This window comes from Gambusia affinis, linkage group LG23 (genome assembly GCF_019740435.1).
Source record: "Gambusia affinis linkage group LG23, SWU_Gaff_1.0, whole genome shotgun sequence".
NCBI lineage: Eukaryota > Metazoa > Chordata > Actinopteri > Cyprinodontiformes > Poeciliidae > Gambusia > Gambusia affinis.
Window position 1 is genome coordinate 17,727,044 of NC_057890.1, and position 273,799 is coordinate 18,000,842.

A 273,799-nucleotide genomic window follows, 5' to 3' on the forward strand; every position below is an offset into this window, starting at 1 on the left:
AATATATAACTAAGATTGGGCAGAAAACCTGGGAAAAGCAGCTAAAGGCCAAAAACAAGCGTCATTTTGAGGCTGTAGGAACGTCTCACTCCAGCAAAGGAGAATAAAATATTTTAAACGTAAAACTGTATTGTTTACTTATATATATCAGTATTTTGTCTCATTATACATTATTAATTTGCTCTTTTTCCATCTGTTTTTCATTTCCAGTCCCTGAGCTGAGATCAATCACCAGCTGCTTGTCCATGATTTTATTTTAATATTTCAGCTAAATCTTTTATAAGAATCTAGCTTGCATTTTTGAACAAACCATGTTCGAGACGGCTGCCATATTTCAAGATGTTTTGATCTAAAACTCCTAATATTTATCATACATTAATACTTCTGGTGCCAAATCATTCAGAATTGGACCAATAGAAATAATATTTATTGATCATTCTTTCATCTTGAACTCATTTTTGTTGGCGTCCAACTTTTTAAAATGGGCGTCCTGGTTGTTCTGGAGTTGGTTGAATGTGTTTGGTGTCAAACTGTTCATATTTATACATATTTTGAACCATAGAAATCATATTTCTTGATCTTGTTTCTTTTATCTGGTGGCCATTTTTCAAAATGTAATTGAGTGTCTGTTTGCTCTAAAATAAGGAGTAGATGTTGCTGGTAGTGGGCGCAGCTAACCAAAAAGCTAACCGCTAATCTGTTAAAGGAGAATCTGAGCTATGGTAAATCGCTAACACTAAGTCTGTATAATGCTACATTTTATTACTTTGTAGGTGTATAGATATAATTACTGGAGTTGAAACTGTTTGGTGCAGCATAAAGTTCATCCAAGTTGTGACAATTTCTTTAAGACTCAACTGGCAGCCATTTTGAAAAACTGTCTGCCATTCTTAAATTTAAGTGGAAAACATAAATCTGAGCGGTGAGCATTAAAATGTCAACTTGTTTCCACATTTGAAAGGTTTTACAGATTTTTCTTGCTGCTCTATTAAAGTTTTAATGCAGATTTTTGTTCACCTGATTGACTAAAAACAAATGTGATTGTTTTAAGTAAAGATGGTATTTTAGATGCATGATGCAGATTTTTAATGGAAAACCAATTTAAAAGTCATTCTGTGGGGTTTGAGTTTGGAATCAGGTTTTAGACTCAAGAAATATTCTTTTTGTTTTAAGTTTCTTTTTTCCAACTAGTAAGAAGCTACACTTGTCGCCTCACATTCAGTTGAACCTTCTGCAACTTGACAAAGGTGTTAAATTCATAATAAAAGCCTGCAGATTCACAGATGAAGTGTGATGAGCAGACAATGATCCAATATGTCGGCAACAGGCCTGAAAGGGAAACTGGTTCTCTGTGGAGGTAATGGAGGTTTTCATGTTGCACTTCAAAGCGGCTGTAACAGGATGTAAGTGAACGGACTGAAAGCCGCCGTTCAGAGCCTCCCTGTCGATCCGCGGCGTCGCCCAGCAGGAGGCGGGACTCGTTCGGGTCGGAACCGGAGCTGCGGTCCTGCATAGACACAAAAAGAAAACCGGTGCTGCCACCGTTTTCTTCAAAGTTGGAGAAAAGAAGAATCTCTCTTCTGTCGACTCGCGTTTCTGCCTGAAATGCTCCTTTGAACTCCAAAGCCACCGAGTCGACAGCAGCAACAAAAGAAAACGACGCCGACTCGGACGCAACGCCTCGTGTATTTTAATTTTAATGAGCAGTTTGCATTTTTTAAAGCCTCTCTTCTGACGGGACGTGACGTCTAACGAGGGTTTACAGGCGGAGAGATGTTTGGATGAAATGAAGCCGTGAGCAGATATCCAGCGGTTCTGGACGGACAGACAGACGCGTCCTCTCATGGATTAAGTCTGTCCATCAGACCTTCCAGTGGAAGACGGATGATGCAACAAGTAGAAACGCTCCGAACACACACTCTGTTTTTATATGAGTGAATAAACGAACAGGAGGCTGTGTTTCTGCGCCTGCTGCAGGAAAGCTTTTCCTCTTTTTATTAAAAATAAAACCAGGCCGACATGCTCCATTAGTCTGTTGGTTTGATGCATCCGTGTCTGATGGACAGAACGGTTCGATTCGGACCGACTGTTTGTTTGTTTGGTTTGAAGCCGGGTGGTGGTGTCATGCAACGAGGAGTCACCATGAAAAACTGAAAATCATCCATCGAGTTTTCTAAACTCCATGATTTTATGAATCCATGACGAGTTTAAAGGCCTCTGTCACTTTAAATCTATACAAGCTGCTGCTGGCCACGCCCCCAAAACTCAACGTTTACACTCACACGTGAAAATAACCGCAAACACATGAACAGTTACACAACAAGACACCTTTGAAAAGCAGAAGTGGAGCCTCCAGAAAAATGCAGCAAGTGGTTTCTAGATGGTGAGTTGGCAACAAAACATTTGTCTTTTCCAGTAGCCATTGTACAGCAGTAAATCCAGCTGACCAAATGTTCTGGGACAAACATGATTTACAGCACATCATGCCGAGAAGGTGATTGGCTGCGACCTCTGACCTTTATAGGTCAGATTGGGATGCAGTCAGCCCCTCTCACCCTGCAGGCTGCTGACGGTCCAACCGGACCGGAACTGTCCGCCGCCGGACCAGAACTGTCTGCCGCCGGACCGGAACTGTCCGCCGCCGGACTGGTTTCTTTCTTTCAGCCATTAGACTGTCGAACAAAAGTTCATTAATTCCGACATAACAGCCACTTTACTTATTTCCTTTTTTCATATTTATTTGATCTTTACATCAAAATAATTTCTTAGCCAGTGAACTTGTTTACTGGCATTGGCCAAAAAAAGTGATTCTGATTTGGTTGCTAGGTAACGGGCGGAGCTGCTTCGGTTGCTAGGTAACGGTAACTTAACAGTTGTGAGGTTTCAAAACAGCTCATTTTCTAGACACTAAAAAACATGAACTTATTACCAAAGAACTTTTATTTTAAGTGGTTCGATTGTTTTCAGAAGGAGAAGTTTAAACTGTTTTAAAACATTAAACTGTTTTCTGAGGTTATTAATTACAAAAATGTGAAAAGTTAAAGAAAACTTTTGCAGGAAGAGAGATTTTTCTCTCCACCTTTAAAAAGTGATTCATTTTGTGCTTTAATAACTTTCTCCTGTGATCATTTATTAATGTTTTACCAAAGCCTCCTTCTGTTTGAGCCATTAGAGGACGTAAATATTAAACATGTTGTAAAAATCGCTGCTGCCTGAAGTTTACAGCATAATGTGATCATTTTCAAACTGCAGAAACATTCAGTTTCCTGCAGAAACATTCAGTTTTCTGCAGAAACGTTCAGCTTTCTGCAGAAACGTTCAGTTTTCTGCAGAAACATTCAGCTTTCTGCAGAAACATTCAGTTTCCTGCAGAAATGTTCAGTTTCCTGCAGGAAACGCTGTGGATGATTCATCATTCATGAGGCCCAATGAGTTGGTGACATCTCTGCAGTCATCTGCATCGCCCCGGGTCGCTGCAGGAGAAATAAAACGAGCGGGAACACGGAGCGGATCGCTGCCGAGGCCCGGAGGGATCCATAACTCCGCTGGCATGGAGGAAAACAGACCAGACTGGCTGAAGTCATCAGTCCAGCTCCGAGTTCAGATTCTGCTTTAACTGATTAGAGAGAAAACTACAAGTCACTTTGAGCTCTGTGCTGCTACAGGACCTGATGAGGGTCATTTCTCCTCCTATATTATTTATATCAATCTGCAAGAGAGACGAGTGGATGGAGCCAAATGGAGACGAGAGTCTCAAACACACGACGGCGTGTTGGAGAGGGAGCGGGGAAGAGTCCATTTCTGCCAAGATTTCTGAGATTAAACTCACGATTTTTCTAGAAAAGACATTTCTGCTTTTGAAAAGCTGAAACTTTGCTAGGAAAAAATCCAAAATTTTTAGATTAATTTCACAGATTTTCTAGAAATAACTGGAATTTCTGAGTTTAAAAAGTATAAAATTTGCTAGAAAAAAAAACTAAGAAATTGAGAGAAATTTCTCAAATTTTCTGGAACTAAATTAAATTTGAGTTTGAAAAACCAAAAATTTGCTAAAAAGAACTTGAAATTTTGAGTTCAACTGAGTCACTTTTACATTTTAAAGACAAACTTTTTGACTCAAAGTCAAATTTTACAACATTTACAAATTTTTCTTGTTTTTTCTAGAAGAATTTTCAGATTAATTTAATAATTTCTATTTTTTTTAGAAAATGTTTCACTTTTGGAGCTCAGACGTTTCCTCAGTTTCAAAGATTCTCAATTTGGGTTTTTTTCTGCAATTTTTCAACTTTTTAAACCCAGAAATTTCCAAAGTTTAAAAAAATAAAATAAAATTTTGATCATTATAAAAATCTTTTTTTCAACTTTTCAAACTTGTAAATTTCAACTTTTTTTTTCTTCTCAAATTTCTGAGATCAATCTCAAAATCAGAATATTTCCTTTCAAATTTTTGACTATTCAAACTCGGAAAATTTCAAGATTTTTTTTCTAGTAACGTTTTTAGATTAAGCTCAAAATTTGAGGGGTTTTTTTGTGTAAACGTTATTTTTTTAGTGGCCCTAATGGTGTCCCGTACCGGTCAGGTTGTCCATCCTGTCTCCGGGTCCAGTTGGCGGATCGGTCGGATCCATTTGGATGATGTTTCAGAACCGAACCCAGCTTTAAGCTAACCCGCTGCAGCGGCCGGCTGGACGTCACGCATCTGATGCAACATGTTGATCTGAGAGATCAGGAGGAAATAACTTGAACATCCAATCAGAACTCGTGTTACTGCGCCAACCGTGACAGGAAGCTGCTGCAACATGGAGGAAACGCGGCGGGCTCACCTGAGGCTGCAGCATGTCAACGCCACACGCTAGCATGTTTTCATCCTCGCTGCTCCTTCATGTGAGCTAATATTGGTATAGAATATTTATTTATCGGGAGCAGCAGTGAGTGTGCTGGGCTCTCCTGGTGTTTCTGATTCTCAGCCGTGTGAATAAAGTTTATTTGAATTTAAAAGAGGTTCTGACAGACAGACGGGAAATGTTCCACTGTGTTTTCCCTGCAGGCTGCTCTTACATTTAACTGCGTTCAACCCACAACATTCACATGACATAAATTATTCATTTCAAACACAAACTGCTTGAGAGAGAGGGAGTGTGTGTGTGTGTGCGTGTGTGCGTGTGTGTGTGTGTGTTTCCTGTCCTTTAGACTTCATAAGTGTGTGTGTGAGCCAGCAGTTCATTTCTGCAAACCATTTTTTAGTAGCAGCAAATTTAAAAAACTGTGAAAGTGAGGCGTGTCTGAAACGGAGCGGGGAAAAAAGCTCAACTGGATCAGGATCGATTTTTCAGCTGCAGCAGTTTTTATTTGATTATTTTTCCAGCGTGGAGCTGAGGGTGGACCGGTGCTGCGCGGCCCGCCTTATCTCCACACACTGAAGGCGCTTTCCGAGCCGCTGAGCGCTCTAATTACGGTGTTGGGTGATGCAGAGGGAGGAGAGGTGATTAGAATCTGAAATCCAAACGAGGAAGAAGAAGACGGCTTCAGTTCTCAGTGTTTGAAGCTCAATAATGGAGATTCATGACAATAAAATCAAAGTTCTGTGTTTTTATTCATTTATGTCCAGGAGACCAGAAGCAACACGTCAAACTGCAAAAAACCTCAAAGATAACCGTGTTTAAATATACAAACATTTTTATCCGTTTAGTGCCAAATTAGATCGAGGTGAAGAAGATGGTGTTGACATTTCCTCAAGATTCTCATCAAAAGCAGAGAAAGTTTTTCATATTCTGAACGTTTTTGGGTTTCAACTGTTTCTAAAAGCAACTTTTACAAAAGTTAAAACCCAAAGTCGGCTTCTGATCCTGAACGTAGCCAATCAGAAGCTTCCAAACGGTGACATCATCATCTGAGTTTTTCCATACGGGGTTAATTTCTTTCTTCTTCTTGGTGTTTAACAAATAAAAGCAATTTTTAAAATTCTTACAAATGTAAAACAGGAAATGATTTAATGCCACAATGAGGGGAAAAATATTGTTTCTTTTTTCCGTGGAGGTAAAAATCTGGTCAATTTCAGGTTTGACTTGGATTGCAGCTAAATTATTCAGCACCACGACGGCGCCGCGAGCCTGGGTGGATTATAGATAATACAGAGGGCAAAGGTCAGCGGGTCGGGAGGTCCCAAACTGATGAAAACAACTAAAATATGCGAAGCAGCTCTGGGGGTTTTAAATAAAAATGTAATTAATGTTTGTGCGATATTTCACAAACCAAGCAAAACAGAAATAAATATTTCACTTCAAGGCTTTGGGTCAAATTAATAGCATCCCAACTGACTGCAGAGGTCAGAGGTCGGATGTTTTAATGGCGGCACCAGGCAGGATGTGATGGGCTTTGGAGACCACCTGATCAGAAACGGGTCAGTCGGTGTTTCTGGAAGATCCCGGGTTCTGGTTCTGGTTCTGGTTCTGGTTCTGGTTCTGCACAGACACGACGTTTGGTTGTGACACTCAAAGTACGGAGAAAAAAATGGAGCGTTAAATTTCTACCATAAAACTCACATTTTTAGATTAATATGAGATTTTATCAGTCAATCCAGAAAATATAAGAAATTTTCCTTAAAAAAAAAGACGGAGAAATTTTTTATTTTTATTTTTTTGCAGGACATTTTTTAATTTATATTTAGAAACTTAGAAAATTGGAAATTTCTGAAGTAGAAAAGTTGAAAAATTGGTAGAAGAAACTCAGACATTTTAGATTAGTCTCAGGAATATTTGAGAAAACAAATTTGGAAGTTTAACTTTGAAAAGTCAAAAATTTGGTAAATAAAACTCAAAACTGAGAAAAAAATTATTTTTTTGAAAAAAAGTGGAAATTTCTGAGTTCAAAAGTCTGAATTTTGCAAAACCCAGAAATGTCCAAGTCACAAGATAAATGACAAAATTAATGTTTTTTGGTGAAAGGTTTCTTTTTTCTTCCTCAGGATGTTTCGAGAAAAAACCTGAAATTTGAGTTTCAAAAGTGAAAAATGTTTTGGAAATTTTCCGAGTTTTATTTATTTGGACACGTCTTCATGTCTGCCTTTAAGATGGAGCTGTAGGATTAGAGAAACGTTGTTGTTGTTGTTGTTGTTGTTGTGCTGCTTTCTGAGTGGTCCGGGTTTTGGATTTCCTCTTCCAGTATGGAAGCTGCAGTGAGGTTGTGCTGCCATCATGTTCAGCCCCGCTGACCTGTGAGGTTTCTCTCTCCAGCAGACATGATTGAAAGGGGGACGCCTACACAGAAACCCCAGTAAATGATCAGTCATCGCATTAATTCAGCACATAAAAATATTCCAGCCTGTGTGGGAGAAATCTGACAGAACAGAAATCTCTTCTCCAGGCGCCGTCATTAAAACTTTAGAGAAAGTCGATGGCGATTCCGATCAGAAACTTTTAACTTCTCAAACTCATCTCTGATTAATGACGCATGTCTGGGTTACATCTGTTTTCACAGCAAAACGCCTCCAGATTGATGCTTTTTGACGGCAGTGGAGCTTTAATTATGGGTAAAAATACCCAGAGCATCGAACTGCGACGCACTTAAAGCTGTTTCAGAAAAATTAGTGCGTTTATTTAGAAACTGTCTGTTGGAAGAGAAACGCAGTGGGAAGAATTATTTGGTCACAAAGCAAATTTGGAGATTTTGCAACGTTGGGAAATGATTAGAGTTGTGTGAGTTTTAATGGCAGGTCAGTGCAGCCCAAGAATCCTGCTTTCCGGCTGTTTCTGCTTGTTTTTGTTGGGCGGTTTAAGGAAATGATTCTTCAGATTGTTTCTCCTCCATCTGCCAACTCCTCCTCATTCAACCTAATCTACCTGGAAAGTTGGTGGCGCTCAGAAGACAAACAGCTGGTTTAAAGCAACAAAGGCAGATCTTTATTTATTAATTTCCATCTCTGCTGCAGTTGTCACATTTGCCTGGTTTCCAAGGAAACTGCCTTATTTTCCTGATCAGATGTCTTGATGCTGTAGTCTCTGTCAGATGTTGAGCAGATTTTCGCTTCGTGCTGGGAGGATAAAGGGACGCTACATACGGCGAACAAACGGCACGGTTCCACAGACGCGCCGCTTGCAGAAAAGGCTTTAAAGGTTGAACTTATTTATTGCTGCAGACGTTTTGCAGCTCTGACAGCAGATCGGATCAAAAGGCTGATCGCTTCATTCGCCAGTTCTTAGCATTTCATAAAATCTAAACGAAACGGCTGCTACATTTATCAGGAAAGTTCACAGAAAGTATCATAAAAAATCCCAAAAATAGAAAATAAATCCTCCATTTTCTTCCTTCTGGGCATAAATGTCCACTTGACATCATCATTCAGTTAAAACCCATTTCTACCAGTTTTAACTAACCAGTTTGTCCACATTTGGCAGCTGGTACACTGGTGTTTCCAGTGGTGAGCACCGCTAACCCTAAAGCACTAATTTAGCATTAGTTACACTAGCTAGCACTAAAGCACTATTTTTTTTGCTTATCTTCAATTTCAATTCAATTTTTAAAATTAAAATGTTTAACTCTTTAGTTTTATCAAATTTAATCAGAAAAAAATCAATTTAAGGTTTCTTCAGTTTGCTAGATATTTCCAAATAACATTTAGCAAACTAAGCTAATCTTAAATTGATTTTCAAAATGAAAGCGCTCTTTAGTGCATGCTAATCCTAGAGCGCTAAATTTAACCATGTTAACACCGCGCTGTAAAGGAAGCTCTTCAACACAGATGTCAAACTTGTTTGTGTGCATCAGTTATATACGGAGCGCAAATCCTGCCAGAACAGGATGCAGCAGTTCAGAATGTTCTAGCAGCAGAAGTAAAAGGAGAAACATCTTGTGAGAACGAGAAACTCGAGTCCTCAGACGGTTAGCAGCCAAGAGGTTTTTATACAGGAGAGGATTATGGGAATAGTTGGAGGGTCTCGCGATGGGATGAGAGATAAAAGAATGAAGTCGTCACTCAGACACGACCTCCTCCTCCTCCGGGGATTCGTTGCTGAGTTGTGTCTCCATTTGGCCAAATTAATAAATGTCTCGTGTGATTTTTTTTTTACATTCTGGTTTGTGCCTCATTTTTCTGTCTGTCCTGAAATATAAGATCCGGGTAGAGAGGCGTGTTGTTGGTTGTTGAGTTCTGTGCATTTTCATCCTTCAAATCGTTCCGTGTTTGTAGTGAAGCTTCTCCTCTGAAAGCAGCTCGGTTCTGCATGGAGAAAGGGATCAAACTCTGAACCAACACGAGGGAAAATACATGCAAATGAAAGGACACAGGAGAGAAAAACACAACAGGAGGCTGTTGCTGCAGCTGAGCTCCACACAGAAAGGTTGGGCCTGCATGCCGAACAGATGGGAGATCCTGGCGGCTGTGCTGTATCATCCAGCACAGAATCCCTGTGCTGGATGATATCCAGCACAGGGGCGGCGCTGCGTTCTGACCACTGGACAAAATAAACACCAAGAGTTCAGAACCCGGTCTGCAGGTGAATCGGCTGCTTTGGTCTCTGGTGCTGAATGTGAATCAAAGTTTTCTTTGATGATGGAATTTCAGTGCAACACTTTTAATGTGTTTAAATGGAAATCAGCCTCAAAGTCGTGTTTTCCTATCGTACTCAGGACTGCAGCAGGTAATGAAGCTTTTTGTTGCTTTTTAAAATTATTCTTCAAAAAACCAAAACAAAACCAAAAAAAACCCCGCTGGCCACTGAAGAATTCAAAATGGCCGCCATGGTCATCAAGGAAAATTAATTTTTGCACAAAACCACCAATATTTGTTACAGATGAATACTTTTGGTGTTAAATCATCCATGAATGGACCCACAGAAGAAATATTTACTTTATTAAATAATTTTTAAAAATCTAGATGGCCACTGTGGTTGTCATGGAAACTGTATGCGTGCACTGAAATCACCAATTGGATGAATGTATTTAGTCAAATCAAACATATTTTGAACCATAAAAATCACAGTCTTGATCTTTTTTGTTTATATTTAATACATATTTGCACTAAAAATGGCCGTAATTATTGCCAGTAGGAACAGAAAGTTCACCAACCAACGACTCACTAAAGAAGAATTAGCTTTGCTAACGCTAAACCGTCTAACATGCCAAAAAATTAGCTGTGCTAGCAGTAAACCGTTAAGCACATGATTATCAGCAGAAGCTAACGCTAACGCTAATGTCTGTCACTCTACAACTGGTGTGAGCCGCTAACGACTGTTTCTGTTTTTACATCTGGTTTTTATTTAAAGATGAAAACATTTAATGGGCCATAAAGTTCATCCAAGTCATGAAAATGGAAACATTTTAGGGCAATAATTTGTTTAAAAAGTCGTCCTGGAATTCAAGTAGTTGATGGGAAATATAATTTTTATTCTTGTATCCACAGTTGAAGACTGATTGATTGTGATTAATCAGATTGATTGTAATCAGTAAGATTAATCGGGATTAACAGGATTAATCCCGATTAATCAATTAAAAATGACCATCAACTCATTTAGTCTAAAAAAGGAACATTTACTGAAAAACCATATTTATAAATAAACCAAAACTGTACAAAGAATATAAACATTTAAAATAAAAAACACAACCTGTGTAAAAGTTTTAGTTTCACCTGGATCAGTTTCATTACTGTGATGCTCTGATCGAAGTTCAGACAATAAATGGTTATTTTATTCATTAGAAAAGGAACTGAATAATTTATTGACATCATTGAATGTATTTAATAAAGACTTGGAGGTTAAATTGAAAGTCTGTAATTTTTTATATCAGATTAATGTTGTGAATATGAAATGATTTCTAAAATGGTCGTTATTTGCTGTTTTGTTGTTTTGTTCTCAGCTGTTGGTGGATTTGAAGTGAAAAAGTGTTTTTGAGTCTGTTTTTGCTGTAATTTTTCTGTTTTTAATGCAGCTGTAACAGCGCTGAAGCTGTAATCCTGTGTAAACGTGGCGGCCTGCGCGCCGCCGGTTTCTGAAGGTGTAACTTAGCCCCACATCGCCGCCGCCGAAACCTTCTTAAGCTGTCAGCCTCTATCTGCTGTTTGCAGCGGCTAACGGCGCGCGGTGTTTACCAGCCGGAGTCGGTGGAACAGCAGAATGAGGGAGTGGAAATCTTAACGACCTCTGTGACCTTCAGCTCATTTCCTTAAGCTAGCACACACGCGGGAGCGCACACTGAGCGCCGTGACAGCTGGGGTCGCGACCTCGGATGCAGAGCTGTTTCCTCAGTAGCGCTAAAGTGCTGCAGTGTCATGAAAAAGAGAGAAATGTCAAGCACAGCACTCGAAATTCAACTGCTTTGACCCGGAGCTCTTATCAGGACAGGACTGACAGTGCGGCGCTGCTTTTTATGTTTTAGCTACAAAATATAAAACTGACTTTGTTTTTATCCTCAACAGTTTGCTCCATCGCTGCTGTGATGTTTAGAGACAGAGGAGGTTATTTATCGTTACCTTCAGCTGATTATTTTCACTTTTATCTTCATCAGTTTCTTTCCTTCATCATCTTCCTCATCAGTTTGGTCAGGAGTGAAAGTCAGGAAAGGATAAAATGTGAGGATCCAATTCATTCCCACATGAAACTCTTTCATCTAGTTTCTAGTGAAAATATCTTGGTAAATATAAATGAAACAAAAGTTACTTTTTACAAGTAACTTCATCAACATATAGGAACTTATTTCAAGTTCTAAACATTTACTTTAATCACTGAACTCTGACCTTTTATTTGGTCAAAATTCAAAATATTTATAATCAGAATTCTGAATGTTTGCAAAAAAAAAAAAAAGTTCCAAATTCTGACATAAATCTTAGATTTCACAATTTTTTTTTGTAAAATAAAAAAAATCAATACATTTATTGTTCTGACATCAAAAGTCAGAATGTATTAATTTTCAGTGGCACTAATGGCCTTCCGTAAGCGTGAACACCAAACAGCGGCTCTGCGTTGAAGGAGGTGAGGCAACGCAACAAGATTTGGTGGAATAAGTTTTATTGGTGCTGCAGGTCACCAAAACACCGACACCCATTTCTCTCTGCAAAGCACAGCAGCTGGCTTTATCTTTTGGCCACTTCCACCCACACCAGGTGAAGGGGTGACAAACAACAATAAATTATTTACAAACCCAACACAAAATTAATGGTACAAATAAATATTTACATGCATGCAAATTAGAAACAACTAATCCTAAAGTCAATCAAGAAATTAAATCAAACTTAATATAACTTCAGAGCATTATCCTTCTTGGCTCACATGGTATGCTCCACCCCTCTAAGGAGACACACCTGGAAGGTAAAACCCAAAAACACAACACACAACTGAAATACAGAAATGAAACAAAAAGTATCTGTTCTATAAATAAATATCAATTAATAGGGATGGAGCCCCTGGTCTCCATCACAGCTAATAATGAAGAAGTGAAGCTGTAGGGATCAGATCTGGAGGCAAGCTGTTGGTCCAGTGTTTCTCTGTGCGTGTTGTCACTTCCTGCCGGCGGCGGCGGCGGCCCGTGAAGCTAACGTCGCTGTGAATCGGTGACAGCAGAAAGCAGCAGTCAGGCTGCGCGGTTCTGCTTCAAAGCCCGTGTTGAGTCAATGGGTGTGTCATGACGGATTTCTGTCAGCCCCCTGCGGTGATCCGAGACTCCCAGAATCTGTATCCATTGGCTTTGTGTGTGTGTGTGTGTGTGTGCGTGTGTGTGTGTGTGTGGCAGCTGACTCAGTTCCTCTGGGTAAAACCTCAATGCTCTGCTGTCAAACCCTGTTTTTCTCTGCCAGCCTTTTTGTCTCTTTATTTCCCATCACTGTGTAATTTTTTAGTTTTTCTCCTCTTTGGTGTCATAAGAACTCTGATGTTTTATTTATTCTGTAAATAAAACGGTGGACCTCTACCCCTCACGCCGTTGATATCACTCCATTTTGACGTTTTTGCTCCTGACGTTTCGTCCTTGCTCTCGGTTTCAGGACCCGACAGACACATTCATTGATCCGTGAACTCCTTCCCCTCTCCGCCCCCAGGGGGCCCGCGGGTCCTTGAGTCGGAGCTTACCGTTTCTTTGCCCTGAGCTTAAAGTAGAAATGGCAGATCGTCTGAGGTCATGGCTCCCAAACTTAGAAATTATAGTGACTGACTCAAACTGTTGATCCTGCAGGATTTTTATTCCTTTAAAGGTCAAATTTAAAACCAAACTGCTGAGAATTTAAGAGATTTTGATGTTTTTCCACCCGATAGTTCAGTAGATTCAGTTCGATTGGGACCAAAGTAAACATCTGCTCCAGCTGCAGTGGTTCTGAGTCAAACCAACCTGTTCCCCTCCTGGCCTGTGGGGGCGCTGAACCAAGAACCACCGAAGGAAACGACACAAATTAACATTGAAAGCAACTTCCATCTTCACAAAACGTAGACAAAAAGGGAGGCGTCAGATTTTAGCGGCTCTTTAGTTTTTTGCTAAAGACAACAAACAATTTCTCCTGCTAGCGTTAGGCTATTGCATTTGTTTTAGTTGTTCTTACCCAGAATGCCCTGCTCTGTAGTCCACTTCCTGGTTTTTGAGCGGTCTCCGGTCCGTTCACATACGCATTCAAACGTACCAGACTGCACCTCAACCAAACCCAGGCTGAGGTCTGTAGAGGGACCAAAGTTCAGTTTGTTGGCTTGTTTACGTATTCACACCTCCGCAAACAAACTGAACTTTGACTAGACAGACAGACTGGAGTTGGATTAAAGCGGAATAAACAGGGTTGGTATGATTGCTGCCTTACAGATCAAATATTCTGTAAAATCAAATATTTTTTTCATCTTTCCATCATCTTATAATGTTTTTCCTTCATTGACACAAACCTGGGGGGTCGCCTTTAATCTCCATGGCAACCATTCAACTGTGCAAAACGCCTGGGTGGACTTAGCTCCACCTTTCAGGCGCAGCTCCTCCCCCACTTGGCTCCTCCAGACTAGCCAGCAGCAATTAGCAAGCAGCTGCTGAAACTTGAGCTCATTATAGGAGCTGCTGCTCAGAGGAGCCATGTTGGGATGACTTCCTGGGGTGGGGGGGCTTCAGAAAGAACAAGAGCTTCTTAAAGAGACAGAGGCCCATTTAAAGGCATTAAATCAGAAACTAGAAAATTTCTGAAGAAATTTAAACGGGGCCTGCCAAAGCGCGCCCGTCGGTCTGGAGCCGGCGTTCCGACGATGAAAGTTAGCATCGATGCCATAGAAAGCTGCAGCGCGATCGACGGCATGAGGAGAATCATAAGAACGTCGACTGACATGGACTTGCACCATTTAGCGTGTTAAAATGAGCGTATGAGCTAAAATTAGCCAAAATGCTAACATAAGCCTAAATGCTTTCATTAGCCTGTGAGGCATCACCAGCATGTTGACTGTAATTCACTTACTCCATTCAGTATACTAAACATGGCTAATAAGTCAGAAAAACAGGTAATAGCTTATTTAAGCTAAAAGGCTATTGCTAATGAACTGCCTAAGCTTCGCTAAATAGCAGTCAATAGTGTGTGGAAAGTCACAAACATCTTCACTAACATGGATTTGCACCATTCAGTATGATAAAGTAAGTGTATCACCTAAAAATAGCTAAAATGCTAATGTTAGCATGAATGCTGTCAGTAGCATGTGGGGCATCACTAGCATGTTGTCTGTACTTTACTTACTCCTTTCAGCAAACTAAACATGGCTAGTAAGTCAGAAATATAGCTAATAGCTTATTTAAGTTAACAGGCTAATGCTAGCAAACTGCCTAAGCTAACATTAGCTTAGGCAGTGCAGGGGTACAGGGGTCACCAACACAGGGCCCGCGGGACCCCTGTCGCATGAGGGGATCTTGTCAGTTGCCCGCGGAGCAAGTTCTAAAAATAGCCATTGTCATTATGGAGCACCGCCAACGAAATTATTTAATTTAACGTTTTTACATTGAAGTAATAACATTTGTTTATATTTAGAGTTTTTTAAAAAGCAAATTACAAAAAATCTTTTTAAATAAATTGCTTTATGCCTAAAACTTTAACTCTATGGTTAAAGTTCAGACCTGCAGGATTTTATTGGAGGGCAGCAGCGCCTGCAGGCTGCACCCTCTCTGTCTTACTTAAGATTTACCTTGAAGTAAAAAAAGAAAAGAAATATTTCTGAAATTTTTATTATCGAATCCTCTTTACAATTGTGGAGAAAAAGATCTTATGTCTCAAAACATCTTGTACATAGCGCACGTCTGAGTCTGTGGGGGTCAAAGGGCACGCCAAAGCTTAAATCTTATTGGTCAGTTTGCTTTTGTTTATTTGGCGGCTTGGTGGTTTTTCTGTAAGCTAAAGATGAATGACAGGAGTTTGAACCTCCGGTAGTTCTAAGAGGAGTTTGGATCCCGGTTGAGCTTTTTACCGTGTCGGTTTGTGAACATTCAGGGTTTTAATTTGGCCCAAATGGAAATGAGTTTGATGCCCTGATATCTGGGATAAAAACAAGAGAATCCTGGACTATTTTGAATGTAAACAAGAATAAAGAGTGAGATATTTGGTGGTGGAATGATGTCACACCACCAGCAAATGAAAACTCTGATGTCATTGTCACAGTCTGTGATGTCATCAACTGCAGAATTGTATGCAACACAATTCTGCATATTTTTCATTGCTTGCAATATCCCTGACTAGTTCAGACGTTCGCACAGCCCTTTAGAGAAGTTTACAGATCAACGATTTTAGTGATTGTAGTTTGGAGAAAATGTCTCATCAATCATCGAGATTCAACAGTGGATCGATGGGATCCAACTGGAGACGGGGAGGCCAGCAAAACCCCCCAGGCAGGTTCCCTCCTGCACACCCGACTGTCTTCTACGGGGAAATCCAGAGACTCAACTACCTCCTGGAAATGGAGAGAGCAGGAAGGTTTGAAGACAACCAGAGACTGTCTCACCTGGAGGCCGAACTGGAAGAGACGAAACTCCAGTTAAAAAAACAGAAAGATCTCAAAGAAAGTTTCATCAACCAGGCCAAAGATGCAAAGAGGGAACTAGAGAGATTAGAGAAGTTCAGTGACCCAGCAGTCCTTAATGCTGCGGTCACTGCTTCCAAGGTTCACAGCGACGTGAAACACATGAACAAGAAGTCCTTACAACAAGACTTTGAGGAGTTGAAGGTGGCCCACCTCCTCAGCCGGGAAGCTTTTGTAGCTGAAATTCAGGCTGAGAGAAAGAAAAGTGAGGCGCTGCAAGAACAACTGAACCAACTCCAGACTTCCTTCGAGGAGCTGAGCTCCAAGAAAGAAGCTGATGATGCTCTGCTGAGGCAGGAGGAAGAGACACAAAAGATTCATGAAGTGAGGCTTCAGGAGGAACAACAACTGCTGGAGAACCTGAGGACTGAAAAAGATCAAATGTTTCTGGAAATGTCCCAAAAGATCGAGTTCCTGCAAGCCAGTGAGAAACATCTGCAAGAAGAACTGATTCAGTTCAAATGTTCATATGAGGAACTGAACAGTAAATATGAAAGAGATGTTTCTACACTGAAGGAAGACTCTGAAAAATATCAGGAGGAGCTGAAACAGGAGAAAGACTCCAACATGGAAAGAGAGAAGGAGAATCTGCAGCTGATCAAAGACCTGAGCGCTGAGAAGGAGGAGCTCCTCCAAAAAACATCCAGAGAAATAACAATCAGGCAGAAGAGGGAGAAGCAGATTCTCCAGGAACTGGATCAGGTTCACGGTTCATATGAGGAGCTAAAATGTAGATTTGAAAGAAACATCATGGAAATACAGCAGCAGGTCGAGACATACGAGATGAAGATAAAGCAGGAGGAAATCGCTCGTTCAAACAGAGAACAGAAAGAGAATATCATCCAAGAGAGAAAACTTTCTGCACTGCAACAACTAACAAAACTTCAGCAGCAGATAAAGGAGGAAAGAAAAGTTCACCTGAAGAAAAGAGAGGAGGACAAGATGAGTCTGGACAAACTGAGAGCAGAGAAGGAGGAGCTCCTCCAAAACATGTCAGAAGAAACAACAATCTGGCAAAACAGAGAGAAACAGATGATCCATGAACTGGATCAGGTTCAGGTTTCACACCAGGAGATAAAATGTAGGTTTGAAACAGAGATCAGGAGTTTACAACAGGAAGTTGAAACTTACAAGCACCAGATAGAGGAGAGAAAAGATCACATGGAGAGAAGAGAGGAGGACAAAGTGAGTCTGGACACTCTGAGAGCTGAATATGCCATCCTCCAGGAAAACACGACAACAAAGATCAAATTCCTGCAGGAGAAGGAAAGGAGCATCCAGGCTGAGCTGGAGGAGGTAAACGGTTTGTACCAAGATCTGAACTGTCGGTACGAAACCGAAATTACTGCAATAAAACAACAAGCAGAACAACATCAGGAAGAGATCAGTTGTCTGAAAAATGACCTGGAAACATCAAGAAATGATTTACTGCTGGCCGACAGTCAGAGAGCTGAGGAAGAAGATTTCCACCAGAAACATCTCACAGTTTCCCAAGAGGAGGAAAATTCTCAGAACCAAAATGACCCGGTTAAAATCTCCAGTCCAGAGGTTTCTCCAGAGGAGGAAATCTCAGGAGAACCTTTATCAGGTTGTTCCTCAGATCCTGAATCCTCAGCAGAGACCAAGATCTCTGGAGAAAGAGACCAACAAATCCTCCGGGATTTATTGGCCCAAATCCTGGAGGACCGGAAAAAGAAAAAATCCAGAATTTCATTTTGGAAAAAGGTCCAAAACACTCTGCGGTGGAAGAAACCGAAAAAGAAAGAAAACAGTGAAGAGAATCAAGAACAAGTCTGAAGTTCTTGATTGTGAGATTTAGAGGAGGAGAAAGACGTGCAGGAATCGAACCGAGGACTGGAATCGAACGTGTGGAGGTTGTATCCTCTGTGAACGGGGCGCCATGCCACGCTCCGTCAAATTTAAAATTTAAAAAGTTTTCCCTGTTGACAAACTATAAAATAGATCCCTTCCCAACCCAATTGGAAAAAACGAGGGCAGCACGGTGGTGCAGCGGGTAGCGCTGCGTCTTCACAGAGACCGTCTGTGTGGAGTTTGCATGATCTCCCCGTGTTTGCGTGGGTTTTCTCTGGGCGCTCCGGTTTCCCCCACATCTCCTAAAACATGTCGGTCAGGTCAGTTGGTCGCTGCAAATCGACCCAAAACAATTTAAGAAACTCCAAACCATAAAGTTCAGTTTTATTGTTGAACTGGTCAGATTAACTGGTCAGATTAACTGGTCAGATTAACCGGTCAGATTAACTGGTCAGATTAACTGGTCAGATTAACTGGTCAGTCGTTCTTTAGCCCTTTTCCCTCCGCTGGGTTTGTGGCCGACGGTTCAGTGCTGCTCAACACTCGGCTCAATATTTATAGCAACGTATTGATTTAAGAGTTAAAATGTTTTAATTTAATAATAATAATGATTTCTGTTTATTTTCTCTGTACTTGTGCTGTTATGGTTTGACCTTTGACCTTTTCTACTCACTTTTTATATTAAATTGCACTGAATTGTAGCTCATTAAACTGTTTAAATCTGTATTTTAATAAGATTATAAAAGGATCATGCAGTGGCTGTTTTAGTGTGACTGTGGCTCAGCGGGTAGAGTGGTCGTCTTGTGACCAGAAGGTTGCAAGTTCGATTCCAGTTTCCTCAGCCACATGTTGATATGCCCCAGGGCACTTAGTGCCAAGTTGCCCTCCGACCTGCATGTGTGTGTAAATGTGTGTGAATGTGACTGTAGTGTGAAGCTCTTTGAGTGTCAACATGACCAGCAAGGATCAACACAAGTTCAGTTCATTCTCCTGTTTTTATTTGATAAATCCTGTTTTTGTTTTTATAACAAACATTAAAAGCTGATTTAACAGGTTTGGGTTTCTTCAGGTTCCAGGATGTTAATTGAAGATTAGAGTTTAATCTGATCATAATTTAATAATCTGGACCATAAAGAAGATCAAACTTGTTTTATCTGGTTTGTTTGTTGTAAGAAAAAACAGTTTTATCAAAAATAACAGTTACTGTGATCTTTCTGTTAGTCTTTATTTATAAATACAGATTCAAGATAATATAAGAAACTTAACAAAAAGTGCAATTTAATATGAAAAACTGTAGAAAAGGTAAAAAGAAGAAGAATCAATGAAAAGCATGAAAACAGATAATTTAATCAGAAATCGATTCTTAGATCAATACTTTGTAATAAATATAAAACTTTTGTGTTGTTGAGCTTAGTGCTGCCTGCTTGTATAAAAGAGAAGGAAAAGGGGCTAAGAAATGGATAATTCAGTTATTTTTTAACCAGATTTATAGTAAAACTGTAAATGATGTTTTGATTAGGACGTTACTTCTAGGTTTTGTTTGTCAACCTGGTTCAATTCCCAGTCCTGGGGAATCGGCTGCATGTCGTTTCCTTCTCTCTCCTCCCAACTTCCTGTTCATCCTGTTAAATAACGGCCTAAAAAACTTTATTAGAGCCTAAAAATCTTTTTAAAACCTAAAAAGATTCATTTCACCTCAACTGGACCAAAGGTCAGAATCTGTTTCCTGATCTTAAAAAACAACTTTCTTCCTCTCTCTCATTTTCTCTTTCTTACATAATTAACAGGTTACTTCATATTTACATACAAACACACACACACACACCTACACACACACACACACCCACCTACACACACACACACACACCCCCTCCATGGGCTGCCACCTTATCGTGGTGGGGGGGTTTGAGTGTCCCAGTGATCCTAGGAGTCTTGCTGTGGGGCTTCATGCCTCTGGTTGGCCCCCCAGTCCAGACGGGTCCAAGGTGAGGAACCAGACCAAGTGCAGCCCAAAGATCCTGATGATGAAAACGACCATTGGAAACAGTGGTTCTGCTGGCCCCATCATGAGGCCCCACCCTGGAGTTGCCCCTTGTGAGAGGCGCTGGGCAGGACTGGGCTGACTTGTTGCCCCCGTCTTGGTGCAACAAGGGGGGGGGACAGACAGCCTCTCCCTCTACCTACAGGTTTGGGTCGGGTTCTGACTGTTTACCAGCCTTTTCATGTCCTGGAGGGGCTACTGGAGGATGCAGTTATTGCTGTTGACAATAATAAAATTATCATTTGTTATTGTATCTCCAATAACAAAAGATAATTTTATTCAAAATGTATTTATTAAAAAATGCTTAACAATTCCTGTAATGAATGAATAACACAATGAAAGAAATAATGTCTCATCTAAACATCCCTCACTTAATAAAAGTTAACAATAACTCTCCGCTCCCAATAACATGATACTCAGTAATGAACGAAATAATGTCTGTTCTGTAGACTATTGGAAAAAAAAAAATTAACAAATTAGCTAATTAACAAAAAATACCTCTTGTGTAGCAAAAATAACTCAAAATGTACCAAAAACGAACCCGGTCTGAAAGCGGAGAAACTCTTTTGTAAACCGTCGGTAAACATGGCATGTTGTTACGGACAGCCACGCAGGGCTGCCCGCACTGACGGGCTCAGGGATTACGTCACACGCAGCGCGGTGCGCAGGGCCCTAGTGCCCGTAAATTTAATGGTCCAATGAAGATAATTTAAAACACAGGACATTTCCTCACTTTCTAAAAAAAAAAAAAAAACCCGGGACGCCCGGGACAGGAAGTGAAATACGGACGTTTGGTCACCATAATTAACGGTAACGGGTGCATAACAACAGGTTCCTGCCATTGGTAGAATTCTTATAACAACTGAAGAAAACATAGTTACATGATTGTGCTATAAAAAGTATTTTTTATAGCACAACAGAAAATCTGTTGTTTTCTGATTGTGGTCTGGACTTTGACTGGGCCATTGCATTGATTAATGTCTTTTCCAGAAACTCTGTGGTTTAATTGACCCAGTTTGGACTCGACTTTAGTTGCTCTCAAAATATGTTCCATCATGGCGTCATAAGTTGTTTATTTTTCTACGGTTAAAGTTAAATTTCTGCCATTTGGAACCGAAAAAAATAAAATAACTCCCTGATGCATCAAATATTAAGAATTAAAAGAGGGCGGAGTTATTTTTATAATGATTTTACATCTTACTCACAGCGCCTCATTTTCAAAGAACTATTAAAAGCAGAGAAGTGAGCTGCTGTGCTGCCTGGGGACTCATATTCTAGTTATTAGCATATGCATATGTATTGTAGTGAATGTGGACTTAATCCCCCAAACAACCTCCTGCTGTCAGCCACTCACTGAAGCAGCAGGATTAATCCATCACCGGAAACACTGCCCCCGAAAATGCAAAACTTCACACAGTTTCCTGCAGCAGTTTAATACGTTTTAACTTCAATATATATTCAGAACCATTTACAAACGTCTCAACTTATTTCATATTAGAGCTTCTTTAATTAAAGTTTAAAGCTCCTGCAGATGAGCTGTAAATGTGTGTTTGTGACGACAGTCCGCATAAGATGAACTGTAACAACATTCCTCCAAAAGAGAGAAAACGAAGCCGTCCTCATCCTGCTCTGTGCCATTAATGCAGCAGTGCTGATGATAAACATGCAGAGACTAATTGAATATTCAAAGAGCCGAACCTCTCAGCAGAAAGCCTGCTGGGCTCAGAGCAGCCAACACCTCTGCAGCCTCACAGCTTCTGCTTCCACATTCCTCCAACGGAGATCAGGAACTTATCAGGAATTATGAGGCGATGCAGATAAATGATTCATATTTCCTGCTTTATTCACTTAATTCTGATTGTTTGTGGTTAATATTAAATTGTGAACCAGCCAAGAGCTTTGGTCAATGATCAGTTTTTTAAAATGGAAATTAGCATCTTTTATGTGTTCCTGCAAAATGTCAAATTAAAATGCAGAGTAATTAAATCATGGAGGAAACCCTGAGACTTGACCCCATGTTGTGTCTCATAAGATCCAGACTATCAGTGGCTCAATTATGGAAATTAAGAATAACTTGATAGTTCACTATTTAAATTATGAAAATCTGTTGTTTTTAAACGTATTTTCACCATTTTTATTGGTGTGGAATAAAAACTATTACTTTTAAAATGATTCAAAATTGGTTTAAATTTTTTAAATTTTGAAAATTTCAAAACGATTTTATTTGTAAAAAAAAAAAAGTACAAATAAATCCTTAGCAAAGTTATGCTAAAATTTGCTAAAGCTTTGTTTATCTTGTTGACAAAAAGATTTACTTTGACAATTCGATGCATTAGCATGCTAAGTGTTTTCAATTAGCAACAGTTTTTGGCAGGTTTTGCTTTCCATTACATGCAAAAGCTGAATATAATATATATTATTGTGGACAGGAATAAAACCGGGAAATGTTTTATACTTGTTTTGTCAAATTTGTCCAATTTGATAATATAAAACTAACCTTTTGAATCGTTACAATATTGGCATGCTAGCATTAGCAAATTATCTAAATATATAGCGAATGGAAAACCAGAGAATTTAAATTGTTCCATTGGTAACAAGTGAGGCTGTTATAGAAATAATAAAAGTACGAATCATATTTTAGCTCCTTTATCCTCAAATGGCTGTTTAAACATTTTAAATTGCTTTGCAGCATTAGCATTAGCATGCTAACAGTTGATACAATTGAAACTTTCTGGCAAAGTTTATAGCAGGAGCTTACAAAAGACATTTAGTTATTTGGAATTGCTTAATCAGTCGTTCTTATTTTGAAATGTTATTTGGATTGATGCTTACACATCTTGTCAAAGAAAAAATGTAAAATATTTAAATTAACTCAAAGATAGCATGAGTAAATACAAAATGACGCTTTGCATTAGCGTGACGTTATTGGACAGTTTCTACCACGCAGTTATTTTAGGATTCAATTAGAAACTCATTGAAATTGTGAGAGTTTCACATTTCTGTTCGTCCCTCATTGATCCAGTGAGCAGCTCCACAGATACGGCTAATAAAACAGATTTAGTTCATCTTATGGTCACTAAGTAATTCCTGCTCTTTCTGCTGTGCCAGTCAAAGTGAAACTGGGATGAAGGCAGGAAGTTATGATTAAATTGTGCAGAATGAAGTGTGTGTGTGTGTGGGGGGGTGTGTGTGTGGGTGTGTGGGTGTGTGTGTGGGTGTGTGTCTATTAGGTGGACAACTTGGCATTAAATCTCATTAAGGAGTGTGGATGAGAGCCGAACACACACCCACACACACACACACCCACACCTACACACACACACACACACACACGGGTAATTTAATCATCACTATAGCTCCACACACTCCCATCCGGCCATTCAGATGCGTCTGGCTCCATTTAGTTAGTGGAACATCCCATAATGAGGGCGGTCAGTCCGTTTGGACAAACTCCGTTCAGATTTATTGCAGAGTTTTCAGAAAGTAGAACTTCTTTACAAACATTTTATATTTTTCTGCAAATGATTAATAAGTAATTATCATTCTGTGCTCTACCAAAAGCAGCAGTTAATTGTGAAAGTTCAAAAAACAAATTAAACACGGAGAGCGGACAATGAATCACCGGCAGCTGAGTCTAGTAAAAACAGTTTCTAATTGTTGTGTTGGGCGGCCGCCAGGTTTCCAGCCTAACAAGTTTCTGCTCGGATAATTAAAGCCCCATTATCAGGAAAGTAAAAAAAAAAAAAAAAAAGGGTTTTCTGCCGTGAAAACGTACCAACAAATACAAATCTCACTGGTGAGATAAAATCTTCTGTTTATGATTCTTAATCTAATATAAAAAGGTACTGGAAGATCTTTAATGAAAATATGGAGGCTGAGAACAATAATCTAGTGAATGGACGATGATTACTGAGATCATGAACGTTCTTAAAAAACTGTTAAAATATTAATAAATATGTCTCTGCATTCAATAAGCATTTCTGAAAATGTAATAATATTGAACATGTTTTAGTATTGACTGCTTTGTGATATTTTTACAGTGAAAATCACTGAGTTTGTGGAGCTTAGATGAATTTTTAAATATTTGCTCTTAAGGAAATTTGCTAGAGAAACTCGGAAATTTTTAAATTAATCTCAAAAATCTTCTAGAAAAATGTAAAAAAATTTGTCTGAAAAGCAAAACAAGGAATTAAACTTTGAAACTCAGAAATTTCCTTTTTTTTTTTCTAGAAATTTCCTGAAATTGATTTAAGAATTTCAGATTTTTTTATGTCAAATTTAGATTTTTATCATATTGTTGTTAGATTGACACAGAATTAGAATCCTGAATTTAAAGCTAAAATTATTGGCCAAAATAGCTTTCCATACTTATCTATTAATTTAACAATTTAGCAGCAAGAAAGGCTTTTAAACTGAAAATGTTTGTGTTGTGATAGTTTTTGATGAACTTCATGTCTGCTGTGTAATTTTGTAGCAAAAAAAGACTTTTTGTAAAAGACAAATTGTAAAATATTAATTGAGTCCTGCCGCTGTGTTAATGATTTTTCCGTTAGATGTTTAGAGATCAGTCTAACTGCTGTTCTTGCAGGAAACATTCCTCCACGTTTCTCCACAAAGTAGTTAGTTTTACACGAGTTTCTTTCATTCCAGAAGCTGAGAGTTTCTGATCTTTTTTTCAACGTTTTATGATTTACCATCACTTCATAAGGTGTTATTGAACCAGTTGCATCAGATTTAATATTTTCTTCCCAAACACGGATAATAAATTGTCCGGTATGGGAGGCAATAAGTGGTAAACGTCAGCAGCCACTGGCTCCCCCGTTAAGAGGTGGAAGTAACGTTCAGTTTTGTTCGGATGCATTCTGCTCATGTGAATTGCTTCAATAATGTTTTTATTAATCATATTTCAGTCTGAGACTTTTATTTTGTTGTTTTATGAGAGCTCTTTTGCCTCTCTCGGTTCCTATGAATAATACATTTCTATAGTTCCAGCATCCAGTTTTAATGGGTTGGCATCAATCTGTGTTTTATAAGCCATAAACCTGGAGTGCAAGTCATTTTTCTGCTTTCTGGGAAATAAACTGCAATAAACTAAAGAACATTTCAGAAAGCACATTTCCAATGACTGAAGCATTTAGATTGACAAATGGCTGTACTTTTATTATAATTCTGCCTGTTTATGGAAAATGGTCTAATCAAAACACATGCAGGCTTGTGAAACAGGAACAAACATAATAAAACTCACATTGTCAGTGATTTTGAAGAGATTAGATCTTTGTTACAGGAATGATGACCTCTTGATGATTATCCTACAGTCTCACGGTTTTAACAGTGAGACGGTTTTTCCTTTTTCTGAGATGTTTTCACACCTGATAGTCCAGTAGATTTGGTTCCATTGGGGCCAAAACAGCAACACTGATTCTCTTTCTCTGCATTTAGTCAAACAAATCACTTTGAAAATCCTGTTTCCCTCCTTGCCTGTGGGGGCGCTGCACCAACAACCTCTGAAGGAAACGGCATGAGAACCTCTGAGCAAAACTTCCTTCACAAAATGTAAACAAAAACGTAGTGGCATCAGATTTCAGCTGGAGGGTTTTTCTCTCTGCATTTCCTTTGACCAGGTAACTACATTAACTGGAATTCTGAAAATAATTTTACCAACTTTGAAAAAACTCATTTTGCATTAGGATAATGTATTTTTTTTCGGCTGCATCAGAATTTGTGCTTTTCACAAAAATCCTATGGAAATAATTTATTTGTCACAGAAATCACATGATCAACAACCAGATGTTGCTACTGGCAGAAATAACAAAGACGACAACAGGAAGTGACTTAATGTGTGATTTCAATTGTGTTAGCTAATGAAAACATACCAATTTCAAAATTGTATTTATTTTTTTTACCTTAGTGGAATAGACAAACTTTTATAAACATTTGTAATGAAAACTGATTTTTCTTTTTTGTCTTTGGTGAAAGACCACAATCCATTTCTTCTGCTAGTGCTGCTAGCATGTGTATTTTGGTTGTATTTACCCACAATGCCCTGTGCTGTAGTCCACTTCCTGCTTTCGGCGCGGTCTCCGGTCTGCTTGGCGTTCATATATGTATTCAAACTGAACCAGAGTTCACTTCAACCCAACCGACATCGAGGTTTGCAAGCTCCTCTAGTTTGATTCCGCCAGATTCCGCTCCAAAAGCAGGAAGTGGATTGTAACGCAGTGCATTCTGGGTAAATACTACAACCAAAACAAAAACATTAGCATAGAGCTAGTGGGAGAAATGGACTTTTAGCAAAGACAAAACAGAAATCCTACCATTTTTGTTTCCGATTGGGGAAGAACCAGAGGTTTTTGTGTTGTTTCCTTCAGTGGTTCTTGTTGCAGCGCCCCCACAGGCCAGGAGGGGAACAGGTTCCTCAGAGGGTTTGGTTGGTTTGACAATAAACGTTGTAACTTTGATTCCCAATCAAACCGAGTCTAAAAGATGATCAGATTTAAGAACAGTAAAAACACAACAGCCCGAAAATGTAGAAAAATGTCAAACTTTTTAATTTTAGCATTTATTTTGGCGAGGCATTTTTTAGAAAATAGCCTCTGAGGATTTTATTAAAAGTAAATTTTGAACAAGAGAAGCTGCTTTAGCTGAGGACGACAGATTATCTTTGTAGATAAAAGGTCAAATCTGATTTTTTTTTTCCTGACCATCAAACAAATATTTTAGTTGCTGTGCAGCATTTTTCCTGAAGCAGCAGAAACCGTCTGATAAAGACGGCGTGGGGCTTTCCAGCATGTCGCATCATCAGAACTGGAGTAAGAATAAACACTCAGACGTCTCTCACGCTGCGATATCGATCTGCTCGCTCCATGATGAGGCGTTTCTGCACTTATTTCAGACGGAGCTTTAAATAAACCTGGAGGACCAGCTGGCTGTTTAAAGGTCAGAGGTCGTCATGCTGAATGAAGCCTCTTGTGGACGTTTGAAGGGTTTCTTCCTCCCTGGTGATCCTGGTGACTTTGTGTTTGTCTGAATTGTTCATTTAAATTCTGTTTTTATCTCCATTTTCATTGGTTGTTCGTTTCAGGCGTTAAAATGTTTCTCTATTGAAGTTTCCTGCACAGTAAAATCACTCAGCATGTTTTTATGCCCTTCAACCTTTTCTGTTTTCTTATAAACATCAGCATAAAATGAAATCCTTCAAGCTAAAAGTTTTGTAGTCAAATCAAAGGATTGATGCAACTTTTACAGCAACATTTTGACTTTTTTCTGGAACCAAATTAAAAGTAAATGAAATTATCTGCTTGTTAAGCAGATAAACAGTTAAAACACTATAAACCACTTTATAAGGAGCTTTAAAATGGAGCCCAGAAAGAAACAGACTGGATGGATGGATGGTGAATTCAGAAGCACGCCACACTGATCAGATTCTGATTTGTACCAAAAATGGAGCACCATGTGTTGTCCTGTGGTTGATCAGTCTGATTACAATCACTCAGGTGAGGAACTGTAACTGAAAGGGTTGTTTTCACGTTTTTATGTTGTTTTTACCTTGTTTTCATGTTATTTTTACCTTGTTTTCACCTTGTTTTCACGTTGTTTTCATGTTGTTTTCACCTTGTTTTCATGTTGTTTTTACCTTGTTTTCACCTTGTTTTCACGTTGTTTTCATGTTGTTTTTACCTTGTTTTCACCTTGTTTTCACGTTGTTTTCATGTTGTTTTCACCTTGTTTTCATGTTGTTTTTACCTCGTTTTCACGTTGTTTTTACCTTTTTTTCCACATTGTTTTCACCTTGTTTTCATGTTGTTTTCATGTTGTTTAGCGACTGTGAATATTTTACAGTACGGAGCAGATGAGAGCTAAGCGGTTTGTTGTTTAAAGTGCAGAGAGCCTGTCAGGGTTAATGGCTGCCACGGCTCTGGGGAAACGCAGCTGGCTCTGCATAATGAAAGTGGTAGGAAGAGGAGAGGCCCACCAACACACCCAGGACCTGAACTCACCACCATTAATCACAGCCTGAACTAATTTTACCGTTTACTCGTGGATTTATGCAGCAACACGAAGCTAAATCAGATAAATTCATGTTTACTTAAAGCTGTGTAAGTGGCTCACACCACCAGGGGGCGCCCAAGAGCATCAACTAGCATAATTTACAACATAATACAATTATTCACCTGAATAGCGTCTAAATTAACAGGTAGCAAAGTGCTGTTGCTATAGAAACAACTTAGATTTTTCAAAATTTGGTACCAAATTTTGTTTCATTTAGTAGTTTCTAAAATAAGACATAAAATCTTGATTTTAGTTTCAATCTTTAGTCTTCTAGACAACAGCAGCTCTAATGAGTTAGAAAAATGTGATATTTTAAAATAAAAGTTGCTCAAATATGCAGTTTCTTCTCAGGCATTAATAATGAAGCAAACGGATCGGATGAGTCGACTGGCTCTGATTTGTAACCGTTTGTTTTCCAGCTCTGGGTTTTGGGTTTAAAATGAGATGATGCTCAGAAGATGAATGAAATCTGGAGCTGCTCATCATTATAAATAAGAAGAGGCTGCTGGTGTTGTGACCTCGCTTTAATTGGCTGTTGGTTCTGTTTGTTTCCAGCGCCAGCGGTACCGGGGTCAGGCTCTGTCTCCACCGGTTTGTGAGCAGAAAGCTGAAAAGCCGGGTTGATATCGACTCTCCAGTAGCTAATGGTTGGAAACCAGCACATGTGAACTCACTGGAGACTCAGCTAGCAGCCAGAGTTTATGATAAAAATTCCCCGTATTGATTTGATATTCTGATTGGGTTTAGTTCTGGTTCTGGTTGAACCTTTCAGAGCAGCTGAGATGGTAGTAATATGTATTCATCCCCCTTCACCGCTAACTAAAAAGCTAAACTTAAAGCCTTAATTGAAAACATTAGCTATGCTAATGCTATAGTGCTATAAAAACAGGGTATTAAACAGAAGCTAATGCTAATGCTACATAGAGATGGTTTTTGCAGACAGTAATGGTAAAGAGCTAATGCTAAATGCTATTTTTTTACCATGTTTCTGCCCACCATGTGTTGTTATGTCGCCCTCCACAGACTGAAATTTGCTACTGCACACACATTTCACAGTTTCACTTTAGGAAATGATTCTTTTAAACCAACATTTCACATTTAAACATTTTTGTTTTTATATCTAATGTCTGTATAATCAATAACTAAAAAAATCTGGATTGAAGGATGTGAACATGTTCAGGTCTAACAGTCAGTAGATGTTCAAACATGGTGGACAGGTTGAATCAGAGCTGTAAAAAAAATAAATGTTTGTTAGCAGCTAACGGCTGGTTGTGGCTGTAAACATTTAAAGGATCGTTTCCTGTGGCTGTTTGTGTTTCTAATTAGCTTGTTAGCGATCTTTGTTGGACTGAACTGGAGTCAGCAGGTCAGGAGTTTCTGTCAGACGATTCCAGAGCTGGAAGCTGGAAATGTTTCTTCCCTCCAGCTGCAGGAGTTTCTGCGGCGGCGGCGTTGGTCGTCAGGACGACCCGCCGGTGCTTCTGCACGCCGGGTGGATGTGGGCGTGGAGAACGGCACCTTCAGCTCGGCGGGTTGGAAGCTGACAAGTCATTAGCAGGACAAACAGTCGGCCGCGTGCGAACACACACAAACACACTGCGCACACGGACACACACTCACCACCGGCAGGGTCAACAGGGGTCACAGGAAGTGACACCATAATAAGTTTCTGTCAGGGTGATCAATGACTGCACACACACACACACACACACACACACACACACACACACACACACACACACACACACACACACACAGAGTCAGAAACAGAAGCAAACAGCGAATTGTAATTAGCCAACAGCTAAACGAGGCGCTGCTCTCATTTCTGCTCACAATAAAAGGAGTTTTATTTTTTTGTCTTCAGTCCAGCCGTTTATCAGAGAGACAACAGGAATTAATCAACTTGTTTGTCCAACAAAGTTAGTGAGGGAATCAGTTTCTGCCTCTGATGGCAGGAGAGGACAGAGGGAAGGATGCTGGATTTCCTTTCAAATCTTTCAGTTTCAGCTTCATTTAGACTTTCCTTTCAGTGTCTCTTCAAATATTTCATTATTATTATTATCATTATTATTTCTTTTGAATCTTCTTTCAAACTTTTTAAAATTTTTATTTTCTTTCAAACTTTTTAAAATTATTTTCTTTCAAACTTTAAAAAATTTTCATTCTCTTTCTCTTCAGCTTCTTTTCCAATTTTCTTTGCAGTTTTTTCTTTCGAACTTGTTTTTACATTTTGCAGCTGCTCACCCAGAAACTTGAATCTTTTTAGGAAGCTAAAGATTAGGGTGATGGCGAGGAGGCTCATCGTAAAAGATACATTTATTTCTATTTCATTTATTTAACCAGGTGAATTATTGGAGCTCTTTGATTTAGAAAAGCGTCAAAGTTTCTTGGATTTGCTTCTTCTTTAACGACCTTATGATCATTTTGATCCATAAATAAATGAACTGAGCCGACGTTCGCCTGCTGTGCCGCCTGATCGCCATAGAAACTAAAGAAACTGATGTTTAGAGATGCAGGTTTGGTTCTGGGACCTGGCTGCCGTCCGTTCGGGCCGTCTGCGGCGCCCTCAGGGTGCAGTAAACACAAACACCTGAGCGAGCTGCAGGTGCAGCTCAATCATTTCTGTTTCATTTCTCTTTATTTCACCTGCTGGCTCAGCCTTGGATCTGCTTGTTTTCTGATCTAACTCGTTTGTTTTAGTTTCTGCGTTGCAGTTATTAATATTAGCTTAAAACAGCAGAAGGACCTGAATGTGCCGGCAGCCGATTTTCCCTCTGAATGCAAAACGTCTTCCTGTCAGAAACCCAAGAAACCTTCAGGCTGAATTAAAGCTGCTGACCAATCAGACGAGAACAAACCCAAACGGCTCCCTGGAGGATCTAAAAGCTGCTTTTACTTTATTTTACTGGGACTTTATGAGACAGAGAAAAACAAAAAACTTCTTCAGACAACAAGTAAACCAAAACCAAGCAGAACTTTTCAGGTTTTATTGGTAAAAGGGAATTAGCTGTTTTATTGATGATCGTGTAAATTAGGATTATGAAAATAATTTGTTTAATGGAAACACGTCAGTTTGAACATCTTGACTTTTGATCAGGTTTTTGAGTGTTTGGTTGTCTTTCAGTGTATTTTGCAAAACTCCAAAATTGTGTTTTTTCGACTTTAGTGTAAATTTTTACACATTTATAGAGGAAATGGAGCTGAACTGTTTCATCCACAAAACACACAAATCCATGTTTTGTCACATAAAACTCCAACAATATACAGTGTTTGGTTTCATCTAAAGATTTTTTAAAAATGGTGAAAATAATCTTACTCTAAATAAACTACATCTTTTAACATTTAATCACAAAAATTAGAACAGCAAGCCGAATCATGATAATCAATAATCATTGATTAGTTTCTTGAACATCTGCTGTCCTGATCGTTCCTCTTTTATCTGGTTTCTATTTTTAAGAGGCGAAACTTTAAACTGCTGCGCAAAAGGTTACTTGGCGTCGTTGCTAGGCAACCGAAGTTTGGCAGAACTTTAAACTGCTTGTTACCCAGGAAGCTGTTGCTAGGCAACCAGAAGACGAGCAAGGCAGCTGACGCTAACTTGCTTAGCTAACTGAGAGGTTGAGCGGCTGAAGTCTTTCCTCTGCCTACATGTCCCAGAATGCTTTGCGGTTCGGTGAATAATCATCCTATCAGATTATCTGTTGATATTGATCACGTGTCTTTTGCTCTATATATTATTGATTTATTGTTCAGCCAAAAATACCTAAAAAAATCCTTCAGTCACAACTAAATAATGTAAAATAGAAAATCCAAATCTATTTTTACATCATAATAATGTAAAATAATGAAGAAAAACAACAAATTTTAAACAAAAATGTTACATTTTTATTAAATATGGCTAAATTATACATGTAGAAATGGATGTTTTATTTTAAAACATGGGGCTGGGGCTTCCCCAGCTTTCAGTGTGATTTAGTTTTTTAATGAATTTTTTGCTGGTTGTGTGTCTATGTCCTCTTCCTCACCCCGCTGGCTGGAGGAGGAGGAGGAGGAGGAGGAGGAGGAGGAGGAGGAGGAGGATTGATGAAGGCAGTTTTTGTTTGGACGGGTGATTAGCATTACGCTGACTAAACCGAGTTCTGCAGCATCATCACTATTTACCTTCTCACTTCTCACATGGCTGTGAAAATCCTGGATTCCTTCTGATTAAATCCAAACTATTCAAACACGTCACATCTTTTTATTTTATCATGTTTGCAGAAAAGAAAACTGAATTTGCACGACTTGTATTTGTATTTATTAAGTTATCAGTATTTTGAACATTTCAGTTTCAAAAGCTGAAAATGTTGAACTTTTGACACTCTGAAAAACATGAAGATTTCTGAGATTGATCTAAAGTTTTCTGGGAAATTTTTTAAAATATACATTTTATATTTTTCCTACAAAATTTCAGAGATTCTTTTCTAGCAAATTTTTGATTTTTGAAACTCAGAAATTAATCAAAAAAATTCCAGAAAATTTGTGAAGTTAAATCCAAATCTGAGTTTTTTTTCTAGAAAATTTTGGATTCTAAAAGTCAAAAATTTCTGAGATTATATTTAAAAAAATCGGATTTTTTTCTGACGAATTTTCAACTTTTGAAATACAAATATTTTTACATTTTGTTTTGAAAATTTCTGAGATGAAACTCAAAATTCCAATTTTTAAACATTTGAAACTTGTTCCTGGAAACCATCCATCCATTTTCTGTTCCCCCTGGTCCCTGATGGGGTCGGGAGGGTTGCTGGTTCCGGGTGAGAGGCGGGGTCATGGGGTCACGGGGTCACCTGGACAGGTCTCTGTCACAGTTTTCCTGGAAACATTTCTACAGTTTTCTCCTGTAGAAATGTTGAACTTTTGACCCTTTACTCGGCCGGATTCTCAGCGTCGTTCAGTCCAAACAAGACGTTGAATTTTCTCTGAATCCTTCAGTTTTCTGAGTTTGAGCCACAAACTGACCGTTGAGCTCAGTGATTTTCTGCGGCTGCTCTGTTATGAGCTGCAGCTAATAAAGCAACATTAACGTGGTGCTCTCTGCAGGTTTTCTCTGTAACCGCATTAAAGCAGATTTTCTTTGGGCTCTTCTTCTCAGATGGCATCAGGGCCGCTCTGCATCTGCTGCTTTTATTGTGTTTTCATCATAAAACCGTTTCTGCAAACCAAATCGTCGGCGCAGGACAATAACGCTTTTCAATTCAATCAAAGCTTTTTATTCAGGAGAGGCTGCGGCGGAAAGACGCCAGCCGACAATAACTTCTAATGGGTTTATATAGAGGCAGAGGCGGGGGCCGCACTGTAGCGGCGAAAACCCCGGCTGAATATAAACGAGTGAAAATCCAATATGGATCCGTCTGAAACAAACACACACGCTCTGCAGCGCTGACCGCTCCTTCAGCGGGCAGATCGCCGATTCTCACCGAAACCTTCTGGACTCCAACGAAACGCCAGACTGTCCAGCCTCCAAACCAGTAAAACCACTGAGTGTGGCAGACGGGAAAATAACGATAAAATAAGGTTCAGTTCTGCCAAAAAACCAGAAATCTTTAGATGATTGTCAGAAAAAAACAAGGAGATTTTTGAGTTTGAAAGTTGAAAAATGTTCCATAAAAAATCTCAGATATTTTTGAGAAAAAAATTAGGAAACTTCTAAGTTTCAACCGTCAAAAATCTTTGACTTTTGTAGAGAAATAAAACAGTAAATTTCTGAGTTGGAAAAGATTAAACTTTAGTAGAGAAAACAAAGAAGTTTGAAATTAAAAACGTTTGATTTTGTGCAGGAATGTGGGAGAATTTCTGAGTGTCAAAATTGGAAAATCTTCCACTTTTGTAAATTAAAAAATGATTAAATTTCCACCAATAGACTCAAAAGTTTCAAGAGTAATCTGAACTATTAGAGACAAAACTGGGAAATGTCTGAGCATGAAAAGTAAAAGATTCATTTCAGAAGTTTTCCATTTTCAAAAGCTGGAAATCTTCAGATTTTTAAGATGGAAAAAAATTAAATTTCTACCAAAAAACTCAAAACGTTCTGAGATTCTCAGAATATTTTGAGTAGAAAACTTTTTACAGTGGAAAAGTTTCAAGTCAGATTTTTGACTTTTTAATCCTGAAGTTTTTTTCTAGCAAATTTTCAAGAAATATTCTTTTTACTAGAAACTTTGAGAATTTTTGGCAGAAATTTACTCTAAACACAAAATTTTCTTATTTCACAACCGAGATTTTTCTCCATTTCACTTGGATTTATCAAATGAAAAAGTCTAAATCTTTATTTTTGAGAAATTACAAGTAGAGAACAGACAGGATGATGTGTTTTGCAATTTCACCTTTTCAGAGATTAATAAACTTTATTTTTTATTGGACCTGCTTTAAATATCCAAAATAAAATTTAAAAACTGAATGAAATGTTTGTTTGCTTTTCCACATTTTCAGATTTCATGTTCAGTTTAAAAACCTTTTTTTCTTGACGTTATTTTTCCCGTCGTCATTCTGCTCTCGTAAACGTTTCCACAGGAGGTTGTTTTTCCTCCCAGAAGCTGAGCGGACATCATGTTGAGAGAAACCGCATCAGCCTGTGACTCGCATTCATCAACAACAAAAACTTTGATTTCAAAAAAGAAAAACAAGAGAAGAAAACTCAGAAACCAAAAGTATAAAAACAAAACATTTCTCCTCCCTCTGCAGCCAGACATTCTGTCACCTCCACGCGTCTGAGTGCAATCATGAGGAAACTAGCAGGTAATTGTCCAGAAAATGTACACTGAGCAAATGTGCATGTTGATGAGTGTCTGCAGCTCGGTGGTTCTGCCTGCCTGTCAGCCCGTCCTCTGGGCTCCTCTCTCCAAGTCCTGGTATTAACAACACAACACTACTTGTCATTACAGGGAGTCGCTTTCTGTGACGTCAACAAACAGAAAGCGTTCGGCGCTCATCCACCTCTGCTTTGTGTTTTTGTGTGTCTGAAATTAGTTATCGACTCTAAAACACAATCTGGGTTTGCTGGCATTGTTATTCCTCTGACCAGAACTTCACCTGATTGGCTGGAATGAAGTTTGGTTTCCAAGTGATTTCTCTCTTCTGCTCTCCATCACTCCAGAAACTGCTTCTAGTTTAACCAGCTGACGGCCATCTTGGTAGGCAGTTGCTGTGGAGTTGCTGTGACAACAGAAGCAGCTCTCACCTCGTTCTTACTGCCAAGCTAGCAGAATTAGCCTAGCTAACTTTTATCTGCTAGCTAAGACGGACATGTAGCCTGTGTGTCTGTTACATGTACCAGTCACCAGAACCTTGTTATTCACCTGCAGGGTTTGTATTTTCTTTACTAACCCATCGAAACATCGGCTGTAAGAGTCCATGATGTAGGACTCTGTTTAGTCTTTAGTCCTCATCGTCTTACATATGAGGTCGGCCATTTTGTTCACGTACCTTTGTCTTGCATATTGGTCAAGAGTGTCAACATATTTTCAGTTTGTTGGTCTGGAAGCCATGATGCTTTGTGCTGCTCTTGCCTACCAAGATGGCGCGGATCACTTCCGGTTGCCATTTCCTTCTGTTCTCATTAGACGTCGATGTTTCAAGGAGAAATTTTTTAAAAACAGACTTCCTCCTCCGGGGAAACATGGCGGCAAACCAAACGGATGTAACGATTAAAAGCCGTTATGATGCGGCTTCCTCCTCTCCTCTCTGCATCTCGTCTGATTTGTGTTCATCTGTCGTGTAAATGGCCTGCAGAGACGGAGCTGATGTCCTCCATCCATCACGTTTACAGAGATGTAACCTGAAGAAACGACCCACGCTGCCGAACCGTGTGTGTGTGTGTGTGTGTGTGTGTGAGTGCGTGTGTGTGTGTGTGTGTGTGTGTGTTTATAATGGAGGTTAAGCAAAAAGGCAACGTGACTTCAGGCGCCTGAAGGGAAAGCAGAGGACGTGTGTGTGTGCGTGTGTGTGTGTGTGTGTGTGTGTGTGTGTGTGCGTGCGTCTGTGTGTGTGTGTGTGTGTGTTTCAGCTGAATAACTTTCTGTTCTCTTTGTGATGAAACCCGACTGTTAATGTATTCCTTTCTTCCTCTGTCGGCTTCATGTAGGCCAGGTGTCAACATGACGACCTCACACTGTTCACACACACACACACACACACACACACACACACACACACACACACACACTTTCTCTGAACAGAACAGAACCGTGTCTGACTGATACTCTGCAAAAACAAAATCTGGTTTCAAATGTGAATATCTCATTATTCTTAAATTAAGACCAAACTGACTCATCAGTAACGTTTTATGTGAGTTTTATTTCAGGAAGTAGATGGAGGATGATGAACTCTTCCACGTTTGAAGAGTTTCTTTGTTTTTCTTATTTAATAGAAACACAAACCTTTGTTTGACATTAGTAGAGTATCAACATTTTTACGTTCATTTGTAACAGATTATTTCTCTGGATCATTTGAACTCAACTGTAGATATTTTAGTGTTATTTTTTATTACCCATAAAGGTAACCACTGCATAGTCTCCAGTAAAATGGTGCGTCGATGGGATTTTATGCATCATCATCCCCATAAAGCAGGACGACAGCCTGACCTTGTGATTTACAGTCTCTTTAATTTCCTGTTCTTATCATAAAAAAATGGATTGAAAAGATTAGCTTTGTTCCCAGGATTGCAGTAAAGTTTTTTCTGTCCATTAAAACAGGAAAGATTCAGATAATAAGGAGGCAAACGGACAACAAGGAGGATGTGAGAGCTGCAGCATCTGAGTCAGCAAATTTCCACTCCAGTTTATCCGTCAGGGGGAAGTTTTTCTGAAAAACCTCAAAGGAATCAGCAGAAAAACCAGAATCCTGATGCTCCGTGGGAGCAGATGGTCCGGCCTGGGGGAGGTGGAGTTAAACATCAGACATGTTTGAGTCCAGACTCGAACAGGAGGCGACCGGCGCCGTGACATGTGAAGAAGATTTGATGGGTTTATAACAGACATCAGGATTCCCAGAAAACTGACAGCAGCTGGACTTTATTTATTTACACAGAAAAACAGCTTTGACTAAAACATGAAACAGAGAGGATGATGTCAGGAGGGGAAAGGAGGACTGTTCAATGACATCATAGAAAAATCAAAAAATTTAAGGAAAAAACCAGTTTCTAATTCATTAATCTGTTTCAACATTTAGTTTGAAATTTGAACATCATGATGATTCTGCAAATTCACCTTTCCACTAAAAAATTTTGTTTTTTCATGGAAACATTGCAACTGTAAAATTATAGATATATTGTATTCTGCTAATGTTGAAAAATCTAAACTTCACAATGGACATGCAGCTGGGTTTGTCTTTGGTTGAACAAACCATTTCTCCAGCTGGCGATACACTAGCATGTTTATTTTGGTTGGTTTTACCCAGAATGCCTTGCACTGTAGTCCACTTCCTGCTTTTGGAGCGGTCTTTAAATATGCATTCAAACCAAACCACAATTCACTTTAACCGAATTGAGCTGCATCACAGTTCGCTTAGCATTCACACCTATTTAATATTCACTGAACTTCAATCCAGAACCACACAGCATTCTGGGAAATGTAGGCAAATTCCTGTTCAACTTCAGCAATTTAGTGGCCTCAACTAAGTCGCTCAATCTTGGTTGCTTAGCAACAACTTGCCGGGTAACAAGCAGTTTGAGTTCCCCCCCAAACTTTGGTTGCCTAGCAACAACCTGATCAGTAACTGGCGCAGCAGCAGTTTAAGGTTTTGCCTCATAATTGCTTCAAGATAAGAAAAGAAACAACAGGGAGTTAAAACTAGATAAAACAGGAAAGATCACGACAGTTCAGCCGCATTTCAAATATTTAAAACAAAAAACTCATCAATAATTATCAATATTGACGGAAACAATTATAATCAAAGTTTTTCATCTATATCATCCACCTCGAAGTTAAAGTGGTTTAAGAATGACAGTCAAATTTCTGCAGATCTGTTTGTTATTCTACAAAGTACTGTAGAAAGTCTTGAATTTAAGAGATGAAATAAAATAAAAATGTCTCCTGTTAAGTGATCTTTAACGGAGCATATTTTGAAAGTTTGGAGGTGGAAGTGTGTCGGCGGTCAGGTGATCTGGTAATTAGTCTGCTGCAGTTTGTTCAGCGCTCAACAAACTGCTGCATGAGGAGCAGCTTGCTCTCATTTGCCTGTAATTTAATTAAAACAAGGACAGTTGTGCATAATGTCTCTGCAATCCGACTGCATCTTCTAAATCAGATTGTGCAGATTTATTAATGCACGACTCCCACAGCCTTCAGATCGCTGCAGGGGTTTAATAAAGCAGCAGAAAGCAGCCGCAGGAAGCTCAGAGTCACTTCCACTGGTTCACAAATCGATGCCGGATAATAAACCGTTGAAAAGTTACGCCAAATTTCAGCGTTTTTTCCCCTTCAGGAAGGTTTTTCTTAAAAGTCAGCGCAGCCACATCAAACAGTTTTCTTCTTACTGTAGATGCAGAGAAGTCAACTGGAGAGCTCTTGGGTTTGGATTTTATTTAGTTAAATGTCTTGCAGCAAGTTGGAACCTCAACTTTATGTGTTTAGTTTACAAACTGGAAATGTGAAAACCTTCCTCATCAGAAATGTCGTCTGAGTTTGGATCCGGCTTTTATACTATAATGAAAAACATTCCTCGTTGTTGTGTTAACTCTTACGGTCTAAAACCAGTTCTGGTGACATGTTTTAGAAACCAAAATCATAAAATAGTGCAGTTTGTTTCACTTATGATTAAACATTGATATGTAAAAAGATTCAAACTCTTTGCCATCAGTAAGGAAAACCTCTGGGTGACTGTAGAACAGCAGAGCGTTTTTGTCCAGTTGATGGTTTGATTGGGAACCAAACTGGCATCATTTGTTACATTTCCTGCTGCTGTGGTTTTTCTTTCTTCGATAAAAGACAGTGAGGCATTTCTCCTGCTAGCGCTAGGCTAGCATGTTTATTTTGGTTGTATTTACCCAGAATGCTCTGCATTGTAGTCCACTTCCTGCTTTTTGAGCGGTCTCTGGTCCGCTTGGTGTTCAGATATGTATTCAAACCGGACCAGAGTTCACACCTCACCAAACGGACTGGACTTTCTCTGCAAACGGACTGGAGTTGGATGAAAGCAGACTGAACTGGGCTCCTTTAGATGTTCTGGTCTCATGTTGAGTCGTTCAAACCCACTTTCAGCCTGAAGGTGTTAATTCTGGAGCTGCTCTTCTTTCTGGTTCTGGTCCGTCTCAGGCCTTGGTGACTCTAAAGCTAAACTGTTTTATTTAAACTAATGGTGCATTTATCTGATCTTGACCTGATGCTTAATAGGTCAACGTTTCAGAGTTCTGGAGTTGGCTTGGTTCTGTTGGAGTGGAGAACTTTGTTTACCAGGTTCTCTCCAGTCCGGAAACTCCATCGTGTTTCCAAGGAGTTTCCAGCGCCGCTTCGGTTCCAGTTCGGTCTTCTGATGAGTTCGGTGCTTCGTCTGAAGTGCTGTATCTCCGCAGTCCTCTTCCTCTGCTGGTTGCCATAGGAACGACACCGGGGTCACAGCAAGGCAGCTGGGTGTTACACGGAGGCATCGTAAGGTTTAATCATACAGACAGCCACTCAGGCACTCCTGCCAAGCTCCAGATGCATTGTGGGTACCGAGGGGACAATTTGGTTCAAGTGCCGCTGTCTGAGCACGACACACACTCGGATACACTCACACGAGCCTGACATGATTCACTGCGCTGACTTACAACCCAATTTGCAGGGAAGAGTTTTACTGATGACCTGGCAACCCGCCGCTTTTTTATTTACTATCTGGCAACGTAACATCACATTTCCTCCGCCGTACGTGGGCCGTTCCCCCTGAGCATCCATCCTTCCAGCTAAAAGCTGCATGTCAGGACAAACACTTGAGCCGAGTCGTTTCCACAGCGACAAGAAGCCCAATTAAAGCCAGCTCGCCAATTTACCCATCATGCTTTGCCCTGGGTTTTGTGTCATCTCATTACAACAAGCGGTGTGTTGTGGGTACATTCTGCATTATCACAGCGGTGAGTGTGTTCGGTTGCCAGATGGTGATGCATTAACCATGCAGCCATTAGGGGGACATTAGAATAATGAACAAACTGCCTGTTTCCTTCACTGAGAGCAGCAGAGACAGGAAACCAAACGCCGGCTGCCTCTTCAGTTCACACAGAGAAGTTTCAATAATCGCCTCCGATAAGCAGGAAGAAACCTGATCTCAGAGGAAACGGCTCGGGAACTCTGGGCTCAACATCAGCAGCATTAACTCTCCTGGATTTATGACTCCTCAACATTTAAATCAAGTTCTGATCTGGACTTTGATTAGGCCATTCCTTTGCTGTTGTTTGAGACGATCTTCAGCCGTCAGATTAACTGCAATTTCCTCCAGTACTTCGATACACACACTGCTCAACAGTTGGTTGTGTTTGGTTCTCTCTAAACTTGCTGCTGTTCATTGAGGATAAATTTAGATTTTGTTGATCTTTTTTATTCTGCAGTAAGTGGCTCTTAATTATTCCTCTAGCATCCCATCTTTTTTATCTGTTTAAACTTTCTCAAACTTTCTCCATTGGAGGATTGGTGGTTTCCCCATTGGGTAAAATCTGGTCAGGTGTGTGTCAGGTGTACACACACCTGATGCATTCAGTCTAGGAAAACGACTCCATTAATTTTCTACACCAGCGTCTGCCCTGCAGGTTTCAGGCATTCCTCTGCTTCAGCACACATGATTTCAGTTGATGGCTGATTGAGAGGTTTTGCTGGATTTCAATCATCAGCAGGGGGTGTGTTAAAGCAGGGGAACATCTGCAACATCCATGTCAGTGTACCTTGAGGATCAGGGTTGGGAAACGCTGAAGGTCCAGTTCCTTTTGGGAGGTGGGAATATATAATTGGACCAAAAAATCAAACTTTGTTCTGCCTACAAACCTCGGTCTGAGTTCGATGAAGTGAACTCTGGCTCAGTTCAAATGTATATCTGAACGCCAAGCGGACCGGAGATTGCTCCTCAAGCAGGAAGTGGACTACAGTGCAAGGCATTCTGGGTAAATACAACCAAAGCAAAGGTGCCAGCTAGTGCTAGTGGGAGAAACAACTTGTCTTTTACAAAGACGAACAAGAAAACCTGATGCCTCCGTTTTTGTTGTGGAAGTTGAGCTCAGTGTCTAAAGAGGTTTTTTTTGTTTTTTTTCCCCCACTAGGGGGTCCTTTTTGTGGGCTCTAGTGTCCTTTATACCACGGTGGGCTGACAGGAGAGGAGGGAAGACATGTGGCGAATGTCGTCGGGTCCGGGAATCGAACCCGCGACAGCCGCGTCGAGGACTGGGGGCCTCCAAGCATGGGGCGCACTAACCTCTACGCCACCGGAGCACGCCCCCTAAAGAGGTTTTTGTGTCACTTCCTGTAGCGGTTGTTGGTGCAGCGCCCCCACAGGCGAGGAGGGGAACAGGTTAGGGTTTGGTTGGTTTGACTCGGAGCAGAGAGAAAGAGAATCCCAATCAAACTGAATCTTCTGGACTGTCAGACACCCTACAGTTTAACCATTCAGAGGATTTGTTTTCAAATTCTGCAGATTGAGACTCAGTAATGGACCATTCATTGGGAACCACTGACTGATGCCAGAAGCCTTGAGAAAGAGGAAGTAGCTTTGGAAAACGTGAAAATTACTCTTACACCTTTTAACTGGAATTTAAAGTCAACTCAACCTTCCTTGTAATTTATAAAGTTCTTCATTCGATAGATTTAACTTCCTTTGTCTTTCTGTCCTCTCCTTGATGTGATTTAGAGAGGGATGGTGAAAAGCTCCAAACAAAACTATCACACTCAGTGTTAGATAACATCTCTGCCTTTGTGCGTCTGTCTAAACGTTCTGCCATCAGATCAGAAACGCGGCGAGCGGCGAGCCAACCGATCCGCCCAGAGACGAGGATGGATCGGCTCCCAGTCCCTTTGGAAAAAACGTTGAGAATTGGCTGTTTTTTCTGTGATATCTGATCTTTCTTTCTGCTTGAAAACAATCTAATGAAACAAACTGAGGCTGTTTAAAATCCCAGTTAGCTGCAGGTTTTACTGGGAGATTGCAGAGAGCAGCGTCCAAGCACAAACCAGCTCATTCATCCTCCGTTCTGCCTCATCTGCATGCATTTAAATACGAAGGTGAAGTGTTAGTTTGTTAGCTCAGCACCGAGCTCCTGGGTTGGATCCTGTTACATGTAATGTGGAGGAGAAATCCTCAATTACTCCGGCGTGCGTGCTCGTGTACGCTTGTGTGTTATATGCTAATAATCCCATGGAGGGTCGAGGCAATCAAAAAGCTCTCACTTTTAATCAGCGTCACACAGAGCAGCTCGCGCACACACGCTCGGTTTGTTTGAAACCAGCCTGACAACTCCAGCACGGTGAGACACACGCACACAAAATGACAAATTAAAAAATATAATGGCTGTCAGAGGCTGCATGTGAGTGAGTAACGCACTGTGACAAACACTGCGGTGAATTTACAGTAGGGCCTCGTACGCTTCCACACCCACGCAGCTGTGCAGACAAAACGGGGAGGAATGACAGAGCAGACAGGTAGCTATCAAAGAAAACCAAACTGGATCATATTTGTACAGGGAGCTGTCAAACACACACTCTGCTGCTGCAATTTCTGTCTCTGCTTTGGTCTCTGAAGTGAAGCCGGACTGACGGTGGACCTCAAACAGGAAAGGAGAGGCAGCAAATGCTTAAAAAAAGGAAAATCTGAGAGTATGTGGAGCAAAGATAAACGCCTAGACCATCCCTTTCCCTACGGAAGATACATAGCTAGCTTAATATATGCTACAAATCAGGTCATCTTAATCCAGATAGTCTATTCTCTGTTTATTAAAGGATCATCCTGAAAGAACCGAAAAACTCCGGATTCATCCCAGATTCATCACCTCAACCAACATTAAATATTGGCTCCTGTAAAGTTATGGGAGTGTCAACGTCCAGAAACCCAAAGTCAGGACTGGATCCTTCCCAGGTGATTAAAACTAACTGATCAGGAATCTGTCATCTGCAAAATGCTGGAAGGAAACTTGGAGGCTTTACACATTTTCTCCTGGTAAACTGAATCTAAATGTAGCAGATTAAAACGGGTATTTAGTCTGCAAAATAGCTAAATAAGACTTAATCTGGTACAACTCTGGCCACTAGGGGGCAGTAAAGTGTAGTCTGCTTCTTGGTACGTTACTGAAATAACCACACAGCCTGACTGTATGAAGGTTGGACGTGGTATGAGGCAAATTTACGACAATAGTCTCCAACGGATTAACGTCAAACCTCCAAGGATTGGATTTAATTTGTCCATCGTCCCACAGATCAACTGGCATCTTGTATGATGAATCCAGTGGGTTTCTCAGCTACTGATCCATCGGCAGTCGCAATTTGTCCCAATGTAAGCGTCATTTACCTAGAGGAACATGGTCAGTGAAGAACATGCATTGAAGTTGTTCATTTATGACTCATTTCTCCAGATCATTGGTGATGGTTGGAACCTCCAGGGTCTGGTGAATCGACAGTCTTGCTTTCTGGTTTAGCTCTGTCAGCCAGGAGAACGCCTGCAGCACCTAATCCATCTTTTGGTCCGATCCGTTTGGAAACAATCCACCTTTTTCCGGTTGAGGACCTTTAGAAGCTGAGTTTAGTGTTGGCTTGTGGGTAGGGTGTTCGACCAGCTGTTGGGACTTGAGGGGACGAGTACCAGAGGAGACAGATGGTGCTAATGCTGATCACTCGTTTCTTCGCCAACCAAGCCCAGGAGACTTCTTAAATGACAAGTCCAGACATGACAGGAGCTAAGAGTCTGTGAAACCCACATTAAAGCGAACTCTGTTTTATTTCAATCCATCATCAGACATCAAACATCATCAGTTATTAATCTCACCCAGAAACAGCAAGGATCTGTGCAGAGCGAACTGACCACAGCATGCTCTTTCCGTCTGCATCTGCATGGCTGCAGCTTTCATGTTCAGAGACGAGGAATCATGGATGGATTTGTTCTTTCAAGGAATTTTTAAAATATTGATGTTTGGATCCTGCTTGGCTCTACTTCCAACAAGCTCGCTCCTTTCTTTTTTTACATTTCTCAACTGCTACCGTTAGATTGGTGTCAAGTGCAGAGACCGCACACACACACACACACGCACACACACACACACACACTCTCACACACACTCTCACTATCTTTCCTAACAAGTGATACACATTCATTACATTTTCTACCCACTGTGTGTGTTCTCTGCTCTTGACACCAATCTTCCCTGAGGCGGAAGAGTGTGCCGCCCACTTAGAGCTCTCTGTATCCTTCTCTCGTTTGCTCAGTCTTTCTCTTTTGCGGCTGTCTTCCACCTTGATCCAGTTGGCTGAAATAGGGCTTTAATTGGCCGTGCAATGTCAAAGTCTGTGTGTTCGTCAGGGTGTATGCACTGACCATAAAAGCTACCATCCTGGCATTGAATAAACCCCTATGAAAAAGTGTCTCTTCATCAATATTAGATATTAAGACGGATATTTGCAAGAGAATAATCCTATCATGCTGTGAAGTGCCTCAGATGTAAATCTACACCTTTTGTCTTGTATGGGATGTGGATCTATGAATATGCAAATCGCTCCTTGCCTCAGTCTCTGCAGCCTGCCTCCAGCTGAATCTTTCTCCATTCAGTGCTTAACTAGTAAGTTGTAAGTTTGGAGACTGTTACATGTTCAGACAAGTAGTCGGTTTGGAAGTAAATGAGGTAATGGCACTAGGATGCCCACAAGCCAGCAGATCAGCTTTTCTCTTCATCTGCCACTCTTAGCTACATGACAAATGTAACATTAATGAACAGCACCAGCCTTGGGCCTGGCTTTGATTTTCCAGTTATGCTCTGGTGTGTCGGTAATGATGGATAAATCCCATTCACATTTGCCTGATCTGTCAAGTAACGCCCTACGAGTTGGCAGGATTGATTCTTAGGTATATTTAGAAATGAGATGGATGTGGGTTTTATCTTAAAACAAGAATTTGGAAGAGCCAATACATTTATAACAGCTCATGTTTGTGAAATGGTCAAAGGATGATTAAACCCTTTATATCTAGATGAAGATGAGCACAAGCAGCATGTGGAAGCAACAGGCCAGTAGTTCTCAGTGGCTTCATGGTTTTGAATTAAATTAGTTTTATTAAACTCTCCAGAATGCCAATTTTTAATGTGATCTCAACTGTACGCTCACACCAGTCCCATTTAGTCTGGTTTTATCAAACTCTGGTTTGTTTGGGGAAGCATGAATAAACCAAGAATGCTAACTCTACAAACCTCAGTCTGAGTTCGGTTGAGGTGAACTCTGGTGTGGTTCAAATGCACCAATTGGACCAGAGACCACTCAAAAAATGAAGTAGCAGGGTATTCTGGGTAAATGCAACCAAAACAAATGTATTTGCTTAGCGCTAGTGGGAGAAATCCTCCAACAGGTAAAATCTGACGTCACTTCATTTTCATTTACATTTTGTGAAAAAGTGGTTATTCTCAGTAATCTCTCTTAAGAGGCACAAAAACAATTTCTTTCAGTGGTTCAGGCTGCAGCGCCCCCACAGGCAACGAGGGGCACAGGTTTTTAAAAATATAGCATTTGGAAATGTTAGCAGGTGTGCCTGAGGTCAAGAAATGTGTTTTTGGTAACTTACAACAAACAGACAGAAACTATTTATTTGTAACCATGACAGAATGGGTAACTGTCATTTTTAAAGATTAGCATCATGCTAATGCTCAGCACATTAAGATTAGCATTGCTATGCTATTGTCACCTACACATGTACATGTTAGCAAGCTAATTATAACTACCAAACAGTTTAAATAAGTTCATGCTAAAAATGGTGATGAAAGGACTCTGTAATCTTTCAGACAGTTCATGTCTCCTGATGTTAAACACAAAATATTATAATTACTTTAATTTCATATTAACTGAATTTAATCATTCAAACTTATTCCCTTTATATAAAAATATTTACAGGTTATATAAAAGTTGTTGCAGCACAAATAAAACACAACAGATTCTAAATTTATTCTGATATCCATGTTGCAAATACATGCCTCATTAAATTTAAACTGGTAGAAAACTAGGAGAAAAGTGTCAGTTCCTGGCATGGATTTTTCTAGTTGTTCAAAGTGAAAACATGCTGGTGTTGCTGGGTTTTCCAGGCATTTTTGACCATATTAGTTCCAGCTTTTGTTTTTCACATGCAGTTGTATTTTTGTGTTCAGATCCCATGCTGAAAGAATTGTTTGTTGGATTCAAATCCTTTGTGCTGAAGCGCAACCATCTTCAAACAACAGAATACTGAATTAATGCTTTCTCTGACTCCTCCGAGGTGCAGGCCTCCGTCTCCTGCCAAGCTTGTTCTGTCTGCTAACACCCACGTACTGAATGCAAACATGTCATCATGCTCCACACTGTGGGATAGAAAAATTTTACACCTTTTCTTCTAACAAGGGGTAGGTCTGATCTCCTCCGTAAAGCTGTCGGGTTGTGATTCAAGCGACGGTGTATAACATTGTTTGGCCTTTGAATCTTTACTCGGAGCAGAAAGTTACTCAGCAGAGCTCTCACTTTGGAGTGGAAGTGTTAGAAGGATGTGTACGCAGTTCTGATGCTAACCTTATCCAAAAGTGCCGTTGTGGATCCAAAGGAATCAAAGTGTTGAAGTCAAACGTCCCTCTAGGATAAGTGAAATACTTTTTCCATTCAAATCAGACATTTGGCAGCAGAGTCTTTAGCAAAGGTTGTGCACAAAAAGCAATCCGATCCTGGGGTTGTGTACAAGACTCTGCCAGACAGCAATTGATCTTTGTTGGTGTCTATTTAATCTTGGGGACAGTACTGGAGAAAATACTGGATTTGTTGCCACCACTCATTTATCTTTGCCTGTGTCCAAACATTTTGGACTTATTGCTTCCTCCAACTTGTGTTACTTTAGGCACAAATTACAACATGGACAGATACTATTAGAAGGGACTGACAAATATTTATTAGTGCTGCCTTTTGTGTCTTTAGAAGACTTTATTCAATAAAACCAGCTGTGTTGAAAGGTAATTCATGTAGCTTTTGAATGAATTGATTACCACCAAACTACACCTGACCGGTTATGAGGATTTTGTTGCTTGTATTTTAAATTAGAAGAGCAGAAAGCAACAGGAACGTGAGTTAACAGAGAACCTACCCACTTTTACAGATGGTTCCTTAAAAGTTGGCAGAATATCTGCTGGTTTGTGTTACAGGATGCACTTTCCAAAAAGTTTCACTACTGTCTCTCTTAATATTTTACTGAAAGTTTTGTATTATCGAGATGTTTTATTGGCTAATGTGAGATGGCCCTTTGCCATTTTTGCTCAGTCAAACTCTAGCAGTGTCTTTGTAAACCTTTCCAAACTGATGGACGCCAATCACCTTCTCATTTTTATGTGAAATTCTTCAGGTTGAGACCATTTAGCCTACTTCGTGTTGTCAGACAGGCCCTGCAGAAGTGATTTTTCAGTCTGGTAATATACAATGTTTGCAAATATTACAGTCGTAGGACTGTAATACTGTAAAATTGTAGATTTTTCTAAATTATTCACACAAAACTAACCAAATTCTGACTTTTTTCACAGAGCACATCAAAATGTCTGGCAGGACACTACCTGACGCGCCATTGGCTGTTGTTTGCAAAGCAGCCAATCCAGAAGCTCCATTTATTTTCTCTGGCACTGATTGGTTGAACCCCCAAGAGGGGAAATAAGTTAGCCCATAGATGCTAAATTCTGGTGAAGTGCTAAGACAATTTCCAGTGTGTGTATTGTTGCACATTAAGGTAGTTTTGGTGTTTGAACTGTTAAAATAAAGAATTAGAAGTATGCTGAATATTAGAATACTAAGCAGCCACTGCATTGTACAAATACACAAACCTTTCTTTAATATTTCTTTTATAGCATCCAAACACATGCTAGTGAAGTTCTTCCTTCCTGAAATATTGCAACCTTTAACCATTTTGCCTCAATGTGTGTCAATCACTTTCCATCGCATAATCAAGACTTGACCTCATTCTTTCGATTGAATCCCAGCTGTGTACATTTAAATGAAGTCAGAAAAGTATAAACGTGAAACGCAGTAAATAACTTTGGCTTAAAGAAGGAAGCGGAGCTACAGGCTCCAGACCCGTATTAGTGAACATGAGGCATTTCCTGCTTTAAGCACTGAAAAATGTGCAGAAATACACCAATCACTGTAAAATTACCGGGTCATGTGAGGCTCAATGAAGCGCTCAGTGGCCTGTGTAAACAGCCAAACAGTTGGACGTTTGGATGCTGATGAGGTCGCCGTGGTAACGAGAGGAATGCCTGAGCTCCATCGTAGGGCCAGGTAGCATTTCACAGCTAATTGGCTTAATAAAAGGAGCTTAAGGTTGCAGATTATGGTTAAAAATAACAGGAAGTGATGATAATTTTGGCTCCAATCAGGTTCAGATGAGGTTCATAGTCATATTATTACAGTACAAACACACAGTTCACTGTGTTTTGAGCCTTTCACATGACAGAAACACAAAGTAGTGCATAACTCTGAAGTGGAAGTTAAAGTAAATGGTTTTCTAAATATTTGTTATATTCTCTTTGTTTATACAAGTAAATAAAGTCCAACTTCTTTCAGTAGATTTGGTGAACAGAGTCCACTGTCATTTATTTCAGAATAATCCCTGGTGCAGACAGAGAGGAGTAGAAAGTTGTGGGCTTGATTCCGACCCCTGAGGTACACCAAGATGCTGTATTGGTTTGAAATGTTTAGTAAATAACACTAGTTATGTGGAAACACTTTGTGGTCCACACTATGAGATAAATTGCATGTGCAGAAGTGATCTAACTCTTCCCCATTGTGAAACATGGTGGTGGTAGCATTATGCTGTAGGTCTGTATTTTTTCATTAGGGACATTACATTATGTCATACCTGCTTGTCTCCATTAGTCCTTGTGGACAGCTTTATGGCTTTAAGCAATTTTTAGCTCTACTTTGAGATGTAGTTTTTATTTCAGCCTCTTGGGGGCGATAATGTGCTGGTTTGTATATTGTCCAATCAAAGAAGAAGAGCAAGTGGAAAATTGTTGTTTATTACAGTAGAAAAGATGCAATTTTTGTTGGTTTGTTTCTTGAAAACACCAGATCTATCTTTATTTCCTTAAGATGAACTTTGCTGTTTTTCTTCTTCTGCTCATCATCCAACTAGTTATCTTTGGCGCCACCTTCTGACCGGAATGATAATTGTTTCTGAAAACACATACAGGTCACAGAATCGGGTCCCAGGTGTAGAGAAAGGTTAACCCTGATGAAATTTACATCATTGCGGTCTTGGTTCGGTGGAAGTGAACTCTGATGCGGTTTAATGCGTATGTGAACACCAAGTGGACCAGAGACTACTTCAAAAGACTCTTTTGGAAAATACAACCAAAACAAATGCACTAGCCTAGCGCTAGCAGCAGAAATGACTTGTCAAAGACTAAAGAGAAACCCTATAACCGCTAAACCACCCCTCCATTATCATTTACATTTTATGAAGAAGGAAGTAACAATCAGTGCTTTCATAGGTGATGTACCTTCTAGCTACAGTGCCTCCACAGGCGAGGAGCGGAACAGGTTGCCCCGAAGGGTTTGGTGGATGTGATTCAGTGTAGTGTGAAAGAGAACCGCAGCAGCTGGAAATAGAACAAATGTTGCAGTTTTGGTCCTCAATCAAACCGAAGCTACTGGACTATCAGGTGTCAAAACACACTCGGGCTCTGTCCACACAGGAATATTTCTTTTAGTTAAAATCATTTCAACCGTTTTTGCCTTGGTAACACCCTGAAATTATTGCCAGTATGAAAATGTAATACTTAGCAGCAACAATGGCAAATTACTTGTTCATCTTCTGGTTCATTTGTTTTATAATCCAAGAAGAAGCTCGACTTTGTTGTTCACTGTTGTTGACTTTGTTGTTTGTTGTCTTGTGTTTACCGCTGAACTCGTGTGGAGACTTTATGCCCTGTACTCCATGCTTAGCGCCACTTACAGGACTGGGGGAGGAAAAACAGCATCTTGAAAAATATCATCTTGTGAATGAAAACATTTCTGTACATAGGTGACTGCTCAACAGAACACCACATAAAAAGAAAACAAAAACTTAAATTTTGTGGACGTTATGTTCCCAAGTAAAGTACAAACTCTTCCGCCATCCTGTGACGTGTATTGGTACCTTGGGGTGCGCGCGTGAGCGTGAAGACTTCAGTTGTCCTCAACAGAGGAACACCTAAGCGGGGTTTGGTGGGTGCAGCTCTGCATCACTCCCCCTTCTTCCCTCCTCTTCCTCTCTCTCTGTCAGCGCGTGCCTCTCGGATGGAACAGCAGCTCGCAGTAAAGGCACAGCGCGAGCTCGCGAACTCACTCACTCACTAACGGCTGAACAGGAGCAGTGACAACTCTTCCTCCTCTTTCTCCTCCTCCTCCTGGCGGGATGGAGGGGTGCTGATCAGGAGCCGCTTCATCATCACCGTCATTACTGTCAGCACCGCCATCACCATCATCATCATCAGCACCGGGAGCGGAGCGGAGAGAGAGGGAGGCAGCGAGGGCGGAGCAGCCGCTCTCTGTGGGCTTAAAAAGTTGAGGAGGATCCGGTTTATGACCGGAGCACCGGAGGGGGCTCGGACCGTATCCTTCCTCCACCCCGCTGACACCGACGCGGTGTCTCTGGATTCACCGGGAAACCCACCCGCCGTGGTTCTGGATGGATTCGTTCTGGATTCCGGGTCAATAACGGACCTGCTTTTTTTTGTTCATCACCCAGAACCTGATGTCCGGTGCTGTGACGGATAGATAAATACTTTGTTCTTAATTATGTTCCAGTGTTTTAACGGTTCGGCAGGTTGGTGACTGTTCCCTGGAGGATTTACGGTGATATCAACGGATCAATAACGGATTTTCAGACGCGAGTCCGGTCCGGCGGCTTTCCCGAACGACTTTCACCGAGCTGTGCCGGGTCCAACGGATCCCGGGACGGCTCCTCGGTGACCGGCGTCTGGCCTCCGCTTCCCCCCGGGGATTGAGGAGGGGGCGAACCGCAGGCAGCACAGCAGGTGTCAGGGAGGGAATGTTCCCGGGACTGGACAGGTCTGCCGCCCCGGAGGGACCGAAAATTACCGAACGCTTCCGAACGAACCCAACGGCGGGAAAACGGGAGAAGTTCTCCGAGAATTTTATTGTTTCTTTAAAATTAGCAAATTTTTATTGAGCAGATTAGTCTATTCTATTGCTCAGTAACGATCTCATCATCCTCAAAATAGCTGCAGGATAAATTTTCCAAATTTTCACCTGTTATTCTTAGCTCAAATGGTCTTATAATCTTGAATATAAATCCTATTTCTGGATTTAAACCCACAACCAAACAGTTGAATCAGTTTTTATCTATAAATACCTATTAAAATTTAATCTTTTATCAATAAACCCTAATCCAATTTCAATAAATGTCAATTCCAGTTATCGATACATTTCAAGTCTCTTCAGTTCTAATCCCATTTTAATCAACATCAGCCCCTGCTATCCACCCCTTTCAATCCTGGTAATCAGTCGGTTTTAATCCCATTTATCAATCAGTTCTAAAACCATTTCTGTTAGTTTTAATCCTGATTATCAATCAATTCTAATCCCATTTCAATCCATCTGCCACATGAGGCGGTAGGAGTGAACGGTCTCCTCCTCTGTGAAATAAACCCACATGCTGCCTGTAAATTATCCACTTAAAGCTCTCTAGAGAAGAAACTGTGAGCCAGAGCCTGCAGTGAGGGTTATTAAGCGCCACATATTAGCACTAAATGCTCTGATTATTTCTAATAAGGGCAGACAAAGCTTTAACTATTCATCTGGGTAGTTTTAAAAAATTTTCAATAAACTTGCGCTAGAAATTTAACTTAAAGCCTGAAGAAATTTCGCAAATCCTGCAAACAAAAGCTTTTGTCTCTACTAGAATGAATTTATGACGCAAACTCTGTTAGTAAATGAGATTTTGATCTAATTTAAAAGTCCTGACTCAACAGCTCCACGCTGACCTTAATGTTCAGGAAGGCGTTTTAATCTCCAGCTGTGTCATCGTTTTAAACCCAAGAATGGGCTTTCTTTATGCTTTACTGCAGGTCTGGAGGAGCTTTAACTCTAAGCAAATTAACTTTACAGCCACCTGCGGACAATAAGTCGAAGGTTCAGGGCTCCTGCGTTTAGAGAAGCTTTGGTTGATGATCTCTTTTGTAGGACGTGTAAAACTCAGCTGAACTCTTTTATCCTTTCTGTTGTTTTGATGCAACTTCTGCTTAAAAAAAGTCAGGAAAACTGAGTATTTTTCCGATGGAGGTTTCTAATTTAGCTTCGGCAGCTGGTTTCCTGTGAGACTCTATGGATGGTGTTCTTGCTGGATATCCACATCCTCAACAGCATACCTCCTCTTCGTCCTCCTCCTCATCGTCTTTCTCCCTCTCAGTGTCCTGTACAGGAGAAATCGAGCCATGAGGCATTGATTTTCTTCTCGCCGCAAAACCAAAACGCACACGACCATCTCATCCATCCTGGCTTGTCAGGTTTGTTGGCTGAAATGAAAGAAGGGGTCAGAACCGAAGGACGTTTATCACCATCCGACAGTTAGGTCAAAGGTCATACCGACAAGCAAGCAGCTCAATCACCCATCAAATCATCTGGAAACCAGTCTGATTGGAGCGTAGATGAATGCTTTTCTGAACTGGTTTCCATAGGAACGTTTAATGCTCAATGGGACTCAACGACAGCAGCCCCGGCGCCATGCGGAACGGCCGCGGCCTCTCCGACCAGTGGGCGGAGTCAGTGGTGGTCCGGCCTCGAACCACAGAGCGCCACATCACGGTGCACAAGCGTCTGGTTCTGGGCTTCGCCCTGTCCATCATCACCCTCATAATTGTGACGGCGGTGGCCGTGGCGCTCAGCGTCCGCTTCGATGATTGCGGTGGTCGGGATCGCGGTGGAGGCAGAGGGGAGACGGGTTCCAGAGGGTCCGGAGGGTCGGGGAGACTTAACGGGAGCAGAGGGGAGAGGATGGGAGACAGAGGGGATGAAGAGGTGGTCCAGCCATGGAAAAACTCTCGGCTTTCGGGGTCAGTGAGGCCGCGGCACTACGACCTGCGGCTCGCCGTCTACATGGACAACTTCACCTTCTCTGGAGAGGTCAGCATCGAGCTGGAGTGCATCAACGCCACCAGGTTCATCGTGCTGCACGCCGACCGCCTCGAGGTACGTTGGCATGAGTTTCCTCTAATCTCAAGGGAGGTTAGCAAACTTTGCATGTCTGCAACAACTCAGTTTATGGGAGAACTTGTGGTGCAGAGTAAACTCCTAAAAACATCCTGAGCTACCTGAAACCTGATCCAGGTAGATTCAAGGTGACCAATTGTTCCAGAGCAGTCTTAACCTGATGAAGTTTGTGCTAGAACCTTACATTCAGTTTTTTAAACTTAAAAATGTGGCTTTATTGACCCTTTGCAACTATCCCCAAATGACATTGAGGCGCCATGATGAACGAGAGTATTGACGGCAGCGACTGATTATTTTTCCCACTATAGCCTTGGCTTCAACTTGTTGCAGTTAACTAATGTGTTTTCACAAAAGTTGGAAATGACTAGATTGGAAACTTATCCATAACTTCTCCCTCCTGACATGTTTATTGATTTGATAAAATTGTCGACTTTGTCTTAATTCATGCTGCATAATTTATACCACTGATACATAAATCCTTTACATCTGGTGCAAACTTAAAAACATCTAAAACCTGTTAGTCTAGATGCTAACATGTTTCTAATCTACATAGCAGATTAGAAACATACCGTCTCCATGATGCAAAATTATATTTCATGTTACTAATCCTACAAAAGAAGTATAAATGTTAATCTTATCATGTTTAAATACCAGTGCTTAAGATTGACGGCTCATTTTTAAAAGGTTTACCATAAAAAGTTTGGCTTACATTGAACAGAGTGACTGAATTTTTCCCGGTTGTTTTTGGTAATATGTATGTCGCTCAGAATTTTTAGAAAATATGGAAATAGCTTAGAAACTGACCTACCTGGCTTGTGCAACAGACCATGGAGTAACTTTAGACCATTTTTACAGTGAAACACCAAATATATTAGGCTACCTACTGTTTGTTTTTGACTTGCTTTTTAGCTAGCATCAAGCTTGTTTTGACGTCCATCATGGCGGAGGGGGGTGCTTTCTGAAGATAATGACGTCACATGCAAAGGGTCAACACCTCAGATGTCCAGATATGGTTTTTATTACACAGAGATTATAAACTTAAATAGATCTGAGAACCACAGTGAAAAATCCTGACTTTACTGAGTAAAATTTGGAGCCGTTAAAACTTCGGTAACCTGTCTTGAATCCTAACAGTTGAATTGTCTTGTGATAAACGCCACATCCCACAGGCAATCTTTTGTGACCGCAAATTAATCTTGAAATTCTAATTGTACATTTGTTTATGAAATCTTTATTATTTTTATACTCAGAAATAGCTTTTATGTCTTCCATTTTTGATGCTGAACTCCCCGGCAGAATAAATATTCATTGGATTTGTTCATCCGTCTCCTACGCTCCCGTTTACAGCAGCAAGTTGCAGCATTTATGACGGCATGAATTGATTCAGAACTGCATTTATTTTCCAAATCAAACATCATCCATAGGCTGGAGAGACACTTCCATTACGAAATTCAAATAAAACTGTAAATTATTGTGAATGAAAAGGGAAAGTTAAAGTCAATCAAACCTCGTGTGTGTGTATTTTATACCACTGTATTTGGAGCTAATTTTGAATTTTTCATCCATCTTGAGAAAGTTTTGGTTTTGGCTGCCACCAAGAAATGCCAATAAATGCAGTCAGTTTTATTGACTGTATTGAGATATAATTCAACATTTTCAGTGGAAAAAAACCACATTTTAACTCTTTATCTTTCTATAATCGCCTGAATGAGTCGTTCTATCTCAGTTACCAGCTCTTCTGTGAAATATTCAGTAGAAATCATGTCAGTGACATTTCTGGACCAGACCAGTGACTTCATTCTGTAAAAACCCTTCCAGTCAAAACTGATTCTTGTTATGGTTATAATGGGGCCAACATTAAGTTAATTAATTATTAACTTCATTCAGGTTAAAAAAGAAAGAATTCGTGTTTATGGTTTACTACCAAATCATGTTGCAGTTCACATCTCAAACATGAACTTGTTCTTCATTTATCACATCACTTAGTTCTTGCCACTTCATTTATCTCTGTTTAATTATGTCCTGACCAAATCCACATCTATGCTGTTGTTTCTGCTACTTACCTAAAAGTTGGATATGTTGTCAGAATAAGCTGCTTGTACTTCAGGTTTGTAGAAAACAGCATGAATCTGGAGACTTGTTACACTGTGTTGTTACCTAGCAACCCAAGCATAGCTTTGTCCAAACAGTTTATAAGTTTAAAAGACACAAATCAATGTTGACTGTGAATTGTGTCAAACAAAGTAAGGGGATATATTGGGGCAAGACCCCGAAACTCTTTCTCAAATCTCCACTTTGTTGAATTTTCATAAAGAACCATTTTAGTGACATAAAACTGAGTTTTCATGTGAATGAAAGTTCAAAACGTATAAAAATGTATTTATATCCCAGATATGTGGCTACATGTGGACTATGCCTTCGAAGATGAAAACATTTGGTCATCTGGTTTTATAAACACGCAATGACTTCTGGAAAAAAAAATTCAAGAGTTGCTGAGTTACAATCAATCAGTCACACAATTTTGTTTATAAAGCGCCCTTCATACTAAAAGCAGCTCAAAGTGCTACCCAGAAATCACTTTATGCATCCATTTTCATGTGTATAAAGTATGAGTAAACATTTAGGTAGGGGGTGTGGCCAGCAAGAGCTTATTTGCATAAAAGTGACAAAACCCTAAAAGGTTTCATTCTGAAAGGAGAGCAGAACTGAGCAGACTAAAACCTCATTATCTGAGTACCAATGTGAGCAAAATAGGTAAGGATTTGAGCTATTCTAGTTTGTTTTAAAAGAAAGCACAATCGATTCTCTTTAATGATTACATTGTCCCCATCTTTTGATAGCTACTACTACTAGCAAGGTCTAATGAAGTTGAGTTGTTGTGGCAATATGAGGACATTGTGCTGCTGACCCATTTGGACCACCAGGAAGGATGTGCAAAGATGGATCGTCATCATCAGTGACCTCAATCAACCAAACGTGAACAAAACCCTGGTGTTTGTCAGTTAAAGCCAAGCTTAAACCTTACTTTAGTTACAGATTTGCATTATAAAATGCTGCGACTTCTGAGTGTGTATTGATGCATTTTAAATGAAGCTGAGCTAAAACAGCAGCTGAAGCCTTCAAAAGCATTTCCTTAAGATGCTTTTTCAAACAAGAGTGTGTTTTCAGCCAGATGTCTGCTCTGCGTCTGGAAGAAAACCCCAAACAAAGAAACCCCATTCCCACTTTCGGCCTCCCAGATTCCTCTAACGAGGCTAATTAGCTGCCAAAGTTGCTGCTTCAGCCCGAAGTGGGATGGCAGGAGAATGCCTGGGAGAAACGCCGTGGCAACGTGATTTTTCACAGCGCTCATCTGGGCTAATGTGAGAGATGGATAAATGTGTCTAATTTGGGCCAGGGCCAATTAGGAGCCCTGTGGCCTGCCTGGTGTTTGTGTCCGGCTGCAGGTGAATTAATGGCTGTTGCTGGGCATCAGCTGCCCTCCTAAGGTGTCCTCACACTTAATGCAGTCTGAAAAGGTAAATGGCTGCCATGAATAAACCCAGAAAGCAAAAAACAGTGTAAATATAACAGCAGCTGGTTGGAGAGGGGGAGAAAAATGTTGAAATCTTTGGATTTTTGAGCCATTCCAGGAAAAAAAGCGGAGAAGTTTCTGCTGACCTTTTTAAAATGAAAGGAAAGCCCTGCAGGCAGCCGGCGGTTCAGCTCATGTCAATGATAATGAACAAGAGGCGCTTCTTTCCGCTCTAATTTCTGCTTCCTCCGGTCGCGTTCCTGCCGTCCTCCGGCTGGAACGCCGAGACGCTCCGGCCCTTTAAATCACTGATCCCTGGCGCTGGCGTTTTAACACCCGGCCCGTCTTAACGTGCGTATTGATTGGTCAGCTGATCTGACAGGACGGTGAGAGTGCAGAGGGGCTGCTGGGAAGCGACTTCACCGCTCTAACCTTGGCTGATTCCTAAAGCAGCGTTTTTATCGTTTTTCCATTATAGCAGGGCTGCGGTTCATTACCGGGTCGGACGGAGCCGTCAGATTTATTATTATTCAAACGGAGGCCGACAGGAATGTCGGCGTACGCTCTGCTGTGATCACAAACCAAATCTAGTTAGGATGGAGAGTTTTCAGTGACAGGAGTCTGAAACCACAGGCTGCTGGAGCGCCACAGTCTGACATCCAACGCTGCTTTTCTTCTTCTGCTCTGGGTTGATTGATGTTTTCACAGATACTCAGTTGAACTTGGGCCACGAATCAACTTTGATCCAAGCCATCCCATAATACTTTTGGCTGAATGTACACAAGGTGACATCCAAATAGAAAAACCCAATTCATATTTTTTGTCAGATTCTTTTTTTTTCTTTTCTTCAGCAGTTTATTCTGAATCCCATCAACCAGCTAAATTTCTGGGATCTGTTAGCAAATCTGTTAGCTTGGGCTAACAGATAATAGATTGGTCTGGACAACAAATCAGAAACAATATAAGTGGACATTTCATCACTATCAATGATTAATATGCCTAATAGAATATTCAAAAAATTGAGTATTGAATTCCAATCCAGAACCACACAGCATTCTGGGAGATGTAGGCGGAGAGAAGGTTTAAGCTGCTCAACCCTAGCTAAGCAAGGTTGGTGGAATCAACTAACTCACTCATTTTTTGGTTGCCTAGCAACAAAATGCTGAGTAACATCAGTTTCAAGTTCCCCCAACTTCAGTTACCTAGCAACAACTTGTTCAGTAACTGGCACAGCAGCAGTTTAAGGTTTTGCCTCATAACTGCTTAAAAATAAAAAAAACAATGATGCGAAGAGAAGATCTGTGGATAAAACAGCCAGTATTTCAGAAATTAAAAACAAAAGACTAATCAATAATTATTGATTTTGGCTGATATAAAACACTTTTATCATGATATGTTTTTCAGCCATTTCGTCCAGCTCTGATGTGACCCAAATCCCGACTTTTTCATGACAGTCTGAACGGCCCAATTCAGTTCTTTCCCTCTTCCGTATGTGGAACTAAATCGTATCTGATAATTTTCAAAGCGTCTGAACTGATAGAATCGGGAGAGGATCTTTACTTTAGCTGTGAGATCTCCAGGAAACACAAAGAGCTGATTCATCAGTGCTCGTGTCCTGGACTGTTGCTCCTCTGTTTCTGGTATCGTATCATGCAGACAAATGCCCCAAAACTCACTGATTATAGATAAATCTGGATTTCTTTCCTCCTCTTTTTGGACAAAAGGAGAAGTGTTCAAATCCAAAAATACTTTATTGATCCCAAAAGAAGTGGAATAAAAAAATCATGAACCATCTGCAGATAGTCAGGTTATTTAAGGCTGTTATTTATTCTTTTGTCCTTTTTGTAAGGGAATAAGGGCCACAGCAAAAAAAGAAAAATAAATTCTGACATTTTCAGAATTCTTTTCTCAGAATTTTGACTTTATTTCTTAAAATTCTGGCTTTTTTCCCTCCTAAACCTTTTTTCTCAGGTTCTTTTCTCTCAAAATTCTGACTTTTTCTCAGTTTTTTTCCTCCCAAATTTAGTCTTGAATCTCAGAATTCTGTGATTAAATTCTGAACCTTGATGGGGAAAAAAAATGAATTTTGAGAAAAAACGTTTTATGACAGTGACCCTTCCTGTGTTCTTCACTTTCAAGTTGTTTCAGTAGGTCAACATGCAGGGACGAGGACCAAAATGAAATTGAAATAAAAATCTGTGAAAATGTTTAAGTCTGCCTGCTTAAAAGCAAGAACTAAAGAAGTGATGACTGGTTTTAAACCATAGTGTCTTCTGTTTGTAACTTATTGAATATGTTAGACAGTTTTGAGGCACCTGGCTCCCCAGGGTGCCTCCCATCCTGACTGAATCACACCAAGCCGTCCTCAGCGGCTCTTTACCAGCAGCTTCAGGTTTTTACAGCCAGGATATTAAAGAGTTGTATCCAGAAACGTGTCCATGTTTCCAGCGGGGAGCGTCTCCACGAATCCGGCCAAATTACAAAGCAATTTGAGGCGTTTGAAGGCGCCTCGGAGCTGCTGACTCAGCAGAAAAGCCTGAAACAAATCCGTTTAATCCCAACGTTTCCTCTCCATGTCAGCAGAGCCTCTGTCCTCATCGACCCATTCCTGAACGCACCGCGCTGCGGGACCAAGCCACACTCTGCCTCTAATTGGACCCAGAGGTTGGGAAGAGCCCGTCCCAGTAACACCAGTTAGTTAATGCGGGCTTCATTACTGGCTGATGAGTGGTTGAGGTTTGATCCTTCCTTCTGCCGGCTTTCAGAACTACATCTGCGTCGTTTTATGTTCTGTTTGGGCTCCTGGGAGCGCCGTAACTGGGCCAGTCTTAAGTAAATATTAGCAGTGCAGGAGTATTTTGGTAAGAAGGTCAGACGCAGAGTACGCAGCGAGTAAAACCAGGCTCGGCTTTTTCTCTGTTTACGTTCAGAGTTGCGCTGCCGGGCCCGTGTCAACCAGCCGCTGATTTCAGGACGAAATGCAAGAAAGTATCTAATTCAAAGTGGAGCAGAATCAGGAAGCACATTCCTTTAATTTCATAAATATGACTCTGAAAAGTGTGGCATGCGTCTGTTAGAACCTTAAAGGGCTGAAATGGTGAACCGGATTAATTGTAATGAATCTATTATTGACATAATTTAGTAATTAGTTATAGTAGTAGTAGTATGTAGTAATTGATTTATCATTAACTGTGTGCTCCTTCTTTTGGTTAATAAACTTTAGAGCAGTAATTTAGTCAAAACTGCACAAAAATATTTACATTTAGAAAATAAAGTTGAATTGTTTTGTAAGTATATTTTAGCTGCAGATGAATCTGTTGCTATAAAGGATTAATCAATAATTGAATAATTAATAATTGTATTTGCATCCAGAAATGTTAATGTTCTTGAAATTTTTTTAGATTAATCTAAAAACTTAAGGTTCTTTTTTTTTTTAAATTAGTCACACAATTTCTGAGTTTTTTAATAGAAATGATGAATGATGAAATTTTTCTTTTTTTTCAAAAAAAAAAGAAACCTGTTACCTGTAGATAAATATGCTGTAGATAAATGCTCTACAATCATGTCCTCTGTGGATAAAACCCCCAGATTAAACCGGAAATTTTAATATCGCTGTTTGAGCTCATTTCTACATAAAATATGGCAACAAACTTCTGACCAATCACGGCGTATCTTGATTCGGCATATTTGCGGTGTTCCCGACATGTTCAGTCTTCATTTTGTGAACTTTACACACTGTAAACCTCACACTGAGCTTCGTCTCAAGTAAAAACACAGATTTGTCTAAATATTTGCCTTCGACGCGGTTGAATACATCTGTCTGTCATTTTTGTACTTTCTTCTTTGTTGTGGCGTTATCCGCTCATGCGTACGCTCCAGTAGCCTCTGCGTGGTGACGTCATGACTTTCGGTGTAGTTTCAAAATGGTCGCCGACGGACTTCAGATTTTTTTTACTTTTTAACATCGATTTTGGAAAAAAATTCAATAGATTCTGATTAGAAGTAAATGAGAATCAATATTATGTTTATTGATATGTTTAAATCAATACTTTTGGTTTTTTTTAACCAGACGGCAGCTCCTTCTACTGTTAGCTCGATGAGGTAAGTGGCTGAAGAGGAGCTGATGAAGGCAGAAAACCCTTCAATGAGGGGCTGATTCTGCTCCAGTCAGGATCACGCTTCACACTCAGCAGCTGATTAATTTTAGAAAGCAGCTCCTTGTTCTTGTTGCGTCATCTCACACTTGAAAAGAATCAGAGTTTAGATGTTTCTTTTTGTGTGAAGTGTTGGGTCCTGCTCCGCCCGCCGAGTTGACCCACGGAGCCCGGTTCACTCTCAGCCGCTGATTAAACCGCTCAGGACTGAGTGGGAGAGCCGCTTCTGTCCTCCATCTTGTTAGTTACTTTGCACCTGTTTGCTTTGATGATTTTTTTTTTCTCCAGCGTGCTCTGAGTTTGGTGACATTTCATTTAATTACCATCCAATCCCCAGTCAGCTTGAACTTGAGCTGCGGTCTAATCAGCCGGGACAAGTGAGAGCACCTGTGATGCTCTGGGCCTGTAATGAGCCGGGCGCCGCGCTGCTGTCACATGTGATTCTCTCCTCGCTCTCACTGCTTCTGTTTCTTCATCTTATGGTCAGTTTGAGTTCACAAACGCACAGCTTTTCCCTTCTGCTGCTATTTGGGGAAATCTGTCAATTAATTCAGCAACATGTCCGCCAGTCAGAGGAACAGCTGGGAGATTAAATGGTTCATAATGTTGTAGTTTGTCATAGTTTATCCAAACAGAGGGCGCCGTTCTGGGAATCCAAACGGATCTATTGTTTATTTTAAATCAGATGAAGAAACGAAACCATTGCACATTATTTCCATTTTATTCTAGATAATTAAAACATAATGCATTCATGATCTGCATGTTATCATGGAGCAAATTGTTGCTTTCATCATTATTTTCAACTTGAAAACCAACAAAATTTAGTTTGTTGTGCTGCAGACAATCAGACAGTAAGTTAAGTTTCAAAATGAAAAGAAACGCAGTTTTCTGTTTTAAAGGGGGAAATTAAACAGTTTCTGTTTAGTTTTGGGGTAAAATGCCATGTTTAGTGACATTGGGCGTCATGATTCAGTTTTGTTACCTGACGGTGTGATGTTTAGCTTTATGTAATGAAATGCACCGTTTTGTCTTGTTTCATTTTTGTTGTGTGACAAAACTGTTTAGTGATTTTAAATGAGAAAATGAAACAGTTAAACAATTCAGTGTAATTCTGGATTAAATGCAGCTTTTGGTGTCATTATTCAGTAAAATGTGTCTTAATGAAGCAACGCAGCACAATTCTTTATTTGTTGAAAAATCAGATTCTGTGACTTGATGGGTTGAAATATTGAGCTCTAAATCAATGAGCTGAAGTTTCTGAAATCATTGCAGATTAAAATGTTGCTCTTCACATTGTGACAGCTTGAATATTTTAAAATGGTTCCAGATAAAACTTTTCTATTTGACATCACTGTAGGTCGATGTCGTTCATTTTCTGCCCTCGACATCATTACTGTCGAAATGTTGCCCTGCCAATAATTGACATCGTGATTGACATCGTTTCAGATTGAAATGTTTCTCTTGAATTCATGTCTGTTTGAATTGTTCTTTGACATTTCTACCATTGAAATGACATTTTTAGTGTCATTATTCATTAACATGATGGTTCAAAATGTTGCGTTGAGGTTGAAACGTTGCTCCTGTTGTGTTGCTGCGCTGCGTTCAGCAGGTTGCATGTCAGTGAGTCCATCTGAAATATCACAGGTTGAACTGTTTGAATCAGTGGTTTTATTCCTTTAGAGTTTTATTTCAGATTTGTAAAGTTTTGTTTTGTTCTTGAAGATGTTTTCTGACTCCTGCATCAGTGGAGAGTTAGAAAAGTTACACATGAAGGATGTTTGACAGATGATAAACTCCAAACCTCCTCCTCTGTTCAGGTGGACCGGGTTTCCGTGGCAGCAGAGAGCGGCGCCGGCAGCCGGGCCGCCAACAGGCCGGGGGGCGGAGTCATGCGCGTCCACCGCCACTTCCCCTTCCCGACCAATCAGATGTACGTGGTGGTTCTGCACCGCGAGCTGAAGCCCGGCAGGCTGTACCGCCTCAACGTCAGCTTCGACGCCGCCATCGAGGACGAGCTGCTGGGATTCTTCAGGAGCTCCTATACCCTGCAGCGGGAGAGACGGTACACACACACACACACACACACACACACACACACACACACACACACACACACACACAGAGCAGCAGGTGGTTCAACTAGAAAAGGTCACAGCCTCACACCCACGACATTGATTAACTCTCACACACCATAATGTGTGTGTTGCAGCTGTCAGACCACACACACACACACACACACACCGTCTCTCCCTCTTTATGAAATTCCCAGAAGCCCCGTGTTGTTTCCACGTCAGGTCTGGTCCCCAAGGGACTGATGGGAAACCGGCTTTGAGCTGATGCGTGTTTGTGTTAGCGCTCTGTACTCAAACAACTTATTGGCTTGAATCCAGTTTCCAGGCTCCTGATTGGTTGTTGCTTTGGGTTTCTGATGTAAAATGTGATTCTGCAGCTAATGCCTGAGACAGATTACTGAATCATCTGGGCTGTGACTCAGATTATTGACTGAGATTATTGACTGTAATCTTCAGATGAAGATGATGAGTTTGGTGCTCGGTTCTCTCAGGTGAGGTTTTAAAAACTAAACCTCACCTGAGAGTCAGGCTGGAAGGAGAATAGAGGAGCCTTATTTTAGTTGGTTTACTCCACCGCATCCCACAATGCAACACAAACCTGGCAGCCGCTTCCCTGTAAGCAGCTGCTAACTCTGGAGTTTGTCTCTTTGTGGTAGTTTACTGAAATACAACCACAAAAGCCTGGAAACATCCAGGTCCACTCGCCGTGTTTCCATCAACTTATTTTTATTATTCGTACATTTTGAAGGATGCAAAATTCAAAATAAATTCCTCAACAGAAAAGTTTTTCTGCTCACTTGAGTTTGCTCTCTCAAAGATCAATATTTAACTTTAATTTAGTAAACACTTTGGAACTATACAATATTTTAAATGTCCAAAATAAAACTAAATAAATAAATACCAACTATGTCAATGTCAAACTTATTTATATAGCACTTTTAAAAACGGGTTTAAACTGCACCAGTAGAGAGAATTTTTGTATTTAATTTTTTTCTTGAAAGTTTTTTTTTTAATACTTAGTTTTTGTCATGGATGAAACTGGTGTCCTGCTAACTTTATGGAAAGCTGTAAAATAGAAATGATCAACCGTCCAAGTTTAGTTTCCAGAGCTGAAAGTGATGAAAACATTCATTGTAAATTGAATTTATGGCGCTGAAGCCAGCCATGTTTATTTAGCTCAGTAATGTGTTAATTAGTGCTAATGAGTCGGAGTTCTGTACCTGCCAAGAAGCTGCTGCTTGTTCACTCCGTCAGACAGCAGCTGATGAGGTTCTGATCAGCAGAGAGGAAGAACGGGACCGGATCAGAACCGGAGCAGGACTGACCAACGTTAACCGTCGTTGTTTTAATCTCTACAGTAACGTGATCGGTCCGGTTTGACATTAAACAGGCAGCGAACTGATCCCATAGAAATAACAGCAAACATCAGCAGCAGACGGTTAACGCTTAAAGAAAGCTGCAGAGGAACATGTTCTGTCTTCACAGGTTGTTTTTTCCTCTAATAGGTGAAATTATCGCTCCCACTTCAGCTTCATGCTGCGTCGTCTGCCTGAGCTGCTGCAGCGCTGTAGGTTATCATTTTAAAACCATTATCATCAACAGTCTGAACGTTTCAGTCAACGTGTCACAAACCTGCAGGGAGTTATGGTCCAACTTATAAAACAATATTTATCACATTAGTTTAACTTATTGGTTTGTTCTGAATGAAACTTAAAGAGAAAAACAACAAATGAAAGATCAAGTAGAAAGAAGTTGCAGTAAAAATCTTTATTCCTTCATTAAATCAGCTGCTATTAATATTTACAAACTAAACATTAGAAACATGTTCTCTTACTGTCACATTTTAATAAAACAAACTGCATTACAACAAAGGTTTCAGTCTCATAAGAATCTCTATAATCTAAAAATAATCATGCTGAAAACTACAAGAATAGTCGCCAATGAAACAAACAGGAAGCGCTTTTATTTTGGAGGAGCCTGAAATATCCTCACACATTAACAACAAAAGACTTTAAGTGAAGCTTGAACAGGTTGTTATAAACTTGTTCATAAGTTGGATCTCAAGTCTTTAGACTACAAGGTAAAGTTTTAATTTTTGTTTTTGTTCCAACTAACTTATGACTTGACATGTCAAAAAAAAAAAGGCCAATAAACAAAAATAAATTCTGTTTATTAAATCCTTTTTAAACTAAAAATTCCAACATTTCTTGCTCTAACTCATCACTCAACATATTTGGTGCTTTTTTAAAAGTTTGATAGAGTTTTGGTATGGAGTTAATTTCCTGCCATAATGTTCCACAAAGATAAAACTTATTTTACAAACAAAGTGTCCCTCTTTCATTTGAACCGCTCTGCTCTCACAAACATGAACTAGAACTAGATTTTACTGTCATTTTTGGAAATTTTCCTGTAGATGTTATGTCTCAACGGCGCCCCCTGTTTTCATACGGGAGTGAATACTTCATTCAGTTTTAGGTATTACGTGACTTTGGCAGAAACTTTCCGTAGTTTCAGATTGTTCTGTATGTGATTGGAGATCAGTTCCAACTCCATACAGTTTAATTTGTTTGCAATATTTTGGCAGGAAATTATCTCCATATTTTTTAATCCAAAGATTAGAATAATGTAATTTTAATTTTTTCTGTTGGATTACAAACTACCAAATAATCTGCAGCACATTTTTTACTTTTCATTACTACCTGTTGCTGTTTGTTTGGATTAAAAAGTTTATTCAGGTGAGTTTATGTCTGACTGATTTAAAATGAAAGCAGAGAGGTCTCTGTGCTTTAATTTAACCAAACTTTGACGTATTACGTTTTTTACATTAGCAATCAGCAGCATTCACTTCAGACTGTTAGTCTACAGCGTAGAGTAAATGAAGGAATCTGGCTGCGGTTCAAACTGTTGATGTTTTTCAGTCGGTGTGAAAACATCCAGTAATATAAAAATGTTTTGCTGCTGAACAGATTAATTTAATTTCTGCTGCACTCTGATGATTGACCTGATCTGCAGGTCAGGATGACGGGAACTGTCTGATGTGTTTTTTCTTTATCATATTTCTGTCGCCTGCAGGCGTTGATGTGAACAAAGAGAGAGAATATAATGAGGTGAAATAAAACCGATGTAGAGACTGGTTTTATCTTAGTTCGTGTCCCGGTTGCCATGGTTTTTGTCTTTAAAGTGTATTTGCAGCAGTTTATTAGAAAAATGAAATCTGGCCTGATTTCCTTTCTGCCAGACGTTCTGGCACACACTGAAGTAAAACTCTGCACCAATCACACCCTTCCTGCGTGTGTGTGTGTGTGTGTGTGTGTGTGCGTGTGCGTGTGTGTGTGTGTGTGTGTGTTTACTTTTCCCATGTTCCCTGGCAGTGTGTGTTGGGATCGATCTGGAATCGATGTGGCAGCTGCTGCACCAGCGCAGCTCGATCACAACACAACGAGCGGCTAGTTAAAGTTAAACGCAGCTTCTGAGGGGAAACCTGCCCACTGTCCGCTCTGTGCACAACCTGATTGGTTTAATGTCGTAGGAAAGACAAACTGGCTTTTCTGAGCAGCGCGGTGCGTCTACACCAGCAGAATAAAGATTTTTTTTAACACACGGCGTTGCTGAGAGCAGCGGTTGGACGGATTTGTTGGAGTTAATCTGGGTGAATATGGGAAGCCAGAATCCTAATTTATCTGAGGAAAGCTGATGATTAATGTGCTCTGAAGGCTCTCCCCTGGCCCATGCTGCTGTTTTCTAGTTAGCTGCCATCTTGAAACAATCGAAGCATTTCTGGTAACTGACCAGAAACAGAAAAGGGATTTTCTGATTTATTATCTGGTGATTAACTTTATGTTGCATGTATATTCACTCAAAGGTAAGAATGTAAAAACACAAAATAAGAATGTTTGTTCACTAAAGTCAAATTTACAGCAGATGAAAATGATACTGGATAGTTATTAAAAATAAATTGCAACTGATCATTTGTGTATTTGTTACAGAAGGCAATTAGTGCCACTGCAAAAATAGAACGAGTATGCAGACTGTTAGACCCCCAAATTCTGGTATAAAAGTTGAAATTCTGAGGAAAAAAATGTTAAATTTTGAGATAATTTTTGCTCCCAATGGCTCCAATGCTCTGCAATTATTAAAATATTGATAGAAAACAAAGCAAGTTTATTTGTGTAGCACATTTTCAGCAACAAGATCATAAAAAATGTTAGAAGTAAAATAAACATTACATAAGTACAGGAAAACATCGACAAACTACACTTTGATTTATCAGTTATCAGCAACTTGATTTACAGGAAATATACTGCTGGAGAAATGGACTTTTAAATCAAATGTTCCTGGAGAACTTCCTGCTGCAAGCAGCCTGTGTGTTCTGGGACTGTACAGTACTGAGGCGACTGTTGGCTTCAGGAGTAGCTTGATGCAGCCATGCAGCTAACGCTAACCCTCTGTGAGATTAGCTTAATATGTGGAGCTCCGCTAAACCCCAGACTGAGTTTAAATACTTGTGAGGCTGATGGAGGGAGAATGAATTAGTCCAGTTAAACCAGTTTAGTTCTGCTCTGATGGTCCCTCAGAACAGGAACCATCAGCGGGACGAGCCACAAGGAAACCTTTATTTTAATTCAGTTTGTTGTATTTTGGCTCCAGGTGGTTTTGAATTTAGTGACTTCTATCAGTTTTTCCTTTAAACTCCTCGGTGTTTCCTGGTTTCTCATTTTTAGACATCAACATGGAGAACCAGAGATGATCAGAGACGATAAATGTGATTTAAAATGTATTAAAGGCGACTTATTTTACAAAATTCTTACATTGAACTTTTTTGTATTTCCACTTGGTTTTCTAATTCTTCTAAAAACAGACCAAGCATTTTAAAAACAAACTACCCAGCTGCGTTTTAGTAATAAGTTTGTTTTTTGGTGTCTGGAAAATATGCCGTTTCAAAAACCTTCCAATTAAGTCACACTGTGCTGTTACCTAGCAACCCCAGGTGAGCTCCAGCACGTTTGGTCACCTGGTTTTAGTTATTGACTTACCATCCAGAAACCACTTGATGCATTCCTGTTGGTTGTGAAGGAGGCTCCAGTTCTGCTTTTCAAAGATGTACAGTTGTATAATTGTGGATCTGTAAGCAGCCATTTCCACATGCAAGTGTAAACTTTGAGTTTGGGGCTTATTGGATTTAAAGTGACAGGAGGCCCTAAAACAGCTTAACAGACTAAAATCTTATTTAAAAAAGATTTTATTCAGAAAAATGTATTGAACATGTTTGGTTTAGGCCATAGACCAACCCTAGCTTGTTAAAGGAAGCATAATAGATTAATCATTAACCTTTAATGATAATGTCTGAGTAACGTCGGTCTGAAAAGTGTAATTATTATTACTTGATGTATCAAACCACACTGAGCCTCACACTGTGGATGATAAGATGATTTTAGGATAGGTCAAAGTTCATGTTCTCCTCCAGACTGGAGGAACTCAAGGGATGAAGAGCGGTTTAAAACTTTTGCCCAGCAGCAGCGCTACATTGGCAGGAAGAACATGATGGTCCCGGAGTCTTCCTGGCCGGATCGTCAGACTAATTTCCCAGAAATTTCTCCCACACGCTAAACGATGTCCATAACTGCGCTTGGTTAGGCAGAATTGATCCCGCCTGAAATTGGCCATGAAATGAAACTTAATTCAATTCCTCACAGCGTCCTCATCCTCACCTTCGTCCTCCGGCCTGAGAGGAAGGGATCAGAGCAGGAAGGGGCTGTGGCTCCGCCCCCTGCAGCCACAGCGTTCCTGTTCCCGACAACTTCCTGTTTAAATCGAGTTCTTCCTGTTCGCCGTCAGTCGGCGTCTCAGGGAGAAATCCTCTAAAGTTTGTTCCTTTCTGCTCCGCCGGGCTGAGAGGAGGAAGAACAAGAAGAGAACAAACTTCTTTACACAATTTAATCTGAGTTTAAATCCACTTCCAGCTTTCTCTCCAAATCCGCTGCAGGATTTTTCTGAAGTGAAATCTGAAAAGTGTGGCCTGCATTTTATTTTTTTTTTTCAGCTCTGACTGACTACAGAATGAACATTTTTAGTTCAAGCTCAGATCAGTCAGAGAGGCATCTAATCTCAGAGATTCTCAGTTGGATTTAAATCTGGGCTTTAACTAGGCCATTCTGACATGAATGTCTCTGACTGGATGTTCAAAAACTAGTGAAAAAAAAAGGCCTAGTCAAAGTTCGTACTTTTACAGAGAATCTGTGGCAGGGACCAGAAACAGAAAGAAGTGGAACTGAGAAAGGAAAAACGTCTTCAAATTCGTCTTTTCTAACAAACCTGTGGAAGAAAAACACTCCAGAGAAAAAGAGGAGAGAAAAGAGGAGTGGAAGCGAGAGACAAGGATGAGGAGGACTGGGAAGAAAATGTGTAAAATAAATAAAAAAGGATGGATTATCAAAGGAAAGAGGAGGAGGAGGGAACGAGTGAAGCCAGGTGGAGGTGAAAAAAGAAGTAAATCCTCAACAGAGGTGAAGAAGAAAAAAACATGAAGAAGAGAAAGAAGAGAAGAGGAGTCAAAGTGATGAAGAGGAGGGATTACGCTCAGACGATGGACTGCATGAAGAAGAGAAGGAAATCTGAAAATGAGAAGGAAGGATGAGGATGGAGGGAAGGATAAACGGATGCAGAGAAGCAAATTGAAAGGAGCTGTGGAGAGGTGAGGAAGAGGAGGAGGAGGAAGAAGAGGCGAATAATAAACAGAGAGGCAGGCGGAGGGAGAGAATAATGGAGGGAGCCTGAGAGGGACGAGATAAAGAGAGGATCTATTAGAGTGGAGGAGGATGAGCCTGTTACACACACACACACACACACACACACACGATGTGACATCCTGCTGCCACGGTAACGCCTGTTCTAACAATAATCCTGATTGACTGGCAAACACACACACACACACGCATTCATGAAGTGATACTCTGCTTAATCTGAACGAGAGTGGAGAAGTGGATATGACATCACTTCCTGCCGAGATCGAACGAATGTACCTTGTTCAGAATCAGAGATGTGAAGAAACTGTTGAGTCAGCAGTGTGTTATTATCACACACACACACACACACACACAATGGACACACTGATCGCTTTAAGCAACATATCAAATTGCGATTGGGAGCCGTCACATTGAAACTGCGGCGCTGCTGCTGATTCATCAGCTTCTCAGAAATCTGGGACTGGATCAGGAGTTCGGTCTGATTCTCTTTGATTCACTGGAGGACACAACGCGCCGTCATTCAGCCTTCCTGTTCTGAACTGGAACCATCAGAGAGATTGGCTCTGAACTGGAAACCAGTTTAAAAGTGTCAGCGGGTTTGGATTGTTTTAACTGGAGATGCACCAACCAGTCATTTTGGGACCAACGTCGGATCAGAGACTTTGTGACTCATCGTCGTCCCGGTACAGTCAACTTATCGACCGAATCCGCACAGACTTGGCAGATACTTTACAGCCTTCCTGTTTCTCTGTGAAGGATTTGGATTAAAACTGGCCGTTTAGATCAGGCATAAAGAATTCAACCTCACCTGAACCCGAAGGCATTGTGTGTGAGCCCACTAATTTTCTTTAATTGAAGCCTAAGTCCTAAGTAAACCCGACATATTATTTTTAAAAAACTGTTTTTGCAGACTATAATTTGAGGAAGCAGGATAATTTCATTATTTCATCGTTTGTTGTAATTGCAGAGTGCAAATCTTCTGGGATGTGTGATTGGTAGGAGCGGAACAGGGCGGTTGATTTGCGCTTGTCTAATGAACGTCTGCACATTCTAGATAAAATAGAAATAGATTAACAATCAAAGTACATTGTACTTTCTTGTTTGGGTTTCTCTGTTCTGCTCCCATTGTCTATTTAGAGACTGACTCATTTGGACCCAACAAGCTTTTACCCAGTGTTCAGTCCAACGGCATCGACTCGCGTGCAATTTTCCAAGTTTGTGTGTTGTTACGGGCACTGACGGTCTGACGGGACAACCCCAGTGTTTCCCCGCTGTCCAACCAGTTACATCTGCTGCTCTTTCCCTGAGCTTTGTGCTAAGACCACAGGAGGGTTAAAGACTCCTGGACGCCTTCTGAAGAGTTTACACATCAACAGCATCCAGTAGTTCATCTCCAAAACCTTGAGAACCCAATGAAACCATCGCCTATAGGAGGAACCGCTAACCTGCCGGTGTTGAGGCTAGCTGCTGACTTTAGGTGGATGGACGCAAACACCAAACCTGTTTCATCTTCAGACTAAAACATAGTCTGAAGTTTATTAAACTTTGTTTATTAAACTTTCAGAAAATAAACATTTGTTCCATATTTCGTGGCTTGATTCCTCTGCTAAACGTCTTTAATGGAACATAAATTGAGTTTTAACCGGAGGGGATTGTAAAGCAACTGCAGTAACTTACTGGAACAATAAATCAGGATAATTAACTGATATTAAATCTTATAGTTCTGTAAAAATATGCCGCATTTGCTGTTTACCAATTAAAAGTTCAGTCAGCATTTAGAGCAACAACTTTCACTGATTTATTAGGGAGGCAGGGTGAATGTTCTGCTAAGCTGAAACTTTAAAAACATGTAAGAATAAATAACTGGTATTTCTAACAAGCTTTAGCTTTAAAATGGGAGTTCTGGCAGCAAAGCCCCGATCGAAAGGCGGTGAAAGAGATGAAGATGGTCAAAGGAGGGACCAATTAAAACGAGGATGACTAAAAGCTGTCAGCGTGCCGGTGGAGGGCGAACTGCCAGATTCATCCGAGTGGTTTTGAGAGAGAGCAGATTTCCATTCCTGGAACTATAATTAATGTTGTACCAGGAGACAACGGAATAATCTTCCAAATTAGCGACCATTTATTCTGAGGAAAATTACCCACGAGGTGCAAAAACTAATTAATGCATCCGAGTTTCTTTGTGAAAGGAAGTGAAGATCTGACTGAACTTTAACTGCAGTGTGAGACTCTGCAGCAGGAATCTGCATCGTGACGCCGCATGTTGGAGTTCAGCTGCAGAGGCAGAGAGGCGTCCTGCTGGGATTTAACAAGCAAACCGACTGCTTTTGATGAAGACGAGCAGCAACATGCAACCTGAATGATGAAGAGCACAGAGTCCAGGGGTCAGGAGGTCACCTTCCCCGTTTAACTGCAGGGCAGCTCCAAAGATCTGGATCTCGTGAAAAAGTGCAACATTACAGAAATGAACCTTTGTATTATAGATCTATCACATGTAGAGTGAAATGTTTCAGGCTTTAATTTTGTAATTCAGTTGATTCTCGGAATGAAAACCCGTCAGAACTTTACATCAGATCAATAAAGATAAAACCTTTTGAACGCCCATGTATGTCTGGAAGACTTCACTGTTTCCTTCCACTCAACTTTCTATGAATATTCTTTGATGCATCACTTTGTGAACAGCCAGATTTTCTGACTGGGTCCGGCTGTCGATGACCTCTGACCCAGAGTGAGACGGAGACTCAGGAAACCTTTTCAGGTGTTTTAATCAGCTGGTTAGGTCATAATATTCTGATTATCTCTGATCACCTGAAATAAAGGTTGGAACATTTTTGTGTGATGGATCTATACAATGGGTTTTATTTTCTGAAATTGGTGATGATTGATGAAGTTGCAGACTTCTCGTTTGACCTTGATGGCTACTAATTTATCGACAGTTTCTTATTTAAAACTTTGAAAAAGCACAGAAAGCTGTTGAGTCGCTCATCTTTCTGCTTCTTAAAGCCTGATCTTCTGGGTTTGGTTGTTGCTCTTCACTGTGAGCTGCACTTTAAGGCTGCTGTAATAGCAGCCATTTTCTCTTACAGGGAAATATTTACCATAAGTGCACTTCAGCTGGATTGTTGCTACTTGACTCCTCGTGGAGAACATAAAGGCCTGGAAGGAGGATGTGAAGGTGAACACTTACAGTTGCTGATTTTTCGAGGAGTTTCTGCTTCAACACCACAGAAAAACAAACTTTCTGGAAAAACTTGAGCAAACTCTCAAATCAGAACTGAACAAACAAACAAAGTAAATCTGGAGAGAGAGAGTCATGACACACCCAACATCATCGAGCTGCTGGAGGAACGAGAGCTGGTTGGGCCATTGGTTCAATGGAAAAGCTATGATACGTATCCATGGCAACAAGGTGTTGTTTTTCTAGTTTGGAGCAGCTAATTAGCATCTCAAAAGCCCAAATAATACCTGACCTTTGACCCCAGATCCCAGAGGAGTTGAGAAGGAAGACGGTCCATCTCTTCCATCCATAATGACTAATCCCTTACTCCAACATCTCCACCTAATGCCAGAGATTAAAGAGCAGCGGCAAAAGCAAAGGAGGTTGGTTAGCAGTGCTAGCTAACAACTGATGATGTCATAAATTGACTCTGAAGATACTAGATTATGAGTTATAACATTTTATGTCCTTTTGGGATAAAGTATTTTTGAATTTTATTTTATTAACCTTAATTTAAATCCCTGAGCACCATGGAAACCAAACTGATGACCGTAGATTTAAAGTACAGTAGAGAAAACTCCCATCATCAGTTAGGACCTTACAACCCGTTTAAATGAACTCTACTGAATTCTGCCAGATAAACATCCTTGTTCCTCCAGGTTCTAACCAAATCAGAAATTAAATGTCCTGCTTGTTTTAGTTTTTAATACTTGGAATATTCCTGAGTTGTAAAGTGATTCTGCAGAGTGGGTTCCCACTCAGACGAGCCTCCAGTGGGACTGTGGAGGCCTGTGTGACCGTCCTGCAGTGCCTGGGTCCAGAGACACTCAGGGACAGTTAGTGCTGAGAAGCAGCCTCAGCTGGCGGCCATGTTGGGTTGATTGCTCTCTGACAGCCGCGCTGCAGAGTGGAGAGGTCAATATTGATCCACATCAACTCATCCAGCACTGGATTAGTGCTTCAGCTGGAGGGAGAGTCTGGAGGGAGAGTCACAGAGGAACGCTGCTGCTGCTGATGATGCTGATGCTAATGCTGATGATGCTGCTGCTGATGCTAATGCTGCTGCTGCTAATGCTAATGCTGATGATGCTGCTGCTGATGATGATTAGCAGGAGGTAGGAGATCTGTTTGACCAATCAGCTTCTTCCAACGGTCCATTCAACTCTGGTCTCCTCATAAAGCGTCTCGTTCATCAGGAAGTCCGATCCGTCCTCGTTAACCACGATTCTCCTCGTTAGGGAAACGGCTTCAGTCACCAGGAAAAGTTGCATCGTGGAATCGTCGCAACATTTAGCTGGACGGGTTTCGGTCCCAAGGTTATCGTGATAAACAACGATATTGTTGTTTTTTAACTATTTTCAAGCAAAATAACGGTAATGACATATTAATGCAAGAACACATTCTCAAAGATCAATAAACTTAAAATTTTGATGAACAGCTAATTCTGGAACTGGAAGGTATTTTAAAAATCAAAATAAAACAACTTATAAAATGAATTGTGTTGTTCAAAGAGCAGCTAGATGAGACCAAAACTCCAGACTGAAGACTTTTATCATCTAGAAAAGAACAATAAATTATTGAGCTTATTTTAATTTATCATGTGATTAATTGATTTATTTCCAGCTGATCTTACTTTGCTCTCCACCTCTTGTATTGTTACTTTTTGTCACGTTAGAGTTGAAATAATTTAACTTCTCCAGTGTTTCTGCTGTGAGATGTTGCTGCAGAATTTATTGAATCTCCATCTTTGCTGCATTATCAGGTTGAACGGCTTTCTGGATGTTAGACTGTAAATGTCACACAGCAGATCCACAGTGGCCCGTCGGGCTGGACTGCTGCTGCTCTGCAGAGGTCATGCAGAGGTCATGCAGAGGTCATGCAGAGGTCATGCACACGATGCATCTCCAACACGACGTGTCCCACTGAGCTGCTGGTCACCTGGCTTTAAACTCACAGGCTCTGCCTTCACTTTCATTCATGAAAAGCAGCTAATCCAGCATGAGGAAACTTAATTAAGCAACAAAATCACCTTTGATTGGTTAATTCCAGGCTTTATTTGATTTCAGCTCAGATTTATTTGAACAGCAACATTAAATGTCATGACTAGCAGAGAGTCAGGATGAAGGTTTGGTTCTGCTCCAGTTTAAATTGGATTACTCACAAGTTAAGATTAATCAGCTAATGAAGTTAATTTAACACAAGTTTATTAAAGACAAACATTTTGGTGAGTTGAATTAATTTGTTCCTGATGGATGTAGAATTACATTGTTTAAAATGTGAGATGTTGTCTGCTTTTATCCAAGACAACTTTTATCTTTAGCTGTTATTTTATAATTTTGGTTAAGAGAAGAAACCTTGACGGTAATAAAATGACAGCAGCTTTTGGGTGTTTTCTTTTCTTTTCAGTTGATAAAACTGATCATTTTAATCAACTTTAAAGAATTATTGACCTGAAACAAAGTTTTTGTTTAGTTTTCTTATTTCAAGTGTAACTGGAAACTAGAAACTTTTACAGTGAAGGCATGAAGTGAAAAGTCAAATGGGAGAGTAGTAGGAGAATGATCTGGTCTTGGTTCTGGAGATGCTGAGGTCTTCATGAGTTAATCTTGTTTTTCTGTAAATTGATCGTCTTGGAAACATTTTCAGACATTCTGACTCTGTTGAGTTGGTTGTTTGCTCAGGTTTTCTATAGGATGTTGTTTCTCCCTGCTGGGGTCAAAAGTCACGGTCAGGTTGACGGAGCTGAAATCTCTTTGGATGTAGATGTGATGCAATTTCTAGTTTACTGAGTTTCGTTCTACCGGATCAGCAGATGGAGGAACAGCTCTCTCCTTTTTCCTCTGTGTTTGGCAGAAAAAGGCGAAGTGTTTTTATTGTGGAGATGATTGCTGCTGGACCCGGCGGCGGCGGCCATGTTGACACAGACCTCTGTCTCTAACGGAGGGAGGTCAGAGAGGCGATTGAATGAAAGCAGAAGAGATAAAATAAGGAAAAAAGGTGAAATCTGGCAGACGGAGTGAGAAGTTCTGTAATTTCCAGTAAAGGTCTGAGTTTTATTAAAGAACTGCCGGGTTGAGTTGCTGACTTTTGAGCTCTGTGGGTTTGTGTTGATGGATTTTTCTCATCAGAATCACAGGAAAATGTTTTTACTGGTGCTGACATTAATAACGTCCAGAGCGGTGGAACCAGCCTGAGGTTGGTTTGGGTCAGAACCGCTCCACTTCTACAGCTGAATCTGTAGATTCTGGACGTCCAAGACGATGAGGAGCAGAACCGTTTCAGTCCAGGATGAGTTGGACCTTCTGGTGCTGATGTTTTGTCTCCCTGTCCAGGTACCTGGCAGTGACCCAGTTCAGCCCGATCCACGCCCGGAAGGCCTTCCCCTGCTTCGACGAGCCCGTCTACAAGGCCACCTTCTCCCTGAGCCTCCGCCACGACTCGCAGTACACGTCTCTGTCCAACATGCCGGTGGACAGCAGCTGGCCGGACGAGGACGGCTGGGTGACCAACCGCTTCGCCCGGACGCCCCGCATGTCCACCTACTACCTGGCCTGGGCCGTCTGCAACTTCACCTACAGGGAGACGCAGACCAGCAGCGGCGTGGTGGTGAGTCTCCTCTCTGTCCTGGGAACGCCGCTTGTTTAGAGAAAATGTCTGATGAAACTGGCGCGAGAACGACTGCAGCCTGTTTCCTCTCTCATCCATCAGTCCTCATCTCTGGGCTTGAACAGGAGATAAGAGCTGCAGTCATTACCATCACACAATAATTGTCATAATTAAGCTCTGATTGGGGGAATAATGGCTGTATATCAGCAGCCGGCAGGAAAAAACAAGCAGGGATGGATGAGTGACGGCGCAGATTCAGCCGTTTAAAGCTTTCAGATGTTGGATTTGTGTTTCAACAACCAACATTTCTGGGATTGAATTTAAATAACGCCAACCTCTGAGTGTTTGTGGAGAAAATCATCTTTAATAATCTCATGTTTCTTTTTCAACTTGGTTTGACTGAATATTTTTTATGTTTAAGTCACAAAAAAGAAAAACCATCAATCTTGTCCAGTTGGATCTGATCAGTGCTGACAGACGTCTGTTGACACGGCAACAGCTTAAAATGAAACTCCTGTTGTTTCTGCTAAACATTTGTACAAAATAAACTTTAAAGTGAGAAAGTAACTCATTAACTCTTCCATATGGTGCGTTCACTTGTCAGTAAATTTGAGACTTTTTTGTTCCCTAAAGGCTGATAATCAGAAAGTTCTGCCCACCAACTAAAAGTTTAAACTGAATATTTCTGAAAGGTGGTTCTGATGCCAGATGAAGCTGCTGGTCCGTTGGGATTAAATGAGACGTTGGAACGACGTCCGTGGATTGTCTGCAGATGATCCAATAAAATCAGCAGCTGCTCGTTATCTGAGGGTGAAGACAGTAATTAAGATGTGAACCGGCGATAATCTCCTGATAAGAAGCTTCCTGCCTCGCTGCTGCGCTGGGCTTCATTAGACTGCTGGGACTCCCGTCCACTTTTACTTCTGTTGTTATTTTAAAGGTGAATGTCCTCTTCTTCCTCAGGTGAATGTAGAGCAGAGTTTTAAAAACGTCCAGCTGGGAACCGCAGGGATCGACCATCTCCAATAAAACTAGTGTTTTTCAGCAATATTAATGAATCATTTAATCAAAATAAGCTCCCATATCTTGTTGAAGAGTTACTTAGTTTGATATTATCTGAACTATAGTGAGAAATTTGCTCTTGAAACCAGAAAAAAATACTTACTGCAGAGTAAGAACTTGAAGTCAACTGTTTGAGCTGATGAAGGATTTTGTATTAAATCAAACAATGCAACAGTCTGCTCAGAAATAAAGCTGCAGAAAATTCCCATCAACCACTGGGATAGTTTAGGTAAATAATAACGGCAGCAGCTTTAGACGGGATCCCAGACAAGCTGAACTTTGGTCTCAGTTTGTTTCTGCTCTGGATTCTGATTTGAAAGTCAAATCGTTCTGCCGTGGCTGTTCTCACCTGTTTCCACGTTTCCAAACGTAACGGTTCGAACTCAAACGTGCACGTCGACGTGTCGGACTTCCAACACAAGGACACAAACCAGGCGCGACCTTGTTCGCTCCCCATCATCTCTATCGGTGTAATTACAGCTCATCCATCTCGTCTGCCAGGAGCTCAAGGACGACGCTCCGACATTCTGTAATAATTCTCCTTGTTACAGAATTATAATTTAGGAGGAATTTGGCTTTAATGGCGCCTCGTATCTGGGTCGTTTATAACCATCAGCAGCCTCCAGCGCTCTGAGACGGAGGAAAACACCAACAGATCCATCTTTATTTTTGCCCTTTTTCTATTTTTATACCAAACTGTGGAAACGTCGGCTGACAGGAAAACATGCTTCCCAGACGACCCCTGTGTTTCCAGTGGAGATCTGCGGGTTGAGGGCAGAGCATCCAGAAACCCCGGCCTCTTTGTTCCTGCGGTGTCCGGCTGCGCCGCGGGCCCAACACACCTCTGATGACACCAAAACGTCTTCTGGGACTTTGTTCAGAGCACCGCTAGATTCCCTTCCCATTTTCGCTTTTTACCCCTTTTAAGCCTGAGGCTGTTTTTTTTTTGTTGTTTTTTTTTTTTAGACATTTTCCACTTGAGAGAGAATAAAAACCATCCCTCAGTTCAGTCGGTAACGGCTCCATAACGGTGAGACCGAAGCCAACAACCGCGACCTGAAAGACACTCCGGGGAATCCTGAAACACAATCCAGAAAAAAATCCAACACACGACCTGAAAACTGAAACCGACTCCGTCTGCAGAGAAAATATCAGCCCAAAACGCTCACAGGCTGCCGGCTGACTGATTTATTTACTTACTAAAGGTTACTAAAACTGTGAGTCTTCTGGAAACCCGACTGATGATGATGATGTGGAACTGCAGTAGATGTAAACAGAAAAATGGAAAAATACTTTTTTTATTATTATTTTACAGCAAACCTGTATGGCAACACCAAACAATGATTGAGGGAAAACTACTACTTTCCTCCAAAGATCCTTTTTTCTTTGTGTCAATCCGCAGATGATTGGCTGATTTTAAATTTTTTTTTATATATATATATTTTTCCACATCTACAGTAAACACAGTCTCTGTTATTTAAAACCTTTTGGCTGAAAAATCTTGAATATTTGAATCTGGAACAAGAATACAACACAGGACATTCCATTGCTGTTGTTTGTGAGCATAATGTTTTTCAGTTAAGAAAATGCATCGTCGGTGGAGATATAGACACTTCTGCAAGTTACCAGCAATAATTAGCTGCATTTCTTTCTTTGTGTCTGAGCTGAATGAATGACGGACTGGAAATGACTCACAAACGTAGCATTAGCTTAGAGACTTTGTCACCAGAATGTTTTGACAAATATTTGGGATGGAACTAATGATTATTTTAGTAAAAATTATTTTGACAATTAATAATCAGATAAAACATATTTATCACGTTTTTGTACATTATTATAAACGTATTGAAAAATGCAAATAAACAAACTTATACAAAAATTGCAAAACTGTTCTTTTTCCACATTATTGGACTATTGACAAAGTTTTACTCTCATTATAATGAGCTGGTGAGCTTTTAAATCCCCAGATGGGGTTCCAGCTGTTAGATTTTCAAGCATCTTCTTTTATACATTTATTTCTGATGACTTTGTAACTGGAAAAATCAACATAAATGGTAAAAACCTTCATCTGAACAGTTCTGGAATATCTGAGATCATTTAGAAGGAACCCGTCTTCACCTGAGTCCTGATCAACACGTTTTAAACGCTGCAGCAGTCAGAACCTTTCCGCTTGACGTTGAGCAGCTCATCAGATCTCATTCTTCACACAGAGAACTGTGAACACATCAAATGGTTCACCAGTCAAATCCATCAAAAAGCTCCGATTTTCCAGCAGTGTTGAAAGAACGGATTCTCTCAGCCTCTTCCTGCTGTTTGCCTGTGATAATCCATGAAGACATGGTCAGGACGCAAGGCCTGATGGGAGATTAACAGGAAGCTGGGCTCCATTTAAAACCCAGGATGTGTTCATTTTGTCAGGAGCTGAAAAGCATCCAGAAAGCAGCAGATGCAGATTGTTGTGTCTACAAACATCTGCTGGATGGGCTCTGTGTGTCTCGTATTAAGATCGCTGTTTGGCCCCGAGGCAGCCGGGACGCCGCTGTCTGTTTGCAGAGCAGCTTCCTCTGACAGGAACGTTAATCCTGGCGTGCCTTCTCTTCCTCCTCTTCCTCCTCTTTCTCCTCTTTCTCCTCTTCCTCCCGCGACGCTCTGAGAGGAGGACAAATAAAACATCAACCGTCCCCATCCTGACCAATCAAACGGCTCCGTCTGTCACAAACTCTTCCTCCGTCTGTCCGGCGTTAATAAACGCTCCAGTCGGCGCGCCGCTCTCAGAAACTCAGTCTGGTTTTACTACGAGGCTCTGAGGGAAGTTTGACTCAAAGCAGCAACAAATCCATTAATCCATTATTTAATTGATCTTTTGATTAGTTTTTAGAATGTTTGCTAGTTTTTATTAGTTAAATATTTGTTTTTATTGGTTATATTAGTAGTTTTAGTTATTTTATACTTGGGTTCATTTTTAGGAATTGAAAAGGTCAAAGTACTATGATTATAATTATGTATACATTGACTGGGTGATAAATACTCGACAGATACTTTCAAAAGATGTATTAAGTTATTGTTGACCAACCAAACATAAAAACAAAGAATATTATATCTATAATTTCAGTATGTTGGTTTTATAAATGCACAAATTGACGGTTTCTCCCATTTATCACTGTATTTATTTATTACAGTTAAAGGAAATATTTTCTCAGTTTCAGTTTTTATTGAACTGCAGAGCATCAGCTCAGTAATTTGAACTCTGAGGTCAAAGGTTAAACCGGGTCTCCTGTGAGGTGACTGAAGCTCCTCTACACACCTGAACCGTTGTGTAAACAAGCTAACGAGACAGAAAACGATGATGGTCGCTCTCAGCAGATGTAGGCTTGTAATAACGTCTTTATGGTGAGAATAAAACTTCATCAGGCAGCAACAGGACTCGTTTCCATCTGCGACGCAGCGACTCAGACTGGGACTCTTCCAGCTTTCATAATCAGCTCTCCATTGTTCTCTCGCCTCATAAACAGCTGCTTGTCTGCTTCCTTTATTGTGATGCGTCTCAGTGAGAATCCCTGTTCCTGTAATCAGAAGCTTCTCCTTCAGCGAGGATTAAAGAATCCAAACAAACGGAGGAATGACCCGCTGCGCTAAACCTCGTCTTTAGCATTTGGCTCATTATTCCCACCAACCGGCTGCGTGTTTATCAGCTAATCGCCATGGGAACCACGGCGTTTTAACATTTTAACAGATCTGCAGGTGAACGTTGTCCAGGTTCAAACCAGAAATGGCGTGAATGATGTTGGTGCTCCGCTGGAAAATACATGAAACCTGCAGCACTGGAGGGAAAAAGCCTTTTATGGGATATGTCAACGTAACGCGGAACATAATTATGATTTATTTAATACGAAGAGTTTTACAAATAAAACTCTAGACTTGTGCTGCGGGTTGGTAATCGAATCCCTCTGAGTTCTGTGTTGTGTGTTTTTGAAAACAGCCAAAGGTCAGTCAGGTTGGATGGAGAACATCAGACTGTCAGTTGGTTTGACATCCAGACTTTGACTAGGCCATTCCAGTGTTACCACAGGGCTCTGCTTATTTTTTTATTAATCTGATCTGAATCTCATCCGTCTGACTTCGTTTAGTTGCTGCAGAAATATTTTAACCTCGTCTTCTTCTGTTTGTATGGAAGCACATTTCTGCCATAAAAGAAACAATAAAAGCCCAACAGGAAGTCATTAAAGATTATAATTGAGTTGGTCATAATGTTGACTTTTAAATAACAATTATGTGGTATAAAATTGTAAATGAAAGATTCAAAGTCATAATCGTAAGATTTAAAATCATAGATTGAGATATAAAGTCAGGCTGTTTCTCTAAAGAGGTCTGATTCTGTGGAAGATGTGTATCATATGTTTAAAAGTGTTACGTTTTTTCTGTTTCTAGTGTCTATGATTTATTGATGGTCGGTTTTATTTTCAAAAAACTATGAGGATTTATTAATCCGTAGATGAATAAATATCCTCCTCTTTATTGGTTTAATCCCCTGAGTTCCCATAAAATCCAGTGATGACAGAAAATGTCACATTAACATTCAGTAATGACAATAAAGGTCACATTAATGCCGCGACAGAACCATAAACTGCAGGTAAGGTCAGTATTTAATAGAAAAACTGCTGCTTCTGTTGCTTTAATCGGAGATTAAGGAGATTTTATCATTATGAAAAAAGTTTTTAATGATCCAGAGGTTAAAAACTTTCATGTTTAAACCTTAAAAGTATGGAATAAAACATTATCACCATAAGTAGCATTAATTAAACAAGAGCATTTTGAATGAATTATTATTTACTTTGGATCTCATAACTTTGTCATAACTAAACGTTCAGATTGTTCAGCTGCCAATGCTAACAACGTAGCGACGCTCGTTAAGTAGCTACCCCTGCAGACTAGTGATCGCCTTCCTGTTTCAATCAGCTGTCCGTCGGGAATGTGTCGGATCGTCGGGATAAAAACGTTGGTTGGGATTTAGGGTCAGTTACCTGGAAGACTACTTCCTGTCAGTGATGGAGGAACAAAATGGAAAAATTAAGATAGAAAACATCTTCCAGATGTTCACTGTAAACAGTTTGCAGAACAGAGTGATACAGAAACACAATGTTTCTATTTTAAATGACAGAAACTGAGTTTCAGTCGAATCGTTTAGATCATGTTGAGATGGCCTGGATGAACCGCAATTAATTGATTCTTAAAATAATCTGCAAATAATTTGGTAATCCATTAATCATACAAAAAAAATCTATTAGCTCAAATAATGACATTTATAACAGTAATTAAAAAAAACTGTACAAACCATATAAACTTTAGCCTTTAAGATGAAAAGATCCAGTTATCTGTAAATTGTTCCACCCAGAACAGTTTTAGATTCACCTGGTTCAAATTCTGCAAATAAATTGTCATTTAAGCAATTTTTTCTATCGATTATTAATCAATTAATCTGAAAGACAATCACCAGATCAGCCTTATTGAAATGACAAATCGAGCAGAAGGAGCTGAACTTTTCTAAATATCTTTTAGCTGCAGTTACTACAAATGAAGAAGTGTTCACTAGAGAAATGCTGCTGTTGCATTTTATTTTAAAAATGAAATTTATTTCTTTATTTGCATCTTTTCTAATGTAAAACAGACTTTTTAAAACATCTATTACTAAAATAACCGTCTCTCCTCTGTCACCAATAAAAACAGAATTGAACTCTTGATGAAACGTCCATTTTGTCTGTTTGATGGACTGAAACCAGCCAGAACTTTTCTGGTTCTGTTCCCTCTGAAGTGGACACAGATGTTTTGTCTTGATTTCGCGACCCTGGCGGCGCCGCCCGCCCACTGTCTTGTCGTCTGATTGGACCCATCCGTGGCGCGGCGGTGCCAGGTCAGCGGCGCCGCTGGTTCCGTTGGGCGTCTGAGGCCCGTTGATCCTGGAGTCAAGGACCAGAACCGGCCGAGGCGCCGTCAGCGTTGCTACCGGTTGTTAAACCATCCATCAAATTACCGTGGCAACCGAGCGTCCATCACCCCATCCATCATCCAAGGGCAACAGACGGAGCGCCGCAGCGCCGGCAGGGAAGTCACGGACGAGCGAAGAGATAACAAGGAGAGGAGAGAGAGAGAGGATGGATCTGCCGTCTGATTGGACCAGAGAATCCTGACTGATGCTTCAGACTTTTCAAACACCAAGCGAGTGAATCCCGACTACCTGTGATGCTGGCGCCATAAGTTATAGAGAGCAGCTTCTGATTGGCCCAGGGCGCCGGTTCTCCTCAGAAACCCAGACGGTTCTGGGTCCTTCGCTTCACAATCCGCGGTATCAATTTGGAGAAGTTCAAGGTGCAATTTGAGAGTTTTGTCAACTTCTCCTGTTGCCACAGAAACCGTTTGGATGTCCAGGAGGGAGCGTGAAGCTTTTCCTTTCTCTGCTGCTGAGAGGAGCTTATTGCTGTGCAGCAGGTCGGGTTCATTTTCTAAAAAACTAACAGAACCGAGCTTTTATCGACCGCTTTTCATCTGTTTGTTTGCACATGATGCAGGAAGAGCAGCTTATTGTATTAACAAAATTGGTGTTAAAATTTTGTACTGCAAAAGTTTTAATTTTGCCACTATCATTTTAAAAGCAATAAATGTTTCCAGAGGTCACTCTGCCTTTCCACATTTACAAAATCAAATGAAATATCGTCGTTCCCATGGATCCACTTCTTTCACTTCCGATATCTGAAGTTTGATATCGGCCGATAGGATCCGATAAACACATTTTTATAATTCTGCACCAGGACAGCACTTAAAAACACCAACAGAATCACAAGCAATGAACAAACTTTTTCCAGTCAGTTGACGATAAATTTGCACTAATCTGTGATGGATGCAGTAAAACTAGCTAGCTTCTAAGGTATGCTAGCAGCTAGTTAGCGGTAGATTCAACTGCTTCAAATAAAATTTCTGTCAAGACAAAATTAATGAACTATGATTAATAGACTGAAGACCAACTTTCTTTTAATGAAATTAAAGGGGCAATATCATATGGAATCGACTTTTTAGATTTTTAAACTATTTTATTTTTTTCCCTCATCAAAAACAAAACCTGGAGTTTAATGCATGTTTAAGAAGTCCTTTAATCTCCATGGCAACCATACTACTGTGTAAATGCTGGGTGGACCTAGCCCCGCCTTTGAGCTGTAGCTCCTCCCCCACTCAGCTCCTTCAGACTAACCAGCTGCAATTAGCAAACACCTAGTGGAACTTGAGCTCGTTAAAGGAGCTGCTGCTCAGGGATAAAAAGGGTTAATAGAGGAGCCATGTTGTGATGACTTCCTGGAGGCGGAACTTCAGAAAGAGCAGGATTTTTTAAAGAGACGGAGGCCCAATTTCAAGGCGTGAAAATAGTAATGATTCTTTCACAATCATATATGATACAAACAGCATTTTATGACACCTGGAGGTAACATTGACACTTGATTGTGCTATAAAACACACTAAGCCTTCATTTTCGATAACCAAATTTAAAAGTTTTTAGTTTTTTTCCGGATGAGCGGACGCCATGTTTCAGTTGGGAAGCTCCTCCTCACAACTGACGGATGTGAGTGACGGATCTTCTTCTCACCTGGAGGTAATTTAAAGTTTCAGCTCCAGCAGAGCCTCGTGTTTTCGTCTCTCTGGGGGGAATCCACGGAGAAGCGGCTGCCTGTCTCTGTCGCTGCCTCAGTTTCAGCGAATTCCAGCCTGAAAGGAGCAAAACTCTGAAGCCTGCTGGAAAATGCGACGCGTTCAGGATCTCAGCGGGGAGAACACGACCGCGGGCGTTTAAGGAATCCTCAGGAGACTCTTCTGAATTCAGCAGCTCCCCGGCGGCCGGCCCACATTTCAATAAATCCTCTCACTCTGAGCCGATATTCAGTCAGCTGGCTGCAGCCAGACGAGGAGAAAGGAGCTGCATTTTTATTCAACGATCACTGCAGAGCTGGATCCAACCGGGCCGGGACTCTGGTTCTGTTGCGCCTCTCTGCTTCATGTTTATTCTTTCAATGAAAACCTAAAATATTCAGCAAATCTGTGAGTCATGAGTGAAAATATGGCGACTGGCTAACCAGAGATTCAGGTGCCGTTCATATTTTACTACCTACACTTCTGTTTTATTTTGTTTTCATTGGGATATTTTGGAATTTGGCAACAAAAGTAGAGAAAAGTTAAATGGAGGAAGATATTTCATTGTTTAAAAAAAAAAACAGGATTGCCAGATTTAAACTGAAAAACATGTTTGAAATGTAAAATATACTCATTTTAATCCCATGCTCTGAAATAAAATCCAATGCAACTGCATTGAAAAATCATCTGCTTGTGGACTGTTGTCGAGAATTTGCCTCAAACCACCTCAGGCCTCATTCCAATCTAGATGGAGCGAATATCCCACTAAAACCCGTCCATGCTTGTTACAAAAGTACATTAGAAGCTTCTCATCTCTCCCATGATTGGACGAAAAAACATAAATTCAGACCAAATCAGTGGTTTTCCCAAAATGAAGGAGTTCTTGGAGGATAATGCAGTAAAAACCTGCTGACTTTAATTCTGTAAAAAGTTATGAATCCATTTCCGGAGCAGAATCCGTCACAGGCTGCAGAAAAAAACTGATGGAGTTTGTAGTTTTATCTCATGAATCAAACTGCAGATTTCCCATAAAATAATTCAGCCTAAGACGCAGCAAACAAATGTTTCCAGTAAAATCATAACTAACTCACCTGATACGTCAGTAGAGTCTACAGCAACTTTACTAGAAACAACAGTTATGATAAAAGCTCTTTCTGCTCCTTCCTGCAGACGGTTTGTGCTAAATTAGTATTTGAGCCGTGAAGCCGGGGAGATTTTTACTGTTGGCATAAACTCTGCATTGGTTACATGATGTTCTCTGACCCTTAAAAGCGCCTCCATACACAGACACTTGGAGAGTGGTCATAAAAGTGCTGAATCGATTTCTCCCAGCATAAATCCAGTGGAATGGCCTTTTTGTGTCAGGGTTTGATCCATCTCATCCCGCAGTATTCAGAGCGTCTAGACCGGCCCTTTAATTTAATTTCTGTTTCTGTCCGTGCGTGCGGGGAGCCGACAGGAAGCCGTCTGGCTCGCCTGCTAATAAACATGCTGCAACACGCCTTCGGTGCGTGAGAGAGGGAATGATCGGACGCTGTGAACAGAATACAGACGAGACTCTGAAACTGACGGCCATCAAATCCTTTTTGCTTCCAACTGTGAACTGATTTACTGAAAAACAATCAGACCTGCTCAGTTCTGGGATCTACACTGGAGCACCATGGATTCCCAGATTATTTGCTGAAAATTCAACTTTTCCCTTGGTGTCTGTAGAGTAGAACTTAAGTATTTAAGGAAAATGCAGTTTGGGAACGTATGCTGGGTTTCAGTTAACTACAAAGTTAAAAAGTTAGAATTTCCAAGTAAACATTCATTCAGAAGTGGAACAACCAATATAAAATGAGAAACTGACAGAAACAATATGTTGACTAAACTAACAAATCTCCTTCCAAATGGTTCAGAAAGTGCAATTAGTAATTCTAAATGTAATGTAAAATAAATAATAAAGCTTAGAATTAGACTGAATACGATACTACTGTCAGATACTTCATCTAGATTTTTTTCAATATCGGTACCGATACAGATATTGGTATCGGATTGGTGCGTCCCAACAGAAACAGTTTAGAAATAAAACGTATGGTGTAGATGTCCAAGCCTGTCGCAAAAATCAATAAATTTATTGAAATAACTTCTGAGAGGATTTATTGTGACATCCGATGATGTCACTCAGGAGCTTTTCATAAACTGGGTCATCAGTGGAGCATCATGTGACCAGACAGTATTGGTAATTGATCGAATTAGTTGGGATTTAAAACTTTAAAACTTTTTCCTGCTGCTGTAAATCCAGATTTATTCCAACTGTCTCAGCCGGGTTTCATTTCCTGTTTGACTTGGACGGTAACGACTCCGTCCTCAGATCCGTCTCACTCGTCTCTCTGTCCGTCCTCAGATCCGTCTGTACGCCCGGCCGGACGCCGTCTCCAGTGGCGCGGGTGACTACGCTCTGCACATCACCAAGAGGCTGCTGGGATTTTATGAGGACTACTTCAAAGTGCAGTACTCCCTGCCGAAGCTAGGTAAGATGTCCTGGTTCTGGTTCTGGTTCTGGTTCTGTTCAGCTGTGAACTTTGTGTCTGATTCTTGTGGCTTTGTTCAGGAGATGTTCAGTTTGTCTTCATTCTGCTAGAGTTCTGTTATCTCTGATCCGGTTTGGGATGTTAACCTTTTGCCCTCTGTGTCAAAGGTCAGACAGTCTGACCTTTGACTATTGTTTCAATTTTTACCCGCTAAATTAAAACATTTTTTATTACGGCTACATTTAACGATTATTTCAGTTATCAATTATTCAGATGATTAATTGATTTTCAGACGATTAATCAATTATTTGTATAAAAATCTTTGAAAACAAGTTTCAGCTTCTGAATTTTAAAAGCCTGGTTGTTTTATTGAATGAGCTGCTACTGTTCTTCATCTTTAAATATTCTTTATATTGGAGTTTAGTTTTTCTACATTTAAATATGGAAATTCCCTAATTCTCTGTTAACTTTTAAAAAAATCAGTTTTTAATTCTGCTAGTTAAAAACCTCCTGAGTGTCGTTTTAAAGTTCATCATGCCGAATATTGAAGTTTTTGAAGTGAATTGCTGAAGTTATTTTTCTATTTTGAGGAGCACCTTCACTATATTTACTGTATTATCTCAGTAAAAACAGAATTCCTGCTTCCTGTAAAGCGAAAACGTTCCTGTTTGAACCAGATAAGTTTTTATGAGTGTCCGGGTTGAAATAACAGCTGTCATTGGAGCGACTCTGAAAAATGATGTCGTTGTTTTCTGAGCAGTGCACAGGGCAAAAGGCAGCACAGTTCATGTTTTGGTCATTTTGATTTACATTCGGAGGTGTGACTCCCATTCAGATGAACTCCAGCACCATGTCTTCCTTATAACCTTGTTTTCTTTTCTCTGCTTAAATTAGTTCAATTTTACTCAGTCAGCACTAAAGTTGGGCCTTATTTTAGTCTGGGATGATGTAATTTAATCCTTCTTTTAAACAGAAAGATACTTGGAATATAACATTGATTATTATAGTAATCAATGATTATGTTAGTAATAGTTTATTTGATCAATTATTCTGATTTATTGGATTAAGAAATTGGCATATACCTTGGTGTTTTCAATAGGATTGAAACAATTTTTTTAAACAAGAAGATAGTATTTTTTATTGCTTGACTTAACATCAGTATAGTGGATTATTCGATTAATTGGATGCAAATGGTGCTTAATTGGTTTTTCTTGCAATATTTGAACCAGACCACGTGGTTTTTTTTTTGTTTTTTTCTTAATTGCAGCAAGTTTTTATTTTTCGTACAGTTTTGGCCTAATTACTGCTCTGAATATGTTTTGCTTTCAGCAAATTGGCTTTTTTCTGTATTTTCCAGTTAATGATTAATCGATTACTAATTAGTTGACAATTATTTCAATAATCAATTAATGATATTATCAATTTTATATATTATGGATTTGATCTTAAACAGTTATATCTTTTTACATTCCACCCATATTCTGTTTTATTTTGACATATAAATATATAAACTATTAATTTTATCGTATTTTTTGTGTGACCCAGAATAACTAACCATCTTTAAAACAATTTTTTTCATGTGATTTAAAGTGATAAACAGTTTCCAGATGAAATATTTCCATTAGTATTGACCATTAGTGGGCCGGTGGCACCGCCTGGCCCCCTTTTGGCTCCGCCCCTGCCACCGGCTGCTTTTGCTAAATCTGAACCAGACTGAGTAAAAAGCAGAGGGGTTTGCTGTTTTCTCTGTGGCTTTGGGCTTCCACCTGATTTATTTCTAACTTTCTGTATTTGGACTCATGAGGTACCGGCTCCATTAAACATTTACACTCCAGAAGAAAACGACTCAGTTCAGTGTTGGTTCTGTTAAAAAAAAGAAAGACAAACCTTCAGCTGAAGTCGACTTCAAAAAATAGAGGCCATTAATTTTAATAGATATAAAAGGACGACATGGGAAGTAAATCTATAATGAGGTCAAAGTGATGCACTTTTTCTGTTTCAGAGGAACGGCTCATAATCGTCTAAAGAAACAAAGCATTAAAAAACCACTTTGCTTTATTTGTGTGATGGGTTGCACAATTTATTACCCGTTTATTAAATATCAGTAAAATATAGCAGATAAAATTAGACGGTCACTAGCAGCTGAAGAGCTTCATTAATCTTTATTCACAAACATAATTATTAAACAATTAGTCAAAAAAATAGTAATAATCTTCTTTAACTAATACAAAGTGAACCAGAGAAAAACAATATTTAATATAAATATAAAAAAAACAAGCAAACATACTTTATAAACTAAAACTAAACCATAAACCTAAACCTATTCTAACTCTGGCCAGTAGGGAAGGAGTCGTCAGAAGGACCTCTTAGCCAATCAGAAGCCTGCTTTAGGAAACAGGTAGTTTAAAATAAAAGTATGTATTTTAATCCTTTCCAATTGCATCCTGAGAGTGTACTAGTCTCTTTGTAGTTAAAATAATTGTTTATGGTTTCACATTCAATGTTTCAGGTTTAAATCTAAAGGATAATATTTAGAATTATGACTGATGAATGATTGTTCAAAGATTTCTGAATTTGTAAATTAATATGAAAGATATTTTAGCACATCAAGAGGAATTCAAACAGCATCTCTAATGAAAATAACGTCTGAGTCATGAAAGCGCTGCTGCTGAAAAACTTTAAAAGGACGATTAATCAACACGAAACTTTAAAAGGAAAAAGTCGGTTTTAGGTTGTCATGGGAACACTAATCAGATGCATTCAGCAGCTGTTTGAGTTTTTAAACTCGTAGCGTTTTCTCATGTGAGTAGCGACGTATGTTTCCATCCTCCTCTCTCCTGTCTGAGTTAATAAATCAAATCCTAACAGTCAGAATCCATCTCTCTAAATTTCCTGTCCTTGCTTTGTTTTCCTGTTTGTTTGTGTTTTACGCTCCTGTGCTGCCAGAGACAATTAGCCGCGTTAAAGTGGAGCGTTTCCTCGTTTCATCTCCACACCCAGACGAGCTAGCTAGAGTGATCACTGCACCTCCATATTGGATAAGTCAGACACTTTGTTCCTGTCCACATTCATTCGTCACATTAGGAATTCTCTTTCTGTCCGACTTCCTGTTTGTTGGAGCGAGCCTGGAATAGGTCTGACATTTAATTTTCCTCTCTTGACCTTTGCTCCGATATTAGCTGCATTAACAGGTGGAACCAAACTGAGATGATGTGCTGCAGATCAGGTCACAGAAAGGTCACAACCTTTTCACCAACTGGTCAGGAAAGCTGAGAACATTTTCTTTAACCCACTGCCTGTGGGACTAGATATTTCTGCTCATCGTATTAAAACTGAGCTTTGCATTGAAAGCTTTCAACAGACTTTAACTTAAAGTAAACATCAAACATTTAAATAAATGTACAGGCTCCGCCCCATTTCTGTCTGCTGTGATGTCACAGATAAATATTTATCCAGTTCATTTACTAATCTCTTTATCTCTAAAAGTAAATAGAAATTAATGAGGCGTAGCAACAGATTTAATATTTCAGTTTTGTTAAACGTAAAAAGTTATTTTTTTTAAATGGATCCAGATTTTGTGGCGGTTATTTCTATCCTTTGGATGATTCTCAAATATTGTGAATATTTTTGTAAATGTTTTAAATTATAACATTTTTTACAATGATTATGTTTACCCGACCCTTCATCAACTTACTAGCATTAGCATTGGGACCTTTAGCATTAAAGGCATTGAAACTATTGGAGCATAACTGCACTTAATGTTAGTGCTGTTAGGGCTAAAGCTATTAGCATTTGTGCTGTTAGCGCTAGCTTCTAGCATGATGGATTTTAGCATAAAGGCCCCAAACATTACAGCTTAAATGACATGTCTGTTAGCATTTCTCCACGTTAGCATAGGGTTGCCATAAAACCAAAATGAGTATTTTCTGCTCTACCAAATTCACACCAAATGTCCAAAAGCATTCAGCAGCTCGGCTTTTTGCTGAACTGACGACACAATCAGTAACCCAGACAACACAAGCTGTTGCTGTCTGTTGAACAGATGAACTTGTAGAAATATTTTGGTATCATTACCATAATTACTAGCATCATTTTTGCCAGTTAGATGAAATGAGCTTTAATTTTCCCACTTAACTTTTGAAGCATCTCCCACCGCTGTCATGAAACCTGAGCAGGTTAGCTTATTAGCTTATTAGCTTATTTCAGAGCAGAAACAAAAGGCTGCATTCCACTTCTCCATCTGTCCCTGTTGGACCACAGAAAGGAAACCAGAACTTAATATGAAATGGAACACAGTTCTGAAAGATATTTCAGAACTGTTTCTGAATTAGAAATTGTTTTATAATTATTGTGTAATTATCAACGTGTTTAAAGGCCTTGATCCTGATTGTTTTGGATGCTTCATTAAGAACTTCCAGACTGATAAAGACTTTAGCCTAAAAGAAACCAAAAGTATCAAAGATGATCTTTTTTAGCAAAATTCACATTTTGCACATTTTTGTGATTCCATTTGGTTTTCTACTGGTTTGAAAAACAAACGCCAAAATGTAATGTATATTGGTTTTGGAAAATGAGCTGTTTCAAAATTTTTGTTTAAATCACATCGCTCTGTTACCTAGCAACCCAAGCTGAGGTCCAACATGTTTGGTCAGCTGGTTTTACTGCTGTAAGTGTTTTGTTGTTGACTTACAGTCCAGAAACCACTTACTGCATTCTTGTTAGTTGCGCAGGAGGCTCCACTTCTGCTTTTCTAGAATGTACAGCTGTTGAATTGCGATTCTGAGTTGACGAGCAGCAGCTTCATTGGATTTAAAGTGACAGACGCCTTAAAACAACTCATTCTGACAGGACCAGGTGAAGTCTGATTATCTAATACTGGTTTTGTGTAAAAAATGAAATGAATAAATCATAAATCTATCCTGAGCGTAATAAGTTGACTTTAAATTCAGTCAGGCGTTGTTTAACCCAACAGTGTAGGAGCGTTGGGTGAGTTCAGTCTTCCACTGTGGATCGTGTTCATCCAGTCCATCTTGATTTTATTCCTGGATTTTCTCCGTGCCGTTGTACTGATGTTGACATCAGTTTTTAGCCCAGCTTCCCCCCCACCCCTCTTTGTATCCGTGTGCGGTCCCACAGCCTCAGGGCTCCATCTGTTGTCATGCAGGGCATCGAGCTCCCCTGAGAACGGCAGGCGGAAATGATGAGCTGAGCTACAAATTTAAAGGGACAGAGCGGGGAAGCTGCTCTGCAAACACACACACAGACCAGAACGGCTTAAAGCAGGAATGGAGCAAAGTCCGGCTCAAACTTTACTACCTTTAAGCTCACTTTATAACATTTATGTTATGAATCTCAAATATAATCTGAACTGGATTAGAAAACAGACATTAGTTGCTAAAATTGTTTGTTTCTTGTTCTGATTATCAGAGAGCAATATGGTTTTAAAGTTTTGTCACAATGTTCTCTTGTGATAAAAGAAAACCACTGAACTTTCATGCTCCCAGTTTGCATGTTCTGTTTTTTTTGCGACATTTTAAAAGTTCACTCAAAATGTATTCGTCAATTGGATGGAAACAAAACGACTGACATCTTTTAATAACTAGTGATGAAGAAAACTGTAGTTAAAGGTATTGTTTGAGGATGTCCATGAAAACAGGAGTGGTGTAAAGGTGGATCTCTGTGGAACGCCGTTAGCAGCGTAGAGGTGTTTCAGATTCTACAAGCCTCAGATCGCGTTTTAAATATTAACATTAATGACTGGAATGTTTGAACCACTTATTCTGGACAAATGTGGTTCTCTTCCTCTCTGCTCTGAGTCAAACCAACCTGTTCCCCTCCTGGCCTGTGGGGGCGCTGCACCAAGAACCACTGAAGGAAACGACACAAAAAACTCTGAAGACACTGAGAGCAACTTCCTTCTTCGCCAAACAGAAACAAAATGGAGGCGTCAGATCTTGGTGGTTGGAGGATTTCTCTTTAGTCTTTGTTAAAAAATCCATGAGCCATTTCTCCCTTTACAGCTAAGCTAACGGTTTTGTTCTAGTTACATTTACCCAGAATGCTCTGCACTATAGTCCACTTCCTGCTCCGGTCCGCTTGGTGTTCACATATTCATTCAAACCGCACCAGAATTCACTTCAGCTAAACCCAGATGGAGGTTTGGAGGACCAGAGTTTGATTAGCGTCCACACCGCCCAGAACGAACCGGACCTTCTAGGCAAATGGACTGGAGTTGGATTGAAGCGGACTGAACAGAACCTTTAGCATCAGATGTGAAGCCAAGAGTCCAAACACAGGAACCAAGTCTGTTGAGTGTAGCAGAAATCCTTTTGGGTCTGCTGCTCCCCTTTCTCTGAACCAGAACTTGGACGGAGTCCAGTTCTGTCTTGGTCCCGACCAGGGATTTGCTTCTCTCTGTATTCGGAGCGCTAACTGGCCTCTCCGGGCCTCCATAGGAACTCGTTGGGCTCGTCCAGCTGAGTGGAAATCTTGCGGCGGCAGGCTCAGGTGAATTCCTCTCAGTGTTTGTGGGAACCCTCCAAGTGGACTAATGTGTTCTGTGGAGTTCTGGCTCCATCTGGGCTCCACAGAGACACGCGGGCAGCAGCGCCCGCGGCGGAGCGCTCGCTCACACAGGCACTCTCCCTCTCCCTGACTCCTGCATCTTTTCATCTCTTCCTTGCATCTTTTTTTCCCGCCCTGGCCGCTGCTCTCTCTCTCCAGCCGAGGCTCCGGGGCGAGCGCAGCAGCAGATGGACCAAAGCGAAGCGCCGGCTCATGAAAAACGGATGCTCACGGAGCTGCAGGCCACTCAGCTGTCGGCCGGCTGCCGCCGCCATCCGAGGTGATCCGGAGACGCTCCGGCCATAAATATTCCATAGAACAATGACGGCTGACTTTTCCCGAACAAAGAAACTTGAAAAAGTTTTGCTGCTGCTCAGAGCTGCAGAGGCAGGAATAACTCGGGAGGTTTTTATGCTGTTAAACATGAAAATGCTTTTAAAAAGCTCTTAAAATCCCACGTGAAATCCAGAAAACATGTTGGATTTATCAGTCGGATCTCCTGAGAAAAGATAAGGAAACAATTCCCGACCAAAGCTGAGAAATATTTCACCTTAAATGAAAAAAACAAACCGAAACACCAAAATGTTCTTTTACGCTCTGATGCTGCTAAGCATTTTTACTTTCAAACAATTAAGATGCGTAACCATGGCAATAATACTATGACCTCAAATCCCAGAGGAAATGAAAGGAGGAAGTTCAAACCATCTATAACACATATGTCAGAGTCAAGGCCCGCGGGCCACATCCGGCCCGCGAGAAGATTTTTTACGGCCCCTGGGATGATCTTGATTTATTATTAGAACCGGCCCGCAGACCGCAGCAAGCCGGCACCCCGTCTGAAAAAAAATATCTTCCTTATTTGAACTGTAAGTAGTTCTTTAAATGTTCTGTGAGATGATGTACTTACCCATGTATCCATAACAACCGGAACTTTCAATATCCACCAAGTTATTGCCGAAATATACCGTCTATTAAACGAGTGCCCCCCGGATTAATTATACTCTCTGCAGCTGTGCAGCTGCGGTTACCGTATTAACCCGATACTTGCTGGAAAGTGCAACGTCTCCCTTTCAGAAACCGTTGGAATTTTTCCACTTAGCGCCACGTGTGGCGGAATTACGGTACTGCAAATTTAGATGTGTCGCCGCCACACGTCCGTCTAGAAGGGTTATTAGCACAGCAGTCATCAGCATAACTGTAAAATTAACTTTCAGATACCCATCAAAAATGGCAAAAAGGAAGGTGGACACTGAGAACCGGGGGTTTCAAACAAGGTTTAGAGTTTATATTTAGAGGTTTTACTCAGTTCAAGTTTAAAAGTTAAAGTTTAATATTTGTTTTCACTGCATATTACTTCTCCTTGATGAAAGTGTTGTTTTTGATTAATAGATTTTTGCACTTTATTTTATTGTATTTCAATCCAATTATATTTTAAAAATATTTCAGTTGTGTCTGTTGAAAATTAAAGATTACTGACAGAGCCATAAGAAAATATTGCTTTATTTATCTGATCATATTGGAATATATTTGTTAGGTTTTCAGTAGGTTCAATTAGGTTCACTAGACTATATGCGTCATTTAAAAAAATTTCAATGAACATTTGATCAGTCCGGCCCTCGGCTTGTAGCTAAATTTTTTATTTGGCCCTCCGTCCATTTGACTTTGACACCCCTGATCTATAACGATCTTATCCCCTACTCCAGCGTCGCTCCAACTGAGCGACCAGATTAACGTTTAAACTCACATGAGAAAATGGCTGCAAACAGATTCCCAATTATACAAATGTGATCAAATGTGCTGGAGCTTAGCTAGTGTTGCTAGGTGACGGGCGGAGCTCTGCTAGTGTTGCTAGGTGACGGGCGGAGCTCTGCTAGTGTTGCAAGGTGACGGTTCAAAGCCTGCTGATTCCAAAGGTTTTTGAAAAGGCTTTTTTTCCAGACACCAAGAACCATGAAGCCAAAATCAGCTGGATATTTTTTTAAGCGTTTTGTCATTTTAATTTAAAATTGTTTTGATCGGCACATTAATAAACATTTCTGAAAATGCGGCAGAATTTTTCATCTGTCTTTCTAAAAACAAACTTTACAAACAAGGTTAAAATAACTAACTACACAAACTTTGCTAAATTATCAATTATCATAACAAATATTTAAAACTAAACTAATCGTAGATGGAAAAACAGTTGGTGAAATTAGAAAAAGTAGTTATTATTCAGTCAGATCTTAGAAGCTTAGAAACATTTAAGACTCAAATGAAAAAATGTACAAAACGTGATTTTTGTATAATAGATCTTCTTTAAACAAAGTTATTGAAATTGAGGGATTATTTTTGCCAAATTAGTGTTTTATTCTCAGACCAGTCATGGTCAAAACATTCAAAATTATTTAGTTTCTATTATATTATATAAATTAACAATTAGATAAGATTAACTATAATCTGATTAAGTTGTTGTTTTGTTCTCGGAGCAAAACACTCCTAGTTTCTCTGGTATCAGAAAAATGTTTCAGAACATAAAATGTTAATTAAGTTTAACTACTATTACAAGATATTAACAGTAATAAATGATTTATTATAGTTAATAGTTTGTGTTTTATGTAGTCTTTATCTCAGGTTTGGTGCTGGAAAAGTTTGAATTAACCTTGAATTGTACAGTGTGATTTTTCCTCTCTAACACAATGAGATATAATAAAACTCCCCCCTCCAACCCTCCACCTCAGCATCTCCTCCGCCTGAACTGCAGCAGTGAGCTTGTTAACCCCAACTTGACGTTTTCTCCTCGGCGCCGTGAAATCGATTCACCTCCGTATCTTTGCGGGATCGGAGACTCGGAGTCTCATGGTGGGAATAATCCTGTTAAACTCTTCCTCAGCGGTCCGGATGGGCCCGGTCACCACTGGAGATAAATCCCCGCTCCCGACTGCTTCCAAACCGCTTCCACACGCCGTCCCGAACCGACCCGGCGCTCATCCATCCTGTCCTCCCAACCGCGCAGCAGACGCTAAATTACCTCTCGGTGGTGAGGTCGTGGAGAGAGATTGTTTAAAGACTTTGGAGGGAAAGAAACGTCGATAACATCTTTATTCGCTCCTGTTTTGTGCGGCTGAACAAAGAGCAGCACAGAGGATGTTCTGAAATCTGCCTGATCTGACAGGAAATTAATTACCGGCTCCATAATGAGATGTTTCTGCTCTGTTATCTTTTAATCAGTTAATGAAATGATCATTTTACTCCTGGTAATTAATGGCAAAGAAAATGTGAATTCTAACATTTAAAGAGAATCTTTTATATTTCTTCACATAAACCGGCTGTAAAGCCACAGAAAGGAGAAGAAATGAAAAGACAAACTGCTTTGTAACAAACCTAACATAACTTAAGATAATTACAAACTGCACTTCCTTTAACCTTAAAATTGTGCAAATTGGAATCACAAAACTAAATTTGTTTAAACATGAGAAGAATCAACAGGATGTTACTACTGCCAGAAACAACAAAGAGACTACAGGAAGTGGTTGGAGCATGATGACTCAGCATGTTTTATAGTGTCTGATTGTGTGAACAAACTTGTTCACGTGTGACTTTAACTTTATTTCTCCTTTAATGGAAATATCAAAATTATGTTTTTTCAACATTGGTGGAATATTGACAAAGTTTTGTCACATTTGTAATGGAACCGCAGCTACTTGGATGCATTTAAAGTGTTTATTTTGGTTGAAATATTGGATAAAACCAATAAAAAATATATATTTATAATAAATAAAAGTTGCATTGTGGCTGCAGAAAGAGAACCATAGAAAGGTTTCTGGTGGATGTTTCTGTTCTGGTCCAAACCGTATTTCACTCATTATTACACAATATTATTATTATCATTTATGCTTCAACTCATAAATAGTTTGAACTTTTTGTTTCTTGGATATTGGAAATCTAAAACTATCCAAGTTAGACAGCAGCTTAACTCCTAATTTAATTAACATTTAAACCAAAAAGAGAGAGTGTGATGAAAACTTCATGAAGATCGTTTATGTAAGATCTGAACGCTGTGAAGAATGAAACAGAGTCAGACTCATCAGGACATCCAGTGATTAAATGGATCTAATTACTGCTTTTAAAGACGAAGGCGAAGCAGCAATTTCAGAGTCAGTAGCTCGTTATGTAACAGCCTCACACGGAGCTGATTCGGGTTCGTCCCGCTGTCAGAACCAAAGACGAGCGGCTCAACAAATGAAGGGGATGGATTTTCCAGAACAAGGCAGGAGGATGAGGCGCTAAGCAGTTCTGATGGATTTCCAGAAGATACACTGTGAATAATACAGACAGCAGTTCACCTGAGGAAACGCCAATCGATCAGAGTATTGATCAGTGGTCTGGGTGGATCCTTCTCTCTCTGCAGTAATGAGGCTTCATGGGGTTTAAAAACCAAAGTCTTGAAACATTTCAGTAGCATCTGCTCAGCAGGGAGGCAGAGGAACCATTGAACCATCAGAGCGTTTTGACTGATTTCAGTGAAACATTCAGAATAAATCAGGTGTTAAGATGTTTTATCATAACTCCACTCAGAAACTAGACTCTTTATGACCTGTAAAAACACATGAAGGAACATCTGCAGGGCTGGATTTGATCTTCCAGATCAGAAAAGTTCAACAGTTTTTGGTTATAAATGACTTCTCATGTTTCCTTGACCAGGTCAGAATACGTCTGTCCCATACAAAACATGTTCACTACTTGTTTTGCACAAAATAAATTGTAGATGATGAGAGTTCTGCTTACTTTGAGTTGGTTTAGAGCTTATTCAAATACATTTACACTCATTAAAATGTCTGCAAACAGATGAGCAAGTATACAGCCATTTACATCTGTGAAAAGCAGAAGTGGAGCCTCCTTCACAACCAATAAGAATGCCTGGTGTGCCTTACCATAGTCATGAAACTTGGAAAAAATAGCACAGTCCACATGCTAGTTTTTTTGCTACCAGTTTAGCCAGACGTAGAATCAACATGATGAATTTCTGCTGTGCATAGCAGGTCGATTCGCTCAAAACCAGTAGATGGAAACATGCCTCATTCAGTTTTTGCATCATTTTAAAGGTTGACAATGAATGAAAACGTAGCTGATGTCAACCTCAGGAATGTCTCCGACACGTTTCCTCTACAGGAGAAAGAGGGCTTAGCTTGGTGCTAGCAAGTGACTGTAAACGTCTTTATTTACCTTCGTTTTGTTCAGGATTTCAAAAGGATTGGTCGGTTGGTACCATATTCTCTTAAGATTAGCTTTCTGGCTAATAGCCGACGACTGGAGACTGGAAACTCTTACATAAAGCTCCTGATTTAAACCCCACATTGTAGGAAAATGGATAAAAATGGCTGACTTCCTTTAAACCTTTAAACATTGCTTTAATCTGTTTTAGCCGTAACTCCACTGCTGTTGGGTGGGATTTTAATGGACTATTTTTACCTGCTGATCTGTACACCTCTTGTTTTGTGTACATCATTCGCTGACCCGACCCACCGGTGTGACATATTGATTTCAGAAAGTGGGCGGAGCTTGTTGTTAGCAAGCGAGTCGAGGTGTTGATGTGGCTAAACTGGCAGCTGAATCACAACTCTGGAGGTTCACAGTTCAGTCGGAGATATCCAGATCTGTAGGCGGTGTGTGTGTGTGTGTGTGTGTGTGTGTGGGAGGGGGCGTGCAGTCAGGTGTGTTTCAGTGTGTGCAGTGCGTTGGCTGCCTTGTTAAGTGGCTGGTTGCCAGTTTGTTGACTCAAATGCTCCCTGGCATCAACACCAAGGTCATCACACACTTCTCTCTCCGCCGTTTTCTGCAACGTGCCCCCCTCTCTGCCTGTGTATATAAATGCAGTACACACACACACACACACACACACACACACACACACACTGAATAGAATTGAGTGAGTGTTCACCGGCCTCTCGCTGACTTTATGACCCAACATCTGTTGCCATGGTAACGCTCATCCATCTCTGCATTTCTCCCTCGCTGGATTTCACTTATTGGTAGATAAAACTAATCCTCATGTATGGAAACAATAGAAAGTCGTCTCTGTGCCTCTCTGGCCTCCTAAAATGTCTAAATCTGGACACATTTTCTGTTTTTGTATTTTTTATTGAATAGTTCAGCTTTTCGTAGTTATTAATCACTGTTTTATGTTCAGTGCTGCGTTCAATGACATGTTGGATTAACTGTTGACAGAAGCTACATCTCACCTAGCTTATTGCACGTAGTTGCATGTAGCATGTTAAAGTTGGTGTCCATTAGATTAGCTTTCATGCTAGTTCTAAAGTTAGCATGGTAGCTAGCTAATCACTGAAGTTCCCGAAGCACAATACTTCCTACTGTGTTAAATACTAGCGTCTGGTACAGTTAAAGTATCATACTTTAACTAGCCTGCAGTGGCGACCTGTCCAGGTGACCCCGCCTCTCGCCTGGAACGTAGCTGGAGAGGCTCCTTGCTAATGCTAACATAGTGGACCTCAATGTGCAAACATCAGAATTAAGATTCTAAAACAGGATGTGAATGACTTATGGGAGGTATTTTGTACTGTATGGTGGGTGTTATGCATGTTTCCCTTTGCTGGCTGGTGTAATACATTTCCATCAGCCGTGTAGAAATGTGTGAGGTCACAGTACAAAGGAAAAGTGGCCTCGGTTTTACCGAAGGAAAATGATTGTTATTCAGAAGCTTTTTCTCTGTGATAAAAGCAAAAACATGTTGTCCATCATTTTGGGTTTGTGTTCCTGTTGCATTATGCAGCCAGAACCTGGAAATAGCATAAACATAAAGAGCCACAACACTCAAGATGCAGAATCCAACCTCTTCAGTGACTGTTTGTGGAAAAAGTGAACATTTCAATCCCATTTCACATGGAGAATCATAAAAACTGCTGACGGATCCGAACAAGAAGGCGTGATGAAGATGTTTCCCCAGGTTACCAGATTAGCATAGCAGCTCAACTCTGATGATGATGATGATGATGATGGGGATCAATTATGCGTCTCCTCAGTTCCTCAGCAGCTGATGTTTCCAGAGTCTGAGCTCGACCCGGTGCCTGCCGCTTCATTAGGCACTTCCTCTGAGGACAAACAAACAAATTAGAACCGGGTCTCTGATCGAATGAGGAGCGAAACGCTGCGGCCAGAATTCACCAACATTCAGCCCCATTTTACTACAAAACCAGATTTATTAAAGACAAGCTAAAAATATGCATTTAATCAAACCTTTAAGTGTCAGATTGGGGTTTTTTCTGATCATTTGTGCAAATTTAAACAAATTTCTTGATTATTTGTGCAAAACAGTTTAGCCACATTAATAAACACACAATTTTATTTATAGAAAAGTTCAAGTTGTTTTTAGTTTATCGGAAATGTTATGAGGAAAATGCAGCTTTGGAAGATAAAATCCTTCAAAGATTTTCTAGCTGACGCTCTATTGGCTGCCGTTTGCAACATAGCCAATCCAGGAGCTCCATTCATCTTCCCCAAGGAAGATGAATGGAGCATATATATATAAGATATATATATGCTCTGAACCACCAAGAGCAGGATAAGGAAGACTAAATCAGGGGTCTCAAACTCCAGTCCTCGAGGGCTGCAGTCCTGCAGTTTTTAGATGAGCCACAGGTACAAAACACTGGAATGAAACGGTTTAATTACCTCCACCTGGTGTAGATCAGTTCTCCAGAACCTTAATTATTTTATTCAGGTGATGCAGCAGAGGCTCATCTAAAAGCTGCAGGACTGCAGCCCTCGAGGACTGGAGTTTGAAACCCCTGATGTAAATGAACTGTTGAAATAAGAAGTTGCGTATGGAAGAGAATAATGGTCATAAAATAATAATAAAAAACAAACATTATTTTGACTTTAATTTCAGAATTGAGATTTTTTTCTTCTCTGAATTCTTTTTCCTCAAAATTTGGACTTTTTACTCCAAAATTCACTAGTTGGACAAATTTTATTCCATTTTCCATCAACATGTCTGAAGTTATGGAGAAACAAATGTGCAGCAATCCTGAGGGAATCATGGGAAAGTTTTCCTTTAAGTTTTCTGTTAGTTTTTCTACATAAGAAGCTCAGCATGGATTTAATTTGTAAGTTTTGCCTTTCGGCCTCCGTGTGTGAATCTGATCCCAGAACAGTTTTCCTCCGGGGACAAACGCGTCTTTCTGTCTCTCAAGGAAGACGCAGCTGAGCGCGTTTTTAATCAAAAGGAGCTTTTATCTGGAGACAGAAATATATTTAATTTATAGTAAGAATGCGTTGCCGTCCCTGTGGACCGCACAGAGAAATAAACAGTTTGTTTCATTACCAGCTTTTAACATTAAAGCTCAAATTAACAGCAGGGTGAAAAATAATGAAAATTATGAGGCATAGTTTCTTCAATGTGCACTGAAATAAATAAGTACACCTTTAAGAAAGCAGGAGGATTTAAATTTGTGATAAAAACAGAAATATTCCAGATCAGTTTCAGCTGCAGGTTTGGAGAGCTTGTTGTTTTTTTTATTAACTTAGGGAGTAAATACTTTTTTATGAGTTTGAGCATCAATATCTTACATTTTCAACATGGTTTCTGATTTTGAAAAAGTTTATTTTAACATTTTTTTATTTTAACATTTTTTATGTGAAACATTTAAGTAAAAAAAAATACAAAGAGAGGGTGTAAATACTATTTTACAGGTTTAAACTTTATTTTCTGCGTTCTTTTCTCAGGTTTCTCATCTCATTGTTCCTTTGTAGTTCTGGTTCTGTCGGACTCGTAGTTGGACCTGTGATCTGGGAACAAAGGCGTTTTGTTCCATCAGAAGCGGTTCTGATGAGAGCGGCCCGGGTCGTTACGTCTCCAGGCGCTCTGACCTCAGTTGCCGTGTTCAGACGTGTTGCTAGGGACAGAACCAGTCGGGTCCGGACGGTTCCAACATCCTCATAATGAGCAGGGTTACCCGTCTAAGTGGATCAGAATCTCTCTGGTTCTTTCTAATTGTTCTGGTGACATCATGTCATCATCGGGCCGAATGCGGGTCAGAACGCCAGCTGAAGCGATGATGTCATCAGAACCTGCAGTAGAACCGGGAGGTTGGACAGTGATCCTTTGAAGCAGCATATATATTTAATCTGTGTTAGCTTTGCTGCGTCTCAGCAGCCATTTTGTTTGACTCATTTCTGACCTCAGAGGCCAGAAAACAACAGAGACGTTGGTTCTGTCTGCTCCGTGCAGCTGGACCCGGCGCTCAGATCCAAAACTAAAACACATCCCTCCAGTCCTGATTTAAGAAATCGGATTCTCCTTTAAAGCTGAAATATAAAAACTGTTTATCCGACATTATAAGTGGCTATGCTAACTAGCATTAGCATTCACAACAGAATCACAACACAGAGAGTGATTGACAGCATTAAGCCCCGCCTCCTGGCTTTAAACCTGCGGCATTACGCTGCAAAAACACAAAATATTACCAATTTTTTCTGGTTTAGTTTCTAATGAAAATATCTTGGTATATTTGAAAAGGACAGTTTGGAAAGTAAAACAGAATTTTTTCACCAAATTTTCCCCTTTTTAAATTTTTGTTACTATGTTCTAGCAAATTCTTGGACATTTGAATCTTCCAAGATTTCAAATTCATTTAATTTTTCCCCTCCAAAATTTTCAACTTTTAATACTCAGAAATTTTCTAGTTTTATTTTTTTTTCTTTTAATTTCTTTGTATTTTCTAGCAATTTTTTTTACTTTTCATATTCAGAAACTTCCATGTTTTTGTAGAACATCCATCCATCCATCCATCCATTATCTGAACACCCTTCTTCCCTAATGGGGTCGGGAGGGTTGCTGGTGCCAATCTCCAGCTGCGTCCTGGGCGAGAGGCGGGTTCACCCTGGACAGGTCGCCAGTCTGTCGCAGTTTGTAGAACATTTAAGAGATTTTTTTTTGTTGGATATTTTCTCCCTTTTTGATGTGATAGAAATGAGATGCATCTCATTGTTTCGTATATTTTTCTCTGGAGTTTTGCTTCGGTGGATCCTGCCAGTCGGTTCAGGGATCCTGACTTACATCTGCAGGACGCAGTGAGAGCTGAACTGTGAAGCCGATAGCGAAATGCTAAAGGGCTGCATTCAGGATAATTCACCTGTCTGTCTCTCACAGAAACACCATCAGTATGCAGCTGCAGTCTCAGCAACTCTGCATTCTCTCCTGCGACAAATCCGAGGTCAGAACCGGCGCGGGTCGGGATCGTGCTCCGTCTGCCGCCGCGCGGAGTTTACGCAGGGTCAGCGGCACGGCGGGGCCGATGCCGGGTCGGCGGAGCGCGAGCAGCTGGGGGGGCGGCCAAACAGATGGCGCAGCGGACGAGTGGTCCTGCAGACAAAATGTGAAGAGAAATGAGGCGAGAAGGCGGAAGGGAAGGATGTAGAAACGGTAAAACAGATGGAAGACGCAACGAACGCAGACGAGGGGTTGGTTTAGTTTCATATTAATTTAGAAAAGTTTATGTAACCTTTCAGATGAAATAACCGTTTAATAATACAGAGTAACAGCATTAACAGCAACATGCAAGTGAGCATGACATACCAAAAATTCTGCCTGGATTAGCATAAACTTTGGCTCATAAGGCTGCTGAGTCCAGGTTAACCCGACTCCAGTCCGTTTGCCTAGAGAGTCTGATTGGTTTGTTTAATTGAACCAAAAAAGTGAACTTTGGTCCGGCTACAAACCTCAGTTTGGTTTGGTTAAAATGTACTCAGTGCAGTTTGAATGCAAAAGCAGGAAGTGAACTACAACCAAAATAAACATGCTAGCCTAGCGCTACCAGGGAAAATGGCTCATAGTTTTTAGACACAGAATAAAGAGAAATCCTGCAACAGCTAAAATCTCCGTTTTTGTTTTGATTTTGTGAAGCAGGAAGTTACTCTCGGTGTCTTCAGAGGTTTTTGTGTCGTTTCCTTCAGTGGTTCTTGGTGCAGCGCCCCCACAGGCCAGGAGGGGAACAGGTTGTGACTGGTTTGAGAAAAAGAACCACAACAGCTGGAAATGGAACAGTGTTGTAGTTCTGGTCAGATTTTAGCATTAGCGATAGACTAACATGTTTGTTTTGGTTGTTTTACCCAGACTGCCTTGCGCTGTAGTCCACTTCAGACTTTTGGAGCGGTCTCTGCTCCGCTTGGCGTTCACATGTGCATTCAAACTGCACCAGAGTTCACTTCAGCCCAGATCGAGGTTTTTAGTGGGACCAGAGTTTGATTAGATTCACACCTCATCAGATGAACTGGACTTTCCAGACCAACCAGTTGGCTGCTCTGAAGAATCTCTGAGGTTGAATAAAAGTGAATCAGTTTGTCTTCAGACTCACTAAATCCTCAGATTTCCTCTGACACTCCCTGCCCGTCCTGGAGCCACAAACAGGAGCCATGAAGAAGAGCAAAGTGGTCATAATGTTATGCCGTGTTGGTGCCAGTCTTCCAGCTGATGGACGACGTTCGTCTCTCCGACTCGTCTATTTCTATAATAACTTGTCACTTTGAGGCACAGCGAGTCGCTGCCGCCGTCTCGACTGTCGCCAACATCAGCGTCATGGCGACCGGCGCTACCGGAACGCAGCAACCTGTCCGCGGCGCCGGCCACTCTGAAGAGAATAATGGAACAGTTATTGTTCTCCCGTGTGGGAGCGGTGAGTTGTGTGACAGCTGTCCACAGGAGATAATGAGCGTGGAGCAACGGCGGCGGCGCAGCTGAGTAATCCACTCAGCGCCCACAGACGGCATTAAAGATAATAGCTGGTAGAAACTGCTGCTCTGTGAGTCCCAGCCTCCAAGTCGCTGTCATTTTATTCTTCAGGTGGCATTTAATGAGACCATTAGAGGGGAAAAAAGGGTTAACCTGCACAATAATTGAGCTTCATTCAGTATTAGTTCATATTTTCAAACTGAACATGAAGGAGAAATAAAATCCATTAAATGTTTTTTAGTTATATCTGGCTGACATTGAAGCGGCTTCCTGAATGTGCAGCATGAATTGGGCACTCTGGGAGGTTTCTAAAGGCACATTGAGACGTGACTTAGTGATTGATCCACAGAGTTTACTATCCTCACCATCAGCTTTAAAACAGACAGAAACCTTTCAGAAATGGAGGACAGAGGCTCCCAAAACCACCAGAAATGGACATTTAGAGGACGACTTTCAACCTTATTGATTTCTTCTATTTCTGAATTTATTTGGTCAGAGTTGATCAGAAATCTGGTTTTCCCATTCCACAGTGCGATATGCTTGGTTCAGCTGCAGCGGTTCTCTTTCTGACTGAAAGAACTGCAGTCTGACTGAAACTGGCTAACAGCTGTTAGCTAGTAAGCTAACACATCAGCGTTTGTTTCTGCTAGCTAGTTTGCCTGTGTAGCATAGTTCTGTTGCTCTTTAAGTTAAACCTGATTTGAAACTGGAGTCAGAGGAAGATTTAACAGATTCTGATCGATTTCAGTATTTTATTATTTAAAAAAAATCATCTTTTTGTGGATGGTTTACGTGTCTCTCCATGCAGCTCAATGTGCTAGCAACAGGTTTTATCATCCCATAACATTTCCAGATACGGTAAGGATGACCATTTTTACATTGTTTCTAACTTAGTTGTCTTCTTTTTCTTTTCATTTATCTGTTTTTGTGGTGGAAAAATACCTTGTAGATCTTCAGCAGTAGAAAAACTTTGTATATTTGCATCTATTAAATAATCTCTCTCTCAATGGCAGTTGAGCAAATTTTCCTCTTATTTATGTATTTTGTTCCTGATTTAGATAAGACAAAAATATAAAATAGCAAACGCTTTGATCATGTGTCTCTAAAATGGGGAGATAACAGGGCTGAACATCTGAAGGTATGAAAGCCTCTGTGATCCGTCTCATCAGTTTGTTATGCTGCCACCAGTTCAGCTCTTTAACAGGGAATGTAGATTTCACAACAATGCAGGCATCCAGGTGAAACTGACAGCAGCAAAGAGGCTACAAATGAAGAAAATGAGTTCCTGAGGTTTTAGAAAACATCCAAACAAAAGGACAAAATGTTTCTTGTGAGATTTTTAAAAGTTTTATTGGGACTGAATTGGTCATAAATGATAACGGCTTCAAACCAACAGAATGAAACAAATTGGAAAACATGTTTTTTACTGATCTGAAAACATTTGGGTTTGTAATGACAAGTTGTCAATATTTCATGATGTTTGTATTTAAAGATTTCTGAGTGAAAATAGGAAACAGGATTTGTTTAGGTCATTTGATTTTCTTTTCACTATGCGCTAGTCATAGTTAGTTTAGCTTCTGCACAGGTGTATGCTATGTTAGCAGTGAGCATGGATTTTAGCTCAGTTAGCTGAGCATGTTAGCATTGCCTGGTAGCTGCTTTGTTAGCTACTCTTGTTCTGTTAGCAGCTTTTCTTCTGTTTGCTGGGCCTGATTTGTTCTGTAAGTGGTGACTGCTAGCTTGTGTTCTGTTAGCTACATTCGATAGTCTTTCTTCTGTTAGCAATGCCTTTTGTTCTGTTAGCTAACCAATACTCCTAGCCTTTCTGTTATTCACAGTGCTACCTAACCTTTCCTCTGCCAGTGGTGCCTGTATCTCCATGTTTGTGACTTGATTGGAAACACAAGATCAAGCTTTGCAGACTTTTAGACATATTTAGACAAATCGCTTCACTTGTTGGAGAACCGTGAACTAACAAGCGAAGCCTGTTAGCGTAGCATGTAATCTGGTTAATTTTAGTCGTTCTAAGACTGAACTTATGCCGCCTCATCTGAAGCTGAACTTCCCTCCTGGTTTGTTTATTTAGGGCCGTCCTTAAGGCCCGCTTTGCGTTTTAACCTCCCACAACACTCATGTCAACAGCGTGATGTTTATTCTGCACAAGACTTTCTTATTATAGGATGTAATGAGCACTCCAGCCTCCGGCAGCGCTTGCTGCAGCTGTTTGTTATTTGCAGAGGGTTTGTCTGTAGCTGCAGGTTAAGCTTTGGCTGTGACAGCGTTTTAACATTCAGGCTCTCTCCTCTGGTTTCCTCCTCCGTTCGATGTGAAGCAGCTCTTATCTGAATGAGCAAAAGATAATTGGGGGACAAGTGGAGCTCGACCGTAGAGAGGAAAAAAGGAGAGAAAATGAGCGCAAGGAGTGAGACAAAGATGTGAAATGGGAGCTTTTTCTGGATGTGTTGCTTCATCCGTTACGTTTGTAGAGGAAGCGAGTCGGAGGCAGACCCCTGGGTGTTACCCCACCATGAGACGGAGGGCAGCAACATGACGGCGTGCGTAGAAAGAAACATATTAATGAAAGCTTTAACAAAAAGACTCCTACAGTAGATGATGTTAAAAGGTGCAAAGCTCTTCATGGAAATGCATTGGACCGAATCCTGTCACCAACATTTAGTCACAGAAAGCTGGAGTTACTCCTCAGATGGAGATTTCATGATGGTTTCAATGGAGCTGCAGCAAGCTGGGAGAGAAAGAGCTTCATGTGGTCGTGCCTTCCTCTGCAGCAACAAATGCCTCCAAGCGTTTCTGGCAGCTGGTAATTAGTCTTCAACATCACTGTGGAGGATTTCTGACCCTCCGTGCTCCGCAGAAACGTTTCAAATCAGCCACACTGAAGGTTTCCCAGCAGGGAGCTCTGGCCATTAGGCTTACTGGGTTATTCCCAGTGGGCTGACCAACATTTACAGCCCAACAGGGGCTGTCATAATGTAACCAAAAAATAATGTTTGGTTATAGAGAACCATTAGTTGACTTTCCCTCCCCTCTTTTTGCTACAAAGTTTTCAGACTTGGCCATGTTGTCTGACTGGTTTTGGAGTGTGAAAAGCAATGGGAGGCAGAAAAGCTACGAGGAAAAAGACGGGAAGTATCAGCAGCAAAAGGAGCCAAAGTAACCAACGTTTTCCAGAAAAGGAGCCAAAACGTGGTGGGAAAATAAAGTTTATCTGCCAAGACACAGAAATGACAAAGAACTGAAAATGAAAAAACATTTGAACAGAATTTATACAACTTAAAAATAATAAAAAAAAAATAGAATTAGACATGCATCTTCACTAAATAATATCTGAGGAAATTGTAGCCAACATATTATATAAATAATCATGATTATTTGTATAATATTCATGGCCTAAAACACCAGGAATGTTTTTGGTCCTAGAAACGTTCAGGATGAACAGGATGAATGTTTCAGGTCTCAGCATGTAGATCAGATATAAATACAGAACTGAATTTATTCCTAAGCTCAGTGTGATGGGATGTTCTCCTTTCTGAAATGTTCATCTTCATACCACACCTCTTCATAACTCCACTGAATATTTTTGAATACTCAACATTATTTTACTAAATGTTAAACTGACCTTGGTTCTGCGTTGGGAAGCCGTTACTCCCCATTTCTCTCTTTGTGTGTTTTGAATCCTGAACTTTAACTAAAGCTTGTGGGACCTGCAGAGCTTCAGTAACTTCCTGGACGACTCCTTGATCAACTCTTGGAGTCGTTTTGGTGGATCTGCTGTTCTTGGGAAGGTTTCCCACTGTGGATAATCGGTACCTAGTTTCCCAAAGCCACTCCATACTGGAAGAAGACTGACAGACCTTCTTTAAGTGGAGGCATTGTGTGCTGCTTTTTTATCTTTTTGTCTACTTCCTGTTGTCAGACTGGTTCTGTTTAAGGTTTTCTTTAATCCACTGATCTGGCAGAAAAGATGTGATTCTGCGACCAAATAAATGTGTTTAATTTTAGATAATTAAGCTCATTAACTACAATAAAACCATGTTGTTTTGAAGAGTTTTAGTATCATTATTATCTTAAAAATGTTTTGATATTAGAAGCTTTTATGTTTGACTAAATCCTAAAAGAGAAGAAATCAGTCAGAGTTTGAGTTTTCACTAATTGGTTCAAAAGCTGCTCTGGTCTCTGATTGGTCAGTTCTGCTCACAGATTCAACAAAATGTTTTTTATCCAACAACCCATCTAATGTATAGTCAAAGGAATAAATTTGGCTCCAGTAGATAAAATCCTTTGGTACGCAGCTGTTTTCCTCTCCATGTTCACAAAAACCAGAAACCTCCTGAAAGCAGATCCTGATGTCTCTGGTGGGAGGATCAACGTCCTTTCAGCCCTTAAGTTCCCAACGTCTTTTTCTGTTTCGGTGCTTGAGCCAAACTTGATCCACCCACATGGAGTGGGAAAAGCTTCTTACTCAACATAAACAACAATTCACTTTTAGGATTTGTTGTAGGATTAATGTCTAAGCTCTGTTTTGTGTTTTTTTTTCAGATACAAACACCCTTATAAATAAAAAACTGCTTTCCCCCAAACATACACCTGCTGCTTTTTGCCACATTTAGATGCTTTAAATCATCAAACACATTTAAAAAAATAAACAGAGTAAAATATTAGGATCTGACGAAACAAAAGGCCTGTTGATGATTGGACTGAACAAACGTCATGAACTCTTTTAGTTTCTCTTGTTTTTCACTCCAAGTTTGAACATTTAAGGAAATCACTGTAAATAAGATTCTAATCTTCAAGGTTTCCTTCTGAGTAAATGTTCATAAATAAAGAATAACAACAGTTGGAGGCATTCAATAATTTATTTAAGCTAATATTCTTCCAAGGTGGAAGGATTATGCAACATAAAAACAAGTTTTTGAATATCCAGCAGATCTTCTCTAACCTTTGTGTGACCAACTATTGGAGGAACTGAAATAATTTCCAATCTCTACAGACTCTAATCTGATCTGTTCAACTTTTCTGCTGGTAGTTTGGTGGACATGAAAAACTCCCAAACTACCAACTGCATCATTGTTTCTGTTCATCTTCTGGAATGGTTTCCCAATAACTCCAGTTTAAACTGTGTGACTGTTCCAGTTTCAATGATCTCCACCAGTTCTGCCTAAACCCTAACCCTAACCCTAACCCTACGACCGGTGTACGACTTTTCAAAATAAAAGCTCCTCCAGACTCAATACATAGAACGCACATATTTTATTAGTTCTTGCGCGGCCCGGTACCAATTGGTCCACGGACCGGTACCTGTCCGCGGCCCGGTGGTTGGGGACCACTGATTTAAAGAGTCATTGGGGGCTCATCTACAATGTAAGTTGTCCTGTTGCTCCAACGTCTCGAAGCAACTCCTGGTTGTTTGTTGCTAACCATCCAGCCTGGGAACAGAATTGGTAATTAATCTGTAAAAGACCAAATTAACGGCCTTCCTGTCCAGGATGGTTGATAGAAACGTCTCACCGGAGCTGTAGATGTTTGAAAAGCGTTTAGTTATTTCTGTTTTGAAAGGAAGTCCTCGGAGACGGAGAGGATCCGAGTGAAACACCTGAGCAACCGTAGCAGAAAAACCTGGGCGCGAGGAGTGAGTCTCATTATTTCACACGTCTGTGTTGAGGGGCGCCGGGACTCCTGAAGCTTCGCTCCGCAGTGGAAAGTGAAGCGATTCGTTTCCTTTTAATTTGAATGTCTGCAGAGTATAATGTCTCATTTGCATGTTTCACCTAAAACCCAACAACTGATTTGCATTCCCCTGAAGTTACAGCAATCAAATCTCCGTTCCCCCTCCGCCGGCCAATCAGTTCTGCTGTCTGAGGCTCAGTCATGTGGGTAATAAGCTGTCAGCCAATCGCGTTCGAGGCTTGGAAGTTTGAGTTTGTTGTAACGTGTTTATCATATTTGGCTTTGCATTAGCGGCCGTGTCTGCAGCTTCACGCTCCGACTCTTCCAGGTTGTCTGGATTGTTCCTGAAGCAGTTAAAGGGTTTGATTCCCTGTAAACTGAGAGGCATTAATGCTCCACACTGTGAAGCTACTTGTCATTTAGCAGCTTAATTAAGATTTCAGGGATTTTTATGATTTATCTGCTCAGGTTGAACATTTTCTGACCTGCAAACAAAAGAAAAATCTACATTTTTATGGTATTTTTGATTTATATCTTTTCCTTCACGACCAGATTGATTGTTTTCAACGTAGAGTCAATTGTTGCCGCTATGCTGCAACTTTTTGATGCCAAAATCTGAAACATTCAGAAAAAATGTTTCACTTCTTTTCTTCTTCCTCAGTATTTTGCAGCCGGTTCCTGTTATAGAGACACAATCAGAGAAACTCCTTCCCTTCATTTGAATGTAAAAACATGAAGTCAGAAAACTGAAAAATAAAAGTGAGAGTCAGACGGAGATGATTCAGTCCTTCACTGTTGGATAAAAGCTGCCAGAGCCATAAAAACAGTTTAATAAACGTTAAATGTTTACAAAGTAAATTAAACTGATTGTAATGTTTCATGTATTAATTTATTTATTTACAGTTTTTATTTAATGATTCTGAATGAAACTTCTCTCTTTATTTTTATAATTTATTGTTAATTATCTGTACGACCTGTTTCATCTCATCCAAACTGTTTCTTCTCTTTTGGTTTTATGCAACACCATGTTGTTTATCTTCTGTTGTACTTTATTTTGAAAGGTACAACAGCTTGTTTTATACTTGCTGTAGAGCTTTTAGTTTTCTTATTCTATATATTAATTGTTTTTCATTGTGATTGTTGTGGCCCAGATTTAACAGTCTAGTTATCTATCTAGATAACTGTAACATCTATCTAATTATCTCTACAATAACTATCTACCCAGGTAATTCTCTTTCTATCTTCCTAGCCAGATGGATTTTCTTTTTGCTTCACCTCTTTAATTTTCTGAATAAGTTCAGAAGTTGTATTTTTCATTTGCCTGCTGCTTTAACAGTTTCTTATATTCTAAGGTTATTTTCACATGTTTTAAATCAGTTTCCTGTGATCTTTATTGGTCAGATTTACATACATTTAATGATCCTTCAGGATAGATTTGTCTACCTCCCAGTAACCCACCAACACTGTGAACATCCATATATCTGCTAAAAGTCAGCGCAGTAAATCAGTATTGTCATCATGAAGCAGTGGCATTCGTCTGCAGGTGATAACACCTGATCAGTTTATCAGATAAATCTTCCTTAAAGGTTGAGAAGAGGCTTATCTGTGAGATTAACACTTTCCTTTGGCCTTCATCCAGCAGGAACAGCATCAGCTCTGCTGGAGATTATAGAGTCTGTCCTGAGAGGCGGTAAAACTTCCTCCTGGATGTCTGCACAGGATTATAAATCTGTGGACGGCTCAGATTAAATCTGCAGTGCAGTCACGTCTCAGACTCCAGAGCTTTTTAGAAGCAAGTTCTTCCAGCTATTAACAATAGCTGGAAGTGAAATACCTGCAGTCTGGGTTTCCTCGCCTGCAGTTTGTCTTCTGTACGTCTGGATGAAGCTGGGATTACAGAGGAAGCGTCTGTGGGACTGCAGCAGATCCAAAGCTGCAGCTTTTAGTGTGAATACCTGGTGCTTTCATTTTATTCACTATATACTCAAAGTTTGTGGCTAATATCTAACTAGTGTCAGAGTTTTGCCATTAGTTTTCTCATGAGTTAGTTTGTCTCTCTAAGCTGGAAACAGGGTGAGGTGTTAAAATCCTGTTCTTGTAGAAACCAGTTTCAGAGAGATTCCTCTACTTCTTGTCTTTAAGTTTCTGTTTTATGACCGACCCTCAACTAGCGCAAAACATTTGATCAAAAACAGTTTTTTACAAAATTGCAGTGTTTCCTCAGATAATTTACTTTCATAATTTCAATTTGAGAAATTTTATGGTCAGTGTAAACACGGTTACAGGTAGAATATTAAAGTTTTGTAAACATCTGCACCAGAAACAGAGTTAGCATCAACAGCATAGCTCACTGTTTCACTACTCTGTAATTTGTGGATATAAACTCTGACAATGCTGTGAAATATCTGTTGGTGAACATTTAACGTGACTAAATGCAGAAATAACAAAAACACAGCTAGCATGGCTAACACCAGCTAGCATCAAATAGCCAATCTTGGTGATTTATGTCTAACAAAACGCTGTAAGTTACAGATGAAAATTATTTCTTAACACTTATTACCATGCTGTGAAATATCTGTTGTTGAACATCTGACTTTACTGTCAATGCATGAAATGGATAAAACCACATGGCTAGCTTGGCTAACACTGGCTAGCTTGGCTAACACCAGCTAGCTTGGCTAACACCGGCTAGCTTGGCTAACACCAGCTAGCATGAATAGCAAATTTTACGACTTGCATGTAAAACGGTCTGAAAGCTCAGAACAAAACTGATTAAGCTCCCTGTTGTTACTGAGTGAAGTTTTCTTCATCATCTTCATTTCTGGTCAGGCTTCCATCATTCCTGAGTCCAGCGCCCCCCACAGGCAGATAGTGAAACAACATCAACAGAAACAGTTATTTTTTTTTAATTATTCCATGAGATTAGAGTTTAAATTACTAAAATCTTACCCATTTTTTTCTGTTGTTTTGGAAGTGATATTAAAGTTTTGTTCTGTATTTTTTGTGTATGAATAATTAACATTTTATTCCATTCTAGTTTAAATTTCTCTTGTTTTAAACATTTCCTATTTTAATCATTTATCATGAGACAAAAATCCTCGTTCCTCTGAAACCCAGATGAGTTTCTGTTACAGTGAGAAAGACAATTTTCACCTTCTGAAGGAAACACTTTCTCCTGTGTTGGTGTCACTTTGAACAACCTTTCCTCTGAAAACAGACACATTATTATAAACGTTCTTCATAAATTCATGAGTTCACTGCAAAAACACAAAGTAGCTTTAAATTAAATAATCTGAAAGTGGAACAACACATTTTTATTATTTCATTTATAAATGTTACTTTTTAATTTAGTATTAATAAGTTATTAACTTTTAGTGTACTAAAATATTTGCACTGGAAACTAAACCAGAAATACTTGGTGAACTTTTCTTTTTGCAGTGATTTTGTTTAATTTTGATTTAAAAACTTTTTAAATGTTTTGTGTTGTAAAGAAATTAGACAAACCAGAAGTTTACATACACCAAACCCTTTATTTAACTGAAATTAAATCAGACCAAATTCCTCTTGTTGATATTAGTTTATCAGTTAATATCTCTATTTAATATTTAATAATCATCTCAGTAAAACATCAGTCTCTTCTTCTCCTCATGCGGTTTTTTGCAGAGTTGTGTGAAAGGTGGTAGATCCTCGTTGTGATGAAGAGCGTTGTGTGTTTAACCTGAAGCCAGGATGGACCGGCGCCGCCGTCAGCGGTCATCCTGGCTGAGCGCGGCCCGACCGGAAGCTGTAACGGCGTGTCTGTGTTGTTGCAGACCTGCTGGCGGTGCCCAAACATCCCTACGCCGCCATGGAGAACTGGGGCCTCAACGTCTTCGTGGAGCAGAAGATCCTGCTGGACGCCGACGTGTCGTCGTCGTCCTACCAGATGGAGCTCACCATGGTGGTCGTCCATGAGATCTGCCACCAGGTAGGCCGGGTTGCTGCCCTGAAGGCTGGTTGGGTTCAGTTGATGCTGGTACTGGACCAAGCGGCCATCTTGGAACCTTCCAAATTGTTCTCAGGGAAATAATACAAGGAAAAAGTGGCAGAAGATTTTTATCAGGTAGTTTTTGTTTTTCAGCCCAAACATTTAAAACACAGCTGGATTTTGGGATACATTGATGTTTTTTGGTGTCTAGAAAATAGAAAAAATAGAATAAATAAATTATATAATTATAAATTATGGAGGATGATCTTAGAAAAACAGTCAATGTCAAATTTATTTATAAAGCAGGAAATTTTTACTGCCAACAGCCAAAACTGTTAGTTGATAATTCTGTTATTGTAGAATTATCTATAATAAAACTATTGTAGATAATTCTACAGCGTTGTCTACAATAACACTGAAGAATTTGAATACATGAGTTACAATAACATTTAATCCCTTTTGGGATCAATAAAGTATTTGGATTAGATTTCCAAAGGGAAATGATGAATGTGTTGACTCCGTCCAAAGTTTCAAATATTAGTTCATACAAATCCAACCATGAGCGATTTAAAATTTATAAAAGAACATGTACATTAGTGTGATATTGTAAGTAGTTTGAATATAACCTAAATATAAAATGAGCAACAACCCAAGCAGAGTTTGGTCATCTGGTTTTACCGCTGTGCTGATTGAAACGTCACTATGTACGAATGATGATGTGAAAAAAGTGCAATGATCATGTTTTGAATAGGCCATAAAATATTCCAACCTGTTCATGGGAGCATAACAGGTCACCTTTACATAAAATTGAATTAAGAAATAAGAAAAAAGAGGAATAGTGAGGATTAAATGGGATGAAATCGGAGCAGAATGGCAGATTAGGGAACATAGGAAGAAATGAGACGATTAAATGAGATGAAAAGAGATTTTAATGAGGAATGAAATGGGATCAAACGGCGCCACAATTAGCAAGGCGTCCACTCTGCCTTAAAAAGTCTTAAATTTGTGTATCTAAAATTAAGACCTTAAAGAGTCTTAAATTAATCAGGTGGTAAAACATTCTAACTCCTAATGGACGGGAAGATTTCAGACAAACTGTTTATTTTCTTAAATATTTTACTACATTATTCTTCTGCCAACATTATGCAGGATTAATGACTGTTGTGGTTCTGCATGTTCATGTTTTAGACTATAAATTGTCTGTTGTAGTAAATTAAATCTCGTCAGCCTCTTCATGCTGAAGCTGGGGGCCTCCAGGCCGTCCGGGAGCTTTTCTTCTCTCTGACTAATAACAGCGAAGCTTCACTTCCTGGAGCTGAGAAGATGCTTGTGTTGAAACGATCCTCAGCCTGTCGGAGCTTCCAGGTTTTAAAAACAGCCGAATAAAAACAGCGTCTGTTTATCTTGGTTGTGCATCAGCGCGCTGCAAACTGAGGGTCAAAGGTCAGCTGACAAACTGCTTGTCTCAAACTGGGTAGCTCGGTTTGCACCTGCAGTGGTTTAATAGTCAAGCTAGCGTGCGGCGCTGCGTTGATGCAGATGAAACCCTGCGGTGTGAGTCTTTCTGTTTCTGCAGCTCCCACTGAAACAGCAGCAGGAAATGACCTCACGCCAGCATTTCTCTCTGCTGAGTCGGGATGATCGCTAGCTTCAGGCTGCTGCGTGTGTCGCAGAAATACGCATCAGGCGGGCGAAGCTACAGTAGATTAATCTTTCATGACATTCCACATAAAACTCTCCGACGGTGTTTGTTTGGGTGGACTTTCCTTCTGCTTTCTTCCGTCTTCCTGGCGTTGATGTTCAGCTGCGCGGCTTGTTTGAAGGAAGGAAAGTGATGATGATCTGCTGGAGCTTTGCTCTTCTCTTCTGTCTGAGGACGTTTATCTCGGAGGAGAGACGGCTGTGTGGAGATAATCACCAGGTTCTGCTGAAAGAACATGGAAAACGAAAGGAACAAAGTATTTCTGCCTTTTTTGAGAAAGTGACTTTGGAAGAACAACATCTTTTATCCACATCAGATCTGATGAATATCTCAATTTCTTAAATCATCAGAATCACCAGAAATTAAACCTTGAAACCAACCAGTCTGTGAACAGGATTCACTTCAGCTGAATTTCTAAAATAAATAAACTTCTCAATAGTATCCTGATTAATATTCTGCTAATGTAAAAAAAACTATTTTGTAATATTAATGTTTCCATTAAATAAGAGACAATTATTTTTGTTTGTTCGTGTGATAGTTTATTAAAATCATGCAGCAGCACCATCATCAGCCTTCTACTAAAACCACTTCCTGTTGTCTTCTTCATGGTTTCCAGTCATCCAGAGCACCAAAACTTTATCAAAACCTTTTTTTTTTTAGATTGACATGTTTGTATTAGCAAATTTTCAAAATATCAAATTGGGCAATTATATGATTAATGGAAACAAACTAGTAACTTGTACTGGACGACACCATCAGTTGTTAACTAGCACTGCTAATCAGTGGCCTTTGTTTTTGCCACTCCTGTTTAACTCTGTTCATTTAGAGATGTTGGAGTAGGGGATTAGATTCTACCTATTATAATCTTGAGAAGAGATGGTTTGAACTTCTTCTTTCTCACTTCTTCTGGGATTTGGGGTCAAAGTTCAGGGGTTATTTGAGCTTTTTTGACGCCAATTAGCTGTTCCCATTGTAAAAGCGATACATTGTTGCCACGGTTACGGATCGTTAAAACTGTCTCAACATTAAAGGAGGACCAAAAATCTTTTCAGCTGCTGAGCATCCAGAATCAGAAGAAATAATTGTCCAGATATTCAAACAAAAAGAATAAATCAGAACTAAACCGCTCCAACATAAATGGTTCTATCAACAATTCAGAGGAACAAAACTTTACTTTATTAAAATTATAAATTATTAATAGTCAAAAATTGAAATGTTTAAAATCCATAAAGTTATTTTGGTGCAAAAAGAAACTAATCTCAAGCGGTATTTTTATTCACTTTATTCGTCATCATAACTTTCAACACCCAGAGGATGTTTTCTGCTTTGCATCATTTCTGTTTAAAGCTGATCTGTCTGGAAGTAAGAGTGTGTGTCTCAGGGAGAATCACTGTTTAAAAGCTTCAAACCTGAAAAATAAAAAAAATGAATCTAAGAGAATGAAACTCTTGAGACGACGCTGGAACAAGTTGGTTAAGAAGAAACTGTTTTTTCTCTTCGTTTGCTCCTGAAACTGTTCACCTTTTAAAATGAAGAAGCAAATAATTGAGGAAAGTTCACTTCCATCAAAATATTACTCTGGAGTGCAGCCATGTCGCCATGGAAACGCATATTTTCTGACAAGTCCAGATTGTATACTTGAGCTCTACTTGCAAATAAAAAAACAATATTGGACTAATTTATGCTGAAGTATAACAACATGTTGTTAGTAATAGTTAAATATTATTCTGACACATATGGCGGTAAAATATCCGTTATGAATCCCGGCGTGACGCTGCTGGACGTTTTCTGCTGCGGTTCACAGGGTCATGCATGCCTGCATATGGCGGCTGCTGCTGCTCTCAGGTGAACAGATGGATGGCATGTGGCTGTTTCACTTCATCAGCCGGAGCAAACACAGATGGAGGCGCTAAGAGTGTCTGTTCAGATAATGAGACAAACACAGCTGATATTTACCTCTGTCTCACTGAGGCCTCCGACGGCGCTGCAAGCAGGACCCAAAATCTGCATCTTCGGTTCCCTGAAAGAAGGCATCAGAGCTGTTTATAAACTCTAATAAATCAAAATCCAATATTTTTTAATGTCTGGTTCCTACCTGTAATCTGAAAATCAATCGTAGAAAACGTTTTCAGGGTTTTCTTAGTATCTGACATTCTTTTAAAGAGCTTTCCAGAGGCTGAAAAGCAGAAATCTTTTTATCGGTGACATTTGAACACGCCATGACGTCTTAATCCCATCATGTAAATTTATTCTAATATATATTCTGACACAAACAGCCTTTATACTTATCTGACATGTTTTAAAGCAGTAAATCACTGCAACACAACTGTAGTTAAGGATTCAGATACGTCATCCATCAAGTTTAATTGTAGTTGGATTGAAGTGAAGGCCGTGAAGCAGTGACGTCTCATTTCATTAAACGTTTGACACATCAGCTCGTCTCTCTGAGTCTGAGCTCGGCTCATCCACCAAGACAGACATAAAGGAACGAGACAAATCAGGAATGTAAAAATGGAGACTGGAAAACACACTTTACAAAAATCTGAACCCAGGACTGAGTTAACCAACCAACCAACTAACTTACTAACAAGCAATGTGGCAACTTTCAAAACATCCAACCAAGAACCAGCCAACCCACCATAAACCCTGCAGGCTACCAAATGTTTCTCACCAACCAACCCACAAACAGATGGACCAATCATCCAACCCACCATCCATCCGTTCAACTTATCCACCTGCATCCAGTGAACCTAATCTTTATCATCCAACATAACCAAAGTCCCAACAGCCGTTCAGCCACCTCACCAACCAATCCACAAGCATACTAAACATCCAATTCATTACCAACTAACCAACCAACTAACTCACCATTCATCCATTCAATCAACCCATCAAACCCACTTTCCAGCAACTATTATTTAAAATGCCAACTAACCCACCATGTAATCCACCCAAATTTCCACATCCAAACAACCAACCAACCAAAAATCCCAACAAACATCCATCCATCTCATCCACCCAAGCAGTTCCATCCGCTATGGTAACCAACCCACCATCCATCCGTTCAACCAATCCACATCCTTCCAGTGTACCATTTTTTTCTCATCCAACACACCAAGCAACCAACCAACACCATAAACATCCATCCATCTCACCAGCCACTCAACCAACCAAACATTCTACCCCTCAACCAACCAATCCCATTTATTATGCTAATAACCCACCATTCATTCATTCACCCATTCTGCATCCAAACAACCAGTCAATCAAAAATCCAACCAGCCATCCATCCAAACAACCAACCAAACAACCAAGACACAGACACCGAGTAAACATCTAAACCACTTTCTAACCCGAAATCCATCCAACTAGCCACCTACCCAAATCCGCCCGCTACACTAACATCCATCTGTCTATAAGCTCACCATATATCAAGCACACCATCCAACCCACTGCCTGACCCACATCCATCCATCCATCCTACCAACATTTCTCCAGCCCACTAACCAACAAAGACATAATCAAAAACACCAACCAACCTTCCTATCTGCTGTGAAACCCATTCAATCCGTCTATCTCCCCAACCAGCTAATCCACAGACACCAACTAAACATCCAACCTACTTTCAAACCCAAAAGCCATCCATCCAGTCATCCAACTAGCAAACAAACCAATATTTCACCAAACTGATTAAGGTGTAATGTTACCTGAAACTCAGAGAAAAGGTCCTCCAGGTTTTCCACATCATGTTAAGGTTACCAGCCACCCAGTACTGATCGTTTGGCACAGATTGTTAGGAGATGGAACCTGTAAATAACGTTGGTTAAAGCTTGACTAATGTTGGGTAATCAGTAATAAAATCAGTAGTTCTTTGGTTATGAGGAGTTTATTATAAACGTCTAATGAAGAGGTCAGCGGTCCAACTTCCTTCCATTACCTGCTGGACCAAAGCAGTAATGCATCACTGTTTTTTCATCAGACTCAGGTTCTTCTTAACAGCTTTCTTCTAATTAAAACATCCACCAACAGTGAGACGGAGTTCAGGAGAACAGATTTCTGCTCTTCATGTGTTGATCTCGTTGTCTTTCACATTAATTCAGCCATATGCAGGAGGAATTAGCACCGTGTGGGATCTGGAGCGCTGACAGCACAGCCGACACACACACCTACACACACACACACACACACACACATATCTGTTACTGTACCGATTAACGTCCCTAATGAATGCTGCTCTTTCTCACTTTTCATTCACTGACTGCGCCGTCAGGAAGGAAACAGGATCCTGATTGGTTGTAAAGTTAAAGTCAGGTTTTCTATAAAGGTGGAGTTTCAGATGGAGAAACTTCTCTTCAGCCATTGGATTATTTTGGTCTGGAAGAAGCTGAGATAAAACAGGTTCTTGAATTATTTTGTCTATTTTTGCCCCAACCCTCATGGAGATGTGAATCAGTTTCCATTAAACAGTTTAGATATTTGGGACTGATGTAACTTTTTCTTTCTGCTTAATGGCTTCTTCTTTCCTACTGCACCTCTTTCATGTGGGGTTCCACAAGGCTCCATTTTAGGTCCTCTGCTTTTCTCATACTTTTCTCATACTTGTTGCCACTTGGATCAATCGTAACCTGACTCAATGTCATATTCCATTATTAATCAGTTGATTTGCAGATTTATTTACTATTAAATTTATGATGTAGTGATCCCAAACTTTCTCTCTTTGAATCCATCTCTTCAATCAAATAGTGGCTTTATTAATGAAAAAAAGTTATGGATTTTATTGGTCGCAAAGCTGTAAGTTCTGACTACTGTCTGAAAAACCCTGAGCTCATGTTTTGCAAGAACTTAGAATCTGACAAATCTGACCTCTATAGTTCGGTCTAGTTTTTACTGTGGAAAGCTTCTAGCCTTTTGCAAACTGCTGTGACCTGGAGAAGATCGTTGTGGCTTTATCAAGTCCAGAATTGACAATAGCAATGCTCTGAATACAGCAACTCGCCTTTTAAAATTTTATTAGAAGGTTTTTCAGGCACTAGTATCTGTTAGTGCAGCGGCTCAGTCAGAAAATGGATAAAGAATGAAGGGAGGAAAACATGCAGCAAAGCTCCCAGAGCTGGGAATCAGAATTGAGACGGCTCCATTGAAGAGTAATAGTCTTGGTACGAGGCGGCCACGCACTGCCCCGACTCACCGTTTAACTCGCTCTCCCAGATGGGAACGCATCACTTTTGTTTTTACTCACTTCATCTGATGGACTCGATTAAATTGGAGACCAAAATTGTCTGTGCTTCTCTTTCACAAACCAGCCAAACCTTTTGAAAAAGCTATTTTCCTCCTCGCCTGTGGGGGCGCTGCACCTCGAACCATGAAGGAAATGAAACACAAACCTCTCGAGAAGTAACAGAGCACTTCTTCCTTCATCACAAAATGTAGACAAAAAATTTTTTGTGACTGTAGTCATGAGCTAGTTCTCCTGCTAACACTAGTTAGCATGTTTACTTTGGTTGAATTTACCCAGAATGCCCTGCACTGTAGTCCACTTCCTGCTTTTGGAGCTGTCTCCGGTCCGCTTGGAGTTCACATATGTATTCATACTGCATTAGAGTTCACTTCAACTGAACCAAAAGAGTTCAGTTTGTTGGTTCAATTAGCGTTCACACCTCACCAACTGAGGCAAATGAACTGGAGTTGGATTAAAATGAACCAAACCAGGCTGGTGGTGTTTCAGTATCACTTTGTGTTTTGCTATTATCTGGTATTAACCTCCAGCACTGGCTGTAGAATCAGAACCAGAACCAGTTCAGGTTGGAAAGCAACAGCAGGACTCACCTTCAGCTGGAAGCGTTCCCCACCAGGGGGTTTCCCCACAAAGGCTTGAATCCTGGCTTTTGTTTGTTCCACTCAGCCACATAATTTGGTTTATTGTAAAAAGAGCAGTTCAGTTGTTGAAACACTTCATCACGCTGTGTCACATCTGCTTTTGGCTGAACCCACTCAGAAATCCACTCCGTCCTCCTGAGAACAGCAGCTGTCGAGTTGTATTTGTTCCTCTGCAGAGTTTGGGCTCAAAGTGGATAATTTATTGCTGCAGTCAGTGTTTGCATAGAGTTCATTACAACACAGGGAGCCATAAATCATTTGATTGTTCCTCCCTCTCTCCGCTCTGCTTTTATTTCATATTTGTCTCACGTTGAAGCTCAGCGCTCCTCGACTGTCTGTGTTTCTGCTGCTGCCGAGTGTTTTCACCTCTGACCTTGAACTTCCAGTTCTGATTCTGGAAGTTTGCAATGTTTCCAGAAGACTGACAGAAATCTGTTTGTCTCTGAGGAAATTAGGTTTTAATTTTAGGAGTAGATCCTCCAGTCCTTCTTTTACATTTTCATCCAAGTTCTGGTTCAGAGTAGGAGGAAAACATTTGATGTTTCCAAAAGATTTAATTAAGCTGCAGGTACTGACCGACTCTGGAGCTTCAGTTTGGTTATAAAATAGAAGTTCCTCAGTCAGGAGTGTCCATCGTTAGAGTGTGTTCACACCAGGAATGTCCTTTGGTCCACTTGTTTGGACCAGACCAAAACCAGATATGGTGAACTCTTCAAGTTCATTGGACGTTTGGACCCTTAACCTCGTCGTCGTCCTGTTGGCGGGTCCAGCAGTCATGGCTCATCGTCTCCTGGCCTCCAGCTCAACTCTTCCCTCTTATTCCAGAGACAAGATGATTTTTCTGCTACGTTCTCCCAGTTGGTCTGCTGGGTCCATTCCAAACCCAACTGGGTCCAGTTTCACAGGATTGAAATGATTTACAGTAAACCAGGTTTATTGTTGCATCCTCTTGCTGCAAAGCATCAGTTCTTCTCTTCACTCTGGATTTTGGTTTTCTTTTCACCCACATCAGTTAAATACAGTAACTGTACCGTTATTTCAGCTCCATTTACCTTTATGACGGTTGGAGGATGAAATTAGTACCAACACAAAACTCCTCTTCCTCTGATGAAGCTGTAAACTGTAGAGTCTAGTAAAAACCAAACCATTGATGGTTTGATCAATGTGAATATCCTGAAGCAGTCGTTCTATTTAATTGTTACTGTTGCTGATTTCAGCTCATATCTGCGTCTAATTACCAACACCACAAACAAACATCTAACACCATCTAGCAGCTCACGTTGGCTTGTTTCAGAGACGCTCTGCTAGAGGTGAAACAGCTGAAAAATCTATTTACTCTCTAAAATAAACTACAAACTAATGAACCACAAAACAGTCAGCTTATGTTGGCTTTAGGTTTTTGTGTAAAAAGTTTAAAAAGCTGCAGAATAGGCAGAACTCTGGTTCTGGCTGGCTGAAAATGAAACACTGAAAAGCCTCTCTGGGCTTATTGTATTTATTAATCAATGAGAGAAACATGAAAAAAACAACTTTCTTTTCCCCTTTCAGTAAGAAAATCAGATTAACAACCCTTTACATAAAAATACAGCTGGAAGGAATCGTTACTTTTTATGTTTATGGGTGGATAAATCCCACTAGAAAGGAATATTCTGGCTGCTAAAAACTGACCTTAAAGGAAAACGCAGCTAATGAAACATTTTGCAGTTTGTTGGAGAAACGGCTTTGTGAATAAATCCTCAGAAATTTGCTGTGCATCAATCAGGTTGAGGATAAATAACTTGTTACCTGGATGCTTTAATATTGAATCTTGTTGCTGTCTTTGTCTTTGCTCTGTAACTGAGTCTGGAATTTTAGGTTATTGCTTTATTTTGAGCTATATGAAAGAAAAACCTCATATTATGAACTTTAATACCTTTTATGTTTATTATAAAGGAGGAAATCTAAATCTGCTGTCCAGAGTGTTTCCATCCCTGGAGCCCTAATAGTTTGCAGGCAGTCGTAGAAACCCAACCCTCACAGGAACAAACATTTATTAGTTCAGCAACAAGAGCAGGTAAGGTGCTTTACATCAGTGGTCCCCAATTGGTCCACGGTACCGGTCCGTGGACCAATTGGTACCGGGCCACGCAAGACATAATTAAATATGTCCGTTCTATGTATTGAGTCTGGAGGAGCTTTTATTTTGAAAATCCTAAACCGGATGCTGTCGGTTACATCTTGCGCGCCAACATGCAGCTGAAGGAGTAGGAAACCCCCTCACCCAGGTCCGCAGAAAATTTCCGAAGGGTTGACCGGTTCGCTGTACTAAAAAGGTTGGGACCACTGCTTTACATGATTAAATGATTCTACTCTTCAAATGTCATCATTCCAAAATATTGGAATAGATTTAGTATTTACTTCATCTTCTTATTATTAATAAAAGGTAACTTTAAACAAATAAGATTTTATCCTTTGTTTTAAATTAAATGTTTTACAGTTTTCTGAAAGTTTGTTCCAGATTAGAGGAGCAGAAAACTGAATTCTGCTTCTCCATGTCAGTAAATCACTTTTTGTTTTTATAGAAAAGTCCAAGCTGGAACCTTTGTATCGTGTTTCTGGTACGCCCGTAAACCCGGCACACAAGCTGCATCTGCTAACAGCGATTAGCGACAAATCTGCTTCTCTGGTCCCACTGGGACGTTTCTGATTCAAAAACTGATCTGATTGGACGCTGGAAAAAACGACTGTTGTATTCAAGTTGGGCTAAACAAAGTTATCCAAGCCTAAAACAGCAATTCAATGCTAAACAGGTTGCTAATGCTAATGTTAGCATCCACGGTCCACATTTGTAACGAAGCCTCATTAATGATCAGGATTCCTGAAACGATTTACTTCAATCTGATGGTTGAACAGATTAAAAACAATTAATTAGATGTTAAACTCACACGTCCAATTATTAGATAATTTAGCAGAAAAAGTGATAATTGAATTGAAAATGTTGCTTATTTTTGTCGGTGTGTAGTTGTTGAATAATCGTGTTTGATTACAGATTACAGGAGCTCCACCTCTAAAACAAGAAATGCATTTTAAAGTCGATCTAAAACTTTCTGAAAGAGAGAGGAGGAAACATTGGAGCAGTTGGGATGGCAGCCAAAGCAGACGATGTTCCTCCATCACTGTAATCATAGCTGATTACCGAGTGAATAAAAATGGCGCCTGGTGTGTTTTATTGAAATGTATCTGGAGTATTCATCCAGGATTGATTTTCTATAGGCTGTGGCTTATGAGATGAGTCAGTACATTTCCCCGTTTGGCTTTGTCTCCGGGCTCAAAGTGTTTTTGCTCTAATTGATTTTCCTCCCGGTTCTTCTTTTAATTGACAGAAGCCGCCGGCTCAGACAGACAGACACTCGGTGAGCTCTGCTCTTTGTTGTGGCGCATCAAAGGTTCCTCGGCTGTGACTTGTTTTGCTTCTCTTCTCCCGTCGAACATCAGGAAGTGGAGAATCGCTGAGAGAAACCATTAGAGGGAGACATTAAAGCAACCTCTAATGAATTGGGTCTGAACAAACCGCCTCACTGTCCGTCAACACAAGAACAGATAGAACTAAACCAGAACATGTCATTGACGGATTTCACACAATCGCTCTGATGTTGGTACAAATGTAGCATTTTGATCAAATACAGAACAGAATCAAGTAGAATAGAAACAACCTTTACTGTAAATATGAATATGAGCAACAGTCCAAGTAAACAGGAGATACTGCAGTGAAAACGCTGCAGCACTATGCAGTCCAGTTTATGAACTTTAACTAGGCCAAAGTGTCATCCAGTCTAAAGGCAACAGGGACAAAAGATCTCATGATTAGAAGATTTACACATAAAAACATCAAGACTATCTACAAGTAATTAGAGAAATGTTTAAATTTACAGCAGAGAGGAGGTCCTTTAGTGGCCCAACCCAGATAAGGAGGCCTTAAACCTCAACATGGCCGTCGCAGATTTGAATGAACCTTCACTGGTTCTGAGGATTCATAAACTCACAGAAGTATTTTAACGTTTATTCTCTGAGCTTCTCTGACCTCTGACCCGACTGTAAACCTCGGTCTCGGTTTGGTTGAAGTGAGCTCCCGGACCTCCATGGTGGACGTGTCCTCACCAACCTCGGCCTGCAGGGACAGTCCCCTCCTATATTCCCTACATCTGTTTTCCTTTATGCATCTATTTGCAGACAGTGATTCTGTTCAGAGCATTAACAGCCAGTGGACGACTGCTGTTTAAAAGTTTTTGTAAAACATGAATATCAAGTCTGATTGGATATCAAATCATTCATTCATTTTTGCTGAATGTACTGATTGATTTACTGAAATAAATACTTTAATTTAGTAGAAAATCAGATTTTTTTGTGTATAACCAAGTATTTATGATGTTGTCCATCGGTTTGTTTTATTATAAATATTATAAATATATATTTCTATCAGTCAAACTGCAGAAACAAACTTCAGTCAATAAACTTTATTCTTTATTAATCAGAATCAACAAGCAAACAGATATAAAATATTAAACTTTACTGTAAATGATTAAAGTTTATAAACATAAAAATTAACAATAAAACTCTGCAACTATATTCAGATCACAATTAATAAATCCTGTGATGAACAGTTTAACAAATTGATTAAAACTTTACTGAATATTTATAATATTTAGAGTAAATGTTTGTAATATTGATATATTTCCCTCCTAAAGCCACAATCAACACCAAACAAGAATTTACAGATAAACCAGATCCAGATGGTCATAATTTCATTAAATCAGATTAAACTTTCCCTGAATTACTGAAATCATTTCAATAACCAGAGCAGTGAGATACGCTGTCCATGTGAGGACAGATCTGAGTCCTTCTGCGCATCTTGCAGCAGGTCAAACCTTTATTCAACATGTGGGAACAGCCTGAGGTCAAAAGGTCACGGGGTCAAAGGGTCAAGCCACTCCATTCAGTAACTCTAGAAAATGATGTAAATAAGGCTTTAAAAGCTCCAGTTGCTGTAGAATTATTTATAAACTCTTTAATTACCTGGAGGTCAAAGGTCACCCTGACATGATCCCAACAGTTAACATCAACACCCCTTAGAATCACACGAATGAACTACGCCAACAGAGTTGGGATTCAGGTTTTAACTAGGACATGTGGATTCTGTAACCATCGGTTTAGTCCAATCAGCTCAGAGGACAGAATGACGTCAGAAACTAAAACCTTGTTTCTGCATCTAAACATCTAATTTAAAGGACATATGAAGGATCATTTCTTTCATTATTCAAGTATTTAACAAATATAAATGATTTTAATAATCCTAATTTATCCAAAACAGGAAAAGTTTCATTTGATTTAATGTCTTTTCTCTGGTTTTAACTTTATATCTGGCCTAATATGCTGCCAGCAAATTTAAAGACTATTAAAGAAATTAAAGAACAAATAACATACTAATACAAAATAAAACATATAAACCATCAGCTGTGGTACATAAATATGAAATATTATTCATGTTTTAGAAATCAGTTTTCAGATCACATCCAGTCCGACCATAAAAATTAATGTTTTTACACTAAAAAATATTGATTATTTTTTTATTGGCTCTAATGGCCTTTATTTGATAGAGAATTGACAGGAAAGAGGGTAATGAGAGAAGAGAAGACATGCGGTAAAAGTCACCATGCCGGGAATCGAACCTGCGACAGCTGCGTCAAGGACTGAAGCCTCTTTATGTGGGCAGTGTTTAACCCCTGCACCACCACAACACTCCCATATGGATGAATCCATCCATCCATTTTCTATTCACCCTTCTCCATAATGGGGTCGGGAGGGTTGCTGGTTCCTATCTAGCTACGTTCCGGGCGAGAGGCGGGGTCACCTGGACAGGTCGCCAGTCTGTCACAGGGCAACACAGAGACACACAACCATTCACACACACTCACACCTAGGGAGAATTTAGAGAGACCAATTAACCTGACAGTCATGTTTTTGGACTGTGGGAGGAAGCCGGAGAACCCGGAGAGAACCCACCATGCACAGGGAGAACATGCAAACTCCATGCAGAAAGACCCAAGGAATCGAACCCAGGACCTTCTTGCTGCAAAAAAACAGTGCTACCAACTGCGCCACTGTGCAGCCCCCTCCCATATTTCACAAATCTAAATTGATTTCTGATGTCAGAAAAACAAACAAACAAACAAAAAAAGTTTAACATGTTGCTGAGGGTTTATGACCTGCTGTTCGTCCTCTGGCTCTAGTCCAGTAAATGTTGCTCCTCCTGAAAAATATAAAATCACATCATTTAGAAGAAACTTCACAGAAACCGGTAAACAAAACAGATGCTGAGTTTGTTCCTGATGTCAGTGAAAAATAAATAGATGATAAATGATATTATTCTGGTTCTCAGCTGTTTCTGTTGACCTTAAATCAGGAACATTAATCTCTTTATTAATCCAGAAGTTTCCATAACTCTTAACTTTACATCTAGAGTTACTGTGAGGAGCCTTGGTCTGGTCTTTGACTAGGACATGCCCTCTAAATCCCACTGTTAGGATGGCCCTTAGCGGCTGGTTTACAGAGGAGTCTTGAGGCAGAGAAATAGTGCAGACCAACCAGGTGTTTATTTTCCAACATTTACCATAGAGACAATCCTGCTTACAATGGCCTTGGATCTCAGCAGCAGCCACACCTACTAACCTGCAATGTGGCCAACATACAGGTTTTTATAGTCCCTGGCTGCTCCCATTAACAACCCCACCAAGAAACAGGGTAGGACAAAATACCTATATACAGACAACCTTAACAAAACAACTAAATCTTCAACATAATCATAACAACACTCTTCATTTTTAAGCTGCCATTTCATTTCTAAAATACCTTTCTATAAATATAAATCCAATCATTACACTTCTAAAATACATAGTTTCATCGCTCCCCCTCTTCCATCTGCATTTGGTCTCTTCCGGAACCTTTATAAGGTGTTCAGGCCCCCGGGGAATCTTTTAGCCTGAACACCCTGCAGAGGAAGAGACAGAGGTAAGCCATTTCCACAAACATTTCAGTGTATTTCAGACAGTTACAAAACCCATCCATTTGTTTGTTTTATTTTAACAGGACACCATCAGTTCCAGCTGAGGTGCCACTGGACAAAACACAATAAAATACTTCAATTTGTATTTGTCTCATCATTCAACCCCTTTTAAGTGTTTTTATACAAGTAATGAAAACCTTCATTACACCCACATTAACAGATTTTCAGGACTTCATTCTTTTACTTTCACAATATTGCAAAATCACATCTAGAAGAAAAAAAAGCTGGTTTTGGATCTATGCTGCTTTGTAGGAATCAATCTAGATCTATATTTCTAGAGTTTTAATTCAACATCACATTTACAAATTTAAGAAAAAGATCCACATTTAGTAGTTCAGATAATAACCTTTAAGGACAGACAGATTAATTGACGTCTCCTGATTAACTGGACTGGTTGATGGGCTTCTTGTTACAACTGTTGCTATGGCAACAAGGTTGATGGTTCAAATCCCAGAGCTCTGCTCATGTGGGGTTTTTCTGGGTCCTCCAGTTTCTGCCTCCACATCAGGAAACCTGCTGGTGTCTAGTTCAAGTAAACAGGGACTTCATGCATGGATGTGTCTGTGTGTTAGTTTACCTGGTCGGCTGGTGAAGTTCTGCTCTGGTCTCCACTTGTACTAGAACCCTAAACAAAACAGAGAAAGTCCAACTATTGAGTTTGTTGCTGAAAGTTAGAAGAACAGAGTTTAAATCATGGATTGTTTTAGTTTCTGGTTTGAATGTCAGCAGGTTAATTAAATCCTCAGTTTCTTTAGTTTCTTTAGTTGTGAATCTGATTATTCAGACATTGATCTCTATATTTACATATTAACATGGTTGATGTCTGGGTCCCTGCTCTCTCTCGCCCACGGTGCCATTCTCTCTCCTGCAGTCTGTCAGCCAATCAGATTAAATCCCACTATGTAATCTCGTCTCTCGTTCCTCCTTTTAAAACCGTTTTATCCCTGTTACCTGATGACATGCTGCCCGTTTTTCTGGCTACATAGAAATTTTTGTTCTAGATCATTTTCTACTAAATACTTCAGCATCAAGTTTGCGTCTCAGACTTTCTGCATGTGGTTCACTAAAAACAACATGACACCTTCACTCACCTTCATCATGTTGGATGGATGATGTGCTCATAAGGGGCATCTCTTCTTCCCCATCTCCAGACGTTCCTTCTATGTTCTCCTAACAAAACAAAAATAAAGCAGAAATGTTTCTCCAGAGTTGAATTTCATAAATGAGAAATGTATCAGATTATTATGACTTGTCATTGAATCACTGCAGCTAATCCAAGTTCTCTAAATAAGAATATGATAAATTATTGTTTGATCATTCAATGGCTGTGTGTCTTCTCACAGCTACAGCAGCCTGAATGGAGCCAGGCTCTCTGGTTATGAGATCCTTCACTGCTGGAATACTTTGTCTTGGTTCTGGTCCAGTTAAACTCAGAGGTAGGTAGCGGTGCTGAGGATGGTCCTGAGCTCATTCATCTCAGGGGGCGGAGTGTCATTTATGGCCTGGATTATTCCTGTATTTACATGTACAGGACGTAACTCTTACAACTTCATGCATGGAGGTGTCTGTGTGTTAGTTTACCGGGTTGATTAGTGGAGCATTGCTCTGGTCTCTACTTGTACTAGAACGCTAAACAGAACAGAGAAAGTCCAATTATTGAGTTTGTTGCTGAAAGTTAGAAGAACAGAGTTTAAATCATGGATTGTTTTAGTTTCTGGTTTGAATGTCAGCAGGTTTATTAAATCCTCAGTTTCTTTAGTTTCTTTAATTGTAACTCTGGTTATTCAGACTTTGATCTCTATATTTATATATTAACATGGTGGATGTCCTGTACTTTAGTGTTTATCAAGTCCAGAGGACTCCAAAGTTCTCCTCCCTCCAGTCATCCATTCAGAAGATACTAATAGTGACCTCGGCTGTCTGACAGAGACAGGATATGGAAACAGGTTTCCTCCTGGTTTCCTGCCGCCGTCGACAGACAGGAAATGAGAACATCAGGGTGTGTATTCTCAGAGTCTGTCATAGATCTGTGATTCTAGATTCAGAGGGATTCATTCAGCTGCTGAGCGATTCAGAGACCATGGAGTCTGACCGGATTAAGAAAAGAGATTCATAATAAAGAAACTATTAGATCAGATCAACGTGTTTACAGTAGAAACCGGATGTTTACATAAACTGAATATAATCAACATTTTTCTGCCTGTTAATTCAAACCAAACGGGTTTTTGTTTTGGTTTGAATTTTGTTTGATAGAATTACCAAAATTATTTTTATTTGTTAAATGCCAGAATGTTTGAGAAACTTTTCCTCATATTCATAAGTTCACAAACATTTGGTCAGAATCAAAGATAACTGACTTTTAAAATTTATGACTTTGGTTAGATCTTGAAAAAAAAAAACTTTTGTGTTTTTTTTACTCATTGTGTGTAAATGTCTGGTTTCACTGAATAAGAGGAAGTGAAGCTGCTTCCTGCAGAAGATGAGAATCTGGATCCATCTGACAAAGATATCAGTGACTCTTCAAGTTCCTCATCAGATTTCCTCCATCACTGCTGAAACCCAGAGATCCAACATCTCCAGAGCGGTTCTTCTAGCAGAACCGACCTCTGAGCCAGAGCAGAGCTAGAACAGGAACCAGTGGTACTGACCCGCTCTGCTGTTGGGAACTAACCAATCAGCAGCTTACAAAGCCATGACATCTTCATCTGGGTTTTGCCAGGTTCTTTAAAGAATCAGAGATCTCAGTGAATTTAAATGTCTGATATTCAGATGATAAAAAAATCTCTATTCTAAATCATTTTGTTGAACTGAAGTTTCCTCTGATTTGAAGTCATTAAAAGCTCATCTAGGGAAAAGGGCTGTGAATTAGCTGTTGCTATTGCACTATGACGTAAACAAGGGACTGCTGTTCAGTTTGTCAATGTGTCTGTCCCTACCAAGTAATCTTAAATAAATAAAATTTATTCTCTTTAAAAGAGAATTAAAAAGGGATGTGCTGTGGTGGCGCAGGGATTAAGCACAACCCACATAAGGAGGCCTTGGTCCTCGACGCGGCCGTCGCAGGTTCGATTCCCAGCCTGGCGACCTTTGCCGCATGTCCTCCCCCTTCTCTCATTACCCACTTTCCTGTCAATTAACTATCAAATAAAGGCCACTAGAGCCAAAAAAATCTTTTAAAAAAAAGAGAGAATAAAAACATTTTGTAATATTTGCTTCCAGATAAGAAGTTTTTGTTCTCAGATTAGTTAAAATAAAAAACTACAGATGTTTAATGGTTACCTGATTTCCTTCTGGCCGCAGTTGATTGATCACTTTTTGATGAAGTTCATAGTCGTCCATATATTCCTTCGTCTTGTTCTCAACCAGTATTTCATTAACCTTTTTCTTCAGAGTTTCTTTGGCTCTTTCTTTCAAAATGTCATTCACAATATTTTCTTCTTCTTTTATTGCAATCAGCTCATAGAGTCCATCTCCATCAATGTAACCTGACCATTTCCTGCAGCAGTCACAGCACTTTTTCATGCAGCAGTCACAGCACTTTTGTAAAGAATAGCAGTAGTCCCACCACTTTAGTAAAGAGTAGCAGACAACCAGAAAAAGGAGGACCAGCAGTACATACAGGCCAATAATCTGAAGCGAAGAGCAGAGCATGTTTATTTTGGTTCATCTAACCAAAATGAATATTTTACAATCCTGTACATAAACATTTATCTTAAAACCCACCTTTGACTCATTTTTCAGATTATCAATGGTGGCTTGTTCCTCAGGGGTTCTGTTTGTCTTACAAGGAATCTGAGCTTCTTCTTTAGACAGTCCGTTCCTACAGCAAGCGTACCAATCTCCATCAAATAAAACAGAGATGACCCACAGCAGACCGATCACTAAAGCCTTTACTATCTGAAGAAAAATAATATGGCAACATTTTGTTCCACTGATCCTCCTTGTCCTCATACAGCAGTACGCCCTGCAGGTACCATTGAAGCTCTTGTCATTCCAAAGTAACAAAAGGAATATTATAAAAATCGGCACACTGATGTATATATCGCAGTGAACTTTCTGATCCTTGCAGGTGCAGGCCTCTTCTCTATCAAACAAAACATTGTACGTGAAAAACACAATGATCGTAGCGTAGGTGGCAAACTCAGGAAGGGAAGAAACCAGGAAGTTTTTCATCTTGATCAGTCAAAGTCTTTAGATTCTGACTCTGTGATCAGATTATTAAAGTCTGCAGTTTATGAATCTAAACATCTTCAGAACAAGAACCTCCCTCTGACTCACTGCAACCATAAAAGGAGCAACCTGCTGTGATTGGTCAACTTCATTTCATTTTCATTTTCATTATTTACAGTGAAGTTTGACAGTAAAAACAGCAAAGATCAATAATGATAATAATTAGTATGTTAAATAACTTGATACTGAGTTTATGCTGTAATAATGGGAAGTTTGACTGTAAGTCTAATAGAGATTGAAACCAAGTGAATGTCTGAAGTTTATTTTAGTTCTAACTGGTGAAAATTTTTTAACATGAAAGAAACATAAATAAAGAAACAATAATTTAACAGACGACGTCCTGCTCTCATGTAACCTTCTGATTCTTGGAAACATTCCTGGAATTTCTTCATTCAGTCTCCTGCTTGTAGAGATGAGATGAAATGTCTTTTAGTTCACCTGAAGCATAAAGTAACATGAATGAAAAACCAACAGAAACTCATAAAGCTGGTTTGAGCTCTCTGCCCCAACATGCCCCTCTGGTGAGGCAGCCAAATGTTTAAAAATTGTTTCAATATAAAGAAACAAAAAGTACATAGATGTTAACCACAGATTTGATTGATTTCTGTTTTTCTGAGGGAGAGAAAATCAATAATCTGCTGTTCTGGGTTTCTGATCTGATTAAATATAAATAATACCAAATAAATATCAGATCCTAATTCTCTGTCAGATATTAAACTACTGTGTTTTAAACGTTAAGTTTTCTTATTTATATCTGGTCTTTTGTTAGCAGATTGTTTTTTGTGTGACCTTCTCATTTCTCACCTTCATGGTTTCATGCTGGCTGTGGTTCGGATCACATCGCCTCCTGAATTACAGCACCAACACTCCACTGGTGAAAATGAACCTCTTGGGTTTCTGCTTGACAACAAGACATCAGTAATGAGAGCCAGACAGACACTGACATGGTGGGGTTGATGATTAAAATGCTGCAGGAAAAAAAGGTGTTGGGTTGATTTTCATGTTTCAAAAAAAAGCTTCAGAGCAAAAACAGAAAAGTAACAGAGAACACAGAAACAAAAACCAGAAGAACCGAGAACAGAAAGAGCAGAATGAAACAAGATTTAACAGGAGGAACTGAGAAAAGGTTTTATGGTGAGTTTGGTTAGAGAAGAAGGAACAAATAGATAGAAACAAGTTTCAGGTAGAGGAGAGAGAGGGAAATGGCACATGGGCAAGCGAGGGTAACACTGTGAGTAACGAGGAAAATATAATCTATAATAACTAAACATAAGATTAAAAAACTGAATAAACTAAGAAAGGACTAAAACACATGAACAGAAACATGACTGATCTAATCAAAGAATAGAAACTAAGAAACAGATAATAAACTCAACCAACCCAACCGATTTAAATATGGCAGACAATATTTAAATACTTAATTTTTAATTAAACTACTAAATGAATTAAACTACAACATCTCAGCAGTAAAGCATTAAACGATTTATATTCGGTTTAAATTCTTATTGAACGCCAACCGGACCGGAGGCCACTCTAAAAGCAGGAAGTGGACCACAACACAAGGCATTCTGGGTAAATACAACCAAAGCTAACAAGCTAGCCGAGCGCTTGCGGGAGAAATGACTCCTGATCTTTAGACAAAGACTAAAGAAAAATCCTCCATCAGTCAAAATCTGACGCCTCCATCTTGTTTCCATTTTATGAAGAAGGAAGTTGCTCTCAGTGTCTTCAGAAGTTTTTGTCTTTTCCTTCAGTGGTTCTTGGTGCAGCGCCCCCACAGGCCAGGATGGGAACAGGTTGGTTTGACTCAGAGCCACAGCAGCTGAAGGTGGAGCAGATGCTGTGATTTTGGTTCCGAATCAAATCTACCAAACAGTGCAGTGTGAAAACATCCTTAGATTTTAATCTGGTTCCTCCTGGATGAGTTGTGGTTGATCTCTTGTGGTTCTGCAGCAGCAGAACCTTTGAACAACTTTGTGTCTTTTTCTTTTCTATCTTTAGATAAATCCATACGTTGTGGTTTGGTAATATTTTTGCCTCCTGCATTTTAGCAGATCATTTTTAATAGATTCCTTGCTTTATTAGTCACAGCAGTGATGGATGGTAGTTTTCAGTTGATCTGAATCATTTCTGGGACAAGAAAGAAGTAAATAACTTTTTCACAGCGTTGCATTTATTCCTGCTGGCCTCTTCAGCATCGCCTCCAAATCTATAACCACGTTGACACACTTCCAGCTTTAAATCCCTAAACAAACTAGATTTCTAAAGAAAATTGATCTTGTTTTTCCCGTTACCCTAACATGGATCCAGTCGGGACTGACGACTCTGAGACTCGATGGCTCCACAGATGTGTGGAAATAAACAGTTTTGGAGCCAAACGACATTCAGGACTCGTCTGGCTGAGACGACGCTGCGACGATCTGAACCCAAACAGAGAGAGAATCAGACCCAGTCCCTCCGCTGGATGAATATTTATGAGCCAGAAGAGGGGAAGGAGATGATGATCAAAGGCACAGATCCGCTTTGTTCCAGAAGAGAGTAAAACAAAAACGATGACGAAGATGAAGAGGGAGAAGAACGAAGGTAGAGACGTTGAAACAAATGAATCTTTTTTATCTCTAGTTTGAATTATTTACCAGGTTTCTGCAAGGTCTTACATTTAATTATCCTAATTTCAGGCCTTTAATAGTTAAGATTTTACATAATGAGTCTTAAAATAAATGCAGTTCTTTTTTTTTTCTTGTCAAATGAAAAGGCAGCTTTTGTTTATTCATCGTCAAAATGAGCAGAGCAGCAAGTCAGAGTCCAGTAGTGAGAATTCCCACTGTGTTTGGTCTTTAAATGCATCATGTACTTTTCCCTCTCTGGGAACCTGCAGCTCATTTTCACAGTCCCTGTAAATCTGAATTATTAAAAAAACTGATTGGTGCGTCCTGAACCACGCCGTCAAAGAAAATCTCCTTAATATTCAGGCTGATTTGCTGCTTAAAGACTTTATGTTGTTTTTATTTAACCACGTCCAGCTCCTCCAGTGAATTTAAGACGATTTGGCTTGAAAACAGATTAGGACTAAAAGCTTTTGTCAATAATTAGAATGAAGCTGCAGGACGACGCCGAGGTTTGCTGCAAAAGCATCAGAAACAAATATAATTTAAGTTAATCATGTTCAATGAAACTCTGTGAAGCTATTGAGTAAAGTGTGTGTGTCAAACACGAGGCCCGGGGGCCAAATCCGGCCCACCACAGATTTTTATGTGGCCCCTAGACTCCAGAGGTATGCATAAAAAGAACCAGTTGTGTGTTTAAATATTATTTTATTAATCAAATAAAAGTGTTTTTTATCCGTTTACATTAGCCAGATTATATCAGTCAGTTCTTCTGGTTTTACTATGATTGTGGAAATTCACAAACTGAAAGTTTTTCAGAAAAATGATCAAAACGTTGGTTTTACATGATACCGACTCCCGCCTGTAGGTGGCAGTATGTTTTACTGCTACACTTAATGTTAAGTTTGAGTCTGTCATATACATATATATATATATATATATATATATAAATGTATATATATATATATATATATATATATATGTATATATATATATATATATATATATATATATATATACATATATATGCATATATATACATATATATATATATATATATATATATATATATATATATATATATATATATATATATATATGTAAAGGGCGCTATCCTGTCTGGGTCCTTAGGCAAGATCCTTCAAGCTACAGCCTACCTCATAACATGAGAGACACAGAGAAGCAAGGAAACATGCCGGCTCAGACGTCACCCGGCCAAACAAGGTCTGCGTCAGGTGCTGGGGAACCAGAGCACCTTGACGATAAATGGGCTACTGGAACAACGAGGCGGACAACGAAGCGGAAATGGGCAAGAGGTGAAAACTTGGATCTGTTGGAATGCTACTACTCAAGTAGCCCCGATCGGAGGGGCTATATACAAAGACTGAGGGAGGAATGGTTACTTCGACATCCCCAGTCCACACTAAGTGCTAAACAGCTAGTAGCTCAGTGTTCCAACATCCGCAAACGGCAGCTGCTATCACAGCTTGAGATTGACGAAGTACAACACAAACGCTACGGCGAAGAGGAGGAACCTGGATGTCAAAGAGGGCGGGGCTTAACTACAAGCCCCCGCCCAGAAAGGGAGTATGCAGCCACAATGATGGAAACAGAGCTGAACGAGGCTGCAACGGACCTGAGAAATAGAATCATGGCAGGAATGACAGACAGACCTCCTCGGAGCCAATTACAACGCTGAGTGAAATACCATAAGAAAGTCTCATTGAGAATGTGAATACCAATACCATAACAGAAACCAATGAGCTGATTTACAACGCAGCATCAGTGGAAAAGACGGTTAGAGAGTAAAATCAAGGCAACAAGGAGGGAAGTGAGCCAACTATCAGAGCTCCATAAGGGAACAATGAAAAGACCAATACCCAAGAAGTACAGCCAGATGCACATACCTGAAGCACTCGAAACTGCCAAACAGAGGCTCCAAGCCTTGGCCAGCCGCCTAAAGAGATACACAAGGGAGAAGGAATCCAGAAGGATTAACAGGCTCTTCTCCACCCAACCAGCTAAAGTGTACTCTCAGTGGCAGGGGAATAACAAGGCTGGAGACCCACCAAGGCTGGAGACAGAACAATACTGGAAAAGCATATGCTGGAAAAGCATATGGCAATGCAAAGTGGCTGATCTCTCTACGAGATGACCACAGCAAACTCCCTGAGCAAAATCCGGTAACCATCACTGTGGCAGATGTCCAAGAAAGAGTCTCAGGTATGAAAAACTGGACAGCACCAGGGCCACTACTGGCTAAAGAAACTGACTGCCCTACATGAGCGACTGGCAGACCAAATGAACCAGCTGCTACAGAACGGGAACCACCCTGAATGGTTAACTGAAGGGCGCACAATCCTGATCCAGAAGGATCCAACAAAGGGCCAATAACCTGTCTCTCCACAACCTGGAAGCTCATGTCAGGCATCATAGCGGCTAAGATAAGCAAACACATGGATCAATACATGAGCACGACACAGAAGGGCATCGGGGTAAATAGCAGAGGAGCCAAACACCAACTCCTCAATGCCACACACTTGGATCATCGAATGCTTAGAGATGTACAACATCAACAGGACCTTGAGAGCCTTCATTGCAAACTCAATGGGGCTGTGGAAGACCACCCTTGAAGCCAACTGCAAGCCACTTGCACAAGTATCCATCAAATGTGGCATATACCAAGGAGATGCGCTGTCCCCGCTACTGTTCTGCATAGGCCTGAACCCCCTCAGCCAAATCATCAACAAGACTGGCTACGGATACCGACTCAAGAATGGAGCCAACATCAGCCACCTCCTCTACATGGATGACATCAAGCTGTATGCCAAGAGCGAGCGAGACATAGACTCACTGATCCACACCACCAGGATATACAGCACGGACATTGGGATGTCATTCGGACTAGAGAAGTGTGGTCGGATGGTTACAAAGAGAGGGAAGGTCATCCGCACAGAAGGGATCTCACTCCCAGAAGGAACAATAGCAGACATAGAGGAAGGTTACAAATACCTGGGAATATCACAAGCAAATGGCAACCTTGATGAGATCACAAGAAAAAGAGCCACAACCAAATACCTCCAACGAATAAGACAAGTCCTGAGAAGCCAGCTCAATGGCAAGAACAAGATCCGTGCAATAAACAGCTATGCCCTACCAGTAATCAGATACCCTGCAGGAATAATTAGCTGGCCAAAGGAGGAGATACAGGCCACAGATGTTAAGACCCGGAAACTACTAACAATGCATGGAGGGTTCCACCCCAAATCCAGCACCCTGAGACTCTACACGAACCGCAAAGAAGGAAGCAGAGGACTAGTGAGTGTGAGAACCACTATCCAAGACGAGACATCCAAGATCCATAGATACATCAGGGACAAAGCCTCAACAGACAATGTGCTCAGTGAATGTCTCAAACAATGGGGAACAGAAGCTGAGGTGCCGGAGGAACCATCATGGGAGGACAAGCCCCTGCATGGGATGTACCACCGCAACAATCAAGTGGCTGACATCAGAAAGTCCTACCAATGGCTGGAAAAAGCTGGACTGAAGGACAGCACAGAGGCCCTCATCATGGCCGCCCAGGAACAGGCCCTAAACACCAGAGCAATTGAGGCCCAGATCTACCACACCAGACAAGACCCAAGGTGTAGGTTGTGCAAGGAGGCCCCTGAGACAGTCCAACACATAACAGCAGGGTGCAAGGTACTGGCAGGGAAAGAGTACATGGAACGACACAACCAAGTGGCAGGCATAGTGTACAGAAACATCTGTGCAGAATATGGACTGGAACCCCCAAGATCAAAGTGGGAAACACCCCCGAAGGTAGTGGAGAATGACCGAGCTAAGATCCTGTGGGACTTCCAGATCCAGACAGACAAAATGGTGAGGGCGAACCAACCAGACATAGTCGTGGTGGATAAACAACAGAGGAAAGCCGTTGTGGTGGATGTGGCAATACCAAGTGACTGCAACATCAGGAAAAAGGAGCATGAAAAACTAGAGAAATACCAGGGCCTAAGGGAGGAACTGGAGAGGGCCTGGAAGGTGAAGACCACAGTGGTGCCTGTGGTCATCGGGACCCTCGGGGCAGTCACCCCCAAACTGGAACAGTGGCTACAACAGATCCCAGGAACAACATCAGACATCTCAGTCCAGAAATGTGCAGTCCTAGGCACAGCCAAGATACTGCGCAGAACCCTCAAGCTCCCAGGCCTCTGGTAGAGGACCCGAGCTAAGAGGAAGAAGAATCACCACCCGCGGTGGGTGAGAAGGGAATTTTTTATTTTTATGTATATATATATATGTATATATATATGTATATACATATATATATATATATGTATATATGTACATATATATATGTATATATATATACACATATATACATATATATATATATGTATATATATATATATATATATATATATATGTATATATGTATATGTTTGAGTGTAAATGCAGTTTTCAGACAATTCCCTGCTCAAATGTTCTTGTCTCTTGCACTGATTTGTCCTTTTAACATTGTGAAGCTCTACTTAGAACCTTCTTAAGATTCAATGTTGCAAAATGCAAATTCTTGCAATTTTTTGGCTGGTCTTAAGATTTTGATCAGGAGTGTATATATATTTATGTTTTAAGGCAGCAACCAAAAACATTTTATATTTGGAGTTATTTACAGATTCTCTAATCTTTCTAATGACGTCAAAGTGAAGGAAATGTGGTAATAATTACTTTTTCTTTGCTCTTATGTGATGTTGTAGTTTCCTGAGGTTCTAATTTTGGGTTTTTATTATCTATAATCTCTAATAATCAGGTTGAACAGAAGAAAACAGCTGAATATTGAACAGAGTTGTCGAGTTGTTTGCTGGAAACATTTTTCTTTGCCTTTTTCCACCAACTCATCATGTTTCTGCGGCTCGTGAACCCCCACCCACAATGCACCACTGCATCCATGACAACACGCTCCCCGCGGCAGCAGCCTCCGTCAACCTGCTCAGCAGAACCGTCCGACCCGCTGGAGGCGTTTTCATGTTTTAATGAGGCTCAGCCTGGGAGAGCGAAACCCAGCAGCCAATCAAGACGGCCGAGTCGTTTGTCATTTTTAATTACCAGAAAGAAGCAACAGCAGATTTTATTTCTGTCACCGCGAAGCTAAAAACCTCCCCAGAGTAAAATTAATTGTGTTCTCTGTTTGTCTGGAAGCTCGAGCAAACCGAAAACTTACTGACCCACTTGGAGCGTCGGCGACCAGTTGATGAAAAGTGAAACGAAACTCAAACATTCAGCAGATCAGCGCCGCCGCCGCGGCCGCGGTTTGTTCAGCACCAACAGGAAGTAAAACTTCCTGAATGACTCCGGTTCTGGTGGAACGTTTTAATCCTGAACATTTCAGATTCTGTGGGTTCTGACTCAGCAGAACACCGGACTGGTTTCAGTCAAAGAACATTTTTATATAGTTATGATTTCACCCAAAAATGGTCAAATAATTAGTTTTCTAATCATTTTAATAAAAAATAGAAAATGTTTCAAGTCCAGATCAATATTATTATTAATAATCCACAGGTTACAGGAATATAATCCCACTTTTCTTGTGCTGCTGATTGTTTTAAAATGAGACGTTTACAGGATGTTGAGATTTCTAACAAAAACAACGTCTGATATTTATTAATTTAATAAGTTATTGAAGGACATTTAATTAACGAAGCTATAAATACTTAGAATGACGAGAGTCTCTTTATTCAGATTTTTACATGAATGGAGTTCCATACATTTCCTGTTTTGTATTTGTGGGCGTTTTAATCGTTGGGGGTTTGACTCAGTTTGCCACTGAAGGAAGTTAAACTAATTTGGCCTAATTAAAGTCTTTACTCCCACAGTAACTGCAGAGACTTGGAAGCAACAAGGGAGAACGACACTTTAAATCGTTTGAATGAGGCGTTTCCACGGCAACCAAGAATAACAAACGACTAATTTGAATTATGAAGGTTTTAGTGTTTATAAAATAATTTACACTTTTATTAATCACACTTTTTACACTTAATTTTAAGATAAATAATATCTGCTATTTTTTATTTTAGATTCTTGATGGATTTATTTAAATTGGCTAAAGTTAAAGCTGCTCTTTACTGCTGAAAATAGACAAATAAAAAAATGTAAGAGGATCTTTAATAAAGTGAAGCTGCTTTTAAGTGTTGGAGCCACAACAGAAAATAAGAATATTTAAAATATTTCATGCTTGTATTTATGGAAAAGGTAAAAAATCTTTTAATATTTTAATTTTAGTTTGGTTTATTTTGTCCAATGTGCAAAACCTTTGATTCAGCCCAAAGTCATTTTTAATGCAGAACATTTTATTAAGAGCAGATAATAAAACATTAATAACCCAGTGTTGGATTTATTTTATATTTTAACTGAAGTAAAATCTGAAATCTTCTGGTTTCAGTCAAATTGGTAGAAATAAAAACATGAAGTTGAAACCAGTGCATCTCCAGGTTTTTCTGTTAACCAGTTTGATGCGTCTGTTCTGCGTATTAAAGCAGAAACTTGATCCTGTTGTGGTTTATTAACAGAAATGAGGAAAGTTTCTGACGACGTTTTGATTTGTTTCTGTTTTTGTTTTTGTTTCATTTTGAGTTTCTCTTCAGTTTAATGAATCTTGTCCTGTAACGTTTCCACCGAGCCGTTTCTGCTTTTCTTCTTCCTTATTTGTATTTTTTCTTCGTAAAACTTAAATTATATTTAGTTGCAGAGAAAAGCCTGTGCTTTCTCATGTTTTGCCGTTACCGTTTTGCATTAGTCTGACGCTCAATGCATCACTGAACTGCATGGATCATCACCTGCAGACACGTTGAAGTGAAAAATGAGACGCAGAAACAAGAATCTGAATTTTAGATGATAAATATACTCAGAAGAAAAACATAAATTGTTGCAAAATGTAAGAAAATGAAAACAAACTTGACAAAAAGAGGAATAAAGAGTGAGTTTTGGTTTTTCTGCGTAAACATTGATCATGGAAACAGGAAGCGTCTGGTTTCCTCCTTCAGATCCACCATCTGAGGCTGCAGACTGAATCTGTTTCACCTCCAGACAAAACTATGCCAACAGGTTTTCTCTTGTTCAGTGGGATTCTGACAGAAACCCGAACTGAAGGTTTAATGTGGGTCGCAGTCGAGTCAGAGGTTTGTTTTCCGTTTTCTGTGGACGTTAACATTCAGATTCAGACAGGAAAAGGAGAAATATACTGCAGAGTTCAGCTTTATCTTTTTATTACTCTTCACCTCGTTGCTCCAACGCGACTCAGAGAATCTGAGCAGGTCGGCAGAAAGCTAAAAATTACTCCTGGTTTTCAAGTGTTTGTTTGAAAAATGCTTCTCACTGAAGGACTTTCACTGCTAAACAAACACAATCTTAGAAAATATTTTCACTCTGGTTTCCAGTACAAACGTCTGATTAGACGTGAAATAAAACAAAAATGGTTCATAAGTAACTTTTCAGCAAGAAATAAGATTTTAAATCAATATTTCTGGAAAAGTTCCAGTTTTTAACTTGTAACTATAATCCACCAGAGGAACTGGAACATTTTAATAAACCTTAAATCAAGCTCCTATATCTTGCTCAGAAGTTACTAGTAAGTTAAGGGTTTTTCTTATTTCCGGTGTCCTAAGATGTTTAAATACTCTGTAAGATTGAGTGTTTTTACAGTGTAAAACTCCATAATTTCCTCTGTTTGGTGTGAAAACAGAAAAACTCAGTTTAGACTCAAAACAACAAGAAAGAAATGAAATAATGTCAAATCAAAGTAAAGATCTACCCTGTTTGCTCCATGCTCTGGTTTTCCTACCACACTTTTTTACTTCCACTAAACTTTCCATTAATATTGTACAAAGCGCTCTGTTCTGCTTACACTCACATCATGTAATCTATTTCTTGAACTGCTGAGTTTTGGGTGTTCATAAAAGAAATATGAAAAGTTTCACTGTCTGTGCAAAAGGAGCAATAAGAGTAAAATCTAATCAGTAAAATCTGTTCATCGTTTTACTTTTAGTGTGGAGAAATTTAAAAACAAAAGTGAAGATTTAACCTCATAAAATAAAAAAATCAGTCTGTGACTTTTCATCAAGTTAAAAATCAGTTTCTGTGTAGAAAGGGACCCAAAAGGTTTCACTCTGTTAGAAATCTGCAATTTTTACTCATTATTCAACGTCTAAAACCAAATATTTATAACACTATTTACAAAAAATATAAGATGTTTTTATAATGCAGTTTGTTTAAATGTCACAGCAGGTAACTTACCTTTAAATGCTGAATGTTTAAGTAATAAATTATTTTAAACTAGTTATAGTGGAATGTATTTCAATCATTTATTGTATTTCTACACAATAAATGATTGAAAAGAGCAATAAATTAAAGTATAATTTAAATACCAGAGGACATGTGAAGGTTTTAAAAGATGAGAATTTGTTGAATTTTATCTGCATATGTTAAAATTTGTGGTTTGAAATTTCTAAAAGGTGTTTGAAATATTCCTATTAATTTTTTTATTAACAGTCAACAAACTGATTTAAAAACAAACTTTCAAACATTTAATTGGAGAAAACTTTGTTTGTGGTTTTATTAATCCAAAGTTTTAGCAACACAGTGTCAACAGAACTATCAAAATCCATTCGGTAGATTTTATGTAAATTGTTAAAGCTAGCTTAAATATTGACTAAGGTAATGTTAGCTTTAGCCATAATTAGCCTCTAATGTATGCTAATGTAACTTTTAGCTGGAGTTATGATAAAACTGCCCTCATCTTGATTGATATACCATGCTAACTTATGTTAGCATGCTAACATGCAATTGTTAGCTGAGTCTAGGTGTAGCATGCTAATTGTTTATTAGCTGTTTTTTAGTAAAGGCTAACATCTATCTAACACGTATATTGGTGTATTAACAGCAGTTTTAGTAGGTAGCATAGCCGTTAGCATTATGTCAGTGTTATTAGCTAGTAAACATGTTTACTGCTGCGCCAGATGAGATTTCAGTGTGTTGATAAAAGTTTAACTCCCTTCAGGAGTTCATGGAAAAGGAAATGATTGGAATCCGTCTCTTGTTTTGTTTCAGTGGTTTGGTGATCTGGTGACGCCGGTGTGGTGGGAGGACGTCTGGCTAAAGGAAGGCTTCGCGCATTTCTTCGAGTACGTCGGCACAGATTTCCTCTTCCCAAAGTGGAACATGGTGAGTGGAGTAAAACTCTCCAGTCTGGATCTTCACAGCTAGAATTTAACTTTCTGTAAAACTTAAACTACAATTTATCTTCTTTTCAATCAGTGAGCTACAGTTTAAATAAAAACTTAACTCTTTTTATGGAATAAAACATTTATTTATTTATTTGTCTAACTTAAAGATCATAAACTTCTGTTAAATCCTAGATTCAAATTTCCAAATGTAGCATTTAATTTTTTAGAAATGTTTGGAATATTTTTCTAATTTTTATTTGTTTTGTGAATTTTTAAACCTCGGCCAACCTTTAAAAAAAACTTTTTTATGAATTTTACATAAAACAAAATAATCAAAACCTCATGTCAACATTATGAAATTATAAAAGTTTGATCAGAAATATTTAAAACTGTTTTTACTTTGTGAAACTGAAAAAATATCTCAAATATTTAAAAAAAGTAAAAATGTTTTAATATTACATTTCTATCAATTTGATGTTCTTTATGTTTCTGAGAGTCGACAAAGACCAGAACAGTTTGATAGTTTCTGAAACTGAATATTTAAATAATATTTTAAAATATTTACATTTTTTACTTAAAAGTACATTTTACAACAAATTTTAAAAATCAAATTTGTTTAAAAGTTCAACAATTTTTAGTACAATTTTATAAATTTCACTCTGTATGTTTTTTTATTGCTACATATCAACTAAAAATAATTTAATAAACTAAGAGTTTCAGCTTAAATACTTACATTTATCCTCAAGTATCACAGTTTTTTATCATTTTTATAAAGTTAAAATATTAACAAATAATCAATAATGTTTTAACATTTCTAATTGGAGGAGTGAAACCAAACCGTCCAGCTTTTCTCTTTGAGGATGTCTGGATCCTCTGGGTGAATAAACATGATTCCTCCCCCTGCAGAGAAAACTCGGCCTCCTGCTGTTTCTTCTCGTCCTTTTCTGTGTAAAATGTGACATAATTTAAGGCTGAAGTTACAAGGTGAAGCTCTGTGGATCAATATCTGTTTCCTGCTGCTCAGCAGATAATATTCATCTGCAGCGGTTCTGCTCTGTTATTTCGCTCACGTTGCCAAACAAATATGCAGAGAATAATGGGATGAAATCCGGCTAAATTAGAATATAATTCCTCGTCAGATTTGCTCCAGATGAGGCGGATCTGGTTAGAAACGTCTTCAGCTCTGAGCTCTGCAGAACTTTAAGGTACAGCAAACGGACTCCTTTGTTTCTGCTGAAGTCTGGCGTTATTCACCTCCACTGCTGACTGGACTGAGGAGGTTCATCAGCTGCAGGCACACGGCCTGTTGCTGCAGCCGCTGCTGCTGCCGCCGCTGCTGCTGCTACCCTCCTCTGTATAAAACCAATATCAGTGATATTTATCAGTGATATTTATCAGTGATATTTACTGTATTACTTACCGCCAAGCTAGCAGAATTAGCTTAGCTCATGTAGCTTTTAAGTGCTAGCTTAGAGAGATGTAGCCTACCTGTTCATTACTGCATGGACTCACTCTGCCCGTCACCAGAACCTGGTTATTCACACGCAGAGTTTGTGTTTGTTTATTTATGTATTTATCAGGTTTATTTGATAGAAATTCATTAACAGACAAACTGTTTGTGTCACAAGTTCATTTATTTTTCCTACATGGTTTTTTTAAACAGTATATTTAAGAACTATCTAAGAAAATTAAACGATAATCATTTAAAATAATACAACAAGATGTTTACTACATAATGTATCTAAAACAATAAAATATAAAACATTAAGTTTAGATACATTTCTGTTTTTGACATCTTTTCTTGTCCTTTATGAATTTAAACATGTAGATTTCAGTGAAGCTCCTCCATGTTGCTCACTCTTCCTGTTCACTAAGTAGTGAATTATATCAGAGCAGCTTGTTCACATCATCATGCTAACAAGTCGATAGCAGCCATCTTGTCTTTCTGTCACATGTTGGTAAAGACTGTCCACATATTTCCTTGTTGTTGGTCTCAAAGCCACGACTCCACTCTGCATTCAGGTTCAGACTTGTGGGAATTTTGTTCTCAGTTTAATTCTAATAATTTCAGACGACTTTCTGCTCAGATTGATGGAATAAACTGGATTTCTTTGCGTCGTCAGAAACTGGAGATGATTTTCCTGGAAGTCCTCTTTTATAAATCTGTAGAGGAAGATTTGAGTTTAAGATTTGAGTTTACTGGGGATTGTTGCACCCGCTGGACGAAACCAGGGACGTGACAAACAGCAGCGTAAAATAGTTCATACACAGATACAATGAACAGGTTTCACCAAGAGGAAGTGAGAGTTCATTTAGCCATTTCAACAAAAGCTACAATAAAACTGGAGCAAGTCCAGAACCTCGTGGAAGTCCATAAACGATGGATGTTTAGGGTGTAACTTCATGAAGATTTTCCAAAGTGTCCTGAATTCAAGAGATTGAAAAGATGAGATTTTTCTCTGAACGTGTCAGATCGTCTGTGGAAAATGTCTGAACTGCTCCCCTGCTGGTGAAGCCACACCTCCAGCTCTGATAATTAAAGTGTTGCTGGGCGACCGGGGAGCGATCTGCTACCCTAACGAGTTTGATCGGCTCGGCGTTGGAGGAGGAGGAGAGGAGGAAGAGGAGGAGGAGGACAGGTGGAGAGGAGGAGTAAGAGGTGGAGGACAGGTGGAGAGGAGGAGTGACGCTCTGGAAGTGATGGAGGATCAGCAGACGGTTTAAAGTTCACCAGCTGCTCCTGAACGCAGCGCCGACCCGGTGTCTGTCGGTGCTCTGGCTCGGTTTGGGTCCATCTGGTCATTATGAAGCAGCTGAACTCCTGTTTTCTCCTCTCCAGGTGATATAAAGTCCCAGTTAATCAGAGCTGATGTCTCATTTGCTCTGTTCCTCCCAGTCGCTCCAGTTTCGTCCCAATGTGTAAATTAACTGATGAACTAATTGTGTGATTTGTGGTGGAAGCCGTCCAGTGTGTGTTTGTGCCGATGTTCATAACGGAGGCAATAATCAAATCCATCTCCTGTTTAAACATCTAGAAAATCCAGGAATTAGTCAGATCCGACTGTCCCTTTGGTCCTGAAAGGATTCATTGAAATTAATTTATCTCTCAGACAAACACAGTTGGTTTCTGCTCAAATCAAAGCTTCTGGAAAAACACAGGCTTTGATTCACAGAATAACCATGGCAACCGACTATTAGAGGGAAACATCAAATTTACTTTGTAGGAAAGTTTATAGAAACCCTGATTTAAAGAGCGATTTACCCAGAAATGGTAAAAGGACGAAGTGACTGAAGCCGGATGGTTTCAGGAAACGTTCAGCAGAGAAACAGTCGGATGATTTTATCAGGTTTGAGTCACAAAACAAAAAAATCTGCTGGAGTTTTTATTTTCCTGCTGCTTTGAAACTGAATTGTTGGTTCAGTGAAGTTTCTTTTGTTGCATCTAATAATCAAAATAGTCCAACATCAACATAAAAGGAATAGAAAGAAAGAAGGATATTCTTATTTAAATGTATTCTCTGTCCTTTTTCAGATTTTATTAGATGTATATTTTCAGTCAGGAGAAAATAAAAACGTAAATAAGTGAAGAAATGAAATGAGAACCTCTGGTTTGATTTAAACATGAGTTCAGATTAAAGTCACGTCGTTCAGGAATTACACAGATCCATCCTAAACCAGGAATTAGACTCATTCCTGTCGATGCTGCTGATCCTCTCTTCATCTTCATCTTCATCTTCCTCACGATCTAAAACTGCACGCATCAGCATTTCTTCACACAATATTAAACCTGAGTAAACACTGTAATCCATGCATTAGACAGAGCCGCCGCGGTTTAGCCTGATCCCAGGGGTAAAAAGCTGCACATGTTGGTGGAAATCAGTTCAAACATGAAGAAAGAAAATGAGAACTGGCAGAAAATAAAAGATTAAAATATCATTTAAACTTTGGGTGGAAACAGAAAATAAAAGATCAAATAAAACACTTTAAATTAAACGTATTAAACTTTAGAAGTCGCAACAAAACAAATGGATAATAAAAGATTAACTCCTAATCACCAAATTAAACTTTAATTTCCAGATAAATTGGTTACATGAATAAGAATTTATTGATTTCTGTTAATATAAAAATCAAAGAAAAGCTTCAAATCCAATTAAAGTTTTTCATTTAAAATCTGAACTTGTTACTTTAATTGAGCCACTCATCAGATTAGTCTCATCACTTTTCAATAAAATTAATTCAATAGAGGACGACCTCTGACCTCTGACCTCTGCCAGGAGCCAATGAGCAAAAGTGAATTAAAAATCAGCCAATGATGAAGAATTATTTCCTCCTAACGTTGAAAATTTACCCAAATTATCTCATATTTGTTCTAAGATGTTTTGGATGCTCCTGGGTTTACTTTGACTAGACCATTTCAAACTGAAGTGGGCAGGAGAGATTGAACAGATTAAACAGTGATAAATAAAAGTTACACAGCAAACTTTAAATAAGCTGTTAGTTTAGCTTTGGGTCAGTTTGGATGGTTCAATTCGGTTGATTGGTTTGGTTTGGTGGAGGACGACGGTCGGCGCCTCCGGCCGGTCCAGTCGGTCCAGTCGGTCGGCGCCTCCGGTCGGTCCAGTCGGTCCAGTCGGTCCTTCCCAGTAGAAACCTTCAAACGTCTGGACTGTTCGGTTCTCCGCTGTGTTCCCAGGAGAAGCAGCGGTTCCTGACTGACGTTCTCCACGAGGTGATGCTGCTGGACGGACTCGGCTCCTCCCATCCCATCTCTCAGGAAGTGGAGCAGGCGGCCGACATCGACCGCGTCTTCGACTGGATCGCCTACAAGAAGGTAGACGAGCCGTTCCAACCTTTCTGCAGAACTTTATCGTTTTTTCAAACCCAACATCAAAATGCATTAGCTTCTCATCAGATCAGTGAGTTTCCCTCAAAACCAAGAAGTTCTGGTTGAGTGGAACCGTTTGGGCCGAGAGTCAAACCAGCCGTTACATCTGGACGCTGGTTTGATTGGAACTGGCCTCAATAAAACCAGAAGCAGGTTTTTTATTTAGTTTAGATTCTGGACGTGTTGAATGTCAAACGTTAAAACCAAAACCAAATGAAGCAGAACTTGGTGTGAAGGTTTTCACACCAAACCCGTTTAATCCAACTCCAGTCCGCTTGTCTGGAAAGTTCAGTCCGGTTGGTGAGGTGTGAATGCTAAGCTAACTCTCGTCCTCTACATCCTTGATGATCTGATGAGTGAATGTTTCCTCTCCCTGCTGTTCCTGTGTTCTGTCTGCAGGGGGCGGCGCTGATCCGGATGCTGGCGAACGTGATGGGGCAGCCGCTGTTCCAGAAGGGACTCAATGTGAGTGCAGGTTTCTTTCTGGAGGCTTAACGTTTGAACCGACAGCCAGTTTGAAGAGATTTGTCACCGAGTGAAGCTGAAGGTTTCAGACAGTCGATCTGAGCAGGAAGCCATATTTTAGAAACTCTTATCGTTAAGAGCTTATGGTAATTGTAGGGTTCAGCTGCGGAGGCAGTTTGTCTCCGTGTGAAAAGCACTTTGGTTTGAGTTAAAGCACTTTTACGTGTTTCTCCTTTTTGAAAGCAGCTTAAGCCGATTGAAGGAGGACATGTTGTGTTTTAGTCTGTAAGTCGAAGCTTCACTGAGTTTGGTCCAAACTTTCCATCAGGTTTTCCTGTGTAAAATTATTTTCCTCTGCTTCCACTGATTCCCAGAAATCTGAGGAATGACCTTCTGAATTAAAATTCATATTTTTTATGACACATTACAGCCGGCTCTGGTCTGATACCTTGTGGTTAACTCATTTATTCAGACACAAATTAAAAATTAGTCAGGTAAAATAAACTGCAGACGTTTGGAGACAATCAGTTTGTTTCTGAATTAGTTTCACACAGAGGACCAAAGAAATGTCCTCAAGTCAGAGCAGCACGGCTCCACATGCTTCTGCTCAACTGAAGTAAAAAGTAGTTTGCTTGTTTGCTTCTTTAGCTGCTCCACTTTGAATCTGTCTGGTTGTTTGGTTGGAGATGCTGGAGTAGGGGATCACAATCATCACACATGGTTTGAACTTCCTGCTTCTCTCTCTGCATCCATGAAAACTCATTTCTTAAAGACCAAAGCAAAGACTCTGTATGCTTTGATTATTCGTATTTCCTCCCAAATAACACTGCAAACACTTCTTTCTTTGTTTTTGTCTTTCTGCATGAAAATAGAATAATTCAAATATCTTCAAAAAACATGAAAGGCTCTGAAAATAAGCTGCTGATTCTGCTGCAGTCACACATTAATAAGTAAATCCTCAGTAAAAGATCATATTCCTGGAATGATGTTTTTATTTTCTTTACCGAGTTCAAAGACAGAATCAGCCGCTGGCTGAAAAATGGATCAAAGATGAAGCTGGGAGGAGTTTAGTGACAGAAATAACTTTTAGAGAAGTTTGATTTTCCAACAGATAAATAACTAAAGGATGCTCAGCCATGATTGGAGACCCAGGAGTTTCATTTGTGCTTCAGTTCACTTCATTATGGACAAATGGAGGCCAGCCGGCACGTTTACTTTATACAGCCAGAAATCGTTTTTTTAATCCGTAAAACTGGATTCAGATCACAGAGAAGTTCAGTAAAATATTATTTAATGCACCCTGAAGACTGTTGCTTATTTTTATTTGCTCTAAATAAACAAGAAAATGCTTTGTTCATCTTCACACAGAATAAATGCTGCAGCAGAAATTTAGGTGACCCAGAACTTTCAGGAAAGCAGGTTAGATTTAAACGCTGCTGATTCCCAGACATGAAGCTTCTGCGTCTAGAAAAGGAGATGAAATTAAATAAAAACAATAAAAACAAACAACAGAGGCTGTTTACAGCGTGGCTTAGTTTGTGCCAGAGAACCAGAAAACAACCTTTAGATTCAGATCATTGAATGAATTAAAACCAGTTTATGGACTGAACAAAAATATTTTATAAATACTTCAGATTATCAAAACCAGGGTGAATAATAAATACAATTTACCAGAAGAAAAGATTTAAAAAGGTTTGATCCACTTTTTACTGAATTGTTTCACTGATGGTTGAAAAATGGAGGCTGGAAAAATAAGATCTTTACTTCACTGTGTTGCACCAACGTTTTATAGTAAAATGTGCTAAACAGTTAAATCTAATGCATTACCATTATAACCACTAGTGCTACAGCATTAGCACTGTTAGCATTAGCCTCTAGCAGACGCTACTGCTAAAATGCTAACTTCAATTCAGTCTTCATCTATCTGCCATTCAAAGACTACAACCTTAAAGCACCAATTTAATTTCCATACATTTTCTTTAACATCCTGAGATCTTTTCTACTGTTTGTGTTTTATTGTATTCTGTATGTTTCTCCTTTGAAATAAAGGATAAATAAAGGAGAAAAAAGAGACAGGAAATGAAGCTGCTGTCTTCAAAATAAGAGCATGAATGGAAACAGTCGACAACCAAAACTGATTCAACTGAAAGTTTCTAAAACAGCCGAGTAAATTAGATTGTTAGATTTCATTTTGGGTAATTGTTTTCAATGTTTTAAAACACTTTAGCTCTGCTTTTAGCGGAAGTGTGCAAATTAGCACATGGTGCAAAATGGTTGAGAAGATTTTTAAAAATCACCCAAAAAATATGCAAAACTTCATCAAATCTATTTAAAAGAAACAAAAATGGCCAAAAAACAGTAAATAAAATGTTACAAAGGAGGAAAACATGCAAACTTCTTCTATCCTGACATACATTCCTTTCTTCAATAATTTCCTAACCTTTACATATGATTTATGTTCAGAGCTTTAATTGGTAGCATCGATATTTCATCCTCTGTGAGCGCCATTGATCAGGTGATGTTGGGATGTGAGCGAATCAACCCGTCGATCCTCTGAGGAGACGGAGAAACATGAAGACGGGAGGAAAGTGGCAGCTGAAGTGTTTGCCGTGTTGACAGAGATCCTTGGAAAAGGAAAACAAGACCTCATTAACAGACTGTGAAGCTGCAACTGCTCCTCCATGAATCTGCCACCTTTATTCTCACATTCGCTGCAGACAGATTCTCCTAATGAGATTCCTGCAGCCCATATTTATCACCGGCTGCTTGTTTTCCTTTAAATCTGTTTGTGTTGGACCGCCGCTGCCTTCTCTACATCTGCTCCTGTCAGTGAAGGTGTCGGAGTCAAACACTCAGTCACCGCCTCATCCGGGTTCTGGTCCGCTTATCGAACCCCGAGCAGCTCAGAACCGGTCCCGGTCCCGGTTCTGCCGTATCTCCTGCCACTTCCTGCCTGTCTGTCTGTGGGATCATGGACTCATCCAAACCTCTCACTTCGCTAAGCTTTCACAATCCTCTGCCGTGAGAACGAGCGAGAAGCACAAACCTCCCGGCTGCGAGCCGCTTGTTCATCAGCCAGAAGCTCTTAAAACTCCTCGGCACCGCCAGGCGCCCAGTCACCCAGATTAAAAATTAAACTCTTCTGTTCTGACATGTTTTCTATCTAAAAGCTTTTCACTGTACGCCAGAAATATAGGAATCCACTCACAGATGCCTGTTACCATTTACACTTTCTTTCAAATAACACAACCGCAGGAGAGTTGTGTGTGTTTCCCATCCATTCATCGTCTTCTGACAACCGGAGATCGGGTAGCGAAGGTAACGGATCCATGCGATGATGAATAACAGTTTGTTAAAATCAAACCTTGTTGTCAGGATTCTGAGAAAGTTTTTCAAAAACTGTATTTGTGTTTGTGGGGCTGTACAGCGATACAGTTACCTAAAATATAATAAACTGTTTTTATTCTCACTTTTACTGTTATTGTAACAGTAACACAAAATATTGTGATAACAGTTTAAGTTCATATTGTCAGTATTTATTTTAATTAGCTAAAATTAGAGCTCTGTGATTTCACAGACGGCATAGAGGATTTTAGTAAACAAAATGTAATATTCCATAATGTGTCACAGTTTTGCCGTGTAGTTTTTTTTAATTTTTTTATTTTTATAGAAATTAAAGGAAAACGTTTCATTATTGGAACCCAGCTTTTATTTTACAGCTTTATTGAAGTTGTTTTTTTGACACCAATCAATAGTTTGTCCCACCAGTTTGTTGCTATTTGACTGAAAAGTCTTGAGGAGTCGTGCATCTTGCTCTTCTGAGGATCTTTGATGTGTCCAAATTCATGGACCGCTTCCTTCGAAGGCGGTTGTGTTGCTAGGCTAATGCTAATATTTTTACTAAAAATGATTAAATGAATGACAGAAAATAATCTGTGAGATTTTAAACTCCGTTATTGCTAGCTTGCTAGTAGCTTAGCGCTGTCGTGGTTGCTAGGCGACAACAACATTCACCAATGTAAAATTGGGAATAGACGCTCTGCTGCCCCCAACAGGACAGTTGTGGAAAAACCTGGCGCTTGGATTTACCCTAAGTTTACCTTCCTCTGGCCAGTAGAGGGTGCTGTAATCGCTGCATGTTCTGTTCAGCAGCTCATGATTGAAGAAGCAGGAGATTTCATTCACTAACTGCTTTGTTCACAGTTCATCTGGATGCGGCAGAAATGAGACGCTCCTTGTTTTGGTTGTGTTGTACAAATCCAAGCAGTGAGTGGGAGATTATTAAACCTGGCAGCTCTTTGTTTCTCTCTGCAGCTCATTGGAAGAGCCTGCAGACGGTGAACAAAGCAGATTTCCTCTAACAGTGAAGTCATAATAAATGAGCTCTGCTGCTTGTGACTTTAACTCGCTCACAGCTTCACAGCAGAGACGCGTTTGGGAGGCGTCAGCTGCATGAAGATGTCCTGGAATACAGCAGCAGCAGCAGCGACAGCCGAGGAAGAGCCAACTTTCATCATCTGGGGAAAAACACAGATGAGGAAGAAGTAAATTAGGAAGCTTCCTAATTTACTTCTTCTGCCTGGAATAAGAAAATTAATCTGCTTTAGTTCATAGGACTCATCAATTAAACTTAAAAGATCAGCTGTTTAATCTGGTTCAACTCTGTTGTGTTGAGGAACGTAAAATTTAACGTACATTTGCAGCTGCTACTGGTCTCTGCAGAACTGTTGGTTAAAATCTCTTGTTACCTTGAAAAGTGTTGATGTTTGAATCATCTGCAGCACTAATCAGATCTTTATTTAGATTTATTTATTTACAGGGTTTTGTGATGTAAACAACAAAAAATGAGAAAATTTAAACATGATTCCTGTGTGTTTTATCAGGATAGATATAAATAAAAATAATTAGTTGTAGTTTTAGTGTATTAAGGTGAAACAAATTTATTTAAAGGCTTAAATTAGCTCTTTTTCTAAATATTTCCTGTAAAATTTATAAATTAACTTTAAATATTAAATTTTCAGAGGTTGAAAATATCAAAGGTGTTGCCTGGTAGAACAGATTATTAAAAAATTCAAAACAAAAAAAGTTTTTCTAATGTGTAAATATGGTATTAGAATAAAGGACAATTGAAAAAATGGGATAAAATAAGAAATATGGTAATTTACATATAAAAGTTCTGGATATAAAAAATAAGGATAATTACTGCTAATGAATAAAAGATTAACAGTTAAATGTTAATTCCTTCAGGATTAAAGAATTGGCCCTGTGCAGAATCATCCTTTATCCATTTAGCGTCTCGATGTGAGAGGCTGAAGAGTCACTGAGTTGTGATGAAAACACAACTATTAATTCAGACTGAAATACAGCTGCTCCGTTTGTTAGTGTTGTCCTTATGGGCTAACAAAGCAAAACGGCATCAGTTTGTAATTCCCTCAGTGTGTTAGCCTCTGGCTAAGCTACATGTGATCGATGTGATCGATCTGATCGATGTGATCGACGTGATCGATCTGATCGATGTGATCGATGTGAAGGCATGTATGTGTGTATGAACATGCAAATAGCACAAGAAATAGAGGAAAACACTGAATTATTTATTCTCAATATCCTCCCAGACCTTAGACTTGTCTTGAACTTATGTAACAAAACCTTGATTGTTATCTTGGACTTGAAACTTGAATCTTGACCTCTAATCCCAAACTAGATTTGTCTTGAACTCTAGATTTTGTCGTATCCCTGAAAGTCTTGACTGGAGAATTATTTTTGACTTGGCCCTTATGTAATCGAGAGACTTGTGAGCATCTCTGAAACCTCTGAGTGGTTCTGGTCTCGGTGAGAGTCCAGTAAGTTCGTTGTAACAATAGTTAAATGTGTGAAACTTCACATTTAAAGTGGTCTGAGACTCTTGGAGAGCTTGTTGTCATTCGTCTCTCTGTCTTTCTTTCACTTTGTTTCAGGATTATCTCCTGAGTCACATGTACAGCAACGCAGCCAGAGACAACCTTTGGAGTAAACTAACTCAGGTACGTCTGTTAGTCTGGTTTTAAGCCGGCCATTTTTATTTTCTTTATTTGGACCTCAGGCTTTGGGCCACATTGGCCTCAGCAGGAATGGAGGGAAGGCCGACTCACTGAAGTTGGTAATTATTGAGTAATTCTAACGAAGGCCGGGGAGATGCTCACTGAGACTGACGTGATGAGATGGAGAAAGTTTGTTGCCTTGGTAACCAGAGTGAGTTGTTTTCTCAACAAGGAGTTTTTAATATGATCTCCATCGATTTGTTTTTTTATATACTGGAAATCTTTGCTGAACAGGCAGCCAGTTAGACGTTAATTTACCTGAAGGTCACTCGTCTTCCTCCAGTCAGACCTCTTCACCAGCTTGCTGCGTTTGTTTCTGTCTGAAGGCCATGCGCTCAGAGGGGCGGGACATCGACATCGGAGAGATGATGGACAGATGGACTCTACAAATGGGATACCCTGTCGTCACCATCAGCAAGAACCAATCAGAGCAGCTCCGAACCCATTACATCACTGTTACCCAGGAGCACTTCCTGTACGGAGAGGAAGTCAGAAACAACCTCAGGTAGCAACAAAGTCCAAGACAAATGGATTAGTAGATGTTTTAATCATAAGATGGTGAGTTTTGTACATTGAAATGTATTTTTTTGAAACAAAATGTAAAACGGGGCTTTGCTCCACCAGGTCACAGTGATTTCAAGGTTTCTACAATTTTTTAAACATGAAACATTAACAAATAATTATCAAATCTTCCTGCGATAATTTGTTCTAAAAACAGTTAAAGCTTCATTTTTCCGAGTGGAACATGCAGGAAAGTGTCAGTGACGTAAATTCATGACTCATCTGCTCTGTTTTAGGATGATCTTAAAATTGTGTGACGCATTCAGCACTAAATTTGTTAATTTGTAATCATGCAGCATTTCCCCTTTTGCCCACTTTTCCTCACGTCCTTTACTACGTTTCCATCATTTATGCATCATTCATATTTTATTCCCATGATGTTTTATTCACATCCTTGACAATCTTTGGAGTTTATTCTCTTCTGCATTTTATCGACCCACTTTCTCCTCCATTAATACTTCAGCAGTCCTCCTTACCTGTTGTTCACTCCTCCTCCTTCTTCTTTCCTTTTTTCTTCCCGTAAGGCAGTTTGCAGTCGCTCCGTCCCACTCGGCTTCTCGCTGGAAGTTTCCTTTTCCTCTGTCGTCTTTTCATCTGAGCCCTTTGTGTCTCGGTTGGCTGTTGAATTGAAGCCGTCTGTTTTAGGTTTTGCTGATTTTTCTCTCTTTGAGTCTCTGAAACTCGCTTGGTGATCCCAGAGTGTTCACCTGCCCTTTGGTAAACAAACAGCAACATTTTGAGCTGCGTTCAGAAACGTTTATTAAACCTCTTAAGGATGAGTGACGCCTGTTGGGTTGTGAATACAGCCAAGGTGGTGAATGAATCTCACAAACGCTGGTTGATGCCAATTCTTCTTATTCTAAGGATGCTATTAGAGGGGTTTTGATACCATCTAGTGGTCAGAGTGTGAACTACACCTAGTTTATGGAAGCACAATTGACCAGAGGACCAGTTTGGCTAATAAACCCAGTAAATAATCTTAACCCTGCTGTAGTTTGTGCAATAAATATATACATATATATACTCAATCTTAAGTTTAATTTTGAGTTTGATGCTTTTTAGTGACTCTAGGCAACTGAGGAATGGAAATGAATAATGCTAGTATTAGTGTTATAGTGGATCCCTGCCTATTTGCAGATTTTTCTTCAAATTAGTTGGAGAATTATTTCAAATATTTAAAAGAAAGTACCATTTCAGAAGCTGAAATACCTTGGGGCAGCCCTACTTGACATGCTATTGGCTGGTGTTTGCAAAGCAGCCAATCCAGAAGTGGCTTTTATTTTCCTTGCTCCTGATTGGCTGTAGTCTGAGAATGGAAATGACGAATAGAGTGGATGTTTTCTTCAATAGTAGTGCCACGACTACTTCGACTGTCATGGCAAATAATTAGACAGTTATACTATATGTATAATTTAGATACAGTTGTAGAAATAATTGTAGAAATTAAAAATTTTGATTTTTGTTATGGTGAAATGACAAAAGCTGCATCTGAAACAATGTGGTGATGAAAATGGCAATTATTGTTGAATAAAATATTCTAGTTTTATAAATATAACTAAGTGCCTATTGGTGCTAATTAGCATCGTACCTACATTAATTCAATGTTTCCCTCTTTTTCTGCGTTCTGCTAAATCCAGGCTGATATCAGATTCAACTGTTGATGTTTTGTTGCGTCTCTTTTATTTTGGAGGTTAAATGAAGCCTTTATTTGCAGCTCTCAGGTTTATAGTCCAATAAATACTGAAACTGTTTCTGCTAAGAACATTATGGCTGCAGAGGAAGAGGGAGAGCAGCTTTCTGTGTTTTGTTGGATGTGTCCAAGGCTTTAGAAACTGTTAAACAGGCTGTTATCTGTGGAGTTTAATGAGCTTCTCCTTCTTCTCCTGGCTTTAAATCACACAAGGCTTTATTCTTTGGACGTTTGTTGGCGATGATTATAGTCCCAGTCAAAGTCCCATCTCTGCGTAAAGAATCAGGCCATATGCTGTTTATTTGCTGTGTGTATTTTTCATGAAGTTCATTCATCAAAGCAGCTTTGAAAGTTGCTGCAGAAGAAAGACGGCTGGAAACATGAAGCAAAGTGGAAATTTAGTTCAAATAATTCTAGGAAAGTTCATCCAGTTCCAACAGTGAAAGGGGAAAATGATCAACTAGCATTGTTGCTAAAGGTTTCACATCTGCAGTCTCATGCTACAGGAGATGTGAATTTTCTTACATTTCATCAGTTACTAAACATGAGATGGCTAAATATGTTTTCACTTTCACTCATATCTTTCTGCTTCCTAAAGGAACTGGATGTAAAAACTGAGACTGGTTTTGGTTTAAAACACAGAAAACTCCTGAAGATCCAAGATCAAAATATTTTTACATTGAGAGAGGGGATGGCGGACATTCAAAAGCTTTCTGATGTTTTTCTTTTTTTACAAAGGATACAACATCATCAGATCTTTAATCTAGTCAACGACTTATAACCTAACATCAGTATTTTAAAGTGTATTGTCTGATTGATTTTTTAGGCAGACCTGTGAAAACGCTGTAGCAGTAATCAGTGTGACTAAAGATAAACATGGATGAGTTTCTCTAGATTTTGCTGGAACATTAATCCTGAAAAAGTTCTTCAGGTGATAAAAGGCTGATTTTGTGAACGTCTTTATGTGATTACTTAGGTGAAATCCTGAAGGAAAACCTCTGACCATCAGTTCATGACTTTTAGCTGAAACACACTTTGGTGACCCAGCAGGACAATGACTCAAATAAAGGTCTAGTCAAAGTAGGGACATAAATCAAACTAAAAGTCTTTGCCTCATGCATCACGGTGGCTAAATTAAACTTGTTCAGTAAAGAGAAACGTCTTTGTCAGTGACGTTAAAGGCATGTTGACGTTGGTCTGTGCCGGTGGACGGACACCCGGTTACCGGCTTTAGGGGTCACTTACTTTTGCACATGGAGTCGAGTTGTTTTGGACTTTATCTCAAAAATTAAATCGTGTGAAAACTGCAACCAGGTTATTTTTGTTTGTTAAAAAAAAATTACCTTCTGAATAAATCTGTAGCTGAGAAATTAGTTTTTCACAGCAGCGTATCTGTAGGTGTAAACTCTGCCACAGCCGGTACCAACACAGCCGGTACCAACACAGCCGGTACCAACACAGCCGGTACCAACACAGCCGGTACCAACACGCCCTGTCGCCGTCCGCTTCCGCTCACCTTGGCTGTTAAAAAAAAAGATTCACAAACAGTTAAAAGACTTCCAGCCTGTTTACATTTCATTCAGCATTTCCATTTTTGCTCCTGTTTCCCTCTGGGACGTTTCCATAGAGACACCTTTCAGTTTAAAACGGCTCAGCTGTTCATAAATACACATTATAAACATAAATTGAGTGGGGAGTTATTCATAACTGTCCTGTTTAGCATTAAAACTCCTAAAATCAACACAGACACTCATTCTGTTACCTGTCAGCTGATGTGTCTGCAGTCTGAGACGAGTTTAAAGAGGCGCCATTATGAGTTTTATAACACAAACTAGTAGATATATATATATATAAAAATAACATATAACTTTGTAATCTATGCCTTGAAATTGGGTCTCTATCTCTTTAAAAATTCCCGCTCTGTCTGAAGCTCCGCCTTCAGGAAGTCATCCCAACATGGCTGCTCTATTAACCCTTTAAAAACGTTTTAACCAGCGTTCCTCTGAGCAGCAGCTCCTGTAACGAGCTCAGCAGTTCCATCAGATGTTTGCTAATTGCTGCTGGCTAGTCTGGAGGAGCTGAAAGGGGGAGGAGCTGTGCCTCAAAGGCGGAGCTAAATGGTTGCCGTTCTCATGGAACTTGTCATGAGAACAGTCAAAGTTTCTCTGTAAAGCTCCTCCCTCACATTAAACTCCCAAACACTGGAAAAAAATCAACTTTTTTGCTGAAGTTTATCTTTTAATCTTTGATTTTAGTTTTCTAACATATAACTGAGGTCGATGTGTGTTTTAGCAGAGGATGAGGAGCAACAGGGGTTTCTGCCATCTGAAGAGTTTTGACTGTAAAAATATGCATTGATGGTTTCCTGCTGCTTTTCTTCTTATACATCCAGTTGGTTTCTGGCTTTGATGAATAAACTATATACTCTAAGGATGAATGCGCGCATCAATATTAATAAGCACATTCTGCTGTCCGTGCTGCTGACTGCGTGTGATTGAGTCCTCTTCTTGTCAGTCGCTCTGATTTAAATCTAGGATTAAATATTTGGTTGCTTGGCCCTCGGATCGATCCTCTGCTGCCTGCAGCGACAAGCGGCTGTTATAGAAACGTTTTTTGGTACAATAACGCTCACAGTGAACTCACTCTGGACCATAAACACACATCTGTGTTTCACTGATGTGAGCGAGTCAAGCTGATTGTATTCAACCTCTAATTAACATCCAGTCTAATTAAAATCTAAATGAGTTTGATCAAAATGAGTTTAATTAAAATCTGGGTTTTAGTGGAACTAAGAAGAATCTACTGTTAAGCGCTTTTCTATTGGTTCCATTATGACTCACATACAGTCACTGCTCAGAGTGAAAGACAGAGAAACGACAGTTTGATGACTTTTCTCACACATCTGGTCTGCAGATGCACAACAAACCCCACAAACACCAAAATGTCACTGAACGTAAAAGGATGAAAACAATTCATGTTGTGAAGATGAAGTATTAGTGGAGCAGAACTCCAAATACTTCATCAGTTTAATTTTGGTAAACAATGCAGCTTGGGAAGCTAAAATATCTGCAACACAGCCAATCCAGAAGCAGCATTTATGTTCCTTGCTGCTGATTGGCTGGACACACAGCAGCAGAAATAATGGACGATGTGAACGTTAGCTTCTGCCTATTGAAACATAAAGCTGTATTTAGTGTTTTAAATTCACTATTAGTAGCATCATGCTCATCAGATGTTGAGGCTAATTCCTTAGCTGAACCTCCAGAATTAAAAGTTTTATAACGAAAACCTGTGTGAGGTTTTAGTTCATCAAACTAAAGAAACATGATTTGAGGACAAAATACTGCAGTACAAATCTACAAATTCAGTAGCAGAATTAGGTGAACTAATGGTTAAAATAATTCAAAACTAACTCAAACTTGTCACAGATTAATTAATTAGGTGAAACTGTTTAGCTAGCTGCTGGCATAAAATAAATAAAAGCTAAAGTTAGCTTGGGAGGCTAATTGTTATGTTGTTAAGCTAAGTTCAGTAACAGTTTTAGATTTAAAAAAACAAACAAGAAAATTAAGAAACGTATTGATTTAGAGCTCGATGTTTTAGTGAAAAAATTAACCACTAAAATCACATTTTCAACCATTTAGAAACTAAAATTTTTCTTTAAGTTTTTCACTGACAAATTCAGCAGCTAGTTCTTCTGCACTAAAGCTAGCTCTGCTAACTGACAGTGACAACCTGATTCTATTCTTAATTTAAAAAGTTTCTGTTTTTAAAACAAAACAAATCCATCATAAAACTCATTCAAGCTCCAACTCACGTCTGTAACTCTTTCAAGAAACAAAACATTCAGCGTCTCCTATTTTCATAAACAGCCTTCAGTATAATGGCCACCGCACCGTGTGAGAGGCATTGAGGCAAAAATCCTCATAATGTTCCTTTGTTTTCATCTCTCTGGATCCAACATTAGATAAAAGATTATTTTCTTCACGTTCCAGCAGTCTAATTCACCTCCACAAAACACTTAGCATGAGTGAATCTGTTCAGTTTGTGCTTTTTAACAACACAAAATGTTTTCATATTTTGTAGCGCTGCGACTTCACTAGATTCATGCTTTTTCCAATGAACAAAAATAAATCAGTGTGTGATTGTAATATGAAATAAAGAAAATGCATTATTTTTTATTTTTAAAACACTTTTTACTTTAATTAAATAAAAACAATGTACCAGTTTTTCATCTGATTAACCTAATAATGTAATTATTAGTCATTCCGGTCCAGAAGTCTTTATGGAGGAATGTTAAGAAGACTCAGATTAACTCAGATTCTTCAGCGTTATCGTTGATGGGGATGACTGTTGGCAGATTTCCTGTAGCAGTCTGTGTTACTGCAAATCTGAAGAAGCCTCTGACTGAAGAATCTCTATGTGCTGTACAATGGCTGCTGGAAAAGACAAGTGTTTTGTTGCTGACTTACCATCCAGTAACCTCTTCCTGCTTTTTCATTGGTTGTGCAGAAGGCTCCACTTCTGCTTTTCAAAGATGCACGGTTGTATAATTGCACATCATTTTGCAGCTATTTTCATGCGTGAGTGTAAACAAAATGATTTTGAGTATAAAATGTGATGAACATGTTTTGTATCACCATTGCATCTACCCTAACCTGCTCAGAGACGTATAATGGATCACCTTAAAATTTATTTAACTTCCTAAAGGTGTGAAAATGGAAAGCTAGCTTTTCCCTGACAGAGACGCCGGCCTCCAGTCGGTTTCTCCTGACTGATATCTGCTGCCTCCGCTCCGCCGCTGTGGCTGTCGCTCGCCTCATTTCCAGCTGACCGATGACCCTCTCTCTCTTAACAGGGGCAATAAAACCAGATCCAATCCCGCTGACCGTCGCTAACATCCTTCTCCCCCTCTGCAGTTTACAGTGGCAGGTCCCATTGACCGTCGCCGTGGGAAACGCGTCCTCTGTCTGCCTGGAGAGCCTCATCTGGATCAACAACAGGACAGGTACGGCGCCGCCGGAGACGCCGCTGAACGTCTCTGAAACTTTATTTCCACCTGTTGTTGCCGGGAGATAATGAGCTGTTTCCTTGGGAGGATCTGTTAGCGGATCAAACCGGCTCTGCTTCTCAAATTAATTATCTGCTCAGCTCTGTACGTGTGAGCTGCCTCCGCCGGGGCTTTAAAGGTTCGCAGGTGCAGCGAGTTGCACTGTTCTCAGGTTTGTAGGCGGAGGGAATAAACATCGTTAAGGTTCCTGTGATTTGGTATCTGTTTTTATTCAAAAAAGAAAAATCCTGATTGCTTTTTATCCTTTCATGTTTTTAAAACGGCGCTGCTTCTGCTGTTCTTTTGAAAGGATTACTCTTTTGTTAACAGGTCAGCTTTCTGACTCAGAGATTTGATCAATCGTTTGTTCGCTCGGATTAATCTCCGTCGTAGGTCCCCTCTTTGCTTTGACAAACAAAAAGCTTTGAGAATAAACCCCATTTTGTGATTTTGTTTTTCTCTTTCATAATTGTTTCTGCAGAACAAAACCCTCCGGGGGTTCTGTTTTAGTGAATAAAGCTCATTTTATTCCGGTTTTTGAACAGAATAATGTTTTGAGAATTGATCCTGAACTGCTTGGTGTTGGATTTCGGCGCCTGCTGGCTCCGTTCCCCACTAATAAAACACTTGTTTTACTTTGTGAACGAGAAGCTCGTGCCGGTGGTGTTATTAAAGCCTGACGAGGTTAATCTCCACGTCGCCACTCTGGCACGAATCTGATGCAAGGAGAGCGAGGAGTTGGTTTAAATCCAAGAAGAAGAAGTGGGCCAACAGCTGCGTTCTGTTTTTATCACCTGGCTGTTTCTCAAAGAGGGAAACGTCCTACAAGCTGCTTTACTGAAGCTTCAAACCTCATTTCAGCAGGATGTGCTGGTTTCCTCCTGTGGTCCCGTGATGCTGCTGATCCACAAACCTACAAAATGTAACCGCTTCATCTGCTGGGCTCAGACTAGTTCCTGGAGAGGTTGGATGAAGATTAAGCTAAAGTAGAAAACCTCTAAGTGCATAAACTAAACCATTATCCATTTTACCATCTTTATTAAAACCATTTTTCAGGCTAAAACATTCCAAGGCAGGAAAACATCAGCGATGTTGACTTAAAACAAGCCGAAGAGTTAATTCTAAGTTTGTTTTGTCTTATTTCAGGTTTAACAAAATGTTGGCACCAAAATACTTGGTAGAATTTTATGTTTTTACAGTGCAAACCCTGACAAAGTATCTGAAGATTACTCACAACTGGAAGACAAAACATCCGCCAATCAACGTTCCTGCAAGTTCAGCCCAGAGAATTTACCAAAAACACAAGAGTTCAGGATTTAGTTAGCAGGTCAGAGGTGAAAGTTCATCAAAGGACCGTTGGGAAATGACTGCATGTTTGAAAAGGTTGAAGGAGACGCTGATAATCATCTAAAATGTACATCAAGATGTCATCAGCATACTGCCTGATAATCCCTCTAACGCTTTAGTTTACAGATCTGATTTCATTTTGTTGTTTAACTCAGAAAGCCACAGGATTGGTCAGATGGATGACAGCACCTGGCTGCTGGGAAACATCAACCAGACCGGCTACTTCCGCGTGAACTATGACCTCCAGAACTGGAAACTGCTCATTCAGCAACTTCACAACAATCCTCAGGTAAACCTTCTCTGTTTGTCTGCATTGATTTTTCTGAATGATTTCCAGCTCTGATCACCAAATCAACTCAATTCCTGCTGCTGTTTCTCCTTTCCAGATCATTTCTGTTGGAAACAGAGCGGGTCTCATCGACGACGCCTTCAACCTGGCCAGGTGAGTCACGTGACCTCAACCAGTATTTCACAGTCTTGAGAAGTTTTATCGACCTATCTTGTAGCTGAAAGACTTTTTGTAGTTTTATCTCACCTTTGAACTAAACTTTTCAAGTTTTACAAAGAGATCTACACTTTTATTTGGTAGCGTCGTTTATCTATCTGACCCCCTCCTGCCTGGTTTTTCTTGGTTCTTGAGTCTCGGCCGACTACTTCTTGATTTTGTTGTTGCCAATTACAACCGTTGGTTTTGGACGGATGTTTCCGCTCATTTGTCAAGTTTTTGTGCTGCTGGGATTTCTGATTTCTGATCTTGTTTTGTTAAAATGACACCAATAGGAAGCAACCAAACATTTGCAGATGACACCATTTTTAGATTTTTATACTCCAGACAAAAAACAAAGAGTGGCTGATGAGAAACTGTAAGAAAATAAAACTGTTCACTGGTTACAGATTTAAAAACACGATTTAATATCAGTGGGACTCAACGAAATGAATCACTTTTATTTGAAAACAATATATCCACAAAATAAACAACACTTGAAGTTAAAAAACTATTTTTGCTGTTAAATTATTTTATAAAGAGACATATGAGCTTAAAAACAAAGATATTTATTGTTTTTAATCTGTAATTTCAATTATTCGACCTTCAGATTGGTTCAGTGTTTCAGGAAACCCTGATCCTTCATGGAACTTTGTTAGAAATGTAGAAGCTAACATTAGCATTAGCAACATGTTTAGCATTGATGCTATTTTAGCGTTGAAAGGCTAACCCCTTTTAGCACAACTTGATCACAACAATAGCCTTTTCCAGCGTCCAATCAGATCGTTTAAAAGCAGAAACCAGAGAATCAGCTTTGTGTTGTTGTGGATGTTGGTTGTGCGTCAGATTTATAGACGTACCAGAAACAAATTCAAAGGTTCCATCTTTAGACTTATGAATGTTTAAAAAAGAAAAAAAATTAATTGTGTTAACATTTTTACACATTAAAAACAATGTAAATAATTCATCAAAATAAAAATGTTAAAGTCCTCGTCCAATAATATTTACATAATAATAATAGTTTATTTCTCATAAGTACAACAGGATTGTAGCTCCTTAGACGTAGCAACGTGGGAACTGCCAGTTTCTTCAGCAGTGACTTTATGCTGGGCAACTATCAAGTCAACAGGCTTTTCAGTGACTTTATAAACATGGAAACGTAACATTTCTCTATTAAAATCCAGTTTTATTGGTGTGGACTAACCCAGTTTTCTGACTCATTGGGTTCTCCTGAGCTGTAAACTATAATCATCGTTTCTCAGCAAATCACTGCTTGAAAAACATCAGGATGTGTAATGAAACTGAACAAGTGAATCTGACATCTTGGATTGGGTTACTGAAATATAGAAACTTTTCACTGAGTTACCTAACAGATACAGAACTTCAGCCAAAGCAGCAGATCAGTTAGAAATTAGTGAAATGCAGTAGAGCTGAAACGATTAATTGGATTTATCGATTGTTAAAAATAATTGCCAATTAATTTCATAATCGATTAATCGTTAACTTGAGTATTCAAACTCTAAAAAGAAAGACAAGACAGTCAGCAGAAATTAAGCTAAAACATATAAACATTTTGAATTTAAGGTGAAACTCCAAAAGGAAATTGTTTATCTGACTGTTTATCTGACAAGGCTATGCTAGCTAGCCTTAGCATTCACAACAAGATCTGCTGTCAGGAAGAAGTTTTAGTGTAGCAGAGAGAAAGGACAGGGTGTGAACAGCGTGTATACTAGCTTGATTAACAGCGCTAAGCCCCTCCTCCTGGCTCTGATTGGCTGTTTTCTGACTGAATGCTGCATTTCTGCAACTTTTACCAATAAAAGCAATAAAACAGCTTTTCTCAGATTAATCTGGATGATGAAGACGGTGAGTTGCTGCAGTGCAGCAGCAGTTTGGAGGGGAAACTGGATCTGCTCTGCATTCAGAGCCGACCCGGTCAGCGTGAGCAGAAAGAGAGCAGCCTGCTGAAGATGCAGCCGGTTAATCTCCTGCAGCCGTCCCGCCTCACCGCGGCGCGTTCGGCCCGCGGCGCCGTGACGCCATAAGAGAGATCCGGGGTGACACCGGCTCTGTAACTCAATCCACCGCTGTCTCTGTTTCCACCCCCTCACTCCGCCATCTGCGCTCTGTCATGTTGAATGAGCAGCAGCTCCAGATCCTCTGAGGAGCCGCGCGCTGACGACTTTCCATCTGCACAGAAAAAGGAGCTACATATCCATTAATATTCACCCTGACAGCTGAAGCAGCTTCCTCAGCCTGAATCTGTCACGACGGGAAGCGATCAGCCGCCGCTGCTCCGCAATAACCTCCGTCAACTTTTCATCATTTATTTGTCTTAATGTGTTTTTAAAACGTGAGAAACCTTTGACAGTTTTGGTCACCATGCATAAAACTCACATTTTCGATTCTGTGAAATTACTGCTGCATTAAAGCTGCATTGGATCCGTCAGACACCAGCTGCTGCTGCCCCAAAATAAAAAACGGCCTTCAGCTTTCATCAGGGTTCGTGTGTAATAATGGTTCAGTTTATGGACCTTCAAAAACTCTGATTTTAATATAAACGTTTTGACTTTAATCTGATCATTCTGACTTTAATCTCATGAATTCTACCTCTGATTTTAATCTGAAAATTCTAATTCTGTTCCAACTTTAATCCCAGAATTTTACTTAGTTTGACTTTATTGGACATACCGTAATAAAACAATTTTAAAAAGTTATGTGCCGAGCAAAATACATTTAAAGCAAAAACAATAGTAAAATATATTTACATGTTAACAGAGTTGCTAGAATCAGAAAAAAATCTAATTTCTCACTCCAATCTCAGAATAAACATTTTTCCCACAAAATTCAGATTTTTGCTCAGAATTGAAACTTTTCTGAAAATCAGAAGTTTTTAAAATCGTTTCAACATCAGAAAATTCTGGTTTTAAAACTCAAATCTCCCAAACAAAAGGATTTCCATTCAACATTATGATGTCATTTCCTCACCAGGGATGTTTCTGTCGCCCCCTAAAGGCCTGGTGGAGGTACTGCATCATTTCACATCACAAAGTTAAACGTTGCCAGCATTGTTTAGATTTAAAAACATTTTTTGTTAATTCTTCATAAATAGAATAACTTGTGGCTAGTGTTGTTTTTCCAACCCATTTAAAATGTAGGAACAAAATTTTCTCTGAGGAAGTTAAAATACTGATACAGCATCAGTCGTTTCTCTGCCCTCCATGTTTTCCTCCTGGATATTTTATTTTTTTAATCAGAAGTTTTCCTTGTAGTTCACATCTGAGCTGAAGTTTGGAAGCTGAATTAGTGTTTATTGTATTTATTGATCCCAGAGAATTATTTTCACCCTTTAATAGATCATTTGCTGAATTTAAACCTCTGATAAAGTGGATTAATAAAACTCCTGCCAGCCGGTGATGAATTTCAGCTGAAACGGATGAGAGACGGAGATCCACTCCATCCTTGTTAGGACCGCCTGCTTAGCCCATTTAAGCCGCAAAAATACTTCTTGTTTACAAAGATGTTATTTCAGCATTTCTGCTCAGTGAATTGATTACGCCTGGAAGGACATTTAATCTCAGGATTAATTTCAGTCACGCTGATTCTCCTCCCGCTCACACTTCGATTGACTGAGAACAGGAGCAATAAATGCCAATTGGTGGCAGTGTGTGTGTGTTAGCATGCTGGTGTGTGTGAAGCTGGTCCTGCAGTAATAAATGACTGTGTCTGTTTGACTCTGTGCTTAAACAGTGATGGATGTCGCCTCCCTTTGTGTGTGTGTGTGTGTGTGTGTGTGTGTGTGTGTGTGTGTGTGTGTGTGTGTGTGTGTCCGTGTGTGTGTGTGTGTGTGTGCGATCACAGCCGTCCCTTGTTGGCTCTCCACTGAGCCTTGCTAATAGCTAATGGACAAACAATTAACTGGCCCTTAACGATGTTAAAGAGTTAATGAGCTCATTAAGACGACGACACTGGGAGAGAGACCCAAATGGAGACAACAACTGGGAGGGAAAATTAAAAATCTACCTGCTAATCTCCTCTGCTTTCTCCATTTCTCAGCGGATCCAAAGAGCTCTGCTCCGCTGTGGAGGTGAAACTGTTCTTTAAAAGCAAAATGGTTTAAGAAATGCATTTCTGATTTCCTCTCAGACATTTAACCTTGTAGCTTCTCACCAGATATTTGATGCCTCTGACGTCTATAGAGGCAAAACAGATATAAAAACGCTGCAGAGAAAAACATTTCTGCTGCAAATGTGACTCCCTAATCCACACACTAATGAAAACTGTTAGAAATTTATCTAAGTACACAAATGAGTCCCTGAAAGGAAACTGTGAGCTAATTAAACAACTTTCAGACTTTCTGATGCAACAAGTATTATGTATGTTCTTGAAAATGTCAGAAAATAAAAATATAAAAGGACAAAAAAATGATTTAGATTCTGGAAATTCCAGGCAAATATCTTCTAAGTCCTGGAAAGTTCCCCTTTGGTTTCTGTAAGATCCATAAAGTGCCTGAATGAACGTTGTAACTGGAAAGATCTAGAAAAGAAACAGTAACTTATGAAAATAACTCACCAAGTTTTAGAAAGTACCAGAAGACATGTCTGCCTGAAAAGAGGCCTGGAAGTTCCTGGAAAGTAAAAATAAATAAAAATACCCGTTTTCCAAAAAGCAATGGTTCTGCACAAAGGAGGAAAAGTCATCTGGTACATCTGCAAGTCAAAGAATGTTAAAACTTTGAAAAGTTCAAGAACAATTTCTGAGATTAATCAAAATATTTCTGGGAGGTTTTCTAAGAAATGTATAAATTTTTAATCTCCGAAATATCCAAGTTTAAAAAAATAATAATTGGTTTTCTAGAATATTTCAGAAATTGCAAAATTTTAGATATTTTTTGCAGAAATGTTTTATTTTTTTGTTTGTTTTGTTTTATTTTTTGACAGTGGCTCTAATACACTGTCCTAAGAACATAACCTGATACGTGAAAGATAAAAAAACTTTACCTAGAAAGTATTTTAGAAAGTAACCCAGTAGTCCTGGGAGGTTCTGGAAAGTATCAAAACATAACCTGTCAGTTTTTTAATTAATTTTAATTTAAGCTTCATAACAGTATCAGTAAATACCTTCTATAATTTAGGAAGTAAACTGCTGGTTCTGGGGAAAGTACCAAAGAAACATGGAAGTTCTTCAACAGAAAGTACCAGAACATACCTTGTATATTCTAGAAAGTAACCTGGTAGTTCTGGAAAAGTATCCGTTAAATTGCAAAAAGTATTTAAAAATACAACTAGTAAGTTCTGAAATGAAGAAAGTACCAGAACAAACACATCATAGACTGGTCTAGAAAGTACACAAGAAATAACCAGTAAGTTTTTAAATGAACTTTTCAGGCTCTCAGACGGTACTGGTCCGTGTCTTGTATAATCCGAACGTAACCTGATGGCTCTGGGAAAATATTCTGTAACTTCTGGAAAGTTCCAAGAAACATGTCAGTTCTCAGATTAACCAGAACCTGTCTCCTGAATTCTGGGAAAGCATATAAATATAAATAAAGTGAGGAAGCAGAATAGCAGAACATGGGTCAGAACACAAACCCGGACCGTGACGCCCGTCCTGATGACTTCCCAGAGTTTGGTGACCCCGTCGTCCCGGTGTCTCCGTTTCAGACCCGTTTGTGTAGTTTGGAAGCGTCAACATGTCCGCCTCTTATCTCACTTCCAGTTTGAGGAGGGATGAGAGTCGGAATGCTAATATGGACAGATAGATGATGGATGGGGTTTGATAAAAATGGAAACCGCTGAGGGGACGAGTACAGGAAAGAAAACAGATAAACGGTCGACTGACGTTGCCATGGTTACCACCACATTTCGCTCTTCTCTCCGCCTCTCCGGGTTCTTTCATGTAAAATCTTGTCAGCGTTTTGGATCGTTTTGATCCAAAAGTCTCTGCAGACCGGATGGATTATGGAAATGCGTTGGAACCCAGGTGCATGATGGGTCCTGGCGACGATACGAGGCAGATTATGGAAATGGGTTGGAATCGAGGGGTTTCTCTGCTGCTCAGAGACTTAGAGAGTCTTATCTCCGACAGATTAACTTTCAGTGGACGTCGGAGCGTCGGCCTGTCCCTGAACATTTCTGTCAAGGGTTTGTGTGGATGAAAACCTCTTCCCTCTATCTGAAGATGTCTGAACCTCATGAGCATACGTTCCCTGCTCAACCTCAGACCCCATCGATATTTATGAGGTTCAGGCTGAAGCCTGAAGCAGGAAGCTGGTACAAAACCAGCATGAATGTTAACAAACGCACACGGAGAGCTGGTTACTCTGCGGCAGGTTGGGATGTGGCTCAAACTGCATAATAGTTGCTGTGGCATTCAGAGGCCAACGTTCCTTCAACTTGTTTCTGTTGAGCTATTCTGAGGATCACTCCTGAGAGTTGGGATGAAGAGCGAGTCTGCACCGTGGAATCTGACTTCACATTGATTTATTGACCTTGAATGCACCTTGGTGAGTCCCAAACATCCTCAGCAGCAGTTTAAAGAGAGAAGAGAGGAAGGTTGTTAGAGAATACCAGAAGTTTTAGACCAGATGATTGTTACAGCTTTTGTGTTGTGCAGCTGTAGGTGAATATCAATAATAATATTGTTTGGTTCTGATCAGAGTGGAGGTCCAGACCTGTAGCATCGTGACGTCACACCACCGTCTCCCTGCTGGAGGTCAGAAACCTGCTAGCAGACCATGACTAGCACTGGGTTCAGATGCTAAGTTGTCAATATAACGCATTAAATCTTAAACATATATCTGACATGTAAACAAAAACTGACACAGTGTTTTTCTACAAATTGTTAACATTCTGAGAAAACAAAGTCAGGAAAAAGTTTTGATTTTGGAATAAAGAGAAAGAAGTAGTTCAGTTGTGCTAACTTGACTTTGAGATCTTAACATGTAGATGTGCTGTGGAATTTGGTTCAGTTGTAAAAATAAAGAAATCAGAAAATCTGCCACCACTGTGCTAGCTTAGCTAATAGCACGCTATGCTACCACAGAGTTAGCTTGTTAATAATAGCAAACTCAACATGGAGCCTAAAAAAGAAACTGTAACAGACTGAATGTTCTGTTCTTTTGTTTGAAATGTTTGAGTGTGACGGTGTTAACAGTTGCTATGGCAACGACTCTGTCCTTGTGTGTGTGTGTGTGTGTGTGTGTGTGTAGCGTATCCGACACAGAGAGCGTTAAAAAAGCAGTTTTGAGTTATTCATTATCTTTCCTTTTGCTGTGACATTCTGCACTAAACCAATACTACCTTCATCTGCGGATCATTTTGCGGATCATTTTGTTAACGGTTCTGTTCTGCTGCGGTCAGCGCGGCCGTGGACGGCGGGTAAAAAATGATCTTTTTGCCCTCCAGCGTCGTCCTCATGTGTGAACTTTCCGGATGTAAACAGTAACATTCAGGCGTCTTTAAGTTAAATCAGAGCCAAACGTTTGGCAGTGAAGGACACCAAGTTACACCAACTACCTTTCTGTTGATTGGGTCAAATATGGACCTTTCAAAGTAAAACGTTCTACTTTCTGTTGTCTGGGGGCGGGGCTTTGGTGTAGTTAAAGTTAACACCAGTAGTTTTTAGAACTGAAGATGGTGGGAGTGAAATCTTCAGCGCTGTGGACTGGTGATGTTCTGGTCTCCATCCTGACCCCCCCCCTCCCACACTCAGGGCGGGGTACCTCCCACAGGGCGTTCCCCTGCAGCTGATTGGCTACCTGCCGGAGGAGACGTCCTTCCTGCCGTGGCACGCCGCCAGCCGGGCGCTGTACCAGCTGGACAAACTGTTGGACCGCACAGACGACTACAGGCTGTTCAGCGTAAACAACCGATCCATCATGATCCATGTGAGCTCCAGAATGGGCCGCTGGTGCTGACCCAGTGTGTGTGTGTGTGTGTGTCCAGGACTACGTGCTGAAGCAGGTGGCGTCCCGGTACCATCAGATGGGCTGGCCGACAAACGGACCGGGAACAGAGGGAAACATCCTGCAGGCGTCGTACCAGACTGAGTAAGAGGAGCGGTTCTGGTCAGCCGGGTCCGATCACCGTTGGTCTGCATAAGGCAGCAGGCTGGCCTGTTAGCGAGTCGCTCTGTTTAAAACTGTAAAGTGTTTTTATAAGATCTGATGTTGGAAATGATCTAAAACCGTTTCAGTCGGGGTGTATGTATACTTATGACCCTGTGTGGGTCAGAGTAAATCCTGAGTAAATTAATTTATATGTTAGTTATAATTATTCCATCTTGGAAACAGAACGGCTCAAACAAATCCTGACTGGAGCTCACAGTGGAGCCGCTTTATTTATTTCATATCGGACAGATATTTGGAAATTCTCCAGATTTGTTTTTTTCTCTCAGTGGATTAAATAAAAAACTCGTCTGTGGGTCTCGTTAGCAGGGAGAGTGACGGTCCAGATTAGACCCTCAGAATGTCTTCCTGTTTCCTGCAGAGAGCTGCAGCGGGAGCTCATCATGCTGGCCTGCAGCTTCGGGAACAAGCAGTGCCACCGCCAGGCTGTGGCCTACATCTCCGACTGGATCTCCAGCAACAAGAACAGGTACAGCACACACGTTTCTGAGGCGTACCTGAATGCATCGCAGCTACATTAAAGTTAAATATTTAGTTCTCGTGTGTCCAACTCAATAAAACCTTTAACAACCTTTACCTGCTGAAATCTTACTGGATCAATCAAATCAAAGCCGTTTTTATCTGTTAACTTCCAATTTTCTTCAGTCTCTCCAGATTTTTTATGTTGGAAAATCAACAGATCCACACACTTTTTTGCAATAATAATTAATTTTGATTTTTCTGTAAAATTTCCACCAAAACTGTCAGAAGCTTTGGATTAATGTGATGCTAACTCCCACCTACAGGTGGCAGTATTTAATTCTGCTACACTGATTCCTCAGCTTTACTTGATTCTAGTTCTAGTCGGTTATTGAACAAAAACTCACATTTACCGTCATACATAAGTACAAATATTGAAAAATATTTTACAGATATTTCTAAATTCACTCCACAAATCTGTGATTTAGATTAAATAAAGCCGTTTGTTAACGTTTCAACAGTTTGATGGTACATTCAGTACATTCTGGTACTTCTGGCCCGTTAAGAACATTCATGATTCTGGTTTTGATGTTCCTGCAGGTCAATAAGATCTGAAAACACAACAAACATCCATCAGTCGTCTCTGAGCATCGATTGGGTCACATGATCCCGACTTTCCTCTTAATCTTGTGTTTCCATTGAAGTTTATTTGTGTTTGGTCCGTGTTCGCTCCCTCCGGGTTCCTAACGAGATCTGTGAAATTAAATTTCCAGCGACAAATTAAATAGAAACAGATGCTGGAGGACAGCAGGGAGCTGATGATGAGAGGCTTCCTTAAATAAAACAACCCAGAAAAAACCCACTGACTTCATTAAGCAGCGTTTATGAATGAACATTTATCTTCTGGGTTGTTTCACACGTCAGGATTGTATCTAAAAAGTGTTTCTGGTTTAGAACAGATTAAGTCATGAAGTCAATAATAATCACTTAAAATTAAAATGAACGGCTGTATCTGTACTTCTTAAAATAAAACAATATGGATCATCTCTACAAACTGATTAGTTCCTCCAGGATTTTATGATTTTTGGTATCAAACTCAATCATTTGTTGAGCAAATTCAGAAATATTTTACCTTTTTGTAAAACTTTGACTTCAACTTAAGCTGACACAGTAATAAATACTGCCACCTGCAGGTGGGAGGTAGCATCACTTCATTATAATATTTAATATTTTTGACCATTTTTGTGGAAAACTTGCAATAAACTCATAATGATGCATCAGCATGGAAACGTGGGAGGATCTGGATAGACTAGATTAACTAGAACTGTTCTGATTTGATTTATAAAACATGTTATAAATATATAATATTATTATATAGATTTAGAAAACGTTCTCTTTAGTAAACAGGTTATTTTGTGAGTTTCTGCGACGCCTGTTTAATCTGACTCCCAGTCATCAACGTTTGTGTTTAAATAAAAACGATCTGATTGGACGCTGTGTGTGTAACGATCAGAGCTGAGGACCCGAAATTTCAGTCAGACACAAAGTTAAAGAAACAAGCCTTTAATGAGGAATCAGGATATGGGACCGGCAACCCCCAGTAACAGGACAGGAGCTTCTTCTAGAGGTGTAGTGGGAGGGAAAAACACAGTCTAGGTAGCTTGTGACAACAAGCAGTCCCTTGGGGTTGATCTGGGAGAGGGGTCAGGATGAAAAGGCAGTAAGAGGTAACTTATCTGAGGAACAAGCGAAGATCAGTGGTCAGGGTACAGCAAAGGGTCCAGCACGTGCAGGCAATTTCAGGTGGACAAATCCAGGGGCGAGGCAGAGGCAGAAGTCAAAAAGCAGAAACAGGGTCACGTCCGGAAACCAGAATCCAGTAGAAAATCCGACAAGGGCTAGACAGGGCAGTAAACTCCGAGAGGCAAAAACGTGGTCAAGATCGTGGTCAGGTACAGAGGAAACGCTGGATATCTACTCACACAAAGGCTTTCAAAAATCTGGCACCGTCTGCCTGCCTGAGAGCTGAATATAACTGCTGGTGAACAGGTGGATGACATGAGCCTGATTGTGCAGCAGCATGCAGGTGAGCCAGATGAGCTGATTGGAGAGGTAAGGGCTGAGGAGGAAAACAAAGCAGGCAGATGGGCCAGAACACATGACAGTACCCCCTCCTAAGGTCCGGCTCGACGGACCTCTAGGTTGGTCAGGGTGGCGGCAGTGGAAGTCCCTCAGGAGGGTCTTGTCAATGACAAAACGTCCAGGAATCCAGGTCCGTTCCTCTGGTCCATAGCCTTCCCAATCAACCAGGTAGTGGAGGCCACGTCCCCTCCTCCTGGACCGGAGGATGCGGCGAACCGTGTAGATGGGGTCTCCATCCAGGAACCGGGCGGGAGGAGGGGCCTGGAGGCGGGCTCAAGACGAGGCACGGTGTAGGGCTTGACCCGGGACACATGGAATGTAGGGTGAATTCTCATGGAGCAGGGCAGCTGTAGGCGGATCGCTACCGGGTTCACAATCTTTGAGATTGGGAAGGGACCAATGAAACGAGGTGCCAACTTCCGACTCTCCACCCGTAGGGGGAGATCCTTGGAAGACAGCCAGACCTTCTGGCCAACCTGGTAGGTTGGTGCAGGAACCCAGCGCGATTGGCAGACCTGGATTGCACCTCTGATGTCTTGATCATGGCTTTCCTTGCCCTTCTCCAAACCCGTTGGCACCTCATGGCAGCATGAGCAGAGGGTACTTTAGCCTCCCTCTCCTGAATAGTGAACACTGGTGGCTGGAACCCGTGGACAATGTAGAAGGGTGAAAGACCAGTGGAGCTTGAGGGAAGAGCATTTAAGGCCTGTTCCACCCATGGCAGATTGTGTGACCACCTTGTGGGGTCAGCGTCACAAAGGATCTGGAGTTTGGTCTCAACCTCCTGGTTAGCCCTCTCGGTCTGTCCATCAGTCTGGGGATGGAAACCTGACGACAAACTGACGGATATGCCAAGCATGGCACAGAACTCCTTCCAAAAGCGAGAGACGAACTGAGGTCCCCTGTCTGAGACAATGTCCGTAGGGAGCCCATGGAGGCGGAACACCTCCTGTGCCAAAATCTCCCCCATCTCCTTTGCAGAAGGGAGTGTCTTGAGGGGGACCAGATGGACCATCTTAGAGAATCTGTCAATGACGGTTAACAAGACAGTGAAACCATTAGAAACAGGCAAACCCGTGACAAAGTCCATGGCAATGTGTGACCAAGGGGCGGATGGGATGGGAAGGGGCCGAGCAGTCCTGAGGGTGGGCGCCGAGATGACTTGGCTTGACAGCATTGATGACAGGCCGTAATGAATTCCTTAACATCCTTGGTTAGGGAGCTCCACCAGAATTGAGACTGAACAATCTGTAAGGTTTTACTGATGCCTGGATGACAAAACAGACGGGACTTATGGCAGAACTTGAGTACCTTGGGAACCAGGTGTTCTGGGACAAACAGTCTGTCCGAGGGGCATGAGGCTGGAACCAGTAGGTCTTGAGTCGCCTCCCTGACCTCCTTCTCCAGCTCCAACATGGTCACCGTCAGCCTTACTGAGTCAGGGAGGATGAAACCTTCTGCACCACTTGCCCTCAAATCAGAGGATTCACAAATTCTTGACAAGGCATCTGGTTTTGTGTTTCTGGTCCCAGGTCTGTAAGAGAGCGCAAAATTAAACCGTCCAAAAACAGAGCCCACCTCGCTTGTCTGGGATTGAGTCGTTTGCTGCCTTCAAGTACTCCAGGTTCTTGTGGTCTGTCCAAAGCGAGAAATGGGTCTTTGGCCCCTCCAGCCAGTGTCTCCATTCCTCAAGGGCTAACTTAACAGCCAACAGTTCTCTTTCCCCCACATCATAGTTACGTTCAGCGCTGGATAAAGTCCTAGAAAAGAAAGCACAAGGATGAATCCGACCATCAGAGGTTCTCTGACTAAGGACAGCACCTACCCCAGTGCTAGAAGCATCGACCTCCACAATGAACTGCCTTGCAGGGTCAGGGGACCGAAGAATAGGAGCAGTGGTGAACCGGGACTTCAGTTTAGTGAAGGCCTCATCTGCCTGTTTGCTCCACGTAAACTGGACCTTGGACGAGGTAATGGCATGAAGTGGAGATGCTACTTGGCTATAGTTGCGAATGAAGCGCCGGTAAAAGTTTGCAAATCCAAGAAATCTCTGCAACTGTTTGCGGTCAGTGGGCGTGGGCCATTCTGCAACAGCCGAAATCTTAGAGGGATCCATGATCACCTTGTCGGGTGAGATTATGTAGCCCAGAAAAGAGGTGGTAGTAGTGTGAAACTCACATTTCTCCGCCTTAACAAAAAGGTGATTCTGGAGAAGCGAAGAAGAACAGATCGAACATGGCACTTGTGGGAATCCAGGTCCCGAGTAGATAAGAATGTCATCCAGGTAGACAAATACAAACTGCCCAACCATATCCCTCAAGACATCATTGACCAGAGCTTGGAAGACCGCTGGTGCATTGGTTAACCGAAGGCATGACCAAATACTCATAATGACCAGTGGGGGTGTTGAATGCGGTCTTCCATTCATCTCCTTCTCTGATGCGAACAAGATGGTATGCATTAGCAAGTCTAACTTTGTGAAAAACTTGGCTCCCTGAATCTGATCAAAAGCCGAATTCATGAGGGGAAGAGGATACCGATTCTTAACTGTAATGGCATTAAGGCCCCTGTAATCTATACATGGCCTTAGAGACCCATCCTTCTTGCCAACAAAAAAAAACCCTGCACCAGCAGGAGATGAGGATGGCCGAATGATTCCAGCCTTGAGGGAGTCCTCGACATATCTCCTCATTGCCTCGTTCTCGGGAGCAGACAGTGAATATAAATGCCCTTTAGGGGGTGACGTACCTGGAAGGAGCTCAATGGCACAATCGTAGGGCCTATGAAAGGGAAGCGCAGTGGCCCGGGACTTATTGAACACCTCCTTCAGGTCATGGTAATCAGATGGCACCCTGGATAAGTCAGGGTAAGTCTCCTCAATGGCATTGTCTGGAACAGAAGGGGTGCAAGCGGAAAGCAAACAAGTGGCAGAGCAGGACTTTGACCAGCCCAAGATCTCCTTGGCCTGCCAGTCGATGTGAGGGTTGTGTTTCTTAAGCCATGAGGCCCCCAAAACAATGGGTAGTTGTGGTGATTGGATAATAATAAAAACAATCTCCTCCTTATGATTACCCCCAAGCGTCAGACTGACCTTTTCTGTGATGAGGTGGGACCGGCTAATAGGATGTCCATCCAAAGCCAGAACATTATGGATCGATGGAGTAGTGAGGAGTTTGATATTTAGGCCCTTGGCAAAAGACTCATCCATAAACTCAGTATCAGCTCCTGAGTCAATGAAGACTGATACCTGGTGGGGGATGGAGGAGACCACAATGTTAGCAGAGAAAGAAAATGATGAGGAGATGGACCAAATACTATGGCTCAGTAGCTCTCTCCTCTCATCTACTGAGCCTGACCTTTTAACGGACATTTGGCAGCCATGTGACCCTTGCCTCCGCAATAAAAACATAAATTAAACTGCCTTCTGCGAGAACGTTCCTCCATGGAAATCTTTGTTCTCCCCAGCTGCATCGGCTCAGGATCTGGTGCTTCAGCTGAGGGGAGGGGGAAGCTTGGTGCTTCGGAACGGGGGCCCGAGTAGCAGAATGGAGCAGATGAGCCCCCTCTGTGACGTCTCTCCCTTCTCCTCTCAGTGAGACGAAGATCTATCCTAGTTGCCAAGTCCTCAAGGTCCTTGAGAGATTTAGGATAATCTCGAGTGGCCAACTCATCCTTGATATCTTCACTAAGACCTTGCATGAACACATCCATTAATGCCTCCTGATTCCAGTTACTGTCAGCAGATAACAAGTGAAAGTCAATGATATAAGAAGCCACGCTCTTACTTCCCTGTTTTAAGGAAAGTAGGCCCCTAGCTGCCTCTCTCTCAGGGAGGATGGGGTCAAAAACCCTAATCAGTTCCTTAGAAAATGCAGAGTAGGTCAAACAGGAAACTGATTCATTCTGCCATTCTGCTGTACCCCACTGTTTGGCCTTGCCGGACAAAAGTGAGATCACAAAAGCTACTCTTGAACGTTCAGTAGGGAAAGAGGAGGGCTGCAGCTCGAAGTGAATCTCACACTGCGTGAGAAAAGCACGACACTGGTCAGAGTCTCCCTTGAACAGCTCAGGAGGGGTCAGACGAGGCTCCTTAACAGCAGCAGGCTGGAATGCAGGGCCCATCGGAGCTGGCTGGGGAGGGGCCTGTGGTTGTGCCTGCTCATGAGAAGGAGACATGTCACGAAGCATGGTAATGATTTCATTCATGCCCGCATTAAGCCGATTAATTGAATCGTCAACATTGGTGCGCCACTGTTGTGCTGACGAAGAGTCCATCTTTAATGGCCAGATTTTTCTGTAACGATCAGAGCTGAGGACCCGAAATTTCAGTCAGACACAAAGTTAAAGAAACAAGCCTTTAATGAGGAATCAGGATATGGGACCGGCAACCCCCAGTAACAGGACAGGAGCTTCTTCTAGAGGTGTAGTGGGAGGGAAAAACACAGTCTAGGTAGCTTGTGACAACAAGCAGTCCCTTGGGGTTGATCTGGGAGAGGGGTCAGGATGAAAAGGCAGTAAGAGGTAACTTATCTGAGGAACAAGCGAAGATCAGTGGTCAGGGTACAGCAAAGGGTCCAGCACGTGCAGGCAATTTCAGGTGGACAAATCCAGGGGCGAGGCAGAGGCAGAAGTCAAAAAGCAGAAACAGGGTCACGTCCGGAAACCAGAATCCAGTAGAAAATCCGACAAGGGCTAGACAGGGCAGTAAACTCCGAGAGGCAAAAACGTGGTCAAGATTGTGGTCAGGTACAGAGGAAACGCTGGATATCTACTCACACAAAGGCTTTCAAAAATCTGGCACCGTCTGCCTGCCTGAGAGCTGAATATAACTGCTGGTGAACAGGTGGATGACATGAGCCTGATTGTGCAGCAGCATGCAGGTGAGCCAGATGAGCTGATTGGAGAGGTAAGGGCTGAGGAGGAAAACAAAGCAGGCAGATGGGCCAGAACACATGACAGTGTGTTCAGGTTGTGCTAACCAGAGTTAGCCTAACGTAGCATCTCAGTGATCTGATGGTGGAAGAACAATAAATATCTGTGTTGTTGACGTCTGTTCAGTAGATTAGGATCAAATTGGGGTTTTTAATTGAAACTGTTGATTATTTTGTTGGTAGTTTTCTGTTAAAATTACAAACGCTGAAATGATCCAGACTCCAATAAAATGAAGCTTTTTCTATTAAAATTTAATCGTTTTGAATAGATTTGATCCGTGTTGGTGGAAAAGTGATGAATAATTCCACATTCATTCAGGATTAATGTTTCCAGAGGGCAATTTTAAAAAGTATTAATCCTATCTGCAGTCCTTCTGTCTGTGCGTATTTTTAAATCCCAAACTTTCTTTTATTATCAGAATGAAATAATTAAAGTCTGACCCCGGCCTGCTCCAATCAGGACTAAATATTAGCTCTTATTTTGCTCAGAGGAGTCGCACCTGAATGTAAAAGCACAAAGACCAGAACAGGGAGAGAGTAATTACTGAAGGGAGCAGTATATGGAATATTAATCAAGCCACAGTGGGGATTCGTTGTAAATTAAATGGCTGTAAGAAGATCTTTGTTGAAGTTATCTTGGTGACAAATGGACGGATTAAAATTGTAACGGGTTACAGGCACCAATAAACTGCTTCACCTCAATTAACCTCCTTTTCTCCACTATTTTATGAATTATATCCAGCATTTCTAAAGAAAATGAGTCTGGCTTTAAATTTATGCCTTTTAATGCAGAAAGGTTCAGCTGCTGTTTAATCTGTTTCACAGCCGTGCCTGAAGGGGGCGACAGCGCGCAGCTTCATCCATCCACTTCCTCTTTATAAAGCATATTGGAATGAAAGAAGCTGGAGTTTCTTTGTATTCATCACTCTGACTTTTGCATTTAGTTATTTTATTTCTCTTTGTCACATAAAGTCTCAGTAAAACAGATTAACTTTTGTGTTTCCAATGTATCAGAACATGAAAAAATGTCCTGGGGTTGTGAATATCTTGACAAAGCTCAATAATAGTTATCAAATTAAACCGCTGAGCTCTGCAACAGTTATTGGTTTAGACGGTTTTCCCAGCGGAAGCAGCATGTCTAATCAGGTTACAGGAAATGGAGGTACACCCACCGAACATGGAGATTAAATTATCTCCTATAGTTGAGTGAAAGCATCAACGCATCATTTCACTGTCAGTCAGTCAGTCAAGACTGTGAGGGTTGGATTTACTGAGACACTAAATCCTGATCACTTCATTGTTCTGATGTTAATCTGCTCTGGTTAAAGAGCCAGCAGTTTATAACCAGCAGTTCTTCACATAAACAGCAACTGGATCCAACTGGTGACCAAACTACCAGTGACACCCAGGGATCCAAACTGGATCCAGAACCAACCAATAATCCCAGACAGCAACAGAATGACTGAGAAAGGAAACAGTCGGTGTTTGGAAGGTGTCTAGTCAAAGCCCAGATGATGTGGTGGGACATTCAAAGCAAAACCCAACGAAGTGAAACAACTCTGGAGAAAACGACGAGGAGAATGAAGTCATAAAGTCACGAGGATAAAGTCATAATTTAAGGACTTTATTGATATTTGTTTCATTTTCTTAATACTTATTGATATTTGTTTCATTTTCTTATTTGTTTCATTGTGTTCTTTACTTCGTCATGAACACAATGAATCAGACAGAAAGCAGCTTTTTGCTCCTGAAGGAGATTTAAAACTTCACGTCTGCTGGAACAAGCCTCCTGACGTATCTCAACCTTTAACCTTTAACTAGGCCGCTGTTTTTCTGCCCGATCGGTTAAATGTTTCATCAGCAGATCTGGGGAACGTCAGAGTGACACTTACACTGCAGAATCCCACAGACAGAGCGACGGACGGAGCGAGCAGATGGTGCAGAGGCATGTTTACTGTCAGAGTGGGAGTTTGATGCAGAGGAAGGACGAGATATTTCAGGAAAAATAGCTTCAGGACCCGAAACATCCTCTGCAGTCTGCAGCGCACCGGCTCAGAGGGAGGAAGCTAATGGCATCAGAGCCATCTGGAGGGAGACGCAGCAGAACAAGAAAACGTCACGTTATCGCTCTGAAGTTTCACCAGAGACGGGACGGACATTCAGAAACAGTCCCGGGTTAAAAACGGAGGAGGCGGAGCTTAGCGTTGGCAGCTGCTGTCATGGAGGAACGTTTCTGCCGCTGTCAGCAGGAATGTGTTTGTGTTGCTCTTAAGTGGAGCATCTCTAAAAAGATTTCCCAGGTCGGTAAATAATGCAATTGTCCCTGGATCACTCACTAACACACACACACACACACACACACACTCCTCCTGCCTGCATTAGGAGTGTGTGTTGACTTCCATTCATTTTACACTTCAAAAACACCAGGACTAAGCGAATTTTCTCCTTTGTACTGGACATAATTTCCACTATAGAAGACATAATTTGTAAAGAACTTTATGAAACATTTTATCCTGTTTGACGTTTTACAAACAAACGAGGCAGTTAATCCAGTTTTGATCGTTTATTGATCTTTTTGAAATTACAGCAGCTGCAGTACGCCACAGCAAAGGAGAAATAGGACTAAAAAAAGGGCAAAGAAGAGCTAAAATCGACTCGTATCTTTTGTTTTTCTCACTCTCTGTGTTGGCTTTACTCCCAGCGGAGACCGGTTGTCATGACAACCCAATGACAACAGATTACGTTTCAGTTAGCAAGAAGGGAAGCAGAGAGGTTGGTCAATATACCAGAAGAGGTGCTAAATCAGTAACATAAACAAACACACAACACACACCCGCACACACACACAACACACAGTTCAATGTTTAATAAGTGATTTTGCTCACTTAGTTTTGCTTTCTGAACATTTAGGTCAGTTTCACAGTGAAAGAAATGAATATAATGTCATTTTACTGAGGATCCGGTTTGTGTGTGTGTGTGTTTGGTGTGTGTGTTTATACCTGTTTATGTGGCTAAATAAGGACCTTTTCTGGTGTGATGACCAACCAAACGGCCACACACCAACCCAGCGAACCGTTTTTAAAGGTGAAGTTTAGAGGAATGCTGTGAATTGTGTTTTTGTTAAAAGGGGACTGTGGTGCAAAATTCTCATTTTGCTGTTTTTATTCTTCCATTTGGGTCTCAACTGCTTCTTAAAACAGGAAAAACTCTTTAAAAAAACATCCAACCTTTTTCTGGCAGTAATTTAATGATTGTTTGGTGTCTGGAACACAAGCCGTTTCAAAAACCTCCTTATTGTTAAGTCACAAATCAGCAGAAACTCTGCCGTTACCTAGCAACCCTAACCAAGCCCTGTCCGTTACCTAGCAACCCTAACCAAGCCCTGTCCGTTACCTAGCAACCCTAACCAAGCCCTGTCCGTTACCTAGCAACCCTAACCAAGCCCTGTCCGTTACCAAGCAACCCTAACCAAGCCCTGTCCGTTACCTAGCAACCCCAGCAGTGTTTCAAAACATTTGGTCAGCTGGTTCAATGGCTGCTGGAAAAGACAAGTGTTTTGTTGTTGACTTAACCATCCAGAGATCATTTCATAATGGCAGTGCAGGAGGCTCCACTTCTGCTTTTCAAAGATGTGCAGTTGTATAATTGCACGTCGCTTTGCTGCCATTTTCCAGTGCGAGTGTAAATGTTGAGTTGGGATATGTTGTGATAAGCAGCTGATGAACGGCTCATTCTGGAAGGAGCTGCTGTCAGTCAACACATCCGCTCTACGTCCCAGTTCACTCTGTTAAAGTGTTTACTGGGAATAATAAAACTGCCAGAAACCACAGATGGGAAGCAAGTTGAACGTGAATATAATGAGGCTGCAGATTTTGCTAGTCCTGATTGTGATTACTCTCATATTCACATGCAGGTTTTCTTTTTGTTTTAAGGAGAAAATCTATTTTGAAACGTTTCTGGGTTTTTAAAAATGCCACAGTTTGGCACAGAGCATAAAATTAATGAGCATAAACTGAAATGCTGTAAATTTTCTGAATTTTGACAGATGTGTTGAGTGTGTTACACTGTAAAAACACCCAATTTTACCAAGTATTTTTGGTGCAAATATCTTAATATAATTGAAAAGACAGAACTTAGAAGTAACTTTCCATAAAAATAGAGGAGTTTGTTTTAAGTCAATAATTTCTTATTATCAATAAATATCTACTTGCAAATTATTTCCCTTATAGCAAAACATTTTTCCCATGTTACAGTAAAATAATCTGCCAGAGGAACTGGCACTTTTTTATTGATAAGGAATTATTTACTTAAACTCCTATATCTTGGTGAAAAGCTAGATAAAAATGCTGTTTTTTGCAGCTTAGGGTGTGTTTTCATGTCCAGCTGGAGGTTTTTCAAAGCAACCTCCTGCTGAGAGAGAAATTAGCACCCAGAGAGTGTTGGGTTAATCCAGAGGAAGCGTCTTATCGGGGCTTTTGGATTCATTATGTTTCCTGCTCTCGTCCTGCTCTTCCCTCACCAGTTAAATCCAGTCCTTATCAACACGCTTTACATTTCCCATGTCTGAACTCTCTGCAGGATTCCTCCCAACATCCGGGACATCGTTTACTGCACTGGGGTCAGCCTGATGGATGAGGACGTGTGGGAGTTTATCTGGATGAAGTTTCACTCCACCAGCGCCGTTTCAGAGAAGAAGATCCTGCTGGAGGCGCTGACCTGCTCCGACAACACCTTCCTCCTCAACAGGTACTGCATCACTTCTCCTGGAACAGGAAGGGGTTAAAGCCTAATCAATACCATCGATCAGACAGAGAGTGGCTCAGAGATCGCTCTTCATTCTGGGATTATATTACACCGTCGTTTACGCTGCTTTGTGACGCACATGCTAGCTGTTTATTAGCAAGCAAGCTAACTGTTCTTTAGCAAGCACGCTAACTGTTTATTAGCAAGCACGCAAACTGTTCATTAGCAAGCAAGCTAGCTGTTCATTAGCAAGCTAGCTAACTGTTCATTAGCAAACAAGCTAGCTGTCCATTAGCATTCAGAGGATGGAAATATGTTTGTCTCTGCAGAAGAAAACAGCAGCGTAAATTTCTCCTAAAAAACTCACAAAGTTTGAGATTAAAAATATTGAAGTTTCACAAATTAAAAAAATTTCAGAACATTTTATGAGTTTCTGAGAAAAATTTAGACATTACTCAATATTTCTGAGATTTTTTTTTTCTGCAAATTTTTAACCAAAAATGTTCTAGTTTTATCCTAGAAAATGTCTGAGATTAAGCTCAAAATTTCCGTTTTTATTGGCACATTTTTGACTTTGGAAATCAGGAGTTTTCTTGTTTTTCCTAAAACAAATTCTGAGATTATTCTCTGAGTTTTTTGTCATGCAAAAGTTTCTCTTCTGCAGCTCAGAAGTTTCTGATTTTTATTGGCAGATAAACTACTTCTTCCATCTGTAGTTACTATAACAGGAACGTGTTACTCTAATCCAGTGCTTCTCAATTCCAGTCCTCAGGACCCCCTGCTCTTCTTGTTTTAGATGTGTCTCTATTTCAGTAGAGCTGATCCATATGATTGCATGACCTCTTCTGCAGTCCTCAAGTACTGCAGAAGCCTGACAGATTGAATCCAGGTGTGTGTCAGAAGGAAACACCTAAAACATGCAGGGCGGGGGCCTGAGGACTGGAACTGAGAAACACTGCTCTAATCTGACTTCCTTTTTCTGTAACAAGTAAATCATAAAGCGCTACTGCATCAACCCAGTAATCAGATTACAGTTGCTTACATAATTACTAAGCTTCAGAGGTCAAATATTTTCATTTAAATGAGGTGAAAGGTCAGGCTCTACAGAAGATCGGTTCCTGTGATATTGTGACCAACGACGGTGCAAAGTGAATGAAAGTTGGTGAAAATGTGAGTTTAAAGTAGAGGAATGCAGCTTTGGCTGCGTCTGTGGGAACATCAGAGTGTTTATCAGCCGTTAGCTGCAGCTACTGTGTTCAGAAATATGTGGAAGGAGGATGTTACACTCAGAGCCAGGTGGTTGCATGAATGCGTGTGTGTGTGTGTGTGTGTGTGTGTGTGCAGGTAAACCTTATCCAATCAACCACACACTCGCAGGAGTCATCATGCGAAGCTGTGAAGCTCCCTGATTGGTCACAGAGGAAATGGTTTCAGCACAGAGGGATTGTGGGAAAGGAGAGGAAATTGATTTCAGGGTTTAATGAAACGGCAGCAGAAACCAAACCAACAGGAAAACACAGAAATGGGAAAAAGGAAAAAAACTCTGAACTTTTTCCCTCCCACATCTCAAAAACAAAACAAACAAACATGCTATTTCCTGTGTTTGTGGAATATTTCTGTCAGTCAGCTGCAGCCTGGAGTAATCTGATTACTGTAGCTCAGGTGTGTCCTTTCAGGAAGTGATTTTGGTTGACAGGAACAGCGAGCGGAGGAACGCCTGACAACGCGGCGAGAAAATATCAATTTTCATCAAACCACCTGACCTTTTCCTGCCTCCGCTCCATGTTTGTGTGGCTGAAGGTCACAGAGTCTCTGCCAAAGTGACCAAAGTCTTTATTTCCTGCAGCGTGGGAGGAGCGCTCTTCTTTTTGGGAAATGAAATCGGAGGGAGGTCATGTCTCAGTGCAGATGGAAAACTGTTCTGAATCAGAAAAATTCTCTCATTTCAAGATGCTTTTCAGAAACAGACTCTGAACTGGTTTTTAGTTATTGATCAGTAACTAAACTTTACAACTCATATTGAGTCGCTACAGAGTTAACTTCAATTTTAAAGTGATCGTTTTTATCGACATTGTGTCACTTATGAAGCAATCAGTTTAGCTCAATCACTAAATTATTAATAACGATTAACTGTTTAAGGCCCAGTTAAGATTTGATCAGTAATTAAATAGATACTTAAATATATTTAACTTTAAATTCAGAATGTCGATTTTTTATATAGTTTTGACTTAATTACTGCTGAATGTTTTTGTTCTTTCAGCAAAAGGCCTTTTTTAGTCTGTATTCTCCAGTTAACCATTAATTACTAAATTAGTTGACGATCATTTCAGTAATCGATTAATCCGATTATCGATTCATCCCTAGATATTTTACATAGAAAGTATGATTTTTGATTTTTACATCCTGTTTTAAATGAATTCTAGTTGGTAGAAGTTTATCCTTTTTTACAAACCCTCTTTAAATCCTGTTTTTCTTCTTCTTGCGTTTGTTTTTTCCAGGTTACTGAACCTGTCTCTGACCTCTGACCTGGTCCCTGAGCAGGACGTGATCGACGTCATCATCCATGTTGGACGAAACCCTCAAGGTCGGAACCTGGCCTGGAAATACTTCAGAGACAAGTGGGAGATCCTGAACGCCCGGTGAGACGGGAGACCCTGGGCCCGGTTCACTTCCTGTTTCCTGTTTCCTGTTTCTGTGTTCCTCTGACCGCGTCGCCGTTTCTGTCCAGGTACGGAGAAGCTTTGTTCATGAATTCAAAACTCATCGGTGGAGTCACAGAGTTCCTGAACACGGAGAGAGAACTCAATGAGGTAAATACAGAAACACAAACAACAAATGGAACTAGTGTTGCTGTTTTGGTCCAAAAACAAACGGAGTCTCCTGGACGATCAGGTGTGAAAACAAACTCAGACTGGTTTGTTGGGGAAATCAAACTCTGCTCCACCTACAAACCTAAGTCTCTGCTTGATTGAAATACAAAAGCAGGAAGTGGACTACAGCGCAGCATTCTGGGTAAATACAAAACAAATCTGTTAGCTTAGTGCTAACAGGAGAAATGGTTCATGGCTTTTAGCCAAAGACTAAAGAAAAATCCTCTAATCACTAAAATCTGACAGCGCTCCACTTTGTCTTCTTCAGAGGTTTTCATGTTGTTTCCTTCAGTGGCTCTTGGTGCAGCGCCCCCACAGGCCAGGAGGGGAACAGGTGGCTTAATTAATTTGGTTAGTTTGACTCGGCGCAGTGAGAAAGAGAACTGAAGCAACTGAAAATGTAACAAATGTTACAACTTTGGTTCAAAATCTACTGAACTACCAGGGACTAAAACATCGAATAACTTCTTGATTTTTAAGCCAGTGTTGTTCCCCTGCCCTGTGATATTTAGTAGAACTGATATGCTGTTATGAGTTTGGATATAAGAAGAAGAAAATCTGTCGACTAGGATAAATGTTCCTTTTTATTACCAATTTAGCAAATGAAAATCTTTTGGTACTTCAGTGAAGTATGAAGCAGCAGGACTTGAAAAAGCATTTGATCTGCGGCCGTTGGGGAATTTGAGACACCAATTAATCACGGTGTATTAACACGTTCTCCTGGGACTCCCCACCTCATCAATATTTTACACTCAGGGTTGATTAATCTGAGTAAGTAAAGCTGGATTAGTCATTTCTATGTGGAGTCATTTCACAGCCGCTTCACCTGTTTAATTCACACAAAAGCAAAGAAGCCTGAATAAAAGAAGCAGGAATAACATAAAAGCTGAAAGGTTAACGGTGTTCTTCAATGAAAATCTATCCCTTTGCCCTTTTTTCTACTCTTCTTGTTGTTATGGTAACAAATTACAGTCTCTGTATGGCCCTGATTGTCAGTGAAACCTCTGAACAAAGCATCATTATTTCCCTCGGGACGCCGGAATACAAAACCTCCACAAAGGGAAAGATTGACATGGGGTTTTTATTTCAGATCTGAACAAGTGTCTGGGTGAATCACTCTGGGGAGCAAAAAGGAAGAAAGGAAAGGAAAAAGTAAATAGAAACTGAAACTGTGGAGGGGAAAAGAGTGCAGCGTTAACAAATGATTCAAAGTAAAGAGACTTAAAGGGAAACGTTTCCCTCTGAGCTCCACTGGATCTCAAACTGTGGACAGAACCAAGTTCTCTCTTTGGTCTTTGACCTGAAACAAGTTGAATTATTTCTCTTTTCACATTAGAGAAATCTTCTTTCAAATGCTTTTCTTTAAATTACTGTCACACACTTTGGGGTTTTCAGCTGAAATGTTTCCAGTTCTTGATCAGAACTGGTTGGATAAAAAAAATAAAACGGCTCAGAAACCGTCTGGTCGTCCACGGTTGGAGTCCAGCATCATTAAATCCCATGAAGAGTCTCCAGTAAATAATCGCTCCTCTGTCTGGTTACAGGATCAGGATGCAGAAAGATATTAGCTGCATTTCTACTGGCAGTATTTTAATTCTTAAAAATTTATTAGCTTAACAGAAATATACCAGCTAGTTTTGGTGGGGTTTTTATCCGTATTGAATTTGAACACTTTTTATGCACCATGAGTCACATGATCAAAGACTGGATGTTACTACTGGCAGAAATGACAAAAAAGAAGAAAACAGGAAGTGGTTGGAGGTTGATGGCGCTGCTTGTTTTATAATGACTTATGACTTACTCAAGTTTATTAACATCTAATTTTAATTTTGTTTGTTTATCTGCGACTTGCGAAATTTTATTTAGTCAACATTAGTGGAATATTGACAGTTTTTTGTACATTTATAATGGAAACTCAGCCAAAGACGTTGTTTGTCATATTATCACTGAAGAAACATGTTTATATCAATAACTCAAATCATGAAAATCATTTTACAGCATTCACTGTTGGAAATGATTTTGTGCATTCCAGCAGACATATTTGTCATAAAGCACCAGTTTATGACTAATTTAAATTTAAAAATTCATTAGATTTTATAAGATCTCATAATTTTACAGCCTTAGAAACTTTCTCTTTTGTCCATTTCATGACATGCTACTGAGTTTCTCAGTCTGAATTAGTTGTATTTGCAGATTCAGCAAATGGCTAATATCTGTTTGAGATAAAAAATATTAGTTAAATAAAAATACACAATTTAAACATTCACAGTTTTACTGGGTTGGTTGGAGTCCATGTTGGATCAATAACTCTTGTTTTTTACCATTTCTGTTTTCGTCCCATCCTCTCCTTCCACCATTACCCCTCCAGTTAAAGGAGTTTATCCAGTCCAGCGGCGTGGGGGCGGGGCCTGCGCTGCCCCGAGCGTTGGAAATCGTAGAGGGGAACGTCCGTTGGCACCGCCTCCACCGGCGGCACTTCTACCAGTGGCTTCGCAAACCTCAGAGCTCCACCTACGGCTAACGCTCCGCCGGCTCGCTGGAGCGAAGCTAACTGCACTCTGGCTGCTAAGCTAATGCACTTCTAGCTAACGGACGCACTCAAAACAACTGGCCTGACTGGTTAATGGGCTGGTTTCTGAACTGGTTTTGTTTTAAAAGAAGTTTAATGTGTTCATCGATGGTGTTTCTCAACATGAAGCCCTTGTGGTCAAATTGTGCTGTAAAAACGTGACAACGGTTGATCCAGCTAGGGGTTAGCTAGCCTCAGATTTTATATCCATCAACAAAATAACAACCAACAAAACGAAACAACAAAAACTTCAGAATTTAAAGAAAACCAGAATGTTTGGCCGAATACACCCTTAAGCTTTTCAAATATGTTTTATTTCTTTACCTGGAAAAAAGTACACTGATTGCTAACATCTTGAATTTAATTAAACATAAGCCATATAAGTGATATAAAGTTTAAATGGTAAACCTTTTTCGTTTTAGATGTAAAAACAAAATAATATTTAATAATATTTAATATTTAATATTTCAGTTTCCAAATGTCTCAATCAGAAAAATCTAACAGAGTTGCTGTGGTTTTGAGAAAGATCTGAAACCTCTTAAAATTAGCAGGAATGTCTGTAAGTTGACAAGTTTAGAATTTTAACTGACCAATCAGAACACACGAGCTCATCGGACCACCAGTTTGGACCAATCAGAGCAGACGGTTCTTAATTTCAAAGTTGTCACTGAGCTAAACCTAAAATCTAGTTTAACCTGAAAACTTTCTGAACAAACAACAGTTTTGTCTTTAGAATTAGAAACCTTTCTGTCAGAGATTCAGTTAGAATCTGACTTTTGTTTGTTTTCTTTATTTAAGCAGCTTTAACTTGAAGCCATGTGGATCTCTGCTGTAATTATCACGGTTTCAACCAGGTCTCCTCTGTTCACAGCACTCAGAAAACTCATTCAGACTCATTACCGCTTCGCAGCTTGAAGTCAAAGAGCAAAACCTTCAACAGTTTGAGGCTTTTGTTGCTTCAGAACGAGAAACAAAACAAGACAAACTAATAAAGATGACAGCAGCCTGAACACTTAGAGCCCTACATGTGCAGGAATAATTGTTCTCTGATGAGCGACGATGTTCTGGTCGGTCTTTTGTTTTAATGAGCTGCAGAATGTTTGAAGATTTCAAAGAGAAAACAAAACAAAAATGGCTGCAACATGAAAGACACAAAGCTGTCAGACGTTTTGTTCTGCCAGGTTGGAAAATAACAGGTTTGACAAACATTTGAAGTCTAAATGTCCGACAGCATTTTACGACAAAGCTATTAATTATACATGAAAGTATCAATTTTCACCCGTTTTTCTGTTTAAGGCAGAGATCGACTTTCCGTTTATAAATTCAGAATGTTTACGGTAGAAATCACTCATTTTTATTTAACAAGGAAACTTAACATTTTATGACCTGTAACCCAAATCCAGTTGAGTTTCACGGTTAAAATGTAAATCAACAGAAAGAAACTGAAAGGAAAACATGGATGTTGTTAAATAATTTCAATATTTTCTCTTTCATTTTCTGGATTAATGTTACAGATCAAGATTGTTTAGGAAGTTTTTCTGTTTAGTTTCTCCAAATCAAATAGTTGCTGCTGTGATTTTGAGACTTTATGAAGCTGCAAAGTTTTATTGTCATTAAAAACGATCCAATCAAAGTGATGGCAGTAAAACACGGTTGTTTTAAAATAGTTTATAGCCATTCATCCCACACTGCAGAACCTGGCAACCTGATTTTATGGACATTAGATGATGTTTATTGGCTGAATCTTTATTTATTTAAAAATACATTTGATCCATTCGATATGGATTAAAAATAAAATCTGATTTTCAATTTGAAATTATTTCTTTTCCTTCCCTTGTTTGTAAAAAAATAAATAAATTAGAAAAAGTATCTTTTATTATTTCAGTCATTCCTTCTTAAAACAGCTTTGAAAACAAGATGGTGGTTTTTGGATGAGCTCAAAAAACTGAAATATAGAAAAAATAGATTTTCCAAAACTCTTCAAAAACAAAAACTTGATAAAATTGCTTTTATCTCCAGCCACAGTTTCCATGAACTTTTATTAAAAACTATTTGAGGCAGTAAGGAAGCCAAATAAAAATCTTCCAACACGATTTTAATCCGTTTCATTTCCTATCAGAACCACAGGAATAAAATCCTTATTTCTAATAGTAATAATTCACTGATGATCAAATACATATTGGGAACAATTTGAATCTCTAACATCTCGACCAACTCGTTTTGTTTTTCTGACCCAAGATGGAGGATAAAATCTGCTGACTCAGCTGATCCCAGCCAGGTTAAACATTTGATTGTTTTATACGGAGATGGAAATATACTGGTTCTGGACCGGATCGGACCTGGTTCTGGACCGGATCGGACCTGGTTCTGGACCGGATCGGACCTGGTCCTGGACCGGATCGGACCTGGTCCTGGACCGGATCGGACCTGGTTGTGGACTGGATCGGACCTGGTTCTCGACCGGATCGGACCTGGTTCTCGACCGGATCGGACCTGGTTCTGGACCGGATCGGACCTGGTTGTGGACCGGATCGGACCTGGTTGTGGACCGGATCGGACCTGGTTCTGGACCGGATCGGACCTGGTTCTCGACCGGATCGGACCTGGTTCTCGACCGGATCGGACCTGGTTCTGGACCGGATCGGACCTGGTTGTGGACCGGATCGGACCTGGTTCTGGACAGCCGTTTGGACTTTACAGTGAGACCGCGTCCTGATGGACCTCAGACTTCGGCTTCTCCGGTTTGTCGGCCATCTTTGTGGACTTTGGACGTATCTGGTTCTCTTCAGCGCTGTGGAGTCTTTGGACGCATTTTTGGAACAAATCACGAACTTTACTTGGATTGTACCATTTATTTTGCTCTGGAGAAACTAAACTTTCTGACGGATCTTGACAGAACATTTTCAGAACCTCGGACCGGAGAAACCTTTCTGAGTTTTTCCTCTGCTGTTTGATCAGCTTCGATGTTCGTAACTGAGCCATATAGGAATGAACGGGCCTGCCTCCTTCTGTACATGGTGTCCAGTGATGTGTGAGCGTGATGAAGATGATGATGATGATGATAATGATGATAATGGGGACGGATAATTATGATTCTGGTCATTAGAAGCTCTAATTGGACCAGGAGGAAAGGCAGAGCGAATGACGGCGGCTGTGATTATTGTTGACGACGTGAAAAAAGCTAATTACTGTGTGCATTATCAGCCGTTAACGTCCAGTCAGGGAAATCGGGTTTACAGGCATTAAAAGCACACCACATGTACAATAAACACTGTAAAATATACAAATGTGATATTTAAAGAGAAAGTGCAATCTGAAACTGTTTGTGTTGGTGAAAATGGTGTTTATGATGACTGAAGGCGCACGATCAAAATCTGAAGGAAACAGGAAGTTGCAGGCAACACTTCAGCCCCACTTCCTGTTTACATTGTGTTGGTTTCTTGTGTTGGACCGTATTAAAACAAAAACAACAAAAACGATTCTGTTTGCCTGAAAAACCAAAATAACCAGATGGAAATGTTCCAGAGAGGCGAGTTCCTGTCCTGGTTTCATCGAGTCGGTTGATGTGGTTAGCTTTTTGTTCCTGGTGAAGAACGGAAAGGAGATGGAAATGTATTCAGGAGAAAAAATGTTCAAACCATCTTCTAAAGTGGTGCAACAGAAAGACTGAGAGCTTTTTAAAAATATACAGGAAACAGTCACAACATTAGTGGAATAAAGTCGCTGAGTTACCAGGAGAAAAAATTACAACAAAATGTTTTAATGAGAGCAAAGCTCAGATCAACTCCAATCAATTTTGTACCAATAATAAGTTGATACAGATTAATTTACTTATTTTTAAAACTGACACCAAATCATAACTTTACAACACACTCAACATTCCTCATTTTATTTTGATTTTAGTTATAAAATTAACACTTCATTTTACTGATGTTACATTTTTAATCACATTTTTCTGACTTTTTTCTCATAATATTCTCAGCAGAATAAAGGAGCTTCTTTTAAATAATTTAACAATTTTTTAAAAAGTTCTGGTAAATGTTTTCTTTTATAACAACAAAATTGTTAAAAATCTACCACAGGAATTAATGCTTTTTAACATGCATATTGAAGGATTATTTACTTAAATCGAGCTGTTAGTGAGTCTGTCACGATACCAGATACAGCTGGACGATAAATTGTCCCAGAAGTTATTGTGATAAACGATATTATCGTAAAGTAATATCATGATAATGGGATCGTAATAAAAACACATTCTCAGATTCTAATGACCAATTAACGCTGGAACAGAAAAACTATTTAAATATCCAAACTAAACAAATAAAAATAATTATGAAGTTTCTGTGAACAACATCGTCCTTCAAAGAAATGGCCAGTTGAGAGCAAAACACCGAACTGAAAACTTTTATCACCAGTTTTTGGTAGAAAGAGAGAAAAACAATAAATCAAATGGAAATTAATGAGTTTGTTTTCATTTATGAGGCGATTAATTGATTTATTGCTTGAGACAAAACTAGAAACGTTTGTTTTGTCGTTTTTCAGGGTCTCTGTAGGTCTCAGTGGGTCTCTGTGGGTCTCTATGGGTCTCTGTGAGTCTCTGTGAGTCTCTGTGGGTCTCAGTGGGTCCCAGTGGTCTCTGTGGGTCTCTATGGGTCTCTGTGGGTCTCAATGGGTTTATGTAGGTCTCAGTGGGTCTCTGTGAGTCTCTGTGGGTCTCAGTGGGTCCCAGTGGTCTCTGTGGGTCTCAGTGGTCTCTGTGGGTCTCTGTGAGTCTCTGTGAGTCTCTGTGGGTCTCAGTGGGTCCCAGTGGTCTCTGTGGGTCTCTATGGGTCTCTGTGGGTCTCAATGGGTTTATGTAGGTCTCAGTGGGTCTCTGTGAGTCTCTGTGGGTCTCAGTGGGTCCCAGTGGTCTCTGTGGGTCTCAGTGGTCTCTGTGGGTCTCTATGGGTCTCTTTGAGTTTCTGTGGGTCTCTATGGGTTTATGTGGGTCTCAGTGGTCTCTGTGGTCTCAGTGGGTCTCTGTGAGTCTCTGTGGGTCTCAGTGGGTCCCAGTGGTCTCTGTGGGTCTCAGTGGTCTCTGTGGGTCTCTGTGAGTTTCTGTGGGTCTCTATGGGTTTCTGTAGGTCTCAGTGGGTCTCTGTGGTCTCTGTGTGGATCTCAGTGGGTCTCGGTGGGACTGTACCGCCCCGTGTTGTGTCGCTGTTTGCTCCTGCTGTTAACATGCAGCTCCACATGCGGCCGTCTCCAGTGGACGACCCACATTAACATGCATCTCTGGTGTCCACTTGTGAAGGGTTCCTGCCTTTCTACTCTAAATGCAAATAAACACAACAACCTGGCAGCTGTTAGGAGGCGACGGGTCGGGTGGAGGGGGGATGCTTGTTCTCAGCGAAGCGCCGTATTATGTCGCGTTCCCCGGATGGCGATCGGCATTCCTGATGGCGTTCTGGGAACACCTGAGTGCCGCTGATAGCAGGATTTTGACAAATATTTCTGTGGCTGTTATTTGAAACATGTCATCTGGGGAAGAGGTGTAAACAAAGCATGAGTCCATGAACTGATTGATTTCAGAGCTCCCTGTGAGTGGATGTGAGCCGACTGGAGAAAATTAGCTTTTTGAACTCAGTTTCTTTCTGAACAGTTTCTTTTCTGCGCTGGATGAAAATCCGGCAGCAAAGTAAAAATTTCTCCCTCTCACCTGGACAAATCAAACTTTAACGTGTCGTAAACATCCTTGAACATATTAAACATGTTCATTACCTACAGAAAGTGAGATTTTAGTCGGCTCCTTTAGGGCCTCTGTCACTTTAAATCCAATAAGCTGCTGCTGGCCACGCCCCCAAACGCAACATTCACACTCACACATGAAAATGGCTGAAAGATGCGCTTTTATGCAATCGTACGTCTTTGAAAAGCAGAAGCGCAAACTCCTGCACAACCAACAAGAATCCAGGAAAACACTCATCTTTTCCAGCAGCCATTGTACAGCACATAGAGCGGTAAAACCAGCTGACCAAACATGTTGGAGATCAGATTGGGTTGCTAGGTAATGGACAGACTGAGTCTGGACTTTGACTAGGCCACCCTGACGCATGCACCTGCTCTGAGCTGTAACTCCGGCTCTGTTTACTGCTGGATTCTTCCCATCAAGTAAATTACAGAAAATGTTGTTTATAAAAAAATGAAATCTTTTTTTCTTTAGTTTCCAGTGGTTCTGTAATGTGGAGGGCAGAGCGCCGCATGCCGAGCCGCCATGATTGTTATGTTGTAGTAAATAGTTTGAATGTGATGAATACTGGCTGCCAAACATCAGAGCCGCTCTTCTGGAGGAAATTGACACCTGAGTGAGTGGAGATGATTTTAGCCTCTTCCTCTCTGTCATTACTGGAAATCATCCTGTTTAGTCGCAGCCCTGCTCCAAACCATCCAGACGTTTCTGCAACCTTTTAAAGTTTTCTTCCACAGTTGGTCTTTCTGTTGGTTTCTCTGGGTTTTCTTTGTTCCTGGTTCAGTTCTAGACTTCAGAAACTCAAACAAATGGAGGACAAATTGACTGGTTTCAGCTAAAATCCAGTTATGTCTGTCAAACTCATTTCACCTGCAAATTAGGGAAAATTAATGTAAAATAATAGTTGGTTCTTTAAAGGAGCAGAATTATGTGTTAAAGCCAATTTACAGCACAAAAAGTAACTATGTTAATGTTAGTTGTTGCTAATGTGCTACATAAATGACATGGAAGAAATTTTACTTTGTAATTTGACGGTTTGAAATTGAGCCTCCTTTATAAACCAGAGTAACTTCTACTGTGAGCTCAGCAGATGTTTGCTAATCGCTGCAGGCTAGTCTGAAGGAGCTGAGTGGGGGAGGAGCTGCGTCTCGAAGGCGGGGCTATGTCCACCCAAGTGTTTTTGTTCCTTGGTTGCCATGGAGATTAAAGGACTTCTCAAACATGAAAGAGTCAAAGTAACACTGCAGGTTTGTTTTAGATGAGGGGAAAACATCATAACATGATGGAAAGATTTTTTAAAAAATTACATGATGCTGCCCCTTTAAATAAGCCATAAATGTCTGATGGATCCAGTGAACGTAAAAACAAAATCTGATTTGCCGTTAGAACAAGTTTATAAGGAGCTACTTTTCCATTTAAAAGCAGTGCTTTGGTATTTTTCTCAGCTCTCATGAACCGTTCAGCCTGCTCTCTACAACCGGCGCCAGCTGATACTTTAGCCGATCCAAACGCCGTTTCACTCAGAGATGTTGGATAAAGTCCATCGTTCCTCCATTACCAGCAGGATGAGTTACTGCCCCGCCCCCCTGTGGGCAGGATGCAGCATCGCTGCCAGGAGCGTCGGGATTTAGATCCATCATCTCCTCGCCTGCAGCAGGACGAACGGTTCAACCCAGGACATCACGGCTTTTAAAGGTTTTATCTCCAGACAAAAATCTTCATAATTCCTGGATGTTTGAGGCTTAAAACTCAGAGAAACATCTCTGCATGTGTTCAGGATGTTTGGCAGATCATCAAGAGAGAGAAACTGAATTTGACCAAACATTAATGTTATGGTTTAGACGAGGTTTTAAAGGAAGTGATTTCACTAAAGGCAACTTTAGTGAAGCTCCTCAATAATCTGGGATTTCAAAACTGTCTGTGGTCCGAGAATGAAGCTGAGAAATTACAGAAAAACTCCTTAACATGCTAATTTTGATAAACTACATAAATTTAGAAAATGTTTTGTTTTTGTTTTTGTGCATGTAAGAGTTTTTTTGTTTTCTACTGTTTCTGTCCGCTGGTTAATCTGACACTAATTTCTGCGTCCTAATCCAATCTCATTGGTCGCTGGAGAAAACTGTTGAAGTTTTCAAGTTGAGCTAACGGGAGTTAGCATATCAACTTCAAGCCTAAAATAGCATCTTGATGCTAAATGCTAACGTTAGCGTCCACGGCTTTTATCATAACAGATTAACAGTAACTGAAATAAATAAAAACTAAATCAAATGTAGAAAAACTTAATTTTCACACTTTTATTTTTTTATTTGAAACTAATTTATTTATTTTGTTTATTTATTTAATCTCCACAGAAACAACTTTTTTAACATTTATTTAATTTTCCTTTGGCTTAAAAAAGTATTTTTCAGTTGAATTGAATTTTGATTTATTTTTTTTAACCAACAGAGGAAAAACAAAAATAATTTTTTACATCTTTCTCTTTTTTTCACATTATTTCTTTTTGTTTGGACTCTGAAGGGCAAGTAGAAAAAAAACTGATGGGACTTTTTTTTTCTTCCATCCAAAACAAGAAAAGAAAAAACATTTTTAAAGTCTTTTCTTTACTCTTTAACAGTATTTTTACTGAGTTTATTTCCTTAATTAAGGCAAATAATTTCATAAAGGACAGAAAAATAAAATACTTTCACATTTTACTTGCTTAAGCCCTGATATTTTTGCCATTTTCTTCGTTTCCTAAAATATTTTAATTTTCTTTTACTTGCACAAAACTTATAAAGTGAACAGAAAATGAACATTTAGTCAAACTCAGAAAACGTCTTTTTCTTCCTTTGAGTTAAAGTAATGTTGCTGAGGAAAAAGTTGGTTTTACTGTCGATTATTGATCGCAGACGCCTCTGATGTAATCACAGTTTTGCGTTAATGTGTGAATTCTGCAGAATGAAAACCGTTTCTGCTTCTGGTTTTGTGTTTGGATCATTAGGAAGCGTTTAGAACAATCATCCTCCCAGCAGGCGCTCCGATTCTCCGCCGGATCGACTCCTAATCAGTTCTGCAAACAAAAACAGGCAAATATCACTTTGAGCTTTAATGTCTGTTTAAACTGAGAGACTTTAAAATGTTTGCAGCAGGAAAACTTTCAGTAATTCTCCCAGGATTTGCTTTGTGGCTTGAATAATTAAGCAGAAACAAGTTTGTTGTTTCCGACGCCACAGAGGAGCGGCGGCTGATGAGCGTTCCCACCGGTGAGCGGCGGCGGCGTCGCTCTGACTGCCGCTGGCCCACTTTTCCCAGAATCCCCGGCAAACCGCAGCTGGAGGAGTTTTTACTAATTTGACGGAGGGAGGAGGAAACGTCGGGTTCAGGGACTGGATCAGAACCAGAACCCCCAGAGCTCAGAGCGCTACGTGTGTTCGACGTCTCTCCAAACTTCTTCCACAGTGATGAATGACGCCGCTGCTTTCCCACGGCATCATGGGAAATCACTCCACGGAGACTCGGGAGCGGTTTTACCCTCACTGTGAGGTCGCATCAGGAGGAAAACCAATCCTGCCAAACCGGATCCGTTCCTTTCGCTCTTCTAATCAGCTTTTAGAGCAATCAAGGTGTTTTCATATGAAGACGTCAGAGAAACGTCTGGAGAAACCGCAGAAAGGCGGCGGTGTGTTTGTGGGCGGAGGCCGCTGAGATTAATGGCGCCGGGAAGGAAAGTGACAGAAAGAGAAATGAGGTAAAACAAAGACAGAGAGGGAGACAGAGGCAGAAACGGAGGAGTGTTTCTGTCTTCTGGATGGAAATGGAAGCGAAGGAGTCGATGCTTCACTTCATCTGAGGAAAAACAGATTCACCCCGAGAAGAAAACTGTTTTATCACAACTTTATGGCAAGACAAATTATTTAAAAAATACAACTAAACGCTTATACAGAGGTAAAAGCCTGGTTCCATTTGTGTCTGAACAGTCCGAACTTTGACTAGGCCACTCAGAGAAAAAACAGTGACAGGTGGTTAAGTTCTCCAGCTTAGTGTTTTTGGCCCTTTAGTCCATAAATGTTTCGGTCAAATTTCCATATTTTCACCTTCCTAAAATAATGGCTGAAGTTATTTTTGGCCAAATGTAATTTTTCATTTTTCTAAATCATCTTTTGGAAATGAAAAGTTGGTGGTTTTACTTTTTTAGTTCAGTTTCATTAGATAAACGGGACTCATTCTTCCAAACAGCCAAACTTTCCTGTCGTGAACTTTGACCTTTAGCCTGTTAACTGAGCCGCTGATTTATTTCCACCTTAACAACTCTACATGTTTGACCTGATTAGTCACCTTTAGCTGATTCCACATGTTGAAGATCGAAGGGAAATCAAAACAAAGAGACACTCAGTCGCTCTCCTTCATTTAGCTCAGACACTGAGAGAAAAACTCATTTCTGAAGCTCCATGTGCAACAAGGTCATTGATTTTCAATGTTGTTTGTGAGCATAAAGTTTAGCTGATAAGAAAATCTTGTCTTGGCTTCAGTTTTTACTTTTTATGGTTATTATAAAATGGAGCTGATATGTTTATTAATAACCCTCTAGTAACCAGGAGCTGCATCATCGCCCATATATGGACTCATTTCCTTTTTAATGATTTAGTTTCATACTTGCAGTGTTCACAGGTTTTTGTAGCTGTAGGTGTTTTTAACCTTTAAGTAGGTTATTTTTTCATGTAATTATGAAAAATTCAAAGTGTAGGTTGTGACTCATCAGTTGGCAAAGAGAGAGAAGAGGCAGAGAAATGGTCGTTATTATTCTAAATGTCTGGAAAACCTTTTTCGATAAAACTGAGTGTAATGGAGGACAGGAAGACGGAGGGCAAAACAGAGAGAGTATCGTAATTCATTTTCTGATAACATGCAGGAGACATGGTTGCCATGGTAATTACTTTACACCACTGGGAGAATAATACATATATTTTTTTACTATTAATATTACTGGAATAAGCTGAAATAATAAAGCTGCGCTGCTGTAAATACATAATAGATCAGCTCCATTGTGCATTATTGAGCCGTGTTGCAGTTGGACGTTTGAAGCCGGAGTGAGATGTTCGCATTGTGCTCGGCGCATTAGTGGGGTTGGAGTTCAGACAGGCGTGATGTACTGGCAGCTTTTATTGATCTCAGCGGGACGAGAAGAACCACAGAGATCAGATTCTTACAACAGGACGGATCTGCTGGAGCAGCCCTGCAGACACGACTGCATTTATTCAGATTTATTCCAAATCCAAGTTTTATAGTGCAATGTAACCCCTTGATCTTATTGCTGCAGTGATTGTTGTAATTCAGCGTGTCGTGTCGCTCTGGTTCGGGATGTTTTCAATATTTCAATTGGAAAAAGATTTAAAGGTGCCATGAATGCAAAGGACGGATTCCAGCTGTTCATGTTTGGATATTTTCAGCAGCATTAATGCTAAAGCTCACTAATGGTGTTAGAGATAGAAGATAAAATTACAGTTTGACATTTTGAAAATAAAAATAGAAACAAGACAATTAAAAAACTTGATTTGATTAAAAAAGAGGTTTTTAGCTATATTGAAATTGGTTTATTTTGATCAAAACAGGATGTTACTACTGGTGGAGACATCAAAGAAGACAATGACAGGAAGTGGAGGATGATGATGACGCTGCATGTTTTTAATGACTTCTCATGTATTCATGTGTGATTTTAATTAATTTTTTTTTTTTAATTGAAACACATAAAATGTGAAATTGTTTTGTTTTTTTATAGACAACGTTTAGTGCAGATTTGCAGTGGAAACGCAACCAGTATAACATCAATGCCACAACCGTTTCTGAGCTCTTAAAGGTGCAGGTACGCCCTAACTGACACAACGCTTCTGCCTTCACTGCAAAAACTCAAAACATAAGTACTGAAATATTTTAGTGCTTTAGCGATAATATCTTAGCATACTTTAAATAAGAGAAAACTAACTTACAACTAACTTTTCAGCAAGTCAGTAATTCCTTAATATTGGCTAAAGTTTGTAACGGACCAGTTTGTGACGGACTGGTTTGTAATGGTCCCAGTTTGTATTGGTCCCAGTTTGTAATGGTCCCAGTTTGTATTGGTCCCAGTTTGTAATGGTCCCAGTTTGTGATGGTCCCAGTTTGTGATGGTCCCAGTTTGTAATGGTCCCAGTTTGTGATGGTCCCAGTTTGTGATGGTCCCAGTTTGTGATGGTCCCAGTTTGTGATGGTCCCAGTTTGTGATGGTCCCAGTTTGTAATGGTCCCAGTTTGTATTGGTCCCAGTTTGTGATGGTCCCAGTTTGTATTGGTCCCAGTTTGTATTGGTCCCAGTTTGTATTGGTCCCAGTTTGTATTGGTCCCAGTTTGTATTGGTCCCAGTTTGTAATGGTCCCAGTCTGGTTGTTTTCGTCAGAAACCTGCCGACTGATTTTCCCGCCATCCTGCCTGTAAAGCTGGTTTCTCTGCTGACGGCGGATTATTTCCTGAGAAAACCAACAAACAGATGATTTGACTTTCTTTCCTTCTTCTGTCCTCTTACTTCTCTGCTCCTCCTCCTCCGTCTCCCTCGTTCCTCTTCTGTCGTTTCCTTATTCCTGCTAATCCGACTTTGTTTCTGCTCCTCGCTGCTTCATTTCAATATGAATGAAAGCTGAGCTGATTTTCTTCGGGTCGAGACACATCCAGGATTCATTTGCAATTTTAATTCAATTTCTGTTTGACTTCGCTCACATTTAGACACCAGAGCTGGACGCCATGTTTTTATTTCACTGATTTTAATGTTTTCTGCTGGTGAGGAGGTTTAATGTAAATCAGGATAATACTCTTACAGGTTCAAACGCTTTTACTTCACTTTGTTTACGTCTCAGAGGATTTGTCTCAGTTTGTAGCTTCAGCATTTTCTCGTAAAGCTCATAATTTATGCTGGATTATAACTAAAAATGAGTTTAAACTGAAGAGGCTTTACAGGTAAACCTGATGTGACAGTTTAAACTTTTGAACATTTAACTCTTTACACTCTGATGGTCCAACATTCAGATTTTATTTTAAGACCTCAAAGGTAAAAATATCACCAAATTACCAGATTATTGTCCAATTTATTTAACATCCTTTCATTGGATGTAAAAGGATTAAAGTCCAAGGAATAAAGTGACTCATTGTATATTTTATATGCTCTAATCTGTCTTCGGTAGCGGAGTACAGGGAGACTGTAGGGAGAAAAAAGGAGTAAATTTCCACCAACAAATCTCAGAATATTTCTTAGAAAAAATAAGAACATTTCTGAGTTTGGAAAGTCAAAAATTTGTAAGAAAAAAACCTCAAGAAATTTTCAAAAAAGAAAAAACAAGAAGTTTTTTGAGTCTGAAAAGTTGAACATTTGCTAGAAAAAAAATCTGAAATTTTTAATCTCAGAAATTTATGAGAAAAAAAACATGAAAATTTCAGTTTCAAACCATTTTTGACTTTTCCAACTCAGAAATCTGTTTTTTCTCTGAGATTAATCTTTTCCTGATTTTTTATAGCAATTTTAGAAGTTATAAATTTCCAATTTTGAGGTTAATCTCAAAATTTCACATATTTTTCATCACATTTTCAACTTTCCAAACTGAATTTTCAGGGTTTTTTCTAGAAAATTGAATCTAAATTTGAGTTTTTTGGTGTCGTTTTTAACCGTCTGCAGTTTGTAGAAATTTACATAATATTTTCCCATTTATTTATGTCCTTTTAAATCACTGGATTTAAAACAGAATTTAATAATAATTAATTTAATTTAATTCATAATCTAATTTCCCTCTGGGATTAATAAAGTATTTCTGAATTTAATTTTGAATATCGATTAAAATGAAAGGAATAAAGTGACTTATCGCTAATAATTTATTTTTGTTTCCTGTTGTCATGTATGCAGTCAGACTGTAAACAGTTTGTTTCCTTAAAAAGGTGATTTTAAACCATGTTCTGCTCATTTTATCACCTTTTTCTGACTGATTTATTCATATTTATCTGATCTGTTTGAATCTCTAAGTGATGTCAGACTCATGTTAGCTGCAGCTGAACCATATGGGATTTTAATTACTTCACTGACCTTTAATTAGTTCCAGAGAATAGTGCTGAGTGAGTAGCTGGTAATTAATGAGCATTCAATAATAATTCATCAATTTATTTCACAGCCAATCAGGATGAAGGTTGAGCAGACCAGAAGAAGGAGCTCAGAGGGACTGGAAATGTTCAGAGGGAAGTGGCTGTTTCATAGGGACACGTTAAGAAAACAGGAAGGTGTGTGTGTGTGTGTGTGTGTGTGTGTGTGTGTGTGTGTGTGTGTGTGTGTGTGTGCGTGCGTGCGTGCGTGCGTGCGTGCGTGCGTGTGTGTGTGTGCAGTAATTACATCAGCAGTCATGGTTGATGGATGATTGAGGTTCTATCTGCAGCCGGAGGCCTCAAACGAACCCCAGGATTATTAATCTGACATCGCTACAACGAGCTCGTCTGTAGGAAAAGCTGCTGAAGATGTGAACACATCTGTGAAAAAGTTTCAATGTCAAAAGAACTTTAATGCATGAAAGCAACAGAAACCGTCGTCTGCAGCTTATTTAAAAGAATCACACGTTCAAACAGACGTTCAGCCCATCTGTGCTCTGAATCTTCTGGTGTAAATTAAATGGAATAAACATCACACACCTTCACGATTCTATTTAACAGACGGCAAAAACTGCAGAATGCAGCTCAGGTTACTAAACTGGACCAAATGTTGCATCTATTACAATATAAACCACTTATGGCTTCGTGGGAAGGTTTGCTGCTTCTTATCTTTAGGTTTCGAGATTTTAAGCTTCATGTCTTGGATAACGTTCACCACAACATTTATCTTCCCCTGAACAAGTTGATAAAAGTTGAAACAGGCTGGAAACTTTCCCTCAGTACCAATGATCCGATAAGAACTTTATCTGGTTCTGTTTTGTTAGACGATCTGATAAAATCATTGAAGCATCAAGTTAGACAGCTAAAAGAACCGGTCCGCCGGTTTGGTCCGGTCCAAAGTGGGACTTTTTCTTTTTTCTAATTTGTAACCATTATGTGAAAATTATGTTGCTTCCATTGGACAGAAACGACGAGTTGGGACAGAGATCAGCAAACTTTGGGCCGATTCACGTCCAGCAGGACCTGCAGCAGGAGCTTTAGCAGCAGTAGCTTTAGCGGCAGTAGCTTTAGCAGCAGTAGCTTTAGCAGCAGTAGCTTTAGCGGTAGCTTTAGCAGCAGTAGCTTTAGCAGCAGTAGCTTTAGCGGTAGCTTTAGCAGCAGGAGCTTTAGCAGCAGTAGCTTTAGCGGCAGTAGCTTTAGCAGCAGTAGCTTTAGCAGCAGTAGCTTTAGCGGTAGCTTTAGCAGCAGTAGCTTTAGCGGCAGTAGCTTTAGCAGCAGTAGCTTTAGCGGCAGTAGCTTTAGCAGCAGTAGCTTTAGCGGCAGTAGCTTTAGCAGCAGTAGCTTTAGCAGTAGCTTTAGCAGCAGTAGCTTTAGCGGCAGTAGCTTTAGCAGCACTGAAGGGCTCATTCTTACCCCAAACCGCCACGGTGGCTCATGAAGTCCAAAACGCTGAATATTTCCTGTTGGTTTGGATGGAAGCTGCTCTCTGTTTACACCAGAAGTGAAACACAACAGAGTTTGTTTGGAACCGGACCGAGACACCAGGGTTCTGTTTCCCAACGGGGGAAATAAACTTTGGTCCATTTGAAGGAAACTGAGGGTGCATTCACACCGGTCCAGTTGGGTCTGCTTTAAACCAGCTCCAGTTTGTCTGGAAGGTCCGGTTCGTTTGGGCAGGTGGGAATCAAACTGGTCGCCTAGAAACCTTGGTCTCTGGTTGAACTGGTGCAGTTTGAATGTTTATGTGAACTCTAAGTGGACCGGAAACCGCTGCAAAAGCAGGAAGTGGACTACAGAGCAGAGCATTTTGGGTAAATGCAACCAAAACAAACATGCTAGCTCAATGCTAGCATGAGACAGGCTCGTTATCTTTTAGCAAATCCAAAGAGAAATCCTCCAACCGCTAAAATCAGACGTCACTCCATTTGTTCTCAGTGTCTTCAGAGGTTTTTGTGTTGTTTCCTTCAGTGGTTCCTGGTGCAGCGCCCCCACAGGCCAGGAGGGGAACTGGTTTTTTAAAGGGTTTGTTTGGTTTGACTCAGTTAAGTGAAAAAGAACCACAGCAGCTGGAAATCAAACCGAATCTACCAAACTATCTGGTGTGAAAACACTTTAATCTGCTCCCAGTTTGCTTCCCTGAATGTACCAGTGAAGGAAACAAACAAACTGGACCCAGTTCCAGATTCAGTTTCCCTCCAAACAAACTGGGAACTGCAGTTTCAGCTCAGACACTAACTCTGGTTAAAGTTAACGTGTTGCACTAGAACCAAATGTTGCATATCATTTTATTGCATATAAGCACCTTGTAGCTGTTGAAGTTCTTGCTTTTAACATTGACGACGCGTACGAAGCGTCTCATTAAATATACATTACCACATCTACGTGCAACGCCGCCAGTCGGCTCTGGTGTGAGAAGATCTAAAAGCCACTAAAGTGTCACCTTCTGCACGCTCCAGTTCCTTGAATGCAACACCTTTCTTCTTTGTCTCTAATGAGCAGTTTCAATCTCTGGCTGTACTGTAATGAAACGTTGGTGAGACGGAGAACGAGAGCCTCTATTCTCCGGCTGTCACACTGCAGTGGGCCTCACTCACAGTGTGTGTGTGTGTGTGTGTGTGTGTGTGTGTGTGTGTGTGTGTGTGTGTGTGTGTGTGTGTGTGTCAGATATTAGCATATCAATGGAGCTCACCTCCTTCCACCCACTCCTCCTCCGTCTCTGTAATTGTGGCTGATAATCACACGAGCTCTCTTATCAACACGCGCTCTCTGACATGCGCGGGGAACAAAACAAATTGAGTCGCCTCAGTGGAAGGAGACGTCTGAGAGGAGGAAGGCTGCAGGGCGATAAACAGACCAGCAGACACGGCGCGCCTTTCCTCCTCCAGATAAATCCTGAAATGAAATTCAGAAGCAGGGAAGTGAAGTTTGGTGCCTCCCGCTGCTGAACTTCGCTGCGTTTGCTTCACTCCAGCTGTAATTTAGGAGCAGCTTCTCTAATGGCGTTGATGCCGCTCTGGGTAGCAGCCTCAGGCCTTCAGAACCGGAACAACGACTTACAGTCGGCGGCGGGAAAGTTTTTCATTTCTCTTTACCTCCGACATCACAAACCTGCCTGAGAGCGAAGTTAAGTACTCTGATTAAACGCGGGAGAACACGGCTTTAATGGGAAACTGAGATAAGAGAAGAGAACGAGGCGTCGGATCAGGAACCAGAGAGTCATGGTGATCAGCGCCGGCCTCGTTTGAAGTCAACATTAAGATTTCCCTTTGAAACCAACACAAATAACCGCTGGTCTGAAGCGTTTCCTGGCTGCTGTAGATTTCTGAATGAGTTTAATTAAATATGAAACAACGACTCTCCTGTACTGGATCAGATATTTAACATCCAAACCTTTTATTGGGTCGACGCTCTTCATCACCTCACGTCTCCAGTTTCTCTGGACGTTTCAACAGTTCATCTATCAGAACATTCAGCTCTTTTTGTCATTCCAGAGTTTTCAGTTCCTGAAATGTTTGAACATTTTTGCCTCATTGAAATACAAAGAAAATCTCTGATTCTGCCAACTTTGTTTTCTTTGACAGTTTTTTACTTCATCCAGAAACTCAACAAAAAAAAAAAAACACACAAGCCGTGAAGTTTTGTTCACATCACTCAACGTTTTGAGATCTATTAGTTTTCTAATGTCACCATTTAGGATTTTTGGCTCTTCGGTTTTACAGTGTAATCCGACTGTCGCTATGGCAACGGCCGCTTTGTCAAAGTCACTGATTTTTCTCAAACAAAATGCTGCTTTTTGTTCAAATTTTACTCTACAGAAATAATTCATACATCAAAACGTGGCCACTGATGTCTGCTTTATGGAAACAGAAACAATAATTGCTGCAGGTTTTACAGTTTTCTTTAAAACTCTCTCAGATCGCAGGAATCCCTCCTCCAGTAGGAATGTTTTCACTCATTCTCGGTGCAAAGGATCATTTTCCAGTCGCTCCGTCTCTCCAATGGCAGCATGTAGAGACATGAGTCACGTCTGATTGGTAGTTTAAAACGTCTTGGCTCTCATGGTTCAGTACCAGTGGATCCCAGTTTCAGCTTTGAACTGGAACTGGGATCCAGTCTGTTGGAGGTGATAAACTCCATGTCACTCAATGGACTTAACTCTTCAGCTGATCAGTTTTTCTAGTTATGTTTACTTCTTGTTTTGTTGTGTTCAAACAACAAAACAAACATGTTTCCAACGACGCCATGAATTGTTTCCGTCACGTTCCCCAAGTTGGAAATTACTGGAAAACCTTCTGACATCAGAGCCTCGTCCACCTGATCAAACGTTTAGTTTCTCCAAACCGACTGGAAAACCGACGAGGTCCAAGAGATTTTCCTGGGGAACAGATCCGTATCGCTGTCGCTGTGATTTTAAATTGAATGGAGCTGAAAGAGTGACGGGCCTTTCATGTGTTTACAGCTGATATCCTGTTGGTGTCTGCCGAGGTTCAGGCTGATAAGAGCAGAAGAAGCTCCTTAATAGGACGAGATGACACGCCTGATATCTGCAGCATGTGGGAGGCCTGAAGCCTCCGCTGTGCGTTTCCCTGTCAGCCGGAGTGACAAACAGATACTGATCTGTCTCACACACAGAGACCCGTAATTATTTAACCGACTGGTAGCAGAACCCGGACAGAACAGCCAGCATTCACCCTGCTGGCGGCGCCGGGTCTGGAAACCAGCCGCTCCTTTGGAGACGATGTGGTTCTGGTGGCGGGGAAACAATTCGATTTAATTCGGAACATCGTGACAAGGTCCGAACATCGTATCGATCAGGACGGAGACGGGTTCTGGTCCGAAATGTGTGAATTGACTTAAGAGCAAAAGGTGGATCTGCTGGTGGATCTGCTGGTGGATCTGCTGGTGGATCTGCTGGTGGATCTGCTGGTGGATCTACTGGTGGATCTACTGGTGGATCTGGTGGTCGTCATTATCCACAGAGAAACGGATCCAGAGGATTTATTTACTTTTTATTCCTAAATGCTTCTGGTTTCACTCCCATCTTTCCACCGTCCAAAACATCTGAATTGTGACTCTTCCAGATGTGGAACCAAATCATATCTGATACTTTTCAAAGTGTTTTGTCACATTTTGCTCAACGTTTGGGTCGTCGATGTCAGAGATGCATCATGATTCTGCAGCAGAAGAAACCAGGCGAAGTGAATCTGGACATAAACAACAGCTGGAAATAAAAGTGAAATTATGAAGGAAGTTTGTGTCAGTGAAGCTCATCACAGCTGGATCCGGATTTTATCAACTTCCTTCATCTGGTTCTGATCCGGTTCTGATTCTGTCCACTTTAGATCCATCCATAGACGACAGCAGCCATTATTACTGCTGTAAACATTGGACTGCTGCCTGACGGCGACCCTCTGCTTCTGCTTCTTCTTCTTCTTCTTCTGCTTCTGCGGATTGCCTTGAAATGATCCGTCGTTCACACAGAAGTCTGATTTCAGGACGAGGAAACAAAAAGAAAAATGTGAATTGAGCGTGATGTCACATCCTGTGGCCAAAGTGGAACAATTTGGTTACGTTTCTTCTTAACTGAAGTATGGTGGTGACTGCGTCATGCTGCGGGAAGAACAGAAAACATTTAGTAGAAATCTAAAGACGTTCTAGTTGGTTGAGGTCCAACTGGAACTGACGCCGATCCTCAGTTCAGGAAACGTCAGTGTTTTGTTTGACCACCACAAAGTTCTGACCCAGAACTGACCCGGTTCTGTCCAGAGGAACGGGCCAGAACCGCAGCAAACTACAACACAACCTGCTTTTTGTTTTGGCATTTAGGAAATAAAAATAAAAATACACAAAACACATCAAAGAAAAGTTTTAAATTTCTTTAAAAAAATAAATGATTATTATTTTTTCCCATCTTGTGTAAATAAAAATAATGTGTAACATATTGAACACCATGTTTCTGAATCATGAATACAAACATTTTCTGGGTTTTAAAAGGTTTTTATTTCCCTCCAGCCATCTCCATTCAGTCCTGTCATTTCAATCGTTGATCAAACACAAATACTCTTAAAAGCTTAACACAGTTTTTCTATTGTTAACATCGAAAGCCTGGATTATTAATGAAAGAAAAGGTTTTATTTAGAAGATTATGCAGAAAACTGTCAGAATAATTGAGCCACGAGTTTAAAATGAATTTCTTTTACATCATCTCTGCATTAATTCAGTCGCCTTTCTTATGGTTTAATCGTCGGCCTGCCAGCAGCAGGTTTATTAGCATCACAATGTAACATTGAAGCTACATTTTAGCCTCCTGATGCGTCCGATTGGCTGTCAAGTCTTCCTGCGACTTCGACTGTTGGGCGTTTTAATTTGCAGCAGGCGGCCGAGTTAATGGAGAAACACTTTTCTGTGAGGTTCCTCCAGTTTCTCTGTAATGTTTTGGTTCCTCCTGGTTCCCGTCGCAGAGCACAGGGAGGGTAATGGAGGTCACTCTGCTCCGTCTCCTCACCGCCGCTCATTTATCTCCACACTTTATCACCTGCTCCACTTAACCTGCTCAGCTCTTCCTTTAGTCTTTTTCATTTGTTTCTCTCCATTTTTTAGGCTGTGATGGATTTTGTTTTATCTTCTTCTTCTATCCTCCCCTGCAGTCGGGTTTGGACCCAGAGAGGCCCGGCTCAGACAGTATACATTAAACATCCAGTATGAGAGAGGAGATCAAAGCGCGACAAACCCACAGAGCAATCACACCCGAGATAAAAGCAGCAGATGAAATGAAAACCAAGCGAGTCCTGCTGGAAGAACTCCGCTTTGAGTCCGACATTAAGAGAACTTGATGTAAACAAGCAGGTTTGGATCTTCTGTAAATGTGGTTCTGAGATCCAGACGGCTGCAGAACCTCCGCTGGGTTCTGGGTCAGATGTTCTCACTCCTGGTGAAGTTAGTTTGTATAAACACTAAAAACACAAAACCTTTGTTTATTCTACTGGTAGGACTCGATTAAAAGTTTAAACATTTAATGGCAAGATTTGTAATTAATTAATCACATTTTCATCAAATCAAATTTACAAAATAAACAACATTTACAACTAAAAGACATTTTTGCTGCTAAAGTATTGAATAAATAGACATACAGGCTCAACAACAGAAATATTTATTGTTTATAATCTGTTATTGGAGCAAATTGTTTTATTTAATCCCTGATCATCCATGGAAGTTCTTTAAAAGTGTGGATGCTAATGTTAGCGTTAGCATCATGTTTAGCATTGAGACAATAGTTATAACTGATCTGATCTGAGGTCTGTATGTGAACCAGAGTTTGATGCTTTCTGACCTCCAACCAACCAACCAGAACAGACAGACTGGAGTTGATGAAGCAGCTGCTTGAATGCAGCCCTAAAGTCCAGTTTGTGTTGCTGTTTTGTTCTAAAATCCCAATAAACACATTAAAGTTGAAGGAAGGTTAGAGTTTAATGAAGCAACGTTTCAGTGGAATAACGGATGATTGCAGCAGTAAAACTGAACAGAGAACCAATAAAACATGTTTTTCTTATATTAGATGAGTTTTATCTCATTTCATTTTGAAAAATGAGCCCAATAAGTAAACAGCTGAGAATCTAATTTAGCAGCATATTCACCTGGATCCATTTTGTTGTGTGGTTGTATTGAATCCCTTTGGCTCTGCCGGAGCGCTGAAAGGTTAATGCTGTTTCCCTCTAAAAGCCCTTTTTCTCCTGCTCTCCATTAGGTGTTGATGCCTGTTATTGCAGCCTCCCGACTCTCTGCAGGTGCAAACAGCTTTTATAAATAAAGAGCTGTGATATAAGTAAAGTGCTGCGCCATTGTTGCACTTGTTAGAGAGGAGAAAGTGATGCTTTGCAGTAAAGCGTCCAGCCGTGGCGAGCCGCAGTAACTGGGCGAGGGCGTGGCCTAGTCAAAGGAAGAGCTGCAGCTCAACAGAAGCAGTAAATCTGTTGTTTGGAGTCTCATAGATTTCACAGTTGGTGCTGCTGATGATTTGATGGCAGCTGTTTGTTTTTCTGTGGATTTTAAAGGTTAGAAATGTTTTTATTCAAAGAATTTCACCAAAATAATCAGAAAAATCTGAGATTATCCTGGATGGAACTTTGATTCAACTCTGGTCACCATGGAGATGTCAGTCTTCATCCAACCATACATCCAACCACACATGCAACCAACCATCCAACCATCCCTCCCTCCCAGACCCTGACGACCTCAGAAGCTCCATTTTCTTCTCTAAAGGTTTTTTCCGTTCCCAAACGTCTCGGTTTAAGAGCCAGAGTCCAACTTAACAAAAGCCCCACACCATAATCATCCCTCCACTAAACTTTACATTTAACACGATGCTGTCCGGCGAGTATCTTAGTGCTGGTAACTTCCAGTCTGAGGCTCTGAAACTGGATTGCCAGACAGATTTATTGCTCAAGAGAAAACCCATTTCTGACGTAGAGTTGAGCAGCAGCAGCATCATGTGATGCTGCATGAAGCTCTTTGCATTTGGTGAAGTTCAATGGTTTGGAGTGTTGAGGACATAATTGTGGCTAATTACTGTATTCACAGCTTTCAAAATCATCGTTTATGGCTAAATGTGCAGCTGAAGTGAGTTGATTTGGTTTATTTTGGCGCCGTTTCAGCCTCAGATCTCATCTCAGCACGTCAGCTTCTTCAGAAATCATAACTCACAACACAGTAACACAAACACGGCGATGAGTGGAGGAAAATAAATCAGCAGAAAGGAAGACAGACGTACAGTTAGACAGTTCAGCTCCGTGGCTGTTTTCTGCCTCTTCTCCCTCCTCTTGTTTTCCTGTCACTCGTCCGGCGCTGCCATTACTCACTCTGGGAATGTGATGTTTAAATTGCTGTATATTTTCCCCTTGGCAACACCGATCCTTCACGGCGTGATTTACAGCCAGGCCACGTACTTCACACAATGTTTGTGGAACATTTCTCTGAGCTTTCAGGCTGTTCTCACGTTGAATCATAGAGAACAGGAGGTCCAGGGAGCACAGAGGTGAAGGTTCGCCTGACAAATTGTAAATAAAATCATGAGAGTGAGTCATGTGGCTGGTCTTAAGGCTCTGAAAGCCACGGAGAAAACTTCATAAAGATGCTTTCTGTTCTCTCCAGCCTGAATTGGCTTCTTCCCTTCACTGTCACTCAGTCACCAGTTGCCAGCGTTGGGCAAACTTCCCTGGAGGCAACTTGACATGTCAGATGAAAAGACTCTTGTTTGTCCTGAAGTCTTTTTCTCTGCAGCTGAAGGTTTAAAGTTGATCCTGAAAACTGGAATGTTTTAATCAGCAGGTGAAACCATTTCAGTGCAAAAGGATCCACTTAGTTTGACCCACGACCCCTGATGTGCTGCTGTTTGGTTGGACTTATTTGGTACTTCAGTCTCAAAATGGACGTCCGCACAAAAACCAATCAGTCGCAAGAAAACTGAATGAAGAAACGGGGCTGGTTGTCTGACTCATCGGTTAGTTTCTGTTTGGATTGAGGGAATTGAAGACAGAACATGTTGGCCTGTCACAAAATATCAATTAATCACATGATTAATTAAAACGAGCTCAATAATTTATCGTTTCTCTCTTTCTACCAAAAACTGATCTTCAGTTTTCTGCTTTGGTCTCAACTAAACATTTAAGGACAGTTTTGTTCTCAGACTCCAGAATTCATCTCATTTATTGTTCATGTAGATTGTTTACATTTTATTTTGGATATTTAAAATGTCCTCCAGTTCCAGTGTTAAATGTTCATTAGGGTTTAAAGTTGAAACTTTTTGCATGATTAGTGTTATTTTACCTGAAGATGTTCTCAAAACAACAACATTGTTTATCGCTGCATAAATTCACAAGACTGTCAGTTTTTGAGCTCAGACTCGTTTTCTAAGACAAACGGCTCTAATTAATCAGATCATCCAGACACTGAGAAAGCACCTGGTGACAGTGGAGAGGAACAACTGACTTTTAACGTTCAGCAGAACCAGAACCTGGCGCCAGATTGATGTTCTGATCCAAGAGAATGTTTTCAGAGAAATTTCTTTCTGAATTTAACGCAGAAAGACGGTCGAGTTCATCGACTTCAGAGAGAAACCATGAAGCTGTTTTAACACGGGAAAGATGCAGCTGGTCTAGTCAAAGTTCAGCAGAGCTGGAGGTTGTGACAGCTGATGGTTTCATCGCTGCTTCACTTTCTCTTTCTGGGAAACGTTGTTAAGTTCCTGCAGAAAAGTATTTACACCCCACAGTAGTTCTCTAAATAAACGCTTAACAGAACCGTCGGCCTCAGTTTGGTTACGATACGATACGATGCGATACGATACGATACGATACGATAAATGCCCTTTTCTAATTTTGGGTCCTTTTTTCTCACTCTGATTTTTTTTTAATCAAAAGAAATTTTGTTAAATTTTTTTCTTAATTAAACTTTTCCAAACTCTAAAGAAAAAACTCATGCAGACAGATTGGAGACTAAAGATTTTACGGACATGAAGCCTGGTGAGACACTGCCACCTGCAGGTGGGAGGTGGCATCACTTAAACCCAAAGTGTTTTTTAAAAGGCTGGTTTGTGTTGATTTTGGGACCTCTGCAGAACAATTTATGAAGAGATTAAATTAAAATAAAGGTGAAATCTTTGATAAATCTGGATGTAAATATATTTTGTGTTGATAAAATCCTAATACATCCTTCCAGGTTGAGGTTTTATTATGATGGAAATAACTCATTTCTCTCAGTTTGTTTATATGTTTCATTCAAAATGTTGTTTTTTCTTTGAACATTTAGAGAACAGACAGAAGGAGAAACATTTGGTCCACATCACTGTTCCTGCCAACTGCTCTCTATTATACAGTTACTGATAAAACAGAAGCTGCTTTATTTCACTCCTTATTTGAACCTTAAACTCTGAGTCTGAATTTAAACATGTTTCTACTTCCTGCTGCTGTCTAACTTGAAAGCTAAAGGTTGTTAGAGAGGAGGAGAGAAGTGTTTTCTCACCTCCAGAAAGACATTAAAAATTAAAGAACAGAGACAGACGCACCAATCATCCTGACACACCTGTTTTACTTCCTGTCCGTCTGGAACAAAGAAATAAAAGCAACTCGGTTTAATGTTTAAAGCTGCTGCAGAATAAAGGCCTGTGAAGCAGAACCGTCTATCAGCTGTTTGATGCTCAAAGGATCTGAGCATCTTCTCCTCTTTTCCTCCACCATCCATCCTCTCTAATCACAGCCTGGCAGCCTGCTGGCTGTGTGTTCATGTGTGGAGGCATGAAGCATTAAAACAGACAGAGGAAGTCAATTCAAACAGTAGAAGAAGAGTGGAAAGTATTACGAACAGAGGTTGTAAAGAGTTTTTATAGGCCTGAAGACAAAGGAACAGCTGCAGCTGATGGGAGATGTTTGTTTACTGGCATCCAGATGTTCCCAGTTTGTTCCATTTATTCATGAATGCATGAAGAGCAACTTGGAGTCACTAATTTCTTCAAACTTTAAGTGGTCTTCGAGTTGACTCAAGGACAGAGAGCTAAAATAAACGACGATACGGATCATTTCATATCCGGTCTGTCACGATAACCGATTCTCCCAGAAGTTATCGCGATAAACGATAATATTGTTTATTAGGTAATTTAATGCTACAGGCATAAAAACGCAAGAAAACATTCTCAAAAATCAATCAACTTTAAATTCTAACAAACATTTAACACTGAAACTGGAAGACATTTAAAATATCCAAAATAAACTAAACAACAGAAACATCAAATAAAATTAATTATGAAGTTTCTGGAAACAAAACTGTATTAAAAAAACAAAAATACCAGAATGAAGATTTATCATCAAGTTTTTGTCCTAAAAGTACAAAAATCCTAAAAGTACTTTATATAAAATGTTTCTCTTATAAAGTAACCTTGTTTTCGCTTTGACAAAAAAAAAACCTTCTTTGGTTCATAGATTGGTTGCCAATGGCGATGATCTCTGGCAGAAAAGGATTTGACCTGCGTGACTCATTTCAGAGCCTTAAATGCACAAATTCAATGGCTTTTTTCTTTTGAGCATCCAGAAAACAATTTGCAATCAGTGCAGGAACCCAGGCAACAAACACGAAGACGACAGGAAACATCCCCGCTGAATTTAAGCATCCCACTTTATTGGAAGTCTGAGTTTCAGTAAATCTTGGCCATCGGGGATAAAAGTCAGAAAGCCAAAATGCAAATGAAACGGCTGGAGGCCATTGTTTGTTCCAGCCTCCTTCCAACTGTTGAACCCTGAAGATTACTCCCATGCATTCACAGCGTTTACGCTGCGGCTCGCTGCCGCTGCCAAGCGTCTCGCCTCTCCGTGTTTTTATTGTTTCTTTTACGGCTTTGTCTGAAGCAGGAGGCGGACAAAAGTATTCACATCATATTTTGTATTAAAAGGCGGAGAGGTCACTTCCATTTAGGAAAATATGCAAAAACTGTGACACTGGTCTCTTCCAAGGACATAAAAATACACAAACTGTCCATATATTCTCCTAAAACGTTCATTTATTCTGGCAGCAACTCGTCTCTCCTTTTCAACAATCCCAAACAAACATGGAAACGATAAATTTGTCGTTTCATCATCCCAGTACTTTCACAATATCTTAGTAAATCTGGTACGCCGCAGAAAACTCGCATTCTGAACACAGAAACAACCGTTTTCCTCGTCCAATAAGGCGCTGGTTTGTGCCGCAGAGTGAAGCTGATTGGCTGAGAGTTGATTATCCACATGGCTGCGGATCGGACGGCGGAACCGATTGGTTTGCTGAGGGGAAATGGAGATGTGATCGGTTCCATATGAAATACAAATGAGGTCGCTTCGTCTGAGATCAGATGTTCAAATGAAATGAAGACAAAGCAGTTTTACTGTTAAACTTCAACCAAGGGCTGAACATTAAATACATGCAACAATTGAAAGAATACACAGCTGACGTATGAAAACAGTGGCTGATCTCTCACTGGGTGGGAAGCTGATGAGGAAAAGGCTTTTAGACAAAATGATAAAACACTGAAGAAACCTTTCTGATCGGATCGTTTTGAAGAACATCAACACCACTGAGAAACTCAAACGTGAATTCATATTTATTTACTAGCACTGTGTTGTAGCACATGCTGTCATCGGCCCATGGAGGGTATCAGCAGGATTAACGTTAGCGCTGTAGTATTAGCTTCTGCTAAACACCATGCTGATATAGTGGTTTAGCATTAGCAGAACTAGCTTTTTAGTTTGCGGTGCCCATTACTGCATGTTATAAGGAGATGTTGAAAGAAACATTTTAATGTTGTTTTATTGTTGCATAATAATGTATATATGTAAGCTTTACGACTTTCCTGATGTTTTTCTGGGCTTTTGGATATTCACTCAAAATTCCCTCAGGATAAAGCATCAATCCAGCTGGATGGCTAGCTAGCTATTTAGCTATGTAATTAGCTGTTGAGCTTGCTAGCTAGCTAGCTAGTTATACGTTTGTCACGCTAGATATCTAACTCTCTAAGCTATCTAATTGTCTAGCTAGCTATCTAGCTATTTAACTAACGATATAGTTAGCTGTCTGTCTCCTTATCTATCTATCTGAATATTTTCTTTTCATTAAAAAACGATACAAGTTCCATAAACGTCACTGACTGCCGTCCACACTGTGTTGACGTGACGACCTAAAGTCTGTTGTTGTTGTGGGAACGTTCCTGTTTCTACGTCTGAACAAACCCGGCTGTGGACCCGGACACACAGAACCGCAGCAGAGGAGACAAACTGTAAGTTTTATTAAATATTCCTCTCTTTCTAAATTAAAACTTTACTGTTTTACTGTTTTCTCTGGCGCTAAAAGTCATGTTTGTTGGTGAACTTGTGGATTTATTTCCAGATTAAACTGTGAGCAGTTTGAAGTAAAACTGAACTAACACCAATTATCTCCTGTTAAAATAAACGTATTTAGTTTGTCACTATTCAAGGCTTCCATTGATCAACTTGATCTCATTGATTAACCCACTAACTGATCAAAAGCTCTGAAAACAACGAGCTCTTTGTGTTTCTAGTCTGTTTCTGTATTTAATGACTCTCCAGGCGTCGAAGCTTTTCAGATAATCTGGTTTCAGTTCATTCATAAATGAGACAAATGGCTTTAAAATCACATAATATTTAAAATATAACAATAATACCTGCAATATCCAAGTATCTGTTCATGACTGAATGAGTTTGGAGTCACTTTGTGACGTTGTGATGTAGAGCTGAGTATCAGCTGATCATCTGATGATAACTAATCTTATTATTGATCTGGATTAGACGAATTATGTAGATATTAAATAAAGTTACTCCAATGAAAAGTTTCCTTTTGTCAAAAACTCAAACCAGTCAAGTCCTGGACCAGAGAGAAACTTTTCTTACCATCCAAGAATCACCTGAAACCACGTCACCACAGGCTGGTTGTTTGACCTTTAACCTTTCCTAAAATCTGTAATCAGCCTTCTTCACCCAGAGACTCTGAAACCAGTAAAACCAGGTCTGGTCCGGACTGATGCCAGGCAGGCAGAATCCCAGCAGAACGTCTGGTGGTAACTTCAGTTTCAGATAATCTGGATTAACGTTTCTATTCTAGTCTTCAGGTTTTTCTCTAAAAGTTCAACCTTCAGCTTCACATCATTATTCTCATCATAGCAGAAACATTCCCTGTAAATATTTTCTCTTTTCTCAGAACTTCCAGCCTTAAATGTTGGTGCCAAGAAGAAACGGCACATTTCTGACTGGCCAATGAGGAGGAAACATGAATAATTCAGAGTTTTCTGTGGATTTAAGGTTCGTCTCATGCAAAGTCAGTAAATAGGCAGACAAGAGATTAAAATTTGGTTTAGGTTAAAGGTTAAGTTACCAGTATATGAATGTGACTGAACATAATTTAAATGTGTGTAGAAGGATATTTAGACAAATCAGAGCTGAAAACTCATTAATCCGTATTGAAGATCATTAAGATCCAAACTAATAAATATAAAAAATACATTTAAATCCAATTCAACCTGATTTATGGTCTCAGTTTCACCAGAAGCTCCAATAAAATCAAAACCAGTCAGGATGGAGCAGAAGGACAACATGTGACCGTCTGGAAACTGGTTTCTTCTTCTGATGGTGTGGAAATGGTGACTGGACCAGATCATCACACTGCCACCACCGTGTTTAACCACATGGGTTTAAATTCCTGAAAATTGTTCTGGACCAAATTACCTGAGTGTCCTTATGGACGGACGGATGGAAGGATGGATGGATGGATGGATGGATGGATGGATGGATGGATGGATGAATGGATGGATGGATGGATGGATGGATGGATGGATGGATGGATGGATGGATGGTCGGTCCATCCATCCTTCCATCCATCCATCCATCCATCCATCCATCCGTTTTTATTTGATTCTTTTGGATCTTTGTTGGTTTGTTTCCAGTTTTTCATTTTAAATATGATTTAAATAAATAAACTGTTTACTGACATTTTGTTTCATGCTGATTATTTTTAAATTGTTTTATTAATTCGTTTTTGAGGACTTTTGTTAAGTCTGCATTAATAAAGTCTTAAACTGCAGAAACTTTAAAATAATAACATAATCAGACCCGTCAGTCTGTCTGTCAGATGTTTTTATTGATAGTTTTTATTTCTGCTTGCAGATTCACCTGGTCGGCCATCTTGTAGTCGTTCTTCTGATGCTCTCCTGATGCTGAAGGTGAGTCAGTTTTTGTTCTGGTTTCTCAAACCTCCTCTGATGATCTGCCTGCAGACGAAGCGCCGCGTTCCTCCTTCCTCTGGCCAAACAGAAAAATCGATGCCACGTCTTGTTGGTTCTCTGTCTCCCTCCAGCTGATTTTAATTCTTCACCTGCAATCAGAATATTGACTCCCTTCATATTCACACATTAACCATCCTGTTCAGCGTCGGTCCTGTTCGGCGTCGGTCCTGTTCGGCGTCGGTCCTGTTCGGCGTCGGTCCTGTTCAGCGTCAGTCCTGTTCAGCGTCGGTCCTGTTCAGCGTCGGTCCTGTTCGGCGTCGGTCCTGTTCAGCGTCAGTCCTGTTCAGCGTCGGTCCTGTTCAGCGTCGGTCCTGTTCGGCGTCGGTCCTGTTCAGCGTCGGTCCTGTTCGGCGTCAGTCCTGTTCAGCGTCGGTCCTGTTCAGCGTCGGTCCTGTTCAGCGTCGGTCCTGTTCAGCGTCAGTCCTGTTCAGCGTCGGTCCTGTTCAGCGTCGGTCCTGTTCGGCGTCGGTCCTGTTCAGCGTCGGTCCTGTTCGGCGTCGGTCCTGTTCGGCGTCAGTCCTGTTCAGCGTCGGTCCTGTTCAGCGTCGGTCCTGTTCAGCGTCGGTCCTGTTCGGCGTCGGTCCTGTTCGGCGTCGGTCCTGTTCGGCGTCGGTCCTGTTCGGCGTCGGTCCTGTTCAGCGTCGGTCCTGTTCAGCGTCGGTCCTGTCGGCGTAGGTCCAGTTCGTCGGTCCTGTTCGGCGTCGGTCCTGTTCGGCGTCGGTCCTGTCGGCGTCGGTCCTGTTCAGCGTCGGTCCTGTCGGCGTCGGTCCTGTTCAGCGTCGGTCCTGTTCAGCGTCGGCCCTGTTCAGCGTCGGTCCTGTTCAGCGTCGGTCCTGTTCAGCGTCGGTCCTGTCGGCGTCGGTCCTGTTCAGCGTCGGTCCTGTTCAGCGTCGGTCCTGTTCGGCATCGGTCCTGTTCGGCGTCGGTCCTGTTCAGCGTCGGTCCTGTTCGGCATCGGTCCTGTCGGCGTCGGTCCTGTTCGGCGTCGGTCCTGTTCAGCGTCGGTCCTGTTCAGCGTCGGTCCTGTTCAGCGTCGGTCCTGTTCAGCGTCGGTCCTGTTCAGCGTCGGTCCTGTTCAGCGTCGGTCCTCTCGGCGTCGGTCCTGTTCGGCGTCGGTCCTGTCGGCGTCGGTCCTGTTCGGCGTCGGTCCTGTTCAGCGTCGGTCCTCTCGGCGTCGGTCCTGTCGGCGTCGGTCCTGTCGGCGTCGGTCCTGTTCGGCGTCGGCCTCTGGAGGAAGTTCAGTTCTGTGATTTGTATGAGCAGCAGCTCCTCTCAGGCTTGTTCTGCAGCGTTTTACAGAAACTAATGAGCACCTCTGACTGAGCGTGATGTTCTGCGTTTTTTCTCACAAATGACCGCGGCGGAGCAGCGATCGTATCGGTTTGTTTGGGGCGTGAAGAAGTAAAAATGATGGTGTTGATGTGGCGTGAATAATTGATGGCGACAGCAGGAAGACGTGAACAGAGAGAGAGAAACTCTGAATCATTTCTTTCTTTTTTTATTCCTGCCTGCAGTTAAATGTGAAAGATGTGATTTCTTGATGTTTTCTCTGCGGACGTTTAGCGACTTCTTATGAACTTTATCACTTCCTGATGGCCTCTGATTGGTCGGTTCTCACAACAAGTCACTAAGTCATCAGCAGTCTTTTCCTCTTTTCATTCTCCATTCTTTATCTTTCTTTCATTTTGTTCTTCCTCTCTTTCTTCCGTTTTTCAGGATTGAATCAGGTTTATTTTTATTCTCAGGTTTATTTTTATTCTCAGGTTTATCTTCGTTAGTGGATCATTACGGCTCTCGCTGTGATTCTCTAAAACTTTATTAGAAATCTCTCTGTGATTATTTTACAGCTGAAATGATTAATTGGATTCATAAATTGATTATTGAAACAATCAGCTAATTTAGTCATCGATTAAGTCGGATGTTAGTCGGTTTCCATCCTCGTTGTTTTTTACCTTCAGGTTTTTAAACTTTTTTATCTCTTTTCTTTTCTTCTTGGTGTCGTTTCGACATTATAGTTGTGTAAAATATTTTAGTTTTATTTTTGCTGCACCTCATTTCTTTTCTTCATTTATTTCTCATTTCTCCTCCAGTTTCTCCACTGAAAAGCCATTTTTCTTCCCGCTCTCATTTTTTCCATCGCGTTTCCTCTTCATTTCCTGTTTTCCATCATCTCCTCCTCCTCCTCCGTTTCTCTGACAGATCTGTCTGTTCTGCCTCTTGTATCTCTCCTGTCGATGATGGATGCTGCGTTGCAGTTTGAAGGATGGCTCAGCCGTCGATACGAGACGCAGATCTGCAGCTTGATCTCAGAACAACTCTTTGGGTTTTAGACGCCGTCGTTGGTCAGAACCTGCTATCTGCCACGTTGGCTTACAGATAATCCCAAATCAAAGAGGAAGGATTTAATTTCAAGTGGAGCAATTCAATTTATAAGGATGGAAAAATCTATTTTTTATATCAAGTTGGTCCAAATGAGCGCGATATGAATCATAATCAAAGGAATAGTTGGTAATAACAAGGACAGATGTGTGGAGAAACTCCCACTATGTTTGTTTGTGAACATAAAGTGTGTGTGTCCTTGACTTCTTGAGGGAAAAAGATGAATGAGATCTAATTAATCTGAAACAGAGGTAATCACAGGAGGACTGCCAAGGTTGACCACCAGACGAGGAAACAAACTTCTATAAAATTTCCAGACTCTTAATTCTTCACATTTAGTGTCAATTTAGCAGAAATGCCACTTTTGATTAAAAGCAGCTCAAATGTATGGATTTATGGTAATAGGGGAGATTAAAGGACAAGAAATTGGCAGAAGGGAGAAATAATTGGGATCATTTTTAAATCCAGAGTATCAGGGGAATCCACTGCAGAAACTCCTAATTTATAAATAAAACATCACAAATCTAAATTATACCTCCAGCTATGCTGCTGTGAACGTAAAGATGGACGTTTATTTGATACAAATCTGCAGACAGTTGGCACCGTACAATTGCTAACAGGTATGTAAGCTGGGGTTCGTAATGGAATGATGCTAACACCCTAGCATCTCATCCCAGTATCCGCTAATGGAGCCTGAAAACAACCTGCTAATCTAGTTAGCTCCAGTTATGCTAACAGAAACTGTTGGCAGAGTAAACAAGCTATCTAGCTAACTGCCAACTAATAAAAGCTATATCTGTTTATTCAGTTAATTACATAAAAGATAACCCTGAATGGTTTTGGTATCATATTCATAGCTTTGTGCAGGATAATAAAACCTGCTAAAGGAAACATAAGCTAACCTAGCTTAATACAAAATACTGGTGAAGGGAACTGCAATGCTACCTACGTTTATATCAGCTAATAGAAACTGCTGATCTGATCTGCTAAAGTTTTCCCAACCCTATAAGCTAACAAAGCTTCCTGGTTGTGTGAAGCTAACTGGCTCCGTAAAGGTGAATCCATGTATTTAATTTAATATTCTTGGGGATTTTATTTACTTCTTGTTTCTACAGCTTCTGATTTTACATCCCAGTTACATTTTGTCAGAAAGATTTAGATGCTAGAACTTCTCCGGCTGAATTTTCTCTGGTTGTTGACTGTAAAAGCTTGCCGTATTGGTCAGTTCCCTGCAGTTTTTAGCAGCGTGTGGCTCATTAGCAATCAAACAGGCTATGTTGCATCACTTTGTGACTGCCTCAGCATGTTCATCACAGCTCTCAGCAGGACACAGTCAAGCTGAGATGGTAATAAAATATAGAAAAAAAGTCGTCATCCAGTCTGTATGAGTCAGAGCTGGATTAAAGTGAAGCTGCTGCTGCGGCTTCTGCAGAATGAAGTTAACAATACGCCTCCTGCAGGGAGGCAAAGAAGATGAATGGGAGGTTGGAGGGAGCTGACCTGGAGGCATCCATGACAGAGGATCCATTATACAGCTGGAAACACACACACACACACACACACACACACACACACACACACACACACACGCACACACACACACACACCCACACACACACCCACACACACGCACACACACACACCCACACACACACACACACACACTTTCATATGCTATTGTTTGACTAATAGAAGGCTTTGATTTATACAAAATCCTAATTCTGCTCCTTCTTATTCTTGTTGTTTGTGTCAGATTTGTAATTCTGAATCGTTTCAAAAAGCTCATCGATGGAAAATTAATTTTTTTCCTTCAACAAAATTTCTGCTTGAACCAAAGGACATTTTACAGGCTGTTAGTACAGATATGAGAGAAGTTTGTATAAATGTTCGCAAGACCCAGCTTTTATTTTGATAGTCCGCTTCCTCTTATTGTTAGGTGAATTTGCATGTTAGCTAAATATTTAGCTTTGAGCTAGGTAAATATTTAGCTAGATCAGAGTTAAGCTGGCAAAAATGAGCTAACTCAAAGCTAAATATTTATTTTGCTAAATAAATATTTAGCTCTAAGCTAGCTAAATGTTTAGCTAGCTTAGAGTTACATATTTATAGCTAACTACATATTTATCTTGCTAACAAAATATTTATATAGGAGCTAAATTTAACTATTTATCTTTAAGCTAGGTAAATATTTTGCTAGCTCAGAGTTAAATATCTGTTTTCTTAACTAAAAATCTCTTTTGCTAACTAAATATTTAGATAAATCAGCTAGTTAAATATTTAGCTAACTCGGAGCTAAATGTTTATCTTTCTAACTAAATATTTAGCATTCAGCTAAATATTTAAAGTAGAGCTAAATATTTAGTATATTTATAAATAAATATTTAGCATTTTAAAAGAGTGAACTGCTAAAAAGCTAAATATTTAATTTTGAGTTAAATGTTTAGATAAATAGTAAATATTTATCTTTCTAATTAAATGTTTAGCTCATGATATTTAAGTATTAATGGTGTAAGCTCCATTAATGTAACGGCTCCTCATGTTGTTGCACCTCTTCTGGTTCCTGAACTCAAACTTCCTCCAACTTTTACCTGCAGTTATGAATAAATGAGTCGTCTGGTTTTCTTTTATTATTGCAGCAGAAATTGGCGGCTTGTTCATCCGAAGTTCTTAATAATGAAGGGTGAATCGCCACCTTGCAGCATTCTGGAGGCAGACGATGAAGGAAGATGATTCATATTTAATGCTGGATAAAAACAGGAGGCTTTACGCTTCTCTAATTCACATTAAATGTGAGCCGTATTTCGTTGCTCAAAGTGTTTAAACATCATCTGAACCATCACTTATGGATGAACGTCGCCGCCGCTGCTCTTTGATTTCTCCGCCGTCTCTTCCTGTAATTATCCGTGTTCGTTGGCTCCCAGGCTGCAGCGTCTCACAGAGGATATGAAGGCCCAGCGACGGCCTTAATGCACTCCGGGGGGTTTAGACTTTTCTTTTCTTTTCTTTTGTGGGAGAGCAGAGTCAGTCTGGATGTTTTAAAACTCGCTGGACTCGGTTAGCAAACTACCAGGAATCCAAACTACTGTTGAAACGAGTTCTGGTGATCTGAACCAAAACCGATGGCAGAAAACCAAAGTTTGTTTTTATTCTGAGGAAACTGAGTCTGAATGTTTCCTCTAAAATCTCTGCAATTTTATCTTCAAGCAACACATTCCCAGTATTCCTGTTGCTTGAATCTTGTCAGAACTGAGACTTTTTTCTGCAAAACTACAAATATTGTCATTTTGTCAAGCTAATAAAACATGTTGAATGTTTTCAGCTGTAAATTTGATCCCAGGATTTTACAGTTTCTTTGCTGTTTCTGGTACGAATCTCAATGAAAACTGAATTAAAACCATTTTAAAATCTTTTTTTTTCCCAACGAATTGAGCTGGATGATAAATTATCTCGATGTTGTTGCCATAAATGATAATATTGTTGCTTTGAGACCCATTTTTAAGTAATATAATTATGAAATGCTCTATTTCCACTGGCAGATTATTTCACTTTTAGCAAAAGTGAAAATATCATCAGTGGAAGGACTTTTATAAAAACTCTTAAAACTATTTGTAAGTTAATTTTGTCTCATTTCAAGATATTTTCACTAGAAATTTGACAGAAACACGTAGTCTGTATGATGGATCTGTATGATATATTTTATGTTTTAATATAAAATAGTTTATTATTATCCCTGAAATGAGCAACATGTCCTGAGTGTTGGATGTTTTTCTCTTTTATATTAGTATTTTATATTTTAGTATTTTATAAAAGCCTTTCTGCTGCAGCTTGAAAATCAGTTAATCAGTTAATCTCTGAAACACATTAAAACAGCATCAGTCATTAGTTTTAAATCTAGAGTTAAATATGAAGCTTCATCATAAATAAAGGAGTGAAAGCAGGAAGTGTTGCACTGTGGGGGGTCAACCTGCTGACTGGCAGCCAGCTGACACGGCGGTGGACACAGTCCGTGTTTCTGCTGCGCTCCGGCCGAGTGCCGCTCCGCACCTGGATGATTAATACACCTGGGGGAAGCAATACACACACACACACACACACACACACACACACACACACAAACCGCGTGTTGACCTGAATGTAGCTGTGCTGAACTCTCTGTGTGTTGAACTTGATGTGAATTGACGCGCAAAAACACCCACAATCCCCCGGGACAGGTCTGAGAGCTCTGAGCTGAGCCGATTACCTGCCACTGACACACACACACACACACACACGCACACACATACACACACGCTGCACACACACGCTGCACACACACTTCCTGTCTCCCAGGGAAACGAGGTGAGGAAATAAAATGTTTTCTGTAACAAAGCTGCTCAACCAGCTGCAGGATGCACATAATTGTTTTTGAAAGTTCTGTAGAACTTCTGTTGGAAGTAAATAAACGTGGATCAGAAAGAGGAACAACGTAAGAAGAAGATGAGAAAAAATAAATAAATACTAACTAATCAACTCTGTTTCCCCTGACAGTCCAGGAGGCTCAGTTTGATTTGGGACCAAAATTAAAACACTTGTTTTATTTCTAGCTGCTGTGGTTCTCTTTCTCAAACCAAACCCTCTGAGCAACCTGTTCCCCTCCTGACCTGTGGGGGCACTGCACCAACAACCACTGAAGGAAATAGCAGTAAAACCTCTGAAGACACTGAGAGCAACTTCCTTCTTCACCAAATGGAAACAGAAATGGAGGCGTCAGATTTTAGCAGTTGTAGGATTTTTCTTTAGGTTTTGGCTAAAAACCACGAGCCATTTTTCCCGTTAGCCTAGGCTAACCTGTCTGTTTTGGTTGTATTTACCCAGAATGCCCTGCGCTGTAGTCCACTTCCTGCTTTTAGAGCCTACAAACCTCAGTCTGGGTTCAGTTTAAGTGTTTCGGTCCAACTGGACGGAGACCGCTGCAAAAGCAGGAAGTGGACTACAGCGCAGGGCATTCTGGGTAAATACAACCAACATTAACATGCTAGCCCAGCACTAGCAGGAGAAATGTCTCCTGGTCTTTAGCCAAAGACTAAAGAGAAATCCTCCAACTGCTAAAATCTGACGCCTTCATTTAGTTTCTATCTGGTGAAGAAGGAAGTTGCTCTCAGCGTCTTCAGAGGTTTTAATGTTGTTTCCTTCAGTGGTTGTTGGTGCAGCGCCCCCACAGGCCAGGAGGGGAACAGGTTGGTTTGACTCAGAACAGAGAGAGAAAGATCTGTAAAGTACTAAATGGTCAAAATGAATGGCACATCATCAGAGGATATTTAAATGTTAAAAAATAAAGAAATTGGAGGAAATTTTCCCCTAGAGATTAATGGCACCCCAATGTTTGTCTACAAACTGGAAAACATTTAGTTTCTTCCCAAACTGAATCCAACTGTAAGATAGAAAAACTACTTTTGATCTTTTCCTTAATTTGTTAGAAACTTGATGAAGCAGTGAGGAGTTGGTGCTTCAACAGGATTTTAATAACATCTGGCTGTAAAATTAGACCCAAACTCTTTGACTCCTTCCTTTGTTTCTGCATCAAACTGAAGAACCTACAGCAGGTCGACCCTCCTCTTCCTCACTTCGTTTTACAAAGACTGATGGATGCATGATGGATCACTGATATCAGGAGGATGGACGGATCGATAGGTGGAGGAGAGAGGCAGAAAGTAGGCCACCCATCTGTTCAGACTCATCCATCTATCTGCTGGAAGTTCGATTTCTAATCTGGGGACAAAGAGACGAGGAAGATGAAATGACAGATTACGAAACAAAGAAATATGGCCCAAGAAGATGAGGGGAAATAATCTGAAGGAGGACAAAAAGGAGAAAAATGACTTCATCTTCATTTTAAAGTGAGTTTTTCTTTTAAACGAGGCTTCAAGAAGGTCGAGGAAAAGAACGGAGTGAATTGGGCCCAGTAATGTTCTGTTTGTTTGGTCCAGTCGTGTTAAACCAGGAAACATCCAGACCAGGCAGGACATCGACCCTTTCAGACACTGCTGACCTTTAACCTTTAGCATCTTGGAACAAAGGGGAGGTTTGTAGTGAACATGGCGAGTCTGAAAGTTTTCCTTCTGCTAATATTAAAAGAAAGAAGTGAAAACGGAGGTGGAGCATCAGGTGGATTTAAAGAGAAAGATGAGAAAAATGTCGACAGGAAGTTTAAGAAATGATGACAGAGAAGAAGAGTGATCGTTTCCTTCCTCTTCTCTTCAAACCAGCAGACTGAAACAAACGACAGGAAGAAAATGGGATGAAGCAAAACGAGAGTGGAAGCCATGGACAGACGTGCAGCTCCCCCCAGTGGTGGCAGGGAGAACTGACTAAAAGCTCCTCATCGTTACACTGATGGAGTTAATTCCTGATTTCCTGTTTCAGTACCGCTGTCCTGATGAGAATAAATGAGTCTCTCGCCTCCTTTGAGAATGTAATGAAACATTAAATAAATGATATTTCCTCACACAGCTTCCACCTGGAGTGTGTCTAAAGTTTTAGAAAGGAATTAAAGGAATGTTCTGCTATTTTCCTCCAGAGGATTGATTCTGATGTTTCTGAAGTTAATTTTTACTGTAATGTATTAGAGGTTTGAACTCTTTAAGTCTTGGATTCATTTTTTTATTTAGCATTTTTCCTTTTAATTTAGAATAACTGATTAATTTAAAATGACTTCAGCTCCGTTTCAACTGATAATAAACCTCAGATCTGACTGAATATTCAATCATTTCTCTAGAAAGCTTTAGCGGCTCAACTAGCTGACTTGCTCTTCGGTTGCTTAGCAACAGCCTGGAGGGAACAACAAACAGTTCCCTCCAGGCTTCGGTTGCTTAGCAACGGCCTGCTGAGTAACTGGCACAGCAGCAGTTTAAAGTTTCACCAAAACAGCTTAAAAATAAAAAACAATGGCTTGAACAAAACGGAAAAAGCTACGCCACCAGTTTGGTAATATTTCAGATATTTAAAACAGAAAACGAATTAATAATTATTGATGTGGGCTGATTTGAAATGTTTTTATTGTGATCAGTTTTTCAGAACAGAAGCCAGGATGGCAGCTCGTGTTTTTATATCCAAAGGAGCAAAGAAAAGGGAAAAAATCTTAGGTTTTTTTTCAGTTTTTCCTCACTTTGTGTTCATTTTTCCAATCTGAGTCACAGAGCCAAACAAAAGTCCTGACCTTTGACCTGCCGCAGAGCAAACAGACCAAATATCAACATGTTGACGGGAACCGCGGGTTACTTTTCAGCCATCTTTCTCCATCTGTCTGTAAGTGAAACATATGAACTGAAGCTGCAGAGCAGATATGAAAGTACAGCAGCCAATCAGATTCCAGTAACCCCCCCCCCCCCCCGCTGGTGTTCATTTTGAAGATGGATCCCCTCTCTGGTTGGAGGCGACAGGGTCATCAGCAGGATCTGATCAGCTGAGAAGAACCGACTCAGAATTAAAAACATGATGGATGGAACCTGGGCCGTTTGTCCTCCATGTTTGACGGCTGGTCACATGACCCTGATAACAAGGGGGCGGGGCTAGTTCCGCTTTAATCCTGCCGCGGCGTTCCCGCGCTCACGTCTCATTTATCTGGGATTAATTGGCAGGAAGGTCCGGGTCTCCGTCGGCTTCCTGTCTCCTTAACGAGGCTTGTTAGGAGGAAAATGTGCTGATTGGTGGAAACTTCCAGCTGCCGCCTGATTGGTCCGTCTCCGTCTCTGCTCCTGGATTCCTGCAAACTTTAGACTTTCAGCAGAAAATGAGAACAATTCGAATTCCCTCGAGAACCAATTATATTTAATCACACACACACACACACACACACACACACACACACACACACACACACACACACTGCAGTGACTCATTCACACTGCAGTGTTTACAGGAAATGTGACATTTTGCGTCAGGAAGTTCATCTGGAAGGCCTGGAAACCTTACAGGTTCAAACATTTCCAGATCCAAGAGGTTTAAAACAGCAGAAAAAATGTACATTTATTTTAATAAATAAAAACAACATATGTATGTATTTCAAGCTGTTTAAAAGTCAGTTTTTACCATCACAGTTGACCAATAAAATAAAGTTATTAACCCACAAAATATCTTTGGAAAGTTCAGTAGAAGGAAAAAGTTTTACAGTACAGTATGTTGTCACTGCAACATCTATATGCACAATATTAATACTGAATTACGTATTCTTTTATTATTATGAGCCAACATTATGCATATTAATGTAATATTCAACTTAGTGGGAGGAGTCTCTGCATTAATCGCCATGGTAACGCCAGAAACCAGCGCTAACCTGTAGAGCAGGGTTCAGGTTTTGACATGAAATTATTGATCTGAAAATAGGCCTTTTTTATTTAATCTGCTGAATAATAAATAATAATAAAAAACATTTTTATTATAGTTATAGTTGGAACAGTAAGGCCACAGTTTCTACCTTTCCTTAAAGTTTATTATATGGATTTTAAGGCATAATTTGTCATTTATCTTGACAAATTTTATTTAAGAACATTGATTGAACAAAATAGACAAAAATGAGTTGACTAACATATTGTCCAAGAATTATTGTAAGAAAATGTTTTCTAGCTTTTATTTCTGATCTAACCTGTTTAATGAAGCGTAATCACTTTCAGAAACATAAGAAGGAAAATTAAAAATGTTTATTAAGACCCAAAATCTAAGATGGCTGCCGAACATATGAAACAAAGTGATAGCTTCAGTAAAAAACTCAAAAACAACTCAAAGATCTTCCATTTACAAACATTGAGACGATCTGGAAACTTTTGGGAAAATATTCTGTGAACCGACGACACAAAAGTAGATTTTAGAGTTTAAGATTTGGTTTTGTCTTTGGTTAAAGACCATTAGCCATTTCTCCTGCTAGCACTAAGCTAACACATTTGTTTTGGTTGTATTTACCCAGAATTCCCTGCGCTGTAGTGCACTTCCTGCTTTTGGAGCGGTTTCCGGTTCACATCCAAACCGACCAGAGTTCACTTTTTGGTCCGATTAGCATTCAGACCTCCGGAAACGAACCGGACTTTCTAAACAAACGGAGTTCGTTTGCCTAGAAAGGCTTGTTGTGGAGAAGAAAGAGCCAAAAAGCAAATCTCTCGATTTTCTCTCCCTCCTTCCTTCCAGGCTTCATCTGCTAAAAAATCACCAAGAACCTCAGGATCCGTCGAGGTTTTACTGAACATAAACACGCCGTTACATCATGACTACCCGTACCTTTAGTGAGAAGTACAGGACTTTTACTAAAGTCTTTTACTTTTGGATGTAAGACTGTAGTAAATATTTCAATATTTTTGTGTAATTGTGAGATATGGACAGAATCCTGCTGTATCTTTAAACATGGTTTGGAATCTGCTGGTCTGCTGTTTTATATATTAGTCAAATTAGGACGGTCCGACTCGGTAAAACACCTGCAGCTGTTTGGTCTGAATAACAAATTTGACACCTGTGGTTCCTTATCAGTGGATCTGTTGACTTTTCCATTTCAGAATCACCTTCCTTCTCACTGCAGGATGAATTTGTTTGTACAGAATGGAGTTTGTCAAACGAATGTCTGTAAAAACAAAATGAAAAAACTTCCCCGGCGTTCTGCCGAGACAGAAGATCCTTTCAGCTTTAACCAACTATTAATAATTTGGCTAAAAACAAACATTTGGATGGAAGCTGATGGATCCTGATTTTTGGCTCCAAAACTAATTTCTGTCGTTTAAAAACTACAAATCCATGAACGACGCAAACATCAACCAAACAAATTCAGTTCAGTTTGTTTTTTTATCAGATTTGAATATTGCATCTTTCTCTGGTTTGTAACTTGATTCGTGGTTTTCTGCATGTTTGCACCAAACTTGTCTGTGAAGTTTTAACCTTTTGTTTTAATAATCTCTTGTCTGTTAGAAAAACAGAGTGTGACTGTTATGACAGCAAACATTTGTTTTTGTTCTCGTCTTTCAGCTTCTGATTATAATCATCTGATGTGGCCACTAAATAAAAGAAGCTCATTTATCAAACTTTTAACTGAAATAAAATATTTTCCAGTAACTCAATCTTTCATTTTAATGTGTTTTCTTGAAGAATTTAAACTCTCTGCTGATGTTTGTTTCCGTTCTATCTGAATAATTAAATTATTATTTTTTAAATGATGTTGAATCTGCAGATCAGAATGGAAACTTATCCAGTCTGAGGATAAATGCAGCAAAAGTCACTTTAACTTTAGTTCAGATTTCTCTGAGACTCTGTGGCCATAAAACTTTAACTGGTTGTGGTTTCTTCCTGTCAGGGCGGAGCTTCCCGCACGTCGACCTGAAACAGGACAGACTGGTGTCAGAAGAGCACAGTTCTCCTGGGTTCCAGTCCGGTTCCAGCCCGGTTCCAGCCCGGTTCCAGTCCGGTTCCAGCCCGGTTCCAGTCCGGTTCCAGCCCGGTTCCAGTCCGGTTCCAGTCCGGTTCCAGCCCGGCCCCAGTCCGGTTCCAGTCCGGTTCCAGTCCGGTTCCAGCCCGGTTCCAGTCCGGTTCCAGTCCGGTTCCAGTCCGGTTCCAGCCCGGTTCCAGTCCGGTTCCAGCCCGGTTCCAGTCCGGTTCCAGTCCGGTTCCAGCCCGGCCCCAGTCCGGTTCCAGTCCGGTTCCAGCCCGGTTCCAGTCCGGTTCCAGTCCGGTTCCAGCCCGGTTCCAGTCCGGTTCCAGCCCGGCCCCAGTCCGGTTCCAGTCCGGTTCCAGCCCGGCCCCAGTCCGGTTCCAGTCCGGTTCCAGCCCGGCCCGGTGAGTCTCCTGATAGCTGCTTTTTATTTTACCTGCACAGTTTATAAAACTAAACCTTCTGTTTTCTCAGATTCCCTCAGGAGAATTTTTTCTTCTGCTTTCTCTTGTAATGATTTATTTACTCCTCAGGTTCTGCAGCAGGTTGAATACTGACAGTCTTACTCTACAATATAAAGTTTTTTAATGTAGGAATTACATGTTAGTAGCTTGTTTGTGAGTTATGTGAAGTTTTTTTTTTATCTTTTTGGGGGATAAACGCAGCAGAAACATTCAAAATGCTGCAGTAAGACCATCAAACGTGAGTTTCCATCTACTCTAAAACATAAAGACGACAGAAAACAATAGATTTAGATATTTTATGAGTTATTTAATATTGTAATCTGTTTTGTCTTTTAGTGTGAATTGTTAATTAAAGGTTGTTTTCATGTCCAATCCCATCTGAAAGATGTTATTCAAACTCAGTTAATGGAGTTAAGAAGCTAGAAACAAGTTTTCACAGAGATGAACATTTGTACAATTAGAAACTTTTTATCAACGTGACTGTATACAAAATGATGACACAGCATTCGAGCCATAATAAAAGATAAATAAAATTACAAGTCAGATGTAATTTTGACTCATTACAGTTCTTATTATAGTTGAAATAACAAAGGAATGAAGTCGCAATAAAATAATAAACTTTATTCTTGTATTTTCTCATCGTGGTTGTAATACTCCGTCATATAAAACAGTCCAGGATTTATTTGTAAATTTATTGCGATGGAAAACCAAACCTATCGCTCGCTAAGGCTCCATGTTTCCCGTCTTTGATTTATTTTTTCCGTGCAGGATTCCTGGCTCCTCCGGTTCCTCAGCCGGTTCGGACGCCGACAGACATGCTGGCCGCCGGCGGCTGCCAGCTGAGCGAGGAGCAGCTGTGGTGCTGCATCTGCCTGGACGTTTTCTCCAGCCCCGTCACGCTGCCCTGCGGACACAACTTCTGCAGGAGCTGCATCCAGGAGCACCTGACCTCTGACCCCCAGCGCCGGTGCCCCCTGTGCCAGGAGCGCGTGGACAAGAAGCACAAGCTGGGCGTGAATACTTTCATATCTGAGCTGGCCGTTCAGTACAGGCAGAGAGCAGGAAGGAAATCTGGAAGCAGCTCAGAGCCGAGGAAAGCGCCGTGCGGAGCTCCAGTCAGACCCAAACCGCTGACCTCCAGGTCCTGGCTGCTGCTAGCTGTTAGCCTGCTAGCGCTGCTGCTGCTGCTCACGGCTAACCTGCATCTCCATCAGAGCCTGAGCGGCGGAGAGATTCCGCCCCCTGAGGCGGAGACTTTCTGCTCCGAGCATCAGGAGCCGCTGGAGCTCTTCTGCAAGAACGACCAGGTTAGCATCTGCCGGCGCTGCGGCGCCACCGCGCACCGCTTCCACCAGCTGGTTCCGCTCAGCGACGAGTTCCAAGAGAAGAAGGCCGAGCTCAGCAAGACGGAGGCCCGCATCCAGCAGGTTCTTTATTCATTTTACCTTTAGCAGCCGCACGGAGCAGGTTAGGGCCAAAATAAGACAGGATTCCGACTTTAATCTCAGGATGATACGAGGCGCTGCAGCCATTTCCGCCAAAAAACTCGAGAAATAAACCTGGAAACTTTCCGAGTTTCAAAAGTTCCAGAGGTTTTTTTCTACAAGTTTTCTGGTTAATCATAAAATTTGAGTATTTTGGAAAACATTTATTCCAGGAAATTTACTAGAGAAAAAAATTTATTTTTAGGTTTCATAAGGACTTTCTGAATTTTTTTTATCTAATATTTTTGAGTTTAATTTGAAAATTTCTGAGTTTTTCTAGCAAACCTTCAACTTTTAACTCCAGATCTTGTAGAAAAAATGTGGATATTTCTGAAAGAAAAGCCTGGTGGCCCGCCAGGCTGAAAATACTCTGAGGGAGGGCAGATTCAATGTGTGATGATGTTTTGAAGCGTTAGTGATTGTAGAAACTTTTTCTACCAACACGTGACCTCGGCAGGTGATCTGGCAGCGGCGGCTGAAGATCCAGGAGCTGAAACGCTCCCTGCAGCAGAGCGAAGAAGCCGCAGACGGAGAAATGGCGGACGGCGTCCGGATCTTCAGCTCCCTGATCCAGACTCTGGAGGCGGCGCAGGCGGAGCTGATCGGGGCGATCGAGGAGAAGCGCAGAGCGAGGGAGAAGCAGAGCCGGAGTTTGATGGCCGACCTGGAGCAGGAAGTGGCGAAGCTGCGGCGGCGGCAGGTGCAGCTGCAGCAGCTGTTGCGCTCCAGCGATCCGCTCGTCTTCCTGCAGAGCTTCCCGGCTCTGAACGCCGTCCCGGCCACCAAGGACTGGACCCAGCTGAGGATGTGTCCGCCGGTCTACGACGGCCTGACCCGCACGGCGCTGCTGAGCGCCACCAACCAGCTGACAGACGCCATCAGGAACGCCATGCAGACGCTGCAGGACGCGGCGGCGGCGAACCTCCACCGCTCCGCCGTGGACGTCGATCTGGACCAGGACACGGCGCATCCCGCCCTCCGGCTGTCCGACGATCGGAGACAAGTCCAGCTGGGAGACGGCGGGAAATCGCTGCCGTACCAGTCCAAACGCTTCGAAGCTTTGGTCGGCGTCCTGGGGAGGCGGGGCTTCTCCTGCGGCCGGTTTCACTACGACGTCCAGGTCAAAGGGAAAACCGCCTGGACGCTCGGCGTCGCCAGGGAGTCCGTCAACCGGAAGGTCGAACTGGACCTGAGCCCGGCGAACGGCTTCTGGACCATCCGCCTCCAGAACAGGAAGGAGTTTGTGGCGCTCGCTAGCAAGCCTCTTCCTCTCTCGGTGGGTTATAATCCGGATTGGGTGCGAGTGTTTGTGGATTACGAGGAGGGTCAGGTGTCGTTTTATGACGTCGAAGCGGCGGTTCTGCTGCACTCCTTCACCGGGTTTTCCTTCACTGAGAAACTCTTCCCGTTCCTCAGTCCCGGTCCGAATGACGGCGGCAGGAACTCTGCTCCTCTGATCATCGCTCCTCCGACTCAACACTCAGAAAAATAACGCAGACATCAGTCAGGATTTTCATTTAAAGGGGCGGTACCACATAAATCATCACGTTATAAAGTTATTCCCTCATCACAAACAAACATGGAGTTTTGCTTTGACTCTTTCATGGATGTCTGACAATCATTTAGTCTCCACGGCAACCATTCTGCTGGGTGGACCTAGCTCCGCCTTCAAGACGCAGCTCCTCCCCCACTCCGCTCCTTCAGACTAGCCAGCAGCAAATAGCAAACAGCTGACGGAGCTGCTGAGCTGATTACAGGAGCTACTTCTCAGTGAAACTCAATTATAAATATTTAGTTTTAAAAGAACTACATACAAATATGTGTTTTTAATAAATATAAATATAAAGAAAACTGTCTGGGAAACTGTTTTCCTGGTTTGCATCACAAAGAATAATGGAAAAAATACAAGAATCAATTAAATACGTTTATAGACAAATAAAAGTTAGAAATTACCTTCATAATTTAATATTTAGCTCCTTTGTTTATCTTTCAGTTGTTCACAAAGAAACAAGAAGTAATATGTAAAAACATATTGGTTTGTTTTTACCAACATGTGTTGATATTTTAAGATGATCAATTGTCAACATGACTCTGAAAATAACTTCTGATAGTAGAATATGCATCAATCCAAACCTAAAACCAACAAAGATTAACTTCAGATTTGGTGTGGAAGAAATATTATGGCCAGAAAAAATGTCGTTTTAGTTTTTTCCAGCTGGAGATAAATAAATTTACTGCAAAGCAGGTCGAAGTGTTAATCTGCAGCAGGAAGTATCTGAAGGATTGGCAGCTGAAAGCAAACCGCAAATATGTCATGATGAAAATGTCAAGTTTCTGTTTATCTGAAGGCATTAAATCGTATTATTGTCACAATGCTCTTCAGATGACAGATTGATGAGCCTTTTTAATTAAGTTCTTTCTGTGGCCAACTAAATGAATCATCCCAGTTCTGAACATCAGAATGGTATTTATTGATGACAAAGAGCAGGAAGAATGAGTTCACAGTAAAATGACGACTTTGTCATCATCACTGTTAGACTCACTGAGTGTTAAAGTTAATATAACACAGAGTATAAAACCTGGCGTCGTTCTGCAGAATGTGATTTCGAAAGGCAGGAATACAACCTGACCTGTTTGCTTCATCGTACAGAAAATAAAAGACACCTGCTGGAATCCATTTTTATCTGACGGCTCCCAGACCAGGAAAAAAAAATATGTGGACACTTTTGACCAATCTGTGAGAGAAAGACACATCAACAAAATGAGACGATGTGGACAAGCTGCATCCGACCTGAAACTACCATGTGATTCATAACTTAGTGAACACAAACAGTTCGAACTACATGGATCCATGCAGTCAGTATTTGAACGGATTATTAAAGGACAAACAAACTCTTCATGTGAATAATGAGGATCTGGTGCCTGACGGATGAACAGTAGGCTACATGTCTTAGCTAGCTGATCAAGGCTACATTAGCTAAGCTAATTTTGCTAGTTTGGCATAAAGTACCTCAGTAAACATTTTTATCTTCTGTCCCACATGTGGGTGGATGACTTCAGTAAACTGCAGGGCTGAATTTCTGACTGCCTTTTGTGAAGACAGTCTTATCTTTGTCAGGTGAAGAACGTCGTTCCCAGACGAGTTGAACCAGATAAATTCAAAGTATTTCTCCACTGCAGACTTTCTGGCGGTTAATCAGAAACCCCCTCTGTTTCTGCTCCCTGGAGTCTCTTTAACATCCATTTATTACATTTTCAGTTTCAGAAACATTATAAAATAAATAAATGTTAATAATGTACAAAACCTACATTGTAAAAACTTCATCATTTTATTGTAAAACATACAAATAAATCAAATGTTAATATTATGTGAAAATATAATTTAAAGTGATTCTGTTCCAACAGCAGGTCTCAAGTTTCAGTTCCAATTTATGTTTTGTTTTCTTTGACAACGATACCTGATTTTGCTCCAGGCGTCTAAAAGTTGTCTGGACCGGCTCACCACAGATCCACTTGGCACCGAAACAGATCTGATAAAATCAAAGGCTCACTTTGGAGTCATGACATGCACATCAAACCAGAGCGTGATCTGCCTGTTGCTGGCTCACATACTGGACACTCTGGAGGTTTCTAATTCAGGAGCTTTTATTTTTCTGACAAGGTTGAAGTCAACTGACAAACAACTACTAGATATTTATATTGTTTCCTTAAAAAGAAGGAAGTATTTAGTTGTAGCACCACAGTGCTCACGTTAAATTGTGCTACAAAACAACTTTGAGTCAAAGAAATCCCAAAACACGTATGACAGAGTTTTACACGCAACTAGTTATGTTTTTTTTTTTTTCAACCAAACTGATTTTTAATTTTTTCGCTGCAAATGAAAGATCCTGGAGATGCATTTTATTTACTGTTGTTTGATTGTGTTCAGTCATTTCCCGTCTGTTTCTGTATTTGTGTTTAAACGTCAGGCGGTTGCAGGGATTTGTTGTGTTACTGATGCAAACATCACCTGGTTTAAGATCAACAGGAAGCGTCACGTCACTAAAACACCAAGAAATGTTTTTGTTTTTGGAGTTAAATCTGCTGCTATCAGAGCCTAGCTAACCAAACCAACCCACCATCTGCCCCATCACTGTGAACTTTACCAACCCATCATGAGACGTTTCAGAATCAAACTAAAACACAACCAATCGCAGCCAGGAGACGGGTGTTAGTGCTGTCCATCATGACCGTGTATACGCCACGATTCATGGAGGTGAAGCTCAGAAATTTTGGAGTTTCAAATGTTGGACATTTTGACTTTTAAAACTCAAAAATTTCCAACTTTTTTCTAGGAAATTTCTCTGATTAATATCACAATTTTATGCAGCTCCTCATTTTTTCTATGTACAATGGCCACTGGCGCAGTGGTGAGTGAAACTTCAAAAAGTGTGAATTAGAACCAACCAATCAGAGCCAAGCCTCCTCTTGGCTCATAAAAGATGCAAACATCCATAAGAGAGTTTGTATCTTTTATGGATGAAAACTCGATAAAAACCAACCTGTTTAGAGTTTGTATTTAAAATGTAATCAATTAGAAATTTATTGATGAAACTTATTGGCGTGTTTTGGTTGTTGATTCTATGTTGCATCGTGTTTCTGTGTTTGATTTGATGTAAAGCACTTTGAAATGCCTTGATGCTGAAATCTGCTATACAAATAAAATTTGATTGATTTGATTGACTTAACAAATGCTAAGGCTAGTTAGCATGGGAACTGATGATGGCGCATGGGGAGTTGTTTCTCCACCAGCAGCACATGTAGCAGCTCCTTCCTGAGGGTGATTGACAGCACTAAGCCCCTCCTCCTGGCTCTGATTGGTGGTTTTTGGTGCTTTTCCTCAAAGGGCAATAATGGCTAAAGAGTGAGATTGATCTTTTCACAGATTATTTGTCTCATAACAAACTCAACATGGTGGCATTTTTAACTAATATGTAAAAAACATCCTGCAGCTTTAAGGCGTTGTGAGCCCAACCTGAAGCTTTGGATCTGCTGCTATCAGACAGGTAAAGCTTGGCGTGTCGCCTCTTCGTCAGCTGCTCTGACGTTAATACTTCAGGAATAATTACAGCACAAATATTTTGCATATCAGCTGCACTTCGCAGTATGCAGACGTGGAGCTTAGCGTCGCCACAGACTGGATGGATTATGGAAATGTGAAATGCATCAGAACCGGCTGCTTGGGATATTAGAGCATCAGGCAGATTATGGAAATATGATGCTCTGGATCTGGGATTTCTCTCCACATCTGAAACTTTCTCTGTTTTCTCTGAACTCATCAGTTTCTCCCTCAAAGACACAAACTGGACCTGCGATTGGACCATCAGTCTTTATCGTCAACAGCTGCGTTTTCATTAACTAGAATATTGCAAAAAATTTTAACTATGAAGATGAATTTACTTAATGAAAAGGTTTCACTAAAAAATAATAATCACATTTAATATTTATTCATTAACACATAATACTGTTTTCTTTTCCACTAATGTAATGTTGTATCTTCTACTGTGATGTACAATAAATAAAGGCTGAAAAAAGGTTTTGCAGTTGGATAATGTAATTTTTCAGCCATTCAGAACTAAGCTTTGTTTCCATGAGCAGTAGAATTTTGAAAATTTAAATTACAAAAATTAAATTTACTAAATAGAAACACACCAAATCCAAAAAAAACGCGTGTTTTTTTTTCTTTCATAAAAAGTTTTGACACTTGGATGAAGCAGCTTTTTTAAAATGTATTTTTGCAAAACTGCAATCGAAAATATTTTTTTTGTTCACACAGTCATGTGATCAACGACCGGATGTTACAACAGGCGGAAGCCACGAAGAAGAAGACGACAGGAAGTGACAGGAGGATGATGGGGCTTACTGTGGAAACAAACTTATTGATATTTGATTTTAGTTGATTTTTTATTTAATGGAAACGGTAATTGTGAAAGTGTTTCTACATTAGCGGAATAACGACAAGGTTTTACGTATTTCTGCCATAGAAACGGAACTACTGACCAAATCCGGAGTTATTGAAGGTATTTGTTTTATTTAAGATATTAATCCAAATAATGGCAGCACTATCAGATTGGTAGTTCACATTTCTAATGTCTAGAAATTATAAAACACGGTATACTTGTCCTTTAGGTCTCTCATGAACTTCTGTTTTCCGAAAAACTGAATCAAACGTCCAGCTAAGACCTGATTCAACTCCTCATCCTGTCCTCACTTCAGTAAATCTTTGCTACCAGGTCAGTTCAAACTTCTTCCTGTAGCGGCGTCTTCTGGAAAAAAGGCATTGAATCAGCGTCGCAATGTTCCACTAAATAAGGATTTCAATTACGCAGAGACAGATGGGTGTATCGGTGTTGTTGTACCCGTCGCTCATCCCTCCAGATTCATTAACTTCCTGTTTCTAAACCATGCTCCTCATCTTCTTGACCGTGTCTGATTAAATAAGCTGTCAGTCAGCCGGCTCTGCCCCAAGAGCTGTAATTACTCCGACATTATTACCTCAGTGCAACACACAGGCTTACAGAGCTTCTTTAATAGCAGCAGAAGTTGAAAAAACTCGGATGGTTGAGACACCAGAATTGTAATTTCTGCAGTGGTGCAGCTGAAACAGAAGTAAACAGTTGTGACTTTTATCAACTTGTCAACATGTACCTGATTTAGTTTTCTCTGTTAAATTGACGCAGGAATGTCACAGAAAACACCTTTACATGAGAAATACCCACTGAGACTCATTTAGGGTTCATTCACACCAGCAGTTAGTCCGCTTTAATCCAGTGCCACTCCGTTTGCCTACAAAATCGGTTTGAATGTGTGAACGCCAACCGGATCGGAGGCCATTCCAGAAGCAGGAAGTGAACTACGGAGCAGGGCAATCTGGGTAAATAGAACCAAAACAAACATGCTAGTAGGAGAAATGTTTCAAAGACAACAGAAATCCTTCAACCACTAAAATCTAATGCTACTCAATTTTTTGTTTACATTTCATGAAGAAGGAAGTTGCTCTCAGTGTCTTCAGAGGTTTTTGTGTTGTTTCCTTCAGTGGTTCTTGGTGTAGCGCCCCCACAGGCCAGGAGGGGAACAGGTTGCTCAAAGGGTTTGGTTGGTTTGTCTGATCAGAGAGAAAGAACCACAGCAGCTGGAACAGATGTTGCAACTTTGGTCCCCCATTGAACTGAGTCTATCGGAATACAAGGTGGAAAAACTTCCTCATAATCTCAGTGAAAATTCAATTGAAAATACTCTATTAATCCCAGATGGATATCAGATATTATTATATTAAATATTATTGTAGGTCACATTACACAACTGACTTCAAAGAGTTTCTTTAGTTGTTTTTCTCTGTGTGTGAATGATGGTTTGGAGCTTGAATGGTTGGATTTAGCCTACTTTGTGTTGCCAAACAGGTCCTATTTGAGACTTTACATTACTATTTACATTTTTATATTCTGTATAAAAATATGTTTTCCTCATTAAATTCATGATTTAACAAAGGAGAGAAGTTATTTTTGCCATTAATCTAAGATGTTTTGGATCAATTTTACCCCCAAGTTACATTTGAAAACTGCTTTTTGCTATTAACTCAGGATATTTCTAGCTGATCATAAACAATTGTTTGATTTTAGACATTTTAGTGAGACAGCAAAGCAAAAAAAAGGAGGAAATGTAAAAGGATTTATATGACGTATGGGTTTCCAGCCCATATATCCTTTTCAAGACTTTTAGAACCTCAATAAATGTCATAAAATATTCTCACCAGTCATTTATGCCTTAGCTCGTGTTTAATACTTGTTTGTCCTGCAGTGTGGAAGTTCAGCCACCAGATGTCGCCACAGTCCTTTAACAGAAACGTCTTGGTTCTGAAGCCGTTTATTTCTTGATGTATTTCTGTTATTTCAGCTCATTTTCTTCTTCAACCAACAGTTTATTTTAACTTTAGAGCCACTGAGGCGGAACTTAAACAGTGTGAATGTTTTAGGGGTTTCATTTACATAAAAGACTTTGATTCATGGAGAAATAATAAAGTGCAAAGATCAAACCAGCCGTAGTTCTTTACTGGGGTTTATTAGCGTAAATGTAATTGTTTCTAAGTTACATTTAATGTAACTTAATGTGTTACATTATATGTAACAGATTAAGGATTTAATGTGTTTTTCAATAATAACTTTCTGTCATTTTATGATGATCAATTTATTGATATGAAGTCACTCCTTCTCCAGGTCGAAGCTGTAAATCTTTGATTCCTTGTGTTGTCTGGGATTACGACTGCAACAAAAAGCTAAAACCCACAAATATTTTTAGAAAAGTGTGTAACTGCAGTTTTAACACCAAACATACCTAAATATTCACTAAAACTACTAACTTTTACTACTACTAAGCTAGTAGTAAAAATCTACTAGCTTTCACTTGTAGCTAATAGTAAAAACTAGTTTAAACTATTAGTGTAATCGATTAGTTTTTACTGGTAGCTGTACTAGTTTTTACTTTGCTAGTAGTAAAAACTAGTAATTAAACTATTAGGAGAACCTACTAGCTACAAGTGAAGGTTAGCAGTAACAGTTTACAAGGTTCATGCAGCCACTAAGCTTCAGGGAATCGTCAAATGATATTTCCTGAAGGTCTGATTGAGGTTAATATTTGAAAGTAGCAAATATCCTTCAGGGAACTTTTCATTCATTCCATTAATATTCCCAGAGGCAAACTTGGAAAGCTGCTACTACCTTTTTGTAAATGTCTAGAGAATATTCCCTGAGGGGTTCAATCTAAAAACGTGTTCCCTACACAGAGCCTTCCTTAAAGGTCACCAAAATCACTAAAGTCTTATAATTCTTTAGTTTTCACTTTCTGAAGAAGAAGGATTAGTTCTGGGTAGCAGGGCAGTAATGAACAGAATCAGAAACTGAGACTGTATCCTTTACGTTTCAGAAAGGCAGTGCTTGTTATCCACATTAATCTAGTTAAATAATCCTTTTGAGTAATTTCGCATCTTCTGCCAGTGAAACTAGAATGTGAATGAGGTAAAAAGCTGAATATATTAAAACGGGATGAATCGGCGCTCTGTTTCATTCATATGAACCTGTTGGACGGCTAAGCTCCGCCCCTTCCGGATGAGTCAGGGAGGTGCCGGTGATGAATGAGTAACGCTCTCTTGCAGATGCGGCTCCACGTCAGTCTGCCGGTGTCGGCGTGTCGCTGAGCCCCGCGGGGAGACGGCCGGAGGCGGACAGGTAAGACTCCGGTTCCGGTTCTGGTTCTGCTGACAGAACTCTGCCGGGTTCTGGAAACGGGCTTGTGGTGACAGAAACTCCGGCAGCGCCGGTCATTTGCTTCATATCGCCTGTTTTTCTCTGTTGTCTTCGGATATTTCGGTGGTTTATTTGTTATTTTTCAGTTATTTGTTTTCATGTGGTTTTCTTTGATGCATCAGGTTTTTATTTGAACATTTAAAAATGTCTTGGAAACCATGAGCTTCAACTGAAACCTACAGTTTTATCATAATCACTCAATGTAACTAAACAGCTGAAGATAAAAAGTTATTTATTGTAACATAACGGCAAAGCATTGTCAAAGTTATGTAAAATTATTATTTATAATTTTGCTATTTGAGCTGCCTTCATTTATTTCAAACTAAAGGAACTATTATTTAATACAGTTCTTTCACTTTTAAACAATATATTATTTATTCATTTTTATTTATTTCTTAATCAGCTGATTTTTGCTGGGTGACATTTATTATTTTACATCAGTAAAATAATAAATGTCCAGCCACAGAAACTAACTCAAGACCATTTAAAGCAGGGCTCTCAAACTCCAGTCCTCCAGTCGCTGTCCTGCAGTTTTTAGATGAGCTTTAGGTAAAAAACACTGGAATGAAAAGGTTTAATTACCTCCTCTTTGTGTCCATCAGTTCTCAGAACCTTAATGACCCAATTATTGTATTCAGGTGTGGAGCAGCGGCCCTCGAGGACCGGAGTTTGACACCTGATTTAAAGCATCTAAGTATTTACTTTTTTATTTAATAATAGCTAAAAATAGCTCATGTATTTTTTTTAAACTAATAATAAATATATTTTCCTTTTTTAGAGCAATATCTTCTGCATTTTATTATAAAAACTTTCCAAATGTTAAAAAAGCCTAAAAGTCAAAACTTCTGTTAATCTATATTAAATTAAAATAAACATTTAATGCCTCTTTAAAACTTTATTGATAGGTAAATAAAACTTCTTGCCTCTTTTTTAAAAACAATTCAACACCCTAAAACTCAAGATTTCTGTTTAGTTACTGATATAAAAATAAACATTTAATGTCTCTAAAAATGTTTTTATTTTTCAGTTTCTCTCTGTGAGTGAAGATAAAAACTTTGTTCCCAGAAGATTTTAAGATTTTGTTCTTATTATGATTTAAGCTGCTTAACGAGTTCAGAAAAAGTTAATATTTTTTGTGAATTTTAACAGAAAGAGGAAGTTTTTCAACCAATCAGGAGACGGAGCCTGAGGGGTTCAGTTAGAACAGAAACAGGTTGAACTTTGACCTGATGGTGGTAATAAGTTACCAGGAACTTCTGGCAGATTATTTCCAGTTTCAGACGATTCTGCTTTTTTATTAATGTTTACAAGTAACCTTTAGGCAGCATAAAATGACTGAGATTTGACCAGTAGGAGCACCATACAGTGACATTTTTAATTAAAGTTGATCAAATTTACTTAGTTTTCATTTATTTGTACCAGTTTGTAATAAAAATATAAAAAATAAATTATTAAAAATGGGCAAAGATTTATAGTTGTTATAGTTGTAAAATTTGTATTTTTAAAGTTTTGCCACTGAAAAAGGGACTCAGATTTGTGGCATAATAAATGAAAGTTGTTCAGTTTTTAATTTAGTTAAATTTTATCCATTTTAGTTCTTGAAATTCTTTCCTATTTCAAATTAAATTTAAATAAAATAAAATACTGCTTGTGATAATAATTCTTCTTCTTAAATTAAAATAATCTAAAATAATTATCATAATCACCGGACAGTTGTGACTCTGTCTGCTAAAATATTAAAGTAAAAGGAAAACAGACGAAGAACATTTTCTGTTTTATCTTCAGTTTTCCATTTAAAAAATATACATTTTGTAAAACAAAATCTTATTCTGAAAAATCATAGAAATTTAGCAACAATTAAAATTACTGACAGTTTATTGAAACCAAATTACATAAAAACAGAAAAACTTGTTTTTACCTTCCAGGTGACGCTGCAGGGATGTCTTCATCCCTCTTCTTCCTCCTCTCCCTTCTCGTCCCCACCCTGATGTTGGAGTTTCGTTACCATGACAACAGCGAAATCGAGCAGTACCTGGTCCAGGTCAACGCCGACAACCCCAGCATCACACACCTGTACAGCATCGGCAAGTCAGTGAAAGGTAACGGCAGCAGGACACACAGCAGCGTAAATCCACAAATACCTGAAACTTCTTCTAAAAACGCCAATAACTGCTGATTTTAAGAATTAAAACAGTGAATATAACTCAATATTCATTATGGAAATAATGAATATTATTTCATTAGCGCTAGAGCAGAAGATAACGTCTACAGTCTGGCTTTTGTCTTAGCAGTTTAGCTAATTAGCAGCAAGGAAAGTGAATGGTGCTCCTGGATTGGCTGCTTTTCTAAAAGCTTGTTAATAGCTAGCATAGCGCCTAGCTTCAGAACCAATTTCAGATTAACTCTGTGAAAAATAAAGCACAAATAATTTGGATAATTATGCACAAACACTGAACAGTGAATAGGCGAGGGTCAGCTTTTGAGCTAACAGTCGCAGCTACAGATCCCTCCTGGAGGACAGGAAACTGCTAGCTAACGATTGCTACCCTTGGTTTTAGCTGTGAAGGAATCTACATAACACGCTACACTTAATAGGTGTGACGTGCTCTGCTGCTAATTGTCAACACTGACAGCTAGATAACAAGGTCAGGTAAAAGTTTTCATGAAAAAAGTAGTGAGGGAGAGGAAAGGAGCTAGTTATGCTAGCTTGACTATGGCAACCTTAGCATGTAGATGTGCTGCAGAACTCGATATGTTTATGTTAAAAAATGTTTTAAAAGTTGACCAACACACCAACTTTCTGATGGATCATCAGTAAATCAGGACTTGAAGTTATCTAATGATCAGTAGCAGAAACTTATTTTTGCAACATCGGAGCATTTTTATAAAACTAAATAAAACCTCCTGAAGTTTGTTTTCTGTTTTTGAAACTGTTGGCCTTTTGAACTGATGTGAAATAGATTTTTTTTAAACATTAAATTACACTTTTCTGGGAAAAATGGAGGAAAATATCAGTCAGTTGGTTATTCAACAATAATTAATTTTTTTTTTTGTTAAATGTCTTTTGTTGAGTGTTTATTACCAATCAGTGATCGTATTACTCTGACCTTTTTGAATTCTGCACATAAAATGTAACCAAAATGTTCAAAACTAAAACTAATGCTACAACTATTAAAAACTAAAGTAAAACTAAACAATATTTAATAATAAAAGCTTGCAAATTCACTCAAAAAACTGAATCAGACAAACAAAATAAAACTGTTTTTGCTTTTTATTAGGTATTTATAGACTTTGAATTTGTGCTCAGTTGCTATAAAAATGTATTTAATCTGAATTTTATGAGAAAAATCAACAGAAAATGGAAGGAAAGTAAAAACTAAACATCGTTAGAAAAACTTTTGGTTGCAATTCCAATTTAATCCAAGCAGAAAATGTTTAAAATCTGAAGTCGTTTTGTTTCCACATGCAGAGGGACAGACGGCTCTGATCGTTGACCCGCGCAGCATCAGGTGTCTGTAACCGTAGCAACCTGGACGGCGACCAGCCCTCTGCTGCCGCCATCGAATGACGGGAAGCTTTAATCACCCGCAGACCGACACACGCAGCTAATCTGAGCTAATCCAGGACGCCAACTGGCCTCCTTCCAAAATGCCTCCTTCTTTCTGTTCTCACCTCGTCAGTCCGGGTCGGTCCGGGTCGGTCCGGGTCGGTCCGGGTCGGTCCGGGTCGGTCCGGGTCGGTCCGGGTCGGTCCGGGTCGGTCCGGGTCGGTCCGGCGGTGCCTCACCTCTCCCAGGGAGCTGCAGGCTTGCCGAGGCTCACTCAGATTAAATATCTGCGGTTGTTTCTAGTTAAAGGTGCAATCTGTAAAATCAATAGGAGAAAATCTTCACTATTAATCTATAAACACCAAAATGAGATGGACTTTTCTAATAATCTATAATCTAAAAATGTTGAAGATTATAGATTATCTAAATTTGTTCTTTAGGCACAAAACAGAAAAACTATTCAGAATGTTTTATTAAAATGGAATTAATCATCCAACATCCAACATCCATCCAACATCCATCCATCCAACATCCATCCATCCAACATCCATCCAACATCCATCCAACATCCATCCAACATCCATCCATCCAACATCCATCCAACATCCATCCAACATCCATCCAACATCCATACATCCAACATCCATCCATCCATCCAACATCCATCCAACATCCAACCATCCAACATCCAACCATCCAACATCCATCCAACATCCAACCATCCAACATCCATCCAACATCCATCCAACCATCCAACATCCATCCAACATCCATCCAACATCCATCCAACATCCATCCAACATCCAACCATCCAACATCCATCCAACATCCATCCAACATCCATCCAACATCCATACATCCAACATCCATACATCCATCCAACATCCATCCAACATCCATCCAACATCCATCCATCCAACATCCAACCATCCAACATCCATCCATCCAACATCCATCCAACATCCATCCAACATCCATCCATCCAACATCCATCCAACATCCATCCAACATCCATCCAACATCCATCCATCCAACATCCATCCAACATCCATCCATCCAACATCCATCCAACATCCATCCAACATCCATCCATCCAACATCCATCCAACATCCATCCATCCAATATCCATCCAACATCCATCCAACATCCATCCATCCAATATCCATCCAACATCCATCCAACATCCATCCAACATCCATCCATCCAACATCCATCCAACATCCATCCATCCAATATCCATCCAACATCCATACATCCATCCAACATCCATCCATACATCCATCCAACATCCAACCATCCAACATCCATCCAACATCCATCCATCCATCCAATATCCATCCAACATCCATACATCCATCCAACATCCATCCATACATCCATCCAACATCCAACCATCCAACATCCATCCAACATCCATCCATCCATCCAACATCCATCCATCCATCCATCCATCCATCCAACATCCATCCATCCATCCATCCATCCAACATCCATCCAACATCCAACATCCATCCAACATCCATACATCCATCCATACATCCAACATCCATCCAACATCCATCCAACATCCATCCAACATCCAACATCCATACATCCATCCACCCATCCATCCATACATCCAACATCCAACATCCATCCAACATCCATACATCCATCCAACATCCATCCAACATCCATCCAACATCCATCCAACATCCATCCAACATCCATCCATCCAACATCCAACCAACCAACATCCATCCAACATCCATCCATCCATCCATCCAACATCCATCCAACATCCATCCAACATCCATCCATCCATCCATCCATCCAACATCCAACATCCATCCAACATCCATCCATCCATCCATCCAACATCCATCCAACATCCATCCAACATCCATCCATCCAACATCCATCCAACATCCATCCAACATCCATCCAACATTCATCCATCCAATATCCATCCAAAATCCATCCAACATCCATCCAACATCCATCCATCCAACATCCATCCAACATCCATCCATCCAACATCCATCCAACATCCATCCAACATCCATCCATCCAACATCCATCCAACATCCATCCATCCAATATCCATCCAACATCCATCCAACATCCATCCATCCAATATCCATCCAACATCCATCCAACATCCATCCATCCAATATCCATCCAACATCCATCCAACATCCATCCAACATCCATCCATCCAACATCCATCCAACATCCATCCATCCAATATCCATCCAACATCCATACATCCATCCAACATCCATCCATACATCCATCCAACATCCAACCATCCAACATCCATCCAACATCCATCCATCCATCCAATATCCATCCAACATCCATACATCCATCCAACATCCATCCATACATCCATCCAACATCCAACCATCCAACATCCATCCATCCATCCATCCATCCATCCATCCAACATCCATCCATCCATCCATCCATCCATCCAACATCCAACATCCATCCAACATCCATACATCCATCCATACATCCAACATCCAACATCCAACATCCATCCAACATCCAACATCCATCCAACATCCATACATCCATCCAACATCCATCCAACATCCATCCACCCATCCATCCATACATCCAACATCCAACATCCATCCAACATCCAACATCCATCCAACATCCATCCAACATCCATCCAACATCCATCCATCCAACATCCAACCATCCAACATCCATCCAACATCCATCCATCCATCCATCCAACATCCATCCATCCATCCATCCATCCATCCAACATCCAACATCCAACATCCATCCAACATCCATCCATCCATCCATCCATCCAACATCCATCCAACATCCATCCAACATCCATCCAACATCCATCCATCCAACATCCATCCATCCAACATCCATCCAACATCCATCCAACATTCATCCATCCAATATCCATCCAACATCCATCCAACATCCATCCAACATCCATCCATCCAACATCCATCCATCCAATATCCATCCAACATCCATACATCCATCCAACATCCATCCATACATCCATCCAACATCCAACCATCCAACATCCATCCAACATCCATCCATCCATCCAATATCCATCCAACATCCAACATCCATCCATACATCCATCCAACATCCAACCATCCAACATCCATCCAACATCCATCCATCCATCCAACATCCATCCATCCAACATCCATCCATCCATCCATCCATCCATCCATCCAACATCCATCCATCCATCCATCCATCCATCCAACATCCAACATCCATCCAACATCCATCCATCCATCCATACATCCAACATCCAACATCCATCCAACATCCATCCAACATCCAACATCCATCCAACATCCATACATCCATCCAACATCCATCCAACATCCATCCACCCATCCATCCATACATCCAACATCCAACATCCATCCAACATCCATACATCCATCCAACATCCATCCAACATCCATCCAACATCCATCCAACATCCATCCAACATCCATCCAACATCCATCCATCCAACATCCAACCATCCAACATCCATCCAACATCCATCCATCCATCCAACATCCATCCATCCAACATCCATCCAACATCCATCCATCCATCCAACATCCAACATCCATCCAACATCCATCCAACATCCATCCATCCAACATCCAACATCCATCCATCATCCATCTAAAATCCTTACCATCTGATCAGTTTTGGTTCAGTATAAAGTCTGATTGTCTCAATGACTGAAACATCTCTCTCTGTCTGTCTCTCTCTCTCTCTCTGTTTCTCTCTCTCTCTCTCTGTCTCTCTCTCTCTCTCTGTTTCTCTCTCTCTCTCTCTCTCTCTCCTCCCCTCCCTCTCTCTCTCTCTCTCTGCAGGTCAGCAGCTGTGGGTTTTGGCTCTGGGTCTTCGTCCTCACCGCCACACCGTCGGCGTCCCGGAGTTCAAATATGTGGCCAACATGCATGGAAATGAGGTGGGAGAACAAACACGTCCATCAGAACCGACCCTGCTAGCAGGAAGCGGTTCTGAACCGACCCACAAAAGCCTTTCAGAGTCCGACTCGGTCCGTGATCCGCTTTGTGTCGGGACAACAGGCGGCGGGGCGGCCCGCTTTGTAACGCGATGAGACGGGACGGCGGCTGAGTCAACAGCAGCAGCTTAACACAGACATCAGCAGGAAGCAGCCGACCAGAGAAAAGACGTTTATTTACCTTCTTCCTCGTCTGTGTTTGTATTCAGAGTGATGTCACTGCGCTCAGGGCGGCCATCTTGGCTGAAAGTTTTACAGCTTCTATTTATTAGGTTAGCTCTACAATGGAGTAATTAGAGGCAGGTTAAGATTTTCTTTAGTTAAATCACAAGAATAAAGTTGTAACATTAACAGGATAAAGTCATGATTTTAACACCTTGATGTAAAGTCCCACATCACGTGTTTGAAAAGTTTAACTAGAAATGCACCATTTCCAACCTGAATGTGGTGGTGGCAGCATCATGCTGTGGGGAAGCTGTTGACAGATGACAGGTTGATGGATTCAGGTCAGAAAACCTCCGAGAGCGTCTTCAGCATCCTGAACATGCTGCCAGAGATGGCCTAGTCAAAGCCCTGATTTTTACAGATGTTCTCCGTCTGATCTGGCCAGAAGACTGATGAAACATTTCAGTCTGCAGACGTAAAGCTGTTTGCTACATGTTGACAGCTGCGGTGCTGCCTTCAGGGTCAACAGGGAGGATTTATTTGTTTTTTAACGAGTTTCTTCATCGTTGCGGCAAAACAGACGAGCTGATGCAAGTCCGGCGTCTTACGGATAAATTCAGATTAAAACAGATTCATCCTGCGTTTTTAAACTGCTTCCTGTTCTAACAGTGAAGAAACAGTTCAACAGAAAAGCTCCGGGCTGCCGATTAGCATCTCGTTACCACGGTAACCGTGGCTGTCCGTCGGCACCGCTAATGCGTGCAAGTCAATGAGAACGTCTTTAAAGAGACGAGTCACGCCTGGACACACAGCGGCCTCTCTCTCTCTCTCTCTCTCACACACACACACACACACACACAGGGTCGGTTAACAGAACCAGTGGAGTGTGTCGTTTCAGAGAAAACGTCCGGAAAAAGACTTCCTTTCTTCTCGATCGGTATGCACACACACATACTGACACACACACACACACATACTGACACACACACATACTGACACACACACACACATACTGACACACACACACACATACTGACACACACGTTGCAGGAGCACCGGCTCATGTTGCCTTCAGTGGCGTTCGGTTTCTGCAGACCTCATTTATTCTGAGATCGGGTTCTGCTGATCAGAATTATTGATTATTTTATTATTTTCCTCCAAACCGGATCAACTTTTACCATCAAAGCAGCCATTTTATACGGAAGACCAAAAATGACATATTTAAAAATCCATCCATCCATTTTCTGTTCACCTTCATCCATAATGGTGTCAGGAGGGTTGCTGGTTCCTCTCCAGCTGCGTTCCGGGCGAGAGGCGGGGTCACGGGGTCACCCTGGACAGGTCGCCAGTCTGTCGCAGGGCAACACAGAGACACACAACCATTCACACACACTCACACCTAGGGAGAATTTAGAGAAACCAATTAACCTGACAGTCATGTTTTTGGACTGTGGGAGGAACCAGAGAACCCAGAGAGAACCCACCATGCACAGGGAGAACATGCAAACTCCATGCAGAAAGACCCCGGGCCGGGAATCGAACCCAGGACCTTCTTGCTGCAAGGCAACAGCTCTACCAACTGCACCACTGTGCAGCCCATATTTATAATTAAAAGCAGAAATATGAATTTTTTTTCTTTACACGTTCATTTTAGTCAAAAAAATTATTTCCCTTATTCACGCATTTTCATCAAAAAATATAAATATATTTTGTTTTTGTTGTCAAAATTTTTGTACTTTTCTTTGTACATGCATTTTTTTTAAAGTTGATTTTCCTCATATTTTATTTTTAAATTTTTCATATTTTTCTTTTAAGACGACTCTACAGTCGTCAGCAGCTGCATGCAGACACACTTTTCACTGCGTCTTTGTTTTATGGCGTTATTCTGACCTCCATTATTCAGCGCTGATACAGTAAATGAAAGCCTGCTCTGTTCTTACAGTGAAGTAGATCTAAACAGCTGCATTCTTACAGAAACATGAAACTCAATCAAGCCTCTGTCTCTGCAAACGGTTGGAGGAATTAGATTTAAAGAACAAACCAAATTCTGCAACTCAACAACATTAGCTGCATTAGCTAACGGTTTGCAATAAAAACAATGGACCAGCAGGAAAACAACAACATCTCCACCTTAATGTGTGTTTATTATTTTGATTAACTGAGGAATGTTGTTTCTTTTGGGATAAAGGAGGAGATTTCCTGTCCTTCCTGTAAATCTAGCAGCAAACTTCCCTCAGGCTTTGTCTTTCTGAAGACGGTTTTAACACGTTCCACCTTTACTCCGCTGAAAAGCCGAACCCTTCTGCTAATGCACAGCAAGATAAACAAAACTCAGCTTCCTATCTAAACTGACCAGAAACGTCTGATGACTGATGAGGAGGAGATGTGGCCCAAACTCTCAACAAAACTGGAGATAAATTAAAATACCTGCAGCTGAGATGATCTGACAGCCAGTCATTAATCCAAGTCTTTCCTTAAATCCTCCATTAAAATCCTTTCAGCTCCTTCAGTGCACATTCAGACTGCAAGGCTGATTTCTGCTGTTGGAAACTGCAGGAGGGCAGTGGACACGCTTCCGCTAATCCGCTAATAGCATAGCTAGTTTTTCACTTGGCACTTTTGCTAACTTTATAAACATTTAGCGCTCTCAGCCTTCCCTAAATTAATTTTTCCAGATTACTGGGATGTTTTGTAAAATGTCTTAAATTCATAAGTCTAAAGTTATGGCATTAAAAAGTCTTAAATCCATAAAAATAAATTGATGCTTGGGGATTCTAGTTTTTCTAGTTTTTCTTTTTTTATAGTTTTGAATTGAAGTTGGCACTTTAGCTTTCTCTAAATAATAATGTTGGTGTAGCTCTTCAGCATTAGCTTCATTAAATACTGTGTTGGTGCAGTGCTTTAGCATTAGCTTAGTTAAACAGTGTGTTGTATACATGTTAGCATTAGCCTCCTCTAAATGCCAATGTTGTTGTTGTGTTTTAGCAGTAGTTTAGCTAGTGGAAAATGCTCTATCATATGTGCTGCCAGCTGGATATCAACCTTTCTGCTGCTAGCTTGGTGGTAACCAGATTGTTTAGAGGCAAAAATAACTTTGTGCAGCAATCTGGGGACAAAAGCTTAGAAAATTTCCATTTTCTCACTTTAAAAATGAAACAATTTTCTGCTAATTTAACTCGATCTTGTAGCTTTAAACGTTTCCTTGGATGGACATTCAGTGCAGCAATTCAAACACGTTGTATTTATCCAGTTTGTCTGTTTTCTTTATGCTGAGACTAAATAAACATCAGATAAAGGAGCTTGGCAGGAAAAAGAGCATCGCTGATGTCTGTTGGGAACAATGGCGCTTTGTGGCACTGAAGATTGAAATCTCAGCCTTTGGATGCTCACAATAGCAAACACAGAACAGTTTCTATTGGGGCCGCAGCCGTACTGGGTAATTATTCCAGCAGGGTGTGTTTGACTGTGACAGGAAGCAGGAAGGCGTTTAGGTGGATGACAAAGGAGAGAAGAACGACGGCTGGAGGCAGGGACTCGTCCTGACTTGTTTCTAAAGACTCTGCGCATTTACACCTTCTCACCTTTCCCACCGTTCTCCTTTTCTGCTCCCTGAAGCTCGCAGTCGTTCACAGCGTTCCCCTTTCCTCCCAGTCCCCACCGACCAACGATCCCCTTCCTTCCAGGAAGAGCCGCCTACCTGTGAGCCGCCGCTGGATCGGGTTCCCACCTCCCCGACTCGCATCACTTCAACAACAAAACAAAACAAAACAAAACAAAACAGCTCTGCTACAGTTTCTCTTCTCGTGATACATTGAAACGTATTTATCATTATTCTGCATGTTTGTTTTTTTATCCGTTTCCTGTCAATTTATTTGTCTAGAATTGAAAACAAAAACATTAAACCCTAAATTCCCTCCCAGAAACTTCAGCTCCGATTTTTAATTGTCTTTTATTAGATCTTGGAACAAAGGCTCCCATAAGGGCCGCTAAAATAACATTTCAGAAAAAAGTCATAGTTATTAGAAAGAAGTAAAAACCCAAAACTCAAGATTCTGAGAAAAAAAAAATCTAAATTTTGAATTCTGTCTGAGAATTCAGAGATTTTTTCTCAGGATTTTGACTCGGGGTTTTATTCTGGGAAAAAAATCTGAACTCTGAGCTAAAAGTCAAAATTCTGAGAAAAAAATGTGAAGAATTCAGAACTGTAAGAAAAAAATCAAAATTCAGATTTTTATTCCTCAGAATTCAGAGAAAATTTTTACTTTTTCTCAAAATCTGGACTTCTGGTCTCATTCTGAAAAAAAAAATGAATTCTGAGTTTAGAGTTAAAATTCTTAGAAAATGAGATAAAAAGTCAAACTTCAGATTTTTCCTCAGATTTGTAAATGTCTCTTCAGTGGATCTCAGGAGGAAACGCTGAATGACGTCAGAATTAGTTTCTCTGGTTCTGCCTGTAGTTTCTGTCGGCCAGGACCAGCTGTAGAAAGGCGGGAATCGCCATGGAAACGGTCCACTAATCATTTCCTGAGCCCTCCGAGTTAAACACAAACTAACCAGCTGTCTGTGTTTGTTTCTTGTTCTGTTCAGGTTCTGGGTCGCGTTCTCCTCCTCCAGCTGATCGCTGAGCTGGTCCGCGGTTACCGTGACAACGAGACCTGGTCGCTGCAGCTGCTGAACAGCACGCGCATCCACATCCTGCCGACCCTGAACCCGGACGGCTTCGACGAGGCCGACACAAACTGCCTGCTCAGCCAGGGCAGGTGAACCCTCAACCAGTTTGTTTTATTTTATCTGACAGACAAACGAGTTCAGATCTTCACTTCTTTTCCCTGAGTAACCATCTGAAAAGTGCGGCATGCTTTTTAAATTCTTATTACACGTTTCTGAAATTTTATTTTTGTGAATGGAAGCTGTTATATATTGTCTCCAGGGTTTGTAAGGTGCTTGAAATCCAAGAAAGTCATTGAATTGAGGTGTTTTCAGGGTTTGGAAAGTACTTGAATTCTGTTTAAAGTGCTTGAAAGTTATTAAAATTCATGCTGAACAGTTTGGTAATGAAGGGCAATTTAATGTTTGGTTAAAAGCCTAAATTTGGAAAATATTATTCACAGTTGAAACCAGGTATTTACATTCAGATTTTTAAATTTCTCAGTCTGAAGTTAAATCAGAAATCTTGCCTTGAAAGTAAATTTTTGCTTTGTGAAAGGTGTAAAAGTTTTGTATCACTGGAGATTTTATGTCTGAATATGTTCAGATTTTTTTACAAGATTAATTTTTACAAGAAATATTCTGAAATTTCATCTTTTTTTATTCATTCTGTAAATGTTTGAACAGAGATGTATTTAAATCGGACATAAATGAGGCATTTTATGGCATCACAACTAAAATGTTTTGCTTTTGTTAGAACAAGGAGTTTTTTCCATTAAAGCTGGAAACAATGGACTTCCCTTTGTTTCCACTGTCCTCAAAAGTTTTAAGACATTTTAAGATCTTAATGGAAAATCAAAATAGGAAGAATTTTTTTAACGGGCAGCTGAACATTTTGTGACATCAGATGAAAAAATGAAACCGTTTTGCTCCAGGAAACCACGCCCAGGCTGGCCGCCGGTCATCCTGGGTGTGACCGGCGGTTAAAGCCTGTAAGCGTCCCATCAGGTGTGTTTTAGGGCCTCGTTAAGCCGACTCGCCTCGTTAAGCCGGAGTGTGTTGTCGGTCGGGTCCCAACGCTCCAAACATTTTCCTCTTGCTTTAAACAGAACGAGGCAGAAACTTGACTTGTTCTCAGTTCTGCACCAATTTCTTCAAACTCGATGTTTTATCTTCGATTGGGTTCAGATTTTTACAGATTTGATTCTGAAAAGTGTGGCATGTTTTTGGTTTTAGCCTTTCTGATTAGGATTGTTGTAATAAGCAATAAACCAGTTAATCACAGGCTTACAGGCTTTCTTTTATAAATATTTTAAAGCTCTCAACTTTCAGATGCAAAAGCAGTTTTGAGCGTTTTGGTCACTTGTCCATAATTTGGACACTTTTCCTCTAACTGGTTTCCTTCCAGGAAAATCCTCAGTTTTATTTTAGCGACTTTGCTCCAGTCACCCTCTCTGTTCTCTCCGGCTCAAGCGTTTCTGATTTCCTGACGTTTCCCTCCGATCTGATCGATCTCTGTCCGCTTTAGGCTAAACCATAACGGCGTCGATCTGAATCGGGGATTTCCTGACGCTTTCGCTGGTCTTCGAAAGCAGCAGGATCTGAATGAGGAGCAGAGGGAAGCTGAGGTTGGTTTCAGTTGGGACTTCCTTTTATTTAATGAATATAGCCTGCTTTTGAGTCATTTTTACAGTGTTAATATTACACACTGTGACAATCAGATGTACTTGTTTCAGGATCTATAATTAAATAATTTAGGTTTAAAAGGGGATTCAAATGATTCCTGGCAGGAGTTCAATGTAATTTCCACATTTGAAATTTTCATCTCATTGTTTTGTAAGAAAACACAAAGAAAATGCTACTGAAAAAAACCTTCATTTTGTAAATGTTAAAGGAATCGGTGAGAACAAGTTATGTGGTTGTTTCCTGGAGAACTGGTTTTATTTTGTAGGAACATATTGCAGCCAGTTGGCTAACCCATTTATGTTTCAGGTGTCGGGTGACAAGGAGAGTTAAAGCTGAAACAAATCACTTTGTAGATTGAAAGAACTGTTAGCTACCCTTCAGAGTGGCTGTTAGCATTGTTAGCTACTCCTCAAGATGTAGCTAATAATGCTAAGCTAGTTCTTAGCTACCTTTCACAGTGGCTGTTAGCATTGTTAGCTACTCCTCAAGATGTAGCTAATAATGCTAAGCTAGTTCTTAGCTACCCTTCACAGTGGCTGTTAGCATTGTTAGCTACTCCTCAAGACGATTATAAGAACTGTTAGCTACCCTTCAAAGTTGGTAAAGGATATAGCTATCAGGTGGCTAACTATTAGCTTCCCTTCAAGGTTGTTTTATGATACCGTTATTAGATGGCTATAAGGACTGTTAACTGCTCTTCAAAGTTGGTAAAGCAAATAAGGCAGCTAACTGTTAGCTACCCTTCAAAGTGGCTGTAAAAACTGTTGGCTAACAAACAAAGTGGCTCTGTAGCTAAAAGTACTATTAGGTACCTTTACCTTATAAAGGTTAGCTGGTTGTTGATCATGACACATGAGTTTCTAGTTAGGGTGACCAGACGTCCTCTTTTTCCCGGACATGTCCAACTTTTCAGACCTAAAAAAATGTCCGGGGGGAATTTAAAAATCATCCGGGATTTTGGTCAACTGCCTCAAAACACATTACATAGCTTACAGTGCATTGTGATTACATTGCCACTCCGTTCCACTACTCCATTCCAGGTTTCTTTGTATGGCAAAGAAACGTTTGTCCGCCATTCTACCCCCCCCCCCCCCCCAACAAAAAATAAGTGTCCTACTTTTCAGAAACTCAAATCTGGTCACCTTATTTCTAGTTAACTTTTATTCAGTAAAAAATGAAGATTCTGTTTGGATGCAGATATTTCGGTTTGGCTGGGAGGACGGGAGGTTCAGTTTTAGAGAGATTAAATTCTGGGCTTGACAGAGAGAGCTAGTTTTCATTAGCTTAGCATTGTAACAGATCCATGTGATCAGACAGTAAGATCCACTGAGGTGGTTTATATTGCAAACAGAAGAAGCTCCAGTACTGCGCCTTGGGGGACGACCAGCTTTATGAGTTATGACTGTCATGGTGGATATTTGTTAAACATTAAAATACTTGTGTAGCTTTAAGATAGCTAAAGGCGAGCTGCCAACTTCTTTGACCGACCAATCCAGTTTCTGAGAAATATTGCAACCAATTTTAAACTAACATGAATCAAAATATCCTGACTTATCTGTTCGATCATGTTTTCCTGCAGCAGCCAGACAAATGCTGGCAGGCATTGCAAATGTTGGAGTTTCTGTCTGAACCTGCCACTAGAGAAGGAAAATGAAGTTTATTTAACTCCTTTCCTCCCTGCAGCTGAGCAAAAACCACATCCTGATATAAAAATGAGAAGTAAATAAATCCAAACCAGCTCAACATTAGTATTTTATTCAAACTGCCTTCCTAAAATCCCATCGTAGAGCTTTTCTGAAGATTAATCCATATTTAATGAGCAATAAATCGATTCATCGCACGATAAATTAAAACTAGCTCAATAATTTCCATTTGCAGGATTTATCATTTTTCCAAAACGTTTGGTGACAGTTTTGTTTATAGACACTATATAATTCATTTTGTTTGTTGTTTCTGTTGCCTTATTTATTTTGGATATTTAAAAAGTCTTCCAGTTCCAGTGTTAAATAATGCTTAGTATTTATAGTTTATCAATCTTGAATTATTACCATTATAATACTTGAAAATGGTCAATATTATTGTTTATCACGATAAATTCTGAGATAATTTATCACCCGGCAAAATGTTATTGTGACAGGTCTATCTGTGTCAGCAGTATTTAAGGTCTGATGGTGTTTTGTTCAGCTGATTTTTCGGTCATGTGATCCAGGTGAGAGCTGTGATTGGTTGGCTGCAAAGCGAAACTTTTGTTCTCTCTGCCAACCTTCATGGAGGCGCCATGGTGGCCAGTTATCCTTACGACAACGGCGACCAAGGTAGAATCAAACCCAGAAACCTCTTGTTGCTAAATTCTGCTGCAGGTTTTAATTCAACCATTTATGTCTGTATCTTTTTCTTTAAGGTGTTAATTAGTGTTAGAAATAGTTTCAGTTTCCCGGCTGGTTTTGCAGGTTCTGTTTGGATGGTCGAGCCCAGCATCTCGCCTGATGACGACGTGTTCGTCCACCTGGCTAAGGTTTACTCATACAACCACGCCTCCATGCACAAGGGGAACCTCTGCGGCGACAGCGGACCTTTCCAGGACGGCATCACTAATGGCTACAACTGGTACAAGCTGGAAGGTGAGCATGAAAACTAAAAACTAAACTACAGTATTTTTAAAATCTTTATATCATGTTATTATTTCTTTAAAAAATCCTTTACTCTCCATGGCAACCATTCAGCTGTTCAAAACACCTTGGAGGACCTAGCTCCGCCTTCGAATCACAGCACTGCCTCCACTCGGCTCCTTCAGACTAGCCGGTAGCAATTAGCGAACAGCTGCTCATTAGAGGAGCTGCTGCTCAGAGCAGCGCTGGTAAAAACTTTAAAGGGTTGATGGAGGAGCCATGTTGGGATGACTTCCTGGAGGCGGAGCTTCAAGAGCAGGAGTTTTAAAGAGACAGAGGCCCAATTTTAAGACGTTAAAACATGAAGTAAAGTTCTTTTGAGTCAGGAAAGTCAAATCAAGACCCTGAATGTTCGTAAAGGCCTGGTTGTGCCAGAATGATGAAACTCAATAACAAACTGTTAAAATATGAATAAATATTTGCTCCTGCATGCCATAAGTTCTTGTTAAGGTTTCATATTGATCAGTTTCTCCACTCAAAATCAGACTTCATAGTATTAATTTATAACTATTTGTTAAGCGTGTCCTTTTGTTTCTCATGTTGATCAGACTTCAAGTAAAGCTGAGCCAGAAGTGTTATAAAAGTAAGAAATACTGCCACCTCAATGTTTTTGACCATTTTCATAGAAAATTTGCTATAAACTCTAAATTATGCATTCGTATAAAAAACTGCAGGGATCTGTTGATTATGCCTGAATTAGACTGATTGATGTAATTTGATGTCTGGAGTCTAAGGGACCACATAAAGGGCTGCAGTGGGCCAGATTTGGCCCACGGGCCAAGAGTTTGACACTTAATTTGCAGAACGGGCCGGTGCTGATTAGAAACTGGGTGCAGCTGTCAGGGGAGAGCAGCAGGCAGGCCGAGTGAGAGAGAGGAGCAACGAGCCGTAAACAAACATGAAAACAGAAATCTAAAAGCAAACAGAACACCAGGAATAAACAATAAACATGATCTAACCAAAACAAACTAAAAGACAAAACAAAAAACAGAAGCTATGGCTAATCATGAATGGAAAACGCATAACGCCGCCCCTTTAAGAGCTTCTGTGTGGTTCCAGGTGGGATGCAGGACTACAACTACGTTTGGGCTCAGTGTTTGGAGCTGACGCTGGAGCTTTCCTGCTGCAAGTTTCCTCAACCCAAAGAGCTTCCTGCCCTGTGGATGGACAACAAAAAGGCTCTGCTAGCTTACATCCGGCAGGTCCACCTGGGTGAGAACACGCGTTAGCTTTAGCCCAAAGCTAACACCAGGCGCTGAAAGGATTGATGGGTCTCTGTCGTCTTTTAGGGGTGAAAGGTCAAGTGTTTGATGGTTGGGGGATGCCGGTGCAGAACGCGGTGGTGGAGGTCGAGGGTCGCAGGAATATATGTCCGTTCAGAACCAACCAGCATGGAGAATATTACCGGCTGCTGTTGCCTGGAATCTACACCTTCAAAGTAAATAATAATTACACGTTACTACTTTTAAAATTCTACCTGCACTTATTAGATCTCAGGTTTTAAACTATGTACGGCAGCACAAGAAGGAAAAAACAAATTTTTTCAAATAAGGAATGCAAATAGACGATGCAAATGAGCCGTGTTTCCAGAGCACAATGACGTTACGCACAGCTGTAGAAAATAAATGATGTAGAAATGTTTTAGTTTTAATGGCAAAAATTAAAATAACTCATATTAGTAACAAAATCAGGCAAAAGATTTTTCTCCAAATGAGTTTCTTTCAATAAACGAGCTTCATCAGAAACTGTGCCTGCTGAAGTTTTGGTTAAAACATTTTTGGTTTTCATTCGGAGAGCAGAAAATCCAGAAATTTTAAATACTTTAAAATAAAACTACTGAAGTAAAAGTAAAAAGTAAAGCATAGAAAAAAATACTCCTGAAAGGAAAATTTTTTGAGTAGATGTAACTAAATCCCTGCATATCAAATCTGCCAATAAATCTCAGTTTCTTTTTTTTTTCCTTCTTTCTGATTTTGGTCTCAGGTGTCGTATCCGGGTCACGAGGTTCTGACAGAAACGCTCAGCGTCCCGTACGATCCAGAACAATATTCTGCAATGAAGCACGACTTTAAGCTGCAACGCGTTGCCTCGGCAACGATCAGTGATCAAGCTGAGCCGACCCTGTCTTGTAATTACTCATTACTGCCTCAAGGTGGCGGCGCCGCGGCCGGATCGGCCTGGTCCGGACTGACAGTTGGGTTCAGTTTAGTGACGGTGCTTCAGTCTCTGATGGACTGAATAACTCTGAACCAAACCGCGAAACCCGACCAAAACCAAACGAGGTCAGAGGTCAATGAAGGTTGGCTTTACTGCTGCTGGTTTATGTGCAGAGTGAAGGAAGATGAGCTGCCAAGTGAAAACAAGGCTTTAGCAACATCAAAGGCCAGGAAAAACAGAACAAATTTCAACAAATCAAAGAAATGATGGCTGGATTCCATCTATCTGTTTCAGTATGGAAGAAGATTAGTGCCAAAGAAAAAAAAAATTTAGATTTTTTTTTTTTTATCAGAATTCTGTAATATTCTGGGATCACAAATCAGAATTATAATTTTTAAAAAGTCAGAATTCTGAGGTTAAGGTAAAGATTAAAAAATGTCGAGAAAAAAGTCAGAATTTCTAAATTTAAGTAAGAATTAAAGTCAACAATTTGAGGAAAAAAATCAGAGTTCTGAGTCAGAATTTTGAGGTTAAAGTCAAAATTCTAAAAAATTTTAAAGGCAGAAAAGTCCAAATTTGTGGAATTTTTACTTTTGTCAGAATTCTGATTTTTTACATATTTTTTTAAAGTCTGAGTTTTGGGATTAAAGTCAGCATTTTGAGAACAAAAGTGAATTTAAAGTCAGTTTTTAGGCTAAAGTCAAAATTAGCTGTTTTTTTTACCGGCCCTCACCCTCTTCTCTAGTTTATTGTTAAATTCAGTTAAACAGAAATTGTTTTTGCATTAAAATGTAAAACATATTTAACTAATTTTACGTTTTCCCAACCACTGATACATTTCTGATGTTAGAACGTGTGTTTTATTCATGAAGAGTTTTTATTAACATTACTTCTGGAAAAATTGCTTTTAATTTTTTTTCTAATGCACTAATCATTTAGCATAGCTAATGCTAAAGCTGAAATAAGTTTGGTCAGAATAATTTCCATAATAATTCACATAACATTATACAAATTTATTATTTAATATTTATACTTGTTACAGTATTTATTAACTAAATTCAAAAATAGTTCTGCTATGCTAACTGTTCATGTTTCAATCTTTTTATAGACACGTAGTTGTTGGCAAAATTTATATATTTTATAATATCTACATTTATTGTCTGTATTTTATTGCAATTTAATAAAAAGTCATATAAAGGTTAATTGTAATTTCTGATTTCAGTGAAAAATCTTTAATTCTAGATGTTTGAGGATCGTAAGGCGGTATCGTGGAAAGCTAGCTACAGTTAAAACAAATATTGCTGATTGTTTTATGGTCTTGGCTTTTCACAGAAAGCTACGTTTGTGAACTAACTGCAGGTTTTAAGGTTATATGAGTAACTAAATCAAATCAACTGCTGAATAAACGTAACTAGACACAACTTTTAATTCCATAGAGAGAAAATTATGAGCTAACAGCTAATTCAGGCTCGCTAGCAGCGTAAGGTTACCTACAGCGAGAAGGTTGATGAAGGTTTTGCTATAATTATTTTTCCAGATTATCCAGTTTTATAAACCAACATATTTCTATAGGTCATTCATCATAAAAATGAACTTTATCGTAATAAACTAGTTATGAAAGTAACGAAGAATCAGCTGTTAGCCAAATAAATAGTTAGCTAACAGTGTAGTTGTTTTTTTGTTTTTTTTTATGGTAATCTTAATTTGAAGCAATATTTCAGCATATATGTAAATGAAGTCCAAGTCTAAAGCCAAAACTTTAAATTGATTAATTCAAGATGATCTATGATGGTGTGTTAGGTTCCTTGCAGACGGAGAAAAGGAGCTAAAAAGATTTTTAGCGTAATCTCAGAAATTTTCTGGAATAAATTTGGAAATTTTTGAGTTTGAAAAATTAGAAATTTTCTAGAAAAAAATATGACATTTTTAGATTGATTTCAGAAATTGCCTGGAAAAAACCTGGAAATTTCTGAGTTTCAAAAGTCATAAAGTTTTGACTTTTAGAAATCTGCAGTTGCCAAAGTCTAATATTTTCAACTTTTGAATCTCAGAAATTTCTTTTTTTTTTTTAACCTCAAAATTTGGGGTGTTTTTTTTTCCAAGAAAATTATTGACTTAAGAAGCATAGAAATTTACTTAATTTCTTTTTATAAAATGTATTTTTTAATTTTTTTGGCAGCAATGTAGCCCTCCTCTTTCTTATATCTACAGTGGCTCTAGTATAGTATCTCATAAGCATCTCCAGTAACTAAATTTGAATTTAAAATGCCACTGGGCGGCTGGGAATTGTCATAATAGTTCAGTTTTTATATAAAAGCATTTATTTTTCTGTGTGTCTAATTTAGACAGGTACAAAACTCCAACGTTACCCTGGGAGGTAATTTTTATATTCCTGCTCCTCAGACATGAAAAGGGTTTAAATTAGTTTTTTCCTTTTCAGAAAACGTCAGGGAGGAAAAATCCTCTGCCTCAGGACTTGGTGAAGTCTTTCCAACCTGAGATTCACTCCAGTTAGTTGGAGTGTAATTTTATCTGTGTGGAAAAGCTTTTTAAAATTAGCACTTGAAAGGAGAGAGAGCTGCTTTTAGAACGGCTGGGATTAAAACCAGAGCAGAGCTTTCAGCACACAGAGAGGAAAACACCTAACTGGTTTAGTTCCCCTCACAAATGAGTGTTTTCCATCACTGTTGGGGATTTTTTTAAACACTAAATTGCAACAAAAAAGTAAAAATATATTGTTTAGTTTGTAAAATAGATCAAATGTGCAATAATAAGACACACTAAAATGACTGAGTATAAGAAAAATACTTGAGAGCACCACCTGGTGGCCAATCTTGGTATCTGACTCTAAATAATTTCATAAAAACATATATTTTAAAAACTTTAACATTTATTTAGAGGTAGAGTTAATCCACGTTTAAAACAGCTTCAAAAACTTTATATAAATATTATTTTATTAACTGTAACTGACATACTCAAGTGTTTTCTTAATACATCAAAAGCATTCTTTATGACTTTAAATCTTGTGTGAACGCTAGAACTTTAGGTGAGTCTTTACGTCATTAAACAGAGGTTTATCCGTAACAGCAGGACGTCTGTTTGTTGCTCCAACACAAATCCCGTTTAATTTAATGTTTAATTTAGGGATTTAAACTGAGTTTAGGTGAATTAAGGACGGATTAGCGCTCCGGTTTTTATCCCTGAAGTTCCTGGATTGTGGGAACGGTTCAAACCTCAGGACATGATCAACTCTTCAACTGAATCAGGAGGCAAATAGTAATCATGGATGTCATAAATCTTGTGGTAGCTGCTAGCTTATTTGGCTCAGACTTATTCTCACAACTTCAGGGTAAAACAGCGATGTGACACTTCAAATCTGACGTATTTCTTGCCATATTTCAGGTTTTTCTACTTTTGTTACTGTTTAATATGGAATTTTGCCTCATAAAACCTTCTGTGCCGCGCTGGATTGGGAGCGACTGCAGGATTCAGTCGCTCCTCAGACATCAGACCTCGGTAAAGCAGATGCCTTTCATGTTATTATTTTTTGTTTGTTTATTTGCTGTGAAAAACTGATGGAAAGCAAAATGTGCTGAACCAGGTTGTGGAAGATATGAATAAAAAAAACTGTGTGGGCATCTTTATTTCATTCAGGAAATGCTTGTTTTGAGTTTGCTGTTTGATAAAGAAGAAAGTTTTCGATTAAACCAAGAGTATGAGGTTTTAAAAAAATGGATTTTCAATATTACTGCAATTGATTTTCAGTTATTTGCAGCTAAAAGCAAGGTTAGAGTTAACGTTAGAGTTAACGTAAATCTGAACCTGAGGGAATTTGATAACCAGCTTTATGAACATCAGATGAGCCATTTAAAGACTAAAAACAAAAATATCAAAGAAAAGAAGCTCATTTTTAGGCACTGCCGCTGGAGTTGGATTAGCTTTAAAATACTCAATTAGTATTTTAATACTAACTGGCTACTAAAATACCCAGTTAGTATTTAATTGGGTTTTTCAGATACATATTACACTAGGTGTAAAACGCACCTGAAGTACAGACACACTGCCCTCTTGTGGCCAGATATAGAAACTACATTTAAACCATTAAATAAAACACATTTTTCCCCTGAATGTTGACAGTCCACTTCAGATGCATTATCTTATTTATTATAACTTTTTAACTATTATACTATATCTCATTTTTGCATATTTTTTTAAATCATACTAAATATGCGAAATTGAGATTGGTATAACCTCAACAAAGAGAAAAAATTAAACATAGGTAAGTTAAGTAAAGTTAAGTATGACGTCCGAAACATGAAAAATTTGGTCATAGGTTAGTATGTCGTCCGAAACATGAAAATTTGGTCATAGGTTAGTATGACGTCCGAAACATGAAAAATTTGGTCATAGGTTAGTATGTCGTCCGAAACATGAAAAATTTGGTCATAGGTTAGTATGACGTCCGAAACATGAAAAATTTGGTCATAGGTTAGTATGTCGTCCGAAACATGAAAAATTTGGTCATAGGTTAGTATGTCGTCCGAAACATGAAAAATTTGGTCATAGGTTAGTATGACGTCCGAAACATGAAAAATTTGGTCATAGGTTAGTATGTCGTCCGAAACATGAAAAATTTGGTCATAGGTTAGTATGACGTCCGAAACATGAAAAATTTGGTCATAGGTTAGTATGACTTCCGAAACGTAAAAAATTTAGTCATAGGTTAGTATGACGTCCGAAACGTAAAAAATTTAGTCATAGGTTAGTATGACTTCCGAAACGTAAAAAATTTAGTCATAGGTTAGTATGACGTCCGAAACGTGAAAAATTTAGTCATAGGTTAGTATGACGTCGAAAACGTGAAAAATTTAGTAATAAGTTAGTATGACGTCCAAAACGTGAAAAATTTAGTCATAATTTAGTATGTCGTTTTTTTCCACATTTTCGACGTCATAGTATAGTATGTCGTTTTTTTCCACATTTTCGTCGTCATAGTTCAGTATGTCGTTTTTTTCCACATTTTCGACGTCATAGTATAGTGTGTCGTTTTTTTCCACATTTTTGACCTCATAGTTTAGTATGTCGTTTTTTCCCACATTTTCGACCTCATGGTTTAGTATGTCGTTTTTTTCCACATTTTCGACCTCATAGTTTAGTATGTCGTTTTTTTCCACATTTTCGACGTCATAGTATAGTATGTCGTTTTTTTCCACATTTTCGTCGTCATAGTTCAGTATGTCGTTTTTTTCCACATTTTCGTCGTCATAGTTCAGTATGTCGTTTTTTTCCACATTTTCGACCTCATAGTATAGTATGTCGTTTTTTTCCACATTTTCGACGTCATAGTTTAGTATGTCGTTTTTTTCCATATTTTCGACCTCATAGTTTAGTATGTCGTTTTTTTCCACATTTTCGACCTCATAGTTTAGTATGTCGTTTTTTTCCACATTTTCGACCTCATAGTTTAGTATGTCGTTTTTTTCCACATTTTCGACGTCATAGTATAGTATGTCGTATTTTTCCACATTTTCGACCTCATAGTATAGTATGTCGTTTTTTTCCACATTTTCGACCTCATAGTTTAGTATGTCGTATTTTTCCACATTTTCGACCTCATAGTTTAGTATGTCGTTTTTTTCCACATTTTCGACGTCATAGTTTAGTATGTCGTTTTTTTCCACATTTTCGACGTCATAGTATAGTATGTCGTTTTTTCCACATTTTCGACGTCATAGTTTAGTATGTCGTTTTTTTCCATATTTTCTACGTCATAGTATAGTATGTCGTTTTTTTCCATATTTTCTACGTCATAGTATAGTATGTCGTTTTTTTCCATATTTTCTACGTCATAGTATAGTATGTCGTTTTTTTCCACATTTTCGACCTCATAGTTTAGTATGTCGTTTTTTTCCACATTTTCGACGTCATAGTATAGTATGTCGTTTTTTCCACATTTTCGACGTCATAGTATAGTATGTCGTTTTTTTCCACATTTTCGACGTCATAGTTTAGTATGTCGTTTTTTTCCACATTTTCGACGTCATAGTATAGTATGTCGTTTTTTTCCACATTTTCGACGTCATAGTATAGTATGTCGTTTTTTTCCACATTTTCGACCTCATAGTTTAGTATGTCGTTTTTTTCCACATTTTCGACCTCATAGTATAGTATGTCGTTTTTTTCCACATTTTCGTCGTCATAGTATAGTATGTCGTTTCTTTCCACATTTTCGTCGTCATAGTATAGTATGTCGTTTTTTTTCCACATTTTCGAGGTCATAGTATAGTATGTCGTTTTTTTTCCACATTTTCGACGTCATAGTTTAGTATGTAGTTTTTTTCCACATTTTCGACGTCATAGTTTAGTATGTCGTTTTTTTCCACATTTTCGACGTCATAGTTTAGTATGTCGTTTTTTTCCACATTTTCGACGTCATAGTATAGTATGTCGTTTTTTTCCACATTTTCGACGTCATAGTTTAGTATGTCGTTTTTTTCCACATTTTCGACCTCAAAGTATAGTATGTCGTTTTTTTCCACATTTTCGACGTCATAGTTTAGTATGTCGTTTTTTTCCACATTTTCGACCTCAAAGTATAGTATGTCGTTTTTTTCCACATTTTCGACGTCATAGTATAGTATGTCGTTTTTTTTCCACATTTTCGACGTCATAGTTTAGTATGTCGTTTTTTTCCACATTTTCGTCGTCATAGTATAGTATGACGTTTTTTTCCACATTTTCGACGTCATAGTATAGTATGTCGTTTTTTTCCACATTTTCGACGTCATAGTTTAGTATGTCGTTTTTTTCCACATTTTCGACGTCATAGTTTAGTATGTCGTTTTTTTCCACATTTTCGACGTCATAGTATAGTATGTCGTTTTTTTCCACATTTTCGACCTCATAGTTTAGTATGTCGTTTTTTTCCACATTTTCGACGTCATAGTTTAGTATGTCGTTTTTTTCCACATTTTCGACATCATAGTATAGTATGTCGTTTTTTATACGTTTTCGACGCCATAGTATAGTATGTAGTTTTTTTCGACATTTTCGACGTCATAGTATAGTATGTTGTTTTTATTGACATTTTCGACGTCATAGTATAGTATGTCGTTTTTTTCATCATTTTCGATGCCATAGTATAGTATGTCGTTTTTTGGACATTTTCGACGTCATAGTATAGAATGTCGTTTTTTCGACATTTTAAAAGCCATAGTACAGTATGTCGTTTTTTTTAATGTTTTTGATGTCATAGTATAGTATGTCGTTTTTTCGACATTTTCAAAGCCATAGTATAGTATGTCGTTTTTTTGTATGTTTTCGACGTCATAGTATAGTATGTCGTTTTTTCGACATTTTAAAAGCCATAGTATAGTATGTCGTTTTTTGCACATTTTCGACGCCATAGTATAGTATGTCGTTTTTTCCATATTTTCGAAGTCATAGTATAGTATGTCGTTTTTTCCATATTTTCGACGCCATAGTATAGTATGTCGTTTTTTCCATATTTTCGACGTCATAGTATAGTATGTCGTTTTTTGCATATTTTCGACGCCATAGTATAGTATGTCGTTTTTTGCACATTTTAAACGTCATAGTATGGTATGTGGTTTTTCCACATTTTCGACCTCATAGTTTAGTATGTCGTTTTTTTCCACATTTTAGACGTCATAGTATAGTATGTCGTTTTTTCCACATTTTGACCGTCATAGTTTGGTATGTCGTTTTTTTCCACATTTTGACGTCATAGTATAGTATGTAGTTTTTCCACATTTTACCTCATAGTAGTATGTCGTTTTTTCGACATTTTTGACGTCATAGTATAGCATGTCGTTTTTTTTCACATTTTCGACGTCATAGTATAGTGTCGTTTTTTTAACATTTTAGAAGTCATAGTTTAGTATTTAGTTTTTTTTGACATTTTCGACGTCATAGTATATAGTATGTCGTTTTTGCTCATTTTCAACGTCATAGTATAGTATGTGGTTTTTTCCACATTTTTGGCCTCGTAGTATAGCATGTCGTTTTTTGCTAATTTTGGACGTCATAGTATATAGTAAGTCGTTTTTTGCACTTTTTCGACGCTATACTTTAGTATGTCGCTTTTTGCTCATTTTCGACGTCATAGTAAAGTATGTTGTTTTTTCGACATTTTCAACGTCATAGTATAGTATGTCGTTTTTCACACATTTTCGATGTCATAGTACAGCATGTCGTTTTTTACACATTTTCGACGTCATAGTATAGTATTTTTTTGGTATGTCGTTTTTTTCCCATTTTA

At 40.0% G+C, this 273,799-nt stretch overlaps 5 protein-coding genes across 24 annotated transcripts; 4 read left to right on the forward strand and 1 right to left on the reverse strand.

Moving 5' to 3' along the window:
• Positions 1-15,767: 15,767 nt before the first annotated feature.
• LOC122826814 (trichohyalin-like) lies at positions 15,768-17,907 on the forward strand. Its single transcript, XM_044109152.1, has one exon. The coding sequence runs from the start codon at positions 15,768-15,770 to the stop codon at positions 17,796-17,798; it is 2,031 nt and encodes a 676-aa protein (XP_043965087.1). The 3' UTR covers positions 17,799-17,907.
• Positions 17,908-50,241: 32,334 nt separating this feature from the next.
• LOC122826410 (thyrotropin-releasing hormone-degrading ectoenzyme-like) lies at positions 50,242-235,410 on the forward strand. Of its 18 annotated transcripts, none has more exons than XR_006369785.1 (23): positions 50,243-53,270; positions 62,777-63,021; positions 76,324-76,597; positions 87,720-87,846; positions 115,630-115,784; positions 146,407-146,520; positions 151,216-151,353; positions 151,807-151,872; positions 157,827-157,892; positions 158,276-158,454; positions 165,120-165,208; positions 166,753-166,886; positions 166,984-167,039; positions 174,795-174,942; positions 175,028-175,131; positions 175,571-175,678; positions 187,320-187,487; positions 189,983-190,123; positions 190,213-190,294; positions 220,550-220,572; positions 221,511-221,611; positions 222,473-222,528; positions 235,277-235,311. XR_006369785.1 is itself a non-coding variant. In XM_044108221.1 (22 exons), exons 1-22 carry the CDS (start codon positions 52,776-52,778, stop codon positions 207,106-207,108), a joined length of 3,117 nt encoding a protein of 1,038 aa, XP_043964156.1. In that variant the 5' UTR covers positions 50,242-52,775; the 3' UTR covers positions 207,109-207,310. The 18 variants fall into 18 exon arrangements, 13 of the variants coding, with proteins under 13 accessions (XP_043964156.1, XP_043964160.1, XP_043964163.1 ...); XR_006369786.1 differs by lacking the exon at positions 235,277-235,311 and adding an exon at positions 230,541-231,406; XM_044108221.1 differs by lacking the exons at positions 220,550-220,572; positions 221,511-221,611; positions 222,473-222,528; positions 235,277-235,311 and adding exons at positions 204,407-204,490; positions 206,813-206,918; positions 207,071-207,310 and having other exon boundaries at positions 50,242-53,270.
• On the reverse strand, positions 129,415-134,657 carry LOC122826413. 3 transcript variants are annotated; one of them, XM_044108238.1, is made up of 5 exons: positions 134,186-134,657; positions 133,742-134,092; positions 131,554-131,632; positions 131,040-131,087; positions 129,415-129,649 (listed from the first exon to the last, which is right to left on the reverse strand). In XM_044108238.1, the coding sequence occupies exons 1-4, from the start codon at positions 134,633-134,635 to the stop codon at positions 131,080-131,082; spliced, it is 888 nt and encodes a 295-aa protein (XP_043964173.1). In that variant the 5' UTR covers positions 134,636-134,657; the 3' UTR covers positions 129,415-129,649; positions 131,040-131,079. The 3 variants fall into 3 exon arrangements, with proteins under 3 accessions (XP_043964173.1, XP_043964174.1, XP_043964172.1); XM_044108239.1 differs by having other exon boundaries at positions 129,415-130,387; XM_044108237.1 differs by having other exon boundaries at positions 129,415-131,087.
• Positions 235,411-235,762: 352 nt separating the features above from the next.
• LOC122826412 (nuclear factor 7, brain-like) lies at positions 235,763-242,874 on the forward strand. The gene is made up of 2 exons (XM_044108235.1): positions 235,763-237,242; positions 237,757-242,874. Exons 1-2 carry the CDS (start codon positions 236,631-236,633, stop codon positions 238,789-238,791), a joined length of 1,647 nt encoding a protein of 548 aa, XP_043964170.1. The 5' UTR covers positions 235,763-236,630; the 3' UTR covers positions 238,792-242,874.
• A 3,585-nt stretch (positions 242,875-246,459) lies between these two features.
• On the forward strand, positions 246,460-269,162 carry cpm (carboxypeptidase M). Its single transcript, XM_044108240.1, has 10 exons — positions 246,460-246,559; positions 248,563-248,736; positions 254,040-254,137; positions 258,947-259,119; positions 260,535-260,634; positions 262,902-263,007; positions 263,143-263,313; positions 264,421-264,573; positions 264,651-264,799; positions 265,345-269,162. Exons 2-10 carry the CDS (start codon positions 248,577-248,579, stop codon positions 265,597-265,599), a joined length of 1,365 nt encoding a protein of 454 aa, XP_043964175.1. The 5' UTR covers positions 246,460-246,559; positions 248,563-248,576; the 3' UTR covers positions 265,600-269,162.
• Positions 269,163-273,799: the final 4,637 nt, after the last annotated feature.

Excerpts from the sequence above, each read along its gene's own strand:
- LOC122826413 (XM_044108238.1), bottom strand. The coding sequence starts at position 134,635 with ATGAAAAACTTCCTGGTTTCTTCCCTTCCTGAGTTTGCCACCTACGCT. Across the intron at positions 134,093-134,185 it reads ATCTGAAAAATGAGTCAAAG|ATTATTGGCCTGTATGTACT; the intron begins GTGGGTTTTAAG and ends TCTTCGCTTCAG. Across the intron at positions 131,633-133,741 it reads TGCGGCCAGAAGGAAATCAG|GAGAACATAGAAGGAACGTC; the intron begins GTAACCATTAAA and ends TTGTTTTGTTAG.
- cpm (XM_044108240.1), top strand. The coding sequence starts at position 248,577 with ATGTCTTCATCCCTCTTCTTCCTCCTCTCCCTTCTCGTCCCCACCCTG. Across the intron at positions 248,737-254,039 it reads CATCGGCAAGTCAGTGAAAG|GTCAGCAGCTGTGGGTTTTG; the intron begins GTAACGGCAGCA and ends CTCTCTCTGCAG. Across the intron at positions 264,574-264,650 it reads CATCCGGCAGGTCCACCTGG|GGGTGAAAGGTCAAGTGTTT; the intron begins GTGAGAACACGC and ends GTCGTCTTTTAG.
- LOC122826412 (XM_044108235.1), top strand. The coding sequence starts at position 236,631 with ATGCTGGCCGCCGGCGGCTGCCAGCTGAGCGAGGAGCAGCTGTGGTGC. Across the intron at positions 237,243-237,756 it reads CGGAGGCCCGCATCCAGCAG|GTGATCTGGCAGCGGCGGCT; the intron begins GTTCTTTATTCA and ends TGACCTCGGCAG.
- LOC122826814 (XM_044109152.1), top strand. The coding sequence starts at position 15,768 with ATGGGATCCAACTGGAGACGGGGAGGCCAGCAAAACCCCCCAGGCAGG.
- LOC122826410 (XM_044108221.1), top strand. The coding sequence starts at position 52,776 with ATGGGACTCAACGACAGCAGCCCCGGCGCCATGCGGAACGGCCGCGGC. Across the intron at positions 53,271-62,776 it reads TGCACGCCGACCGCCTCGAG|GTGGACCGGGTTTCCGTGGC; the intron begins GTACGTTGGCAT and ends TCCTCTGTTCAG. Across the intron at positions 167,040-174,794 it reads GACGCCTTCAACCTGGCCAG|GGCGGGGTACCTCCCACAGG; the intron begins GTGAGTCACGTG and ends TCCCACACTCAG.